This window comes from Paramacrobiotus metropolitanus, unplaced genomic scaffold (genome assembly GCF_019649055.1).
Source record: "Paramacrobiotus metropolitanus isolate TYO unplaced genomic scaffold, Prichtersi_v1.0 Parri_scaffold0000037, whole genome shotgun sequence".
NCBI lineage: Eukaryota > Metazoa > Tardigrada > Eutardigrada > Parachela > Macrobiotidae > Paramacrobiotus > Paramacrobiotus metropolitanus.
Genome location: NW_026570257.1, coordinates 82,867 through 362,134, shown reverse-complemented (window position 1 = coordinate 362,134; position 279,268 = coordinate 82,867). Strand labels below are relative to the sequence as shown.

Genomic DNA, 279,268 nt, shown 5'->3' with positions numbered 1-279,268 from the left:
CTCTTCCACAGCTGTCTTCGAATCTGGCATCTTCTTCAAGGACGATTGTTCCTCATGGCAATTCTGCCACGCCTGGACCAAGGACTCTTCATTCCAGATAGCAGCGTGCACTGGACTTTCGGCATCGCGCTGAGCACACACAAATCTCAGAAAACTTTCTTCGACTGCCACAAACATCCAATCGGAAATCTTTGTATTGATGAGAAAACGTGTGCCCAGGAAGCTTACTGTGGGCTTGTACAGAGCGGCAGCATGTTGGAAACAATTCTGTATGGCTTCCATATCCAGCTTTTCAATGGTGTGTGTGTCTTTAATTGGCACGATGCTTACAAAATAAGCGAGAAAAAGAATGAATTAGCTTTCGTGGCGAAAAATAGTTGTTGATCTAAAATATTTGAGAATCTGTCGCAAGCAAAGGCCGTTCAATCCATGCACTCATGCAGCACACAAGCATGGTACTCGTATTAACAGATCTGTGGCAGAAAATTTACAGACACTGAGACACCTATCTATATAGACAAAACCGGAGAAATTTGGCCAGCACATCCGCTTTCCGATTTTTGCCTGATCGGTCACAATATTGCACTCACAAATAGTGAGGTGAATCCGTGTCACAAGGTCATCATAATAATACTGGTTGCTACAGTAGTGCAACTAAAATGAAAAAGCGGACGCGCTGACTGGGCCCGAAAACCACCTTCCAGCAGCGAGCAACGTCGACATTAAACAACCGGATACTGTGCAGTGCGTTTAATAGAAGACAGGCAATTAAGGAGTTCACATGTTAGAATGTTAGACAGTCGATGACGCCTTACCTATATTATTTTAACCGGCAACGATACTCAGAATTCTTCAAAGGCTTTCAGCCGTAGCGCTCTACACAAATTTTGCCTTTCCAACTTTCTAATTGATTCTGTTGTCGTTACAAAACCCACCGGATGACCTGTACAACTCAATATGAGCGATAAAAAGATCAACCTACCCAGCGCGGAATGTAAGATCAGGTTTAATTATTTTTACCTGAAGACAGCTAGGTTTTGGTTTTTCAGTTCTAGCGAAGAAGGTTTTTTAATTCTAGCGAATTCCAGCGATTCTAGCATTTTGGTTTTTTATTTCTAGCGAAGAAGCGGAAACGTGCCTCGGCGGTCGCACCGGAAGCGCTTTCCAGTTTTGTGGATAAGGTGGCCGCTATGGAAAAGAATTTCGTTGAAATGTTGAAGAACTGCCAGAAGCAGATAATGGAACCCGGGGCGTCCCAGGGCGTCGAAATAATCTGTTGCTGCATGTACGCATTCCACAAGGATATCAACGATATAGTGGGCCTGAAAGTCAATGATTATGGAACCGGGAAGCTAGAGCGAGTGAAAGTGGTCACTACTGGAGAGGAAATTCTGCCAACCCCTGGTTGGATGAAAAGCGGTCTGGCTCTCAGGGTTTTCTGTAAGTTTTTAATTATTTAGAATGAATTGGTAATGCATCGCACTGACGGAAGCGAATCTCGTGAAATCTTTCATGGGATTTTTTTGCTGATGTAAACAACATTAAGCAAAGGAACTTCCTGCAGCACTAAGTAAAACAAAAACAAATTTTCTGCTCTCTGCCAGTCACACAGTATTACGTTGCCCGAAGGTAATTTTTTTCTTCTGTATTTTAAATTATTTTTATTTGCTATCTCTTTGATTGTTAGATGATTGTAGTTTGCCTCTGTGATTGTTGTTGTTGATTGCTAACTTCTGTGATTGATCCTTTGACAGAACACGTCGTAATACCGCATTCAGTGTAAAGGTTCACTAATTATACACTACGAAAACAAGACTAACCAGTTATGCACTACCGATAATGGGTTGGTTGTTTCTGCTGTTTCAGTTGAACGAAAGGTCGTCAGCAGTCAGAAGCATTCGTCGGGCGACAGTAACAAACACGGTTTCGAGGTTCCATGGCGCGCCAGTGTCCAGTTGGACAGTATCCCAACGGGCTGTACTTTGGTGTCCGTACAGTTAGGTTTTATGAATACCACTGGGAACGGCAGTCCCATTCTTAAGATACCGGCCGACCGTGCCAGCAATTTGTACAGCATCAACGACCACTTGATGAACATCAAGGGACAGACGTATTCCGAATGCAGCCGCGAATTAGAAATCTTCCGACAAGCGTATGGCTTTGTGACCCTGCGCGTACCTCTGCGCCTGTTGATACAACAGCAACTGAAACAGCTGCGGGGAGATCTGCCTAAGATCGCAGGTCTGGCTGTGGACTATTCTGGAGAAGACAATGTTATACTCGTCAACGATAACTGCACTATGAAAGTCGATCGGGAGATTTTGGTCAGTCTCTCGCCACGCACTAAGGAACTGTTCACCGCGAAGCCGCCGGGAAAAGTAGGTGTCTATGAGCTGGATATAAGTGAAGAAGCAATAGTGGCCTTTTTCGGCGCTGTAAAATTTCAGTACCTCCGATTCGATCCATACACGTGCGCTCCCATGCTTTTGCACGAACTTCTTATCCTGTCAACCGCCTGGGATGTAACAGCGGTGAAGGCGTTATTCCAGTTGGCGTTGCTGGAACGACTCTGCGTTCCAGGTTTTGATTTGCAGCAGGTGCCAATCGGGGAGGCGGTACAGTGTATCCGGCAGGACTACGATGCCAACGCGGAGCAGCCTGGTCGCCGTATGATTCTCCTTGGGTTTGCGCTTGTCCTGCGCGATATGATGGTGGCCGATCGGGTACCGCAATGGTTGCACTCGGTTCTGCAGAGTGATATTTATCACATTTGCCACTATTTTCGGCTGGGCGATGTTTTCCATTCACCGGCTTCTGGGGTGGCTATTGGTGGAACTAAAGGAGAATTTATCAACATAAATGTCGATGTGTTGGGCAAGTCACCTGCTAGATATCGGATAAAGGTGAGCCCGTCATGTACGATAGGAAGCATCAAAAGCACGGTTGAGAAGATGCACGGTGCTTCGATGGAGCAGCAGCGATTCTTGTTCAAGAGCAGACGTTTGGGGTCCACTGAGACGGTTTCGACATGCGGTATTCAAGATGGTGACCTCCTGGAGATTCACCAGGAAACTACTGTGAGCCGTTAGAAATTTAATATTAAATATGGCCAACGCGACATTCTTCATATGATCACGCTGATTTAGTGGTCAAAGCAATGTGTCTTTATATGCTTTTTAGGCTAGATTGTCAGCTTGCTCTAAATGTACTACTCGTACGTTGCCTTAAAAATTCTGTGCCAATGTGATGCTTTACCAATCTCTCAGGAACTATTTTCATTCACAATTTTTAAACGGCTCTGGTGATTATGAAAAACGATTTAGAGAAAATAATTCACACTGTACTGATGGCGGAGAACTAACATAATTATACTAACACATATAAGGATGTGCCGCTAAGCATTAGAGTAAAGTTTTAGTTTTTAATAACTGCATCATTTTTAAATAGCAAGTACATAGATGGAAATATTTAACTTGCGGTTTTCTAAATGTACATATCGTAAGCCCATAGAGCTACAGCAATAATTACAAAAAGCAACTAACTGCATATCAGGAAAGCTGTGAGCCACCATATTGCGGCACCACGCTGCAGCAACACTGTTTCCATGATTCGACCCTCTGTGGCTTCGATTGAGCTGGCGAAAGGGATACATCGCCATATGTAATCACGTTTTTATATGTTGAATAGCGTTTGATATGATCAACTAATAAAGGACAATGTTTAAATATGTTTAAATTTTAACTTTAATGTTTAAATTTTAACTTTAACGTAGTGTACCGGCGCTTGCAATCATTGTTATTTTGGCGGCTATTGACCAATAAATTACATAAAGGACAACGTAGTGATGAGGTTTTATAGCCTACACCGGTACCGTGACCTTCTAGTTTTTTTCTAAACGCGATCAAAGATACACAAGTGCACTGCTGTGATCAAAATCGCTTTGATAGCTTCTCTCAACTCCCATCTATCACTGAAAGTGAAATCCGTTTGGCCGCTCCCCGCTTGCCCGCGCGCGCATTGACAGCTGATAAGCATGGTACCTAAATACTACATAGTATTTACTTACAGCTTACTAAACAATGCTTCGCAGGAGCTCTTGAACGAAATTACCACATCTGAACAGAATTGTGAAACGCATCCGTTTGCGGATGTGTACTGAAGCGGACTTACAAGCACTGCCGATTGTGAGTTTACTGAATCCGCTTACTTCGTCAAAGCAAAATACTAACACTGCAGCACTGCTATGGCAGCCTGCCTGACAACTGTGAACGGGCCCTATCCTTCTTCCACCCGTCCGATATTATAGGTAGTGGCTGTGCAGTGCACTAACGATGATTACATGATCGTACTTGAAGACTCAAGTTATGTGACCTGCATACGGGTGGGCAATCCAAAGATCCGGCCGGTATTTCGATGTACTGTCGGTGGCAACAACATTCAGACTTTGCCCTCTACTTTTGTTTATGTCGCCCAATTTTCGCTGGTTCGAATTTTTTATTATTTAGGAACTACGGTAAAGTAATTTTGCTGTAGCATTGCATTGACTCGCCAGGGAAGCCCATGATCGAAGAAAGTTCAACATGAGCGATATAAAACCCAACCTGCTCAACTCGGAACGTAAGCTGCCTGCTTTCTTTTTGTTAATAAAATTTGGATTTATGTTTTATTAAACGAATGAAGGGTTAAACCATCTGTTTGTTTGACAGTAAATTAATACAAATAGATCTTGTGATTACAGGGATTCTAACATTCGATTTTGCACTTTAATAGAGCTACGTCCTTCAATAATGCATATTTGCTTATTTCCCAGCACGGAAGCGGAAACGCAGCCCGGTGGAGGGACCGGAGGCGCCCTCCTGTCCTGCGGATAAGATCGCCGCCATGGAAGAACAGTTCTTAGAAATGTTGAAGAACTGCCAGAAGCAGATGGCAGAACCCGGGATGACCCAGGGCGTAGAGATCAACTGCTGTTGCGTGTACACATTCCAGAAAGATATCAGCGATATAGAGAGCCAGAAAGTTAATGATTACGGAGCGGGAAAGCTGGAGCGCGTGAGAATTGTTACTACCGGAGAAGAAATTCTGCCAATCCCTATTTGGATGAAAAGCGGTCTGAGTCTTCGGGCTTTCTGTAAGTTATGCGTCAGTTGAAAAGGGATTCTCAATGTGTTATGGCATTTGCCGATTCTTTTAGAGCGTAGATTGTATATTATTAATTAACCGAGATACATGTGTAAATTTGTTTATCCGAATAATTACTGTTTTAATAATAAAAATAATTGATACCATAATTGATGTTATGTTGTTTTACGGTCTCCAAATGAGATTCTTTTTTGAACCTCACGTTTGATAAACGACAGAGTCCACTGCTCCTGCCCACACTATATTCTTTTATTCGGCTGTCGCCTGCCGAAGACGAAAAGTTTTTAATTTAGCACTTACTTACAAGGGGCATACCCGACCACCTGGCACTCGGATCAGTTCATGCTTAGTATCATTAGAATCCTCAGAAATTCTATGATTTTCTTTAAAAATTAACTTTTCCCCAAGGAAGAAAGGGGATTTTAGATATCCCAGAGAAGGCAACGCGGATACGATGGCTGACTTCGATCAGAACGTCAGCAGACGCTGTTCAGCCAGCAGTACGCCATACGGCGCCAGTACACGGATGCGTGCTTACGCAACCGGCTTTAGTCAAGAATTCAAAGCAGGGCAACCTCGATAGCTATCGCACCTTTTTACCCTATTGCGAGCACTAGCATCGACTGGCTGCATCGGAATCAGTGCAATATCGGACGCTGGCGCGCGCGATAGGTTAAGAAAGGTGAGATAGTTATCGAGAGAAACAATACAGAACTGAAAAATGCAACGAGACTACGTACAGGTACTGCACACAGACGCGTATAGCGTCTGCTGACGTTCTGATCGAAGTCAGCCATCGTATCCGCGTTGCCTTCTCTGGGATATCTGAAATCCCCTTTCTTCCTTGGGAAAAAGTTAATTTTTAAAGAAAATCATAGAATTTCTGAGGATTCTAATGATACTAAGCATGAACTGATCCGAGTGCCAGGTGGTCGGGTATGCCCCTTGTTAATTGGTTACGTTGTGATGTGAACGCTTAATTCTTTTCAGTTGAACCAAAGGTTGCCACTCGCCAAAAGCATTCTTCGGGCGATAGTACCAAACAAGGTTTCGAAGTTCCATGGCGAGCCAGTGTCCAGCTGGAGAGCATTCCATCCGGATGCACATTAATATCTGTACAATTAGCTTTCATTAATCCTGCCGGGAACGGCAGCCCCATCGTTACGATACTCACCAGCAGCGCCGGTAATCTGTACAGCGTCAATGACCAGCTGAAAAACATTAGAGGACAAACGTATTCCGAATGTTGCCGCGAATTAGGCATCTTCCGACAAGCCTATGTTTATGTGACCCTGTGTGTACCGCTGCGCCTGTTAATCCAACAACAAATGAAACAGTTGCGGGAAGGTCTGCTAACGAACACTTTAAACGAAGCTGTGGATTACTCTGGAGACGATAATGTTGCGCTGGTCAGCAAACACGGTACTATGGACGTCGATCGCGCCATTTTGGTTAGTCTTTCGACGCACACTAGTAAATTGTTTAGTCGCGATCCGCTGGGAAAAGTAGGCATGTATGAAGTAGATGTCAGTAAGGAAGCCATTGCAGCGTTGCTCGGCGCCGTGAAGTTGCAACATTCCCCTTGCGATCCCTACAAATGCACTCCCGTGTTTTTGCACGAACTTCTTATGCTGTCGACCGTGTGGGATGTTAGAGCGGTGAAAGCGTACTGCCAGCTGGCACTGCTGGAACGGCTCTGCGTTCCTGGCTTCGATTTGCAACAGGTGGATATTAGCGAGGCTGTATACCACATGAAACAAGACTACGACGCCAATACGGAGCAAGCGGGTCGTCGTATGGTCCTCCTTGGTTTCGCCTTTGTCCTGATGGATATGATGAAGCCAGGTGACGATCCATCATCGGCATACTTGACGTCGAGAAGTGCCATTTTTCGATTCTCCGAGGATTTTCGGTTGCTTGATATCTCGCATCCGCCATCATCCAGTTCCGTGCCGGTGTTAACCATCGATGGTGATAAGAGAAAATTCGTCACCGTGAACATAAGTGTGTTGGGTGGCACCGCGTACCCTATTCTAGTGGACGCCCGTTGTACAATTAGGAATATTAAGGCCACGATTGATAAACTCCATTGCTTTCCGATGGAACAGCAGCGAGTACTGTATAAGAGCAGATTCGTGACCCCTAACGAAACGGTTTTGGAATGCGGTATTGAAGATGGAGACCTTATTGAAATTTACACGTACGCGACGGGTTGTTAAAACACAAAATTATTGCTAACTGAACCGTTTTTAGAGGTTACTGAATCAAGAAGTGATTCGGCATGGTTTCCAATTACAGCTTTAGCCTATACCGTGGCGTGTATATGATGACTAACTCAGTCTAACTGCAACTTTTGCTTTATTATGATGTGACCTTTTGGATACCTTTTTAGACATGTGGTGTAAGATGTTAGATTAAATTTACATGGCACATCTGTCTAGCTGCAAAAGACAGTATAATTACTTCGATTATACTCTTGGCTGTTTGGTGGACAAAATTGTACAGTTAGCGCTTAGAGAAGATAAAATAGGTCTGGATTACAGTATTTCACCAAAATAGCGTTTCAGGATGACAATTTTACTATGTATTACTTCTGCTACATTATGTCGAGTAAACCCAAACCATGCATTACATTGATTTTAAAAGCATTGGCAATACTCTTTATTAGAGTAGTCCTTGCTGATGTAAACAAGAATCTTCTGTTGTACACCTTTTGACCGGCTTTATTAATACCTGAGAAAACTGTCAAATCAAGCAAATGTTTCGTTTCTATTAAGAAAAGAGGGGATGAGTTCGTTAAGCGATACCGTAAGGTTACTTCCGACCTGTTAATTGTTATGCGTTTAGTAATCAGTAAGCCGTTTTATCCGGTAGTCAGAGGCTTCGCAGTCTTTTGCTACAGCCGAAAAATCGGTCTAGCGCTTGCCCTTTATTCTCATAGTGCAAGATCAGTTTGCACTTGCGGTAGCAAATTTTATTTCAACGCTATAAAATGTTCAAAAACTCCATATGAATACGGTCGAACATACGTACATACGGTCGAACTACCAGCCCATGTACAAATGTGTCACTGCCTTGTATAGCGAGAGACATCACATACAATACCTATTACCTACTTTAGTTTTTAATTTAGTAATTCCGCCAGTTTTTATTAGGGAACAGCGACAAAGAGGGTTCAATATCTCAGGCAGAATTTCAAAAAAATAAAAAGCCGCAATGCTGATTTACATTAGCTTTCCAATCAGCTATTTTTCAAAATTTTGAAATTCAGGCGATGTTCAAAATGGAAACAATCGGATTAGAAGCTCGCTGTCAGCCGTAATGCAATCGTTCCAACAGGATTCAACAGACATTTTCCTCAAGGGCCAAAAAATGGTGCGCATATTCCCTCTTTGTCGCCTGGATGAGCAAAGCCGCATTTTTCGGCCTGCTGAGGCTTACATGGCTTACTTTTAGAGCATTTGGCGCCGATAGTGGCATCGCACTTTGGCGTGAAAGACTGCAAGAAAAAGTAAAAATAAATCTGCTCGTGAACTAATTGAAAGCAGCGTTGACCAACAGTACAGATTTCTGACTTGTCCAAAACTTTATTACTTAATAAACTTCAATAACTTAAATTTTACTGGTCAGATATGTACTCTGTGCATAATTACTCTAATTACTATGTGCAGAGTACTCTGTATGAATTACTATGTACTCTGTACATAACACGAGTAGTAATTCTCTGAAGATTTCAGTAGATGTTTGCATTTTATCAGTTCACAGGACTCACCAGAGCAAAGACTGCCAACAGAAAGAGCGTCCAAATCGAAAATAACTTCATCGTTTTTCGAAATTAGCTTCTGGTTTGTTAGATTGTGGAAGAAACTAAACGAAGAAGGCCACACTACGGGTCTAAAAGTGCTGAGTGTATATTTTTTGTTAACAGCTAAAGTAACAGTAAAGCGTGCTCTTAATAAACTTTGCAGCGAAAATAATATCATGAAGTGAACGTTGTTGATAAAGGCCGGAAATTTCCGTTCACTTCTTAGTGTTTTGTGCTAAGTGTACAATCATTCAACGAAACTCGCTGCAATAAGCCACCAGGCAAGTTGGAGATCTAAGCAACTACGAAATCTTGAGAAATAAGTGACTTCGATTCGAGCTAACGGCTCGCTCTGCCAGTAGCGTGCTTTCTTTGGAATAATATTTACGTCGTATATCTACCATCAGTAATAATAATAATACATTTCTTTATAGCTGTGCTCAAATAAAACTAAAAACAACATGCATTAAGGGTTGGTCAACAAAATGCTGTTATGCTCAATTTGTTAAATGCCGTACTTCTGAAATGCGTGAGAAAAAACGGTGAATTTAGCACAGAAGGCTTTTTGTTACTGGAAAGCAAGTGGAAACCTCACATTGCTATCGCACAGCAAAACAGTGTTTTACGGTAAAGGTTTTCTGGAGTCTCGAGTGACAAAATCATGAGTCTGCGATATGTTTTCAGGGCTAATTTTATACATTTTCTTACGGCTTTACTGGCACTGATGACCATTGGGTAACATTTCGCCGTGACAATGATATGTAGAGATATGTAGATTTGAGCACATTGACACAAAAGGTCGATTGGATAATGTATCATAATTATGCAACTGTACGTCTGTACATGCGATCATTTTACGAGATTTTTTATGCGAACAAATGTCCTGATGTCCGAATTTTGGAACCCATGTTCTTGGTTGCCAGAAAGTCATTACGTTGAAACTTCCGCAAAACGAAAATTTTCATGCCGGTACCACGTTGTGCCTGACATTAGACAGGCCAAACAGTAATTAACAAGGCGGGCATTCTTTGCCTTTTGCATTTTCCGCTTCTAACAAACTCTCGTAGTTTTCTTCTGGAACACTTGGCGCAAAAGGCGCGATGCATCCTGGCATGAAGGACTGCAGAATAAGTTTATTACTGAACGGACCGATCACCTTTAAATTTGATATTAGTTAGAATGCGCTTACTCCAAAATACTGATTATTTACCATGAAAATAAAGATTACACTAAGAGCGTATACAGTAATAAGTACAACACCTCGTTCTTGCCTCGTTCTGCTTATTCAGATAGCTGAATGTGGTAATGTATGGCTTACCATGGCGAATATTGCCCCGACCAGCAGCGTGTACAAGGATAGATACTTCATGTTTTGCCTTAAAAATTTCAATCCTGACCTGGAAAAGCGTGTTAAAAATTTATACGAACTACGTTACTGTAGAAAGGACTGTGTAAGATTTTTTATTGTTTTTTCGCGCTTAATGTACTCGTAGAAGCACGTAAACGTCGGCTTTATACTCGTACCAAGGAAAAAAACTCAGCATAACCAAAAGCCGGAATTTTCCGTTCGGAGCCTGCTATGCAATAGCAATACTTCTCTCGCAAAAAATATCGAAGGCACTTGATTATCGATCACTTCACGCAAATAAATATTGCCACAAAAAACGTGAAGATTAGAAATATTTAGTTCTACAGATAATGAGAACATCGGCAATAATCCGCAGGGTATTTTGTGATTTCCAGCTATTTTTACGTTTTTATGGCAGCACGTTAATCAACGTTGAAAACAAGGTGAACACACAGACAACTTAATGCTGTGTTGTTCGCCCAACCATTTTATACAAACATCAACTGTGCTGACTTGTAAGCAAATTGCGGTTACCATCCAGATTCTGACAGTCAAACAGACGGAATACGAACAAATAAGCATATTATGTTGCTAATAAAGCAAAATACCGAAAAATGCCTGCTAGGATCCCAGTGCGACATGACTTTCCTTTGTGCTTTATTTTTAACGTTTGTACCTGCGTGTATTAGATTTTGAAAACTCACCTTCGGCGTTACCGGCATTGGTGACCTTTATTATATGTGTAAGTGTATCTTTTAGCTGTCAAAGTAAATACCGTATCTTGAGGTTGAAATTTGAAGCAAAACATTACTTAATTCGATCGGGCAATTTTGGTGAGCGGCTATTTCGCTTGCAGTTTTGAAGGATGCTTCAGTTACTGAACATCTCTTTTTCGCTAAATAAATAAATAGTATAATCTATTATCGTTAAGTGAGGTAATTGCTGTAAGTAAATAAGGTGATTGCGGAGAAGGCAATTTCTGTAGTGAGAAAATCATCGCATGGTCGTTACAAAGTCGTAGTGATACTTCTAATTATTAGAAAAAACGGATTGTAAAATAAAATTGTATAACAAAATAGTAGCACGGTAGAACAAAAAATTCATGTAAATATTCCTGAATGCTCAGAACATTCTGCAAATACGTACGTCTTCTGACAGGCACAGAATGTACATTAGAGTACACAAAGATAAGATGCAAACGTAACATTATTAATTACAACTTCGCATTTGCTGCACCACATGTTTAGTTCCTCATCTATAACACATACAGGCTCCAGATAAGTCATCAACAGTACCAGCCGAAAACTAATTCCGATTCCGGTTCAGGCCGTTATTATTGCCCAAAAGTACATCAGGGACCTTTAAACGGCACGCATGTTCCTTGTTTGTCTCCTTCATGGGCGAAGCCACATATTTCCGCTGGCTTATCACATGACTTCCGTTTAGAGCATTTGGCGCCGATAGTGGCACTGCATTCTGGCATGAAAAACTGCAGGGAAATAAATAACTTCTTCCCAAATAGAAGTTATAGATCAGCTTGAAAGCGCACTAAAGTAAATTTGCCCATCCAAAAGATTTTTGACTTATTAAAGATTAAAAGAAACGCTTGTGACCATAGCTTATCGTGAATAGTTTTGTTGCAGTGTGTCTAGTTTAGTTGCAGTGTGTCCAGTCACAGCTCCCAGAATACGTTCGTTTCATCGACCAGTGCTACCGCGATCCCAGCAATCTAGTTTTCGGGGAGTGGGATATACTGTCCCAAGCAGGCGTGCAACAAGGTGACCCTTTAGGCCCGTTATTATTTTGCCTGCTCATATTATCACTAATACTGTCTTTAATATCACCGTTCAACGCCTGGTATTTGGATGATGGTGTGATAGGTGGCAGTCTAGCCGTTGTATTGAACGATGTCAATACAATCATTGCTGTTGCAAAAGATTACGGCCTGCAGTTGAATCTCGAAAAATGTGAATTTTTTGTTTTTGGGGGAACATTTAAAGAACGCGAAATCGTACGAGAGACATTTAGCAAGTGTCACCCCAAATTTTTGCAGCCTGACGAAAGTGAACTGTCACTGCTCGGTGCTCCTCTTTTGCAGGCTGGAATCCCGGACGCAATTCTTAAGAAGACACAGGACCTGGAGAGACTTTCCTCGAAGCTAAGTATATTGCCTGCACACCAGGCCTACTTCCTTCTGCGAACCTGCATTTGTGTTCCCAGGATGAATTATTTACTTCGAGCATGCCCAACTTGGCTATGCGGTGATGAGCTGGACAAGTTTGACAGCGTTGCCAGATTAGCCTTAGAGTCGGTAGCAAACGTTCAGATTGACGGTGTCACTTGGGCCCAAGCATCGCTCCCCGTTTCATGTGGTGGTTTGGGAATCAGACGTGTGGCAGAACTAGCAACTCCAGCCTATTTGGCTTCGGTTTATGCCACATCGTCTCTGGTTTCCGACATCACCTCTGGATCGGAGAGTCGTGACTTGGTGCACCAGTTGTGGCAATCAGCATCGGGTGCTGAGCTACCACCAGAAAATCTTCGGCGATTACAAAAAGTGTGGGACGCCGCTTTAGTGAAGAAAACTTGCGAAGTTATCATGAACACGTTTGCGAATGACATAACCCACCGTGCGCGTTTGCTTGCAGTTGCTCAACCGGAATCGGGGAAATGGCTGAACGCTCTACCTACGCCTTCGCTTGGAACATTGATGTCGGATGAGAGCTTCCGTGTAGCGGTCGGATTACGGATCGGTGCGCCCCTCTGCAGTCCTCATCTGTGCACTGACTGTCGCTTACCCGTGGACAAATATGGTCATCATGGACTGTCAGGTAAAAAGAGCGCAGGCCGTTTCATACGGCATTCGGCCTTGAATGAAGTGATCCGAAGAAGCTTAGTCACCGCCAATATACCGGCTGTACTTGAACCGCGAGGGACCAGTGACGTCGATGAACGGCGGCCGGATGGTGTATCACAGCTGCCTTGGAGAAACGGACGACGGCTTGCTTGGGATGTCACATGCGTGGACTCGTTTGCCTTATCTAATGTCATCAGTAGCAGTACCAAAGCCGGAGAAGCAGCAAGGAAAGCGGAAGAAGAAAAGCGCCGGAAGTACGACTACCTAGCCAATGAGTACGACTTTGAACCTTTAGCTTTTGAGACTTCCGGTGTCACCGGCCCAGCCTGTCTGAAGTTCTTACGCGAACTGGGGAGGCGGTTAAAGGATGCTAGTGGAGAAGCACGCTCTTACGAGTTTTTGCTACAGCGTCTTAGCATTGAAATACAGAGAGAAAATGCGCTGTCGATAACCTCGACTGTTCCACGTTCGGACGGTCTTAATGCTGTTTATTTTGTTTTGTAATGTTTTGGAATGTGATGTTTATACTTCTTCCTGCTAACTAAATCAATAAAAGAATGTAGCATAGTTTTGTTTTGCTACATATTAGTAATTATTACCATTGGTTACTGCCGTTGGTTATCGGTCTAATGCAAGACACACCAGAGTAAATACCGCCAGCAATAAAAATGTCCAAGTAGGTAGAAACTTCATTATTTTTCGGTATCGAAACCTGGGATTTCGAAATCGCGTTAAAAAGTGATTATTAATACGAACCAGCTTAAAAAAAACGAGATACGGTTAAAAATGGCTTTCTCGTCGCTTAAGCATCGAAAGCTAAGCTATAGCTTGAATTTAAATGGATCTGCTCGCAAAATTTTATGGCGTTTAGAACATTCAGAGAAATGCGGAACCGGCAAATGCCGGCAGTTTCCTTACTTTCCTTGTTACTCAATAAATAACCTTTTCCGAGAACTGTTGTACGCACTTGCCCACCGGGCATCGTAAGAAACAGGTTATACACAGCATACAGAAATATTTCGAAAACATGTAAGACGTCCCAAATTTAAGCCTTGGCAAAAGAAATGGCAAAAAGATTGGGCAGCTAACCATATTTTTTCATTTTAAAAAGCATAAACTGATAGAAGGTGGTTGCCGAAGCTTAGCGAAACATCTGGAAGACGTATTAAGGCTATGAGCAGAAATAACAACATAAGCGTAGCAGTGTTGGTTTTTTAATCCATTAGCGGCGCGACATGGCGGCCTGTAGTATCGCCTTGAATAGTATACCGCTTCCGGCCTACCTCCTGGACATGATCCAAGTAAAAGATAGCACCACGCGCTACAACTTGCGGAAGCCGGCCCGGATCGATGTTACGCGGGCAAAGAAAGTTATCGGAGGGTGGACTATGGAAATGCGGCTAAAGCGTCTTCTTGATAAAATTCTTGCTGTTAATCCTAAAATTCTCGAAGCAAGTTCTGTACCTTCTTTCAAATTTCTACTCAGATCTGTTAAAATCTCCTAAATGTTTTTGTTAGCAGAAAATTGTTTTTGTTCGACCAGACTTGAAGTCCCTTCGGGGTTGTCTGCTCTTGTGCCGTAATAATAATAATAATTATCGAATTTGTGGCCCTGGGGTGCAAATAGTTCGAATGCCATGGCGGAGGGGGGCTTATTTCGGGGAGGGGGCGCAATTTCGGGGGGTGGCATTATTTTTTAAACGGTATTTTTTACCGGTATTATTGGCGGTATATGCAACTGCACAACCTTGGGAGGAACATTTTGGAGTGTATACCTCCTTATACAGCTGTTTGCCAACGAATACCGCATTATATTGATGTCCGTTAACTGTTTCTCATTAAATTACAACAACTTTTGCGGCTAAATTTTGCGGTATACCTTATCATTTTGCGGCGCTTGACATTTATTAACGGCCCCCTGGGGCGTAATTTCGGGGGGTGGTCTTATTTTTCAAACAGGGTCGGGGAGGGGGGCTTATTACGGGGGGGGGCTCTTATTGCGGGGGGCCCAAATCCGATAATTACGGTAACTGCGATTCCGGCTGCATTCCAACCAAAAACCGGCGTCGTTAGTACATCTCTTGTTTGCTTCTTTGATTACGTGTATATGAGTAAATCTGTAGATTCTTGTTACTTTGGTAGCCTCTAGTTCGTTCGCTGCTCTCTGTGTCCGGGCCTCGTGAAGTCTGTGCATGCGGTATGACAGTCGTTCCTGATTCCGGCTCCTTCAATGAAAAATTAACATCACTATGAAATGAGGTTTCCTTCCACCGTCTTCTGACAAATCCCTTGAATCCTTTCGTAAAGCTTCATAAGGCTTGAAATGGAAAGAACTTAAATGGTTTAAAAGGTTCTTACATTTGTGAACTCTCGTGGCCATTATAATTATCTTCTGCTCTTTCATGTATGGGTTGTCTGATACCACAGCTCAAAATATTGCTTGCTTTCTGCCTTTTTTTCAAATTTTGTTTTCTTTAGAACCCTCTTCTTACTGCTTTCCTAACCGTTCACGCAGCGATTAATAACAAATAAACTGCAATGAAATAGCCAATAAGTACTATACTGTAGTAGCACGATGAAAGTAGCGTAATTTCTACGTTACCTGTACAGATATGTACCGCAGGTACATTCTTTTACGTGTTACCTTTTGTTAATGACTGCTTCACCGTGCTTTCTATGACTGCGTAATATTCAGCTGTTCACTGCTTAAAAAGCGCACCGCCTTGTCGCACGAACTGCCACGAAGACAATAAATTCCTTATTATTATGTGCATTATTTATAGCAAGCGTTGTGAATGCTCAGCAGTACTGTGCACCTTCGATCCTTCCTGCACGCTGTCCTATTAATGCACCTTCGATCCATTACTATGACCTATTGTTCAGATTATCTAGAAACCCATGATAAAACGCTCTCAGCGGTTGTTTTTTCAAACCGGTTTGCATTTAATTGCTGCTGTGCAACGTTGCAACCGGTGAGCAGTGCCGCTAACCGTATAAGAAATACAAGTCCTTCTATCAAATCAGAGCAACCGCATTGTCTAAAAAGAAAAGAAACCGCTGATGCATCACTTAAGGTATCTGTATTTTATTATTTTGTGGTGCTGACGAAGCACTGTACGACAAAAGATAACTACCGGTTTAAACTGTGCCATAATATCAGCGCACGGCAAGTTGGAATATTAAACAGCTCATAAAGAAAACCATCTGATGGTTTTTTTCTGCACTGTAGAATACACTACCTGTACTATAGAATACACGCTGACAAGTGAGTGAAATTTCACTATACTACTGAAGCACGATAAGTGATTCGAAAATTTAGACAGTAAAAACGGATTTCTCGATATTAACCTGCGTAATTATACGGATACGAATAATTTTAATTCTGTGCTTTCACCCGCTCTTTTATATAAATAAAACCACACTATGTTATCAGATTTTCGCAGCACTGTTCACAAACGATTCGATTTTTATCGCTGTCTGTGATCATGACGACTGATGGCAGTGATAATGCGAGTCTACCATTGCGCCTCGTTCGACTGTACAAACCACGAAGCATGCCCGTTAATGAAAATTTACTGCCAGTCGACCGGAGTTTACTCTAGTTGTGGAGTAATTGCATTGATACCCGGATTTATCTTTACAAAAATGTGCTCGAAAAGGCTTGCAGTGATAATAACCACCTCGATTGCAGCGGTGTTTATTTTGTTTATTTTACGGCGACGTATTAGCCATCATCTTCCTTCCACAGTTGCTATTTACGACGCCGGAAACCCGGTTCCGGATATCACCAACGATGTAGTTCTCCCTGAAAGCCAACATTTTTTACCTGTACATATCGTCCGTTTCTATAAGGTGACACCCACCAAAGACACCCACAGCTTCTGTTGGTTGGAATGTATCAGTATCCTATCGATTCTCATGTACATTCGTCCGTCGAAGATTTACATCCACACCAATCATCCGGATTTTTGGCCGTTTGAACGATGTCATATGATTACGGATTATTCGCTAATGCAGTTTGTGTACACGCGCCGGAGACATATTCTGGGCGCCGGTAAACACATCAAGGCGGTGGCGCATGAGGCGGATTTCGTCAAGTACAGTATCGCGTACAAGTATGGCGGGATCGTCACGGATATTGATGTCTTCTATTTGCCAAAAATTATCCGTAAGTTCAGCGTAACTTCCTTGAAATGAACGCAGTTCATCTTAATCTCTGAATATTCAAGAGAGCTTTCGTTATCGTCGATAAAAAATCGTTGGACGCATTTTCGAAAAAATATGCTTATTCAAAGTCTGTTACGTAAAAAAATTAATAAGCATTCGTTTTCCTGGAAATGCAATTTAAAACTGACACTTCAGAAGAAATTTTCAAGTTTTAATCTTTTAAGTAAGCTCTACAAAATATATCAAGCATTTCCTAAAACTTCTGATTTTCATTGCAGCGCTGCTACAGCAATGGAAAGATGGAAAGTACGAATGCCTGCTAACCGGTGACAACAGGCATACGCTGTTAAACAGCGGCTTCATCACTTGTCGCAAAGGCCATCCGTACATCCGAGACATTCTGACGGTATACCGCGATGATTTCCGGGAGGATCCGCCAAATGGATGGCTATACAATAGCGGCAACGTGCCTCTGGCAGTATACAGCAACAACCCGGAGTACCAGAAGAATTTCTTTGTGGAGCGTCACATGGGCAACCACAGCAGCGGTCACCTGGGATTCGTCCCGTACCGGGATGTCCCCGCATGGCATTCGTATTACTATAGCTGTGAGGATAATGCCACGAACACGCTGAGACTGGCGGTGAATTCATCGTTTTATGAGATGGTACATTATATTGCTGCGGAGGGAATGAAAATGTTTCCTTATACGACACCACCATCAACAAGAACAACAATAAGAAGCAATCGTTTGGCTACACAATCCACAAAGAAACAGTAAATGTTTTCCCGTAGGATGCAGTATTAGCCATTAGACAAGCGAAAAGTGAGGTTAATCACACCGTTTTAATTTACGGTCTTGTGACTGCTAACACATTTTTGTCAATGGGACCTGTTAACAAGATGACTTTGGTGTCTGTGACAATTAGCGCAGTATTTTGAAATAACAGTAAATAAATTCCTGATAGTAAACTAAAAAACTGAGTAATCTGTTAAGCAGTTAAACGGTTATTATACTTGCTAATAGTTGTCGCAATGCTACGGCCCATTTTGTATAGAAAACACCATCTTAAGGATTAGAACCAGCCCACAGGAAACTGATAAGATCGATTATAAATATCGCACTTATTAAAAAAAATATTGTCAGTAAATGACGAAAAAGACCGCAATCTTAATCCTGGCCAGAAAAAGTGGTCTATCCGGAAGTATAAACTAAAGGCATAATATTTTAATGTAGCCTAGTTCTACTGAGTTGCAATGACCTTAATCAGTTGCACAATATTAATCGGCGTATCTCTTTAATAATTCCACGACAAGATGCTGCAGCCAAGAAGGAAATGTTCGGATTCGGTCCACAGTCAGCTGCATTGCGTTGACAGGGTACCCATCCCCAAAAGGCAGCATTCCGCCACAACTGAAAACCGCAAATAATAAATATGTTTAAGCACCGAATGTACAGTCTTAAAGACTTAGTGGAGGCGCCACATGCCCCTTTTGGGACATCATCACCACCTCATCAACACCTTAAAAACTAAAACGTGTGAAAAGCCCTGTATATCTAATATTATTCGTTAATAAAATGAATTCGTTACCTGAACAAATACAGAGAAAGTGTGCCACCGACAGGATCTTTAGACTGCAGTTTGCGTGCAGCGGAGTCCTCCTCTGCGGCACTCAACGCCGCCGGAAAAAATCGGTTAAAATATTCAAACGATTGAACCAGAGCTTTCGGAAGCATATCAAACGAATGATTCACCAGAGTATCGGTGTGAATAAACGGCCATACGTTCCCGGTTTTCACGATGACATCCTTGTCAATCTGCGCACTGAACGTAACCGGTAGTTCCCGCTCCATCAACGGCCCAGCGTGGAAATGGCAAAACATCTTCACATTCTCCAGCTTCACTTTAGTAATACCACGCGGCATAATGCCGGACAGGATATCCAACGACAGCTGCAGATTCTGCAGCGTCAACACCAATTTGCCGATATCTCCGTTCTTTAACACCTGCGGCACGTAGTCCTTCAGGATTTCCCGGAGATGGTCACCGATCTGCGGAAGATCATAGTAGAAATTGTAGTAGAAGGCCATGAGCGACACATCCGCCGGGTCCTCTATCATTTCCGGTGCGGGTGGCAGGGATCCCAACGGCCAGCGAACGATGAGTTGGCGGGTTCGCCCGGTGATGAAGCGTGCCAGTAGGGATTTCCGTTGGCCGGAGAACTGGTCCGGCATTGATGGGAAACCCGGATAGAAGTGTCGGCGGAAGATTATGGTATCTGCGGATGGAGGTCGTGGGACGTACGCGGCCCATTTCTGTACGTCGATGATGACGGCCTTCTGCAGAGCGGCGCTGCGGCTTGCTCGCTGCCACTGTTTGCAGACGCTAAAAAAATATAAGTACGTAGCAGATTTATCCACTGCTTCAATAAAATTCATAGTGAAATAAAAAAATGACGCTCACACGTCTGTTTTACAAACTAGCAGAAAAACAGGCGAATGTTTATAATTCTTACAAGTATTCCCAGCACATCACAGAAGGTAGTCTTTAGTCTTTACCATTACCTCTGGGTACAGAATATAATCTGAATGCAATCCAACATTATTGAAGTCAAACACTCCCAATATTAAAAATAAAATCTAATAATTACTTATATGCCCTGTCGGCTTTGTGCACAACTTTTGGAAACAGTGGAAAGGCGGCAAGGCAAAGGAGCGGGCTGCCGCTATGCATTCAAAGCTTGCCGCTGTAGAGATGCCGAAGCGGTTCACTTCGCGTGCATAAAACACAACTGTAGGCTCTGTAGCCAAAATTTGACATGGTGCGCCATATCGCAGCGCTAAACAGGAAAGTGAGGAAACAGCACCGAACGCATCTACCGTAGACTTAATAATTTTTAAACTAGTCAAAAACGAGAAAATTTAAAGAAATGTGCACTGGAACCAGGAACCCGACAAACTGTACGATATATGCTAAAAACCGTTACTGGTCGCCGGTCGGTTATACTAACCCCACGTAATACGGAATGACCACCAAACGAGTCAATCAAGACCAGCACTTACATGGAACTGTTCGTAATGTCGATAATGTCCAAGAAGGAGAAGACATGTGATACCATCTCATCAGGAAGGTCCTGGAAGGAACGCGCCATTGCCTTCCGACCGCCAGCCACTGTCTCTGTTGACAGTGCTTCCATTGTTAAATATTAACTGCCTCCTTTTGGCAGTTCAAAACGATAATCTGAGCAGAATCAATATCCTTTAGTTCTTGTAAGAATTACGATAAGTCAGCAATCAGTAAATTACTACAAGAACAGGTTACAAAAGTCACGAAACTGCCAAAATGATAGCTAATCTGGAAATAAAATTAAGCCATCTGCCATCCCATAAGAAAAACTGTAAAATGATGCGGGCTCAAGTCGGAGCACGCAAAAGCGTACGCACGGAATGTTACGTACGGAGTGCTACGCAATTAGTACGCACTACGGACGTTCCATAATTTTCGTGAAGGCAGGCTACCGGAAGGCTTCAGCGTTGTCATAAATGTTATCCGAGTTATCCTATCTTGCTTTACACGCTTATTTGAACAAGGAGAAAGCTATAAATGTTTTTTATTTTCAGTTTCAACATTTCATGACGGGCTAATTTTTATAATATTTGGCTGGTTAGTTAAGTACTAATTTTGTTCAGTTCTTTTCAGCTTCCGGCTTGAAGCATCCAAGCCTGTTTGAAAAAAATGAAGCCAATTTATATGTTAAATTAGGACGAGTACTGCACATTAACAACTCGAATGATGTTTGCTGGGGGCAAGCAGCAAAACAGTAATGGTGTCATTGCGCTTACTGCAGCACTGTGTTCGTATGCGGCTGCAGTATGGCAGTTTGACCAAGCGATACCGACCTGCACACATGCACAGACAACAGGAAGTATGCAGCTTCTAATAACTGGTGCAACTACCATTGAAGAGAAAGGTGTGCTACCCGAAGTACGAGTAATAATAACACCGGCGCTGCCGGTTAATGCCAGTTAATACACTGACGGATGCATGGTAACTGGTAAGTAATAGCATCATGGTACGTAAACAATAGTAGAAGTCAGAATATTTGCCATAAATTTCGGTATTATACGTATGTACTGCTTGGGTTGATTGCTTATATTTTACAGATGCGTGACGCTCGTAACTGAGAGCACTTCTTTCGAAAATCTACACATAGCCACTACAATACAACCGGTAGTTGTATAGTAGAGCGCGTGATTTCTGAAACTGCTCGTTAGGAAAGACCATTTTCAGAGTTTTCGCTGTATCTCAACTAGTATGATAACCCTTTAAGTCCTTTTTGGCTTTGGCTTCATTAATAATAACGTTCTATATTTAACCCAGCTGGCACGGAATCATCGTGTGTATTCAATGCTTAAACAACCATGCAGGATATTCACCATCGCCTTGATTGCCCTGGTTGCGTTGTACTTCGCCGTTTTCTTGACTGCAGTCTCTGACACACAGTTTATAAAAACATCATTCATTACGCCATTCAGAGATAATCAAAAAGAACCTCCTAACATCTCCCAAACTGCTTCTCGGCATCCCCTACCAAATATTGTGCAAGATATCGTGAGTTATGGCGACGGAGACAGATTTCCGGTACACATAGTTCGGTTTTATAGGCATCCACCCAATAATTCGCACAGTTTCTGCTGGACAGAATGTGTTAGCGTCCTGTCTATTTTGCTTTATGTGCAACCAAGCAAAATTTACATCCACACAAATTACCCCGAATTCTGGCCATTCGATGCTTGTAATATGATCAACAACTATTCACTGGTTAACTTTATTTCCACTCCGCTGCGGTTAGTAATTAATGGGAGACGGATTGCAGAAATCCAACATGAAGCGGATACTGCAAAGCAAAGTATACCGTGGCTTATAAATACGGTGGATTGGTCACTGATACTGACGTATTTTACCTTCCAAAGATACAAAGTAAGCACCGCACCGAAATCCAGTGATTAGTAATAATAAATTACAAGATTACTTTCTCTATATAAGAAAAAACTGAAAGCCCGATAAATCGAAATTACGCTTGACAAAATTAACAAAGCGAAAACCGGGCTTTGTATTTTCTACAGCGTTGTTGAATGACTGGAAAACAGGCAAATGGGAGTGCCTGCTATCGCGCGAAGACCAGTGGATGAACAGCGGATTTATCGCTTGCCGGAAAGGTCATACTTTCATTCAGGAAATATTGGCTCGCTATTGGAATGATTATCGCGATGAGTGGCTATATAACAGCGGTAAAGTGCCGTACGAGATCTACAACACCAATTTCGATCGGTATCGTCTGGCACTTTACGTGGACGGACAAATGGCCACGCACAACAGATTCTACAGTGGATCCATTCGATACAGAGAAATTCCGGCATGGCACTCGTTCTACCATAGTTGTGAGGATAATGCAACCAATACCGTCCAGTTAGCCGTTAACTCGACGTTCTGGGAGATGCTGCATTTCGTCCTGAGAGAAGGAGAGAAAGCCTTCCAGACTTCCGGTTCTACATGATATGTACCATTGTCGACAGCATCGATGGCCAATTGTGATTAATTATACACATCACTTCAAGACTGGAAATTACTCAGTTTAAAAATGATAAAAAGAATAGAAGCCTGCTGAATTGCTACAGACAGTCCTTACGGGTTAGTAAACGAGATGCAAAACGTGGCTAACGTTAATGTGTCTCGTGAACATTGTACTCTAAAGCTGTGCGCGGTTTACGTCATAATCAGGTCTACAATCAATGTTGACCATATAATATGTTAATTCAAAACGAAGAACAGCGCTCACACTTTATTGATAGCGTGTATAAACCTCCCCGCATTTCAGAGCGACCTAATAAACGTCAAAGCCTGGTTATTGTTATCCTGGACACAGGGAAAGGTCATACAGTATATGTAGCAGTAATACGGGTACAACCAAACTTATTTTTTTCACGATCCAGCGGAGTGTTTAAAATTATAAAGCACTTGTAGTGATCACTGCCACACCCATGGCGGCCCAGAGTATCTAGACAAATCCTGCGTTGAGGTATCCGTTTCGTTTTTGAGGGCGGTGATGTTTCTTTTCTTCGGAATTGGAAGATTGCGCTTTCACCCAATATGAGTACTCTTCATAGGAACAACGTACTTCCGGTAATATTAACTGTTGATGTTGAGTTTAGCAAGCGGCAGAACTTGCTCGAGTTTGGAGGCACAGGTCATACGGCACACGCGCGCAGCCATGCAGCGAGGCGGGGATCCGTTCAATTGGATGAGCTATTAGACGATAGACAAAGCCAGGGAAATAAATGTCAAATAATTATAATATATGCACCCGCAATTTACGCTGTCCAAGGATAGGCATATGATAGACAGCGGGCTGTTGATAAACAGCTTTATTATTTTGGGAAAAGGTTGAACTTCTTCTTTAGAATAGCGCATGATTGTGGCTTTGACAAAACCAGACACAGAAGGTACTTCTCAGAAAAGGCTACCGTGCCGGTCCTTAATCAAGATACTATTCTCACATTTACAAACATTTATAATACCGAATGCAGTGCACCGTGCACGCACACATGCTTTGCAGCTGCTCAGCCTTGATATACTCGTACGGAATCAAGTGGCACAGCAGACTGATTTTCCGGGCCCACAAAAGTTACCGCCTTAGCGGTATAATTAGCAAACGAAACCTAATTGCTTTGAGAGTACTTAACCCAATTGCCGAGTTCTCTGTTATTATTTTATCACATTGATACGATAAGCGACATTGTGTTGAGCGCTTACATTGATGTTGCGTGCCCGTTACTGAGTGATACAAATTAAATGTGCTTAGTAAGCACCTACCCATTATAACTGTGTTCAGTGCAGTAATTTGCACTGTTGTTTGTGCAAGCAAGCAATAATTATGCTGAATTGAATTCTGCAAATGATCGATTTTCAAGAGAGTGGAAATATTTAAAAAGGCTTGACACTGCTGGCTACGGCAAAGGCAGTACATTAAGAGAAGTTTTCGTTGTGAAATGGAAACTCAAGAAGCAATTGTTAAGTTTGGGAGTACCTGTCAGTATAGATACAAAAATACTCATTGCATTGGGAATGGCACTTTCGGTAACGTATACAGTGCAATTGTTACAAATCGCGGAAATTATTTTGGAGCAAGCCAAGTGGCCGTAAAAGTGATTCAGCTGAACAAAGCAGAACACTGGGACAATGAAGAGCGGAACAGAGGAATGTACGATAGGCTAAAATTACTGTTGGATCTTAAAAACGAAAACCTGGTCGAATATTTTAAAGTTACCATTACCACGCCTCATACAGGAAGGTTTTTCTCCGTTGCAATCATGATGGAGCTTTGTTCTGGTGAGTGATGTAACTTCAATTAGATATGAGGATTTAGGAAAAAACAGCTGTTCTTCAGATGGAGATCTTGGAACTAGGATGAGAGAGATTGCACTAGCTCGGAACCGTCTTGAATATTCAACCGTAAAGCATTACGCAAGAGATATTGCTGGCGGACTGAGTTATCTGCATAAAAAGAATATTATACACGGAGATCTGAAACCGGGAAACGTCCTTATACGGACCCTACAAAGCGGCTGTGAACGACTGCTTCTTTGTGACATGGACGATTTTGTGAAAATGCAGGAGAGAAGTACATGTTCTCGAGATGTGACACATATTAGAGGCACATACCGGTATATGTCACCCGAGATGCTACGCACTTTTGTTACGCCGGAAGCGAAGAGTGTTAAAAAGAACCCCCCTGGAAGAAAAACTGACGTATGGAGTCTGGGATGTATAATGCTGAAATTGTTATATCACGTAACTGGCCGTCATCACGAATATCTGTTTAAAGGAATGAAAGTTGTTGAGGCGGATGACAAAATTCGTGACAGTCGTTATATGTCCCTGGTCATAGAGGGCTATGCTCCTCTTATTCCTGTTTTGACGGAATCAAACCTAGTGACCATATGCATTGAACGCTGCCTTCAAACTAACAGTGAACATAGGATTTCATGTGATCAAGCTCAAGCTCTCTTATCTCAGGTCGGAAATATCCAGGAGGTTTTATTCTGCTGCACCGAAAGCTTTCCAGCGTCAAAGCTAACCGTTTTAGCTTGTCGGCTACAAGTTATTACGCACAGTTGTTTGATCCTTCTGCTAATACAATACGCGAGTTCCCGGTGCCAACGAATTTGACTGAAAATCCGTTGCAAGCATTTATAGCTCTAAACAGGAGCGCTGTGCTATGCCAAACAAGACCTATACGTAGGTCAGAAATGTTGGCAAGACGCTGATTTGTACGAAACCGTTGTGTGGAATTTGGCTGATCAAACATGCCATCCCATTCCTCATTTTTCACCAGACACCAGTCTTGATTACGATTACGCCATTACAATTAACAACAAGATTTATTCCCCGGATTATTTTATTACAAATAACCGACTTGTCGATACCTTCCGCCGTCGTTGCTGTGGATAAACCGAAGAGGTAAGCGAGCGGCTTTTAATAAAATAACCAATTCGTCTTCGATTTCATTACAAACCTAAGGCAGATATTAAAACAGCCGTTGCTTTATTACCATAAGATAGAAATGCTTGCGCTTTTGCCTGGGACCAGCGCATATATATATGTGGTGGCCTCATGGAAAATTTTTCGCCTTCAGCTTTGATGGAAAGCTATGATTTCAAACTAGGGATATGGATATTTCAACCGTTAATAAGATATATTTATTTACATAACTCGTGTTACGAGTACCAAAGTACGAGTATTCTTTTATAATTTCCGAATTCCAATTTTCCCGCTTAAGTGCGAGTACAGCGCTGTAGGTCAGTACATATATTGTGATCATGAGAAAGTAGCAAGAGTGTATGTGAGCTGTGGTTATGTACATACTGTAAAATGCAAATAATGTAACGTGCTATGTTAACTCATAAACTTTCTATACAAATTAACAACCACCAAACGTATGTGTATTCTCAAACATGTAAGCTGCTTCGTTTTAAATCGAATCGAGTTGCGCCAGAGCAGGCTGGCAGCGGGTCTTTTACAGCGCAAGAGTGCCATAAACGATACCAGTACGTATAATTATAGTGTGTTTTGTGGAGTACGAGTAGTTGTTCTAGAAATTCTGTTGATAATCCATTATACATAACCCGATTATTAACTGTATACTGACAATATGCGTGGGCTAATGCCTGCTGGCACAGTTTCATTACAGAAAACGATAAGCGGCATTTTGCTGATAAAATTACTAGTATCAACATACGGATGCCGGCTGGTCTTTACAGTCTGCATGGATAGAGATTGTCAGGTTGCTTCCTTTACAGCAGCTTGCACTGCATTTAATGCAAAATGCAAGACAACATTGATTTACGATTCTGAAGTCATGATCGTTTATCAAAATAATATATGTAGCAAGTTTGCATTACTTTTTTTATAGGGTTTCGGTTGTCACTTCAGCTAATCATTTCACACCAGCACAATCTTTTGTTTTAAAATGGACCCTGAGGAAACAGTGGTGGAGCTTGGAAAAACATGTCGGTACAAAACTGCACATTGTATTGGAAGGGGCTCTTTTGGGAATGTCTACAACGCGACGGTTACCGACCGCGGGGATTACATCGGAGAAAACAAAGTGGCAGTTAAGATTATTCAGCTAGACAAGGAAGAACACTGGGACGATAAAGAAATGTATAACCGAATGCATGGCAGGCTGAAATCACTGCTGGATCTTGATACTGAACACTTGGTAGGATATTTCAAAATTAAAATTATCACGCCACATACAGGAAGGCTTTTTTCCGTCGAGCTCGTGATGGAGTTTTGTTCTGGTGAGTAACCTATTTATTGTGATATTCGGATAGGGGAAAGAAATGAGCAGATTCATTCTTAGGTGGAGATCTTGGAAACAGAATGAAAAAGTTGCACCAAGCTGGAAACTGTCTTGCTTATTCAGTAGTAAAACATTACGCAAAAGATATTGCTGACGGACTAAGCTATCTGCATAAAAAAGCTATTATTCATGGAGATCTGAAACCGGGAAACGTTCTTATACGGACCCTACAAGGTGGCGATGAAAGACTAGTTCTTTGTGACATGGATGATTTAGTGCAAATGCAGGACCGAAGTACGTGTTCTCGAGATCTCACCCATCTTCGAGGCACTATACGGTATATGGCGCCCGAGTTGCTGCATACTTTTGTTTCGTTGAACGCTAATGGTGCTAAACAGAACAGCCCTGGAAGAAAAACGGACATATGGAGCTTGGGATGTATTATACTGAAGTTGTCGTATTTCATAAGCAACCGTCACGACGAATGTTTATACAAAGGAACGACAATAATCGTGGCGGATGACAACGAAATGAATGATAATCGGTATATGACCCTGGTCGCCGAGGGATACGCCCCACTTATACCTGTTCTGACACACCCGATTCTGGCCACGTGCATTGAACGTTGTCTTCGAATAGAGAGTGAAGACAGAATTTCCGCAGATCAAGTGCAGGCTCTGCTGTCTAAAATTGAAAACTTGCATTATAAAGAAATTGTGCTGTTGCTGCATCAAAAAACTGTCGGCAGAAACGTTGGTTACTCTAATACTACGTCGTATGTTAATTATCACCACGCACAAACATTTGACCCTTCCACTAATACGATAAGAATATTTCCGCTTCCGGCAAAGTTCGTAGAAAATCAGCAGCAGCTCAAATTTACAGCTTTTAATAGTTCCGCTATGCTATGCCAGGCGGAACGTATCGGGCGAAGTGGCAATTTGCAAAACGCTAGATTCTTCGAAACAGTCGTATGGGATGTTGCCGAGCAGACGTATCATCCTGTTCCTCATTTTTTACCGGACAGAAGGATTAACCATGCCGTTACAGTGAACAACAAGATTTACTTTACGGACAAAAATGATCATCTGCTGCATATAGCCGACCTACTGACACCTTCTACCATTATCAGTGTGGATGTACCAAAGAAGTAAGTAAGCAAATGTTACTACTGCATTCGAGCGAACCGTTTGCCCGTTTTCGGGAAGGAAATGATTTAGATTTATTTAGATTCAGATTTAAATCTATGCCATTAATACAATTGCTGGGCGCAAATTGCTGGGCGCGCGGAATGCAGTGGTGTGCTCTGCCTGACGTATTTTTTTTGGCAGGATGGTGTTCATTATTTGTGTGTACAGTAGCCCCACAGGAAACAATAATAACACAGAATAATAATATTAATGCAATAATAATAATGCAATATTAATACATACAATAATACAACACAAATTACTCGTACCGCTATCATATCATGCTCGTGCGCAAAAGAGCGTCCGTTGTAGTAAAACCATATGAATAGTCTAAAATTTATCGTCATCGATTTTCATATTGCAGAATATTTCGGATTCTAAACGGTGTGCAGCTGGCTGATAAAATCATTTATATTGGCATGCCTAGTAACGGAACAGTTGTAAACGCGATGTTTGTGGAATGTTTTGATACTGTGACCGGTGAATGGAGTTCCCTTCCCGTTTTACCTGGATCTCGAGTTCAGTTCGCCATGCTTGCCTTTAATAACGATATTTACATTTTTGGCGGTTGTTCGCCTCAAGGATCCGTGAAAACATGTTGGCGCTTGAGAATGTCAACTGAAACTTGGGAAACAATGGGACCGCTTTTAGAAGACAGGAGAGATGCTTGCGCTTTTGCCTTGGATCAGCGTATATATGTATGTGGTGGGCTCGTCGAATTCAAAACCCACGGAGCCTCGCTTTCATCATTGATTGAAAGCTACGACTTTGTACTGGGAGAATGGTTCTTTCAACCGATAACTTTTCTAGACAACCGGTTTGAAGATGACGTCTCATTTTACCAAAGTACAAGCATTCTGTTACAACTCCCGATTTAAGTTACGTAATTTGCCAATACAGTGGTACAAAGCATAACGCTTTGTACCACTGTACTGGCAATACAGAGGGGAGCAGTGTCATTTGCCGTGTCGTACCGCAAACTTGTAAAAGCGGCAGTCGGAGAGATAAACAGCTTGGCGGACCTTACCGTAATTTGAAGTCAGGATTAGTCCCATTCTGTCTTGGGCTATTTACATACATAGCTGAAAAGCTTGCAGGCACAATTTTTGAAAACCAGATTAAAAAGGAGTTCTTTAAGTACAAGAAATATATATATCATCGGTTGGGTTGGTGTCGTTGGTCCACTAACGACTTGACTCCGGTAAGAACTGGCTTACTATTACTACTGTTATTTACCAGCAAGTGATTGCTGAAAAGCACCGGAAATTTCACTAAGACGATAATTTGAAGCATAGCATTGTATACTGCGGATTATAACAATCCTAAAATGTGCTTGTGGATTTGTTCAAGCATACTGCTCAAGTATATGTTCAAACTCACAAATACCTCGTACAACAGCACAGTAAAACACCCATAACGCCACAGAAGCATTTCGTTCAAAATCTGAATAAATTATAAAGCTAATCGTAATAAATTATTAAACTACCAATCGTAGAAATTAAAAAGGCAAATCGCAATCAACAAAATTGAATTTACGGAAGACAAAGGGCGTTATTAAAAGGCGATGTGGTTGTATTGATGTTATGTACTGAATGTAAACGTCTGGTGCATTCCTTTCTCACATGTTAAATCCGACATGTTCATAGCAAGTGCAAGCGGTAATATCGTAAAATATTCCTTCTTAGGACTATCAACAGCAAACTCATCGGTGGATCCATGGCTCCAAAAAATGGCTTCATGGGCATCTTTAAATTGGTTCTGAACTGCAGTCCCCATTTAGACGGTCTCCGGTGGCGGTGACCCGGTTTGTTCTTCAACTCGGGCAAGAAGCTTGTGGTTATTATTGATACAGATGAGATCGTTGCTGACGGAAACACTTCGCTGGATGGCAAACTCTTCCACGACCATACCGGCAATTAGCGCGAGAATCATTCCCAGCATGACCAGATGTCCGGTAAGATCGGTCTGGAACACGTGGTGGACTGAACCCCACATGCCAAGCGAAGCCACGAAGGGCTGGGCGCTAGACGCGACCGCGAAGAACCATACAATAACCATTAGCAGCAGGTACACGAAAGAGGTTCGGCACATGCAATCACTAATCTCCCGATCTTCTCCGAAGAATATTAGATTTCTGTTGCCGCCAAACACTCGCACACATGCCACCACCGAGCCGACCCCCCATAACAGCTGCATCCCGTACAATGGGATCGTAAAGAATACGAAGGCCAGCGTTTGCATCACCGGAAAAATGTGAGCAGAAAACAGAAGTCCTGAAAATAAATCATATCCAGGTGTACATAGGTCTAAACCTGGACACTTATTACAAATAGCAAGAATTTTTGTTACAATAACAATAAATCGGAAAGTTAACCTTTGGTATGATTTCTCAGCAAAATTCTCGGCTCCACCATGCGTATCAGGTCGAAACGTTTGCATCCTTGTTCGATGTTATGTGATACAAAAACTTCCCTTTATACCGTATGTTATTAGCTGCTGTCTGCTGATACTTTCTGAATTGTTGTGCCATTAAAGGAAGTACTATGCTTCTTAATTCGATATACTGTACAAGCCACTCAGTTGAAGCCAGGCTACAAATTAGGCACATAAATTTACAGCCCGGCTTGGACCACCTGGGATACAGGTGCAGAATAAATCGATATTGCTCACACCCATTGGTGCTATCGATCGCTTGGAGAAAAATCGATTGCGGTATTTAGTTGACTCATAGATGACATCATTACCAACGCAAGGGCGTGAAATAAAGCTACGTTATATTTTATGCAAGAGCCGCCATCATAGTCGTGCAGAACACGGAGCAGACACGAAGAGTAATACCATAAGCCGGCTTATGTGCAAACGCCAGTGGAAATTGGATTAGCGCCAACCGATTATTCCCATCATTGGCACTTGCCTACTCCATACAAGTTAAATAACTGTTCTACATAGCTTCGAAGTAAATTACAGCGGTATTGCTCAACATATAATTAATGGTTATGAGAAAGTTAAGCACACAATTTTACTGAGTATCTTCAAATTTAAGCAGAAATTCGGGGAAATAATGTTATAGCGTCAGCTGTTCAGAAATTAATTGTACGGTTTTAGTGCAGAGACGAGTTTGAAGAACTTACCGAAAATAAAACAACGGCAGCAGATTAGAACCCTTCTTACCGTAGAAAAAATTGTAGAGATTTGCGGTGAATCCCACAACTGCCAAAAGGACATGCACAATGCTAAGTGCCAGCAGACTGCCGGCATCTTCAGGAAAATTCCGTGGATTCTGCATCGTACGGTCAGTTTGGTAGTCAAAAATGTTGCTGTGTTTTAGAGTAGCAGCTCCTTCTGGCGATATCAAATAGTGATATTGTACCAGAAATCGAACAGGGTGCCCAGAACGTCCAGGGGAATATTTTACGTAGACTGCACATGAAGCGCGCCACTGTACGCTGTAAAACTATGGGCTTTTGATCGACAGCCTTTAACATTAATAGTAAGGCGGTACTTGGAAAACCAGATGCAGTGCAACGTATTGATCTTGCCGCTTAACGTATTTTGTTGTATCTGGAGCAATGGTATGTACAGTACGGCAAACCAATCTAGACGTTTTGTATAGCGCTTGTAAAACGTCTAGAGTTAGTCAGGTACTCGTAGTGCCGTCGTGGACACATCGGCAACTTCCTTAGCAGTTGCTCCATCGTAGCGCTATAAGTACTTGTACCTGTGTCAGATACAGTAAAAGTACGCCGACCTTCGCTCGTAACGGATCGTTTAGAAAGATCGCGAGCCTTTATATAAGGTTGTATAAGCATCAGCAGATGTACTGCAATTTAGCAACTAGCTACAGATTAGTGCTGGTGCAGAAATTGCCCGATCACTGTATGTTATCCGGAACGACTCTATGGACAACCATAAGTTTCGCATATACCACACTGACTGGAAAGTGATCGTGAAAGACTGCAGAAAATACAAATTAACACAAGAATCCTCTAAAGCCTCTCATAAGCAGAAGAATCGAGCATATGTAAAACAAGTGTCGTACATAATACGCAACGATGCGCAGCAGTAATAATAATTACAACGATGCTTTCTGTGCATCGTTGTATAGTATAGTGGTATTATACAGTACGAGTACTAAACGTCTGTGTAATGTTTGCCTATTTAACTGTATCCCGCTAGCTCCACGCATTTTCCATGCTTTGTTGCCAAAAGCAAGCTAAGTGTCAATAATTTACTGTTCTGCGGCTTTTAGCAGCCATTAGCTCGCAATGATGCCCATAACGATCTTGTTTCTTGTAATTTTTTACCTGTCTATGTCAGTCATTCAAAATGTTGTTGGATGGCAATGATTAAAAATAAACGGGTGTCCAGACACCTGGGAAACTTTTTAATAAGCTATTAGTCATCCAATTTAGAGCAGCAAGTGCGGTCACATATCCACCATCAAAACCAAAACAAAAAATAAACTAATTTACAGTAATACATATTAAACAGACAGATGCCTATGAAAATTAGTTTAATTCAGTTCCCTATTGGTTACCAATTCGCTAATTTACGGTAAAGTGCCACTGTCGGCTATAACAAAACACAAAACATCAACACAATGGTGGTCACTGTCGATGGGACCATAACTATCAAAAATATCATCCAAAACCCTGCAGATTCAATACTAGGCTCTTATCCGGCATATAAATAGAAATATAATGGATGGCTTTCATCAGGTACGAACATAGCCAGAGAGTGTACGGCCAACTTAGTTAACGAGGAAACATCCACAGTCTTCCAGTCAACATCATCCCACAATTTCACAGATCCGTCCACCTCAAATCCATTGTACCTTGGATCAAAACAGCAGGATAAATATTTAGTTTTTCTTATTTTATATTATTTAAATGCGGATCAACTGGAGAAAATTAGTTAAATCTTATTAATCCAGCTCATACATTTTATGGCTGCACCGCAATGCAGTATTAAATAAATTTAAAAAAAGCAATAATCGTTTTTTTACAGTGTAAATGCTACAGTACTAAGTTCTTCGCTCCTGCGCATGTATTGTAGCGTACAGGTTAAGCCAGTGTCGAATTGTAGCTCCCTGTCCCAGATCCACCGGCGTATCCACCCAGCGTTGATAGGTGCGTCGAACCTTTTTGTACTCCTCCTTACCGACCGCTGGGCAGTGCTCTTCCGCCGCCATTAGCAATCTCCGCAGCATTCCCCCTCTAGAATCCGTTGAATGGAAAACCAACCGAGGAATCACAATAGTAAGCTGCTTTTCTTCCGTGAGCATAAAGAACCTCCGTTTCTCCTGCTCGTGGAGTGTCCCTTTATGCAAAATCCAGATCATACCAGTAGAAATATCCTTTATGGTGTAACTCTTTAGTAACAGTTTATGACAAGTGATGATCAGTTCAGAGACATCCTGACACTTCCATTCTGTGGGGAGATCCAAAAAAGACTCGCGGCTGTTAACGCCGATTATTCCCATTGGACTGGTTCCGTTTTGTATGATAATCAGATCGAGGAACACCTTCTTGGCCCTCAGTAAATCTTTCAGCACCGATGCAAACACACCATTGGGTTGAGCTGCGGTAGCCTGTCTGATAGTCAGACTTTTGGTGTTCATTGTCACAGCGTCATTGATACACCAGGCCAGCTTGTACACAGCGTCGTGCTCCAAGGGTATAGGGCGTGCCGGTACTGCAGCGTCGGCATCGATGATAACATATCTGGAAGTCGGTGATCGGGGTTGCGACAAAAGGAAATTCCATTGCGTGCAAACCCTGTCATCAAAAAAAGACATGTAGTTGTGTCAACTTGTGTGAATATTAGACAATTTTTGCCATACTTCACATCATTAGGTGGACATAAGTTTGAAAAGTTAGTCAAAACATACTTTTTGCATTCGGTTAGGGTATGCACATCCAGTTCCAAAAGGATTCCGTTCAGGACGGGATAATCCAACTTCCAAATCCTCCCATCTACAAGCAGCAGCTTTTTTGTTAGTTCCCAATTAATATATATAACTCAGTGTATCATAATGAACGGACTTAAGAGACACAGAAATAAGAAACCCATCAGATAAAACGAATCTGTTTTATATACAGCACCGCAAACTCGAAAAGGCAATGGCTTTCTTTTGGCTTACCTGCACTGCATGATATCTCTTCAACAGCGTTTTCCAGATGTGGGACCTTCTCAACGAAAGACTGTCCGACACGGCATTTCTGCCAGGCCTGCATCAAACACTTCTGATTCCATATGGCGGCGTACGTTGGACGTTCGGCATCGCGTTGAGCACACACAATGTTTAGTGAACCATTTCCGACTGATAAGTACATCCGATCGGCGATGTTCTTGTTGACGAGAGGTTCGGGACCCAGAAATTGTGTACCGGGCTTGAAAAGAGCGGCAGCATGATAGAAACACTGTTGAAGGGCTTTCACATCCAGAGCCTTGATGGAATGCGGCTCCTTAACCGGTACGACAAACTTGCGATAATGCAGTCTGGTGACATTTTTGCTGAACAGCGGAGGTCCCCGAAAAGCCGCCCGGGCGGCTAGCTGCCATTTGTGGACGGCAACGTACTGCGGCGCCGTTTCACCATCCAGTTTGACGTAAAGCACTCCAGAGAAAAAAGAAGCCACAAGAAGTTGTGCCGGACGAAAGACATGCGGTCCGTTTACTTCATTCCGTAGCGCCACCTGCACGGCCACGCCAGCTTTCTTATCAATTTGGTCCTGGAGCCGGAGGGTCATAACATCCTTTTCCAGCAGCGGGTGGGCCCAGATGTGACGGGCATGAATCCAGGCAGCGCTGACCGTTGTTGAATCGAAGTCAATGAACATTTGGTCGCCAGTATCGGCAATGTCTTGGATATATCCCAGCCACCACACACCTGGACTACGCTGCACTAACACCGTGTTCCCATGATTCAGCTCACGCTCGGTCCGTTTGGGCTCACGAAATAGATACACAGGCATACTTGTGTTCTCCATAGATTAAAGGACCAACTAAAAACAGAAAACTTAGCGGGTGGGATAATGCACTGCTGTATACTTTCTGCAGAATGGTGGAGTAAGTTTTCACCTGATTACTGAGTGTAGAATATTAAAACTAAAATTATCGACTCAGATGGTTGAAAATCGGTTTAGATAAAACTGCTCTTGAGTCCCAATCTGCGAGGCTAGTACTCGTTCTGCCATGCTTATTTGCTCAGTATTGTTACTAGCGGATGTTCCACAGAAGTCCTTCAATATAAATACCGCAAATCAAGGACTGAATTGTGTCAATGCATCCTTGTTTGATTTATGCATCATCGGTCACAATAGAGCATTCGAAAACAGTTCGGACGTATCCGTGTTTACAAAGTCATCATGTAAAACTGATGCTGCAGTACAGTAAGCAGAGTGAAAGGACAGTGACTTGATCAACCAAAGCCAACTACAACAAAACCTTCTGCTATAGAGTATGGAGTAGTCTGTACTCTGTAGACTTCCGACAACAAGAGGTTGTCGTAACTCTAACCAAAAGCATTCAAGGAATATGTACAGAGTGAAAGTGTTGATCGGCATGATAAGTAACAACAACACGGATAATAGTTTTTGACCGAAATGGTTACGCGCATGAGTACTCTCGCTCGTAGACCGGGCCTGAGTTGATTGTTCACCGAATAATACTGCATAAGTCGAAAAATACCCGGCGAGTAGAAGAAAACACCCACCGGAAAGGCTAACTAACCGGTTCTGCAATCAACTTCCTTAATTATTAACAACAACCGTTTTAGTAATTAATCTCAAATCCTAAAATTTATTACTAAGTCTTGTTATGCCAAGGGGTGCAACTTTTCAGCAGTTAAGCCGGAAAACTTTAAAAAATATCAACCGAAGATGATCAGATTCCTTTAGCTAAACAAAAGAATTGAACACGTTTTCGAAAAAAATGCAACTTCACGTAAGCAAGGAGAAAATTTTCTTTATTGCGGATTCTTCAGCATACTGAAATCAAGCAGTACGAAAGCCAGCAAGCATAATTCTAATATACTTAATGGGTTAAAAGTCATCACGGTTGTCATCATGCGGTGCACTTTCTACTGGAGCTGGCATTCCCAGCTTTTTAACATACGTATATGCCATGCGTTTCGAATGCATCTTGATCATGAAGCTAAAGGGTAGCTCCAACAGGAAGAACGCCGCCAGTGTATACCAGTGAACCTTAAAGAAAAACGGCTTATTCTCCGTCATTGAAGCACTCAGAAGCGGCTCGAATCCCGCGACCTCAAATGATTGCGTAAGGTTGTACTTTTGGTCGCGCCATTGGTTGGCGGCGACGAATACATCGCGCTGCCGTGTAATTTCGGCTTGTGTCGCGCTGCCCGCGAGGACGAACTGCTTGTCGAACTTGATGCGCGTTTGCTTGAAGGCTTCAATGGCCTCCAGTTGCCCGGGACTGGAGACCTCTTCGCATTGTCCATACTCAAAGATTTTCGCTCCCGTCCACGTGGTCACTTTGACGGTGTAAGTCTGATGCCGGGTGCGTCGATGTCGGCCGGTGCCCGAGTGGATCGTTCGCGTACGCCGCTCTTTGTGGGAGCACTCCATCTGCCACGCGACTAAGGCGCGTGCTACAACAGCAAAATTTGGCTAATTTGGCTTTTATGCAAAATGAGCCGCTGCGAAAATCCCTGTCGAAGCATTCCGTAAAACACCACCTGTCTCCCACTACAAAGTTGCAGTTTCCCCACCATTCGTTTTCCTTAGGCGCGCTTTAATGATTATATTTTTTAGATGCTTGTAGATGCCGTTCGTGATTTTATGTATACTGCTTTTCGGAAAACACTGATTCACAAAATTTTTCACTTGAGCAAGACTATCGAATGACATAAACATAGACATCAATGTTGGTAAACGCTAATGTCTTGCCGAGGTCAGCAACAAAGGAATTTCGCGTCCTGGGAACGATATAATCGTGGTGTGGCGTTGCGAGCTCATGACCAGGTTGAGTTTATCACTGTAATCTGCTTCGCAACGGTCTAACCTACTTCGTATCTTCGTATACGATAAATCTACTGCAACAAGTAATAAAGCTACAGCCGAGCAATGCGTGCCTTGCCGGCCGATTTGACAGGGTTATCGTTCACTGAGGGTATTCAATCGGTAAATGTACCTGATCGGACGCCTTGCACATGTTGGTCAAGTTCCGCAACTGACACGACATTGCTGAGGAATTTTATATTGGAATTATAGCAGAATGTATCGATGAAATACCATAGATAGAACACTCCTAGCAGCACGCCCCCGGCCCAAAGCGGCAACGATTCATGTTTCAATGTGGTGCCCGCCAGAATAAGGAAGATGATCCCCATGATAATACCGCACAGTACGATCATGCGGCAGCAGTTCGCGAGGCTACAAAATTCGTCACAGGCCACCCCGGGATCTTCCCAGTCCCGTCCTTCTGGAGCAACAAACGCGGGCGGTCGACCTGGACCAAAGAGATCTTCGTATAGCGGCGGTAAGGGTAAATCCATCGGCGCTGCGGAATGTTCTTCCTCGACCGTGTCCAGCATAGCTGCCGTGTTTGTAGCATCGTTATACGAAGGCGGATCATCGCGATATTGTGTCTGCGCTATCTCCAATTGAACGTGGTTGCGGTCGTCGTTCAGACGACTATTCTGCTCGATATTCATCGAATCTGGAAACTGCGATTCGCTATGGTCGAAATGTTATAGTGCGCGTATGAATTGTGTGCAATTACTTACTTTGTTTTCCCGGCCTTAACAAAACTGCGTCGTTGGTAATAATTCTCTCGAGAACAGCGTTAATTAACAAATCAATGATAATTCAGATATAACAGGTTAGCAGTGTTGCTGTTGAGAACTTCGCAGTAAGATCAAATCGTGACATGGCCAATTCTGATGATTAGCGTTAATACCAGTTGGCAGTTGCGATTAAATTTTTTGTTGTGATTTGTACCCTCGGTACGCAGCAGATTCAATAGCGGAGAACGTGATTACTTATGCGTATACTGGTATACAGACATCAGTTGCTAAGTTAGAACATTCTGCTGCAACCGGGAAGCCGGCACGCTTTGGTTAGTGCACGTGAGAAAAACTCGTCCATGTGCTGTCGGCAGAACGATGGTCGGGCGTGTCTGTTTAGGCGCTAAGTACCAACTATCGCTTGCCCGCCCGTTTTTCTTAAATATAAGCACTTTGAGGTTTTAAGACACGGCGAGCTTGACCTTCAGGTTCTCACACCCCGAAACTGCGGTTCTAAGACGGCGACCCTGACCTTTAGGTCGCCGTGTGACCTTTAGTAACCTTTGTGACCTTTAGGTTCCGAGACCCCGAAACTGTGAGTTAAGACACGGCGACCCTGACCTTGGGTCGCCGTGTGACCTTTAGTGACCTTCTACAGACCTTTAAGTTCCCGACACCCCGAAACTGCGGTTCTAAGACACGTATGACCCTGACCTTTGGGTCGCCGAGTGACCTTAGTGACCTTTTAGGTTCTGACACCTTGAAACTGCGGTTCTAAGACACGGCGGTCCTGACCATTGGGTCGCTTGAGTGACCTTAGCGACTTTACAGTTCCTGAAACCACACAACCGCGATTCTACGGAGCTTAAATTTCTCAATCTTATGTGCTTACACAGCAAACTCTACCTCTTGATTTTTGGTGTGCACGTTAGTGTTGCAGTAGTCAGCATTATGCTCCAACTTTAAGCTACAATTTATTTGCCATGAGGGATATCACGTTACCTCAACAGATAACGTGAGCGTACAAAGCTGCAGTTATTGCATTTAATGCATTTATCCGTGTTTCACTGCTTCTTGCCTTAACTGGCTTAAGTTTGCGTTATTGTGACTGTTAGCTATAACAATGAAAGCAAAAATCGTAACTGCTTTACTTCGACTCACCCGAACTGCAAGAGGTTATCGCAAATGCAGCTGGCTGACGTTACTTTAATCGGTTGTAGTTAACACAGCGGTTCGTTGTAATGGGCCACCACTAATAAGTTTAGCCTTAACTAAGGTTACGGACTTGCGTTACAGGGACCTTTGTTGTTTGATAATAATGAATTTAATGCCTTCTGCAACGGTACAAAGTCGCCTCACGCACACAATAAGATAACACGCATATAACGGCAAAACTGGACAAAATCAAACTCAAAATTTGCGTACTTTAACGTAATAATTCGAAATTACCGTGGGAATAACCGCTATCGCACCGATCTGCAGTGCGGTAGATTGATTTTTGTTATTTTCGAGACTGGCTTTAGTTGCTGTAACGAGCGATGGTAACTGTTACGGGCTTCCTCAGCATAATGAACCGCGGTCTCAGTCACCGCTACCATGGAAGTCTAAGGTTACCGTAAGGGATTCGCACTAACGACACGCCTACCCACATATCGTTTCTGCCAAAATCTGCAGACTTATCCCATTAAAACTGCAGTTCCCGTACCAGATCACAGCTATAGTAGCAAATTACAGCACATTGAACCGATTGCTGCTGGGACATTATTCTTTAACGTTTCCGAATGCTTGCTAACGTAATGGGCTCAAGAAACCATAAAAGGATACGATACTGTTATGTAATGTTTTACCGCTGTGCTAAGCAAATTACCGTAAGCGTAACGTTTTCTCTCGTCAAAAATTTACGGTTACAATGACAGGTCATAGAACGCTTACGGAAAGCATATTTCTTGCGCAACATCCTGCTTTCACTGGTTGGTAGATAGCGTGTAGAGTACCTGATACCCTTCATTAAACTTATAACTGTAAAATAGATGGTTAAAACATTACAAGAAGAAAACCTTCCATATAAATACATTAATTATCGCATTTTTTGGCTCCCGGAAATAAGAGCCCCACTGCATCAAGCGCACCTCACCTAGCCTGTTTGAATAATAACACCTCCACTCGAAATTACGCCCTAGGGAGCCAGTTATAAATATAAAGCCTTGCAGGATGATAAGAATGCTGCAAATTGCCTCACAAAAGTTGTTGCAATTGTGAGCAAACAATGAACATTCTTTTGCAGATTTTCTACGTAACTAAATATATGCTGACAATATTGCAGGCACGATTAGGCGGTTGCATGTTCCGGCAACTATTATGTTCGCGTTTGCTAGAACAGAATGCGCAGTCTTATGAACTACGGTGTCTTTCCCAAAACATATCGTTCAAGAAACAATGACACCTTCCGAGATTGCGCCCTTCCCAAAATAAGCTCCCTGTGTCATAGCCTTAGGCTTATATGTACCCCAAGGCCGCAGATTCTCTAATTACAGTAAGAAATTTTATTGATACGTTTCGGTGGAATATTTTTTGCTCGAACGCAAACACAGTTTTCGCTACAACTTTAAGTTGCACGCTAGCGTTCTACATATCAAGTTTAAGCTTGATTTGAAGCAGACTTTATGTAGAGCCACTGTTCAGTGGTTTAAAAAATTAGTTAAATTATAAGCGGATTTTGTCTTACGCTCCCGTTTCGTGAGTGAGTTTGCTTTCTATCACAGCGGCAACAAACGAAGAAATAATTTGCGCAATTCAGTTGCCCGATGTTCAAATTTGCGTTATATTCTACTGCTTATGTAGTAATTAAATTCACTGTACTTTACATCAATTATTTGAAGTGAAATTGCACGTGTTTTAGAACTGAAATCGGTTAGGCCTTGTTGATTTGCATACCCACTTATCCCAGGAACTCTTTTCGATAAATATACCCCACTTAAACGAAAGCATCAGAAGGACAAGACAGATTCAGTCGACCAGTACAGAGTTTAAGTATGCATCTTTTCTTGATGGGTGTTACAGAACATATTCAAAATGATTAAATTTAATTTTAAAAAACTAAGAAAACAATTTAACAATAGACACGTTTAATTGCACTTTGCTCGCTTGCGTATCAAAGTTGCACACTTCGTTTGTGTTAATATTAGTAGAAAGTAAAAGTAAACTTTGTAATTTGTTTGTTGCGGAGGTTCAACTAGCTGCTAATTTTAGTTTAAAAATCAAATGACCTGTTTAATTTTGTCGTCCAATGTTTTCTTGAATGTCTGGCTTGGACGAAAAGGTTGTTTCGAAACGTTTCTTGCAAAGACTTGTTTTCATCGCTTTTGTTTATTCCACTGAATGTATACTACATACTTTATTGTATTCTGCTTACTTTATTTACTGCTTTACAACTTGATCACCTCTGGCTGCTATTGTACTAAAATTATGAAACAGATTTTTTGGTTTAGAGGGTAAACTGCACGAGTGATTCAAGGCAATCTTGACAGAATAAGCAACATGCCGGACGGATAATAGAAATGTGGAACGTTTTTATCTGTTGTTTGATAAACTGGGTGGATTTTGAAAAAAACAAGAACTTAAGATACCATTCTTCAGACCACAAATTGTAACTCAGCCATGTATATTAATTTGTCTCATGTTGCTGCTTTGGGGTGAGCAGTCGGTTAACTTGATGTAGGAGATTGTGTTCGCGACACCAACGATAGATGGTCCGGTGTACGACACGATCGAACGCCGCACCGTAATCATATCGCCGGTGATTGATTGTGTTCGCTCTCATCACAACCGACAAACGATAAACGCTATATGGTCGAGGGTTGCCTCCGAAATGAAACGTGAAATGTTTGTATCAGCCTTGGCGCTTCTGTTTGTGCGAAATTGGTTTTAGCTGCGAAGCCGATGAAAATTAAAATTATAAATTATTTTTTGACAACAAAGCTGCTAGATTTGAGCGCCAATGAGCGTTGTTATGAACATTTGAGTTAAAACAGGCGTCTACGGAGTTCGAGTAAAAAGTTCGCACTGAGCACTTCAACGACGCCGTAAGCTTTGCATGTTAAATTCAAATAGTTGCAAAACCGTTTGTTTTAGGACAAACTCTCCTCACTTGGTATGAAAACACTTACTCTGATTTACTTCGCTTGCTAATCAACAACCATTCGAACTTATTCTGATACCTCAAAAGTTTCGTGATTTGGTAACTGCAGCCGTTCTAATCGATGCATTCGCCACGAGAGCGGTTGCTATTTCTCAGAGCTGTAGGGTAAGCTTGACGATCTCTATGCTTTCTATCGTCAGTCGTATCGTCAGACGGTCCGATAAGGGTACGCCATGAAGACGTGCAAGAGCCTATCGTAAATCATACCATACATCGTAAGCGTTTTTGTGATTGCGAACACAATCTAATTGCTGAATTCTAACAAAGGTGTTTACCCAGTAAACGGAATAAATGGGATTGCGCACAAGTAAGTATATTTTGCAAAGGGCACAAGAAGAGCTTTACAAATGCTTTTGGGTCGACGCCTGAAAAACCTTCCTGATTCAATAGTTTTGTTGCAAGTGCAACTTTTGTGAGCTACATTTAAATTCATACCGGCCTTTTTTTCCTTTTCCGTCAATGTTACTTTGGGCTAAATGGTCAACTAATCAAGAGGAAGTGGCCGAAGAATTGCTATGATCACAAAGGTGACAGTAGCTTAGGTAGTGCCTAAGTTTTAAAAAACGGAGCGACAGTGGCCGAAGAGGGTGAAAGGGGTGACAATACCCGTTTCCAGCTTAACTGCTTACGCAGAAAGGCAAAATTTAAAGCTGAAAAAATATATAACTTAACGTATTAAAATGCCAAACACATACGATTGTAAGCGAATATGCAGCTTTGATATTGCAAGTTTCTACCTTTCTAACATGACGGAATATGTTGTACGGTAGCAGCAATGTGCGTACTTCTATAATATCTGTACTGAGGTGCTCGTACTTTACGGCTATATTAATTTGTACTTTCTGGCATTTTCTCTTTGCTCGAGGTAATACTTTGCTTTGCTAACCGGATGCGTTTCGCGCCTTTTTGCTAGCATCAGTTCGTTCTAATTCTGAGTATGGCAGTTTCGGAGTTTACTATTAAAATATATCTTCGGAATGCAATCGTATACTCGCTTCGCGTAGATCGTAGCGTATGCACATTATATTTAGTTATGCCACATTAAAATTATCAGCTCATTCTCTGTCGTTGAGTAAGATCGGTAGGGTTGATATTGCGTTATTATTTTATTTTTATTGCGTTTTATTATATTGCGTTATCGTATTCGTAACTCGTCTCTCGTCAAAATAAGACCTCTACTTTCTACATGAAAGCTTAACACCGCCGCCCGCTCGACCTAAGGGCGGTCACGACCTTCTATGCTAGTAAGTTTTAAAACCGGTTTGCAGTGTGCAGTTAAACAAATACAGTACTCTGTAGGAGTCCAACACCTATAATAAGTATCACTCGTAAGTACTAACTAAGTACTCAAAACAACACAAATTCATAAGAAAAACACTTCCTCAATGCTACTATTACAGTACAAGTACTCTGTACTTGTACTGTAATTTTGAGTCTCTTTTCTTTGCTGCAGTATTGTATCTGTATTACATGCATACGCATTACTGTTCTCGCCTCTTTTGTTAAATTCATGTCGTTACTCACCGACACACTCAAGTTTACCGTCAACAGTAATTGAAATATGGATAAAAATTAATAATATCGAAGTTGGCCCTAGAAAAGTTCATTTAACTCTTGTGTGCACCGGTTCCATGCAACACTGCCCGGAATGGCACGAATTGTAATCAGTGACAGTGTACAGAAAACGATTGCAAAAGCATTTTTATGGACTAAGAACCTTGGAGGATACAAAAAAGTATGTGAGCATGCTTCTCAACTTAACAGAAGTTGTGGATATTATTGTTTCTGACTGCTGGCGCAGAACAAACAGAACACCCGTGCATGGGGGATGGATTTTAATAAAAAAATCCCTGGTGGGCGACTCTGCCCACCGAAGCCAACATAACAACCCGCGTGAGAGCAAAAACAAACAACGCCTGCGCACACGCAGGTATGCCTTATACGCTGGGAAACAACAGACAGGAAGCCACGAGACAAAGCGAAGAACAAAAAACATCAGCTAAATCTACAATGCCTTCCCTCTGCTATCCGGGTCCCCTCCTGGGCGCCTGCTGCTCCCTGCTCCTCTGATGCAAAGAGTGGGCGGAAGGGGACATCATGTTGTTGCTGAAAATGTAACTGGACGTTGCCGCTTTTATGCGTTGCCACTGACCAGAGCAAGAAGTAGTGACCGTCCATGTTGGCCGATAATAATCTCCCGCAGAGAATCTTATTCATAAATGGTTATAAACCCTCTAACATTCTTAAGAAAATTAGTGTAAAAATATGGTTGGTAGATCCAATGAACAGCGATTTGCAGCAACGTTCAATATCAGTGAAAGACATTAAACTCTATTTTCCTACCATATTCCGAGCTTTTTTACGTACGCATAATCCATCCGCCGTGACTGCATCTTGATCATCAAACTAAACGGCAGTTCCAGCAACAGCAACACTGCCAGAACATACCAGTGACACTGTAAAAAGAACGGCTTCTCCTCGGTTGTCGAAGCCATCAGGGCCTTCTCAAACCCGGCAATCTCAAACGACTCGGTTAGGCTGTATTCTCGGTCCCGATAGCGGTTGGCGGCAACAAACTCATCCCGTTGCCCTTCAAAAGCCGCTCGTGTCGCGCTGTCGGTCATAACGAACTGCTTGGAGAACTTAATTCGTGTCTGCTTGAAAGCTTCGATATTATCCAGTTGTTGAGGACTGGAGACCTCTTCGCAAGAGGCATACTCGAAGGATTTATCTCCCCTCCAAGTGGTCACCTTCACAGTGTAGGTTTCCGTGCGGGTGTGGCGATTGCTTCCACTACCGGTGGTCACCGTGCGTGTGCGCGTCTCGTGGTGGTAGCATTCCATGTGCCATGCAATCTCCGCCTTTGCTACGACCACAAAAGTAATTGGAATCCAACCCATAGTCTAAGAACATGTTTAATCAAGGACACGTTCCATCGCAAACTGGTGAAGTTTTTAACGGCAAAACCGACGTTTACTCCGGTTACACAAGTAAACCGGTTTCTAACCTTCATTTAGAAAATCTTATTTGCGCTTACATGCGCACGCTTTACATGAATACAGGTTACTCAGTACAGAGTATCAGAAATCATATGAAGCAGAAGGGAATACTGTCCTAAATTCAGTAAATTTTAATTTTTCTGCGTCTCGATATTTTAAATATTTTAGTGTTTTAGCCCGGCTCGTGCCATTGAAAATTTGCTGCTTCAGCTTACTTAAATTTAATTGCTAGTTACAGAAAAAAATCGGTTACGGGCGATTTGATTAAATCGTACCTGATCGGACGCATTGCACATGTTGGTCAAGTTCCGCCAGCGACAAGACATTGCTGAGGAATTTCATATTGAATTATAGCAGCAAGTATCGATGAAATACCACAAATAGAACACTCCCAACAGCACGCCCCCGGCCCAAAGCGGCCACGTTTCATGGGTCAGCGTAGTGCCTGCCAGAACCAGGAAGACGATCCCCATGATAATACCGCACTGCACGACCATGCGGCAGCAGTTCATGGGGTTACAAAATTCCTCACAGGCCACTCTGGGATCTTCCCAGTCCCGTCCTTCAGGAGGGACAAACGCTGGCGGTTGCCCGGGCCCAAAAAGATCTTCATACAATGGCGGCAGAGGGAGATTAGCGGGTTCCTTGGAAAATTCTTCTCTATTCGCGTCAAGCAGCGGCATGTTGTGCGTGACCTCTTATACGAGGGCGGATCGTCGCGGTAAGCCTCCGTGGAGGTTTGCGGTATCTCCATATGCAGGTGGGGAATGTCATCGCCGGGATTGCCGAAGAACGAGTTAACAGCAATAGACGTTTCGGAGGGCGCGCTGGGATTTGGCATGAATACTGCCTGTTCGGAATGTGTATTGCGCTCAGATGGATTTGGTGCTTTTTATACCGTCGTTAATGCTTATGTGCAATTGTTTCTGCCAAAATGGCGAAGTCGTACTATAATTCTCAGGGAATCGGCGCTGACTAACACAGCGTATGGGGAGTACTGCCTAGCATTTCCACGAAGCGTTTACATGCACGAAAGGCTGGGAAGGGTTTGACGTTAAACAGAGTTATACTGACCCCTTTCTGGTATAAGAAAATGTTGTATAAAAATACGAAATGCAGAGATAAAAAGGCACTGAATTAAATGGTTGAAATAGCAAGCTCAGATAAAATGAGGGGATGAGAATATGCCGAGGTAATAACAAGAGTAAAGCAATAGCATTTCACCGGCATTTCACGGCTGGTATGTGTGCGCAGCAAACCTAAGAAACCAAGGAACTGGCTGCTGCGCGAGCGTACATGCAGTACGCGATGAGTCATAATAACAGACGGAAATATCGACCACTTTTGCTCCACTGAGTTGTTGTTATACAGCCGTCTCTTAACTTGCACATGCTAGCGGTCTGGCGTGACAGGAAGTACTCGTTCACATGCTGCGGGCAGGCAGTCTCGCCTGGTACTATGGCACGCCACGTTCGCTAATGTTGTGCTCGCATCAGTCGCATGCCAGTTGAACAGGCAGCCGGTAGCTTAAAATGTACGCTACAGAAATCCGTGTGTGATAATATAATGCAGGGGGTATGTAGCCACTTTTGCACCACCGCTGGCTCCTAGTACCAGCTTTTTATCACGTTTGACTTTTAACACCACGTACGGCAGTTTAAACGTGCAACGCGTTATTATGTTAACACTTAATAGTTTCAATTTCGTGTCTGGAATATTTGCCAATTAACAGCTATCAATTGGAATGATTTTGAAAATGTAGGAGGAGATTTTACTTACTCTTGTAAGCTGAAAAATACCTCTGAGGGTACTTGTAGTTTAAACGGGATATTTTCATCCATGCCGCTATCCGCACTGTCAGTTACATGCATGTAATTAGCCTATTTCAGAAGTACGCTACCATTTGACCCACGGGTGGATAGAGATTTTGGTTGTTTTTTCAGTGTTTAAAATTTTAACAGTAACGTAGTGTGCCTGCGCTTGCACTTGTTACTTTGACGGCTATTGCCTATTAAAATGAATTTCAGATTGCACGGTTTATGTCCCTTTCGGCTCCGGTTCCATGTGGAACCTTTGGTTCCAGGTTGTTTTACGTCCGTTCGCGACGTTAGCTGTAACCAAGCGTCGTGCGGTGACGCATAAAACTATCTGCCGTACGCGGATGCTTGCAACGGCTCAGACATCAGTGAATGGAGGTCAGCTTATGCTGCCCGTGGATCATTTTGAGCACTCAGACCGCCGACCGTTAGCAGGGTGGTCACGCCGTCGCGCGCACTCGACTCGATTAATTTTTTTTCGTTGCTGTACGTGACCAAAGTATAACCGCACAAAGATCTGAATCAGTTTTCATCCTGCTAACGTACTACTTATCTGACGCCGTGCGGTTCTATGTACGGAGCTTCTACCGTATGCAAGAAACAGGCTATTGACAATGCGGAAGCGGCAACGTGGCAGGACGGTCGCACCGGAAGCGCCATGTAGTATTGGGGGCCAAGTAGCCGCTATGTCAGGACAGTTCTTAAAAAGGATGAAAAATTTCAGATTATGGGACAGGAAATGCCTCAGGATGTCAAGATACTTCTTAACGATTATTCTGTCTGTATCGACGCGCCGTCTTCATGGCAAGCTTTTTAGCTTTTGCCAGCGCTTCGTGAAGCTATGTACGTTTTGAACCCATGACCATCCATTATGGTCACAACTCGACCATAACGGTTATCTGTCGTTACTATCCATTACTAGTGTTATTAGTAGTTCATTATGTTTATTATCCATTATAGTGACATCTCTCAGCTGTCGCCTGTGATTGGCTGTGAATACCTTGTACTGCGTACTGTACTACGCCAACCAAGAATTGCAATGCATTGCAGATTAAGTACTACGTATTCGGTATTTACAACAATGATAAAATTGTCACAATGATTTGACATGATTGACATGATTTTTGTATTAAGGGTCTATATAAAGAATACAGATGCAATTACGAGCATGTACAATTATGTACCCGTTTCCCTTTACCTGCCGCATTACTCCTTTGAGTAATGTTCGCGGTTGTTACCATACTGTAAAAGAGACACCGAAACTAACGGATTTCATCAACAATTAAACGCTGCAGCTATGCTTGCTACAGCAAGCTTTGATAAAGAGCTTAAGTCCAAAGTTCGCAAGTCAGTGTTCTTCCAAAAAGTTGCATTGCCACTGGATCCAAAGCCGGAATATCTGAGAACAAACAACCGCACTCAATTTATTCAGATATGCTGAGGAAAGCAAACAGTTTCTGAACAAAAGTGTACTCCTAAATGCGTAGCGAATTTTCAAAACAAAACTTACAATGCGAGACAACAACGGATGGCTTCCCAGTTTACAGGATAATCCAACGTCCGTATCCAATACTGATGAAGCGCTTGGACCTTCTGGAACAACTCTTGCGTAATCGGTGGACAGGAATCATTTGCCGCTTTTAAGAGTCGCTGAACCATCTGCTCGTTCGCCTCCCCAGTGCAGAAGGTCAAGCGCGGAATGGCCACCCTAAATTTCAGGTAGTGCGTTGCGACACCGGTGCTTCGCGCTGCAACGCGCGTGCACACGCTTTCTTGCGGCGGGATATAAACTCCCATAAAAATTTTGTCCATTTCAGCTGAAATGTCGTTGATGGTGTAGTTAGTGATAAGCAGCTGCTGGCAGACTGTGATCAGTTGACATAAATCGGTACATCTGGGACCTTGTTCGCTACACTCGTTGCCGATATCGCACCACTGGCTGGAGCTGGTGATGCCGTCTTCGGAGATGCCATTTTAACGTGAATAACAGACATTCGAATTTTCTTCAAGGTTATCAGTGCCACCAAAATCTTGGTTATTACCACGAAACTAGTGTCTGCGGTGAAATCGGTGAGGCAGAGAGTTTTGGTTTGTTCGGTCAATGCTTGATCAATACACCACGCAAATTTGTAGACCTTTGTGGGTCCTGGGAAAAGACGTGGCCCGGATATGGATTTGCAGCAGCTGATAACAATGTACTTTCTTGCCCCGGAGGCCGTCAGCAGGTGCCACCAAATGGCACGAACTCTGAAAATGCAAAATGCGGTGCCCTGTATGTAGATCGAACGTTTATTAAAATTTCATGATAAAACGTAATTTGCTAACCGGATTCGGGTAGCATTGACTTGGTTTCGTTCGGTCAAATTTTACTTTTTCTTGCTTTTTTTCAAGTATATAACACATTAATACCTGTGAGACGAGGCCTCACTAGCGTTCACGCCCGTGGCGCTAGGCGCTACGCCTTTGGATTACGGTCTGTGTTGTGTCTCGCTTCTGATTGGCTTACGCTTTATTAGTGGGCGCGGCATAGCACGTGCTGCACAGCGTTGCACGCTGTTGAATTGGCTCTACGTTTTACGATCGAGCTGCGCCGATCACTTGTTGATTTTCTGTTGCACAGACTTTCAATATTATTAAAAGTCAGCGATTTACGGTGCGACGTTTGTGTTTCCGCATAGCTCGCGATCCATATCGTATCGCTCGCTTCCACGGGATCTATTCCGTTTAGGTCTCCGTATCTGGATCACTGCTGGATCTAGCATTAGATGGTAGCAGAGCCGACAGCGGTTCTCTGATTTGATTTGGACCGAATTGATTTGAGTTGTGCCAGGCATATTTGGCCTGTTATTTGACGTGTTCACCGTGACCAGTAAGGCACAGGTCGATTCCACAGCAAAGCGCAACACCACAAGCGGTGCGAATTCCTCATCTGACGTGGATTACCAGCTTTGGTTTTCGGTACGGTATCTTCAGCGAAGAACCGTGCTGTTTCCTTAGCTGTGAAAGAGTACAAGAGTTCAGTCGTCAGCGTTCCTCGGTGTAGAGTCTTCAGCGAAGACCTACACTGGTGTCGCTGATACTCGGCAAGGATTCAGCGAATCCTAAGCCGTGGGGCACAAGAGCCGAAACGCCGAAAGGGGCGCACGGGAAAAGACAGATCAGACTCCACCAAACTGGTGTAGAGCGTAAAACTACTGTTGCTACGGCACAGCCGGCACAGTAGCCTACTGATAGCGCGAGGCACGCTACGGAACAGCGGCGACGCGGGAACGGAGTTGGAAGAAGAATCTGGATCATCTGGATCATCCTCCCCGCGGAACGGACGGACGTGGAACAGACGGACGGTTAACAGGTAGAAAACCGTTGTTAATTACGGGATTGGATAGTTGGTAAAATTGGCAATTTTTATTGGTCCGTACTGAGCTGAGCGTAGATGTAGGCGGAGTTTTGCACACGACGCGCATGTCTGGCCGTTGACCGTGACGTCAGGCAGATATAGATTTTAAGAGGAACGACGTAATTGGTCAGTTATCTGAGCTGTGATTGGTCGAAATTTGAACTGAATAACTTGAACTAGCTGACCAATCAGAACGACGTAAACAACCCGAATGGGGATTTTCCGTTGAACTTTAGCAGTAATGGGAAATTTGATCTGAGATGAGATAATTGAGATGAAAAGTGACCTTTAACTCGAAATTGAGCTGGAAAGTGACCTTTTGAGTTGAGTTGAGTCAGAAAGTGACCTTTGGGACCAGAAGTTGACCTTTACCAAAAAGTTTGGAATTGACCGGATTGACCTATTTAAGTGACCTTTATGATTCGAAATTGACAAACGGTGACCTTTACCGAAGTGAAATTGAACTGAATAGTAGTACAGCGATATCAGCAGCTGTAGGATTTCATTCGCTAACGTGTCCCAAACTGTAAAAGCTGTTTCGAAGTTTTGTCCGAAAGTGACCTTTTAGGGCAGAACTCTCGAACTTTTTTATCAAAAAGTGACCTTTAAACGGGACTTAGTCAAAATTTTTCAGTCGAAAAGTGACCTTTAATAAGGACTTAGAAAAATTTCGGAGGTACAGAGCGACCTTTAGGATTATTGAATAAACCATACAATAACGTGTGTGTGAGAACAATTGGCAGGAGCGTCCAAGTTATCCGATCAACATGGATAAAGACCAAGAGGAACCGACATCTAACAGCAGTCAGGGAAGCAAAAGCTCCCGAAGCTCACAGCAAGGTGCACCAAATCCGTACAAAAAAGATTTGTACCCGTACTCGCGTCCAGTTGGACACGAGCGGAACACTCGAGCGCCCAAGGCATTTGAGAAGAAGGATTCACGAGGCTCTGATAGTACTTATCAGAAGGCGCTCGAGGCGGTCGCCAATCAGGACAGCTCCAGTGACGACCAGAAACACACTCCCGCGCCTACAGCGGGAAGTGACCCGATGAACCAGACGAAGGTTACTGGGGAGGAGAAACCCACAGCAAGAGGAGCGGAACCAGTTGGAGCATCACAGTCGGATGCTACCACCAGTGGAATGAATGAGCAGGATAAAAATGTGAACCTGGCTCAAATGGAAATGGAAAAGACAAAGGTCACTGAAGAAGAACTCGTTGAACTGGGACTGGATGACCTTTCACTGATCGATAAAACCACAGGCGATGACCTTTGGGCAACTCCAATGGTCTCAGACGAATCAAACGAGTCCTATTTCACGGACGATGAAACGACTATGAATATGTCATTCCAATCCGCAATGAGACAAGCTGACCGCGCTGAAGGGATGACACTTTTTAAGGACATACCAGAGCATCTCATCGAACGGACACAAACGGGAAAGGTCATCAACGTACGACCGCCGTCACCGAATAGCCCCACGTCAACTGTGAAGAGGCGCGTGAAGGATCTGGAAGATGAACTCCATAATAAGGAGGACCAGACGGCGAGACGAAAACAGGAATATCAAGAGAGACTGACATCGCTCGAGACTCGGCTATTTGAGTTGGAACAACAACGGGGATACCTGTAGAGTACAGCAGAAGAATGGAAAGTGAAATATGAAAAGCAAGGGGAACTGGCCGAAGAGTATCTGAAAATGGTAGATGACAGAGAAATGGAAGGTCATCTTGCAGTCAGTGACCTTAACGAGAGCATGTCGGAAGAATCAGCGGAAAGGTCACGACACTTGGCAGAATTGAAGGACGAATGCGACTCACTGAAACTAAAGGTCACTGAAGCCGAAACGAAAAGAGATGAATACGCAACCAAACTCGCCGATGCTACTCAGCGGTTGTTGACAAACACTACTGAAGTCTTCAAGCTCAGGAATGACCTGAAGCTCCGTGACGAGAATATCGGGACCCTCCAGAAGGAGTCATACGATCACCAGAGAAGGGCTGATGAAGCCGCTAAGGTGGCAAAGGACTTGCGAGATCTTACAGCCACCGAAGGTGTACGGTTGAATAATGAAATAAGACAGGTGATGCAAGAGAACAAGGTGTTGAAGGAGGACAACAAAAAGGTCACCGATGAGATCAAAGAGTTGAAGGAAGCCGCCAAGACGATTGCAGAACAAGGCGCGAGGTGGGAACATGAGGCACACCTTTTGGATGAAAAGGTCACGGTGCTCGAACTGAAAGATAAAGAATGGCAACAGACGGTACATCAGAAAACACAGGAGATCATCAGACTCAACACGGAGCTGATCAATATGACCCAAACGGCAATGACGAGGGAAGATGAGGTCACCCGTACAAAAAACCAGCTGAAAGCGGCAGCTGAGGAATACACGACGTTGGAAAGGGATGTGACCCAGTTGGCGGAACACATTAAGAGGATGGAGAATGATACTGAAAAGGTCATCCAGGAGAAGACCTTCCAACTCCATCAGCACATGCTAAAGGTCAACGAGGAGAATCAGAATTTGAAAACGGAAAAAGAGGAATTCCAGTTGAAAGTCCGTCGCCTTGAAGATGAAAATAAGGCGCTCAACATGTCGAATAAACACAAAGATGAACAACTGCTGCAATATGGAGTCAGAACAGCAACAGTGGAGTCACCCCCGCCCAGTTACAGTAAGGCACATGAAACGGGCACGGGCAAAAGCTTCCACTTTGAGATGCCAAAACGAACTGGTACCGGTAAAGGAAGCGTAAAAGCGGAACGAGAAGGAGAAAAGGGCAAAGAAGACAAAGAGCCACCTTCGGAAAGTAACCCGCATATGAGTCGAGGTGACCCTTCACAATTTCCCTCGCACTTTGAAACAAACGTGTTCATGGATGAAGGGCGACGGGACAGACCCTCCAGCCGGCAGGAGCGTCCTAGGAAATCCCGTTATGGAAAGGCGAAACGAAATCAAAACAATGATGAAAGTAGCAAAGAGGAGGAGGACCAGAGAGCAGAAGATACAGCGGCGCAGTTGACAAAAGCGCTCAACTCGATGGCTCGAAAAAACACACTCGTGACCTTTGACGGCAGCCGCGACGCAGTGAATGGTTGGACACAACTGGTCAGAGATACCCAACGAACGTATCATCTCACCGACGACCAAATCCTAATCGAGATAGCCAGCGCAGTAAAAGGACCAGCGAAAACCTGGTTCGAAGGAGAGAGAGAGATCGCACTCCAGGAGGAAACAGAATACAAATTACGGAATGGATGGCCAAATTCAAAGATGAATATGGAGACCGTGATGAAGAAGTCCTCGGACTACGAGAAGCCATGGCAAGGAAATTCGACCTTGGAAAAGAATCGCTCGATCAGTTTTATCAGGCGATCATGAAATACAAGGCGAAGCGGATTATCACTGAAAAACAAGCAGTCGGTTTCCTAATCGAGGGATGCAGAGTGGACAGTGACCTTTATAAGGCACTGCGTACGCAACAATGCAGAACACCGACCGAAATCAAAGATTTTTTCCGACACTGGTCAGCTGGAGAAGAAAAATATAAAGCGCCAAAAGGTCAACGTAACCAAGATTACGTGACAATCCGTACCGGTCAAGTCGAAGATATGCCACAACAGAGAATGGCAGCGGTACCAGTTCAGCAGCCACCGGATTACCGCAGAGCAAACCTGGCTCAAGAAATAACCAAAGAGGTCACCCTTGCTGACGCAATGGTGGCAGCCATACAAGCGGCGGCGGTACAGGTGGCCGCTCAAGCGAGGCCAGTACCTCCAAATGCGGCTGCACCGGCACCACAGAATGTGGCCCCTATGAATGTCGGGTTACCACAACAAGGTGGGCGTAATGGAAATTTCGGTGGAAATGGATATGGAAATGGAAACTGGAATGGAGGCCAAGGAAACTTTCAGAATCAAGGTCAAGGTCAAGGCAACTTTCAGCCAAACAGAGGAAACCAGAACAATAGTCAGCAAAATCAAGGGTCACGAACCGAATTCAAGTTCCAGATGATTGACGGATGGGTGGCGAACAACGTTCAGATGTGCCAGTACTGTATGGACGGCAATCATCAGACACAGGGGTGCAAATTCGCTAACACATCACCAGAACAGAACCCGAATCTGTTTGCCTTCAACGAGTGGCAACGACTGCGCGGGCTTGGTGGTTGGCGTCTAGCGGTAAATAACGGATATGACCTCATCACCCAATGGTATCAGCACAAAGCAAACTTCCAAAACCAACAAGGGAATGGAAACGGGAACTATGGAAATGGAAATGGCGGTGGCCAGAACGGTGGCTACGGCCGTGGTGGCTTCGGCCGCGGCGGCTTCAGAGGAAGAAACAGAGGCTTCGGCCGCGGAAACTTCAGAGGAGGCCAGAACAATGGCGGCGGCCAAGGAAACTACCAACAGGGTGGTGGCCAGCAAAACGGAGGTGGCCCGGTGAACGAGCAAGCGCAAGGGAATGTGCAGGGCGCGCAACAAGGAGGGGCGCCGGTTCAGGGAAACGGGCAAGATCAGTAGGCACCGGTGAGCCTACTGATCGACCCGACCCTAAACCACCGGATAAAGGGAACGGAAAGGTCACCACTGCAGAATGGTACTGCAGTGAATGTGACCACTGCGACGGCTATATGGATGCCGTCAGCGAAAAAGCAAAGTGGACCGGCTATATGGATGCCGCAACCACAAGAAACGGCTAGATGGATGCCGCCACAGCAAAGAGAAACGGCTATATGGATGCCGTCATCGCAAAAAGGAAATGGAACGGTTATAGGGATACCGTTACAAAGTAAAAGGTCACCGCAGAATGGTACTGCGAGTGGAAACGCGCAACGGGACCAAAGGTCACCGCAGAATGGTACTGCGAGTGGAAATTGTCGTGACGGTAGCGCGACACTGCAAAAAGTGCAGCAAAACGAAAGGTCACCGTACTGCAGCGAAGAAGTGTTAGCGCAACGACGCGCACAACGGAACGCAAAGATTAAACAGGCGCTGCTGAATCAGAAGAAACCGCAGAACGATACTGCGCAAGAAGAAAACGAGCAGCATGCGAAATTCCGAAAATTTTTGGCAGAAAACGATAAGGCGAATGAGCCAAGTTGCGATTGTTACGGGGAGCCAAAGCCAAAGTTTTGGAATTGTTCAGAAGACGAAGAAGAGAAGCGAATAAGGCAAGAATGGATTAAGCAGAATATCACCGTTATTAGTAAAGATGAAAGGTCACCTTCTGTTGGAAAAGTCCAAGTTAAAGGTCAAGGAGCGAGTGCGAATGCGAAAGGTCACGGCGACAGCGTCGTGTTAAAAGGTCAAGAAACAGACTTGACACTGCGAACAGCGCAGCAAAAGAATGGCGAATTGGCACAACAGAACTCCGATGACTCACTTGTAGATGCAATAACGCTGCAACGGAAGGAAATCTGGCAAAAAGTGGCCTACAGACCGAATGGCAATCACGGGATGTGGATACCTGTGACACCGAAAGCAAAGCAGAAAGCAAGAATGTCACAAGAGGACTACTGGGACATGCAACAGTTGCGAACGCAATGTGAAAGAAAGCGACTGGAAGAGTTGGTTACCGGGAAACCAACCCAAGGGTCACCGAACCCAGTCCCAGCACTCAACGCAGAGGAATATAAGAAGACATGCGCTGACTGGAATTATTCACGTAATGCTCCGCCACAGGATAAACCGCCGAATTATGGAGAAAAAGTCCCCATACAAAAGCTGACAAACGGCGGATTTGTCATGAAGCGCAACGAAAGGTCACAGGACTTAGCGCAGAATGAACAAAAAGGATGGTCAAACGAGATGGCGCAGATGCAACAGAGTGGCGCAGTTGAAAGGTCACGGGACTTATCGGAGGCACTGCAAAAGGATGCCAATGACAAGTCACCAGCCCGAACAGACGGAATGTCTTCACAAATCGACCCGACGAAAACAAACAATGAAGTATCTGCAAAAGTGATGCAATGGATGACCGAAAAAGGATATGACATGGTTACATATGAAAGGTCACCAGAGGAGATGAGAGATGGCGAAGAAGACGAATTGAAGCGAGCTGACCAAATAACAAGTGAAGTCATTGAGAAGCTGAGAGATAAACGAAATGAAAACCGTAAAGAGGAATTGATCCATCAGACGATAAATGAAGTGACTAAAGGCCACATGGATAGCACAAAAGCAAATGAGCAAGTGCAGAATGTGGAAAAGGTCACCGATGGTAAAAAGGCTACAGAGAAGCGAACAAACAAAGAAAAGCCGCGAAAATATTACGATGTTCGGACTAACGTTCCACATCGGATTGATAAGCTGAGCGAGATACTGAAAGGTCATAGCACTCCAGCAAAAGGACAAGTGCTTTCCGATATGGACCCGGGACCAGTATCGCTTATCCCTGTGAAATGTAAGATTCACACCTTGAAGATTCAAAATGGAAAGTTACCGAAGAGAATTGAAGCATATACACACGAAGTGAAAGTGGGAGACATAAAGGTCAACGCAATGCTGGACACCGGCGCTGAGACGTCGCTGATCAGCAAACCGTTTTGTGAAAAGAATGGACTCCACATGCTCCCATTGCCACCAGACAGATTGGTGAAAATAAACGGAATTAGTGGAACGTCAGGATTCCTGGTGACGCACTACTGCGTAGCACCAGTGACCTTAAGAAAAAAGACTAGCGAACATTCGTTCTACGTCCGACCGAAGTGCGACGACGTACAGGTGTTATTGGGATTCGACTTCTTAGAGAGAAGAAGTTCGTACTGATGGATAACGAAGGGGAAGAAGAAAAAAGAAGATGACCCCAAACCAGTCGCCCAAGTTCAAGTCGGAAAGGTCACCGAACTTGTAAAACAGGAAAATGTTCAAACTGCTAATAAAACGCTAATCCCAGTACCAGAGGCACCGGGAAACGAAAAGAAAAAGATGACGCGAAAAGAATTGTCACCATTTGAGCAGTTGCAAACGATTCAGCAGGAGATCGAAAACACGTTAAACCGGACAATGCTGACACAAAAGGGAAGAGAAAAGGTCATCCCAGTACCAGAGGCACCGGGAATGACGAGAGTGCAGCAGAACGAGATTAGCCAACGGATAATCCCGGTACCAGAGGCACCGGAGAAGATTAGCGAAAGCGTAAATGTCAAAAAAGTCAACGAAAGGAAAAAGGAACCACTCGCGCCAGACACGGATGAGGCGATCATATTTCTCCCGGACGGGAGAAGTATGATCGCAGATGACTGTAAGCAAGGAGACACAGAAAAAGGTGTTGAAAAAGCTATCCCAGTACCAGAGGCACTGGAAATAAAGACGGCTAAAGTGGGGAAGGATAAAAAGAGTGAAAGGTTACGAGTTTTGAAGCGAATAACTGAAGAGGAACAGATGTTTACAAGTGAAATCCGCGACAGGGCACTCGAACAGTTGAAAGGTCACCGGAAAAACAAAGAACCAGAGGTCATCGTAATATCCTCTGAGGATAAAAGCGTGACTCCAATCGAATGTGAGGAAGATACCACAGTACACGAACAGCTTAAACCTCAAGCGAGTCAAAGGACATTAACTCCAGAAGAACGAGCCGGGAGTTGTCACCACGGTTACTTTGAGGATCCGTGCAGAGTGCAACCACAATGGGAATGCGCGGAATGTTGTGAAAATGCCTCCCAAGATGACCTTTCAGAATGGCCAAGATGTAATGCCGCATTAGCAGACCTTAAAGGTCATGCCCAAAAGGAAGTGAAAAGCATCATGCGGACAAACGAAATGTGGAAACCACACATCGAACGGTATCATTGGAATAGATATCGAACGTGGTTGTTATGCGTGGGAAGTTTTATAATCGGAAGAGGCAGATGGCTAAACCATTGGTTGCAACGTGTGGTGAAAGGAATCCAAGATCCTCTCGATCCGGTATCAACAGAAAGGAGATTTGAACGAGAGATAGAAGAGATGACCGAAGAAGGAGAAATGTGGGAAGAAGCGAGAGTTGACCTTTTCTGGGACTTCCGTGTGAACCACATGTATAAAGGCGAAGGGAGAACGATCATCTTCCCGGCAGGACTTGGTACACCTGTCTACGAATCACTTGAAGTGTACTACAACGCGTTAAAGAGGAAACGAAAAGCATTCGAGAAATACTGGAAGAAATTCGAGGAAGAAATCCCCAAATTTGACGTAAAAGAAATGCGAGAACTACAGGTAACCCGGAAAAGAAGGTTACCGGGATTAATGCAAAAGAAAAAGGTGACCTTTGCACCAGATCCAGATGGAGTGGACTACCCAGAACGAGGTGGTGATACGTGGTGCATGTATGAAACGATTCCGAATGATGAATGGGTCACCGAAGAACTGATGGCAAACTGCATTTTCGTTGGTCCTAAACGACCTAAAGGTTACGAAACAGTTCAACAGGATGAAGCCAATAAAGGGACTGTCAAAGAAGCAGAGAAAGAGGAACCAGTTCAAGAGATAGCCGAAGGACAATCGAATGAAACAGAAGAAAGTTCAAAGTCGGCTTTCGATATTGCGCAGATGTTAACGGACAGAGGTGAAATGTGGAAAAGGTTTAAAGAGGAAGTTGAAAGGATATCGAACGAACAACAAAACCCAGTAACTGAGGCAAAAAACGGGGAAAGGTCACTCGATAACGGTGAGGAATGTCCGCCGGTCGAGTTGACCGAAAAGCCATTAACGAGCCTTGAAGAAATAAATGAACTGGAAAAGTCAAAATCGGACGAAGAAAGGTCAAACTCCGATCAATCAGAAAGGTCACCAACGAGAATTCGGGTAGCAAGGAGTCACCCAAGAGTCGCCGCACGAAACGGACGAAAGGCAAAAGAAAGGGACAAACCTCTGCTCAAAAATTCGAAAGCGAAAAAACTTAGCGATTCGCGGGAAAACGAAAGTGACCTTTCATCAGAAGACGAAGGAGTTGATGAGCGCCCAATTGAAAAAGCTAACAAAGGTCAAGCTACTGTACAAGAATATGAGAGCAGTAACTCAGATTCAGAGTGGACGAGTTCAAGTGATAACTCAACAACTTCGGAAGATTCAGGTGTAAGTGACCTTTCGGAGCAAGAGGATTTAATGGACTTGGATGAGGATGACGAAGTGGATGAGGAAAAAGAAAAGGATATTAAAGTCAGAAGGTTGAAAGTGGAGAAAGCTAGAATGTCGAAAGATGTGATTAAAGTCTACAGTGACCAACGAATCAAGTTGAAACCGTCAAACTGCACACGTGTAAAGGTCAAGATGGGAAAATATGCACCGGCTCAAAACAAGTTGATGTTTACACCGGTCCCACAAGTGGAAACTGAGGTGCAACCGTTGGCAGGAGTGACGGACCACAGAGGAAAGTACTTCGAGATCGTTATTGCGAATCACAGTAGCAAATATCGGATCGTGAAGAAAAATCAGCTTCTCGGATACGTCGAACCGTACGAGCATATGGAAAATGTAAAGGTCAACGCCGGGACAGTAAAGAACGTACTCGAGGACCCGGAGGTGGACGACACAACGAAAGCTGAATTGAAAAAGATAATTGAAAACTTGAAATTGGGACCTGACCTTACCCAAGAGCAGATGAACGACGTGTATAACGCATTCTGGGAATTCTGGAAGGTCTTACCCACATCAAAGAAACCATATGGAGATGTCAAAGGGGTCACCCATGTAATCGATACGGGAGACGCGAAACCAGTCAAATGCAACCCGGCCAGAACGAGTTGGACAGGCCGTGAGTTTATAACGAAGCATATCGAAGAAATGTTAGCACAAGATGTAATTGAACCGTCAGATGCCGAATGGAGTTTCCCAGTCGTACTGGCAATAAAGAAAAATGGCGACGGAACAATGGGAACGCGATTTTGCGTCAATTACATCATGCTCAACAAGCGGACAAGAAAGAATAACTACCCGCTACCAAACCCAGATGAACTGCTTGACGCGTGTGCAGGCAACAAATATTACGGAAAAATGGATTTACAAAGTGGATTCTGGCAGATCCCAATGGATCCAGCGTCAATCAATAAGACGACCTTTGTTACGCAAGATGGAATGTACCGGTTTAAAAGGATGCCATTTGGCGTATGCAACGGACCAGCAACATTTCAATTGTGTATGGATAAAGTACTTTTGAAAGCGAAAAGAAAGGGTTGCGTTTTCGGGTACATCGATGACGTAATCTTCGCCGGAAAAACTTGGGAAATTTTCATGCAGAATTTGAGGAATGTCTTAATGAGTCTGGTTGAAGCGGGATTCACCATCAAACCAACTAAGTGTGAATTTGGGATGAGACAAATGGGATTCCTGGGTCACATACTCAGCGAAGATGGAATCAGAATGGACCCAGAAAAGGTCACCGCGGTCTCGGAATTCAAACGGCCTCAAACTGAAAGGCAATTAAGGTCATTCCTTGGATTGGCAAACTACTATCGCAAATTCATAATGGGATATGCCCAGAAGACGAGCCATTTGTATGAACTGTTGAGACAAGATAAACATGTCAAAAAAGACTGGACAGCAGTACATGAAGAAGAGTTCAACAGTCTAAAACAACTGTTATGTGAAGGTCCGGTATTGGCAAAGTTTGACCCTGCAAAACCGACCGTAATCGAATGCGACGCAAGTAAAGAAGGAATTGGAGCTGTGTTGTCACAAGATGGACATCCAATCGCGTATGCGAGTCGCGTCCTACATGGAGCGGAGAAGAATTACGGTGTAACAGAATGGGAATGTCTGGCAGTAGTGTTCGCTGTCAGGAAATTCAAGCCGTACATTGATTACGCAGAATTCACCGTAAGGACGGATCATCAGGCGCTTACTAACCTGCTAAGGTCAGAAACGAATAAAGTTGGAATGAACCCACGCTTAACAAGATGGGCAATGGCACTACAAGGCCACCAGTTTAAAATCGAATACAAACCGGGAAAATATTGTGACAACGCGGACGCGTTATCAAGAGCGCCAATTGAAGGCCCGACGTGTCAAGAAGAGGAATTTGATGAGATCCCAAATTTTGAAGATTATAAGAAGGAATTTGACACGAAGGAACCCGCAATTGAAATTGGACAGCTGTTCCTGCAGATGGTGGAACAAAGAGAAAAACGATTAAAGGTCACTTCAGCTACGGCGAATGAGTCGGCTGAAATAGAAGCTAATGTGAATCGTGTAAAAAGTTGGTTGCCCACCGTTAGTGACTTAAAGGTCACCGGACTTGAAATAGATGCCGAAGTCCAAAATGGAAAGGTCACTGGACTCGATGAAGCAGCGGAGAAGAGAGATGACCTTTGGGAAACGGACAAAGTTACACAGGCGTTGAACGAATGTCCCATTAAGTTGCTGAGATTCCCAAAACAGACGAGAAAGAGGTATAAGCCGTTACCACGCTGTAAGGTCATCAGAGATTGGAACGAACTCAGTACAGCAACAGTGCGCATCGTTAACCTGCAAGGTGACGAAGAAGAAGAAGATGACTCAATCTACAGCTGCGAAACAAACAATTGAAAGATCCCCATCTGGCAATGATTATAGACGAACTGGAACATTTACCAGATGCGGAAACAAGATCGAAATTCGAAGTACATTACCAATTGTGGAACGGCATATTGTACCGGGTAAAAGATAAGAATGGGAGATTTGAAAGGTCATATGTGGTACCGTTGTCAATGCGAAGAGCGATAATCCACGCATTGCACGACGAGAAAGCAGCAGGTCACTTGGGATTCGAAAAGACATTGTCAGCGATAAGACTCCGATACTACTGGGACAGGATGAGTACAGATGTGAAGAATTACATACTCGCCTGCCAAGGTTGCCAGTTCCGCAAGACACCAAGAAAATGCCCACCGGGAAAACTGCAAGAGATTAAAGTGGGACATCCGTTCTTTCGAGTGTACGCTGACTTGAAAGGACCTTTGTTACCGACCAAGAAACGTGGATATAAATACATAGCGGTGTTTATTGATCAACTGACGAAATATGTGATTGCGGTACCAATGAAGACGGCAACGGCCAAAGAATTCGCTAAAGTGTTCGTGAAGCACGTGATATTGGTACACGGAGCACCGCACATCCTACACACGGATCGGGGACGGCACTTTACGGCTGAAGTACTGACAAAGGTCACAAATGTGTTTAAGATTAAACACACATTTGGAACGGCGTATCATCCAGAAGGTCAAGGCCAAGTGGAGAGACAGATGCAGACGATTGCTGATGGTTTGGCGCAATACCTAAAAGCGGGAAATGAACGAAAGTTTAACAAGTATCTCCCATATGTTATTTCGGCGATGAACAGAGTCGTGCACGCCACAACGGGATATTCAGCATACTATATGCTACACGGCAGAGAAATGACAATGCCGGAAGATGTGGTTACAAAAACGAATATACCCGATGATTACGGAACTCCAGACGAATGGGTGGAGACCATGAAAAAGAACTTGACCTTTGCCGAAGAAGTGGCGAGATGTAACATCAAAGATGCATACGAGAAAAATGCGGAAATTTATAATAAGAAGAAATCGGAGCCGAATTTCAAAGTGGGCGATTTGGTACTTATACGACTTCCAAAAGATACAAAACAGGGGAAGAAAGAAAACCAGTCGGACTTCAAGTCGAAATACGATAAAGTGTGGAAAATTCTTAGCTTCCCGCGAACAAACGAAGCGGAGGTCATCGAACAGAATCCGAAGAAGGAAGCGGATCTAAAAGTGGTTTCGATTGATCGGTTAAAGCCGTGGCACCCACCATTACCCGAAGAGAAAGATTCGCAACGAATGTCGAACGAAAAAGAAATGGTAGAAACCGAGCATGCTTCAAAAAATTGTACCAATCAATTTTTCGAACCACCTCTGCTACCTGAAATGGAAAAGGAAGACAAACCTACAAAGGAAGGAGGAAGAAAGCGGAAAGAGGATAAGGATTTCGAAACAGCAGTCACAATCAAGTTGAACGCAGAGGCTGGTAATTTGGCAGAAAGGTCACTGGAAAAAGACAACGAACCGACCTCCAAAGTACCAGAGCGCACCTCCAAAAAGGACCTGCAACAATCCTTTTTCGAACCACGCACTGCTACCGAAGATAAGGATGACCTTTCGAAACAGCGTACGGACGCTGAGATATTAGAGCGTGACCCGAATTTTTTCGAACCACGCACTGGTACCGGTAATGAGGACGACCTCATAAAGCAGAGAAAAGAGGAGATAGAGACGGTCAAATCAAAAGCTGAACAATTGGGCCGCGATATAGCGAAAGCAATCAACGAGCGAAAGGTCAAGCAGAAGAAGAAGAAACCAACTCCTACGGAACTGCTAACCCAAAAAGGCGAACCTGAGGACGCAGCCGAGAAAGAACTCCTTGATCGGATAACTAAAGGACGCGAGAACAAATAACCACATAGACATAAATAAGGGGTCACACTAGATTAAAAATAGGAGTTGGGAAGGCAAAAAGAAAGGTCATCACTGTGCAAAAAGTTAACCTTTATTGTTTCATCTTTATAGAAGGTAAGCACAGTTGATGGAAAGACTGGAACGGCAAAACTCGGATAATTCTGATTCGGAAAGTATTGGAAACCCATTAAAAGCATCGACACCTATAAGAATGGAAGGTGAATACGGCTATGACACCTCATATGGTGAAGGATCGACGTCGTCAGCGGGAACGGCTCAGAACGAACCCGGAACAGTTCAAGGAGGTTACTATGGCGACCAAGGGTATTACGTGTATCACGATCCAGGACAGCAGATGAATTACCAGGACACGGTTAGCTGGGTGCACCACGGCTCACCTGCCGGAACCCAGTATTCGGGACAAGTAACGGGCACCCCTTATCAACCGTACCCGGGATCGTATACCCCACCGTCGGGACCCTCACAGATGATAATGGGACCGGCAAGAATGTTGATGCCGCCACCACAACAGACTACACCAAGCCGATTTACGGGACAGGGAGGATTCGGTGGAATGATGGTAACTCCAGCGCGATCATATAGGTCATCTCCGATATTACCGCCTTTTCCGGAGACGGGAGGCTTGTCATTGTCGGACATCGGAGCGCCTCGCATGAGAACACCGCAGCAACTTGGAGCGCAGCGCCCTCACCGTAATTCGCCACACAGAGGAGGAAGGCGACCGAGAGGCATTTTACCGTCACTGGGTCCCAACTTGGAGCAGACTGGACCAGATGGCTTACGGCTTACGCCCCCAGGCGAACCCTCATTACACGAATACGCACCGAAGCTCCCTTTGGACTTGAGGGACGATGACCCAAACCTGAATTTAATCGTGGATAAAAAGGAAAAACTGACGGAAACCGATTTAGAAGCCATTCGCGACTTCAATCGGAAATGCCGTGACCTTTACAGAATCCACATGCGAGTTGAAGACGAACACGCATGGTATGGAAAGTTAATCAGCTTGGAAGCTGTTATCAAACCATGCCACATTGCCATGAAAGATAAGACGAAGCAGGTCGAAGCAAAGCGTAAGGAATACGCAATCCAAGTTGCATCGATGTGGCAATATCACCCGACAATAAAAGGTAGAAGGTGGCCGGAGACTGTCGAAAAGATCCTTCGATATCTCAAGGTGTTCCCAGAAACAAGACAGACGCCGACTACCAGCGTCGCGGGACCATCCAAACCAATAGCTGAAAAGAACGCCCCGGTCGGCGAAATGACGGACGAGGATCTGTTGGCAACAAAGAGAAAGATTGATGCCGAATTAACTGAACGAGCAGAAAGGTCATGGGCCAGCTCGACCGCAGGATCAGTACGTGGACGTACTAGTTCGGTTACAGAACCATCTAGCGGAGCCACGAAGAGTGGAAAAAGAGCAAGGTCACCAACGATAAGCCCAAAAGAAACTGACAAGAAAGGGCAGCGAACGAAGAAGGCCACGTCAGGTAAAGCAACACCAGCTGAGCCGGCAAAGCCACAAGGCCCAGTCCCAGTGGGTAGAAAGAGTGTGCCACCCACACCAGCTGGAACAGAAGGTCAGATTCGATTCCCGAAGTGTAGAAGTTTCACTGCCAAATACACTGGGGAAGACCATAAAGAACGTAAGGTCACCGCACGAATAGTTGACAAGAAAACAAATAAAGAGATCGACTCGTATAATCCCCTCGCGGATAGGTCAGTTAAGGATGCCATTGGGGAAGAGTCAAAAACGGTAGTTAATGAGGCGCTACAGTTTATTCCCCCAGAAGAACGTCATAACCCAAGAGTTATCATTCAGATGATGAAGCACGTGGTATCTAAAGTTGCAACCGAAGAAGATGCATGGATCCGTATCAAAGTGGGCACAAATGATGACCATTTGGCATACACATACACAACGGACGGCAAATTGTTGACCAAAGAAAGAACCCGCTCAAAACCGACGGCGGATCCAGATCCGAAGAAACGATCGTCAGATGATTATGAGTCGGTCCTGAGATATACAGAGGCGACAAGCAGAAAGGTCACCCTCAGACTTTTCGCTAGTAATGGAGAAGCGGTGGAAACCATAACTGCAGTAATAGTCGACCCAATAACAGGAGACCCGATTCCATATGCTCCATGGGATGTATCAGAAGAGAGCGCCCGAAACGCGAATCAGGCAGCCATTGAGCAGTTATGGGATTTGATACCTGAAAGTGACCGAACAGATGCCGTGGTTCAAGCGAGCACACTGATTGGCATGATGCGGCATCGAGCGGAGATCGATGGAGCACATTTCCGACTCACAAGACGAATGGAAGACGGAACGTACAAAACGGTATTTTACGACGCTAAGAAGAACCCTTTATGGGAGGTCGCCTCACAGGGATCTCCGAAAGAGACAAGACACTTGGAAATTCATCCCCCGGCACAAGAAGGCGGAGCCGGAGAGACGGAAGAGGCGCAGGGCACGTCGGCAAATGTAACTGAAACAGGAGGGGCCAGACGCTCGCTACAAAGAGTACTCGAGATTGCCCAAGGAAGTCATGAGCACCTTCAGTGTGATGAACCAAACTGTGCCCATTGTAATCCACCTGGTGACGACGAACCAGAGTCGGAAGACGATAACCCACCTGAGGAAGAAGGCTCAGACGAAGAAACGACCGACAAGCATAAAAAGCCCTCAAAAGTGAAGCCCTCAAAAGTCAAACCGAGGAAAGCGCCCAGATTGGAAGAGGCCATGAACCGTGACAAGGTTAAGAAAGGCGATTTTCTCAAGAAACGACGGGAGGAAGAAGAGAAGAAGAAACGACAGGAGGAAGAAGATAAGAAGAAAAAGAGCGGTGATGAAAGCGATAGCACAAGCACCGGGAAGAAGAAAAGGGAAGGATCAAAGAAAAGAGACGAACCAGCGTCTCATGATGTTGAGATATTGGACGAGTCAGTTGGTGAAGTTGAAGAAAGGTCATCGACACCTACGAAGTCAAAGAAAGTTATCCAATCGGCTACAGCAGAGCCATCAAAACCCAAAGGAAAGGTCATAGCAGTGAAACAAGTTGTCCCCATCGTCATCTCTGCATCCACGCCAAAAGAGCGCAAGGACAAACAGATCCGCGAAAAAGCGAAACGGGAGACGTCGCGTGAATCGGAGGCATCGGAAGTGAGCCTTCCAAGCACTTCGACGGTCAGTGCAAGGTCACATGCGGATTCGAAAACGACACGATCAAGAACCACTGAACCAAGGAGCTTAGCGGAAGCACTGGATAAAAGGCAAAAAGCAAAGAGCGAACCCGTTAAGACAAAAGGAAAGGTCAAGACAGCCATAAAAGTCGACGCAATGGCAATGATCAATTACACTGAACCAGATGGAGAGAGTGAACTGGATTTCACCTCAGATGAAGAGTTCGATGGTTCAGACGACGACAATTTGACCACGGTCGATGAAATCATCAACGCGTATAACGGAGCCGAGAAGAATTTCACACGAATAAGAACAGCATCGGTGACAGCGAAATTTAAAGCGGGCCTGAAGACTTATCTGAAGAAACAGAGTCGCAGCTTCACTAAACGAAAGTTCGACGTTGTATTGGAATTCGCACGGAGTGCAGGGAAACTTATCCAAAAGCACCCAAACTTTTCGTATAAAGCCAAGCTGTTCAGACCTGCCAGTTCGGACAAAGCGCTGACTACTCCGAATGAAGCGGTCCCAATGCGAGTAGAAAGGGCAATCGCAGGAATGACAAGCCCGTTAGGATCAACAAGCCATCGGATTAGCCAATATATTAACGCAGTTTGGAATGATGGGAACGGGATGATAAAGGAGATCGACACGGCAACCGAGCGCGTACTGCCAAAGTTGATTAAACAGAATGTCCTTGCCACAACAAACGCAAATAAAGGACATCCAATCCGATACACGAGAGTTGGTTTGATACCACCGGAAAGACAAATCCACTGTCACATGTCTGACAGTCAGGATACGGAAAAGGTCATAGTCCCATCGAGCGGAGACCCGTCAACTCCGATATTGGATCAGATTGCACAGAAAACGGCCGAAGAAGATGCAGCGGCGAGGTTGAAATCACAAGCCCCGAAAGTGCCGAGGAAAAAAGGACCAATGGACTCGGAATCGGGAAGTGATGACGATACTACAATAACGGCTCCTTCTGGACCTGCGACAGAAAAAGATGAACAGTCGAAAGGTCAAAAGACATCTGGAACTACCGCAGAAGTTCAACCGAAAGGTCATGAGACTTCAGACAAACGGGAGAAAGAAAAGGTCATGCTCCCGATGGATAAGGCAGCGGCAGAAGCTGAAGCGGATTCGGCGCGACAGGTGTTTCACAAATCACTGTTCATACCATTAAAGGAGGTCTTTGAGAAGGAACGATCGAAGTCGGTTGGCGATCTAAAAGGTCAAGAGACTTTGCCGCAAGAGGAGAAGAAGACAGCCGAACCAAAATCAGCGGGGTCATCATCAGGATCATTGGCAAAGCTGAGGATCGATGAAACAGCGACAGCTGACCCAACGGATTCGACATCCTCCCAGAAAAGTAGCGATACACCAGTGAAGGAGGCTACAGATTACACGTTAGGGCCGGCATTGGACGTAAACAACCGTACATGGAAGGAAGTCCAAAATACGCTCCAGATGGTCAGAGAAGGCGAACTACTTGGCCCCGAACTGAAGAGACAAGTGGCTGAAAACTCGAAGGGGAGGTCGTCACTCAATATGACCGAAAGAGTTCTGAAACGAGCATACAAGGAAGGGAAATTAGGATGTAAATACAACAAGGACAACAAGGTCATTTATTACCTACCGAAACAGGGCCGAGAGCGTACTCCTAGACTTCCAATGGCATTAGAGGCATGGAAGATAGCCATCACAGACGTGGCTTTGGACGCCATCGGAGGTACCAACGGAGCGTCATGGGGTGACCTTTCAAATTTCATGGCCGTTCATTATGAATTGGGCGAATTGAACATCGAGAAAGATAAGGAATGGATCAAGAATGCGGTGGAAGCTTTGATTGCGGACGAAGCAGTTCACATCAACAGCGATGGCCGGATAGATTTTCCACCGTTACCACCACCAGAGAAAGAAGCAGAATGAATGTCGACAGTGTAATATGCAGCGAGTAATGAACCCTGCATATTACAGAAAAAGCATAAAATAGTTCAAAACGAAAGAGAAAAGTGTTAGGAAAGGTCACCTGAAAGCAGCAATAGGACTAATAGAAAAGGTCACAGTAGTCGGAGAGTGCTGATAACGTGAGAAAGGTCACCACGTTACAGTGATAGAAAGCCAGCAGGAGCTAGGAAAGTCTCAGCTCAGTAACGGAATAGGCGTAAAAATGATAGAAAGCCTTAACATGGATAGGAATGGAAAAGATTGACGTGGAAAAGGTTACTATGACGGATTGCTTTATAATTGCAGATTGAAGAAGAAAGATGGCACAAAAAGGTCAAGCCACTCCTAAACGTTCGGGAATGGCGGCAGACATCGATCAGTTTACGGGCTATAATCCAAAATGTCCGGACTGTTTACGGAACAACAAAAAGGTTGATAAGAAATTCCCTTGCTACACTTGTATTCACAAGCTGGAAGACCCACATGTCGTCACGCTTGTTGGGATCATGGAAGCCAAACGTGGGAACTTGGACGTTTTTCGAAATCTCATAAGCGCAAGAAATTACGGCAGCATCCCAGTAGAAGAGCGAATGCTATTTGAGGATCGTTATCGGGAAGCGATCCGAAACAACGAACCTGGTTGGGATGACACCTTGGAACCGTTGAAATGTCCACAAACAGACGCGTATCGAAAGAAGTTTGAAGAAGATCAAGAGAAGATGCGTGTTCAGCAAATGGAGGATGAAATCAGAGCGAAAATTAATGCGGAAAATAAAAGAGCAAGTGAACAGGCCGCACGGGAAGCATTGCCCAGTACGTCGGGTTTAGCTGCACCCACGGGCATGGCCAGCCTTAATGAAGACGAAATGCAACTTGTACGACAGTCGCTCATCATACAAATCGAAACGTTAACGAAAGATCCAGCTGCTATGTCAGACGAGTTATTCAAAATGCTGTTGCGGGAGAAGAAACGACTGCAAGACGGGTTCGCGCCGGCACCATACATAAAGAAGGAAGTCGAAAGACGTATGGATGACCTACGTAAATCTCGCCGAACCGAAAGCGATGTGCTGCAAGCACTCAGAAATTTTAAACGGGACGAAGGTTTCATTCGACCTCGATCGCCTCCGCATAGAGAAAGGTCACGCGGACATTCACGTGAACATGAACGGATTTCTGAAAGACGGAGCGAAAGGTCACGTGAACACTCTCGTGAAAGGACACGTGACTACCACAGTGAAAGGTCACGCGAACACTCTCGCGACCGAGATTACCGCGGCGGAAGAGGATGGGTGCGCCATGGAAATGAAGTAACAGAAACGAGTGTTCAGAGGAAAATCGACACGGCAAAGATCTTGGCAGCCACAAGAGGACGTGAAGAGAAACGGCGTGCGGAGACATTCCGTACAGAACCCGAGAAGCAAGGACATCAGGTGCCGATGGGAGTTGCATTCCGGAATCGCAATGTCAGAATGTCAACATCTGAAAGGTCATGGGACAAAAGACGCGAACAAACGCGGAATCGAACACCCGACCCACAGGATAAAAGATGGCAACAGAGAGCTGCATTTTATGCGACCTTTGACTCGGGCTCAAGTAAAAGGTCATCAAGCACCGAACGGGAAGATTCACCCCCAAAGTATCAGCGGGTGGAGTCAATGGTTCACGTCGTGGATCCAATTGTGAGCGTCGTACAAGAGGACGATGCGATGGAAGGAACCCGTTCGATTGTGGAAGCGTCTCAAGAAAACGTGACCCATCGACGAAACGTGATTTTGGATAGTGACCTTCAACCGGCTACACCGACGAGTAATGAAACGTCGCAGCCTGAGTCAGGAGAGCGACGTGGACTGGAAGGTCAAGGCGAACCGGATAATCGTCGCCAAGGTGATCAGCGATTAAACTCCAGATTTAATAACCGACAACCTGAAAGCATTGACATGGAATATAAGACGACTGATACTGATGAGCAAACGGTCGAAATTTGTCGATACTTTGGACTTGAATCGGACTCGGTCGAAGCCAACAAAATTGCCACAATTCTGAGACAGTTGAGCCAATTCTTACTTGACTCGGGCTACGCAAAAGAAATTAAAGAGGGAGTAGAAAAGGGAATTTTTCGTCGATTATTCATCCACCGCGATTCGGCACGGGACTGTTATCTCCCTATTAGACGGAATGGGTTACACAGTTTGGTCGATTTGAGCCTACTGGATGTGCCACTGGATACAACGGATCCAATTGGGATGACCCAATTTTATTATCGCGACTATCCGGAACGACAAGAATACGTGGCCCAGTTCGTTTTACGATATGTGAATCCAGCTTTCAAGTTGTTAGCTGCGAGAGCGTCGATCGGATTACAGGTAGATCCGAAGGACTATGCCGCAAAAAGGATGGGGCAAAAGGTCTTCGCTGCGAGATTGGCACATTACAAGACACAGAATCAATTGGTGTCTAACACTATGAAGGACGACATTCCACCGTTCTTCCGAGCTCATGTCGCTAAATTGGGACAACCGATGGAACACATCAGCATAGCGCATACGGCTCGCAAGGCGCTGAAGAAGTGTAAGACACGGATGGAAAAGGGCAACTTGATACAGCGCCATGCATCCCAAGTTGAAGAAAGGATTAATAAGATCAAAGATTCTCTGGGAAGCGACTACGTCGAACCGGTGGACGGAATCGAAACGTACATCGATGAATTCCTAGTGAAGAAAAGCGACCGACGTCCGGAACGCGCTCCCAACCAGATGGGACGACGCGGCATACGAAACCAACAGCTGCGGGATAATCTCGCCGACGTGCAGCGTCGATTGGCGGAAGACCCTGATAACCGAAGACTGCGACTTGAAGAAAATGACGCGCGTCATCGACTTGAGGCGGTCAAGCGGAGCCGTCAAGGAAAAGGTCGTGGCCAGCGAGAAGTTGACCCGTCAAAGGTCATGGAAGTTGACTCAACTGAACCAGTCGATCGAACATCTGACCGTAATCAACCCGAAAGTGCTAAGAAGCGCCCGCCAAGAGATGGTGAGGGCGATTCAAATGAAATGGAATAGTGCTGATCGTTAGGATCACACTATTGAAAGGACGTCTACGGCATTTTGTCGGTACGTCACAAAAATGAAAAACGGTGTTGTATAAAGGGCGTGACATTTGACATGTTAACATTAATTGTATTTGTGTATTTGTTGGTTGCAGCATTTATAGCACAGAATTGCCTAAAGAAATCATGTGGAATACTATTGGGGTTGAAATTGATTCGGTCTATAAAGCCGGCCCCAAGGGAGCAGTTACGGCAGTTAGCCGGCTCTCCTCCTTACGCGATTCAGTGTTATAAAGTGACAAGAGAAACTACGGTAATCAAGCCGGATCTCTTGAATACGAAACGGGGCCACAAGCGGCGAAAAAGAGAAAGACAACAGGTGGAATATTGATGAGGTTAACTTAATGCGGCAACCAGCCGGCCTCATTAGAGTTGTTACGGTAAACTCTGCCGGCACTCTTCTTAAGCGATTCAGTGTTAAAGGTGAAACGAGAAAAACTACGGTTATCGAGCCGGATTTCTCGTATTGACATGGGCCACAGGCGGCGAACAAGAGTAAAAGATTAAATGTGGAAATTTCATGGGGTAAACTTAATGCGGTAACTAGCCGGCCCCATCAGAGATGCTACGGTAAACTTGCCGGCACTCTGGCCGCTCGAGGCATACTGAAGTTGGATGTGCGACGGAAAGGTCAAACTGCAAGTTTTACCAGGGAGGCAAGCGAAGAAGTGCTTGAAAGCCGCAGAAAATTGGCTAAGTCCCTCCATGACCTTTAATGGAAGCTTTGACGAGTGGGATGACCTTTGGGATCATCAATTGCCCAACAGAGTCACCGTATCGGAATTCAAGTCGCATGACCTTTGGGACCATTAACCCAAAACGAGTCGCACATCTCAACGGATCATCTCAACAAAGGATGACCTTTACTAGGGAGGAAGCGAACTACGCTTGTCTACATGACGTCCCTCCATGACCTTTATGGATCTCATTTTGAAGTCGTACAATTGATACGCACCTTATTCCAAAGATTGAAGCAGTATTTCAAGTCGTACTTGATACGCACCAGATTCTCAAGCGGATTGTGATGAAAAGTCGCACTACGGATGCGCGGAATTGCTCAACAGAGCGGAATGGGCCAAAGTGCAGAAAACGGTGGACAGGACCTGTGACCTTTACGAGTCAGAAATGGAGGATCCTAGTCTACATTTTGATTAATACTTTTGTTGATCTTATAACTGTTGATCTGTTTTTATGATAGTATTTTTGTAATTGGATCTCTTTATTCATATCGTATTAAATGGAATTGTGCCTTATGGAATTGTTGTGATATGATAAATGGAATAAGAGAATTTGATGTTTTCGAGCACGCACAGACACCGGCGACCGTCTTTTCGTGGATTCGGGAGTATGTTGGGCCTCACAGGAGCTCGGCATCCCCCCAGAGGCATGTGAGACGAGGCCTCACTAGCGTTCACGCCAGTGGCGCTAGGCGCTACGCCTTTGGATTACGGTCTGTGTTGTGTCTCGCTTCTGATTGGCTTGCGCTTTATTAGTGGGCGCGGCATAGCACGTGCTGCACAGCGTTGCACGCTGTTGAATTGGCTCTACGTTTTACGATCGAGCTGCGCCGATCACTTGTTGATTTTCTGTTGCACAGACTTTCAATATTATTAAAAGTCAGCGATTTACGGTGCGACGTTTGTGTTTCCGCATAGCTCGCGATCCATATCGTATCGCTCGCTTCCACGGGATCTATTCCGTTTAGGTCTCCGTATCTGGATCACTGCTGGATCTAGCATTAGATACCTTTTTGCAATTGCTTGAGAATGCAGATCCAGAAGCAGAAGAATATCTGTCAGAATTGGATGCTTCAGATTATCAATCGTCGCGTCTGAAACCACCGCAACAGCCTTTAAGCTCTAGTTCAACGGGTTCATCGTCACTCACACTATGTATTTCGCGTACATATAGGCATACGCGAGTATGTATTACGTACTAGTGGTTTTACAACAAATATGCTGCATTGCAATACGACAACCGGAAGTGACAAACAATTTTTGATCCTGTAGCGGCTCTACCAAGTGGCACCACAGAGTTTGTGTGCGGAAAAGCAGCATCTGCAGCGTGTACACTGCTACCGCATGTCAACGCCTGGTGGACACGCTACCCCGTGAGCTGCTGAATTTATCTGTATGCAAATTTTGTGGTGCAACTTGGTCGAGCCGCTAAAGAACATGTAGCAGTTTTAAAACGCTTTAAATTAACTCTTTCAAAAACAGCAATATAAAGAGCGAAGGGCAAAGAAATAGCAATACCCATGACATATTCATTACCCATGTTAAGGATTTGCTTCTTATCAACGCTATCCGGTGCGCACGGGACAACATTCTCCAGCGGCAGACTTGAATGAATACGGCAACACTTTACAGTTTCCTCAAAAGCTTTCGTCAGGTCTTCCAGATTTCATTTTGCAGCATCCTCGGGATAGTCGCTGTCGATCTGTGAGCAAATGAAATTCAACGCCCGTTCGCCGATGCTCACATGGTACCGGAAGGCGACGTGCTCGTTGTATAGATACGAACGGTCGGGACCGCCGGTTACTGGTTTCTTTGCAGCCAGATCAATCATTCTATGCGCAAAATCCACGCCCATGATATTAAACATGCTGGGATCGGCTACTGGGACAATAAACTTCCGAAAATAAATTCCTCTTAGTTGATCAAACAGAGAGCGTCTAGGATGCGCTTTGTCGGCAATCTGCCCCATGTGAACTACTGTGTGGTGGCACGACACATCATCTTCCATGCTGACACAAAACATGCGCAGGCGAACAATGGGTACAACTAAACGGGCTGGACGAAATACATATGGCACGTGCTCGTTAGGACGCAGGGCCACTTGTATTGCGAACCCTCCCGTTTTCTGCATAAAACCATCGATGGATGCTGCCTGGTCGTAACTATCCAGATACGGGTGCGGATAAATCTGGCTGGAATGAATCCAACAAGCGGGAATCGCGGTGCAGTCAAAGTCGATGAGCATTTCTTCTCCGTTAATATCTTGAACATATCCCAACCACCACTCACCGTTATCGCGGTGGATCAACACAGTGTTCCCATGGTTTTGTGCCCCTGAACTACGATGTAACATACGAAACGGATACATTGCTAAACCAAATGATGATATTTACTAAAACTTTTAACTGTCGATTACCACAATATAATAATAAAGTTAAACTGCACTACGGAAGTTAAAAGGTATGGTCTTTCGGATTAAACTGAAACAGAGCAGAAAAGAACGCAACCGAAGGATTAAGCAGAACGCACCCGGCTTTATCCAGCTAGTTCCGAAAACGGCAACTGCACTAACTGAATGGCATAGAAAATTCAGTTTGCAAAATACGGTACTGCATTCAGTCCCAGTTATATTGCATACGCTACTTTAAACAGTTGGAATAACTTCTGCTGCTCACAAAGCAAGCGCCAGTTTTATGATTCAACCGGCTCAGGCAGAGCAATACGAACAAACACAAAGAGACTGCAAATTCTTAAGAGGTCAACAGCAAGTAGGGCTCCGATGTCCTAGCCACCAGGATGGTATTTATTGTGACCATCCAATCCCTTACTTGTTTTCCTGGCATCGCTTTTGAAACTGCTGCCTGTGGCAACCGCCTCGTATATAGTGTGTCACTGTACAGGTAATGCACTTATGGACGAATGTTCTTATGTATTGCTTTAATTGCAAGCAGCAACTTTCTGGAACTTTGCCTAAGAAACCGACGCCTGAGAAACCTAAGAAACGGTTGGCAACCAAAAAGGCGACCGCCACAGACTTAAGCAGCGCTGATAATTTTGCACAACCTTTCGTTGGCCTAAACTGATGAAATCTGTTGATATTTTACCAACAATGCTGAGTGACTTTAATTTTACTGAACGGATAACGAGCTGGAGTCTGCTGGACAGAGTGATATTTAAAAAACCGCATGATACACAGCAGTTTTTATATGGGAGAGCAGTGTAAGTTGCAAAAATCAAAAAGGTCACAGTAACTGCAGTCATTTACCCATCCCAAAACATTAGCTTTCATTAAGAAACAATATCATGGCTTAAAGATGCGCAACCGATTTCACCGAGTTACAAGTTTTTTTTTCTGAAGTTTTATTTCCGTAACGCGATAACAATATCAAGGTTCAGATTCACTTAAACATAACAGCATTTTCAACAGTACCAATAACAGAAGCGGCATTACCTCTTTGAACAGCTAAAGAAATGTTCTGCCTTAAAAACTCGTGGCTGCGCGTCTCGCCTGAGCGCAGACCAGTGTTAACACGTTCGCGTGAAGACCCACACAAAATCGAAAGGCAATCTCCTGCTTGTAATAAGTCAGGGCGCCGTTAATTAGGTTTGCTGCAGCACGATCAATAACACTGCACATCGCTCCCAGATCGTGGATAAAACCTTCAAAAATATACTGTAGTCTGTAGCGATGAAAAGTTACACAGCATTATTTACAAAACACAAGCGCGCAGTTTGTAAAATAATTGTGACAGAATAATAATTCTGGCATTACCGATGTGGAATATTGATTTCTCCGTTCCTCCGGCTGTTCGACGCCAAATCAAGTATACTAACGTGTTATTAATAACCAAAATCGCCGTGCTGCATTTAAGAAAGCAGTCTCTTGCAGTGTATATCTGTACCTGATAATACCAATGCTGTCATAAAAGGGGAAGCAATGAGTAAGTACGCTTTAGCTTCCTAATGGCAACCGTTGGTACTGCGGTCAATGGCAATTACGCAGTAGAATCATTGACTGAAACGATTTGCTTTTTGTGCTTTTGAACCTTTCTCAGAATGTGTGTAAACTGTGGCTGGAATCTCTACTTGTACACATAATACTGAGCAAATGCAAAAAAAACGCAGCAGACCGGCATACGGCAGACAGACAGGGTATGCTTTGAAACCGGTACAGTTCCTCCGAAAATTCTAGACCGAACACCAAAAACAAAATTAATACAGCAAAAGGATGATGTTTACAATATTGCAAGTCCAACATTCATAATGTCATGCAGTGCAAAAACAGTACAGTAATCATTAAAAGAAAAAAGTATTTCCTGTTAGAGACCTAAAACATCCATAGTGGCTAAAACATCCATAGCGTTAACAAGCATAATTTCCGTTATTTTGTTACTCTAATTTGAAAAGAAATCTATTTATCCGATGTTGCAGATTTACAGAACACCACATTGATGCTAGCAACAGCCAGCTTGCTTAGCGAACGTAAATCCAAATTGCGCAAATCCACATTTGTCCAATCAAGCGCGCTTCCGTCCGGCTTAAACCCACCATACCTGCATGCGCAGACAGCAGATTAAATACGAGCATTTTCGATGAAATCACTGCAGCGATACACCGCTACCATCTATGCGATAATTGTAAGTACAGATATTACTAAACATTATTTTATGACGTCATAAGCATGTGCGCGTTGTACTGGATTACAGTTTAAGACATCGACGAATTGTTTCCCATTCTTCCGGATAAGAGAACGTCTCCACCCAGCGGCGATATATGCTTTCGACATCCTCATACACCGCGTCCGGGATGGGAGGACAGCTGGCTTCGGCGGCTACCAGAAACCGTCTCACCATTTCCTTGTCGGTATCCGCTGAGTGGAGAATAAAGCGAGAAACCACAATTTGGAGGTCTCTGCGCTTAAGACGCTGGAGTTCCGAGATCGAAATACGAGGGCATGTCAGTAGCGCATTTAAATAATCCATGTACTTGTGTTGTTGCCGGCTGGTGGATGACGCTGCGGCAATGCAGCGCATATTACTTTGATTGTAGAACATCGATGTATTACTCTTACTTCTTCCTTGAAGTGCAGTAAAGTTTGGCACGGAACCAGCATTCTGCCATTTTAAATACATTTTGAAATTTAAAATTAAATTTAAAGATTTTAAAATAAATTTTAATAAGATAAATTTTAAAATTCTTTAAAGTCATTTTGAAATTTAAAAACATGATAAAACCTAGTTTCGTGTCAAAACAACCTTTTGGCTTACAGAAAGTGCAATTTCGTGTAAAATTTGAAAGAGGTGAGTTAAATACTGAGACTTTTGGTACACCGGAAAACGTTAAAACTTTTGGAATTTCGTTACCTCCTAACCCTGGAACCGGATATTGCGCGCACACAAACGGTTTTCCCATCAATGTATACAAATCATGTGCCTACAGAATGCAATAAAATGATGCAAAAAAGTGGTTTTCGTCCATGTGCCCGAATTTGCTGCTATACATCCAAGTCACTTCTTATCTGTGAGTTAATTTAAGGCTAAATCTGTCGCGGTACAAATACAAGCACCATGTATGGCCACAGGCCCACAGCGTCCAACTCCGCCCGGCTAACGGCAGCAAGTACAGGGAATTATTTCAGGTGCGCTACTGACATCCGCTCGTATACGTGTAAAGGGCCTCTCAGTCGCTGGGAGGTCATTAAATATGATAAATGTGTCCATCTCGCCCGAAATATTTTTGACAGTGTAACTGCTGACGACCAACTTCCGGCATACAGTGAGGAGTTCACTGAAGTAGCCGTCTAGGCGAGCAGGTGTGCGTTCGCGAACACCGGCTTGGTTTATGCGGTAACAGCTCTGAATGCCGTACATGGATGAAGCGCCCTTCAAGTGGATAAGGAGGACGTGCAGCTTTTTGGCAGTTATCAAGGCCTGCGTGATGCGAACTATGTGCTCGAATTCGACTTCCATGCGGATACCAACGAAACTGATGCTGACGGTGTCCGCGGTCAACGCTTGATCCAGGCACCATGCAAATAGGTAGGTTCTGTCGTAACCTGGTCTGCTATTCGGATAGCGAAACTGGACCCGATAGCTGCTGATGAGTACATGCTGACTGGCTGTTGGATTAATGAGTAGCAGATTCCATAAACCACAGACCCTGGAAAAACGAACCCAATGCTGTTTACTTGCTTTCCTACTAGGTTTGGTTGTAAATTGGCTACACCACCGCAAAACGTTGTTATCATATTCCCAATCTGCCGTCAAAAGCTTAAAAATTGTCAGCGCCCATCATTCACACATATTTTTAGTCCCAGTTAGTGTAAGCTTAAGTACGTACCTCTTGGCTATTGCTTGAGAATGCAGGTCTAGATGAAACAAAATCTCCTCCAGGTTAGATAGTGTCAAGCTGGGAATTTTTGAATCTAAAATCAAAAATCTGATGACCTGCTTGCTTTTTGTTCGTCCACATCAATAATTCCAGGGGCGTACGGAGACGTACAGGCTAATGCAGAATCGCTATCACATTATGTAACAACGCCTCCGTATACGTATAAATGGAAGAGGAGAATTACCGGTACTATCTTGCTTTAGTAATTCTTCGCATGTACCCATAGCATATTGAAGACAGAGTATATACCGTTATAATAGAACATAAAATATACATACAAAGTAAAATACCTTATAATTGATTCTTATTTATTTTTTATGTCACTATGTCAATAACGCTAGGCTGTGATTTCTGCAGAAACGTGTAAGTTATCAAAACAATTATCGCAAGTTTTTAAATTCGAGTGACTGCGTTGCGCCGTAGTTACCGGTACGTAATATATTCGCACTTGAATTCCATTCGGGCGCTGGTGATGTACATATGTATATCTTCGTGCTTAATTATTAATGTTCGTACTTTCACGTACCAGGAAGTGCTTCAAAGGGAGAATCCATTATGCAGCGCATAGGTGTCCACATTCGGTGGGTAGGGTGCTCAAGATATCTTTCCACGGCAAGATCCATGTCATCTTGACTCCAGTAGGTCGACTGGCGGTGATTGTCCCCAACCAACTGAGCGCAACCAGTGTTAAGTTGTTAACACGTTCGCGTGGAGACCCACACAAAACCGAAAGGCAATCTCCTGGTCATAGCAATAGGTCAGAACATCGTCCACTAGCTTAGCTGTAGCGCCGTCAATAACTTCACACATCGCTTGCAGATTGAGAACGTTCATGTGGCTGGCATCCTGTACTGGGATTGTGAATTTCTGATAATATATTCTGCCACTGGTTTGTTCGAACAGTGAAGGTTCATCGAACGTGGTGGCTGGGGCTATTTGCCATAAATGAGCAATCATGCGGTAAGAAGACCCAAGATGATCCACAACGATATAAAACATTCCCAGTTTAGTCGTTGGTGCAATGAGCCGGGCTGACCGAAAAATGTACGGTCCGTCGTCAATATTGCGCAGTGCTACTAATATTTCCAAGTCGCCATCTTCTGTAATTATTCTATCGACTTCATTCCTCTCGGATTCATCCAGATGAAGGTGCATCCAGAGATAACGTGAATTAATCCAGCAAGGGGGAACTGACCGGCAGTTGAAGTCAATAAACATTTGCTCTCCATCGATGTTCTGAACGTATCCCAGCCAGGGTTCGCCGTTTGGTCGACGAACGATCACTGTAGTGCCGTTATTGTGTCCCCAAGCGCTGCCTCTCGGTCTTCGAAAGGGATGCATGTCTAGTAATAATAACAAAAGTCTTGTAACCACGCTGTACGGTCGTACATGCATAATGCCGCGGTAAAGGAAGCCAGAAACATTACCGCATATAAAATTACAGCGATACCAGTGAATTATAGTGAACTTCACTGATACCAGCGGGATCGCGCGATATGTCTGTAAGACTATAAGTAACGCGTCCGTAGTCCACGATCCTTCACAACTTTCCTTGTTGCTTCAAAAACGACTCGCCGTTCACTCGTTGACTGTAGCTTTTAACATTTCACACACCATCAAAAAGCGAAATGGAAGACTGCTCATGAACCGCACGATTGCAAGGAAGCGGGGCGATTTCAAATAAAGGCTAAAGCAGAATCTGCTGCTTATTCTTTTTGCTTTGTGGTTTTGAAAACCTCCGGTTCACATAATCTGCACTTGCAAGGCAAGGATATGTGATGAGCATTACGAGTATATTACATACCAACGGATCAGCTAGTAAAGCAGTACAACGCCGCGTTTCGCAAAGGATCACGGATGTCAGTAATGACCGTCATTGGACTATTTTTGCAATACGAATGCTTTAGACTGTATTGATCTTGATCATTCTAGGGCAATGCAAAATAGGGCACTCTTCCAACAAGCTGAACAGATATTACCTGGTACAGCCAGTACGTGATCCATATACGCCTTTACAAAGTTTTATAAAGTATTAAACGCTGCATTTGTGAACAACTCAAGTAGGTATGAATACAATCTTCATAAATGCGGTTGCCACTATGCAAAGAACGGTTCCGTTATGACCAGCGCTTCTTCTACTTTAAGGCAGCCCATGTCAGGATAAAATCTGATAAAAAATCAATGGCCTATTACTTATTAGAGCCAACAAAAGATTTGCGGAAGTATTCGACAAAATCTCTTTTTTTTTCCGGTCGTCTTTTGTTTTACACACAAATGTCTGCACGCGGCTTTACGTTCTCTGGATGTATCCGATCTTGTTGGCGCGTAGCAGTGCCGAAGTTGTTCCATCTTCGTTGACCTTTGACACAGCGATGCTAAGCTGATCGCGCAACGGAGAGCCTGCGTAAAAATTTTCGTGTTGAGCAAAATCACGCATCCCGGCAAACAATGACGAAACAATTAAACGTGAATATTCTCGTACAGTACCTATTTGCACGGCCAAGGCATAGTACGATTGAGCCAGAGCTTCCCCATCAGCAAACTTGAGCTTCCCGGGATTGGCGTCAATATAGGGACGTAGCTGGACCTCGTTCCCAACCATGGCGACACCACCGGCCAGTACGCGGTTAACCCCGTCTTGGTAGCTAGTCAGCCATCCGTTGGTTGCCTGAATATTGGCCAAAATGGCCTGGACTTTCGGATCCGGAGAAGTCTATTTCCCCACAAAATGATATTCACCTCCATTTGACAACACCATAGGTACAGAGTACGTACTCCTATCTCCAAAAGCATTTGGATACTTTAATGGTGAACAATATCATAACAATGATAACATGACACTGATCGTGTACTTTAGTGGCGTATAGAGATTAACGAAAGACGCGGACCGTCTCAAAACATTTCCACACCCCAAGGGCGTATTTGACGCTCGAGGTAAGTTTTGCCCACTCAGTTATTTCTCAGGCACTTTAACCATACTGCGTGTGGGCTCAAATTCATAATGCGAACGGGACAAGAAATTGCTTGGAAGAACCGAAAGTGAAGGTTTCAGTGGATGTATACCAATCTGTACCGGTTAAATGTTATTGCGAGGAGGACAATTATCCGGCTGACCGGTATACTAGTGAGTTACAAATCTCTTTCACCACATTATAATCCTGACAGTACAATTTAGGGCATTCAGTGTTTTCCGCCGGTCTACCACGCCAGCAGATCAGCTGACCAAACCTTCGATGGAGTGTACCCGATGAATACTTTGGCCAGAGGATGAAACCGGTTTTTTCAGTCGTAAGCTCAAAAAACCGGCTATTCGGCCACAATTTCCCTTATGTTAAGTTCAACAAATTATGCCTTTAGTACCTGCAGGAACTCTTGGTCCGAGCCGTCTTTGAGGACGACATAATTGAGTCCAGTGGCACTCGTAGCGGAAGCGGGCAGCAGAATTCTCAAACCAACGGCTATATACGGCGTAGGAAACTCCACAACAGTCAACCGCTGGGGTGTGATAACCAGGTCAGCAGCTACTATATCGGCTTTCTGCAACCCCAGGAAAAAAACGTAAAGCAAATGCCAAATTATAGACTGCTGCTTTAAATCGGTTTGTCACAAACTGAGTACGCAAATTTTTGTTTGCAAATAGTAATAAACATCAGGCTAAGCAAAAATGCTATTCATTACTAATAAGGGCGAAAAAGCTGTCTACCGAACTTAACTTGTCTGCACATTGCTGTGGTTTATTGGATTACCTTGCTAGCCAGAGCGCCGATCAGGCCATTCCAGCTTCCATCTGCTTGTGGCATACCATAAACTCCATCCGCTTGCACTGCGAGATTGTACGTCAAACCGGCTTGAGCAGCCACCGCTTTAACGTAATCGGGAATGAATCCCACCCAGTTTCCACTGGCATCTTTCGATGAAAAGGGAGCATTATTCTGCAAATCGTACGTATTGTATTTCGAAGTCTTTGAAATGCGCGACGGTAACTTACGTCCAATATGAGCACCGTCAGCGGTGTGCTGCTGTAATACTGCTGGCTGTAAACCGATGCACTCAAAACGAAGCAATGTACGAAAATTTTTAATCCCCTCATCATGACAGAAAAAAAAGTTTAAAGAGTTTAAAGTAAAATAAAAACCAAACGTTAAAAACGAAGCAAACCCTCACTTAAGCACAGCTGCATGGAATGCTTACATCCGATCGCTAAGGTTTGATTTGTTTCGCAAATTATTTCGGTAAAAATGTACGCGATGGCTTCGACAACTGTTCGATAAAGTCGAGCAGTAGCGTGTGTTCTCAATAATTAACCATTCAAAAGATTTACTGCCACAGTAAAATTATTTTCTGTACTTTCACTTAGCACGTTCACCTAATTCTGCTTCGTCTTCTGATCATAAAAACTGTCAGTTCTACATTAAAAATGACAAACAGATTTATTAAGGAACCAAATCGTTGATCTTTATCTGTTACAATAGGCCTGACGTTGAACAGCTAAAGCGAGATTAACAACGGAAGACGTTCGGCATTCAGGTGTGGTTATATCTTTATGGATCGTAAATTTGTCATCGAACTAAATAACTCATCATAAATGTTCGCTTCATTGCCCATTATACTCAGTCTATATGACAGCACGGTTATGTTTCCGCTGTGTAGATGATACGTGGCGCACCTTAAACCGCTGTTCGACCTAATTAATTACTTCGATGTAGCGCACTGACCACAGCAGTAACAAACCGAGCGGCAAAGTGGTCATACACTTTTTCAACAGTTTTTTTCGATACCGTTTATCTCTTCTTGCTCGTTTTTCTTTTGCTTTTTCAGTCAGACTAAAATTATTTCAGTTTTTTAAGACTGCCAAAAGATGTTGTGGGTGTTCCTTTTAATTAATGTCTGGTTATGTAGCGGCGCATATGGCCAAGTTCGAGTTTACATGATCCATGTAAGGTCCATGCAGTAATACTTGCATTTAGTTGATTTGATAAAATGTGGTTATTTGGCAGCTTAACGGCTCGGCCGCTGCCGACAAAGTAACGGGATTTCTCAACGATTATGTCGCCGCGGTAATGGCGCAGGCCAATTTAACCTACACGGTCACACAACAACCCGACTCGCGTTACGGTGCGCTACAGGCGGATGGAACGTGGAATGGTCTTGTTGGAAGCCTAGTAAACAAGGTCAGTAACCACGTTACGATCTGCTCAATTACTTTTCGCGTTTTCCCTTTATATGGTTATGTGAACTTCTTATTGCAATGTGAGGAACGTATCGTTGAATTATACGGTTTCTTAGTCGGCCGATATCGTCGCAGCCGACTTGACTATCACATCCATCCGTGATACCGTCATCGATTTTACCGATCCATACACACCGGTCCATCTGCGCGTGGTCATCAACATAAACGCCTCGAGCGCTGATGGGTTGAAGTACCTGGTTACTAAAGACTCCTCCGATCAGATTTTCATACAAGTAAATATACACTTACGCAGCGCTCCGTTTTTCGATGGTGCAACTAGAATGAAAACCGTTGTCACTTGCAGTCATCCAAAGAGCCAAAAATCCAGGCAATCTGGGCCAACATCCAGGCCAATAACGGTTTTGTGGACAACTACCAGGTTGGTTTGGATAAAGTCCTATCGGGCGGGTACGCCCTGATTATGGAGAGCGTGGCGGGCGGTGCGTTCAACGCCGCCAATCCGGGTGTGGCAAAGATCACGGACGATGTTCTCTGGGAAACGTATTATGCCTTTGGTGTACAGCAAGGTCAGTTTAACCGCTAACGTTACGGAAGTAACGGATGGGCCGTTTGACAACGATTCATGCTACAGGTTCGCCGCTGCGGCTACAACTGTCCCGGGTCATTGAGAAACTGAATGCCATTGGGACGACTCAAACGCTGTTCGCTAAATGGGGACTTACTGATCGACTCTGAGCGATTACCATGTAGGAAGTAGGAACAGCAACTGAAAGCAGTAAAAGCGACTTTATGTCGATCACAATGTTGAAGAAACTGGCCTCCTGCGGCAGAAGTTTGCTTTTGTTAGTACACATAGTTGTCCAGTAATTGTTTACGTATGTGATTATTCGACACAGCAGCTGTGTTATAAATTATGCGCAGCAAGTACAGTACTCACAAGCGTTGCATCAGATAACAAGCGACAAATTAAAGTTGTACAAGGTTCTCACGTATAATATAAACCCCTGCTGCGCAGTACGAGGAGGGGGATATTCAGTAATACTCCTACCCCGCGTATTATGTTTATAAGCAAATTAAGTTATCCTGGCGTGTGAAGAGGTGGCGACACACAGTAAATCGTGGTTACACAGTAACTCAATTTTTTTTCAAAAGGTAATAGGTGGATACAATCAGCATCTCGTACAGATAGCGTTTCCCATTCGTTGTTAGTTGATGCTGGATAGGTAGTACTTATTTCTAGTGGGCGCTTATTTTACTGCTTTAATTGACCCGCCCTGGCTGGCTCAAAAACCGCGTGTTGGACGGAATTGTTTTTAATTACCATGATATCTTCCGGAAGATTCACTTCAGGAGTAGATTTACATTTTACAAAATTTACAAAACCTCTTAAGGTTTCAGGTGTACAATTAAACAACTATTGAATGTGCATCACCTTAATTAGCAGAAATTCCTAATTAAACAATATCAACCACAGTACAATAACAGCAAACGAAAAATGGGAAATATTCTAACTCTGTTTAAGGACTGTTATTAATTCCAGAAAAGACTGTTTATTAAATTATATTCGCCTCCAACAAGCATAATCATGACTTCGATGACAGAACTTATTCTACACCTATCAACATATTGTACTAAACTACAATTCGCTCAAGCCGAAGCAATAATTTTTAATGTAGTTTATATCGAAAGCGTTCGCTATATATTTGCATTGATATTAAACAACGTTATTTACACTCCTCTGCATCTCCCTGTCTGGTATGATGGTGTCAGCATTACCTTGTTCTTGTCATCTTTCCTGTTGTGTTTGAGTCTGCTGGCACTATTCAGCAGTACAGTATTGTATACTGTAGCAGCACAACTTCCATCGAAGTTTATTGATTTTCCAGTACTGTGCAATAACATCAACTAGCTCCGCTTTTGTAAAAGAGTAAACAATGGAATTCATCATTATAGGTTATTTTAAAATATATTTATAGGTGATTTTTATAGGTGATTTCAAAATACAGCGTATGTGCGTTATGAGCAAAATCGTACAAAAAACGCGGGGTAAAATATTACCGTCTACCGGCAGTGCGCTTAAAAGGCGTGTGCATTTAGAATGGCTTAACAATTGTGCATTCTTCTGCATGCAAAACCATTTCTACTTGCACACCGACTGTAGGATACCGATTTCCAGGATCTGTTGACACTTGACACACAAGCGACTTGTATTACATTTAAATACTTGTGGGAGTGCTTGATCACTCAAGGGATATGCACAGCAGGCGGTGTGAATTTTCGGTGCAACACTTGCAAATGTGAAAATACATTGCGTTTTACTGATCTCATTCGAACTGTGAATAGCAAAAAAAATTTGTAACGGAAAAACTGCGCTGCGCACTGTCACGCTTCATACCGATTTCTGGACTCAAACATTTCCGATTGCTCTAGCCTTTCGGTAATTTCGCCGATGAGCAGTCCTGCACCTTTTATCGCTATTTAACATGGAAACTTTCGTAGACGGTTTTCGTTTTGTTCCATCAAAAGAGGAGCCCCTTAATGACTTCGATGAAGAAACGCAGGAAGATAACAAGCCGGATCACGAGACAATTCTCCGTTCCAACGAACGAAAGACAGCGCTGTTCAAGCGTTTGGTGGGACACTTATGGATTCTCTTGCGAATGCTCGGCTTGATCAGTTGCGACTCCACCCACCATTCCCGTTGGAAAATTCACATTCTCATCCTGAATGTGGCATGGTTCGTAGTGATTGCTTTGCTGCTCAGCGTGGTACCGCTTATTCAAGTGAGCCCGCAATTTGAGATGTATCGACAGCAGCACAAATATCTTACAGCGTTTGCTCTCATCGGGAAAACTCTTTCGTTATTATACCTGTTTACTTCCGTGAATTTATCCCTGCACGAAATGCCTCGCTGTCTGGCGATGGCTTACAAGCGCTATTTGGAAAGCAAAATGTAAGTTTAACTGCAGAAAAAACTTTCATTAGGCACTGTTTCTATACTACTTTACGAAAAAATGACCCTTCGTTTTGAGTAGTTTTGGATGCAGTTCAAACGGCTTGGAACAAATCTTTTGTTCATTCGAAACCGGCATTTTTAGCTGGTGTATAAGGTGGACGCATCGTGTAACGCATAAACCGAAGGCACCACTATACGTGAGAAATCACCGTAGATGTCGGCTTTAGCCGTATACGCCACATACAGTGACTTCTCGTGTATATTCTCACCTTTGTTTACGGATCGCTTTGTATGTCTACTCCACAATAATGTACTGCATTGCAGTGTATTTTCAGATTTATCACTCTCGTTGTGACAAACGGCATTTTACTTACGTCTTCAGAAATCTTAAAAGCCGTAAACGATACTTTCGACGTTATCAAAGCACAAGTGTTAATGTATAAGTGTTAATGTTTAAGCACAAGTGTTTAATGATTCGCTGCCAACAGGCAAACACTTCCAGCTCGGAGGGTGAAACAAGAAGCGCAAAAGAAAATTGATTCCACGCTGCTTATAAGCATCGCCGCAGTGTGTGTCTTCATGGCTTACCAATACCACGTGATCACTGGCATGCTGTCAGTCCAAGGAATGCAGTTGTGCGCGGAAACGTTGTGCATCAGCGTTTCTCCATGCGTTAAAACCCTGTGTCATCTTTGAATGTACGCAGCCGTTATTGTGGATGTGCAGCTGTTAATCGCCCGTGGTGTGATCATTACATGGTGCACCCTGTCCAGCGTTACGCTTTTTAATTGGCGAATGAAATCCTGAGCCCCTGAGGGCAGTGCCCCTGGGGCACTGCTTCTGTATAACATACACCCCTCTGTAACATTCAGAAAGCCTGGAACGGAGGGTGTATGTTGTAGAGAAGTTTCACTGTAGTGTGCTGCTGTACATAAGCTTATGTACAGCAGCACACTATACCGCTAATGCTTTTACTCTGCAAAAGCCGGTATTATAAAGTCTTCTGTTTTTTTTTCTCGTTAAGCATTACAAACGTACAGTAATATGCAAAGAACTCCAAATAATTATGGTCCTTCATATGGTGCCGAAACGTATTTTCAGGTTTATTACTCTAATAATATTAGGTGGCTTTTTAACTGCGGCTTCAGAAATTCTAAAGGCCGTAAACGATAGTTACGGCAGTATTAAAGCATCCATTCTTAATGGTTCCCTTTCAACAGACAAACTGTTCCAACTCGGCATGTGAAACAAGAAGCACAAAAGAAAATTAATTCCACATTGCTCGTCAGCATCGTCGCCGTGTTCGTTTTTGTGGCTTATAAGTATCACAGGATTACTGGCATGCATTCTGTCCAAGGAATGCAGTTGTGCGCGGAAACCTTGTGCATCAGCGTTTCTCCATGCATGAAAACCTTCTATGATCTGGGAATGTACGCTGCCATTATTGCGGATGTGCAGCTGCTGATCGCCCGCGGTGTGATCATTACATGGTGTGTCATGTCCACCGTTACGCTGTATTATTGGCGAATGAAAATTATGCCAGATGGCGATCAAACTGCTAGTACTGAAGTCATCCGTACGTGGCAGTTACACTCGGAACAATATCTTCGGTACTTCGACGAAGCTCAAGAGGTTACCTTAGGTTGGACTGCTTCTGCCCCGGAGTTTTTCGGTGCTTTATTCGTTCGTGATTTCACTGGAACTGCATTATTACTAAGTGAAGTATTCCATCGCGGAGTCGATCAGCCGCAGTTAATGATTAACTTTCTGGCACTCGTGTCACAAGTGCTTATTGCAACGATTTCATTTGTCGCAATGGCTGCTGTCGACTCGGAGGTGAGCATTTAAGGCATGACCTTTTCGGCTTTTGGCAGACGACTTTAATTTAAAACGCTTCGTGGATGGCCATTTGGATTGATAAAAATCAATTTTTAACGACAAACGTCGATTTTAAACAATATGCCTGCAACCCTCAAAATTTGGGTAAATTGGCAAAGGGAATTGAGAAAATTGGAAGCGTGCTAAATATTGCTCATAACTAGTGTATTTATATAGCTTTTGGCTGCGCTAATGGCACTATGGTTCACTGTAAAGTGATCCACTGCACAATGTGGCCAATGACACAACATACGGATCGTTTGCCTGATATTTTAATTTCACTACAATTCACATTTGTAAGTGATTTCCAAACTCGGCTGAATATAGTGCGCTAAATTGTTTTAACCAAAGGCAATAGCAGACACGACAGCAGGCAGACGCTTTGCAGCCGCTTACGAATTACGTAAGTAAAATGTTGGGAACTGACCTTCTTCATACTTGTTTAGGGGAACCGTCTGCCGCACAAAATCGAGAAAGGTATGACTCGGATGATGGATTGGTCGGAATCGGAGGAAAATCTTATTCATAAAGACCTGCGATTCATGCGACTGTATCCTATGAGCATAAGAATAGACAACTGGACCTTGGACAATAAATTCCTTAAGATTGTACGTAATTACTGACGAGAGCGCATATCAACTGTTAAGAATTTCTCAAGACAAATGTGATTTTTAGACTCTTCTGGCTCTCTCGTGCGTATTTGCAGATATCCGATGACAGAGCTAAGAATGGATCGGCGAGCACAGGGTTTTGTGGTGTCCATCTTTTTATGCTGTTGGCCTATGTGCTTTGAAGTTTCGTCATTTGGAGTCGCAAAATAAATTAGCTGTTTTGCAAATAGCAAATTGGTTGTAGGTTGTGCTAACATACTACGTATTGTATAATTGTTTTTTTCTTACGCGCATACAGATAGTCGTCAATCTTTAGTATATCCGTCACCTGTGTTGTGCTTAATTAATCCTTACTTATAATTCGTTAGTAACATATCTGTTTGGCCCATTGGCCCGCATAATCTTATTCTAGCGGGTCGCTCGTCGCTCTTTTGAATTTAGTAAGATTTTACCAACCGCATGTATCAGTGAGGCAAAAAATAGAATAGATGGACGATAATATATGCGCCCAGTTTACTGGCAGTGAAAAGACTTGGGAACGTCTTCGAGATGCAATCTTGAGCTTATTGGCTAACTAATCGCTGCTGTTGTCTTGCTTTGCCTAAACTACTTTGTAGCCCGGATTCAATCTCTGATCAAACGGTCAAACGGTCCCGTGTCTTGTACTGCCCTAGCGGTATGCGCTCCGAACTTCTTTGCTGCTCGAGTCTTTACCATGTAAGCACGTCACAGCGGCATCAATGGGCAGCCATAATTTCTAAGTGAAAATAATTCTTTGAAATTAGTTACTGATTATAATAAGGCCGCTTTTAGTAGGAACCATGCCAGTCAACGAAGTGGTAATCACACCTTCCAAAGTTAGCAAGTCTAATTACTGTATGATGCATTGGTATTAAAGCATTACTACTTAGGTACATTTTCTGTCTGGTACGGTGGTACCACTACCAATACAGAGCTTTATGTCAACATTATCCTGCAAAAACGTGTTGTGGCTGCCATACCTACAATATATATACTTGTCAGTTGTCATCTTTCTGGCTGAGCCGACACTAATTAACGGGTCTGCCTGGCAGCGCAAATTTCGTTTTACTTGATAGATCATCCAACGCTCTAAAATGTCTCCGGAAGCTTTTCCCACGCCATGGCAGCTTTTGTAAGCCCCGCTTTAACAAAAAGAGCCGGTCTCCATTTCGCGCGCAGATAGATATTTTATCATCGCTTTAAAAAGTGCCCAAAATCATGAAAAACGGCCCGCCAATCGGGTACTGATAGCGAGCGCGAACGTTCGTATTATTAACAACTAAAAGAGCTCGAACATTTTAGCACTATGAGGGGAATGAGGGGAATTTAGCACTATGAGGGGAATATCGATTTGCAAGTACTGCTGGCGCAAGTGGCTTGCATTACAATTTACTACTTGATGAAAGACTCGAAGGATAGTAGCATTAGGCATATCTGTCGAAAGACTGTGCCGCATTGCAGAAGCGGAATTGCAGGGCGTTTCATTGATCCCATTCGGACAGGTTAATGTGAAAGCTAGACATCTTTTGCACTGAAGAACTGCGCTTCACATATTTTACGGTTTGCTCGATAATCCCGTTTTTTCAATAAATTTGAACTTTTCTGAGTTCCGCATACAAAGCGCTTAAGGGAAGTGGCCCGGTACATGGTGCCAAATTCGTGTACAAGCACGAAAACTTTCACTTTCAATGCATTCAGGTGTACCAAAAGTCTCATTATGGACTGATCTCCATCAAATTTTGCAGGTAAATGCGCAAGTCCATGAAGATCGTTTTTACACCGATCCAGACTGCCATGATTTTTTTCAAATTTTAAAATGAATTTTAAAATTTTTGAAATTCATTTTAAAATTTGAAAAACATGCGAGAACAGTGGATCGGTGTAAAAACGTTCTTCGTGGTTATGTGCATTTACGTGCGAAATTTGAGGAAGATCGGTCCATAACGAGACTTTTGGTACACCTGAATGCATTTAATCTTTTTGGAATTTTCTAACAGCCATAACTCCCGAACCGGACGTTGCGCGCACAAACGGTTTTCACGCCAGTGTATGCAAATCTTCTGGCTACATAATGTCATAAACCGAAAGAAAAATGTGTTTGGGAGTGCGCGAAAGTGAAAGTTTTCGTGCACGTACACGAATTTGGCACCATGTACCGGGCCACTTCCCTAAATCACTCTCTCCGTTATTTACCATAGAGGCTTCCGAGAACGGCTTTATTTTTATTCACCGGAAGAAAAGCCTCTAAAAGACGCACCATCTCCAGAAAAGCCGGAAGGAACTGTGCCGGACAGTAAGCAGTAATCGATAGCGAGCGCAAAAGGTCTTGTTGCTTGCATCTGCAAGAGCTTACACAGTTCGGCACTATCGCCCAAAAATATTTATGTTTGAAAAACTGGTAGGTGGATATCGTTTTCAAAGATCGGTTGACACAAATGACGCGCACTGCGTTTAAATTCTCGACTTCAATAACGACTCAGGGGACAGCAGCAGCGACTCAGGCTGTGTGAATTCTCTGTGCAGCACTTTAATTAATGGAAATGTGTTGCGTTTCACTGATCCCATTCGGGCTTTTACAAACGTTTTAATACAGAAAAATTGCGGTTCATATATTTTACGGTTTTCTGGACACTTCAACATTTCCTAACAGTTTGACCTTTCCATAATTCCGCCGCTAAAATTTCCTGCTAGTTTCATCGCGCTTCAACATGGAAGCTTCCGAAGACGGTTTTCTTTTGGTTGTACGAGAAGATGAGCCACTTAAAGATGTTCCGACTCAAAAAAAGCCTGAAGAAATCTTACCGGATCACGAGGCCATTCTTCGTTCCAACGAAAACAAGACAGCGCTGTTCAGGCGTTTGGTGGACCGCGTATGGATAGTTTTGTGTATGCTCGGTTTGATTGGTTTCCACGGTTCCGATAACTCCCTTTGGAAAACGTGTATTTTTGTCCTGAATGTGGCATGGTTCATAGTAATTTCTGGATTGCTAGCCGTTGTACCGTGGATGATTCAAGCCGACTCGCAATGGAAAATGTACAGAAAGCAGCACCAGTATTTTCAGGCAGTTGCTCTCACGTGGAGAACTATGGCGTTGATATTCCTGTTCTGGTGCGTCAGCTTCGATCTGCATGGAATGCCACGCCATCTGGAAACCGCTTACAAACGCTATTTGGAGATCAAGATGTCAGTCTTGAGTACAGAACCATGATGCATGTACTGTGTATTGCGCCTATGCACAATCATAATATATCTAGCAGCATACATTACGGCTGATGTAATATCACTTTGCAACACCCTGCTCCTACTACAGATAAACATTTTAGCGCATTCTGAATGATAATATAGGAATTGTATCTGCATTCCCTGGCACTATTGGCACTTCCGCTTTAATGAACTTGCCGGGTATAAAAAAATTTTAAATAAAAGACAACGTAACCATTGGCATTACTAGACTTATAATAACAGGCGGACTTTTAGTAAGTAAATGGTCATTAAATAATTTTATTTAGTGGTACAGCACTAATTATTAACTTCGAGCTCGTACTGATTGATCTCATGTCGTTAGGCATTCAACTGTATCTCCGAGCGCGAAACTGCGAAAGTGGGCGAAAATCTATCCCGTACTGGTCATCAGCATCGTTGCAGTGTGCTTTTTTGTGGCTCATAAGTACCACGTGACTGCTGGCATGCTATTTGTAGAAGAAACGCAGTTGTGCGCGGAAACTTACTGCACTAGCGTTTCTCCAGGCGTAAAAACGATGTACCACTTAAGAATGTATGCCACCATTATTGCGGATGCGGAGCTGCTGATCGTCCGCGGTATGATCGTTACGTGGTTTGTACTGACCAACGTGGCGCTGTATTACTGGCGGATGAAAATCCAGCCACATGCCGAAAAGGCTGACGGTGGGGAAATCGTCCGTGCATGGCAGATACACGGGAAAAGCTACCTTCGATACTACGACGAAGTTCAAAAGATTACCAAGAAATGGGGTTCCGACGCGAAGTTTTTCTTCTTCTTGCTCTTTCACGATTTCTCCGGAAATGCACTAGTGTTACGTGAACTATTTATGCGCGGATTTGATCAGCCATTGGTAAACATTTTGGAACTGGGGGCGCAAGTACTGATTTCGACGGCTTCCATTGTCGCAATACTTGGTGTCGACGCCGAGGTAAGGAATGTTACATTGCGGTAAGGTCTCTTTTCTAAGATTTACTCAACAAAAGTTCCTTTAGGGTCATCATCTGACACGCATTATCGACGACGAAATCTCTTCAATCAAAGACTTACCGGAGTCGGAGCAAAATGTTATACTGAAGCAAGTGCGGCACATGCGACGGTCACCTGTGGGCACAGGGACGGAAATGTGGACATTATTTACGTCATATCCCCTTCTCCAACTTGTATGAAATTATTTATACTTCTACAGAAAATTACGTAGGTTGTTTAGCGTTATTGAAGACAACCATGATTTTCAGGTTGTTCTGGCTTACATCTGCATGCTTGCGAATACCAGCTAGGAGAGTGTCGAAGGAATCATCACGGCAGAATTCTACGGAAAGCCTTTTTTCACCGTACACGGCCTGCGCAGAATTTGCTTATTGTGGAATATACCGACAGTTTTGTGTATTTCGAGTCGTGCATCGTTAAATTTGCACTAGTGCTTCATTATAGTTTATAGTATGCTTCTCGTGAGCGTTTTAGTTATCCATTCTTTTGTTACTCGCTACTCATGTTACTTATTTATCTTACCGACATCTTGAAAGTTTTTGAGAAACTTTTTATTTATGGCATTCGAAAGTCCCGTATCACAGACGCTAACATTTGCTTATCTAGAAACAGGAAATTAAAGTGATACACAGGATAAGGGTCCTTACAGCACTGCATACACGTGATACTGTATATTGTTTATTGGCCATTTGCAAAAGCACTTCAATGATTACATAATGTATCTGTAATCACTGAAGTGCTTTTGCAAATGGCAGCGAGGGATTGAAGGATCACCTTTACGTGTTGAATGAAGCACTCCTTTACTATGCGTTTAACGGTTATCGAGATCTCGGAAGTAAACCTTTGCCGCTTGAGGATGACGGGGCTTGTCGTCTACGCCGCGCAATGTCCGTACGGTGCACTGACGACGAAAGCCAACCGCAGGTCGCTTGGCAAATCAACACAAACCGCACCGGACACACCAAACGGAACGCAACCCCCAACCCGGAGCGGAAGAAAAAACGGATGAGGAAAATATTTTAATGTAGACCGGTTACTGCACAGACAACATCCGAATAAGCATTCTGGAAATATGAGAAACATCAGACTTAATATAGCGATGAACTGCATCACTCGACCAACGTCCGAGCATGCGGATTTGCTCTGCAGGAATTCCCGCAATGGCTGCTGTGGAGGCTGCACCAATTCTTATCCAGTGAGAAGAATACGCATGGCCAAGACTTGTTTCAATAATGAAGAAAGATACTGACGAGTTAGAAATGATCCATCAGGGAAAAGGAATTAAGGAGACGAAGGAGTATGAATACGATCTCGAAAAGAAAGATAAGTACCATAGTTAAGCACTGGGCAGGTTTTGCTGTGCAAGCTAGGAATGGGAACGGTGACAGGAGTCAGCTGAGAAGATTTAGAGATTTTTAAAATAAGCCGGATACAACGATTAGAAAAAACTATATCAGATCTTAAGAGAGTTGAACTGGAAACGGCTGCTTGCTTTGGTGCACAAAATTCGGAAACTCGAAGAAAGCCATAGAAAGAAAGACATAAGGCAGCGCGAAGCATAGCAATAGTGTGCGGAGGTACAGGCAAAGAAGAAATATCGCGCAATAAAAAAGTTAGCTTGTCCAGAGTAATTCCATCTCGTTTACGAATTGGATGCCCACGGATTCTCATTCACCCGGAAAACATGAACGCCAAAAACCGCTTGTCCGGAACGGGATCGCTATATCCGTTTAGTAAGTGCTGGGTCACTACTGCAGAAAGATAAACACGTATAGTTGCACATGAAAGACCTTTCTGATTTAAATATGCTAAAAATTCCGACTGACATGAGAATCCGAGGGCATCGCGCAATACTTGAAAACCAAACAAAAATTACTGAAGCAGCGTAATGCAACTCCGTAAGCTTGGCGGCTTGAAGGGGCTAAATGAGCGTGCAAGAGCGATGTAATAGTGCAATTAAACTGGGCATTATGCGGGTATCCTAAAACAAGAATAAATACAATTAGTGATAAACATAACGAATACTCAACCGAAATAATACTTTGAACGTGACCGTTTAGAATCGGCAAGACTGGGAAGAAAGGCAACAAATCGGGCGTGAAGGTGTTAGGTTCAGGAGACGCTGTCGGATATACGTTAAAAAACTTGACCATCTTGCGTCGAGATAAGGCATAGGCCGCTAAATTCTCGCAACTCAGAAGATAGTTTATTCGCAGATGAAAATTGTAGCGCGCTGCTTCGAAGTGAATTGCACGAATAAGGTGCATGACACCAGGATGCTTGCAAGAAAACTTTGTCTAAACCAGGGCTACTGCTTGGTTATCGGTGCAAAAAGGTCAGCCGTTTTCCATGCCAGTGTACTCCCCAAATAGAACACGCAAAAAAGATCGGTGCCATTTCGTACCAGGTTATATGCGGCTTTAAATGGAGTATACTGTCCGGCCAGGCGATATAGAACCACTGAGAGCGAAATATCCCACCACAACTAGAACCACATGCGTCGGTAAAAATTTTTATGGTAGCACAATCGGTCCATTCAGGTTCAAGAAACGATGCAGAGCCATTCCACTGAGGCAAAAACCGAATCCACCACTGGAGATCTGCATGAAATTCGCGGGTAAGAGTCGAATGTTGATGAAGTTCTTTAACTGATTGCGAAGTGTCTATCATCCGCCGTAAGAAAATCCTGCCGGCAGAAATACACTTTGTAGCAGAACTAGGTTTGCCGATTAAACTGAGAAGGTCTCGCTTGCAGCACGATTTCTTAGCGGAAAAAACTGTGAACTCATTCTGCAGCTCTTGCACTTTTAAATCTAGAATCGATACATTTGTGCTTCAAATCGATACAGATACCAAGAAAAGTTAATCGCGAAGATGGTCCCTCTGTCTTTTCTGGAGCTAATAGCACTCCAAGATCGTTACACAAAATTGTCATCAACTCCGTGGCGAGCCTGCACATCAGCGAATTGCAAGCGCCGGCAAAAAAGAAGTCGTCCATGTAATGCAGAACATCAGAGAATTTGCCGACATTAACAATAATCGAGTGTAAGAAGGAAGCCATTCGATCGAATATCGCCGGGGACGAACGACAAACAAAAGGAAGTACGACATCAAAGTAGTATTTTTCATCAAACGAGTATCCTAAAAGATGCCAGTCTTCGGGCCGGACGAGAATTAAACGAAAAGCGTGTTTAAGGTTGCCATTAAAAGCATTTTTGCCATTAAAGCGCCTTTCCCGAGACGAATAACAATCTTAATTGCGTCGTCTACAGAACAGAATTTCATAGAATACAATTTTCGACAAATGGAATCGTTAACGGAATCCCCAAATGGACATGAAAGATCCATAATTAACCGCGAACCACCGATTTTCTTAGGTCGTACACCAAGAGAGGAAACGACGAAATTAGGCAACGGAATGTAATCGAACGGTCCCAGTGTATGTCGAAGGCTGATCTTTCTTGCCAGGCACTTTCGTACAATCTCTGGACGACTTCGAGCTGTAAGAGCATTAGGAGTACGACGGTCATGTTGGGATCCGGTAAACCCGATGACGAAACCATACAATAAGCCTGCAACAAAGCTATTGACTGCTGCCCGAATTGGATACTCATGTAAATAACCCAGGAATTTGAAAGGTCGCAGCGGGATGAAGGGGTAAGTGCTACTGGTTCCAGAGCGAAATTCGCGGGTGCGACTTGTTTCGAAACATTGGTCACAAATGTGGATTCTGCAATGGGACAAGGGGATTGGCATTTTCCCGCGTTGTAGTCCCGGCATACAACAACGCGGGCCACGCGAAAGGGCTGTGTGGCACGAGACGTGGATGGTTGAGGTGAAACGCCTGTTACAGAGCAAAATGTTGCGTAATTGTTAGGGTCGCGGCAGAGGAAACATCCGTAAGGTGGCTTTGCAGATCGGTTGAAAGCGGGAGAATGATGTGATGGAACAACCACTGCATTCTGTTGAGGAAGTGCAGCAACCACGTACAAAGTAGGAATGGACCGCAAAACATCTGCCATAATAGATGAGTCTTCAGAAAACCACGCTGTTTCACTTACGTTGGGAAAGGTCAGCCGCTCTCGGAATCGCCGATCGTAATCTAACCAAATTAACAAAGGGCGTGTTAAGTCCTCGAATAATATCAATGTATATTATTCGAAGTCATCCAGTCATCCAGAGTCATCCAGTGATCCAAAAGTCATCCAGTCATCCATCCAGCCAGCCGTCAATGTTGCGCGAAATATACACAAGCGAAAACTCAATATAATACGATAATTTTCTCACAAGCCCTACGCCCTGCGCTATACTTCCAGCTTTTAACGAACTACATAATTCGTTGCGAAGGTCTACGTGAGCTCTGCGTTAACGACATTTAATACTTCCAGCATTAAATGAGCTTTCTAGGGAAATCGTCTGGTACGCAAGATCGATGGTGAGATAATTGTGGTGAACGGTTTAACGGAATCGGAGCAAAATGTCAAATTCAAGCAAGTGCAACGCATGCGACGGTCTCCGGTTGGCATAAATGTGGCATTTTGGATCGTAAACCATAACTTGCTCCAGACTGTGCGTAAACTTTTGCGCATAAGTACTAGTACGTTGTTTTTCTTAGCATTTTTTTATGGCAAACTTCGTTACAGGCTGTAATGGTTCTCGTGATCTTCACCGCAAATACTAATATTCACAGCATCAAATATTCAGAGCTACTGCGAGCACTGAGTGGATTAGAGCCAACTGGATCCTAAGGATGTCCATTTTTCTATCCCGCACTACGGCCTGCGGGAATCCGTGTCGTACTGAATAAATTAATGACCTTACTAACTTCAAATCGTATTACTTTTACATCATTTGTACTAATTTTGCGCTGATATTTTTTGCGGTCTTTTCATGCGTCTTATTGACAACTTATTAGCTTCTTAATACCACTAAACTTCATGAGAATTTACGATTAGTAACAATGTGCGTACAAAATTTGCGTATGTTGTAATATTGTTCACATTCTGTTAACCAGTGAATCAAAAACAACGCGTAAAACAGCACAGGACACAAGCAACCAGAATATAATTATACTGTACAAGATATCTGCTCTAGAGTAGGTAATATTATCTAATCAGTGATTAGATAATATTACCTACTCTAGAGCAGATATCCTGTACAGTATAATTATATTATATATATATAATTATATTCTATAATAAATGTTTTTAGCACTTTTGCAAAACTAATGGCAACCGTAGACCAGATGCGGCACTCTTTGTTACAAAAATATGAAAGTAATAAACGTCGAGCCACGGAATATGAGAGCAATAAATTTTGTCGCAGCGTAATAAACCTCAATAAATTTGTAGTATATGGCTGCATTTATGCATAACCTGTTTACCGTAAAGATCACATTTTAAACAAAATCATACGTTTGCTTCAGACTTGTAAAAGCAAAACTGCGACAAACGCACGGTATATCGAAACCAAAGGAAAACGTCATAATGAAGCAACTCAGGCAAGTGCTACACATGCGACGATTACTTGTGGGCATGAGGAAGGAGATCATTTGGATTCTATTAACCAGAGTAAACTACAATTTCCTCAAACTTCTGTGTATTAATACGAGAAAATACATATGCTGTTTTGCCTTTTTCAAAGGCAAGCTTAATATTTTGGCTATTCTGATTCTTGCCAAGGGTAAGCGCATACTTTGCGAACAGCTGCAGCGGGCTGAACTGCCATGTGCAGAGATTGCAGACTAAGTAACCAGGTACGGTACATGTTGACCAATGACAACTGACTGGCATACTCCTAGACAAACAGAACAAACCACCGCGTCCCGCCCGACTATCTCTAGGTGACTAGCTCCCGTAAGGTTGAGATTACTGGCATAATCTTTTCCATAGAGATAGAGCAAGCGGCAAGCGCGAAGTACGGAGCGTTTTGCTCTTTATTGGAATCCCCCGGCTTTTTCCCAATGTGTTGTTGAGCCCAGCATGCCATATCTTCTTTCGATACAAGTGCTGAGTTACAAATTACCACAGCCCAACTTGTAGATCGGGCCGTTTTTGAGTCGAGAAGTTCTTCTGGCTGATTATCATTGTGTAGGTAATTGTACTGTGATTTTGTGAGTGCCACTGCTACGCCAGCTTAAGCCATTTTTTAATATTAGACTTTCAGAGGACATGTATCATTTCCGACGACCGAGAAGCAGCTCTTGGGAACATAATAACGGCACTACGGTGATCGTTCGACGGCCCGGCGGTGAACCCTGGCTGGGATTCGTTCAGGATATTGATGGAGAGCACATGTTTATAGATTTTAATTGCCGTGCAGTTGCCGGTTGTTGGATTCATAAAGGTTTTCTCTGGGAACACCATCATCTGGATGAATGGAATAGTCGGAGTGCTGCCGATAGACACATCAGAAAACATGGCGCCTTGGAAATTCTAGCCGCGGTTCGCAATGGTGACAATGGGCCGTACATTTTTCGACCGGCTCGGCTTCTTGCACCAGCGACCGAATTGGGAGTATTTTATATCAGTGTGGATGATGGTGTAAAATCCTACTGCATGGCTGCTCATTTATGGCAAATTAACCCAACCACTGCATTTGATTATCCTTCGCTGTTCGAACAAGCCAGGGGGAGGATTTACTATCGGAAATTCATAGTCCCAGTTCACGATGCCAGCCACACTGCAGCTCTCGATCTAAAGGCGGTGTATTCGGTTATTGATGGTGCTGCAACTAAGATAGAGAAGGGCCTCCACTATATTGCTTACCACAGTTACAATCGCCTGATAGCTGGCCGCTTCTTTGTGAGCATCCGCGCGAATGTCTTCACGCTGGTCTGCGCTCAGTATGTTGGGGGAGAATACATCGACTCGGCCCACTGGAGCGAAGGCTGCCTGAAGCGTGCTTATAAGGAATCCTTGGCAAAGTGCTATGGATATCATCCTCAACGGATGTGGAAACCCCTCCTCTGCCTAAAAGACTCAACCCTCGAATTTAGCTTGCATACAGGTGCGATGTATGAATTAAAAATTCGATGAAATATCCATACAATGAGTAGTGACAAGTATACTTTATGCCTCAATGCGAAGTAAAAGAGTTTCTCTGGTTGAAATTAAGTTAACGACTTAGGGTAGAATAAAACTAAGTTGAACGCTATCCGAGATTACGGGCAGCAATAATTATTTACAGGTTATATGATGCCCGCATATACACGTACACTTCCAGTAAACGAACGCGCAGTTAATTATAGAAAGAAACAATATAGCAACTTGCTGAAAAAATAAGAGCGATTAGATCTATCAGGAATCAGGATTCAGTTGTCATCTTCTGATTGTAGATGCTCAACTGGCCGATATTACACTACCTATCATGGAAGATATCCTTCTTAATCTAGATTTGTATTCGCAAGCCAAAGTCAAAAGGTAGCAAACTGGATCCAATGCAGGCAGCCAGCATGAGTGAACAATAAATTTTTGCGGCGGTGGAGCAAACCAACAACATTTAGCAACAGACTGCACATTGCACAGCTTTAGTTTTCTTTTTTTTAGGGTTTGTGGATTATGGCATCTGCTGCTCAGAACATCAACGGCGAGCCAGCATTTAATCATCAGCAGCTACATCGCTCTGTCATGCCCTCCGTGGTACAGGCCAGGATACGATAAAGTCTATCTCTTTGCATGGTGCCTGGATCAAGCACTAACCGCGCGCACGGTCAGCATCAGTATCACCGACTACATTGACCAGTATAATACGCGGTTTGAGCACATACCTCGCATTATACCTCGCATTATACGGGCCGTAGTAGCCGCCAAAAAACTACACATGCGTCTTGTACACATTAAGAATGGAGTGTCTTAATACGGAATTGAGAGTTCCTTCTGCATAAACCAAGCCGGTAATCGAGAAGTGACACCTGTTCGTCTAAGCCGTGACCTGCGCGAACTTCTCGCTGTGTGCGGCCAGCTGGTAGCAAGCAATTACACCGTTTAGAGCATTTCCCACGAAATGGTTACCATCGTTGTGTTTCTGCACAACAGCTTTGACCACGAAAAAAGTCATTTCATCCGTGTATTCTCCGCACACCAGCGTAGGAAACACCGGCAACTGGGCATTGTGAGTGCTCGAGTGCTTTTGCGCGCAGCGGATACCAACGAAGAACTTGTGCGGCGGTTTTCGGTAGCGGTCGAAGCCAACTGCCCTTCCCTCCCGGAAGAAGTGTATAGGAGAGTCGAGAGAATACGTCGCCGCTGGATAGAGAAGCTCTCTTATCCGGACGAATGGAAACTAATTCGGCGATGTCTCCAGTTGTAAGACTTCACACACTAATAAGTTGCCTCACAAATAACCCTACCTGCGGCAGGCGTAACGATCACGGCGCGTGCGATAATTCGACGGAATAGTTTAGCTGTTTTTTTCGTATGCAGGTACAGTGGATTTAACGCGGATGGAAATGCAGTTGATTGGAGTGATGCCGATCTTCGCAGTGTAGATTTACGATCCTTAACCAAAGTGGCTGTTGCAAGCATGGACACTGTGTTCTTGAGATATGCAGAGTAGGCGGCATGGGCTTGTTTTAAAATAAATAACATTTGGAAATTATTGCAGACATCGAATGCCGACGATTCCGTCAGTTTCAATCTGATATTAATTTAATTTAACGATATCGGGCTCTCGCTATTGTTATACTGTACAATTATGAATTAGAATAATTAATTTATTTAGAGCCAGTTAGTTACATGGTCCTCTCAGACCATCCGTACGATCGACGAGGAAGCGATAATGTCTATCGTTTTGCATGGTGCTTGGATCATGCGTTAACCATGCACACCGTCAGCATCAGTTTCACCGATATCGTTCACACGAACACATAGCTCGTATCACCCAGGCATTTCTAAGTGCCAAAAAATTACACATGCGTCTTATACACATTATGGGTGGCGTAATTTCACACGGAATTGTGGGCTCATTTTGCGTAAACCAGGCCGGTAATCACGAACGGAAACCAGTTCTCTTAAGCCGTGACCTAGACGAGCTTATCCCCGTATGCCAGCAGCTACGCTTAGTGATCAGCAATTACAGTGTACACCGTTAAGGATATTTTCCTACGAGATGCGCTGGATCATTCACCATGTAGTTTATATCCTGGATAATCTCCCCATTCGTGAAAAACTGTTCACCCCTATATATCCCACAGACTGGTTTTTCGAATACCGGAAGCTGCGAATAGCAATTTCTCGTTTGATTTTCCGCTCAACGGATACCAATGCAGACCTGGTCAGGCGATTTTTGATGGCGGCCGAAGCCAGCTGCCCTTCCCTCCCGGAAGTGGTGTATGAAAGGGTCGAGAGAATTCGCCGCCGCTGGGTAGAGAAGCTCTCCTATCCGGAGGAATGGGAGGTGATTCGCCTATGTCTGGAACTGTAAGGCTTTAGGTTGTACAACTGCCAGTGCGCTAAGCAAAAATGAGCGATTAAGAAATTTTACGATTGAAATTTAGACGTGTTGCGTAAATGACTGAACATTAAAGTTTTTACTCACTACCATTGACTGGCTGAAACCACTTCCTAGAGAAATTTTTAAACAGCAGAGTATCGATTAAAAAATTTTCGATTAACAAAATTTGCAAGGTTCCTGAATCGGACCGATTTAGTAGACGACCAACTAAGTAATTTTTGCGAAAACACTTCTTCATGACTATCTTTAATCGCTCAAAACTGCTCAGTGCACTCCCGTGTATGTCATGTTATCTTCGTGTGTAGATACAATAGATTTAATGCGGATGGTGGTGTATTTCGCTGGAAGAGTATGGATCTGCGTACCGTGGATTTACGTTCGTTAAGCAAGCTGGCTATAGCCGGCATTAGTATAGCGTTCTTTAAATTTTTCGATTAGACGCATCCGCATATGCTTGTTTTAAATAGTATTTGAAATTATTCGAGGAAACGTTGCGAGTTTTGGGTACTGTGCCGACTCAGGGGGAAGGCAAGCATTCCTTAAATTCCTTAATTAGATCATACTGTTTGGGTGATGTTTGTGAACGATTGTTACTAATTTTTCAGACGGACTTATAGCAATTTGTTGCTTATAGCAATTTATGGTGGATAACATATTGAATTAGTGCGCTATGCACTTGTACAGTTCCATCTCATGCTAACTGCCAACTGGGATGAGTGGGATCAAATTTTTCATTCGAATGTTCCAGTACTTATTTTGCTGTGAGCGGTGTTCAGCTGTTTACTGAGTTAGTATGTACATTATAAAATCAGTAAAATAATACTCCCAAGTAAACAGTTAGCGAAGCATCGTGGAGCATGCAAACCTTCTCCAACAGGTGCTGCCGCGGGATCGTTACCAGAAACACCAGAATATGATCCCTCTGCAAACAAAGATCGCATTATTGATATGCAGACATATGGCAGTGCTCTTCAGCAAAGTGTAAATAACGGTTACTAAGAACCTGTCAATTGGATTATTGGCAAGAGACTGCTGACAAGCGGCTGCTTCCATAGCTATTCCTGTGGGAACGCAAGGAAAGGTGTACAGACAAGAGAACCCTTAGTATGACAAGCAAATGAATTCCTAAGCAGGGTGCGTAAACCGGTTCATTTTTCCAGGCCCGCGCAGAACATATGTTGCGGTGCAAGAATTGCAACAGTTGGCATTCTGTTATCCTCTCCGCCATTGCGCCATTCAGTCTCTGTTGGACTTAGCAGCCATCAGCCAGTGTTTTGTTTTTGTAAAAAAATTTTCCTCTGATATATAATTATATTCGCCATGGATGGGACTAGCGATTTAGTGCAGGTGTTGTTGGATGTTGAACCGGATAAAAAAGTGGCGGGTGAGCCGTTGCCAGTCCCAAAAACTCCGGACGAAGAAAAATTGGCGGAAAAAATACCGGAACGGGCGGTCATGCTGGAATCAAACGAACCGCACATCGCCACTTTCGATCGTTTCCTGAAATATACCTGGATTATCCTGCGGGTGTTCGGTTTGGTGCAGTGTTTCCCTATTCGCAACTCGGTCTGGAGAACGTGCTTACTCAGCATCAACGTGGCATGGTGTGCAGTAATTTCCGGCCTGTTGATAATTATTTCGCATATGGAAATGGTCCCACAGTTGGACTGGTGCAGCAAGAACCAGATGTACATGAAGAGAGCTGCAGTCTTGTGGAAAACTACATCGTCCATCATGTTGTTCATTTCCATTAGCGTCTTTCTGAAACGCATGCCGAAGCATTTTCGAAATGCTTACAAGCATTATTTGGAGAGCACAACGTGAGAGCTTTTTTGTAGCTAAGTGACTCATTTGTTTGTATAATTTCACATTGCATGTGGCATAACTGCTTTTTCATATGAAGCTTTCGAATTTCCCATACGGAAGCAACTGCAAAATCCCCTTCGCTATTCAAGCAACGGACATGGCTCGATTATGCAGTGATTATCAACATCATCGCCGCAGTTATCTTTGTTTTATCTAAATATCGCTTCTTGACACGTGTCGATATTTTGTCCGAACAAGGAACGCAGCTGTATGCGCAAACTGACTGGGATCCTGCCCCTAACCTTAAGCCATTTATGGCCGGCAGAAAGGTGAACTGACTGACGGCTGATGGTCAAGGAAGCTACCCGGCAGGAAAGTTAAGAAAGGTTGAAGGACATCATCATTCTTCCCGGGCTGAGATAGTTTTGATATGGTAACGGATCAGTGGGAGAGGTCAAATGCCCTGTGTAGCCCATTCGCGCAGGGTAACGGGTAATCGCGTAAGAACTATCAATAATAACAGCACCAAAAAATTATCGACATATAAAAAAGTAAGTTAGCGAAGATATTGAACGAAGCTAAACGGACACACTGACAAGTAAACCGATGACCTATTCCAGTATGGTTGTTATCGAATCGGAACGTTCACTTATTAACACTCCGTGAGGCATCGTTTTTTGTGCGAGCGCTTCTTACGCGCCTCGTCAATCTTACATGTTGACCTTTCCGAGTTATGTTTATTGTGGGCCGCTGCAAACTGCTTCCATCTTCTCGCCTAACGCTTACCCCTGCTGCCGGGCGGCTTCTTCGGCGATCAACCGTCAACCCACTTACCTTTCTGCCGGCGACAGATGCTGTACCGCCTCGGGATGTACGCCGGTATAATTGCGGATGTGCAGTTGCTCCTGGTCCGAGGTGTCGTGATAACGTGGTGTGTGCTGACGGTGGCTGCGCTGTACAACTGGCAGATGGTGATCCCACACACGACGGAGGGCTTGAAATCTGATGAGGAGCATGAGGAGACAGTGTCTGCATGGCACTTATATACTCTGTAAAAGAAAATTTTCCTGGCATCATGATGCGATATGGGACGTTGCCTGGGATTCCGGCCTTAACAACATGCTTTTCTATTTATTCTGCTATGATTATCTCGGTACTGCGGTCTCCCTTGGTGAACATATTTCCCGTGAATTTAGCCTGCCGCTTGCTGACCTTCTAGCGGTATTGGCTCAGCTCCTGATGGCAAGTAGCTTGGCATATCTGATTGCCACAGTCAGTGATGAGGTAAATCAATAATCCTTTATTTTCGGACGATAAACAAATATTTTGTGGTATAAGGCTAAGATTTCATTTTGAAAATCGGCTTTGTAGTTTGCATACAAATTTAAATTGTTTTGCCCATACAGGGGCCAGGAAAAGCGAACTTTAATTGTCTTTTAAATTGTTAGTACCTCACGTCATAATACGTCTGAGACGGAATCACACTATTGTCATTAGCTGTAAAAGCCTGGATTACGAAGCTAATGGAGTACCGTAATACTCGTATGTTTTAGTGGTATTGTAACGTAAATGTATTGATCGTTTGACATTTTTATCTGCCGACTGCCGAAGCACGATTATTACTAGCATCTACGTAGATCATATGCTTTCGCAGTTTCGTTGCCTGACAAGAAATATTTGTTGGTTTCTTTCAGGGGAATGATATGGCGCATTCTGTGGATCGATCGGTCTCCAGGGTGGGCGGTTCGCTTCCGAAAGAGGTGGAGAATGACTTGTACAAGAGTATTCGAAGCATTAGAAGTAGACCCGTGGGTCTGGCAGTGGGTCGGATGCCCATTAGCCGCGGAGTCGTTCAGATGGTACGCAGAATTTATGGGAACTATTCTTGCTCTCTAACAACGAAACGGAAGCATAACTGCTGTGCTTGCATTTTAGGCGGGCATTGTGATGGCGTTCATGGTCGGCAACGTTGTACTGCAAACAGCTACATTTCTCCCCATTCCGGCATAGCGAGCTAGTTTCACGTCCTCTACTCGTATCATTAACGTCATACTACAAAGTACATTTCTACTTTCCCGACCGTATCAATCCAAGTTCGATTTCTTAATGTAATTTTTGCCATTTCTACAGTACAATTTCGTGCAAAGTGCGTACCATGGCGGTTTATATTCGCGCTGTAGAGCTCCCACAGAATTTGCATGCCAGACTTCTCTTATAACTTATCGCGCCTCTCAATTCTGGCATTAGTAATTTATTAATTTAGCTAGAAACCTAACTCTACTCTGTACCGGAAGCTATATACTGCGTGTATCTACCATGAGATTGGCGCATTCGCTTCAGCGTGTTGTTAACCGACTGATGATGTAAATTCCGGTCAAACATGCATAAACATAATACAATCATTCATACAACCATTCATAAAAAAGTAGTGTGCAGAGAAAACCTCACCGGGATTGGTAGGAAGCACTATTAATCAGACTAAAAACAGCATCTAGAGGGTTGTGGCCGTGACCTTTACAAATCTCTACCGCTGCCGTCTTATCTTAAGCGAATGAAAGCACCCTTATTGCATGTCGCTTATTCCTGCCGCTTTTCGGTTAATGTCCGGATACAAGCGGGAACAGCTATCCGATAAAGAGAGTTCAAAGTCCATTTTGTACGCCCTTTAAGTGGCCCATTGGAGGCGATACGTAGTATGACCCAATAGAATTGTAATAAAATTGTTGAGAAAATGCTCACAAATAATAGAGCTTAAAAAATTGCGATAGTGTTTATTAATTAATCTAATACACGATCCAACTAAAATTCCTGTCACTAAAGTCGTTGACGGCAATGTTACTCGTTGGAAACTGTAAAAATTGGAAACCCCTCAGGCCGCAAAAAAACAATAAGGAACTGCAAAATCCTCTCAGACAGACAACTGCATGTGTTCAGTGGAATCTTGGACTGCAATGTGATTACCAGCGCTTCGTCTTTTGCCTTCCAGTATCCTGCGCACCACCTGTCGCTCTCAGAGCAAATAGAAATAACTAAAATAAGCATTCGGAAATCCCATCTCATGTTAATTGGGTCTAATTCTTCATTGAATGTTCCTACTGAGCGAAGTTCGCCAGCTCCCAGCTGTCTGGGGGCCTCCTAACGTGGAGAAGACGGCCGTTTCGTCGATGCAGTGGGTCATATTACAAAAGCTGTGCGAAAGTTAGAATTGTTTGAGCGCTGACACGTATTTCCAATCGATATAACGTTTTGCAGAAAAGAGTTCTTGCGATGTTCTTGCTTCATCTTGGAAACTGCTCCATTCTTACCTAATCAGTATATCTTGCATACGTCACCAGAAGGACACCTGTGAGCAGCCACATATCAGCTCAACATGTATCCGTTCCTAAAACCGAAGACCCGTGCTTAGGCGCATAATAACGGTAGTACAGTAATCGTTCAGCAGTCTAACGGCGAATCATGGCTGGGATACATGCAAGACATCGATGGAGACCACATGTTTATTGACTTTAATGCCACAGCATTTCCCGCTCGATGGATTCATGCCCGTTATCTGTGGGTACAATGGCATCTGGATGCAGTCTACTGTCGACGTACTGAGATCGGCGTACTGTCGACCACGAAATTCGAGAAAACGGCTCGCTGGCAGTTCTCATAGCAGTGCGCGAAACCGGCGATGGACCCTACATCTTTCGGTCGGCCCGTCTCGTTATACCAACGGCTAATTTACGCATGTTCTACGTCAGGGTAGGAGATGGTCCGGCATCCTACTGCATGGCAGCGCATTCATGGCAGTTTGCATCGACCGATGTTTTTGATAATTCTTCGCTTTTTGAGCATTATTGTGAAACAATGTATTATCGGAAATACACTGTGCCAATAAAGGACATCAGCCGCATCGAGGTTTTGGACCTGTATGCCGTGATGTGCGTGATCGATGTTGCTGCCATTAAACGAGTCGAAGACAGGGAGTGTGATTACAACTGCCAGATAGCATGGCGCCTTTTTGTCAGCGTCCAGAAGAATGCGCAAATGTTTGTTTGCGCTCAGTACAAAGGGAGCACATATAGTTCCTCAGCAGACTGGGATGAAGGCTGCCTGCTACGTGGTTTTGAAAAAACCTTGGAATGGTTCCACGATGACCGTAAAACACCGATGTGGAATGTAGGCTCGCTATAAAAGATATCCCTTGGGAACCAATCCTGGATATGGGTACGAATATGATAAATGGTTTAAAATTGTTTAAAACGAGTTTACAAAAAGCTCGGACAACGGTAAAAAACAGTCAATGCTTGCAGTAAATGCACAATTCACGAGTAGCACGAGGTGAAATGAACGGAAATTTACGACTTCTTGACATTTCGGCACCTATTTTACACTTTTAATATAGTTACTCTTTTCAGCATGCCGTTGTGGTTATGTCATTATGCCATTACGGTTAGGTCTCATTATATCGGATCCTGATATCTCGTTTGGTCCTGCGTTCAAGTGATACCAATGATGACATTGTGAGGCGCTTTCTGGAAACGGCGGAAGTCGATTGCCCTCCGATCCCTGATACAGTGTACGAAAAAGTCTTTGCTTGCTTACGGGCCTATCATTATCGCACCCAATAGGCAGCGCCTACTAGTAGGCGCTGAGGCTTGCCGGTTGTTGTATTCCAGCCCAATGAATTATCATTTTTCATTTCAACCTGTGACCTCGCTACCACTGCCGCCGGCGTTACCAAGCCTAATTAAGTGAAAGAAGTTAGCAAAAATCAGATTCTCTGCATGAGTAGATTGCTATTTTGTTATCACCCAATGCTGGGGAAGGGATTTACTTTCCGGCATGGAGACAGTATTGCCCAAACGCTGATACAGTATCTGACATAAGGGACCTTATTCCAGAACATTGCAATAGAAGTATGTATTTTAGAACCGGTGCATCTATTTCAGCCTCTATAAGACGAGACAGTATTGCAACAATATTCGGGTCCCGGGAACTGTCTTTTTATAAGGATACAACGACGGCAGAATCAATGAAAAATAAAAAAATCTTCCACTAGAGGAGCTGCTTGCAAGCAGTCTATAAAAGTTTGTTGGTACTTAATTGCAGTTGTAGTAATCAAATTCACGACTCAATCGGTCATGAAATTGCTGACTGAATAAGTATAAGTAGTTGAAGTCTAAGTACAGATAGTTGAATTACTAGCAGACTGTTTGGCCCAGTTCTGATTTTGGCAGAACAATAAAAACGTAATCTCAAAATCTCCTCAAACAGGGACAAATGTCTGCTCTCTCTCTTCTTGGGTGGCATTATCAGCGAATCAATTTTCCTTTCATCTGCCCTGTCATTGATTATCGCAGCACACAAGAAACAGCCCAAATCTTCGAACGACATGGATCTGACTTACGTAGCTATTTGTTGCATCAATGGGCGCTACATAGCATTTCATTTCGTCAGAGCAACTGTCAAATTATACGAGCTTTGGAAAAGTTGCTGACATACTATACAGTGGACAATAGTTATGCAGTGACCCGTGTTTCCAATCGAGTATATGATTACGCTCTGTAGTTGATCATTGCGTCGAGAATCTTTGCACACGAGAACACGTCCTGTAAATACATCCCTGCCGAACATGTACCCCTTCCAAAAGCCGAAAAGCCATGTCTGGGAACATAACAATGGCACTACAGTGATCGTTCAGCAGCCCAACGGCGAATCATGGCTGGGATACGTTCGAGACATCGATGTTGACCAAATGTTTGTTGACTTTAACGCAGCGGCATTTCCCGCTCGTTGGATTCATGCCCGTTATCTCTGGGAACACCTGAGTATAAACACATCTGAGAACCGGCATGAGCTCGACAAAATAATCAAAGATGAGGGGTCTCTGGAAGTTCAGGTGGCGGTGCGTAATGCCGACAATGGACCCTACATCTTTCGGCTGGCCCGTCTCGTTACACAAACGGCTGATTTCGGACTTTTTTATGCCAGTGTAGAGGATGGCCCATCGCCGTACTGCATGGTAGCGCATCCGTGGCAGATTGCACCGACCAACGCATTCGACTATCCTTCAATGTTCGAGGCAGCGCGCGGAATGATGTATTTTCGTAAGTATGTTATCCCAGTAAAGTGTGTTAGACGCATCGAGTTTTTGGACCTGGAGGCCGTGGACTGGGTTATTAATGTTGCTGCTGGTAAAATAGTGGGGGACAGATATTACGAATACAACAGCCATATAGCGTTACGGCTTTATGTATGCGTCCAGGCGGGAGCACTAGTATTCGTTTGCGGTCAGCGCGAGGGAGAGACATACCGTTGCTCGGCGGAGTGGGATGATGACAGCATGATACGTGGTTTCAAAAAAACTTTGAAAGTGTATCACGATGATAATGGAACACCACGGTCGAAGGCATGGGTCCGCCGGCTCGCTATAAAAGATACCCCCTACGAATCCATCCTTACTGTGGGTATGATGGATTGAATAAATGTGATTAAGCAGAATGCTTTATTTCGTTCATGCCATAATTAACCGACGCAGTTAAACAGCCTGCACTTAAAAAGTTTAAATGGCTAAAAAGGTAATTTCTGCAAGTACAAAGTTTTGAAACCAACCGTAAACTGTGGCTTTAGGGCGAGTATAGCAATCGCAAACTTCAGTACGTCCGCGATCATGCTCATGCATAGCAGAAGAATATGTGAAATTTACTGGATTTGGGATTTACTGGATGTGCAGTTTACTGGGCCCCTAACGGCGAGATACGAACTGCAAAACTAAACCCGTGCGTAAATAAATGCGAAGGGTTCATTTTGCATATTTGCATAAACTCGTGCATAAAGACCCGCCACATGTGGATTCTGCCTAAACGCTTCCCCGAATGGTTTGACCCGGACGGTTTGACTTAGGTAGCAAGTAAGTTTCCAAAGTTTTTGGCTTTGTGTCGAATGGGAATTTAGTGGCATTTACTAATCTAGGCCAAAAAACCCGGATAGAAACTTGCAAGCAAACGGGTTAAAATTTTTTGTTTATAGAAGAAAGGGCCGGAAACGGATTTTTCGATCGCTCAACCCAGTCGTTTATCATCGAAAGGGCAAACAAACTGAGTAAAACATTTAGGGTGGGCGTACAAAACAATGTTCAGGCTAAAACTTTTGTGTTTATTTAGGCACGAGTTTATGCATTTAAGCAAAATGAACCTTTCGCACTTATTTATGCACCGGTTTAGTAGTGCAGCTCGTACCGGGCCATGACCAAATGTCATTACTCTAGACGCGAAGATCAGTTATGTTGGCCATGTAATCCTGTTGGAGATTCTTCTCTTGCTTGACCTGCATTCTCAAGCCAAAGCCAAAAGGCAAGTGCCATACCTCACAATTCGGAAGCTAAGAAGCGCATGCGCTCTGCGCCGACATTCAAAGACGCCGTACGTTCAGAGAATAGTGAGATGTATCGGTATTTGCAGAGTCTGCGGCTTATGGTACCAGCTACTAAACGACTCCAGATCCAGCCGACACCTTATCATCAGCTGCTACATGGCTCTATCGTATCCCAGTTTGGACACGGGCCACGGGAGATATTATCAGTGTGCGTGGTGTTTGGACCGAGCGATAACCTCGCAGACGGCCAGTATCAGCTTCACGGATATCACCCGCTATTACACGAAATTCGACCACATTGCTTACATCACATCAGCACTGATGACCGTCAAGAAACTGCAAGTGCGCGTTATTCACGTCGTAGGGGGCTCATCTTACCGCGGAATGCACAGTGAACGCAACATGGATGGTCTTACCTGGACCCCTATTCGACTACAGAAGGACGTACGCAGACTTCTTGCTGTTTGTGGGCAACTGGTGCTGACTAACTACACTGTTGACGACATTTCCTCCAAGATGAACATAATAATAATTAATAACCTTCCCGATTGTGATAAGATATATGCCCGTATATGGGGAAGTGACGAATTCAAGCATCGCCAGACCTTGCGAATCGTGTTCCTCGCTTGGTTCTCCGCTCAACGGACACCGACGGAGACATGGTGAGAAGTTTGCTGGAAGCGGCGGAAACCAGCTGTCCTCCGATTCCGGATGCCATGTACGAGAGGGTGGAGAGCATCCGTCGACGTTGGATGGAGACTCTCGCGTATCCGGAGGAGTGGGACGCGGTTCGATTAAGTTTAGCGTTGTAATTTACATAAGATTTAACGATTACACTAACACATACCGTACCCTGTCGGTACGCACAGCAAACATGCAAGAATATCTACGGTATCTCCTCTACTGTACCGAGAGTCTGTGTAGTGTGTACCTTGCTTAGCGTTCAAAAATCAAAATTAACACGCTTTCTCCTTGTATAGGTACAGTGGATTTACAGTGGATGGAAGCACCATCAATTGGGCTGATGTTGACCTGCGCGGTCTGGATTTGCATTCGTTAAGCAAGCTAGCTGTGAACAGTATTGCTCTGGCTTTCTGGAATGAGGTCGAATGGCAACCTTAAAGTTCGCACTATGGTCATTTTCTGGTGGACGGCAATCGTTTTCTATCACAACTGTTTGTGTGTGCAGTAATATAAAAGTACTCTTTCACTAAATCTTTTGTCTAAATCGTTTCATTGCCTTACAACCGACAGGTCGTTATTGCAGCCAAGGAGAAGGCGGTGTTTTCTATAAGGATACGACCCAACAGAATCAAAAATAAAAATGTGAGGGTTTCACAGTCACTAGAACTGCTTGCGAACTACATCAGTATGCAGTTGCAGTTATATTGCTTGCCGGGAAAGTGCGGAAAAACTTTGCCGGGAAAGAATAAAATTGTTTATAATAGTGATTTTGTTGTTTTTATAATTCTTGATTGTGCAATATCAATCTGTAGTGAAGACTTCTGACTGTTATGTCGCGGTGAAAATGTCAGTAAAAATCACAGTACAGTTATACGAGTATTACGTAATCAAACCGGCAATACATAGAATAGTTTAAATACTGCAACACTGCGCTGAATTTACTAGCAGGTTGCTTGACCCAGTTCTGCTTCTGGCAGAACAATGAGAAATGAGGACTTAGACGAGGGACGTTTGTCCTCTGTCTAAATGGATTGCATTACCACAAAGATTTAATTGCCTGTACATCGTCCATCACTTTCTTTTTATATTCCTGTTACATAAAGCAGAAACAGGTCAGATCTCCGAACGATATCGTAAAAACACGTTAGGGCTTTGCTTTTGTGAAATGCTTTTCAAAACTGAGGGCGCCATACTGCATTCCGTTTCGGCTGTGAAAGCGAGTCAAATTTTATAAAAGCTGTGCAAAAAAAGTAGATAACGTATTGTAATGCAGTGACCTCTGTGTCCAATCGGAATTATCGGATAAATATGTAATTCCTTGATCTGCTCATCACTGCAAAAAGTAAGCTTTGCACACTAAGACGTCACCTGCAAATAGTAAGTACATCCCTGCCGGACATGTATCCCTTCCAAAGGCCGAAAAGCCATGTCTGGGAACATAACAATGGCACTACAGTGATTGTGCAGCAGCCCAACGGCGAATCATGGCTGGGATACGTGCGAGACATCAATGGAGACCAAATTTATGTTGACTTTAATGCCGATGCATTTCCCGCTCGTTGGATTCATGCCCGTTATCTCTGGAACCATTGGCGTATAGACACGTATGAGACCCGGAGTCGTGTCAACAAGGCCATCAAAGAAGATGGCGCTCTTGAGGTTCAGGTGGCGGTGCGTAGTGCCGACAATGGGCCCTACATCTTTCGGCCGGCCCGTCTCCTTACTCCAACCGCAGATTTCGGATTGTTTTATGCCAGCGTAGAGGATGGCCCATCTCCGTACTGCATGGTAGCGCATTTGTGGCAGATTGCGTCGACTACCGTATTTGACTGTCCTTCAATGCTGGAGCGAGCACTCGGAACAATATATTATCGGAAGTACACTGTGCCAGTAAAGAATATCAGCCGCATCGAGTTTGTGGAACTGGAGGCCGTGGACTGGGTCATTGATGGTGCTGCTGCTAAACGAGTGGGGGACGGTTATGCCGAATACAACCACCGGATAGCGTTACGGCTGTTTGTAAGCGTCCTGGCGGATGCCGTAGTTTTCGTATGCGGTCAGCGCAATGGAGAGACGTACCGTTGCTCGGCGGAGTGGGATGATGATAGTATGATAAATGGGTTCGAGAAAACCTTGAAAGTGTATTACGATGATAATGGAGCACTGCGAAGGAGGGCATGGACCCGCCTCCTCGCTATAAAAGATGTCCCTTATGAATCCATCCTTGATATGGGTACGATTGGATGGGCTGATTTGATTTTTAGCCTACATATACTAGTACAGCTTGAATCCATTTTTTTCGTGCCATATCTTGTTTAAAAACTCAGAAAAACACATTAGGAATAGAGTGGCAATGGTTTCGGGCTACAAGTAAAGTTTTGGAACAAACCAGAAAATCGAAAATTACGGCCATAATGCGAGTATTATGGCATACCAAGCGCTAACGTATTATCATTAATATAATATTTCTGTAGTACAAGTATACCAAACGCAAACTACGTTCGCACTCCCCACCAAGAAAATATGCAAATTATTGAATGATATTGACTGTTATTGTTGCAGATGCAAAGATCACATATGTTGGCCATAACATCCTCTTGGAGATCCTTCTCTTCCTTGATCTACATTCACAAGCCAAAGCCAAAAGGTATGTACCTCGAAATTCAAAAACTCGAAAAGGGCTTAAAGACAAAGGCGCCGTAAAACAGAACGTTAGAAGGGCTGTGAGATGCGAATCGTTTACAGGGTCTGCGGCTTATGGGGCCTGCTGCTAAATGACTCCAGAGCCAGCCAACATCTAATCATCAGTTGCTACATGGCTATATCATATCCGAGTTGGGAACCAGGTCACGGGAGAAATTACCAATGCGCATGGTGTCTGGACCGAGCGCTAACGGCGCAGACGGCCAGCATCAGTTTCACGGATATCACCCGCTGGTACACGAAATTCGAGCACATTGCTTACATCACGTCGGCACTGTTGACCGTCAAGAAACTGCAAGTGAGTATTATTCACGTCAAAGGAAGCTCATCTTATTATGGGATGGAAAGTAGAAGCAAAATGGGTGGTCTCCGATCCCCTGTTCGACTCCAGAAGGACATACGCAAACTTCTTGCTGTTTGTGGGCAACTGATGATGACCAACTATACCGTTGACGACATTGCCTGAGAGATGGTCACGATAATTCTTAATAATGATCTTCCCGAATGTGAAAAGATTTATACCTGTTTACGAGGACCCGGAGGACGTCTAGTATTCGAACCGTCAAAGCGTCCGAACTTACGAATCACGATTTCCCGCTTGGTTCTCCGCGCAACGGATACCAACGAAGACATGGTGAGGCGTTTACTGATAGCATCGGAAACCAGCTGTCCTGCGGTGCCGGATGCCGTCTATGAGAGGGTCCAGAGTATCCGTCGACGATGGATGGAGACGCTCACGTATCCGGAGGAATGGGAGGCGGTTCGACAAAGTTTAGCATTGTAATTCATATAGGATGTAACTATTACAATAAAAAAATACCGTACGCACAATAAACATCCACGAATATTTACGGTATCTACTGTACTGAGAGTCTGTAGGCCTTGCTAGAATTTAAAATTAACACGCTTTCTTCTTATGCAGGTACAGTGGATTTAAAGTGGACGGAAGTACCGTTAATTGGGCTGATGTTGACCTGCGCGGTGTGGATTTGCATTCGTTGAGCAAGCTCGCTGTTAACAGTATTGCGCTGGCTTTCTGGAATGAGGTTGAATGGCAATCTTAAGTTCGCACTGAGGTCATTTTCTTGAAGACGACAAGCGTTTTCTCTCGCAACAATTTGTGTGTGCAACAAAATTAACGTGCTCTTCCACCAAATGGTTTATCTTCCTTTTATTTCCTTACAACCGGTAAGCCGTTATCGCAGCCAGGGATACGGAGGAGAGTCTACTTTGAGAACTACAAGCAGTTGTTGCTTGCCGCACGGTATGTTATATGTAGCATCCATAATCGTAATTTATTATTTTATCGAGCAGTCGGGAAATACGTATAAAAGCAAAGCGACTCATGCGTGGGGGGTTAGGTTTATTCAATCAAAGCTAACAATATTGTAAATAAACCACAGGTAGAAGCTTCTACCATTTGGGCTGAGGCTCTGAGCAACATAAGCATAGCAAGCTAACAAAACACGGCCATCCGATCAGACGGGTTGAAAGGTCGTCTCAAAAATGCGTTTACTAAAACAGAAAACTACCACACAGAAAATTCTGAAATGGCTAGCAAATCCAGATCCCGTGGTCCACAATCATCCAAAGAAGGGACGGTGAATGAGAAATCCGTCCGACCTGATGTACATATAACAGGACATCAACCAGAACGCTTATCCCATGCCACGGATAATCTCTAAACTTAAACGCTGAACGAGGAATCAAATAGCGGCCCTCTCCGGTTCCTCATTCTTTAGTAAATTTTTGGTAGTCTCCTTTAAAAGGTTATGTCAGACCATTGTGTTGTTTTGTTAGAGCTATGTTCATTTGTTTTATTTGCACGGTTTCTGAATCGAGTTTGTCGATTATATAGATAACACAAGGCCATCCCACAGCAATTCTCGCTGTTTACACTAAACAAGATCTACCGTCAAGAGGTGACAGATCAATGAACAGTCGAATTCTGCTATGTGTTTTTGATAAAACAAATCTTAGTACAAAACCAGAAAAATTAAAGAAATCAAAAAACTTTAGGACAAATTGGACATCAGACAGTAAGATTCCGTTACGTTCCAAAAGCGAAACTGTATGAAACTAAAAGGTTTCTATTGCGAGTCATGCACATGATAATAATATTATAATCAAAAGTGCCGTTTACGACTGGCCAGGCGGAGCCTTCAAGATCGTTGGTGGTGCACTGGCTTCGTCATTGGCAACTTTGAACCATGGCGCTGTTGACACCAAGGGAATCGGCCTGGCGACGGTTGCGGTCTGCGAATAAAACATCCTTAACTACCACATCTACCCTAATAAAATGGTGGACAGCGGCGCAATCTAGAATTCCTGTCGTGCATGCTGCCACCCGGCGTTGCGGCTGAATGTATGCTGCTTAAATCAAGCAAGGAAAAAAAGCAGTACATATATCAGACGCAGTCCTAAAACTTGAGCAGAATAGCAGCAAAAGGCACATTGATTATTTAGACAAGCCGCTTCATCCTTGTTTTGGTTTCGGAAACTTACAATAAAGTATCCCGTGGCGTTCGGGTAGAAGGCGATGATCGATTCCCAGACAACGGTCTTGGTGGGATCCGGTTTGCTCCACACAAAGTTGGCCTTCAGCGTGGTGGCGTTGATCATGTTAAACAGGTGCTGGAACGTGTTGTTCGGAATGAACGGGACATCCTGGATACCTTGTACGCCCAAATCGAATACGGTGACCAGATTGTACGACGCGTTGGCTCGTCCTAAGGTTTGGGAGTATTGCCCGTTCGGGAGCTTTTTGTAGATCACACGCTCGCCTTGCTCAATCAGATCGTGAGGAAGTCCTACAGCGACGTTTTCAAATTACAAAAACTTTTTGATTTGAACATTTCAGACTATGCTCTTAAGTACAAGCGCAAAAGTGAGTCGCTGTTTGTTGCTGACAATTACCGAACTGGTCGTTGATCCCGAATACATCGGCAGCCTTGGAATACCACTGGTCATAAACGCCCAGAAATGGGTCCAGTGACCATTGCTGTGGTGATGGTGCGGAATAATAACTACTCTGAGCGATAACAGACGCCACCATGCACAGCACTGTAAAAAGAAATTATTCATTAAAAATGCATTTTTGCTATGTGTTAATTTCACCATTAGTACAATGTATTTTAAATTAAGCTGGAATACAAGCCGTTATCACAAATCGAGAACTTGGAAATATTTTAAAACTGAGGGCCTGAGACGTACCCAAAGTCACTGCGGACAGTGCTTTGAAAGAATGGTGCATCTTTGTGAAATGAATCGGTGGCGAGCTGTATATTGTCAATGCACTACAGTGCTTAACCTCACAACAGATTCATTCTTGAGGAATCTGGCTTTTATGGCATCTTATTCTTCTTCGACCGTTTTTGCTTATACAATAATGAATATTATGGCATAATAAACAGCGTTTGGTAATTGTTATGCGGTGAGGCTGTAACTGCAGTTTACGTTACCGAATGAACGAACGCAACATTAACTCACCGCAGACGAAACATTTACACAGTTACACAGCGAAAGAACAGCATTCTGTCTGTTCTCCGCAACGCGCCGGTAACCCAGATCATTAATCATGACTTTGCAGCGATATAAGCCGGTTATTTCTTGTGTTATATACCTTATGTTCTTATGCGGAAATGCTAACTAAGCAAAACAACATCATAAATCTGCAAATTTCCCGCGTCGCGTGCGTTGCACTTTAACTTGGAAAAGAAATTTCCCATTAGGCAACATTTGTCTGCCTGTTTCTGTGCATTTAAGCTTCGCAAGCCAAAAAATGATGAGCATTTGAAATTTGCGAAACAAGAAAGTTCACTTAAAGAAAAAAGATCAGGAGTTATTTCTAATATTGATGTCATACGAATAAGTACTCGTAACTGCATTATAAATTAACGAGTTATAAATAAATAAATTATAAAGTAACGAAATGAAATTGTTAGAAACATTGTTAAACGAAAAAAGCTTTGGTACTTCGGCATTTCTCAGCTCCTAAAACAGATAACTTCCACCATAATTATATATATCTTGAACAACGGATCACCCTCGTATTCAAAGTTCCCGTTAGTTTCAAATTTTCTGACAGTTCAAAAATCTCAAAATAACTGTTTTCCATAAATTAAATGTCTTACAAGTCCCAATCTTAAACCCGCGGTTAAACTCTCGCAGTTCCCATAACGTGCCATTCTGCAACTGGTTCAGATTTGCTTGCCGGTCTGCCCAAAGATTTTGTTTTCATTGTAGGATTAGTACTTGTGAATGGAAGCTTTAGGTTTAAAATCTGATTTGAACCGTGACTACGTAAAACAGTTAATTTTGGAATTTTTGATCTATCAGAAAATTTTATTACGTGGGTAATCCAGTGTTCAGGATGTACGAGTATAATAACGAAGAGCAAGATGTACGTGTACGAGTTCCGTTGTTAGGAAATGCCGCAATATCGATGCCGTTTCTGGCCCCCCTAGGGTGAAAACACACACCTGATCTCTGACTAGCAGATTTTGTATGTATCTTGGAATAACAAGTACGTAATAATAATAATTACCTATTCAAAGCTTAGTCTTTTCACGAACAGCAAGAGATGACCCACTTTCGCTGCTTGCAGACCGTGAGCAGATGTTCGATAAATGTAATACTAGTAATAGTGGGCCGCCGTCCGTTGGTGGCTGGCCGTGTTGCAGGAGCATGACTTCCGAGCTTGGTAGCTTGCTGTGCCCGTGATATGCAGGGTTGCAGTACCCTGTACTTCACTGAATTCCCTTAGCTTCGCGAAACAAGATTCACAATGCAAAAAATAGTCACCAAACTGTTTGTAACGCCCTGAAAGAGCCCTTCCAGGACTAAAACAAAGCAGCAAAGAGTTTTCGCTAAGCTTACTTTACATTAATAACTACTCGTATCATTGTCTCTTTTACTGTTCCCTGATACATATTAATTTTAATAGCGTGACAGCGTACCATCTGCTCGTCCATCTAACGGACGCAACCGACGAACTTCGTATCACATTTGTACATAATTGTGTATTTATTGGTCGCAAATCGGTACACTGTGCAATATCATCGTTATTCGCCCATTAACATGGATTGTATCGTATCGACTCCTTTTCGGAGCTTATTGCGTGCTAGCACAGAGCACGAACTTAATCACGGGAACACCGCACTGATTCAGCGAGAAAACGACGAATGGTGGCTGGGGTACATGCAGGATATTGAAGGTGACTACGTTTTCATTAATTTCAATTCCACAACGGTCGCCTCCGATTGGATTCATATGAAGCATGTCCGGTCACATCCGTTTGTGGATACACAACGAAATTTTATTGACAGCGAAATTGAAACAAAAGGATATTTTAAGGTGCATGTGGCGCTGCGAAGGGAGGACGATGGACCGTACAAATTCCAACCGGCCAAGCTGATTGTGCCTATTTTCACATATGCTACAGCCTTTGGCAGTACAAATGGTAAGCAATACTACTCCGTAATGCTTGGCACAACCAACTCTCACAGTTAGCTGTGCCAAGCATTACGGATTAGTGGTGCCTGTTTTCTTGTAAAAAAAAAACAGTAAACAACTCCAGAAATTCGTATAAATCCCTCGTAAACGGGCAGTATTTTGTTTCGCCTTCTTAAGCGCACCTCCTGCTATAGTTGCTAAAAACTCGCTTTCACCTTTCGTTTCTTTAACCTTGCTCATAAGTACCAATAATACAAATGATCGTCAATACTTAATAATCATTGGCGGAAGGTCGAGAGCCAGTTAGGTTCACCGTTATATAATACATGGTTCCGTGAGAGTTATTTGTACTAGGGAAACTGGTGTGCACTGGTGGACCGAAGCGAAAGTAGATATTAAAAATACAAATAGTCCCTGACTGATTCTTAGTTTTCTAAACGTTTTTGCTTTTAATGCGCACTGAAGAAAAATCAGCATTAAAAAAGTTCCTGCAGTTAGGTTAGATATACAAATTCCAATAAAAGTGCTACGAGTACATCTACGATTTTCTGGTTTTATGTATTTTTACTCTTATTTTATCACATTCAGAAGACCACAAAGCGTTGCATAGTTATCGCAGAGGTACAAATACACACTCACATACCGGTACAATAAGTACAAACCTTTTACTTATGGAAAACTTGTTTGTTTTGTGCTGCCAGTTTGAAATAAAAATAATTGTCATGATTATGAATCATCCGCAGTAGCATGGAAGTACTCCGAAGAAGTCGTTTGAACTTCGAGGCGTGCAATAACAATCATAAAAAAGTTTCAGCGATCGCGCAGACTGGAACTGAACGCTTTACCGGCTGATTTCTTCAAAAATAGCCTACATGTATTGTACATAATACTGGTCTGCATTTTAGTGTATTTCGTCGAACTGGACAGTGTGGCTGCAGATTCATCTACGCGCTTGGTGGCTCATTTGTGGCAGCTGGTAACCAGATCGGCTTTCGACGAACCATCCCTGTTCGCCAAACGGAATAGCGCAAATGGCTTGTATTATCGCAAGTACATCGTTCCACAGCATCCACACGAGGTTCAACAGAAGCAGAGTAAAGGGTGCCAGTACAATTTACGTGTGGATACCATAACAAGCTGTATCGAGCTAGCACGACAGAAAGCGTTGCGCATCGGATACCCTGCTCAAACACGGACAAAACACCGGTTTTTTGTTTGCGCTGACGCAGACCAGTTAAGATTTGTGTGCGGACAGTATGCAGCGGGCAGTCCGAATGACAGTATGATTTGGAGTGAAGAAAACTTAATCGAAGCGTGTCGGCAATACTTTGGCAACTTGAATCTATGGTTTACGAAAAACCCCTTCCTTGAAAAATCGGCTGTTGAAGAATTGGTTCATCATGAAGAAGGTAACGAAGCTACTACCTGATAGCAGCAATCTGATAAAAGCATTCCCAGAAATATGATTTGCCGCCATTTCTCTGTAGGTATAACAGTAGAATAATAGTATACTAATGAAAATTATGTTATTGGATATACAGTATATAAAATAATTACGTACTTCTGTTGTGTACGCACTCACACGTACCGGTGGGTGCGTACACAACAGAAGTACGTAGCGGTATAAAGACCAGCTCCTTAACGTCGGGAGATTTTTGCGATGATAATTTATACTTGCATGCGCCGTGCGGCAGGGCTAGCCATCAAGGAATAATTGCCACGCTAGTACCAGCTTCGTCATACGTACCACAAGTCACGAGCAACAACGTATGAATTTTTATTAATCTGTACTGTACATAACCCATTGACGCCTATCTTGCATACTAAAGTGACTGACTCCATTATACTTACACATAAGACCTCAAGTGTCAATATTTTTTTCCGTTTGCTGTTCGCCATCGAAGCAACGTGACCTCTATCCGAGCAAAAGATTCAGAAGTCCACAGTAACTCTTTGCTGGTCGTAGATGTCATGATTCATACCGTGGCACTTCCGATTCTGAGTGAGATCTTGTTAAGCGTGCACTTGCACGGACAAGCGATGCTCATGCGGTAAGTGCATAAAGTCATCATGCACATGATAAAGCCATAATTGCGGATGCGCATCCGGTAATGTCCTACTGAGTTAATGCTGTTAAATGTGTTTCGGATTTTGAAGGGTTTGCCCACTATGGCGAGATTTGTTGTCCCAAAAAGGAGCTCAAAACCGACATGTTGTTTTCGATTGCTGCACAATTGCCCTGGGAGGCACATACAAATTTGCATGGTGCATGGACCAAGTGGTAACGGCGCAAACTATCGCTATCACATTTATCAACATGACTCGATCATCGGGGTTTCCCGTGATAACCGCAGTCGCAGCAAAACTAATTAGTGTGAAAGCCATTCAGGTGCCATGCGTTCATGGCCACTGGGGAACACTAAGTGAAAAAGAGCGTTTCGTCGCCGATATACGATTGGACTTTGTGGTAATACCTTGTGGGCAGGAGAGGTACGAGTTCCGGCGACTCTCGCACCACGGTCAGGAGTGCGGAGTTATCTGGAGGTGAGCAGCAGTGCAGCACTGGTGACTACCACTGGAAATAACGGAATAAGAAAATTGATGTTGATGTTGCAGTGCACTCCGCAAAAACCCATCAAGCTAGAATATGTCAACAGAAGCTCAGTTTCCGAAGTCGACTTGTTCGCCTCAGTTTGCTGTAACATTCTTACGTTGTCGATAGCTTTTGCAATACTTACAGTATGTGCGATGTTTATTCAGCCTGTGGCGTTGTATAAATGAAATCACACTCGTTTCGTATTCATTTTTCCTTTTTTGTTAGTACTTCGTTTTCCTCTTAAACCTATTTTCAGCGTACATAATTACTCCGTACTGCCTGATGTGTTTGTGCACGTTTCCCGTACTGCGATATATGTAAATACCGTTCACTTTACATCAGTTCCTGTTTGACGATGACGACGCTCTTATCGGGCAACGTAACACACTGGAAATGAATGGCATGCATTGTCTCGCCCCATGCACAGTGACTGGTCTCTTCTTTGGCATAGAATTTGCACTGTAAACTGGTTATGAACACTGCCCCGTCATCCAGGCCGACGACGAACTTGAGTTGCTCCCGATGATGGCAGGATGTCACCGGGAAGCCTCTGGGTTCCCATACTCCACAGTAGGTGGCCAGGTTAGGGTCCACTTTGGTACCCAAGCGGCGGAAGTCGATCAGGTCATTATGGACGGACATAGTCCTGTCAAAATCAGCGGTGCATCGAAATGTGTGTCACGTACACATACTCAAAGGTCAGAACGATCGAAGTCGCTTAACTTCGACATAAAAGTAATTCAAAGCAATAATAATGATTGTTTGTAAACAAATGCGGCTTAAGTTAAAACAGATGTCTTGATGATTAACAAAATACTGCTAGCAATATTTATCTCAGCAATAATGCTTACGATTTGATAACCTCAAAACATCTCAAAAGCATAAGAAATTATTCATTCTGCGCGTAATTTCTATTTTTCTACAGTAAAAAAACTAAGTACTGTAGGTATGTACAATAAATAGTAATAAAAACGAATTCAACTAAGCAACAACATAACGAAGTAAAAAAATTTGTATTTCATGAAAGTGTTCAGGGCGGGCAAATTGCTTTGTACTCACACAATGCGAACTGCCGGTTCAAAGGTCAAGAAGACCTGATACGGTTCGTCGATCCCGAATTTGATTGTTTCCGGGAAGGAGAAACGAAGCCCATCTTCCTGCATGTAAAAGCCTTCTTAAAAACGAATTTGCAGCTAATATATCCATTTAGCAAATTATTGCAGATTGCCTTAAAAACTACCGGCTTCCCGTTGGACACCCGCGTAAAGGACAAACACAACCGGAAATGTTTTGACCCTTCGACACGTGATCCCGCTATCGTTGCCCGGCGATGGTCCATGATTTGTGCGATATTACTGTTACTGCTATGAAGAAATTACTGCCGTGTCGTATCACAACATTTGTAAATACTGTGGCAACGCGTGCGCGCCAACCATTATTGATTTCCGGTTAAAGCTACTTGAGTTTTCTTAACAGCAGATACATTGTCGCTGTCCGGTATGGATGAATGGCGGCAATCAGCTGCGCAATAACAGATGGTAAGTGCTCGCAATACGCACCGTTGTTTCGCTGTTGATTTAAGGGATTCACGCATTGTGCAACTTTTTGACAAAATCAGCATTACCGATCACTTTTTACCATGTGGCCGGCTACTGTAAAACAATCTACAGTAGACTGAGTCAGTGATAAAGAAAGCTAACGGAAATGTTAAACATTTTGAAAAGCCTTTGGATTTTTTTCACCGCTGTGACATGTATACGGTTACTGAACCAATGTCTGCAATTGTCGCGGTATTCTGAGAGTCATTAAGTAGCATTTTGTTGCACTAACTGTGTTCCTTGATTGCGTTGGTACCGGTTACACGACAACGCGACAAGACAACTTTATTCCTTTTGACATTTGACAGAGGATATCAATTCCGACAACTTTATTAGATATCCCCCACCATGCGCTGTGCCGCCCGTATAAATTAGGCAGAAACAATCAGAAAACTTTTTGCATAACAGGCATTGGTAATGTCAATAAAAATTGTATTAAAATAACAAGTTAAATACGCAGAACACGATGTAAAGATGTAAAAATAAAAAGATAAAAGAAGGTGAGTTTAGGGATTCGCCTGCATTTTATTTGTATTCGAATTGCTTTAGGCTTAAGGAACAGCAGGAACATTTCGCCGCTAAATATTTTGCGGCTATTTTTGAAGGTCTGTTTAAAAACAATTGCTTAAACAAGATAACAACGTTGACTGATGTGCGGCTAAGTGAGCACAGCAGCTCGGTTCCGTCGGTTGCAACTCGAAAAGGCTGAACACAACACTGAGTACTAAGCGGAATTATCGTAGTGTAGCGTCATGTGTACCCAAGTGGACGTTTGTGCAGACAACGCACTACTACGCTGTATATTTAAATGTAAGTTTAACAATGCCAACCAAATTGCTGTCTAAGAAAAGCATTTTTTCTTGTTTTGCTGGTTAGTTTCTTCAAAAATAACTGATTTTTTTATTGATAAATTCAAGAGGTTGTATTGTACGAGTTCAGGTACTAATACAGTAATTATTAACGAACTGGTAGTATACCTCGAAGTGTCTAATTTATACTTCATTAACTGAGCTCGCGTACAGATACGTGTTCAGCTCAGTGCTCACCACTTTCTGCAACCTTGCGCAAAATACGAGTAGTAATCAAATTACCTATCTGACGTATCGCACGCATACAAGTATATAATATAAGTTGACTAAAAACAGAACTTAAAATGGGGAAAAATTAATCAACGAAACGTTAACTGCAAAATATGTAATATAATATTTTATAAACTGTATTTTACGCTATGATCAGATATTACGCTGGTACTAAAGTACTTGTTGTCCTTCCGGAAGTTGACGACTCTGTTGTGCATAAATATGATATGTTATCATAAGTCGTAACCATAACTAACGAGCTCGAAAAAGGGTACGGTAATAGCATGAATACTGCATGTTTCACAGACCAGTTTTTGTTTTTTGTACGATTAATATAGATTTTACGTACAGTACTTAAATTACCATTAGGATTACATATTCATCTGATGGTGAGCTATAGAACCGTTTACTCCTGACTGTGATCAGTATAAAAATTCATTTCTGAATTCTATAACAAAAATGCAAACAATTAACTACTGATATACAGGTGCATGTTTGCAAATTGTACACAGGTGACAGGATGATGTTTATATGATACTCGTACATTACTTAACTGTCTGCATTGCCTTTCGAATGATTAAGTTATTGTCATATCACATAGCAAACAATACAAAATATTGATTTTGGGCAGCTTTTAACAATTTCTTAAGTACGCGTCTATAATACTATATAGTATTATTATTATATGGAACTGCGTATTCACATTATTACACTAATTACAGTGTAAGTACCTGCAATTAGGTACGTAGTATTCTGAGTGCTAACTGCTGCAGTACTTCTACTGTTTGTTGTTTATTTAGAATTATTCATTAAAATCCGCACAGAAAAATCTGCCAACAGAAGATTAAACTGGAAAGTATTGCGGCGCAGTCAAGTTATACAGCTGTCGCATACTAAGCGATCGGTATTTCCAAGCAAATAACACGAAAATTATTTTTACCAAAGCAAGCCCAGCGCAAGGATTAAATCACTTAAATTCTATAGATAATATATCGAATATTATAATTTAAAATTCTCACAGTTGCACGGAGAAACCAAACAGCCTGGCACCCACCCCGCACTCAGTTGGCGGCGGCCGCGCGCGGCGCCTCCCCGTCCTTCTTGTCCCGCTTCACCTTGTAGTCATTCAGCGCCGCCTTAATAGCGTCCTCCGCCAACATGGAGCAGTGCAGTTTGACCGGGGGCAGGCACAGCTCCTTGGCAATGTCCGTATTGCGCACCTTGGCCGCTTCATCCAGCGACTTCCCCTTGACCCACTCCGTGGCCAGGGAGCTGGAGGCGATGGCCGACGCACACCCGAACGTCTTGAATTTGGCGTCGATGATCTTCCCGTGCTCGTCCACCTTGATCTGCAGCTTCATCACGTCCCCGCAGGCGGGAGCACCGACCAGTCCCGTACCCACGTTGGCGTCGTCCTTGTTGAGGGAGCCGACGTTCTGCGGGGCTTCAAAGTGCTTTATGACGTTCTCGTGGTAGGCGGCGGTGAGAACGAGGGGGTCGGGGTGGCGGGGACGCAGGAGAGGGCTGCGGGCGACGAAACGCAGGCTGTTCTGGAAGAGCGACATCGTGGAGTATGACAGCGCGGGGAAAATTCCCGAGCGCACAGAAAACGACGATAATAAGCAACTCAGCTCACAAATGTGTAAGAACTGACAAGCAACAAGTTCTAGATATATCAGAAATTTATTTTGAAAATCTAAAAGTTAGTAAGTTAAATTGTGAAGTTTATTCTTTCGAAGGAATCGCAATAAAATGAAAAAGAAGATTATCAAACGCGTGATTTCGAAATTTTGGTTTCAGATCAACTGTGATGTTGATCAGCCTGCGCGATGGCTACGCAGCTGAGTGGCTCTGATGGACCGTTCAGCAGCCCATTAGGATTTATGGCAGGCCATTCGGTGCCGCAGCCAAACCAGCCCGTCATATGTTTGCATTTCGGCTGTCTGTCAGATGCGGATAAGGACATGCGACTGCACTGCCAATGCGTTGAGCGCGCTGGTGTTCGTTGCGACGTCGGCCAAGTGCAATGCGGGTGACGTCGACAAGGCATACTACCTCCGGATGTCGCAACACTGCAATAGCTTTACTGTGTTTTAATTTGCAGTCTCATAACTTATTTCTGATTTTTTAATCGAAAATAATTAGTTTTAATATCTTTGTCATTTGATCTAACAATAAGTCGATAATTCTAACTAGTGCCAAATTCAGTAAATTGCTAATGCTGTTCACTACGTACGTCAAAGTTTAATTTATAATTCACCGGCATATACCACGAAATTCCAGTTTACAATTTTAAAGAATAAGCTCTTATATCTATACGCTCGTATTTTGGCTGATAGTGCGTTTCAGTAATTTCGCGACGCCTTTGGATTTTTGTGGAATGTACCGGTGAATTATAAAACTGTGTGGCGAATTTTGTGGAATGCATCGGAAAATTACTTATAAAATTTTTAGTGAGGCACCCGCATAAAAATGCACCTTCTGACTTCCCATCTTTTAAAAAACTCCGTCAAAAAAATTTAAAAATTTCCGTTTTCTTGTATTCACTCGAGTGAAATTTTCGCTACGCCAAAGATTTTGCCGCAGTTTTTTTCATCATTTTTTTGCATTGAATTGTAGGTCAAAATTAAACACTTCGAAGTAGGCAGATGCCGGCTTCCAGAGTACTGTAACTAAAATGCTTTTTCACTTACAATAATAAAATCATACATTCTAACATTCTCCAGTAATATCAATAGTACCAAAAAATAATACTTCGTAAGTTACACGTACATACTTACCAGGAATATAATTTTTAAAGAAATGGGCCGCAACATCAGGCGGCTAAACGTATTAAGGTTATTTTTTATTTGCCAATTACCATTGATCAGGTGCTGGCCGAAAGCCGACTACTCTGTAGCACTCGTGCAAGTCTGTAGTTTGCATCTATAAAGTTATTTTATATAATTCCACATATTTTATATAATTACACATATAATACCAGATGTGGTATTACTATATCTGCGTAATATAACGCAAGTGAGATGAAAATTAATATTGCAACAGCAACACATTTAATTTTGAATAAAAAAGTTATAAATAGCCGCAGGATAAAATTATGATGCCGGTTAACCGTTAATAGGAGTCACAAGAACACAAGCACTATGCGCTAAATGATTATTTTCAAAAAAGTTATGAATCCTTTTGTGGTGCACAGTAATCAGCATTTGGAGACACCGTGGTGCACAATTATGCCGCACGACTAGGACTAAATATGAACTAATGACTCATTGCCGTCGTGTATTTTTTACTCGAGTGTTTTTAATGTTACGTTTTACTTTGGGCTGCCAGAAATAATAAATTCATGCCTGAAACGAACGGTCTGTTTGCAGTTCTCTCCAAATGTTTTGGTGTATATATGAGAAAAAGAAAGGTTATCGTAGCGCACAAGTGCTTATACTTATTTATCATTAATGTATAATCTGTAAGTGTTTAATTACAGTGCAATCAGCTCTAATACCTGTAAAATGCAATTTTTTTTAATTCTCAAAATCTGTAACATACGTAAACTGTAATTATATAACGAGAAATTCACTATTAACTTACTGCATCCGTGAGTATTTATTGTTAGAGCTCAGCATTATAACCTGGTTCATAAGCACTCTAAACAACAGCAAAAGCTTTATTTTTAAGATTTTACAAAATTTATGAATACAAAATCAAATCGACAAATTTTCAAAGTGAACTATTGAAATCAACAGCAGCGTAGAATTAAACTTTGATTTACAAGTGCATGGTGAACTGCATTAGCAATTTACTGAATTTAGCACTAGTTGGATTTATCGACTTATTGTTACCTCAAATGACAAAGATATTAAAAACTAATTATTTTCGATTAAAAAATCAGAAATAAGTTATGAGACTGCAAATTAAAACACAGTAAAGCTATTGCAGTGTTGCGACATCCGGAGGTAGTATGCCTTGTCGACGTCACCCGCATTGCACTTGGCCGACGTCGCAACGAACACCAGCGCGCTCAACGCATTGGCAGTGCAGTCGCATGTCCTTATCCGCATCTGTCTGTCTTTGCATTCTTGCAAACAAGTTTCCTCGTGATGTCGAAATATCGCTGCTAGCGATTTAAAATCCCCACGTCTTCACTTTTTACTCATCTTCGCTAGATTTATTTGCTCACCTGTACAGATGTCGGTAATCTTGAAGCGTTTTCCTCTGCACTCCGTAAGCACATTCCTGGCCCGACCGTCGATAGTGAAAACACGCGATCGGATCACCAACTTCAAACCAGGTACGTACAGCGAACCGTCCCCTTGCGCCGTAAATGGCTTCTTGACGTTTTAACCGTGTTTCCCCGCAGTGCGCTTCGTCCTCAACGTCCTCGACGACTACGCCAGCGTAATCAAGGACGCCGCCGAGGATTCCCGCGCCCGTCCATGGCGCTCCGTGGCCATTAGCCTCGGTTTATTGACGGCGTATCTGGCGTACCGTCGCAACCCGACCGAGCTGAGTTTCCGCGATCACTGGCTGGACGCCAACAACGATCTCATCCAAGTGCCGGTGCGCAGCCGTAATCCGGCCGCCGAGGAGTTTCTGGTGGAGGTGGGCCGGTTGCGCAATCAGGGACGGCTGGAGTATCAGAATTGGGGGCTGGCCGCGGTGGTGTTGCGGAGGGATTTCGATAAAGGCTGTGATTTGTACGAAGCACGGTGTAAGTACTTGAAGGTGCCGCTGGAGCGCTTGTGGGACACCGTGGTGGATGTGGGGGTGTGGGGAAGGTGGTGGAGGATGGAGCGCGCCATGAGGGATTATGATATCCATCCGGAGTGATTTTTGTGATTTACTGGGAATTTTTTGGAGATTTTTTATTTGGATTTTTTCGTGTGTTATTTAACGGTAAGTCATGAGTGTGAATCGTAGAGTGTACCATTTAGTTTGGAGATGGAATAAAATAATTTAAGGAGTTGTTCTGTTCTGCGTTTCGCGGTACCTAATCTGTTAGAAATTGTTCGTGCTTGATAGAACATGAGCGCTCTACAGATAATTAAAATTAAATAATATGACTTAAATTTAAATTACCTGTCTTTAAATTAAACAACATACCCGCCTGCATTTGTCTTCTTTTTTTTTGCAGTTTTTTTGTAGTTTTGTTTAAGAATGTAAATTTACGAAAATAACAATAAACTGAACCAAAAAAACAGTTTATGATTGGCACAACGGAAGCCGTAGAATTAGCGGGAATTTTTGTTACCAAGCAACCGAAACCTTGACATCTTATCGGCTTTCATCACACTTTCGTTCCTTCCTGGCAGTAGAACAGCTTTAAGTTTTATTAATAAAAAAATAATGAATTTCTTATTTTGTCATATTGCATCAGAACTGTGGAAAGAGTACAGTAAACACAGAAATAATATTTTGTAGTAATTTCATCCTGAATTTTTAATTCGTAACAATCTGCCGACAGCCTACAGGCAGAGTCCTAAAAATTTATCGGCTGCTCTGGTTTCTTTATCTTGCATTTTTATCTAATCGGAAGTAATCCAGTTTTAACTTGCGTTATGTCATCCACCAGTGTCTGCAAATTTTTGATTATTTCTGGTAGAATTTTCCGCCTCGTTGTGCGGTTCAATTTCCGGTGCCGAAATATTTGTCAGTTATGATTTATTTCGCACTAGACTTTTGATTAGTGGCACAGCTGCCGAATGTACTAATGATGAAACATGGCCAAGGATTGTAGAATTTTTTTGTGATTATTTTCTGTCGGATATTTCGTTACGTGGACGATTAATTAATCATTTGATGCTGGTATCCATAACTGCGGTAATTTTACACATTTTTAAAACACCCCATTTAATTTCGTTCGCTTTGCTAGTTTGCATTTTCGACAGTTGTTTTGCCGGGTTCCCGCTCTTTTTCAATGTCAAATTCTAAGATCCTTTTTGCATGTGATTTGTAAGTTCAGACTGGGATTAGATTAGTTTTACTTTCGTCTTGAAAGCTTAGATTTATCTTTAATCGTCGGTTTCAGTTTTAATCTTAAGAATCTTTAATCTTCGGTTTTCTGTAATCTTTTTTTATTAGTTTTATATTAGTCCTTAACCTTTATTTATATTAATCATTCATCTTTGCGCTGGTTTATTGATTCTGACTCAGGCCTGACAAGCGAATAAAAATGTGCAACTACACTCTGTTATAGACATTTGTGATTTGATTTAGTTTTAATTTCGTTTGCTTATCATTGAAGTTTGTGATCGAATCATTGGACTACTATATAACACTGTTTTTGATACTGTAAGGGTTCTTTAACGGTATTCATATGAAAATTGGTGGAAATTTGCAGGTAAATAAATCATGGATATCCGTCAGCGTGTACAAAAGTCCTCGCAATCTCCGTCCGCCCGTTCGCCTTTACAGCACTACTATCAGCCGGCACCCGACCGCAACCTGCCGCGCCTCGGTCTGCTCAGCTGGCTGACCATCTTCGCCTACATCGCCGTCGTACAGTTCACCTCCCGCCACATTGCCTCCCATCTGCCGGATCCCTGGCCCAGTTCGCAGCACGGCGACACCCGCGATCTGACCCGCTTCAGCGAGGACCGGGCGCTGCAGCATCTGATTGTCCTGACCAGTTTCCGGCCGCGCACCGTCGGCACGGACGGGAATGACCGCTTTGCCGCGCGGTATATCATTAAGGAAGCGGAAGCCATCAAGAAGAAGGCCTCGCCGGTGCACCGGGTGGAGATTGACCACCAGGTGGTTAGTGGATCCTTCCGGCTGGCATTTCTAGGTGGTAAGGGGGAGTATTTGATCGTAGCGGGGGGTGGTGGACTGTCCGTGCCTGTGTTCGTGTTTCCTATCGTGTCTCGCGTTGGTCTGGCTTTTCTGCTGCTTTTTGCCGCTTTCTAAATATTTTTATTTATTTGATGGTTTTTTTCTTATTGATAATTTTTATTTTCAGTTGGTCTGCGGTCTGTTTTTGGTTTGTTTTCTATTTTTTTTTGTTTATTTCTTCTTCACTTTTGATTATTCTTTTCTTTATTACTTAGTTTTCTTATTTCTTTCATTCCTGTTTGTGTATCTTTTGCGTAGTTTTTGTAGATTTCCACTTGATTTTCGTTTTATAAGTAAAAATAATTATGTAGTTTTTGTAGTTTCGTTATAGTTTTTGTTTGCTTTTAATTCTTATTGTTGAATGAATACATGTCATTCCGTTGTGTAATCATAAATAATTTTTTCTTGAACTGTTAGATCTATGTGTCGTTTTTGTTTTCTTAGAAAAGCGTCTTCTGTGTTTTTTTCCCACGTCAGTCCATTTTTTGAAAATTCCTTTTAAACTTAATAACAAAAAATATTAAATTTTTTTAATGCTATGCATTCAAAATTAATCCACATTCTAATTAAATTGCTTTATTTGTTGAAATACTATTTTTTTAATACTAAATAAAATACTACTGTATTCTAATTTTTATTATTTTATTTTTTATTTGTCTAATTGCGCGCGGACAGCAAACGCATGTTTCCTTGATCATGGTGTCTGATTGCGGTCGGTTTCATCCGGCAGGTTTCAACAACGCCTACCAAGACGTGCACAATGTGCTGGTGCGCATCGGCCCGGTGGACGCCGACTCGAATCGCACACTGCTGGTCAACTGCCATTTTGACGCGGCTATCGGCGTGGACGGGGCCAGTGACGATCTAGCGCAGTGTGTCAGTATGCTGGAAGTGCTGACGGTCCTTTCGCAGCGCGGCACTCTCCCGGCCAATCTGCTCTTCCTCTTTAACGGGGCCGAAGAGAGCATTCTACAGGTACAGTACGCTATTGAATTATTTTTGCTGGATTGATTTCGCACGGTCAGCTAGCCACGGCGCTGTCTAACTGATCTTGACTACGCGCGTTCCGTATTGGTTTTCTTGCATCACTAGCGGAGAAAAACGAATTCACCGTTTTCCATGAAAAAAATCACGGGTTTCTATGATTTTGTGATATGCTTGTGATACGCTAACGACCGGATGGTTTTGCTCTGGTGTGACTCAACGTAGTGCAGTGGCTTGCAATGTCGCTGGTTACATACAATCTACAGACACTATCTTCTGATCTGGATTCCTGCCGCGGTGTTGGGCGGCATTAAATGTGAAACTTTTATTACCATGCTAAAAATCATATTTCCCGATAATTTTTTGCTTTTCTTCAAAAACTTTTGATTTTTTTTGCGGTAAATCAACCCAGTTTATTTGGATGGAAAAAAGTCCGTTCTTCGCTGTTAAGAGTACGGTAGCATAAATTGTTTTTAATTGTATTTGAATAGTGAGAGCACTGTAGTTAACTTAATTTCTAACAGTGTAAAATTTAATGTCGAAAGTAAAATGCTTGATATCAGCCTTTTTTTATTGTATTGTTCAGGGCAGTCATGGCTTCGTAACGCAGCATCCCTGGGCGAAGGACATTACCGCCTTCATTAACCTGGAAGCGGCCGGCAGTGGAGGACGTGACGCCCTGTTTCAGACCGGTAACCGAATTGGTTACAAATTGCATTTTGAATCATTTAATTATTTCCCATCCGCGCAGGCTTATTGCTTCTTAACCGGCTTTTATCGAGTGAAGTTTCTCGTTTTAAATGTTCACTTTAAAACCGGTTGGAGCGTAGAGAAGGGGCTCAGAAATGCAAACGATGGCATGGAGTGGTTCAGGCGCGATTATAATAATACTTGTACTCATTGAGCGCTGTTTTTTTGTTTTGTAACAGAATTTTCCGTTATCGTCAGTTGATATTTTGTGGCGTTTTGCAAATAGTTTTCACTGTTATTACGTTCGGTTAAGTACAATAATTCTGGTTAATCTTTTGGCTTTGTGTCTTTGTCGTGCTCTTTTATACAGTATTTTTTTCTCCTGATTTGCTTGTTGTTAATTGATATCTATGACTTCCCTGAGCATATTTCTTTAAATTCTGTAAGATATCAAGATTGAACAACGTAAAGGAAAAAAAATTTAATAAATAAGAAACGTTTATTTTAAAATGTATGAGTGGGTATATTGAAATATCCTATTAAAAGATCACGGATTAATTTTTCTTAGGGCCTAAACATCCGTGGTTGGTGCGAGCCTACTCCCGTGTGCCGTACCCGTGCGGGAATTCCATGGGCGAGGAGATCTTCCAGAGCGGTGTGATTCCCAGCGACACCGACTTCCGCATCTTCCGCGACCATGGCCAGTTGCCGGGTACGGTCTCCGTTGCTTCTGGCGCATTTTTCAGGTTGCCGAAATGGAAGTTCACTAAGTGAATTAATTGGTGGTTAGGTGTGGATATTGCCTACGTTGAGAACGGTTACATTTACCACACGCATTACGACACTATTGACCAGATCACGCGCGGGACCCTGCAGCGGTCGGGAGAGAATCTGTTGGCGCTGATTTATGGCATTCTGACCTCACCAGAATTCTACGATCTGGGTAGGTTGAAGCACTGAAACCAATAGGCAAAGAGCGATTTTTTTTAATTTTTAAGAATGGAAATGATTTTTCAGTCGGGTGATATTATTGTTCAGTTTTTGCCAACATTAATCATTTGATGGGGGATTTCGCAGTGCGGCGGGTTTAGCGTTGGATTGTATCTGTATTTTATTTTCCTCAAGTTTGATGCAGTTAGTCACCCGAATTGCAGTTATTTACTGCAGGATTTGTAATTTATTTTTTGTGATATTTTAGTTGGTGTTTCCTGTTGCGAAATCGTATTATTCGTATTAATAATTTAATTGTAGCGAAATTGGTTTTTTAATTGCGTTTCAAATTGTTTAATTTTTTTATTCGCTTTTTTTGTAATTCGCACTGTAAATTTGTGTTCAACTGCTTTTATTTCATGATACTGATGAACTTCGTGATATTTTTGCAGAGAACTGCGTCACCTGCGCCAGTGATTCGGCGGTGTATTACGATTTCCTGGGCCTGACCTTCATCATGTACTCGTACTTCACCGGGCTGGTGGTCAACTACTTCTTCGCCGTCACCGCCAGCCTGGCCATCCTCCTGGAGCTGCAGCGGGAGATCCGCGACGCCCGCGCCCTCTTCCCCGACGTCCCGATCCTCAAGGGCGTGGTCTGTGGGGTGCTGGTGGTCCTGACCAGCTGGACGCTGCCCGTGGCGGTCAGTGGCGGTCTGGGCTACGCCGTCAGTCTGCTGGCGCCCATGAGCTGGTTCGCCCGACCTGTCCTCAGCGTGGCGCTGTACGCCGTCCCGGCGGTGGGCGTGGTGTTTGCGCTGCACACCGGACTGTTCGGTTATCGTGATATGGTGGGTGCGAATATTTTATTATGGCATTTATATAATTTATTACATTTTTGGTTAACTTATTCTTTTGATTTGTTTCTTTGAAAGTGAATGCGCTTTTTTTCTTTGTAATTTTTTTAATTTTTTACACAATTTCTGCATTACGACTCGAACACAGACTTAAGAGTTACGGCACAGTTGGTAGCAGATTAATAGAGAAACGTAGAGTGTGGCCAAGGGGATATTCTGATATGGGAACTGCTCATATTAATTTCGTTCGTTGAATTAAAAATTTTTCCAGTAATCAGCGATCGGGATTACCTTTTATTCTGTCACGTTATTTTCATTTGTTTTAATTTTTTTGTTATTAGCGTTTTATTATTTGTATTGCTATAACACGAGATTGATTTTACGTTTTGGGCTAACTTGTAAGATTTAGTACTGTATCGTTTTTGTCATTTGTGCTGCAAATGGCGTTGTTTTTGCTGTGAATTATTTAATGCTTAGCAGGCATAAAATAACACACCACGGCCCACGCCATGCGTTCTATTATTTTTTGATTAAGGAATGTAGTGTGGTGGCTAGCGAACCGACTTTCTATTGGTGTATTACTTTCGCGCGGTCCGGAATGAGAAGTGATACGAGTGATTTCTTTCTATGGTTGTGTCGTAGTCTTAACATTTTGGTGATCATTTGTTTTTCTGGTATTTCCTCGTTTTTTTTAATATTCTGTTTATCCAAAAAATTTTCCTTACAAATTAGAGTGTTAACGTGTATTTATTCTGTGTTTTTCTATCGGTCTTCTGTATTAGTGTTGTTCAGTAAATCTTTGTCTTTAATTTCTGTGAATTTTATTCGGTCTTGCTGTATTTTATTTAATCGATGTAATTTATTGATTCGTTTTCCCTTGGATTGTTATAATCTTTTGCTGCTGTGTGTAGGTGTCGATTCCGTTGGCGTTGAAAGAGAGTCTGGTGTATTATCTGACCGGGTTAGTGTGGATCGTCATCCTGGTGGGCATGACCGTCAAGGGCCTCACCTCCGCCTTTGTCCCGCTCTTCTTCGTGGCCGCGCCCATCCCGCTGCGCTTTATCTGGCTGCACATGCAGCCGACCGTCCGCAAAGGTGCGTTTAATTTAGCATTTATGTGGAAAGCTTTTGTTTGGTTGTGGACTTGTAGTGTGTTCTGTGTTGTTGGTTGAGTGACGTAGTGTAAGGTCTCGTCAGCGAGAAAAAATACGAGATGTTGAAGCTGAATGTGATCGTTTTGAAAAATGTAGTTTTACAGTTGTAATGGTGTCTGCCTTTAACTTTTTTGCCCTTAATATTTGTGGAAATGGAGATTGAATTTTCTAAGTCATTGTGATGGAATGCGTACTGTGTCCGTACTAAAACAGTAATTTGTAATTTTTTTTTATAAGAATTATAAGGAGATTTATCCCGTTGTTCGCAGCTTGATTTTGGCAGCAGAATTAAATTGCTTACGAAGCAAAAGTGCGTTCTCAGTGGTGATGTGAATTTTTTGTTGCAGATGTGGTTGCCTTCGTGATGGCGCATTTGATCTGCTTGGCACTGCCCACCGTCTTCGGCTTGTACGTGCTGACGTCGGCCATGGAGGTCTTCGTGCCCATCTTCGGCCGCACCGGCTCCGAGCTGAATCCCGACGTGGCGCTGGCCGTCCTGGTCGCCGGCATCACGGTGCTGGTCGGAGGCTACTATGTAAGAATAAATAATAATAATAAATTAGGATAATTTATGGTTATTCTTATATACAGTATAATTCGGTTTTCCCGGCCTAAAAAATTGCTAATATTTGGTTTCTGAACTGAGTGCACATTGTGAAAATCTTTCATTTTTTTAAGCTCGTTGGAAAGGAATTGTTATCTTTGTTGTTTACGTCCGTATCCTTCTTAATTTATGTATTAATTTATAAATTTTATGCTTGGCGTCTTTTTATTGTTATTATGTATTTTCTGAAAATTATCCTAGATATTTATTTATTATTATTTTGAAAGTAATTAAAATTTGAATATTAATTTTTTTGTCAAATTTGCTCAAATGCAGTTGAGTTCACACTTCTCAGTACGCTAATTCTGAACTATGCATTTGACAAATGCATGCACAAATGCCGTTTGTGCATGGGATGATGTAGTGTACTGGCATAAAGCCTTAGATTCATGGATCCAGTTGAGTGTACATGTTGAGAATCCAGTTGAGTGAATACTAGTGTAAACTGATAGCGATGTAAAATGTTACTATTTTTTCCGTTTTTTATTTCTTTGCGCGTTAGACCAGTATGTGTGAAGAATGTTGTAATGACTTCCGGTGCCAGAATCGCGGTTGTTGCTTGAAGCTGCCACCAAGTCGGTAATATGTTCTGTTTCCATCGTTTTGCAGAGTAGTCTGATTGAAGTGACGGAGAAGTGGGTGGCATGGCTCATTGTCAAATTCTCGGCGGTGCTGTTCGTGTCGACGGTGCTAGTCGTCGCGTTCTCCAGCGTGGGATTCCCTTACAGTTCTCCACCGGGTCCGCTCGTGCCCAAACGTTTGGCTATGCAGGTACAATGCTGAGAATAAAATTTTACATGGATAAATGATGTAAATTTTTTATTCTAATTTTTAATGATTTTAATTTTTGATCCATTGAAATAAATTTTTATTAATTTTGGATTTTAAATGATTTTTTTAATGATTTTTTAAAAACAATTTTCAGTATGAAAATGGGAAAATGCAGAGTGTGAACAGCGCGAGAAAAGTGTTCAGATTAATAATTACTCTGAAAATGCACTGGAAAAAATGCGATTTGTGAAACGGCCATGATTACCCATGAAAAAATTTCGGATACATTAAAAAGTTTTATAAAATGTGTTTCATTTTTATTCTATAATTACATAGGCCGTAGCTAATCATGACTGTCGGTATAAGAAATCGAATTGGATAATTCTGGTTTATTTTGCCGGTAGCATTTCCACCGCGAGACCTTTAACCGGAACGGAACGCTGACCAGCTCGGATAACGGCGTCTGGATCGTGCCGTTGGATTTTCAGGGTGTGTCACCCATCAATCTGGGCCAGGTGTTCGATACCACACCGGAGGAAGTGCAAAAGCGCACCGAACCGATGCGCCATGATCTGCTGTATTATGGACTGCCCTTTATTTATCCAATGATGGAACACTTAAAGTATGGCTTAAAGCAGAGACAGTTAGTTTTTTAAGGGCCACAGCGCGTGTGTTTTGTCGTATTTCTTCTTTTTGAGCGTTGGTAATATTTTTGGAAAAAATTGCAGTTAAATGATGGGAAACATTATAGACAGTCATTTACAGTTCTTGTAGCATTCGGTTATGATTATACAAAATTTTAATTACCAGTTATTAGTGTTTACTGTTTTTTGCGTATTTTTCGTAGAATTATGTTACTTATGTGTGAATTGATTTATTTTACTTCATTTATTTATTTGATGGTTTTTATTAGGCATCATCAAGTGGTGAAAGTGCCGGAAATGGCCAGTGTCCCGTATCAGCCGAACGTGAAGAAACTGGACGAACAGGTGCTCGATCATGAAGGAAATTGGCGGACGCACCGCATCACTCTCTCTGCACAGCGTAAGCTCGATGCGATAGCATAGAATATGATAAATTATTTCTTAATGGGATATATCTCTATATTTATTTTCTGTTTCAGCTTATATTTTTAGGTTTTATGGGGATTTTATTGGCATAGTTGAACTTTTTTCGAAATGTTGTTGCAATTATTTTGTGCACGTTTGGTTATAAAATTAATAAAGTTGTGGATTTGTAGTGGTTGATCACAGCAATGTGTACTTATCGCCGTTGTCGCACTGCTTCCTGTTGGCGTGGAATCTGACGGCGGATGTGCCGATGCAGGGACCGATCAGTCGCGATCAGCAGAGCTTCTTCGTCTTCCTGGTGGCCGGCTACAATCCCAAGAAGCCGGTGTATGAGAAGGTCTTCTGGCTGGATGTGCGGGTAGGATTGATAGACAAATAGCTCGTTAAATATACAAAATTAAATTAAAAGAAATATAGTATTTACAAGCACCGTATATATGTACAACAGATTAAATTGGAATTTTTACTTTCACAGATGGATTGAGTTAAGCGTTTAAGCGCCATGATTAACTGTGTATATCGGTAATCGGCTTGGTAATTTAAGGAAAAAATCGTTCCTTTTCTGTGCTTTTTAAAAACATCTTGAGTGTTTCAGAGCGGTACTGTGCAAACATAGCGATTAAGAGCGGTCGGAGCTAACACGAAAAAAAGAGCAAGAACTGAACGAAAATAAAAAAAACTGACGGAATAAAAATGAACATAATGAAAAAAATAAAATAAAGTAAAAAATACAGTTTAAAATCTGAAATGCACAAAAATAAACGAAAATAAAAAATAGAAAAACTGACAAGAATGGAAGCAGATTGAGGAAAACAAATATTATTATCCGTAATGGAGTCACGGAGTGTATTGCGCTTGATCATATTGTTTGCGGGTGCGTTAGTTGAATTCGTGCTCTTTGTAGTGCGGATCTGGATCCAGCCGGGCGTCCGCAGCTTCCGGGGTGGTGGAAGTGGGCGTGGTCAATCATTTTCTGACGGTCAGCAGTCCGCTGATGGACGATCTGTTAAAACGGATGCCGGCGTGGGTGTCCACCATCCACTGGATTAATTCCCTCCATTTGCATCTGTTCTAAACAAACGAGATGGATTTTTATTCTTTTATGACGAATTCAGCCGGTTAATCTTGCGGCCTGTGTCGCATTGACCAGTGATCCGGATTCATGACAGTTGTCCTTGCCGGCATTTTTGTTACCAGTGTGGCTCGCAGCCTTTCGACTGATTGTTTGTTGCAAATGTTTTTGTTGTTCTTTGAGTGGACTCATCGGGGAAAACTGGACACAGAAAAATTGATGTCACAAATTAAAGTTTTATGCATTCAGTGTGTCATGGTCGGTTGTAGTGTAATGGTTTACGGTCTGTCTTCTTCACAAGTGGCTTGGAATAGCGCTGAGAATCCAAAAAGTTACGAAATAGTTGTAATTAAATGGAAAAAAATGGTCAAATTTTTAAAATAAAACAAAATAACTGGTTCAATTTTTTGTCGGGTCAAAACCTTATAAAATACAAGTTTTTTCGCGCGAATCTGCAAGTTAAGTACTTTTGCTGCAAAAGTAACTTGAAATTTCGTTGGAAATCGCAAAGATATCGGTTTTCTTGCAGCGGAAAGTCGAAGAGCCAAAGCAGGCTTAAATATAGCATAATGTAGTCCAGAGAAAAATCGAGTTTCCCGAGAAACCACCGCATGTTTATCGTGGTCTGTATTGGCCCGTAGTATTGGCCCACGAGTGGCCCGTAACGTAGAGTATTGGCCCACAAGGCGGTTTTGTTGGTATCAGGGGATCTATGCGAGCCATTCGTCCAGCACTCGTCCGCGTATTTCGGACACTGTGCAGCCGGAGCACAGGTTTATGGGCACGGATGCGTTTTTTTTTGTAATTCTTGCGTGATTGTTACAAAACATTTCAAAAGGCGGCAGCAGTAGATATTTCAAGCTATTGCGCGAACCAACCCGGGCAGTTCTGTCATAGTCGTGTCCTGAAATACAATACGGTCATATAACTAAAGTGGCGGTGTATCTATATTCAGATGCAGTTTCTGTACTCGGTACATTTAGCGACAAGATAGAGAAAGATGATTTGTACTTTGCCTTTCACCTAGCTGAACGGAGATGATATTATGGATAGTTGTTATTGTTAACCGATACTTTTGTACTGCATTTTTCGCTACGTACTGATCAATAAAAATCAATTCTATATTCAGAAATATCGAAGCATACTAAGTCTTAATAATTGTAGGCCATTCTCAACGTATACACTATACAGCTAATAAAAGTTACTCGTATGAAAGATACTAAACAGATTGTTCCTACAACGAGTTTTTATCCAGATTTAATTACACCTTCGGAATATTGTATGAATTTTTGGTATTATTGGATTTGTTATTGCAGAATACTACGCAAATGTACTCGTAAAATAAGCATTACATCCGTGGAAACCAGCAGTCCATGTGAAGGTTATGACATACTTGGTAAAAAGATTTGGAGTGACCACCCGGCACTGCAAAATCAAGTTGGCAATAGGTCAACAATCGGAGGCTCCCCGCCACAGTGAAAGGACTCTGTAACACTTCAGAGCAGAAAAATCGGTAGAGTCCAAGTGGAGATCATTGGCGGAAACGAAAAGGGGCCGAAATCTGGCATTGATAATAACTAATAAGTATTCGTGTACAGTAATAACAGAGCTCTGTATTTTCAAAACTTACTGAAAATTATTAAACTGAAACTAAGTTATTTCAAACAATCTACGTTACTAAATCAGATACATTGATCAGTTCCTGGCATTGCGGCGCTAATTAAATTTGCGTTCATCAAGTTGACTTTGCTACATGTTAAACTGCGAATATCTGCGAAATTGTCGCTGGTATTGTGAAAAAAATCGTAGAGTAGTGAACTAAAATTCTGAGGTGCCAGGTCTTACTTACTAGCATACGTATGTCAGTGTCAACTCTAAAGATATTTTAATATTAAACTCTGAGAGCTTTTTTGCTTTTATACTGCAGATACTTTGCACGCTAATTAAGTGTGTAGTAGATCTTGTATTAAGTCTTCCGTTGAGAATAATGCTACCCTTTTTTAGGCTGTGGAATCAGCAGAAATACATGTCCCCAATAAAATTTTAAGCAAGCAAAAACACAAACCCATTCTAAAAAAATTTTGAACGTACTGGTTAGAGGATCAGTGGACTGATTACGGAATGGAAAGATTTACCACGGTGACTAACAATGGCCCCTAGATGCAAGTAATTTGGTTTCAACAGCTGAAGAAAGTATGTAATCATTAAGTGGCATCTTTTACTTTATTGGTAAACAATCCATCTTGAATGTAAATAAGTGTGAGTCAGTCTGCTGAGTTGTTTGCTCTACATTGACTGAACTGCTCGCTAGTAAGGCGTAGGGTAGCACATTTGAAATTTTTGCTCTTTGAGGATTTTGGTGCCTGACACTGCAGATTCTATCTTTTCACCCACAATACCGTGGTTAGAAATTAGAATGAAAGCTCTCCCGGTCATCTTCGCACTGATTTATCTCTGTTACGCCACTGCGATTCTGGCCGAGCAGCCGGAAGAACAGCGGCTTGGCCCACTGTTAACGGCAATTATCAATGCTTCGCGGAATGGAGAGGTCTACAAGCCGTCATCCCTTTGTCACGACAGTAGCGCTCCGCGTATGACGACTCAAGGTTACCCATCAAATTACCCGGCTGTATTCACCCCCAAGCCACAGGACCAACGTGCCAAATTCCGTGCCAAACAACGCAAGATGCTGCAAGAAATCGACAGCCTGCACAGTGTGGCCGAACAGCGGGCACTGGAAAGCCCGGAGTCAGTGGACGAGCCGGATATGGAAATGTCAGTGGAGTCGCAACAACCGATAGAACTGGAACGTGAAAAATTTGTACAACTGACAGCGGAACCAGTTATTCCACTGGGTGCGGACACAGAACCTCTTATGCAGGTGGGAGGGAGAGCACAGTCAGTCTCCGCGGTGGAAGGGCTGGAGCAAGCGGCAGGCTGACTCGAGCACGTTTTGCCGGCGCTGGTCTGTTTATGCAGATTGAAAAGGTGACGACTAATAAATTATCCGGTAGACCTTCTAAAGCGTCTCCGGAAACATCTTGATCGGTCTAGAAATGATTTGTTCTTGGCTTGATAATTACTCCTCCTCGCACACCGAAAAACGCAACATCAGAAATTAGTTTGGGAGTGTACTTTTAATTTTAATTAAATAACTGAGTAGTGCTAATTTTGTAGTCTCAGCTAATTATCCACCACCACCATAGCCATTCTGAACAATCGATGATTTTATTACAATCTACTCGTATGTTCTATTCCCGGTCACCGCTCAAGTTCTTACCGCATTTACATGTAGTTTTCCCATTAACCGCGGCTATGAAAGCAGTTGTTCTTCCCAATTGCGCCTTTGAATTTGTGGTTATTGCAACTTGCTTGCAATCAAATTTTAATCAGTTGCACACATGCTACAATATAAGAATAATCCGAGCGAAGGCAATACAAGCAATCGAACGCAAACAAATGCAATACAATGTGGTACAAAAAAAAGCCGATTCTACTGGCACTTTTTTTTATCTTACAGTAAACTTATATTATTAATAATATTATACATGACCAATTTTTTGGTAGCATAGCGAACGAAAACGTAGCGTGAAAGATGAATTTATTAAATCCCTTGTCTTCGCTGCATGGTTGATTATGCGGTGGTCGATGGCCAGTACTTTGAATCTGGTGTCCGGTACTTTGAATCTGGTGGTCGATGGTCAGTACTTTGAACTTCGTCTACGGTAATTTCGATAGGATTTTGCTGTTTTTCTTTAATATTATGTGCAGTTATTGCACACCGACAATATTGTATGTACATTAATGTGCTCAATGTACTCTTGACAGTTATAATAATATAGTAAAAATAACCATTTTCACAGTCAGTTCAACTTTTGGAAGTGACATTTTTTCTTGGTCATAACGAGCAATACTGAATCAAAAATTGTTCTTGATTACCGCTGGATTTTGGCCGATTTTGTCAATGTCATGACTGTATTTGTAATTTGTCGTTAGCACAGTCGCTTGTATCTTCCGATGTAGTGATGGCAGTTTGGGCAGAAGTGGTTAGCGTCTCTGCATTTGTTCCTACGATACAAGAACACCACTCATTTTCTAAAAAGTTTTCTCAGTAAAATATGTATTTCTTTTTGTTTTTTCTCATAATTCGTGCCATTGTTGCGATGCCTGAGGCAGCTAACAATTGTAAGTGACAAAGATTTTACGACGGATAGAAGTACTGTACATATAGAAATCCCCCGGCACGATCGCGCGCCCATTATGACGACTGATTATTCTTTACTCTTCTATTACAGGGACCCAAGTACAAAGTTGATAACCTAACGACAAGACTATCTAATCGACAGGTTTAGTAAGTAGTGTACCATGGTACCGTGCCTGCACCGTGCCATGCCATACCCAAAAATTTGATTATAAATGAATGCAAATACCGCCACGACTGCGAAAGCAGGAATATATTGATTATAATATTTGAACCGACGAAAGACATACTGTTCTGTTTGTACTTCCTAATTTTGTGTTAACCGTTACTCATTATTTACCCTAGTATTACTACGCACACTTACCATACAAGCGTACAACAGCATCCAATCAGTATCGCTAAAAAAATAAAAATATGCTTTGCATCAGGGGGTATTCGATAGTTATTAAATAGTCAGTTCCTGTACACATACCCCACAGAGAAGTCATAAGTCATAACGATGGACAATCGACATATACCTAATTGATGTTAAAACAATGAAGCTGGGAAAAATACAAGTACAAAGATGCAAAATAATTGCCTAGATTACCTGGTATGATATGCAAAGTGTGTAATACTTTGACGGGTGTCACCGTAAGCACCAATCGAAGGAGCGATTGCGTTGGCAAATACTTTTAGCTGATGGCAAATTCTCCGTCAGTGGGAGGAAAAAAGGAACGCGGGAAGTTTGTGTTTCAACGTACAGTGCTCGGATTTTTGTTAAAGTATATTGTACTGTACTGACTGCAAAATGTGCCGTAGATACCGTAAGCACGAAGCGATTCTGCAGGTGTACTGAAGTTAGTTACAATTATCGGAATTACAGCGCAATAGATACTGTGCTCCATATTCTATCGATGTTACGTCATATGAAATGCATGTTTTCCTGTAAAGATAGCAATGACCCATCTATTACCGGTAACAAGATAAAAGACTCGAGTACGTACTCGTACATAGACCGTTGCAGTTTGCTTTGCGTCGGCTAAAAAGCACTCAAAAGCACACCACCGCAATCGAGGCGTCCCCCATAACCAGATGAATCGGGAACTGTAATAAGAAGAAGTAACCAGCAAATTGCAATAAGAAGTAATTTAACGGTTTATGGTTGCTTTAATGTCAGTCTAACTGGGTATTATTATAACATTTTATTTTCACCGTATCTATACTATAAATAATAGATATATAACCAGGGTATATAGGGTTAAACCTGGTAGCGCAGAAGTCGGGAATCTGCTGTATAAAAATTCAGTAATTTTCGGCACGTTTCACTCAAAGGCATCAAGTTGTAATTAAGGGCCCAAACGTATGGCACGGCCTACAGCCTAAACCGCTTAAAATTATTTAAAACCGATTGCACATTCTCTGTCTAGTTTTTCTTGCTCTTCATGCTCGTTATCGATTTGATGAGAAATTATGATTTTTGCATAAGTCAAATTATGAATATGAGTCAGCCTTATATAAGCCGCAGCAGCAATCGGAGTGAGTGCGGTTGTAGGGCGCAGACAGACTGTTCCATGCGCGCGGCCTGCCTGGCCTCTATGTCTACATGCCCGATTCAAACCACATTTCTACTACTTTACTCGACTCGGATGTTTTTTTTGGAATTCCGATAAACAAACTTGCAGATTCAGAATCAGCGTAAAATTCTACGAAGGCTTTGTGTCTATTAAAAGTTTGTAGCTTTTATGGATCGTCCGCAAATCCTTGCCATACGATTACAACTTGATGGCCGTTTCGGCCATTGTTTTTCTTTTGTCTTTCGAGAAATGTTAACGAGGTGTGACGGCAAAAAAAGTACGCCAGTCGCGCTACCAGGTAACCCTATATACCTTGATATAACAATACAACGTCATTTTTGCGATTAAGCAGTATTCAGTCTTGGAAGACAGATTACTTTTTTGTTTTGACAGATTTCTTTAATTTCTGCCGTATTTTAGGGCTTGGCTTCGCGGGATGTGTAGAAATTTATTTTTCTGCAGTGAATCTACTTTTGAAAATCGTTTTCAAGCGTTTTGCTAACTTCTTCTAACTATAGAAGCGCAGATCTTGTGGACCGGTAAATATATGCCGTTGCGTTATCGATAACAAATACTGTACACACAAAACTGTATTCATTACAGTTATACTCGTACCGATGCAGGAAATGCAGCTGTTTGCCATCGATCGGTCATAAAACACACCTTTGATCCGTTTATTTCAAGCCTATATTTGTCCGATTACTACGGGGTGCCAATAACCTGCCACGAAATTGGTCAAAAATGAGTATTCTTACGGTACAAAACTGTACTGGTGTCATAAAGTTTTGAGCTCCTTGAAACAGGAAACTGCTGCTGATGGATACCTGCTGATGGATCCTGCTGCTAATGGCTTCGATTTTGCGTGACTTTAGCCAGCTTCTCATAAGTAATTTCTTTGTCGGCTTCCAAGCTGTTTATGACGGCTGCTGTTTATTGCGGTTGTAGTGGCGTTACACTCACGTGCCTGTCACGGGGCGTGGCCATTTGAATAGGTGCCCAGTGGTTGCAAAAGCTTCCTCCTAGACGTCTGAACGATCTCGGATATCCTGGACACGCTGGTACTTTGGTGTTTAATTTCTGTCTAGCTTTGATTTCCACTACGATGTTTCTGGAATTTTTCTCCTGACTTAATTCAATATCATCGGCTCATGTGGATGAGCTGTGTTTAAACTTTAGACCAATTAATGTGCACAGCAACTGCGTACATCGACTTGTTGTCTCGTTTGCTGATTACTGTATATTCCTTGTGTCGATTGAGTTTCATTAAAAAAGAATGTCCGGGGAGACTCGTATCGTAATTACGATACGAGGCTCCCCGGTCACCCAGGTTATAACCTAGGTGACCGGAGACATGCTCAAGTGGCCGCTGTCGGTCGTGACCGGGGTCAAAAGCTTTAACTGTAAACTATACAGATACAGCATAAACAAAAAGCACTGCATGATAAAAAAAGGGCAGTCACCGCCATTTTCACGCAAAAATTCGCTACAGGGTATTCGGTAATGTGCCGTGCAGGTTTCGAGACCGCGCACAAGGGTCATTCAGTTCCCTGCGAGCACGTATCCGCAGTCAGTACTATACTGGAATTTGTTGTCGATTCAGCAGTTCCATCCGCAAAGGCAGGCTGTTGGCATACGGAACAGTTCCGAGAAAACATCGTCAGCCATATTGTCAGGCAAGCTTCATGTCCATCTAAAGCAATTTCAGTTACTGTGCAGGGTCATCAGAAAACAGAGAAGTGTAAAGCTAATTTTGATTAACTTTGCGAACAATCACATGCCACAGTAACGGTAAATTAAATCTCCGTAAAATATATTTACGAAATTTTAGATACCTAAGCGGAAACTTCACAAGTTCCATTTTTACTTCTGAACAAGGAAGATAAGCCAGATAATTAATGCTCTTAACCTCCAAAAAATGTACAAAAACATGTAGTCTCGTTACCGTGCGCGCAGGATAAGACAATCTTAAGATCGCCCTCAATAAAAGTCTGTTGGCACGACGGGCAAACATCATCGGTAGGTTCGGTGACTTCGACGCGAGGAAGCTGTTCCATTTCTTCGACGCTAAGTGGTATATCGTTGACTGTCTGGCGTTCTCGTTCTTGGGCTTCCTGCTCTTGTACAAGGAACTTACATAATCCATACAGACGCCGGCGCGCCGCCATAACTTCCGCGGTCTCTTCACCGGTTAAATTCTGTGGTATCTGTACGTTCGAAAACAAGGCGCAGGTCATAGCGTAATATCGAGGTAGATGTTGCATCATTTACATTTTTGCAATCTCGCATAATATCTGTATATGCAGGCAGGTCTTTCAGCGGTGGCAGGCCACGCGTAAGAGTAAAATTCCTTTCGTGAAGATGGCTATGCATTGCAACCGTTTGGCGCGTACTACGACTGTTCTTCTGCTTACCGAAAAGGTTCTTGGTGAAAATCGTCGCGAACCAGCTCGTTGTTGTCGGCGCAGCCGTATCTTGTTACAGGCACAGAACAGCAAAGCGAAGACAAGACCAGCAGATAGGATCACCGCAAAATAAATTGTAAGTGAATTCGCCGTTTGTGACGTGTATCCTGGATTCGAGGTACTATATGCCGGTAGTGGTTCGATTGTCGGAGATTCGCGACCGTCATCCGACCACGCGTTATTCGGCCTGTAACAATACTGTTAGCACCAATGTTTCCGACACTCATTTGAAAAGGCGGAAGAAGCGCTGATGATCTACTGATATGCCGGGAAACGCGTACCGTGGAGTCAATACGTTGATGCCGTAGTAAGCGGATGTTGTTTGAGCCGTCTCCAGAAATATTAATTTCCGGTGCCGTCGAAAAAACTCGCTCCATTCAGCAGACAGGTAGCTATTTTTTTTCATGGTCGGTATATTGGTTTTTAATCTCGCTAAGTTAAAATGGAACCTGCAAAATACAACCAAAATGTCGCACACGGTACAACATCTCTTTATTTGCGTACCAGCACTTCAAAGCGTCCATAGAACAAGCTGGAGTAAGTTAAGTGACCACCGTTATGGTTTTTACAACGGAACAAAGATGAATAACGTGATTTTCTTAAACAATAAAAAGTTTATGTAAGTATTTGTTTATCAATGCAGAACACGAAAATCTACAGAGGCTTCCACAATTAATCACATCTTGCTGGGCAGTTAATCCGATCACACATACCCGGTCGCAAAATCCTGACCTTGATGTGCATAGTGTTTTAAAATCATTCCCTGCTCATACGTAACGAAATGCACGGGGATCGTTATAAGTTTTGCCATTTTATCTGACACCGGAATGGGGTACGGTCGGATGTCGGTAGACGTTGTTGGCTTTTCGGGGTCGGAAAGACTGACCGAAGGCCGCTGCCGCTTAACGGGCAATCTCGGATATACGATGGCTGCAACGTAATCAAATTCTTGTGCTTTCAAGACTTTGGCATAAAAAACGTCACTGTCTGATTTGTTCCCGCTGCTTGCACTTCCCAGAACTACAAAATTAAGAAGTGCAATGTAGCCAAAGGCCCAAAAGATAATTTTCGCGTTTGCAATGACCGCAAAAACCGAATAATTACCGTTACCCTTGCAGTGGACATGAAAATTGTGTGACATACGGTCCGCGACCGACAATTTAACAGCCAAGATCAAATGACCAATATTTGCCCCAGTTAACAGGAAACGCGCAATTGCGCATAGACTCATGAACTCGAACACTTGCGCCGTGCACGTTTCAGACCACCGATATCTCAAAAGGATGCCAAAAAATCGACAAGATTTTTGATACCAAACAAGTTATCTTTTATGACACATAAGAGAAAATCGAGTCATTTTTAATTTGTCGTAGACATAACATACAATTTCTGCGTGAAAACTCGAAGCCACCGTGGCTTCAAATCTCATGCTGTGTCTACGAGAAACTTAGGGCCTCGATTTTCCTCTTAGATCGATCTCATGAAGAACTACCTATCTGCTTGGTATTAAAATTCTTGCCATTTTTTCTCTCCTTCGTTTGCGATATCGGTGCTGGTTTTTGTTGGGAAATGTGCAAGGTGTACGTGTTAATACAAAGGCCAATGGACAGCCCGGAAGTGGCGGTTTGAGTACAGATAGGTGCCTGGTGGCGCACGTTTTGTGATTACATAATTGTAACACAATTTTGACGTCCACTGTGCTTCTATAATTTCGTGCGGGAATTTACGTCGTCACAAAATAATAGCAACTGTAACTGTGTAAGTACGGTAGAAGTACTGTTATAACCAGGCGATTTTGGGCCATTTGATTCACGACCAGAACGTCTTTATTTTTTCACCGTTTTTTACTGGTCCACAGTCGGAGTCATCCATCAACAATATCATTTTAGGGGATTTCCTCCATTTTTCCCCTGTAGGCGCTTTTGATAGATTGCAAGCATCGTCAAAAACACCTGTCTTCAAGTAAACCTATAGTACAACGATAGTTTAATTTAAAAACGTTTGCTGTATACGCAATACATAAAAAAATACGCACACAATATCAAATGTTACATACAAATATTCACAGAATATAAACAAAATTTACCGAGCGATCAACCGGAAATTTCGCTTCAGGAATGGCCGGATAATCATTCCATAAGGTACAGACTGGTTTTCCGAATGTTTTCCCGTAATCCTTCTTATAAACCCGAATGATACCGGTGCCGAGATTAAATACAAGGCTGAGATATAACAAAAATAATTCCACACTGTAACGACCGATTCCATTCCGAAATAAGAATGGGTACATGGTTGTCTCTAATATTATCTTCTATACAGAATCTGTATGGAATCTGTATAGAATTATATGTATCTGTATTACAGATACATATAAATTTATTAAGACATGTGGCCCGAACTGTACCCACTACGTAAGCGAAGTGCAATGTATACAGAACGCGTAATACTCACTGAGTATTACTCAGTATAAAAGATTTTTATTCAGGCAATAGCCAATTAAACGTAACAAAAAGCCTGCGCCGAAAGACACTAATTAAAAAGTTTGAATTTACACATTGAAAAAACAACCAAAGTCATTACTGTCACATCCAACTTTCGGTCGCGCGTTTAATGTACCCAAGACAGCAGCCGCATTTCCTTTAACAACAGCGAGACTAAAACGTTGTCTAAGGAAAGCCGTAGATCGAGATTCCCCGGTCACATCGCGAATCTTCCTCCCGACAAAACGTATCATCTCAGCAAATTCCGAACCAAAAGTTCCAAGGGTTTCGACTGCGAGGGTGTAGAACAGATACCCCATATCCTCCAAAAATCCGTACTTCCCGCGCTTAAAGTCTTCCGCCAGCCGTGCCACGTTACCTGACTTCTTTGAGCTGGCTTTTACGTGCGAGGTAGCCACGGTGTCCCAGCAGGTGGCGTCCCACACTACCGCCTTTCCGTCACGCACGGGTATCAGTGTCATGCCGTCCGGTCGCTTGTTATCCTTGTCTGACAATCCCGATGGCTCATTCTGACAGGGAAAGCCCGCCGTTTCCCAGCTGCGTTTAGCAATGTTGTTCAGTTCGAGATGCCGGGACCATCGTCCTTTGCTACTGGAACATGACAGCCCGTGGTGGCCGTTAGTTTCACGTGGCTAGCACAATTGACACAGTCGTGCTCTTCAACCACAGGAAGTCCGAACCGTAATGCGACGCCAATTCTTACTTCATCGTCACGCAAGAATGTATGGAGACTTGGTGCAGGGAGAGCGTTGAGCCATGCCCCGGAATCACGATTCAAGGCGGCTAGCAGTACTGCTTTGTCCGTTTCATTGGTAGCGGCTAAACGCAGTGATGACACCACGTAATCGATTGCCGGACGGTCCCATGCAGTCTGAAACTTTCTGGCGCCGTCAATCGGAGGCTCACTTCTTGTTAGCGTTACCCATTGCTGAACGACAGGTGCTAGGTGCGCTTCGTTCGTTGACGGGTAGATGGAGGAGACCAGGCTGACCACTGAATACGCCGATGCCAGGAAGGCAGGAAAACTAGCGATTTAGTAGCGCGAAGTCCTAATCCACCGTCTCTTACTGGAAGCGTCATCTGGCTCCATTGCATATCGTTCACCCGAATGTTCAAAATGGATGACAAACCAGTGCGTATACACTCATCCATTTTTTCCATTAACGGCATATGTTCATAACATCTCGCGGTGCGAAATCCATACAGCAGTTTTGGTATAAACAGGCAGTTTTTCAGTAGGTATAGGCTAAAGTGAGCTGGAATGTTTTTCAGTCGACGCAGGAAATGATCCAACTGTTCGGTTTTGTTGACCAGGAACACTTCGCATGCTGCTGAAGTTAAAGGCGCGCCCAGCAGCATCAAGTCTTCCTCCTTCGCGACTAGCATTCCAGGAAATACGTCCAGGACTTTCCGAATGGCGTGTAGACGATCCGCAGTGAAACTTCCTGTGCTGTAGATTTCGCATTTTCCTAGGTTAAGCTCTAAGCCCATCTTGAAGCCGCGAGCAATAATGGTGCGTATTGCCGCGATAACTTTATCCGCCTGTCCAGCCAGCGTGACATCATCCAGGAAACCCACCGCAATGTCACAGTCCAGGTTTTCAAACAGCGGCAATGTACCAAGTCCGTAACCTAGTGGCCCGTATGGATCTCCTTGCTGTACACCGGTCTCCGATGACAACTGAGACGAACCGCAGGACAAATGTGAAGGATAACGGTACGACTGCCAGATGTACCGATAGCAGGCAGGAAAGTTTGCGTGTACAGCAGTGAGTAGAGTATCCCGACGGAGTGTGTTAAAAGCATTGCGGAAGTCCAGCTTAACGACGATTCTGGCTTCCGTGTGTGTCGTTTCGATGTAGCTGCGGACAACATGCACAGCGGCTTCGGCTCCTCCACGTATTCCAAATCCGAGCTGGGACGGCCTGAACATCGCAGCTGCTTCTTCAGAACAGCGGTTGCTAATAACTTTCGAAAACAAACGTCGCAAAGTTTCTCCCACGGCGATCGGCCGTATCCCGCCGTCTTTTTTGAGGAGCGGGATTAGATTTGCGCCAAAAAAGTAGGGCCGCACATCTTCAGGCAGGTTCTTTCTAAACACCATGGTAGCCAGGTCGGTTAGGGCTAAGCACAGCTCGCTCTGTGTGTCATCTTTGCGTACGAGGAGGTCCTTCAAGTGCTGAGGACGTAGGCCAAACACACCTCCAGCGGAACCGGACGGGAAGCTGAAAACTGCGGCCATCAGCTCGGCTGGAGTGACTGCGGGCGGTGTTGTGCTGTCATCTGGGTCCGCAGGGAACTGGCAGTCATCAGGTGCTGGGGGATGTTTGTCGCGCAACGATTCAATAGTACGAGGGTTTATTTCCGCGAGTTTATCATCGCCTAGTAGAATCCTGATTGCCCCCTTCACGTTTCCATCCTGAAGCGTAGAAGCAATTTGAGCCCGTAATCTGTCAGGTGGCAGCTCATCGTGTCTGGGTTGGTCACGGCGAGGAACAGCGTGGCGCTTCGCTATTGACAGGTCTGCAAGGTTTTTCCGGATGTGAGCTGCGAGAGATTCCCTGCGCAAGCTTTTCGTCGGAGGGAGTGACAAGGCCGTGGGTGCGAAAAGCAGCAGGTCGATCCAGCTCTCCGATGAGTTAGTGCGGATGCATTTTCTGATGATTTCCGTCAACACCCTGGCACACTGCCGTCTTACAGCTTTCGGAACTCTTTTCGGGATGTGGAAACGATCACCCTCCACAAACAACTGCAGCGGGTGTTTGAGAGGTTGTCCTGGGGGTGGAGGTGGAAGCTGGGCAGAGGAGGAACCCGAGGCATGTTTGCGGGAACATGCCCGTGTGTGAGCAGCGAATCCAGCTCCCTGCGTGAAACACACTCGACAGTGCGGGCAAGGCTGATCGCGAACCATATTACACGTGCAACAGGAAAAAGACCCACCTAATGCGTCCGCGAGAGAGCAAGATGCCCAAGAAGATTAGGTTGCCGCGAGCAGCTCCCCGTTCCGTGGCACTTTCCCCTTCCGTGGTACGGTGCCAAGGTTAAATCTTCTGGAGCCACCCTTCCAGCCAAAGGATAACACCCCCAAGGCGCGCAGGGAAATTTAGCGCAAAATTCCACCCATCCAGGAATCAATCATCAGGACTTACTTAGGTGATCAGCCAAACATTGTCATCGATACACATCATCGATACATCGATCAATATTGCTTATGGGTGTAAACTGTTTCGGTTTCGAATTCATGTGGAATTGTTAAGCCAGTACCGTGTGCAACACTGTTAATCTAGTACGTTGGTGATCGCTTTGCTAAACCGCACAGCAAAAAGGATCGGGTTGCGAGAGGTTTCGAAGTGTGCAGTATGGAAACCGAACCTACTCAGTATTAAGTCAGTAATAAACTTCTACTGGGTATTACGCGTGATACCCAGAAATAAAAAATTGCCCATTAAAAGCGTCACAATCACAGTGAAGTAGACCCATCGGCAGTTTTTGGGCAGTTGCGACACGGCGCTCGCTCATTTAACCGATACTTAAGAAACGGATTATGTACAGTACTATACCAATTTCCGGTGCGCCTAATGCCGCAGCACGTACACCCTATTCAGATCTGTGATTGTTATAGCGACATATATCTGGTAGTCTCGTATCTGTGTAGTGTGTACACAATAAACATGGTTTATATACATCCGCTGTGGGGAAGTAGAAATTCAAGCGGCCAGGTAGTGTATCTGTAGAGAGACGGCTTTCTGGCTGTGAAGTAAATATTTTATACAGATTCTTCGCTTGCAGTTTCTCTAATGTACAGAAGAACGGCATCTGCAGACGCAGCGGCAGTGTAAACATTTGCCGTTGCGCCAGTGATAACGGAAGCACGAATACCGACAAACACGTGATTCACTGCTTTGGTCAAACACACACCTTTGGTCCTTTCCTTCCAAGTCCCTGTTATGGCCGACAACAAAATTATGCCACTGCAGTCTGTTGCACTGACTAAACGTTAATTATTACGGTGTAAAACGATAGCTAAAGATATGCTTAGAACTGAGTGAGGACTGCAACGGATGCTTCGGTTAATAAAATCTGTGATAACTTGACCATCTTTTCTTTCCATGACTGTATGCCGACAGCTTCTTAGCGGAAGTTAGCATTAGCAGTATGCAGCCGCTGCATGTTGTAGCCGCACTAACGTGCCTATGTCACGTGACGGCGGCGCAGTTTATACAGGAGCCCAAAACTCCGGAAGGCCGCATCCTTTTGGACGTCGTAACAATCACGGATATCCTAAATTCGCTGATTTATCACGATGATGTACCTGCGGAATCTCTCCAAAAGCCACAGCAGACACCAGTGACTGGCCAAAATCTGCCCGATCATCTAATGGAGGAACTTGGTGACTTCCAAGTAAATAATACTCACGAAACTCGCCTCAATCCCCGTTACTTTAGATATCGGCAGAAGACCGAGAACGACCCTGACCGCCAGAAGATCGTGAAGCACGAGCCAGATGATCCAACTTACTGGTTCCGGCAAAAAGTGCGTAAAGTCTTAGCAGAAAGGGAACAACTGCGAAACCAAGCCGCTTCGTTGGCGGCCAACTACCATCCACCGCTCGACACAGACTATGTCGATGAATCAGTGGACGCGCAAAAGACCAAACACCAGGATGTGGAAATTATACCAGCAGACAAACCTCGGCTCGCAGATCTAGTTCTCTTCAGTTTTGCAAAACCTAAACTTCCGAATTCTGTCGCTATTGCGCAAGAAGACGATATCGTTGCTTACCAGCCAAAAACTGAGGATGTGGACTTCCGGCCAAAAGCTCAGGATGTGGACTACCGGCCAAAAACCGAGGATGTGGAATACCAGCTAAAAACGCAGGATGTGGATAATTTAGTGCAGGCCCACTACCACCGACAAAATTTAGCTCCCGCTCAGAATGCGCTTCCGCGGTCCAGTGTGTGGCATTCTGCCCCAGCAATTCCGCAGGTTTTCACGGGGCCGAGGTATTCCCCGCCAGATCGCTCTGTACCATGTCCACTTCTTAGACCGTCTGGGCGGGGGAGTGTGCGTGGACGGAGCCGTGGTTAAACAGGACCCCATCAGATGTAAAGCCATGTATGTTGATTTTGTTCCTTCCATTCTAATTTATGCTAACTGTCTTATGGTCCGGAAGAAATCTTTCTATGCAACATATATTTTGACGATCGAAGAGATCTAGATTACATTCGGATCCGGCTTCCCGTTAATCTTTTTAGGAGCAAACCAAAAACAAAACTGACTGCTCACGTTATCGGATCCATCATTCAGCATGCCTGGAAACTCAGCTGAAATACTTTATCAGTTATTTTCCCCGTGTCTGTATTTTTTGTGATGATCCTAGGAGGTGCTCTTTTTCGTCTTAAATTAATTTTTATTTCTGAAAACGGTGGCAAAATGCAGTCTATAGGAGATTCTATAAGGGGGTGACATGAGTTGATGAAGTACGGTACAAGTATCATTTGTTTGATTAAAGATCATGCAGATGCCGCTTAAGTTCTTCGTAAAAGCTGCACCTTTGACCATCCAATATTAACATTAACCTGTGTGTTTCCTGTATAAACACAGTAACCATTTGTTCCGTTTGTTGTTAACACCAAGTTACCAACCCCCGTACCGATCGCAGAACTGTTATCGGTTGCAACTTGCAACAGAGGATCAGGCAACTGTACAATGCTAAGTCTTCATATCACAAACATACAGTAGTGCTGCTTGCTTGCTACTGCCCATATTAGTGATATTATCGTGATACAGCAACCGGGCATAGTTTTGCTTGAGCTTTACTTAAGTCTGTGGCAACAGACCAGCATTTGCCTAAAGCTGTGTTCAACCCAGCCCACACTGTTAAATACTAACGAAGACTGCAAACTAAAGCATCGATTTTCTTATTAAAAATGGAAGCAATTCCTATCGCATCCGAATTACATGGGAAAACCTGCCGATATGAAATTGCAGTGGGCGGACATATCGGGCAGGGTTCGTTTGGGCATGTTTACACGGCGACAATCACGGACTATGGAAACTACGTCGGTGCGCCGACTGTGGCTGTCAAGGTAGTTCATATCAAAAAGAATTTATTCAGGACTGCAATAACCAGGCAAAACCTACGCAGCCGCTATCGGACACTACTGAACATCCACCATGACCACATTGCCGCTTACCATCAGATTACCGTTGACTTCACAACAATTGGTCCAGACTATACGGTGCATCTGCTGATGGACTATTACACCAGTTAAGTGTACATTGCGCAATATTCATTCCCTTGAAAAATGCAAACAGCACTAGAATGACTTTTATTAGATTTTTTTGCAATTCTTAGCGAAGGTTATCGATTTGGTACTGGTAGTGCACATCAATGCGACCTTACTTAAAGCTGACACACAGTTTTCACACATAAACACAAAAGCGATATACAGTTTATACTCTGTACAAGATTCTTTTTTATGCATAATGTTTACCTTTGCACTAGGTGGAGACCTGGCTGGCCGTCTAACGATGTTCCAAAAACAGAACAAGCTGCGGCACAATACACCAAATACTGATGCGTCGTCGTGGATATGACTGGATGTGGAAACCGCCGCCAGATACATGCTGCAGATAGCGGAAGGACTAGGTTTTCTCCATCGAAAGAGCATCGTCCATGGAGACCTTAAGCCCGGAAATATATTTATCCGGATCGTGCAAAGCAACGATGTGGTTCGGGAAGTGCTGGTAATCGGTGATCTGGATGATTTTATTCAAATTCAGCACAGTATCAGTTGCACCAAAGACATCACGCTTACCCACACGCGAGGTACATTTCGATACATGTCGCCGGAAATGTGCGGGAAGTACTTGCGGGATCCCACAACCAAACTGGGAATGAAGACGGATATCTGGAGTTTCGGATGCATTATGCTGGAAATGGTTAACTGCATGATCGATCGGGATGAACTGTGGTTGCGAAACATCGATACTGGCGATAAAAAGAGGGGTGACGATGTAGACGCTGATAGTTTTATTCTGATGGTAGCGGCGGGTTATATCCCGCTAGTGCCAAAGCGCGCTCCCGCCGGCATTGCCGCGTCGATTCGCCGCTGCTTGCGTTACCAGAGCGACAAGCGAGCGGCTGCTGAGGAGCTTCTTCCACTGCTGCGCCATCCCCGTATTGCTCCTAAAGCGGAAGAACAGGTTGAATTCACTGAAACGAGTCGGGAATTTCGTGCACCTACAACAGGAAGGTGGCGGCTCCCGCTGTTATATACCGTGGGTTGTTTGGTTATGGTTTTGTTGGTAGTTTTGTGGGCGGTTTGGACCAGATAGGGTCGATGATGTGTGGAAGTCGTCAACATGCAATAAACCTGCTGTTCATTGGAGGTGGTAAAGTTTGATAATGTAGCCATGATGCCATTATACTCGCACGACACTTAAAGGAAGTGCCCCGGTAATTCGCCACAATTTGTATTATAGGTGTGCGTGTGTAGCCGGCAGGAAGGTTGACGGGTTGATGGTTGAGGCTCAATGAAGGTCATCAACCTTTCTCTAAAGGTCATCAACCTTTCTCATCAACCTTTTCTAAAGGTCATCAACCTTTCTCGTCAACCTTTTCTAAAGGTCATCAGCCTTTGTGATCAACCTTTTCTAAAGGTCATCCACCTTTCTGCAGAAGCTTTCACCTTTTTGCCGGTTATCCTAATAGCTGCCCAACATATTTATCTTTCTGCTCATTGTTTATCTGTCTAATCTCTCTTAGCATTAACTTTTTGTTTCTTGACATTTTTTTCTCGGCATCCATTGATTTAAAAACTGCATTCGGAAACATTACGGCCATATGAAATCACTTTGATCCCTATGATTATGCGCTCAGAGTAGCCGAAACCTTACTGCAGGGACTGTCCTTTGCTTAATGCTCGGTTACAATTACTGGAAAAATTACCCGAATTAGGTATTACACATAGGAGCACAACACTTCAAACTTAAGACGAAAGGCGCAGATGTCTTTCTTTGGTTGTCACGTTCGCGCCATTTGTGCACTTTATCTGTAACTATTTTCCGACCTTTATGCTTTAGGACAAGAACATTATGAACAGCACCGCGTTTTGCATTCAAATAGCGTCATTGCAACTCCTGGTTTTAGTGAGGGTTATGATGGTAGTCCACCTGTCTGTCGAAAGTCATAATCCCTTTTTTAAAGATCATTAACAACTCAGTATAATCATCAACCTTTCTCCAAAGGCCATCAACCTTTTCGCAAAGGTCATCAACCTATCCGTTAAGGTCGTCAACCTTTCTGTAAAGGTCATCAACCTTTTCGAAAAGGTCATCCACCTTTCTACCGGCGGTGTCCTTGATATTATTGTGCTCATTAATTAAAATTTTGAGTTAAGGATGAGGAGATTTCCAACCGATTAATCGTAAAATGACGCACATTGTGAAATTTTTACACCGCACACAGAAATCAACGAAAAAATGACAAGATCTTCTTCCATACCTAACTTTCTGCAGGACAGTTGGCGAGTCCTGTGACTACTTTTTGCGCATTACGTGTCAGTATTAGACCTACTTACGCAATCGAACACGTGGACTTAGTGCGATGAAAAATACAGTCACTAGGTTCCGTAAAATTAAGGCTTAAGAACACCGTGCCTTCAAAGCAGATCAGCGGATACAGCTAGTGGAAAGATGTTGACCTTTCGAGAAAGGTTGACGGAAAGGTTGATAACCTTTAGAGAAAGGTTGATGACCTTTGGAGAAAGGTTGATGACCTTTGGAGAAAGGTTGATGATCTTCAGAGAAAGGTTGATGACCTTTACAGAATGGTTGATGACTTTTATTAAACATCCGTAACCGGCAAGAAGAAGGGCTGTAGGACGGTGGAAGTACAATGAAATCGCATCCACCAATCTGCCGGAGCGCGTCCATCCTTCTGCCAAATCAGTGTCGGCTTTAATTATCCAACAATGCCGCCATTATGTGCATTCAGACCCCTTGTGAGATCAGACCATGCCGTCACTGCTCTGGCAGAAAGGCGGACGCAGATATGTCTTACTGTCTATCGCTCAATTTATACAGTTTATACGCCATCTTGGTCGTGCTTTCATATCCCAGTGAACTATATATTTCGTAAATTTAAATTGAAAGTTATCCATCGACAGGCGCGAGAAGCAAATTATTTACTAGAAGCAAATTAGTCAGTATAAAATGTACAGGTAGAGCGGTAGACATATCTTCGTCCACCTTTAAGCCGAGCAGTGGCGGCATGCATTGATCGCACAATGGGTCTAAATGCTCACAATGGCGTCCATGTTGGATCAGTTTAAAGCGACAATGATTTGGCAGAAAAGTGGACATGATTCTTCCTGGCTCCTGCAGGAAGGTGGATGCGATTTCATTCATCATCCACCATCCCTCTTACTTGCGTTTTGGCAGGTTCTTGGCTGGGCTTAGAGTTGTTGCTTTATTGCGTGCCCTGCCTGTGCTGTGCCGACTCAGCATGGAAATTTGCCGTATAGAAAGGTTGATGACCTTTCGAGAAAGGTTGACGGAAAGGTTGATGGAAAGGTTGATGACCTTCATTGAACATCAACCATCAACCCGTCAACCTTCCTGCCGGCTACATGCGTGCACTAGCACTTCTGTTTTCAGGGCCACCAAACACGTTTCTGTATTGCTATTTCAGGCTCTGCAGTCGGAAGATTTGTATACACTGGCGTAGAACCGTTGTGCGCGTCGGCGCGAAACACCCGGTTGTTAATTTATGGGTGCAACAAAATTCCAAAAAGTGTAAGCACAAGCAGGTGTAACAAAGTTACAAACGTCTCGATATGGACCGGTCTTCTTTTGCATACGAGCGCTCATAGCTATGGAGAGCGTTCTCACACTGAACAAGAGGTCCAACATTCCTTCGAAATTAAAAATTAATTTCTAGATTTTTCAAATTTATTTAGAAATTTGAAAAAGCTGCAGGAACTTCGGTGTTTGGGAGCTCGCAAATGCGAAAGTTCTCGTGCATGTACACGTATTACCATGATTCAAGTCACTTCGCTCAATGATCTCAAAGGCTACGAGACTACAGTAGTTGCTTATTGTGACTGGTGTTTAGTGCGGTTTACTTACGGGACGAAAGCGACAAGACATGGATGATTTATTCCCAATGAGTTCTTCTCCCTCACTCACTCGACAGTGATTCTAATACAGATTATGGAACATGAAAGAATATACCTCCACCGGTTTGGACCCTGTCACTTCGAGTACTGTGAAACTCTTAGTAAATCAGGTTACAAGTCCCTGTTGTTCTGTCGTATTCGAAAGTCTCTACTCTTGACGTATAAACTGGTCTTTAATGTTGTTCCTTATGGTGAAAAGTTTTTTACATTACGCGAAAACCATGGTACTGCTTTCGACTCTGTTGCAGGTAGAACGCGTCAGATGACCTCGCTGGACGATCATCCCTATGCAGTGGAACCCGTTGGAACGGTGTCTTCGGATGGACGACAACTCCTAAGCGAACGGAGTTTTGCCTTCCTCATGGCGAGTCTGTGGAACGAGATTCAGCTCCCGAAGGAATCATATTTAAACATTAGCCGCTTTGAATCCTCTCTCCTTGCTGTTAAATGGACTGACTTGAAATGGACAAAACGTTTCATTCATAAGGATCATTACTCTTTACTGTAAATATTTGTTTATTTTTGCGGTTTTCTTTGCGTAGAGCTTTCGCTACTGCGAAAGCTTTTTCTGTTATGAGTAGTCTACGACCTCGTGCAGGTTACACCTGATCGTCGCAGACATTAAGCCCATTAAACAAACAAACAAACAAACCATACATGCATTCATACAGAGCCAAATTGAAACAAATTGAAATTGAAACACCGGCAGCCAAATTGAAACAACTTTTCAAAATTTTTTTCGCAGTGTACTGCAAACATTTTTTTCTCAAACTTTTTTATCTGAATGCCCGAACAATCAGGTATGTCTTAAACGCCATTAAGCGAATCTGCTATGAATCTTTGATGAAGAAGAATTTCAAACGTAAGTCTGGCACTGCGGGAGCACCTTACCAGTCCGCAAAATCCGAAGCGCACTTTGTTCACAAAATAATTTTTAAAAATTCTCGTTCATTCCGGGATCGAATGAAAATAGGTTAAACGAATTCAGCATTCATTTCTGTGGGGGAATGTGCTTGTTGTTACCCGGATCTCACCCATCGGTGCATTTTGCTGGTCTTGTTAGCTTGGGCAGTGTCCAGTCCGAGGGGGACCTTCTCGTCTCGCTCTAAGCTGAACTCGAGAAATGTTTTCTGCGGACGGAAACTTTGAAATATGGTTTATGTGACACTCAGCTTTCATTTTCATCATGGAAGGGACAATTCGCATGGCAGCAGGTTCTGAAATTAAAATTTTCGCTGCGAACATGAACCCTGCACCTTTGTAAGCTTTTTTTAGCGTTTTTCAGTTTTGTTTTTCGGCATCTCAAATCAGGGGACAGGTTTTTTATATGGAGAACCACATTTTTTTCTGTTGCTATGGTTAAGAGTAATAATATGAAAACAACTATGATTAGAGAATTTCGTTCGTCTAGCCGAAATTGCCCATAGACTTTTTTTTCAACTGGTCAAGCCTAAAAATCGTTGACATTTTCTGGAACCTGATTATTCGAGCAATGGCAAATAACTTTTCCAGGAAATTAGCATCATTCAAGAGCAAATACATGGTAGGAAAAAATGGTGGTAAATATTGCCAAATAATTTCAAAAACAAAATTATTGAGAATTTTTGAATGAGCTGTTTCAATTTGGCTGCCGCACCCTCTGTAGGCTGTTTCCTTTATCCATCTCCGCTAACTTTCCATATACTACTAACAATTCCAGCGCATTTGTAAGAGTTATGTACTGCTGTTTTGTTCCATAATCGTATACTTTACTTATGCAAACCGACACGACGATGATTCATGGTCCATTTGACCTTGGCTACTCTAGAAAACATTTCAGACTAAGGAACATTTACAGCTGTCTGATGTTGCAGACTGCATTTTATGTAGAACGTCTGGATCGTGCAGCATTTCCATTACTTCCGCAGCTCTGGGTCTTTGTTCACTGGGGAAGGACAGACATCGGCAAATGCAATCAGCAAACGCAGCCGGCGTCTCTTTCGGCACAATGGGAACATAACCAGCGCAAACCAGTAGCGCGTAGCTATAGTCTTCCACATTGTCGCCTCGTTTTTTATCGGCTGATGATTTCACATTACGCAACCATAATTGGTCGATGCCTAGAATGCAGTTGACCATTTCTAGCATAATGCAGCCCAAACTCCAGATATCTACTTTGCGGCCCGGACTGACGGTAGGAGTTTGTGACATCTTCCAGTGCATTTCCGGTGACATGTAGCGTAAAGTGCCGCATGTGTGGGTCGTACTAACGTCTTTGGAGCATGTCGTGTTATTCTGCATCTGTATGAAATCGTCCAGATCACCGATTACCAGTTGTTCCTGAATTCCCGCTTCATCCCGCACAACCCGTATCAGTACATTGCCTGGCTTGAGATCCCCATGAATAATGCAGTTTCTATGGAGGCATTGCAGTCCTTCGGCTATTTGCTGTGCATAACAAACAGCTGTTCGCAGATCAAGGGTTATCCGCGCCGGCAGATTGCTGCGCGCATTTGTCCGCGTAGCTTTCACTTTCTGCAAACGCCCAGCCAGATCTCCGCCTAAAACCAAATTTCTTTGATAAGTGATCAGTTTTCGAAGGGATTTATTGTCAACCACGTTCGCTGTCAAGATGCGTGCTTACCGGAGCAGTTTTCCATCAGTAAATGTACAGTGAAACTAGTCGGTGATGTTGTCGAGTCGATGGTAATTTGATGATACACAACAAGGCAGTGGTGCTTAATTTCCAGTAGTCTTTGAAATCGTTTGCGCATTTTCTCCCGGGCAGATTCGTCAGATAGGACCTCCTCGTTCTTGAAGTGAACCACCTTGAGAGCGATGAAATCTGCATTCAGAGAATTCCCCGGTTCGATAAGTTTTGCTTTATAAATTTGGCCAAAGGCGCCCTTTGCGATCAGGTGAAGGCCTTCATAATTCCAGTTTTGTCCATACCTTTCACCTTGAATCGGTAGCAATTTCGTCATTTTTGTTGTGGATGGGCAACATGAGTAATGTACAATTCACTCCACTAAAAAAGTATGGCGATAACCAGATTATTAGAAATGTTGTTTAAGGACGTTACGCTACGTTGAAAGCTTTATTGTAATCTTCATTTCTCAAATCTAGCGCAGTTTTACACTGTTAGGCGAATATTAATAGACTTTTAAACAAGCACGGACTGCAGATTCGCGCGGCGTTGCATGGTTAACCGACTAACAGCGGCATGCATTTTAAACCTGTTCACAGGTTACACGTTTAATGTAAACACCTTTATCTGTGTGGATGCGCACTGTGTTGACAAAAGCATCAAATCGCCGGCCGTAAAATCAACACTGGCTTTGGAAGAATAAAAGGATGTTCTTAAGAAATTTTAGCTCCAAATGCTTATTCAGCGCTTAAAGGGAGGAGCTCCGAGGGAGTATCCGTTTTAATATTCATTGTGAGTTTCTTGTAACGCAATTAAGTACTCACGAATCTTCAAAGGCCAGCCAAAGCTCAAAGAACCTAGTGACTAACAATTCGATAATTAAATACGTTTATCACGTATTTGTAGTAACACGTGGCATGTTAATGAATAATAACGTTTTGATTTTTTTTGTGTTTTACGTTTTTGATGGATGATGGTGTGTTACGTGCAAAAATAATTTGATCCATTTCAAGCGTTTACCTGTAAGAGGAATTTTTAAGACGATTGGAAGTAAAAAAAAATTTCACTGAGTTGCCGTAAACTTTTATGGAAAATGACGGCTTAATTTATCGGCTGATTAATTTGCTCAGGTCATTAGTAGATCGTCGGTTCGGCACAGCTCAACAATTTCATTAGTAGATCGTCGGTTCGGCACAGCTCAACAATTATGATAGCGTTGCTCTAGAACGGTGTTTAACAATAAAATAAACCATCAGATACGAGTACTCGTACTCGCTGAATATCGTAGTGATGGTCTGATGGATAAATCGTTTGGAGATATTGTGTGATGATTGTCAAGACAGCGTAATTCAATTACGCGTAAAACCGAGTATAGGTTTTGTAATTGTGGTAATTACAAAATCTTTACTCAGTTTACTGTTGAGTAGCCAATCACATGGCCGTGGATATGAAAACAGATTTTCTTGACTTGATGGAGAGTTAGTGACAAAGTAATCGACAGCTGAGATAAGTGATGAGTCGTTCCGGCACTTTTGACAGGCTATTAACCTGTGCTGTTTGGGTAACAGTTTGTAAATGTCTAATTAACCGTAATTAACAGTATGCCATTACAGTATAAACAGCTGACGTGATTGATATTAACTGTCTTGAGTAGGCGAATAACCTGACGCTTGACTATCAGTGCAGCTCTAGCAAATACAGTAATTTGGTTAGCAATGTTTTGATATCGCGTAAATGAAAGGAGTAAGCGTCTCCGTGCTGACTCTAGCTACTGGATTTGTGCAGGAAAACAATTTAAGGAACGCTACAAAAAATCAGCCAGTTTGTTCACATTCTGGATTGCATAAACTGTGGCAAACACCATGCAAATCCAAATCGCTCTAAACGTTAACACTAGCAGCAGGGAACAATTTTTGAACTTAAAGCTCTGCGCCTACGATACGATACGAAACCATCCCTAATCATAAGTACAAAAAAATTACTGTTTTAAGGTCATCGAATTGTGCGGTGTTCCAGGGAGTAATGATAACAGCATGGTACTGGCTTGGCAGTGAACCGTCCAATGACTCATTTTTAAAAGCAAACATACAGTGTTTACAACACGTCTGACTGAATACGGATTTAGTGAACTTGGTTTGTTAGTTAATGCCGGAGGATACGGTTATAAAAAGAGAATATTTTTATTCCAAAGAAAGATGCGGCCCGTAAGTCTCGACTGTGCCGATGATTTGTGTGTGAAATCAGTTTAGTATAGAAAAATGATGACATTTGCGCCGTTAAAAGAAGAAATAATGATGATGTATTGTTGTAGCTATGATTGCATTAATACTGATTGCGTGGCATGCAGATTGTGACAGCCATTCTATGACTGTGTCTGTAAGTTGTCAATTCGGATAACTTACCTCGTTTAACTATTACAGTGGCGCTGGTTTAACCTAACACCCTCCATCGTTGCTTAAATTCGATGTTTGTTGTGACTTGTGACTGCGTGAGAACGGGCACAGTTTTCCGCACTGGAAATTGTGAGAAACATTAACATTTAAATTAACAGTTAAAAATCCAAAATCAAACCAGACGATGCTGACAATATCGAATAAACTACTCCGGCACCGGGTTATTGTGTCTTTTAGTTATTATAAGTGATTAATTTCAGGTACCGATGGTTAATAACCATCGGTGCCTTAATAGTGAATAATATCATACCGCATTCAAGAGGTTTCTGTAAATACTTTACAGTAGAAGTATAGTTCCGGCAGACAAACCCGAAGGCACTCACAAGGCTGGTCACGGCATGGACCATGCCGTGTACACTTTCTGTGCACGGTAGGCATACAAAAAACTGAAAAAAGCTTCTTGAGTACGGTATTATTGAATCCGGTTGGTTATACTCAACTGATTCGACGATATCCGACGATATACTCGTACTACTGTCCAAATGACTGTCATTGTATCAAAGTGACGGAAAATCTCAGAGTTTACTGTCGAACTGTCCGTAAGAACAGTTTTCCGACTTCCTGTTACAAAGAAATGCTTAATCATTATCAATTAAATAGTTCTCGTTGCCGGTCGGTATTGTTTATATGGCTCAGCTTTATTGTCACTCCCGTTTTTGGTACCCTTCGGTATTATGGATCATACCTTTCTTACGGATCTGTAAGTTGTCGGCATTCAGTCACGGTTTCCATAATTTCCCAATACAAATTAACCTTCTCCAGTTTCGCAGTGAATCTGCCAAACGATGCATATATGCACACGTGACACCCGTATTTGTATTTAATACTTCAAATTAAGAGTACAACTATAAAGCATATTGTATGTACTGACAAAAACTCATTTGGCTTTATCATTGAGCAGAGTGTATTGTACTGATAAGTATCACAAAAAATCCCTTTAGCCTTTCGAGACATGTTGACGCTGTGTTGTGCAACCAGCTGTTGAACTTGCCAGGGGGATACGATAATATCGACTTTTCATGCGCATCAAGGAAAAAGTGCTACAGGTAGGATCACTGATTTGTGAGAATCACTTTGTCATATAACTTGATATAAGCAATGTACGAGTATATGTTTAAAATTATCAGCGCCGTAATAACGAAAAACTCTTTGATAGATCGAAAGTGGCATGTGGAATGTCTTGATGGAGAAGCCATGATCGGTTTGCAGTAGGTTTAACCAAAACGAAGACTGCCCTAATTTTGTCAACATGCCGATAATACATGTAGTTTATAAACCGTATAAACCGTATGTGGCATGCGCAACAATTTGAACAATATTGTTTACAAAGTGTTTTTGTTTATGAGACTAACAATAATATTTTGTTACTTCTCAAGCAGACCGGTGTGTCGGTCGGTCTTTATTAGAAAGGTTTATGAAGGCTTTTGAAATGGGCTGGCTTATTTGCTGTCTTCAATACTGTACACAAATATCAAATAGAAAGCCTTTTAGTGCTGTACTTATGCTTTATACCATATTAATGTAACTTGGTACAATGTACTGCGCACAGTTATGTAGAAAGCGATCGGTTTCTTATTTTTATTTTCCAGAGATTGGTTCAATGACTTCCAGGTACGAGGGAATCCACTTCAAAATTCGTCTGTGCAGTGTTACATAATATAATGTTCCGAATCCATGCGCTTGTCATACATCTGACCAGTACTTGTCTACAGAAAATTGAATCCGTTTGGTGCAGATTTATTTTTCCATTCAAACCGCCCACAAACGGAATGTACCCTTATTATCCACAGTAAAACGCAATGCTGCTAGTTTGCCCGTGTTCTTAATTTTCTATATAACTCTTTTCTTAATTGTACTCTTTTTATGCAGGTGCTTCCCCCGAAACTACACGTCCCAATTTTTTTGCTTCGATCCTCAGCAGATTCAACGCACTGTGAATTCATTTATTACAGGCAAGGCACTTGGGCTGAGCATGGTAGCTGATTGTCTTACTTTTTTTAATGAAGTGCGCATTTTTTATTTGATCAACAACAAACGGTACATTTATTACACAGCCTATTTTTACAGTTTTACTTTTGGTGTTATGGTACTGCATCAGCTGCCAGGTTCTATTTTTTCAGGGCTCTGGGACGATGATTTCCAGTTTTTTGTGAGCCGAACGAGGCTGGATGATACTCAGCTGTATAAGTGCTGCCGAGTGCCACCGGGATATTATATTGACTACGTTAGCTGCTACTAGTACGTCATCAAAATTAATATAAATCATTATACATCAGCATTTGAAATTAGTTTTGTCGTTACTTCGGTAAACGTTAATCCTCGTAACAATAAACCCATGTCAGTGGGTATTGCTTTAGATGTTTTAAAGCAGTACAGTTTATATAGTCGTCGACTCGTTTATAACGCATTGCACATGCCTATTTGTAGTATGCCGACGCATGACCAGTACTGGGAATACTACGTAAGTATTAACGTAACGTATACGGTGGCCTGTGATCTTTTTTTCGGGATTAACCGTCTTCGCTTTTCAGGATTCTTTACAACATGCCATCGTTTATTGCGCCAGCGGCTATGTCATGACGGGAATATCGAAGAAGATCAATCCATTTGATGAAGAGGCACGTTTGACCTTTCTACGGTCACGGATTGTTGAGCGCACAGTCATCAAAATAATATAATCTGATAGCTTTATAATATGTACTTCGCTTTTTCTCATATTCCGGTCACTTTAACTATAGTTTCATATTCCGGTCACCAGGTAGCAAAATGTCCTAATGAATGAGTGTCCTTAGTTTTCATCAGTTGTGTTCTTTACAGTACCATATAGAATGGATTCAGTGCTGCCGCATTGGTTTTGGTGGAGCTGGTAAAATGCCTCCTCCAACACGTATTCAGCGCTCAGTAGACACGGAAGACGAAGACATCGACCTTCACCAGGACGCACTAGCTACGCTTCGACTTCCAAAGAACTATTCTGCATTTTTCAGGCAACCGACCAATAAACTTTTACCAGAATCGGACGAATATTTATTTGATGGTTTTAGCATATCACCACGTGTTATTTTGTAAAGTGTTAGCATTTCTGTTCGACAGGATTTTCCTACATATTGTTAATTCGGTAGCAAACTTTCAGTACACTTTACTCCGGAAAGTGTAAATTTGAAATGAACTAAGAGACCTGTTGTTTTTTTTATTTTTTTTAATATGAGGCAGAACCTAAGCATCAGCCGCAGTTCGTTCTGTGATGAGAGAGTGCATGAAAATGCTTCTTGTTTGCTTACAATTATGTAATTCGAACTTTGTCCTTAAATTGCTGAACCTTTGAACGCGACCACGGTTTCCGTATTTTGAAAGATTAGCCCCGGGTTATCCGAAACGGATTTTCGTGACGTTGAAATCTTGTTTCCCTGACCCATTTCTTCCCCTTTATACAATAAAGTTTATGCTTTGTAGCGCTGTTTGGACAATGCTTACGCAAGAAGCAAAAGAATAAGATAGAGCTTTAGAAAGTGACTTTAAATGCACTCCAGTTAACATGCATACATCGTACGTATGTACTGTACTCTGTACATGCATACTCTGTTAAATACCTAAGTATTGTACACCGTTAGATTGAATGGTAACAGTTATCAACTTGAATTTGTTTGTTTACAACAATTAAACTGCGCCGTGCTACGCGGTGCAAAATCATGATTACACATCGAGCGTCCAAAAGACGACATTTCCTAAACTGATCAGCCGGATAATCTGCTCACTTAAGCCTTAAGAGACGGGGCTAATGGAATGCTGCCATATTTTACTAATTGCAAACGGTTAATCACAGTGTCATCGATCCTGTTGGCAAAGCATTCCTGTACGCATGGGCACGCTCGTGCATGTTTGTAGACGTTCCGGCGGATAACAGCTTTGCGATGTAATTATTACTAGAAGTACCCTTGTGACATACGAATGGCATGCGTGGAACCACGCGTGAAAGGTTTTCCAGGCCTCTCATTTCTTTGAATAATGATTATCTTTTCACTCGGTACTATATAAAGCTGCGAGTTTGCCTGGCACTAGCTGCACTCAGATAAACTGTTACTTTCACTGGGACAAATAGTACGCTTTTATTCCCTTCTATTTTTGCCTGCGCGTATGTTGCCGAATTTTTGTACTCTTAGTTAAGCAGGATGATGAAGTTACCTTTCCTGCTCGCACTCATATATGTTTGCCATGTAGCTGCTGTACTGGGGCCACAGCCGGAACTTCGACAAGGTGACGTACCGGATATCGACAATCCTAATCCCGGCCTGGATGCTGTCGCTGCTGATGGCATACCGCCTGATGTGAGCACTCTCCGCCCCCTCCTAATCGATGGCTCTGTGCCCATTGGTCCCCATCCATCATTCGAGAATTCGAATGTGGGACAGCGGGACATTCCAAGCCCGCTGCAAGTGCTGCGAGAGAAAATGAAGGAAGCACTCGCTGCGCGTCAACGGGCGGCACGTCGCCGGCTGCAGGATGAGCATGCGGCATTCGATGCGAAGCCATTGTGGACTGCAAGCTTGCATGCTCATGAAATAAAACGGACCTGATCCGCTCGCAGCGAGCTGCGCGAAGCATATATGATAATGCTGTGCTTAAATAGAAGCAATTTTCAGTTGGTAAAAGTGCTTCCATGTTTATTAAAATACACTTGACTGTTAAAATTTTATGCTATGATAATAATCATTATGCTTGTGAGTTGAGAGCATTGTAGAAATACTGCTAAAAGTGCGGGAAAAATTCCGTAGGCTTATTTCTGAAAATAAGGCTACAACTATTACCTGGCATGCGGTGTAATAGGTAGGGATTAAACTATTGCACGTATTTGTATCGTTTCGCCAGACTAACGTATAATAATTATACAAAATGCACAAAGTACAAGTACGGCACGCATAATGCACGGTAATACTTGATCAAAGGCTCGTTCCTGCTTATTACGTGCGTTACGTAGTACTGCACCGGTTGCCTGCCATTATAACGGTTACAACCGTCTTTCCGTAATACGCCGATTTAAATTACGGTATATAGCAATGCGAAAAAAGTTGCAATCAGCATATGCTTAGCGCCGATTTTTACGAGAAAATTAATAAGCTTGCACGTGGGTGGCTGCACTGTGCATGTATTCCTGCAACAGAATATTTTAATTCCGGGAGGGACCTGATTAGTTGCATTTTATCTGTTTTTTTTGGCAGTGGTTAGCTTACTATCGCTGCTACAAGTACTATGCCTTTCTTACTGCTTGCTTATTATGACCAGTGTGGTTTACCGCTAAAATGTCTAATATCACATTGGGCTTTGCCGGGACTTTGGAGATGAGTGCACGAGTACATTCTGTACACATCTGTAGACTAATTTTATTAATCAAACTGCCGTTCGTTGGCTAATGACAATCAGCGAATTCAAGCGCACAATTTTGTATGCATTACTAGGGGAAAGGTCACATTCTATGACACCTCCTCCTGCGGGAAACTCACTCAACTAAACAATAACAAATGATAGCAGAAAAGAAAATAAGTAATTAATCGGACCGGCTTCCCGGTCACAATTAATTTTTATCGTAACCGGGAAAACTTCAATGCAAACTGAAAGAAAGCAAACTATGTATTATAACAACAACACCTTCCTAATTAATCTTTCTTTCATTCCACGCACTTCCTTTGCTGGTGGCTTTCGTTGTTACGTGGAGTCATACCACGGCCGGGAAAAAATATATTATTTGTGCGCGAATAATGCGGTTTTAAGCAAAAACTTCTTGCGTTTTATAAGAAACTGAAGTTTCTCTCCATTCACTCAAATGGTGGCTCTCTTCTTATGATCTCATTCACTTCTTTCCTCTTCTGTACTTTTTCGATTTGTTCCAAAGTTGCCGAGAGCAGTGCAAGGAGCTTTACGTGAAAGGCAGCCGTCATCGGAGAATGAGTAATACTTGCAGTCGCTATTGCAACCCGAGTATGCGTAATATTCAAGCTTTTTGAATGGACAGTTATCCTGCGAAATTGGATATACCTCGTATTATATTGACGCGATGGCTTCGATAACCAAAAACCTACGACAGTATCCTACTGAATGGTATCATTATGTACGCTTAAAATATTTTTATCGTTGGCATGCAGTGCCATGCACGCATCTGGCGATGTATGTAGTGCAATAAATCTGTTTACTTTGACACCTACGGGGTCCTCTGATTCCTTCCAAAATTTTCAATGCAGGCCAGTATTCAGTATTAGCGATACAGTTATAGTTTACGTGACGCACCGGTTCCTAGCCGAGCTTGCAGTATAGGTTAAGCCATGTCCGACGTTCGCAGATGTTCACTCTTGCAAATTTTATTGTACTGAAAAGAAAACTCGCTACTGTGAAGATCGAGCGCACTGAAATGGCGACAAATCTGATAAGTATGATATCGCTTGTGAATGTACGTAGTCATACTGAGTTCTTTGTGGAAGATATACTTGTCGTGCGTTTCTGTGCATATAAATAAATACTCTCGCACCGATTATTCTGCTTCTGATCAGTTAGGTGTTAACGAAGATTATAACTGTTGAGCATTGGTTTATTTCAAAAATGGAAGTAATTCCTATCGAGCCAGTATCATATGGAAAAACCTGTCGGTATCAAATTGCAGAGGGTGAACATATCGCTCAGGGTTCTTTCGGTTACGTTTACGCTGCGACAATTACCGAGTATGGAGACTATGTGGGTGCGCCGACTGTAACCGTTAAAGTGGCTCATCTCAAGAAGAATATATTTACGGCTGAACAGTCCAGGCAAAAACTGGTCCGTCGTTATGAGACATTAGTCAACATCCATCACGACCACATTGCCGCTTATCATCAGATTTCTATTGACCTCACCAAACCCGGTCCGGATTGTACGGTGCATCTGATGATGGACTATTACGCCAGTCAGGTCAACTTAAGTGTACATTTGTCATTGTGTATTACTCGCTATTATTACTAGAAAAATGCACGTTGGCGTGCCTTAGCAGACCGGAGCGAAGCGATTTCACAGCTTGGTCAAGAAGCTTTGTTGCATGGCCCGCCGACAAAAAATTCATTGAAATTTTGTAAATCATTCTCGGACAACATGTAGGAAAAACTGAAAACCAGACTAAACTTTTTGCCACCGTTCTTCTGTCATTTCTGTTCTTTCTTTCTTCTTTCAGTTTTAGTTTTCTCACTTTGTAGTTAAGCAAGCTTAGAGCAGTTGTTCCCAGAATTTGCCACATATCACCCGTCAACAAATACAAATTGATCATTTTAAGTTATTACCGTATGTCCAGTATCTTTTATGAGTATTTTCAGTTATTTCTGACACTAAACCGTGATTACAGCGAAATTAAAACTACGGCAAATTTGCTTAACCCGGCAATGCCCGAGGTATCAAGGAATTTTTGTCGAAGTTGAAATTCATACCAGAATAACAATAAATAACCCTGAACTATGTTTTTCCAAAATTTTTGCTGCAGTAGTTTAGAATTTGAAGGGTAGGTGGGTAGGTGGGTAGGTGGCACCGCTTGGGCATTAACGATATACAATACGGGCGGTGTGGGCAGTGGGCACGGTGGTTGCCGGTGCGACACCACACAAACCCCGTTGTACACAACATTGTGGCTACTTGATCTACTCGAATCAACCTGGCTGTGGTAGCTGCTTACACTTTATAATAGTTAGCTTGTGCAATTTAATTCATCATGAAAAGGTTCATGGTTGAATTTATACTCAAAAATGTTTGAATTCCGGTCAGTATGCAACAGGGTCATGGTGGGCTGCGCCAGTTTTCATGAGCATAACACTGATCATAGCCAGCCATATTTATTGTTGGCTGCTTCGATCCACAACGTCTCTATTGTTCTTTTTCCTATTGCAGTCGAAGAAAATATTGTGATATGATAAGAAAAATGTTTTATTAGCATTTATGCTATTATAAAAGCACTGAGATGTCCTTATTTGTTTGATATTTTGATCAGTTTGCTGACAGTGTTATGGTTTGGCTACTCTTAGTACGCAACGGCTGAATCATATGAAGTGTGCGGCTCTGGTTATTGTGCCTGTTCAGGCAGCATGTTACTGTCCTACGACAATGCCCAAGCGGTGGAATTTCCACCAGCTGTTTTTGAAAATTCACAGTTTTTTTACAGAAGAGCTGCAGACTTTTGTGGGATACTGAAATTGTGAGATACTCATATGAAGTTATCACCAATTTAATCCCAAATTTTACCATAACAGCCGATTTAGATACACTTCGTAGAACTTTGCGTTATTTTTTGAGTGTTTTCTGTTTTTCAGTGTTTTTTTCAGTGTAAATTCACAGTTTTTTCAAAAGAGCTGCAGACTTTGTGTAATACTGAAATTGTGAGATACTCATATGGAGTTATCACCAATTTAATCCCAAATTATTACCATAAGAGCCGATTTAGATACACTTCGTAGTACTTTTACGTTATTTTTCAGTGGGTTTTAAGCCATGTAGGTTTTTTAAGGTACTAAAATACAGTATGCAACTAAAATACACTATCTTTGCTCTATCTAATCTAACGCATATGTGACCCAGGCAATAACAATAGTCCTGGTGTTGTAAAACTGGCGAACTAGTACTGGTGGTTTTTCCACCTAGCAGACGTTGCCGGGTTGAAGCAGTTCAACCCAGGGTCCCTAAAGCACCTCCTCCCATTAAAAATTCGTTTTTTAGTTGTTGCCAGAGTTGAAGGTAATTAGTTTAGAAACCGTTTAGGTATCATAAGCCCGCTTCTCTAAATAAATGTTGTAACAAACAACGGAATTTTACGCAAACAATGGAGTGTCTATTTGCCAGTCGATTTTAACCAAGCTCTGGGTGACCTTTTTGAATTATTGCCGGCACTGTTAAAATTGGTGATCACCCCCAGTTGCTTCTTACAACTGCCTAAGCCAGGGTTGGCACGGGTCTTCATTATCTAAGCCAGGGTGCCCTTACTTGTCGAGCTTCTTCTATAAGTTAGGCACGTTTTATTCGAATGCGACATTGGGAAAGGTTGCTATTTGAAGTGCCCTGTGTTCTTCATTAGCGTTTTAAGCATACAGGAAACACCACGTTACCATCAACGGTGCTTCCCCAACAGACACAAGATAAGCAGTGCAAAACTGTTCTACAGTCTCATGGCGTTATCGGGCTAGTCCGCGGTAAAGTCATATTTGGGACTTTCGTAACGGACACAAGTTAAGCACTGCAAAAGTACTGTACAGAGCCGTGACGTCATCTGACTTATCCAGGATGACGTCATAGCTAGACTTCCGTAACGGACACAAGTGAGCACTGCAAAACTACTGTATAGAGCCGTGACGTCATCTGACTTATCCAGGATGACGTCATAGCTAGACTTCCGTAACGGACACAAGTGAAGCTAAGCACTGGAGCTGAATTAGGAAGACCTTCGCTTCGCTCCGGTCAAAAATAAGCGAAACATGTCACATACGTAACAGATAGCGCTTTAATACTATGTACCTCGTCTCAAAAATTATCTCATGGAATTAGTGTTGTTATGCATGCTGTACAAGCGCCTTTTCCTTGTCGCTTATTGCTTCCCTTTGCCTTTGCAACAGGTGGAGACTTGGCTGGCCTTTTAGCGGAGTTCCAAAAACATAATCAGCTGCGACGCAATCCACCACATGAACATTTTGACGCTTCTTCGTTAATGCAGTTAGACGTGGAAACAGCCGCGGCATGCATGTCACAGATCGCGAACGGACTGGGCTTTCTGCATCAAAACAACATCGTTCATGGCGACCTCAAGCCCGGAAACATATTTATCCGCCTCATACAGGGTAACGAGGCGGTTAGGGAAGTACTGGTAATCGGTGATCTGGATGATTTCATCCAAATCGAACATAGCAGCGCAGGCACCGCGCACCTGCACGGTAGCTTCCGTTACATGTCGCCGGAAATGTGCGGGAAGTACCTGCGAGATCCTCCCACGGAAGTGGGCATGAAGACGGATATCTGGAGTCTGGGATGTATTATGCTGGAAATGGTTAACTGCATGATGGAGGAACTGTGGATGTTTGATGTTGACAAAGGCAACAAGAAGAGGGGCGATAATGTCGATGCTGAAAGTTTCATCAGGCTGGTCGAGGCGGGGTTTGTTCTGCTGGAACCGAAGCACACTCCAGCCGGGATCGCCGAAGCCATTCGCCGTTGTCTGTGGTATGACAGCGAAACGAGGGCCACCGCTGAAGAACTACTTCCATTGTTGCGCTCCCCCCGATCTAAAGCGGTTAAATCGGAAGAGCGGAGACGCCGGAGAGGTCCGTGCTATCAAGTACTAGCAGCTGTGGCGGGCTTGGTAACTTTTATTGCAAGCTGTTACAAGCTTTGGAAGTATTTTAACGAATAGGGGCGATGATCTAGAAAACCCAAAACGATCCTTATGATTTTTATTTATGTTCATTTACTCTTTTGTTGAATTCGTTGAGCATAAGTCGGGAACTGCAACAACTGCGACCAACAGGAAGTTCATCGACAATTCTGCATCAAACATGCCGTGAAAATTCATCAAGATTTTTACCGGCCGGTGGTCGATTGCTCAAACAACGACGATATTATTTGTGGTCGTTTTTATGGTAATAAATAATGGCTGATAGCTGCAGCCGTCAATGGCTACTGTGGTTATAATTTAAACAGCCAGATTTTTGAGTGACTTGAAAAATGTTTAAAACGTCGTGTTAAGTAATACGGAAGTTTCAGTTTACAGTTTGGAAATGTCTTTTAAACAAGAGTACAGTATGTATTTGTACCGTAATCGCAAGTGAAGTACCAACATACAGTAGTTTGGTTATTGGTTCGTATATAGTGATTAGAATAATGCTCTTTTGTAAATGACCTCAGTTAGTGTTATCAACTCACTGGGACTGCAATCATTACATTGTAACAACGGCCATTCTGGCCATTTCCGTAACAAAATGGGCAAGAACCCACAATAAAAATCACAGTCGCTTGTATTTTCCAAGGTTGCTTTTGCAGATTGGGCAGTAGTGCGCAGCGTCTCTGCATGAGTTCCTACAAAAAACAGTACCAATTTATTCTGATAATGATAAAATAATTTCATCAGTAAAAATTTGGCAGTTAACTTTATTTCGTTAGCTCAGCAACTTATTTTCCAGTGTCCGAGCCCGGTCATTCAATTCATGTGGCAGGAATAATTTGTATAGAAAATTTTAATTAAATTTATGCAGTAATTTTATATACCATACGGCGGGCATTAAAGAAAGGTACTCCGGAGTACACCGATCTATTAATTTGTTCGTGCGTGCAGTACAAAGTGTATTGTACATTGTAACCTGCATCATTAAGTTATTTATAATACAGAACTCCGAGATTTTTTAAGCACCCTGTATACCTACCATACAGGCAGTACGCAGCATCCAAACATGCATACTGAAACGAAAATACGACTGGCATCATGTGTTGGCCGATTGTTTTGCAAAAAGCTATCAAGTACTACCTTAGTAGAAGTGAGAACATTCACGTATAAAACTAATGCGATTATAAAGTAACGTGTTACGTAAGTACAGCTTAACTAATCACCAGTGTGCACTATACACTCGATAATCCACATGAGGACGCCATCCTGATACTCCACCCAGGTCATGACGTTTTGTTCCTCTCTTCCTGGTTCGCTGCGTATGTAATTTTTGGATCGCCCCTTACTGTAGTCACTACTTTTCTTACTGCTTGCTTGCTAGTTCAGCAAAAGGTATATGGCACTATATGCACCGCTAAAATACCCAACAACACATTATTGTAGCTTTGTCGCGACGTTGGACGTGAACGTAAAACAATATTATTAATCAAGCTACAGGTCGCTGGTTAACGACAATCAGTGGTGAAACTATACACCTACCTTAGGATGTGCTACTGCGAAAACGTTCACATTCTCAGAGACTTCTCCCCACCGGGAAATCAGGAAAAATAAGCCAAGCAACAAAAAAACTTAATTACTCGGACCTTAATCACTGACGCTGCATTTGCCAAAAACTGTCCGAATTCCGAATACCAGCTATTCTAGACTTCCGCAGCATAACGTGACCCGCACTCTACACACGTTATCGTGCAACGTACTCGTACAATACGAGTTCACACTCATGCATTAATGTCTTCTGCTACAAAATAGCAACAGCAAGCATCAGATAGATAGCAAGAACCTTTCGGATCTTACTTTTCCACTCGGGACTATTGTTCTTGTTGGAAAACGCTGAAGAAAAAATGGAGCAACAAAATTCACGGCGGGGGATTCAGATGGCTACTGAGCGGTACGAGTATACGTACTCGTAGATTACAGAGCTCGGCCACCCTTCCCCTAATTCATTTTGTCTGAATAAATTAATGCAAAACACGGCTGCGCTGTAGCACTAAAAAGAAGTATTTTGACTTAGACAAAAGCGGGCAACTTGTGCTTCTGAAATTCAGATTACAGCGATTAAAATGCGAAAACACCCTGAGGATATATAGGCTATATCTTGTAGTAATCAATTGTCAATGTTGCGTATTTACTTCGCTACCACCAAGATTCCCACTTCTAGAATCGGCCAGGCCCTACACACATCATAATAACCAGAGCCGATACTAACAGAAACATCAGTATCGCTCCCATTATACGACCGGCTATGCGATGCCCGGAAGGCGTTCCCGCTAGCTCCGTAGCTTGCGCGATCTCTTCCTGGCCGTTGCGCAGCATCTGAACCACGTCTGCAGCGCTGATCCTAACCCTGCTGTCCTCACATAGACAGCGGCGAGCACACTCCGCCAATGGGGACGGTGCAGCAAAGGGTACTTCGGGCAGATAGCCTTTCGACATCAGGACTGCATAAGGGCGCTCATCAATATTATCACCCCGCTTCCGGTCAGGCGGATGGGCTTTATTGCACAACCATAAGTGATTCGTGCCCATAATGCAATTAATCATCTCCAGGATAATGCATCCCAGACTCCAGATATCGGTTTTCCGTCCCGTTTTATCGTTGAAAACTTCCGTGGCCGATCGGCGGTGCAGTTCGGGTGACATGCAACGGAGACTGCCCGGAGTGTGATGAGCACTAAAGTCGCCTGTTGAGGTGATGTTAGCCTTCATCTGGACAAAGTCATCCAGGTCGCCGATGACCAGTACTTCGCGGCTAGTAGTATTTTGTGCTACTGTCCGGATAAATATATTTCCAGGCTTCAGATCACCGTGAATAATGCCGATGGAATGCAGAAACGCTAGGCCTTCGCTAATCTGAAATACGTAGTCCGCCGCAGTTTTCAGGTCAAAGGGCATCGGTACCAGTCGGGTGCCGGTGTGCCACAGCTGATTTTCGTGGCGCAATGTTTGCAAGCGATGAGCCAAGTCGCCTTCTGAAATACAGTAAACGGGTTAGGTTTTACGAAATGAAAATATAAATACAGTTCGTTAAGCTAAAAGATCTAAAGCAACTCTTCGGAGTTTGGGTGTTTTTACTGAAGCGGAAGTAGTGGCTAACAAGTTTACCATGTTGTCACTGCATGGTCTAACCAGTTTTTGATGAACGTGGCATACTTCAGTACAGCTGCAGATTTGCTAAGGGCAGCTCAACTGCACTGCTGAGACTATTTATGCAGCTGTGTCCTAATCTAGCTTCCTTTCTGACTCTTTGGTATTTATGTATACGAAAATGATAAACCATCTACTTTAGTCTCTATTCTAGACTAAACGGATATGTGATCCGGTGTTATCTCAGTTCCGGTAATCTCTTCCTTCGCAGCATTGGTGACCAACGTACTGTACATATTTTCCAACTTACTCTGCTCAGAACTCACTTGCTCATATGTACTCGTGTTTATTTTGAGAGCAATTACCGTGCATTATGCGTACGGTATTTATTGACTACCTAATACCATTATTGTCCTCCCGATCGATCAAGAAATTTAAAGCGCTAATGAGGTGAACGTTTTTCAGTGAACAACGGAGCATACCCAAGTTTTGACTACGTTCAACAGAAACAGATCTGAAGAACCAGATCATGATTCAGAGTACCAAATTCATAGTCAAAGATAAATCATTCAAAATGCTCACCGCTATATAGAAATCCATGAGCAATTTCACGGTAAAGGTGTCGCCGAATGTTGTGAAATCGATAATAACCTGTTGATACGTGGCGATGTGCTCGTTGCTGATCTCCAGCAGCTTTTGAAATCGACTGCGCATTTTGTTTTTGGCCACTTCGTCCGCATAGGCGTCCCTTCTGGGGTAGATAACCTTGACGGCCAATACACCGTCCCCGACATAATTGCCGTAATCCGTGATAGTCGCTTTGCACACGGAGCCAAAGCCGCCCTGTCCGATACGCTGACGCGGATCATGCATATCGTACAGGTATCGACAGGTTTTTCCATAGATTTCTGGCTCGATTGCAATAGCGTCCATTTAGAAATCTCAAAAAGGCTATGGGAAGTAGACGTAAATTATCGCTTTAAATTTAACGTAGCAGGGTTGACCTGAAGAGGCTATAAAAGGCTTGTTACAAAGTTTGCGACTGCATAGTGCTAGCAAACTTTTTGCCAATAATTTATCTTCTTTTCATGATATTCCGTAGTGTATGAGCTTGTTATTCGCGGTAAGCCAGACTGGTGAACTGGTAAAGAAGTTTCAGTTTGCAAAAAACTGGTCAAAGTACAACTGATCATGAGGAATACACGGACTAGCCACAAACCGCCAGTAAGCATAGTTATCTAGAAATCGGCCAACATATTGCACGTACTGCTTGATGAATTCCATCGTCCTCCAACCGAAAATATACTAGTAATGGTGAACATTTGCGGCCGAATTCCGTTACATGCCGCTTTGTCATGAACGATAGCAACGTCCTTCATATGGTAATATTGTTTAATCACAAAATTTAATGTAAACTAACCACAGTGAACTGTAATTAATGTAATTAATTACATAATGTAATTTAATGTAATTTAACAAACAGTTAATGTAATTTAACCACAGTGAGCAAAACTCGTTATTTGTGAAAGTTTGTGAAAGCACCAGCCCTTAGCCAACCATGCATACTGGTTGTTTGTACTCGTACAAACATTTTTGATAACTTTTCTTCGGGTGCTACACTAGGTTCACTCTGAGCAAGCCCAAATACAGAATACAAATTAATAAGCCGAGCCTAAAGCGAATTATGACCATTATTCGTTGACGTACAAGTCTATTCACGAGATTGCTGACCTGATTCCCGGCAACGGGCATACCTACTGTGTGTCGTGTTGTTTCTGTGTTGTTGTTTTGGTTTAACTGCCTTGTAATTAAAGACAACCATTCTTCCACACGATACTAATAATAGTTATGGTTGTGGCAACAGTGCATGTCAAACTACATAATACATACGTGTTATGGTTCAAAATTGCCATAATATGGTTCAGTATCATATTATGATACTGTAATCACATTAATTACAAGGTAAGCCTCGCGCTCCGCGCTCGGCAAATGTGTATTGGAAAGGTTAGGCTTGAATTTATGGACTGTAACGAGATACGACAGTAGTGCTAACGACAGTAGTCGTGGTAGCGGACAGTGGTGGTAGCTCGGCCACTCACTCACCTACAGATTTTGCTCACAGGACAGTGGTGGTAGCTAATTCCCTCCCTCATCTAGAGATTTTGTTCATGAGTCGTGGTAGCTCGGTGACTCACTCACCTACAGATTTTGCTCACGGACAGTCACTCACTAATTATTATCCTATCGCAAAAATCAAATAGCGTACACTCGACGTACAGTACAAACTATATATATTAATGCATATTGTCCCAGATCCATGGCTAAAGTTGTCCTTACGTTAAATGTCATACTTAATTAAATTACAGAGTTCTTCGCAATGTTGTTGTCAGGCTTCTCGAGTACGTACTGTAAGCACTTAAGTAAAATAATACTTTGTCTGGAATCGTCCCGAAATCTCAGGAAGATAACTTAAGATAAAAATCTCACCCGTTTCCCACGGTCGTTGACATTCTAAGTATGTTAAATGTAAGGTGCCGTAAATTTTTTTGTCGCTCACTTCTTGCCATGGTCCTTACGAAATTTCTAGATGACCACGTATTCTATAATCTTATTAATCCATGGAGATTCAGGCTTTCCTATACTTAAAACGACCAAGAGAGTTTTCAAACCTGGCAGTTCTAGAGACAATTAAAATTCAGCGTAAATACATACCTATGGAAAATAAGACTCATTTCAAGACTATGCTGAACTTAAACCGACCACGCGTTGATTTTTCCATAATAACCCACGGAATTACGCCTTGCGACGGTAAGATTGTAAGAATGTATAGATATTTTACTTTTGCATGTACATCAATGTACTGGTGTATTTTACTGTAGTTTAAGATCTGCATGCACTTTTGCTGCATAAAGTGCTGCTTTACGCGGCTTTTTAGCCTGCATGAAGAATAAAAATAATTAGTGCATTACAATATTGTACGAGCACTGCTGAGAGTACAAGTACATGTACATGTACATGTGTTAGTACATGTGTATTGTATGTGCAAGTATGCAAAGTTGTTACAATACTGTACTCGTAGCTAGCGCACTCACCGTTGCGTGTTTAATGGTTGCTGCGTTCGGGAGAGTTTGACAGCATGATAGCTGCATGATAGCTGCCTGATTTGGGCTCAGTGATCAATTGCGCATCCATGTTGCCGGCAGTTAGTACGGTATAACCACATTTACGATCTGCAAGTTACGGTATGCTGCAGCAGCTGCCCACCACTGCTATATTGTACATAAAATTCCCAGTGAAACGTTACCCATTTCCAAACAGGGGAATTGTTCAACAATCCGCTACCGGAAAGCCGCCGAGGACCGTAATTTTATTCCGCACAATGTTATTGTATACGCGTGTATTGGGGATCAGGGATCAGTTGTATTGCAATTTCCTGAAATCGTGAGTGAACATTTCAGTTTTCCGCGTACTTTACCGTTAATATGTTCATAATTATATTATCAGCTGATGCCACCTTGTGTATGAGTCACTTGACAGCAGAACAGAAGATTATTTTGTGGAAACTTTACTAGCAGTACGAATAATCGCAATGCTTTATTAACAAATAGTCCGATATGTCAACCTTGACCAAATTACAGTACTTTAATAAAGGTGTTTTTGAATAAATCGCAGTTTCTGCGGCTTTTGTGATAATGCTTCCTGCAGCACTGACTCAATAGTCCGTATTCGTTCGTGATCGTCTCACTCTCACATAGTTTTCCATTTATCCGTTCAAATGGTTGCCATTACGTTTGAGCCGGAAGTCTACGGAAAGACTTGCCGATATCTGTACGATATCCATGATCCCGGCCAGCTGATCGGACAAGGGAGCTTTGGTTATGTATGCAAAGCGACCATCACGGATTACGGAAATTACACAGGAGACGGCGATGTGGCCGTCAAAGTTGTTCAACCTAGAAAGGACACTTACGCGGACGAATCGGCCAGGAACAGAATGCGCAGTCGATTTCAGCGACTTCTGGGGATTAGCCACGATCACATCACCGAGTACCACCAGTTTATGATCGATTTCACGACATCCGGCGACACTTTTTTCGTGTATGTGCTTATGGATTACTATAATAGTAAGTATTCTAAATGATAAGATGATCTGTAATATTTGGCCGTAGCTGTTTTACCGGAAATCATGGACTTGTCCTCCCAGAGTACATAAACCAGGACACTGAATGAACAACAATTACAGTAACTACTCTCCCAGTAAAATCACTTTTATGACAGCAAATTTACGCAGCCAAGATGCGTTTAAGGCAAGCCAGACCGACCGCAGCTAAAAGCATCATGATAGAATCTGATAGACTACTTCTGTTTTACCTTTTAAAATGCGAGTATTGTACATCGCAGGTTGACTAGAAAAGTATGGTGATAGTATAACAAAGTAACAACTGATGTGCAAGCGGCAAGGTCGTTTGTCGTTGGCTACGTTTCAGCATACTGGTGTGCAGCAAATCCTAATTTTGCTTACCATGTTTTAGAAGGAAACATGGCTCATCGCTTGCAGAGATTTTGCCACCAGAATCAAATGTGGAACACCGCCAACGGTACCCGACTGGTACAGATGCCCTTTGACCTGAAAACCGCTGTGGACTACATGTTTCAGATTTCCGAAGGTTTGGGGTTCCTGCATTCCAATGGCATTATTCACGGTAATCTAAATCCATGTAACATATTCGTCCGCACCATCGAAGATGATGCCAACAGCCACGAGGTACTTGTAATCGGTGGCCTTGAGGATTTTGTCCAGAAAAAGAACAACCTCATCGCTACAGCGGATCTTGATGCTAATTACCCTCAGGGCAGTTTCCGTTACATGTCACCAGAGATGCTCGGCTGCTCGACGGCAGGTATTTTCAACGCCAAAATCTGCAGAAAAACCGATATCTGGAGTCTGGGATGTATTATGCTGGACATGATCAACTGCGTCATGGGCACCGATCATGTATGGCTGTGCAACGGAGAGCTAGCGCACGATCGGAAGCGGGGAGATAATGTTGAGGAGCGCCACTATGCGGTCATGGTCGCGGCTGGTTATATGCCCGAAGTGCCCTTTGCGGCACCGTTTCCGTTGGGAGAATGTGCTCGCCGTTGTTTGTGTTACGACAGTAAGGCCAGGATCAGCGTTGTGGCTGTAATGGAAATGCTGCGCAAGAACACGGAAGTGAGACCGCAAACACTGGGCTTGACGACTCCGTCTCCTCCTTGTTCCTTGCGCCAAAAAGCCAAACGTGTAATAGCAATGGTATTACTTTTTCTAGTCGTTTGTGTGCTTATTCTCAAGTTCCTGTTCGGAACCGGCCGATCATCAGGACCTTGGTGATAGCGCGCATGCACGGGTGCAAGCGCCGGATTGACGGTGTTTACAGGAGACCGCTGCGCAGACGCTGGATTAATCTTAAAATTAACCTTCGAGTCTCTGCCGCTGTTGACGCTGGATTTCCTCCACTCGGAAACGTGAATTGAACCGCATCCGTCTGCGTAAAATATTTTGTTTTTCTTCCTTTCATTTAAGAATTGTTGTACCTAGTTTGTGTTCCTTAGCATAGTGTTGTCAGTGCATGAATAAGTATTTTGGTTTCTCATGTATGCGAGCGCTTGGAGTATGCATTATCACAACTAAAACCCCCTGTACTACTTTGTGTTTACTTAATTGACAACGCTAAGCAAATCCAAAATCCAAGTATACAGACAAATGAAACAGAAATAAAGAATACAAAGCCGTAATCAACATTCATCGTCTTATGCGCCGTTGTTAACGATCTCACATAAAATACTATTTTTAAAAAAAATCTGTAGTGCTAACAAAACGAAAGCAAATTAAAGCGAGAAGAAACCTGTACTTTACGCATAACAAAGCGCAGGCGTCAAGGTGTTCTTCAGCTTTTGAAGTATCCATCAAGGGCAACAAATGTTATACTGGTCAAAGTAGAAATATCCAGCTCTCGCAGGTCCATAGTATCCCAGCGTTGTGGATTATCATCCGGCAGAAGACTGTTGAATCTGCTCAGTTTAGAGAAAATAAGGCAAAATGAACAGCTAATAATTTGTAAATCATTTTACCGGGATAAAGTTTGTTGGTTCTAACAAAAGAAAAATCTTGCTAAGATGCAAATAAAATCCCTTTGAAATAAATAAAGCCGGGCACTACCGACTCGCTGCTACCAGTGAGACGACACTTACAGCCGTAAGAAAACACGAATACCGGTCCACTTAATGGGATACGTCAACGTCTGCACCCAACGTGAATGCATCGCCATGACCTTTTCAAGTGCGCGCGGGCTAACGGCCGGACAGTTGGCATCTGCTGCTGCCAAAAACATTCGACACTGCTCAGCGGCCGTCTCCGTGAAGCGAAAGCGCATCAGCGGAATAATGATATCACAACGGGCCGCCACAAGGCTTCGCATAAACTTTGTCTCCGACTTCGGCAAAGCTGATGCTGTATCGAGATATAAAATCTCCCACACACAGTTCCCATGATTGCTTCTCCCGCATGGTAGTCGATCAGCACCAGTTCCTCACAAACGGACTGCATCTCGGACAGCGATTCCCACTCCAAGATACCGCTGTCGCGATTACGGGAAATGCATAAGAAAGGCACTGGCGAACCATGGGAATCGTGGCCGTTCTTCACGATAATCAAAGGCAGACGGATATTTTTAGTGGCGAGCACGGATTTGGTTATGTGCATTCGTCCTTGGAGATCGGCGTCAGCATGACACTGGTTCTCGCCTTCCTTCAGCGCCAGCGTCTGTGTTAGTCCAGGAGCCAGGCTGTCCAGCAGGGTGACCAGTTTGTATGTGAGATATTCATTATATTTCCCGGACGAGTTGTCGTCTCGCGGCTGCCTATCGCAGTGCGCGCATAAATCGAAGAGGATGTTCCGGTTGGTCACGTATTTCCTGGAGATCATTCTCCATAGAACGCATACGCTGATTAATGGAAAATAAAATACCATCAAATTCGCTGTAGTGTATTAGTAGTATTCGGTGATTAGAACAATCAATGCAGAGCAGCCGATTAGAATGCGGGCGCAACCAAATTAGACAAACCTAAAAAGATGTGATTAATACGAAAAAGAGCCAACTGAAACGTACCGGCTAGCTTGCGCTTGGGAATCCACATCCAAGTAAAGCAGGATGCATGTTACGATCGGGTGTGGTAGCTCGTTGATGGACAAATCCTCAGCATCTGCAGAATATTTAGCTTAGCAAAACATTATATTCTTATATTTCTACAAGTGCGAAGTATTTTGTTTGAGTTCAACGTTACGGAGTTCAAGTTGCTATAAGGACGCATTCTAGATGTGAAGCAATATAATAGGATCAACACGTTTAGTTCGATATTTAACGAAGTAAACAATGTTGAGTAAGGAACTAAGTAACATCTAATGCAATCATAGAATCAAAACAGACTGATGCAGTGCAGCGATAGGAAATCATTACATCGTCAGCCACCTATAGCACTGAAACACTGACCATGCTGCAGCGCGCTCCACGGAGTCGTGTCCATGTTAACAGATTCTCCCCGTTGTTTCTCAATGAGATAGTTTTCACATGCTTTTTTCAAGGAATTTTCAGTCCAGAACATGTTGTGACCAGCTGCACTACCGTAGACTTCAGCACAAACGAAAGTGACCGTATCGAATCCCAGTCGCACAAACACCCGGCAACCCGCATCAAACGAATATTTCTTCGGGCGTAAACCACGCCACAGAAAATCGCTTCTCTCCATAAAAACCGTTCTTTCAAAGCGGCAATTCGTATTACACTCATCACAGCCGCGTTGCAGCGACAAGTCGCACGTATGGGCTAGGAACGACGGCAGGAAATCCACGTCCGACAACAAATGCGCTTCACGAAACCCGACGACATATTTCTTATACAGGTAACCGGTAGATCGCGCAAAGAAACTACCACCATCGTCAGACGGCGGTAGATTTTCGACGCAGTGCGCTGCCGGTACTATGTGCGTCGAGTTTTCGCCAGGATTTTGCTCGTCCACACTTACGAAGATAAAAAGGCCAATGGTCCGCTCATCGATAACAAAGCCCGGGCGGAAAACCATGGGTGCTCCTGGGGAATGCCTTAACGCCACCTGGATAGACTCGCCTTCATATGATGCCATTGAGGAGAGGAAGGGATGCGGCCAGAGATGTCTAGTGTGGATCCACTGGGCGTTGATTGTGCTGGCATCGAAGTCAATGAAGTAGTTATCGCCGTCAATGTCTTGTACGTATCCCAGCCACCATTGGCCGTTATCGCGCTGCACCAGTACTGTGTTCCCGTAATTGATTTCGCGTGCGCCTGTAAACAGCTTGCGATAGTACAACGATGTCATCGTGTCTTCTTGAAGTGATGGCAAAGGAAACCGGCTTATACGTTTAGTAGCTGAGGCAGACAACAAACAGTTTCTTTATAATAGGACACTAGATTTTAGAGCCTTTAAAGAAATTCATATTTAATAAAATTGACTTTACCGCCCAGTTAGCGCTTGCTACCGTACCTTCTTTGTTACCGGATGCGCAGTTTGTACTCGTATTAGGCTGTAACCATGGCATGCACATAACGCAAGTTGCAGAGAGGAGCTTAAGTTGGTCACTCCCATCGTTATTCAGCTTTGACCGGTTCGATCCTCTTCCGACTTCTAGTGTACAAACCAAGGCAACTGCGTCGACTTACTATAGCACATAGTTCTGTACGTCCTGTACGTATAGCGCTTAGTTCTGTGGCCATGCAGCACTTAATTATAATGCTTATAATTAATTGTAAGTACGATAGCTGCAGTGGAATATAAGCTGATGCAAAGGAAAGTTTACAGAAAATGTTGAAGTCATGGCAGAATCCAATGCTCCAGGGAAATAGTCTGAATGTTGCCTCCCCTAACAAATACTGTTCTCTTCAATAACCGGAAATGGGTCTAATCTCTGGTTTTAAAGATGCGTGGTTTCCAGCGGTTCCTCATTAGGGGTTCATTGTATAAATCAGGTCTCCGTTATCGGAATATGGCGCTGTTGTTCAGAATTTCACATACTGTAATTAATTACAGTATCTGAAATTCTGAATATTAAACAGCGCCATAACTTTCTGAGTTTTCTCTGCTCTACAACATTAGCTGTGCAAGTTGTGTTCAAGGAAATTTACCGTACTTCGCTGTTTTTGTTGTGATGCACCAAATCAATGTTACGGTTGCTTTCCTGGTAATACGCCTTGACCCTTATTAGTCATGGCCGGTGTGAAGGGAAAGTCGGATATTTTCCTGTACAAAACTTGCACAGCTAATGTTGTAGAGTAGAGAAAACTCAGAAACTTCTAACTTACATTTACAAACCCACGATTTCGTGGGTTCGGCCTTGTTTTCTGTCATTATTATTACAGTGATAGAGGGAGCTATGTATTGGAAATGCGAAATGTATTTCAAACTTAATCGGTAGGATGCGCTACGTTTTTGTTAACTTCCGGGGGAACAGTGTATTTTGTGAGCTTTCCAGTCCAAAACCGGTAAAAGGACGGCCCCTGCATCATACATGGCATTGCGGAAGGCCAGCAGCACTCTTCTTCTCTCACGATTTAAGAAAGCATTTGTACGAACGTATTTGTATAATTGTATTTGAAAAGTACTCGTGGTTATTCACTGATGACCTAGGTTCAATAACTCGTTTTCCACTCCACTCGTTTTTCTTTCAGTGCCGTTCTTTTGAAAACAACTGCAGGAAGCATTTATCCATTAGATGCTATTGCATAAACGCACAGTAGCTGGATGTTGCTAAGGGTTCGCTTTTGCTGAAGTTTGCAGTGTGACAAGCGCTGTATCAAAGGTCTCGCTGTAGCACCTAGTCAGTTTAAAGAAGGCTAGGCAGATAGCAGTATTCCGAATAATTATCAATAAATAGTAATTCTAGACTTTTTTAAAACGTTGAGATCTGACAATGTTGATGGCAATTACCTTCTGCAGATGCAAGGTCCAACTTGTTTAGCACTGATTCATTTGGTTATATTCTTATGCACTGGTGAGCTATCATCCGTGAAATTCGCAAGCAAATTGCGTTAAATGTTTATGACTCTTTTTAAGAACACAGCTTTTCCAGACCCATCTTTTTCATTTCACTGTGAATGCTAAGATTTATGGGAGTTTTTATTTATAAATTTATAAGAGCTTCGCAGTGCTATGACCTTTAACAGCCGTTGCAGGTGTTGGAGGCTTCAGTTGCTACAAGTGTCGTAGTGGTACGGCGTGCGACACGGTGACGAAGGACATGGAGACCGAGTGCGCTTCGACCCAGGGCGACGTGCATTCCTGCATCAAAGCCGATGTGGACGGCAAAGTGATCCGGGACTGCGGGATACCCAGCAGTCTGGCCCATGAGTGCCGACTAGAATCGGGCGTGAGGGTGTGCATGTGCACGTCCAATCTGTGCAACGGTGTGACTAGCTGGCGACGCTACAACTGGGCGCTCTTCGTCGCTCTGACCGTGGCGGGAATTTTGTTGTTTGTGACCAGCTTGCAAGTCGTTAAGTCACGATTCTGAGGGAAAATCTGTTTGACTTTATTCTTTTGAAAGACATAACATAATGGCATAATGAGACGATCACGGCAATGTCAAGACAACATCACTGTTTTTGATTTATTCCTACGGGCTGCAGTATCAAAAATGGTTCTGACAAATTTGACTATTGCTCAATGACCACTTGTATTGAGGAAGTAAACAGGAGGTACCCGAAAACGCAGACGACTGCGCGAACTAATTCGGGATTACCGAAGGCCACGTCCGAAGTAGGAAAGGCTGCGTAGGCGACGCCCTTTCTACCAGGGAGCCATGGTTGCCTTCAAAAAACGTTTTATAACATAGTAATCTATGGACCTGGCCCACCTTAACTTAGCCAATCCGTCTGGCTTCTACTAAACCGAAAACCGAACAACTATAGTCGCCCCAGGGAAAGAGTAAGTAGCACTAAAAATTCTGAATTATGCGAGTGGTCAACCGGTGAGCAAATCCATCCCATCACAAAATCTATCTTTATTTTAATAGCATGTAATCGAATCTTAGTTATTTGGTGATCCTCGAAGAAAATGCATCGAATTTCGGATAAACTTTAATGCCTTTGGCGTCAGGCCTACTGATCCGTCACTGGGTTGTCGCGTTTCGAATGGCAAATCACTCGTAGTTCACTTGAAGCCTATATCTTGCACATCCTCCAACTCGTCTTCCGATGCCGGCTCGGGTCGCTTATCTTCCTCGTACACGTGGGATTCGTGCCGCATCAGCGCTAACATGACTTCGTCATATTTCATAATCGCTTCCGGTTGGTCTTTGACATCTATCTCCGAGGTAGCCACCTCTCCGGCGAAGACGGTGCTCTCCGTCAGCCATACCGGACGTTCTTTGGCCTTCTGGCCCTTGCTCTCGGTCTCTCCGATCGTAACGGTGATATCCTGGGTAGGAACGTAATTGTACTCAGTGCTCTTGGTATCGTCGCTCCACGAGCCGGCCGCCCCGGGTTTGGCTGCAGCCTTGGCCGCACTGACCATCGACTGCGCCATGTCCGCTTGTAGTTCGGCAGGGGTGAGATTGAGGCTGTCGATTTCGTGTATGAGATCAAATAAGGCACTAGTGGACTCGTTGAAATGAGTCATCATCACAACTCGGGATTCTTGTGCGGGAACCATCTCTTCATCCACTTCTCCACCACAGAAAGTGCATTTGAAGCTCATTGAAAAGGGATCCAAAACCTGCAAATCAAAAATAACTCCCCATAAATTTTCAAAGGCGCTTACAGCACTATTTCAGACTTCAGAGGCAGACAAAATCTTACGACCTATTGGTATTATTTACTATTTATTAGTCTGTTTTAAAACTTACTATTAATACTAGTCTTATTTATTACTGTTTATTAGTTACTTATAAATATTTGCGTAAAGACCATCATAATGTACCGACCTGATGCAAATCCGAGAAAGTCTTCTCACAGTCTTTACATTTAAAGGATTCCCGGTTGGCTGTATTACGCTCTTGCGTCTCCACTTTCTTGCGGATCAGCTCCAGTTTGTACTTCACCATATTGAGCAAGGAAGGATAGTCGATGAAATAGTAAGTACAACGCAAACTCTTCCCGTCCTCGCCCGTTTCCACACCCATCTTCGTTTTAACAATCTGATCAGCCTTCAGAACAGCCAGCAACTGTCGTAACTGCTTCTTGTCCAGCTTGACTAGATCGGCTAAGATCGCACAGGACGTCTTCTTCAACCACCGACAGGCTGCAGAGAATATCCGCAATTACGCCGTGCTCTTGGCCGTAGAATCCGTGCACCACCATTCTGGCCAGCTGCTTCACCTGGTACGGAACTGTGGACGCAGAGCTTCCATATCGGTTGTTCTCTGCCATGTGGAATGTCAGTCATCAACAGGGTGCGAGAGCCAGCAACCTGAAATTGACACAGCAGGTTAACAGTTCAGGATGTGATGCCATCGGTGCTGGAAACACAATCCTAAATGTCTAAAGCGTAGAAGAAAAGCACTACACAGAAAATATAAGAAGCCAAACCAATCTTACTCCACCTAGAACATCGTTGTTACGGTCGCAGATGCATGCGACGGTCAGAAACTGACCGGAATGGCGGGAATGCGAAGTCTTCGCGACTTCGCACAGCCAGCGAGCACACCTTAATAGTTACTGCCAGAAACAAATCACAAATATTCCGAAAAATTTGCTAAATCAACCGATCACGATAAAATCATGCAGATTAGGTTCCTTTCACTTCGAACGTCACAAATTAAACTGGCATTAAATTAAAACAAGTACAATATTCCCGCATTCAGCAGTCCACAATAATAAACACTGGCGATCTCATGAATGTCATTTCGATGGTTGGCGATCAGCGATCTCATGAGTTTCAAGAACCGCAAAAAGAAATTTTAAAATACGAGTACGTTTGTATTTTTGCGACTGCGTCACTGCGGTTCAGAGTTCAGACACTGCTAGTGTAACGAAGTGCACCGACTAACTATTGTAGCGATAGTACTTATTTGTACGAACGGTAAGACCGCCCAGTTATGATGAATCATTCCATCGCGTTATGAATTTGTGTCTACTTCACCGGCTGGTTTCCCTTCTCATGAATTTCTAGAATAATTCTAGATATAGTAGTGAAGAGTGAACCTATTTGAATCATAGCAGTGAAGAATGAACCCTGAACAGGGTTCGGGCCGGTTTATTACAAAAGTATACTGCGGACAGTGCCTAACGACATTTTCAGTTCCGTTGATTTATTTACTGTGCCTTTACAGCAGTTATTCAAATAAACATGAACCAGGATTTTAAACATTTATATAGTAAGTATCAGTAATGTGTATAGATAGATCATCCACCACTTCGCTACATCAATATTAAACAGTAGATGCTAATAACAGACCACCATTGCAAGAGGCCGGCCGAAAGAGGGATGAATGCACACATGAAATTTCGATTACTTGTCAAGAACTAACGGCATTTTCTTCAGGCGGATCCTTCCTCGTTTTGAGGACACGGACGGGCTTTCTGGGCACGTTCTTTCCGGCAGTAAACGGCCGCGAGAATCACCAGTAGGGTAACGATGGCGACAGCAACGCCGACGGCTGCAAAACGCACCGCCATATTGTATCCTATGGTCCAGGCTTCATTAGAACTCAGCAACTACAAAACAGACCAAAGTGTACTGTGTCACGGTATCTCAGTGATACAGGACACTAAAATCAGTTAAGCCCGTTCGTTAATACATTTTGTAAATCTGGCACTAAACATTAAAGCGAAGACGGGCTGAAATAAAGCTGGGAATGAGCAGTCTACCACACATAACGAGCGAGCGAAGCGAGTGTAATTTCTTTCTTTACATTAATTGCATCCGCTGCATCGTCCATTCCAGTATCACCGCACGTGGCACTATCCTCACAAGATAAGCCATCCTGACTGGTGACCGTAACCATGAAAAACGCCAAATCTCTGGAGTCCATTAAACTGTAACAGCTGTAATTTCCGGAGTCCTTCACGGTAACCGCTGTTATCTTCAATACCAGTTCCGTTATCGACTCGACCAACCGGTAACGCAGATCACTATGGGTCCGTGTTGTTCCCACGGAAATCGGGAAAGTCCCGTTCTTAAACCAGATGAGCATACGCTTCTCCATATGATCGGGCACTTTACACACCAAACTCACATCCATCCCGTTCACAGCTGACATAACCGTTGGAAATACGGTTTCCGCGTGCGAATCCATTCCGAAACTGATCATTACGAAAAATAGCGACAGAAACCGAATTAACTGCATTTTTTTCCGTATATACAGTCCCTGATTTCTTTCACTCAAAAAGCATTGGATTAAAAATTAAAGCTGCTGCATTAATCGATAGACAGCACCGGGTAGTGTTGACGAGAAATCAAGGCACTTGACGCGATCCGTACGTGCTTTATCGCCGTTTACCCGTTCTCAATAACACACATCTTCACGTTCTTCAGTACCACGCTAATATCGTGTATAAATACGAAAAACACGACGTCTGCAGCGGCCCATAGACGCGGCCCATAGACGCGGCCCAAAAACAAAAACAACAAAAGATAAAACCTCTTCAAAATAAAACAGTGGACACAAAATCGCATCAACCACCGGAAAAGCGGATGAAAAAACATAACTAAAACCCCAAGACACATTCTTAAACAAAAAACAAGATAAAAACTCTCTGGATAGGACCAAACCAACAGCTACCACAATAAAACCCAAAAAATTCCGACCAAAATCCCTTTTCCATTTTTTATGTATTTTTTAATGAATTTCTCAGATTCGCTCCATGTTAGCCGTCACGGGAATCCCCTCGCCCGCCGTCTCCATCATACCGCCGCGCGCCGCCATTAGCGGACTGCCATGGAGGCCGCGGTCGGCCACGAAGAGACTGGGCAGGCGAGTGTTGATCATGCGGTAGCTGTCCAGCAGCGGCGCCGTCCCGTACCCCTGGGGCGGCAGGGTCAGGGTGGGAATGGTCGACAGGGAGTGCGCCGGGGCCAGGTTGAAGTGTTGCGGCGGCTCGCTGGGGGATGGCGCCGGCAGGACGTGGGATTCCGGCGGGGACAGGCCGGAGACGTAGCGGGTGGTGTTGCGGACGCTCTCCAGTTTAGCGACTGGAAAAATGTGTAATAAGTGCAACTGACAGCGACTGATATTAAAACCTGCGGACGGTATTTTAGACATCGCTACAGTGTCGCGGCAACATGCACGCCTAGTTTTTTGTCAACAGTTTTTTTATAAAAATATTTTATCGAGAAATTTATTTTCCGCGTGCAGTGCACAATTACAATACCACGATATCATGCCACCGATCGGCATACATTACCCATAACCGCCAACGCTACTGTGCCACACCACTACGATTTCAATCTATTATCCACGAATCAACCAAGTAAACCGCGCGTTAATTTGTTGGAAAATCACAGCGTAATACTGTATACTTCAGTATGTTATAGAAGTAATAAGTATAGATAGTCTGTAATAAGTAACCATAAGTAACCTTTAGTCTGTAATAAGTATAGATATAGGCAGTACATAACATTTTAATATCTAACATTTATATATTAGGCAATAGCCAGTTAGCCTATTTAAACCAATAAAAATGCACACGCGATACCTATTCACAACCTACAAACTGGGGACAGTGTATTAATTTAAAACGCATGTACAGATATAACCCAATTTATTAGGCGTAGAAAATCAGTCATCAGAGTTATCCGATAACAAAATAAAAATAAATAAAAATTACTTAATAACAATCAAATCAATCAAATTCAGTAGCAAGCATATTACCATTCAAACGTAACTTATTTTATTAAATTATGTACCTCTAACTCTGACACAAGCACTCAAGAAATGCAATTCCCGAAAATAACAAAAAAATTCATTATTCGACTTTCCTTTGCGTACTCGTATCTGTACCGTACTTTACGTTTTTGCTGACTCCCAATTTCAAAACCCACCAGAATGACGAATAGAAATTTGATACCAGCAATAATTTGGTTTTTTTATAAAAAAGTATGGCACCTAAATCACTGCTTACACTGTGCGTTCAAAATAAAACAAAAAAAAACAAAACCCTTTCCGAAAGAGCCATAAAACAAAAACGGAAAAAATCCAACAAAAACGTGATCGCCGTCACGGTGTCACCCCACCTATATTTAAAAACATCGACATAAGAATAATACGATTATGCGTATTGCGATACAAAACTTTTACATTTTAAGTTTCAACTTATTTAAATTTCGGGGGGATTTATCGCAGTATTAGTTCATTTAATTTATCTTTCTGTTAAGACTCATTAAGAGGCGACACAAGTACTCACTTTGCTTCTTCGTCCGCGTGATTTGCTGCGTCAACATATCCAGATCTTTCGTAGCCGAGGTGTTCTTCCTCCTCATGAGCTGGATGTAGTCGCAGGCTTTCTTCAGGATCTGCGCCCGTGATGCCTGCAAAACAGTAGCCCACGCGTCAGTCATCAAAACGCCAACGAACACCCGAAACACCGTCGACAACGCAGCACACACGAGGGACGCAGCAGGGCATGACGCACTTTATTAACCTTTTCCCCGGACAGATTCGGCACGGAATCCTTCAGCTGGCTGAACATATCCTTAATGTGATCGCGACGCTTCCGTTCCAGAGCATTGTGAACGGCGCGCTTCTCCGCCTAGAGACAAAACAACCAGATCAAACTTTTTTCAGCAAAGAGTAAAGACAATCGATGAAGACAAAAAACAACATGACGCATATGATGACATAATCCGTAAGAACGCTGCGTGGTTGAGCGGTCTGAACAGCGAAATGACCGCACCAGCGGTAAATAACAGCAACAGCTGGCACAAAGGCAGATCAGATTTTGAAGTTGAAGGCGTTCTTACGGATGTGCTTTTGACTGGAGAAGACGTCCCATTAACAGCTGCCATAACGAGATAAGGAATAACAAAAATGCTGGAGTATTTTCAGGGGAGCACGGGCAACAACGGTGGCAAGAGTTCCCGCGACCAACAAAGGATACGCTCATACGCACCTCAAAAATCAGGTTTAACTCGAAACTCTTGCAATATAAGTAATCGCAGACTGAGCTTTATGCACTAAACAGCGTAGTGAAGGGGCCCGATGCTCCGGTACTTCTCACCACTTCGTTTATCACCTCGCCTCGCTACGTGCAGTAGATGATGAAACGCGGATGCGCAGTGAAATATCAAAATTCAAATTATCAAATACAGAGACAATTTGAAACCACAACAATTTTTTCGGTTTCTCAGTTTTTTCCTCGATTGAATTTTTGCCAGACCATCCAGAAAAATTCCTTTATCCTGTTTTTAATCCTACGAATTTAACAGAGCCAATACTGATCGTGTAAAATGGCTGAATTGGGGCAGGATATTTTGGAAGCCGTCGCCAAGCACGAGCAGCCCGTGAGTTCGCTGCAGTTGGCGGAGAAATTGCATCAGGATCACCAGAAGATCATCGGCGCCATCAAGAGCCTCCAGGGCATCCCGGGCCTGATCGAGGCCGAACCGGAGTCGCGCACGCTGTGGGTGCTGACGCCCGAAGGCAAGGAGATCGCCACCAAGGGCAGTCATGAGTACCGTGTCCTGCAGATGGTTCCTGCCGAGGGGCAGAAACTCGATGAAATCAAGGTATGTATGTTCGTCTTGTAGCACTGATGTGGAGTGACGGCGTTCTGCGGGGATTCTGCTTAATTTTTATTGGGAGTTTTTTCGTACCCTTCGCAATGGTATTCGTTACTGTTTTAATTGTAAACAAACTGCGGCGATTCTGTAATTAATTTATTAATTTGACTGCATTTATTAATTTAATTTAGTAATTTAAAAGGCAATTTAATAACTTTTATTTTTTTTTATTAAAGGCACGGTAAAATGCAATTTCGTAATTTAATTGGCCTTTGAAAATCTACAGATGTTTTTGATTTCTCGAACATATTGAAAACATTTTTAACGAATATCATGTTTTATCCGTTTTCAACATAAGAACTTACTTTGCATAAATGCGCATTATTTCTGCGTTATTTTTTTACTTGGGATTTACTGCATCTTACAGTTAGTCATGGGATTTGCAGATCGACTTTTTTCGGTTTGGTCTATTTATGATCTTGGTGTTTTTTAATTGGTTTCCAGTTTATTAAAAGATTTGTCTCCATGTTTACGCGCTGATTTGGAGATTTGAAGAAAGTTAAATGGTTTTCATTGCAGTATTATTTTTATCTTCTGTTTCGTTTCGTGCATATACATTGTATGTCTGCGCATTGCCTGGTATTTTGCTGCAGTTAGACACATTATGTCGTTGGTCGTAGTGTAGTGACTTATTTTGATTATCAGTACAAACTTTTATCGGGATAAAATGTCTCCAATTTCACAAAATATAGTAACCGGCAACAATTTAAGATTCGTATTTTGTTGGAACGTGTTCCGAATTTTTTTTAAAAAGACCTTTATTTAACTGTCGCTTATTTTAGTTAACGTGAAGTTTTTATGAAAATACAATAATGGAATTTTGAAAATTCAGAATTTTGAAAAACGTTCTTGACAATTTTATTTTGTTCTTTAATTTAAATTTTGGTAGGGTAATATGACTGTATTATTAATGGCGGTTTTTAGGCAACCTCTTATTGAAATGCAGTGATTATGATTTGTCCTTGTGAACAATAAAATTAACATGCAATTTGGTTAGTGATAATTATATGAATTTCCGCAGAAATCATTCCAATACGGCCAAATTGGTGTCAACAAAGCGCTGGAGCAGCAGTGGATTGAGATCGACAAGAAAGCAACCGGCGGTCCGATAATTCGCGCCAAAAAGCCTGCCAGCGATATCAAAGATGAAGTGCGCGAGATCATCCAGAAACTGGAAGCCGGTGATTTCCTCGGTGTCCCCGATCCCGTCAAGGCCGATGTAAAGAAGCGGAAACTGGCCCAAGAACAGTAAATACAGTGTTCATGTTCTGGTGATTTATTGTGAATTTGTGGCGTTGCATTTTCTGCCGTTCGCAGGATTCTCAAGAGTTTATTGGTCTCCAAAGGACCGAATTTCGCCACGTCGATCAGCAAGGCGGAGACCGATTTAACTGTGGATATGCTGGCCAAGTAGGATATTAACATTAGAGAATTTTTTCTATAATTCTTGACGCAGTTTATTTCGTCATATTTTCTCTGCATTATTATTTCCCATGATAAAGAAATTTTTCCGTAATAAGAAGATTTAATTACATGCTGAAAAATATATTCCATAATGATTTTAAATATACTTATATTGATTATTGAGGTATTATAATTATTGTATAACCCGTCGCGGCGATTTAGCCCAATTAAAATACGTAAAAATACATACAAAAAAATACGTAAAAAACGTACAATACGTAAAAACGTAAAAATACGTAAAAACGTAAAAACACGTACGAAACGTAAACACGTAAAAATAATAAATAAACGTACGTTTTTTAATACGTAAAAATACGTACAATTAGCTATAAAAATCTGAACTTTGCTTGCGAGAACTTAGAATGTGCAGCCGGATGTTCCGTAGTTGGTGCGATACTGGGACTCTGGTGCCGTTGTTCTACAATAACTGACCGTAAATGATAGCCTTTGCAATAATAACCGGGTGTGTGCATATCAGGCTGGCAGTGTGTAGATATTTCAGACGAACATTATTTTTGGTATTGATATGAATTAAAGTACGGAGAAAATATTCCCAAAAATTATATGCGACAGAGGGATTCTGATTTTTTGTATTTACAGAAATGCCTGGAAGGAAAAGCGCTTTAAAGAGTACAATTTTGATGCGCTGGGCGTGCCGCCGTCGGCCGGCTATTTCCATCCATTACTCAAAGTCCGCACTGAGTTCCGACAGATTTTCTTGGAGATGGGGTATGTCGTAGAGCAGTGGCCTAACGAATGCTTATAAAACCCGGAATGATGCTCTTAAGTTTAACATAATACGTTTAACGTATATCGAATGCTGTAATAATTAAACATATGTTAAAAGTTTTTGTCCTCCTTTCGGCCTTTTCAGAATTTAATTATAAGCTGTACTCATATGACGAAACATCGTCGGGTTCACTGGGTTGCTGAAATTAAAAAACTTAATGAATAAAAATATTCGTTAAACAAAAATTTTTTCGGTTGTACAACGGTGCCAATTTTCTAGCTTCGAAGAAATGCCGACGAATAATTTTGTGGAGAACTCTTTCTGGAATTTCGATGCCCTTTTCGTGCCGCAGCAGCATCCGGCTCGCGATGTCCAGGATACCTTTTTTGTTTCAGGTACCAACTATTTTCTGTTTTTTTTTGTCTCTTGCTGGCGTTTCGCTATTATCACAAGCCGAGGCGGTTTTTTTTTAAATTTTTAATAACATTTCGCTAATGTCGCATTCTCCACGGCAAGTGAATAATTCCAGATTCGGTAGTTGTATTAAATAAAAATATTTCAAAAATGTTTTAAATTTCAAAAGGTTTCTTTGAACAATAATATTTGTAGCATACTTATACTGAATCAAAATAAACGTTCCTTACACTGTAATAAGCCTAGATATTTTCTTATTGATATTTTTGAGATTCAGCTCGTAGGCTGTATAATATGGAATACTAGTTGGCAATAGCAGCTGACGTAGAGTAATGGCTTAATACTGGAAACGTCAGATGTTATGCCATCCGGTATACTGTAACTTTCGTATTACAGCTAACGTGACGCGATTTGATGTTACTCACTTTTTGATTTTTATTCTGATGATTATGTGACTTTTTTTTAACGCCGGTATGCATATGATATCCGTGTCGAGTGCTCTCGTCGACGTGTTTAATCGGGTGAATTTTATCGTTTGCTACTGTACTGTTCCGTTGAATGAGCGGAAGAATAATTATTCTGCAGATCCCAAAGAAACCATCCGGCTGCCCAGTCAGCGCTACGTCGACCTGGTGAAGCAGGTGCACTCGCAGGGCGCCTTCAACTCAGCCGGTTACAACTACGAGTGGGATGACACGGAGACGAAGCGCAACATCCTCCGCACCCACACCACCGCCGTCAGCGCCCGCATGCTGCGCCGACTGGCCCTCAAGGTGCGCTAATTTAGGCTCTAACTTCCTCATCTTCTAGTTGGTTCCGTAATCGCATTAAAAATTATCGATTTTGAAAAGCGAGCTGTTTTTCGCAAGGCGCGCAGGATTTAAAATGAAAACAAATCAGTTTTCAAATAATAGTACATTCTTATGTTATTAGCTATTGTAAGGGTAGGACCCAGGAAGCATTTGTCTGACAAATTTCGACGTTTAAATGCGAACGGGAAAAAAATGGAAGACATAGTTGTTTATGGTTCAAATTTCATTTTTTTATTTAAATTGATTTTATTTGAATTTACCTCGGAAACGAGTTTGTGAATAGCAGTAGTAAGCCCGTTAATCGAAATTTTATGTATTTCTAACTGAGAAAAGTCGGGCGATGAGAAACAGTGCATTTTAGCGCATTAATTTTATGTTCTGAAAGTTTATGGCAAATAATTTGCTGTTGTTAGGGCTTCAAACCAGCAAAATACTTCAGCATCGACCGGGTCTTCCGCAACGAGAATCTGGACGCCACGCATCTGGCCGAGTTCCACCAGATCGAGGGCGTGGTGGCGGACTACGATCTGTCGTTGGGGCATTTGAAGGGCGTCCTCAGTGAATTCTTCAAGAAACTGGGCATCACCCAGCTGCGCTTCAAACCGGCATACAATCCCTACACGGAGCCCAGCATGGAAATCTTCAGCTACCATGCCGGTACGTTAAAAATGCTTGAATGTATTAACTGTTAGGAAATCTGGTTTAATTTATTAAAAAATTTATAATTTTTTTGAATGTCTTTCTTGGTGTGTCACTGAATAGTTGGCGTAGTGTTGAGGCTATAAATCTATTTCGGGTGGTATCTCTTTGGTGCAACCGATACATGATAGATAAATGCGACTTTCCTAAATTAATTTCCTAATGCAGATATTTCTTTAGAATTTTTTTTATTCGAATCATTGGATATCGATTTTTCATGCATCTGTAAGATACGTATGTTCCGCAGTTTTGCTTTCTCTGTAACTGATTGCATTCGTCCAGTGCAGTAGCGCTTGTTCGTGTTTGGGGCGAGTTTTCTTATGTGAAAATTTTGTATGCAGAAATTTTTTTTATGTCAGTATATGTTTTTTTGCACGGGCAGTTGAAAAAGTCCTAAAAGCAGAAAATACAAAATTGCAATCGCCAAAAACGCTGAAGAGTGTTCTGTAATAAAATGTGAATTTCAGTTTTACAAAGCAGCTCCTTTCTGTCGTGCGGGCTGTTTTTATCAGTGTCGACTGTAGAAAGATTTTCTTGTCGCTAAAGGTCAGTGTCTGTCATTGATTACCGTTTAATCAGGTGTGTGCGCGTGTTGTAGGCCTGGCGAAGTGGGTGGAGGTGGGCAACTCGGGTGTCTTCCGGCCGGAGATGCTGCTGCCGATGGGGCTGCCGGAGAATGTGTCGGTGATCGCCTGGGGACTGTCGCTGGAACGGCCCACCATGATCAAGTACGGCATCGACAACATCCGCGATCTGGTCGGCCATAAAGTCGACCTGCAGATGGTGCAGAGCAACCCCGTGTGCATCCTGGATGATCGCACCGAGAAGATGGAGGACAAGAAGAAATAATTGGGGCCGGTTAGATTTTTCGGGTTTTATTTGTTTTTTTATCGTCGGTCGGTTTTTTTACATGTTAGTTTCTGGGAGTTTGAAAAAAGTGACTAAAGGTTGTAGAACAAATTCAGTAAAGCGCACGTACGGTTACTAATTCCGCTCACGATAGTTTGTCGGTTTTTAAAAAAAGAAATTACTTCATTAACATTTCTGGGAATATTTTTCATTTTCAGTGTGACTACAGTACAAATAATTTGCGATAATTATTTGCGTCATCATTCGAAAATAAATTCTTGTTTGTTATTTTATTTATTTAATTTTGTCGGGCCGATATCGTCGGTTTTCCTGAAACAAATTTTTAGTGCTGTACGATTTTTGGAGTACGAATATATTTTTTTACTTTTTTCTCGTGATTAGTTGTATGATTATCATTAATTTGTGCAGTTATTCCGAAATTTAATTTTTGATTTTCCAATAATTTCGTTATATTATTCTGTTTGTTTTCGGCACTTCTGTTTGTTCCATATTTAGTTCGATCTGCATGCAATACAATAACCTCGAAAAATCCAGTCAAGCACTGACCCAAGAAATAACAAATCATTGTGCATATTACGTATATATAAGAGATGCATATCACGTAAACAATTACCGATAACTCTAAACAACGTTCCGCATCCGCTGCATTGAAGTCCTTCCGGGTTTCTGCCACCTGCGTCATCCGTGCCCGGGAATTTATTTTAAAATTCGAACAAAATCGGAAACGTTGTCGTTTAGAAATTTAAGTGATTGGCATTTCTTGGAAACTGGAGCTGGCCGAGTTTGCGAAGCGGCGCATTCCAGGTGAACTGGAGAACGGAAAATAAGATGCTACCGGGTAGCCCAGTCAGACTAATTAATACCCGCGAGCACGCCTATCGATTCCGCTTTGTGGCGGAATGCAGATGCATGAAACACCAGTACAGTGAACAAAACTGCATCTCTTGTGGCTCCTCATTAAGCGGATGCTTGTTCGGCGCCCCGGGCGAAATGCGAACGGTCTTCCCTAGCAAATCCCTTTAGTTCATCCCGAATTTAAAGGATGCATTTGCCAGTGTTTCCTTTTTATCCCAAACCTGTTCCCTTTTTTGGAAAAAAATGCTGCTGCGTGCTGTGACAATCTCGGTGGTCATCCCTACCAGTTCCCGTTAGTTGCTCCCGAATTTATAAGGCTCAGTTGCCAGCGTTTTCCTTTTCATCCCGGACCTGTTCCCTTTTTTTTAAACATGTGGTTGGGTGATGTGATTTTTTTATTGGGGATGGCAGTGGTCAGCGGACGGAATCTGACCGTGTGTTTCATCTGGGAGGATGACTCCTACTTCTCCACGCTGCAGCGCGCCTCCGCCGCCGTGCAGTTGGGGGTGCATAATGCCAACGCGTTTGTCCTACCCGAGGGCGTGCACATGGATGTGCTGTACCAGAGTACCGGGCCGTCCTGCGGCCACACCATGTACTCGGTGGTCAAGCAGATCTACCATCTCCTCAACACCGGCGCCACGTGCAGCGCCTTTGTCGGTCCCAGTAAGTGTAATAAATAGTGTGTGTATTATTATTAGTGTAAGTGTTTCAGTGGATTTTTTTACGCTGATTTTATTGTAGCGAACGATAATAATATTATGTAACTAACAGTTAGTTTAGCAGTATTATGACCTTGCGACGGGCGCTGGCTAGAGTAAGTGGCAAAGATGCAGGCTGTGTCCTTAACACTAAATATGAGCGATGTTCGTAGAATAGGGGCTTTGAGTGTACTCATTTCCTTCGAGTACACCTACAAATAATAGATCATTTATGCAGTGCTGCTATGCACGAGATATTTCCGTAATAACATGCTTTCATGTAAAAGTATTAGCAAAATTTTTTCAAAGCTTGTGCAAATGTCGTACGCATTGCTTTAATGGCGATGTTGAGTGTTAACATGGTTTCGCTTCTGGATTCCTAATTGTGTACACAATTTTTGAACGGTTATCGTAGAATTGTGGTTTAGCCACATCAAAGTCATAATGCCAGCCTGTATTCACGCACTTCTGCAGTTAAGAATATAACACCATTGTACGAATTTTCAAGAGAATTTGCTGTTTTGATCAAAATACTCCACGTAGAACGGAATAGAGATTGAAACTCGGCTGTACTGTCGTCACATGACTGATGATTATTGTGACAGTGACAGTTTTTTATCGATTGTTTGCTGCTTTTGTGCATATAATAATTTTCTGTTGAATTCTTTCAAATGCAACTGCATGGAAATGTCCCGTTTCGTTTAAATTTATCTGATTGTAAGTTGTACTAGTTGGGGTATCGTAGAACTATGGCTAGAAAAGGCGGCTTCACTTTTTTACATAAGGGAACTACCGAAATGCGAACAAGAACAAGAGTAGACAGCACTTCTCAAAAAGATCTTCGTAATATTTTTAAATGTGTTCGTAGACTGGAATTTTTTCGCCGCGTTGGGGCTTATGCTGTGTGCAATAAGGGAATACCGGAAATGATTAAATTTAAACGGTTTTGTTGTCCACAGTATTTTATCCCATTCTGCGATATGTGTAGGTTGCGCCTACACCGCCGCCGCCGTGTACGGATTTGCCTCCTCGTTGAACGTGCCCATTTTCGGCTCACCGGCGGCCGGTGTCTGGTCACTGCAGGTCGACTCGGATTTCTCCGATTATCCCCTGCTAATCCGACCGGCTTTCGGCTTCAGTGACCTTACTGATTTTCTTGTCTACTTTCTGGACCGCTTTGGTTACCGGCATCTTTCTGTCTTCCAGGTGAACCGACACCGGCAGTATTCAACCTGATGTTTTCCAAAATTATATTTTAGTAAATTATTTTAGATCCTTTAAATCTGCAGTAAATTTAAATTAATTTCAATGTTGAATTGAAATATTTTAATTAAAAAGATTATGTTGATGCACGTTTGATGGTAGTATCATTATGGCTGAATAAATAAACAAAAAACGTTCTACAATCATTGGCAGTTTTAAATCTTTATTTTTTAATAGAAGTTCATTATTTTAACTTTTTTTTCCACGCGATTTTTTTATTTTTGACTTTTTGTTATGTCATTTCGCCGGTGAATTGAAATACATGTTTTCGAATTTTTATCTAATTTCTCGGCCTTCTGAATCTCAGATCAGCGATAATATTATAATTCAGACAAGAGTCTCGTTATTTGCACAATCCAACAGTTCCATGGACTGGAATTGGATTATTTTCAAACCAATTAATGACAAAAATTATTTAAAACAGGATGACTCCTATTCCTTCTTCAGCGCCATGGTCAACCCCATCCTCTCCCTTTTACAAGCCCGCCGACCACTGTTCTTCTCCAACACCGTGGTGACGCACATCCGCAGTAAGAACATGACGGTGGAGAAGTACAAGCCGATGCTGCGCGCCGCTAATGAGCGCTCGCGGGGTACGCTCTGATTCTCTTTTAACCCAAAATTTCAAAATTTTGCTCGTCATGTTGTGCATCTTCTTTGTTGTTGTTGTTCAGTGTTTGTTCTGCTGGTCCATGCTCTGGGCATCCGCGACATCATGGTACGAGGTTGGATTTAATCAGCCGGGGATTTTCGTTAGTTCGGCGTATGGTTGATGGGGATTTTCTTGACCTTTTCCATACTTTTGTCTGTAGATTTCCGCCAGTCAACTAGGTTACACCAAGGGCTATCATGTATGTATGCTTTGTTGAACCGTACAGAGCTGTAGTCTTTGATTAGAATAGGGACTGTTTTGTTTGTGAAGGTGTTCCTGGCGGTGCAGTTGTACCATCTGGATTACTGGGGCATCATCACGCCCTTCAATCAGGATCGCAATGACCCGGTAATGATGTATGCGGCATTACAGTGTTGTAATTTATTATAGTTATTTCGGTTGGAGTATGTACGGAGTTTCTACCCGAACTGTATCTGTTTGTGTGTTGTTATGTAGGATTTATTGCTGCTTAGGAGATATACTCGCTAGTGTTCGGTGACTTCTACATATTCTGCAGCAACAGCTACATGAGAATGGGTGTAGTTGTTTGTAGTGTAGTGGCTCTAGCAGTGGTGGAGGTAAATGCACAGCAAACCCATAGATGCAGCTGCCTAACTCTCAGTTTTTATTGCTGTTTCAGTTAAAAATGGTTAATTTGGATTAAAAGTTTTGCTGTTTATACGATTTGTTAATGCGATTCATTTTAATTTGCGAATGTTTCTCGCGTTGTGTGGATTAAAAAAGTTTATCCTGTATTCGTTCTTTACGTACTCGGTAATGTACGTTTTACTCGATTATTCGTTTTACATATTCGGTAATGTTACGTTGTTATGTTATGTTCGGTTATGTTATGTTGTTTCGGTAATGTTATTGGTTGCATTAGTTCTTTTTATTCGATAGGTTGCTCTGCTGGCCTATCAGTGCTTACTGATCGTGGAGCTGCGCGAAGAAGTGGAAAGCCTGCATTACATGCAGAAATTCGAGCGGGAAGTCAAGGCACTGGCGCGCCGCACTTTCAACTACACTTTCGATGCGCTGGAACCGGTAATTACCTGTGCTCACTTCACGCTGATTGTTGTCTGTTTACAATGAGTCTTCTGAATTACATTATAATGTCAGAATGTTTACAAGTTCTTCTTGAAAAAAAATTTAAAAATGAGTAAGTAACCGCTGTTGTGGCAGTACATATTTTTCCAACGCCTTCATGCCGGTGGATAACGTACCAGTACGTAATATAAGTTGTAGAATAATGGCAGCAAATTGATGCATGCGAGTGCTTACTCTTATTTGCCATAACTTACGTGAATCTTATTTAGAAAGCGTATCGCTGAATTTGGTTCTATGGAATTATTTTTTATACGCAACAAAATCATCGTATGTTCTGGAACTGTAGAGCTGTAAAAAATGAATACACATTACTGAACTAAAAAACCAACAAATACATACGTGCCTACGGGATCCCATACAGATTCTGCAAATGCCACGGTTGGAAGGGTTTATTCTAATTTTATTAAAAGTAGGTTTGATAAATCGGACAGAGTAGTATTATCGACCAGTAATCGCGGTGATGTGCGTATGTAGGTGTACAAAGAAAATCCTCACGAATGAAATTGAATTTGGAAAACAATAAATTAGAAGAAATCTCAGCATCTCATCTTAAAATCAGTTTCTGTTTGATCCCGGAATGTCTGTAGCAGATCTGATGTCTTGTGGACAGCTCTCACTAAACTGCCATGTATGGGTTGTTAGATTGACCCGACGGTGTCGTCGCTGTACGAGTCCATCATGATGTACGCCAGTATCGTGGCCAATCTGTCGCGTTCAGGCGCCAACTACACCGACGGGATGCTCATCGCCGGCACCGTCCTCAACTCATCCTACGAAGTCTTCAAGGGCGCACGCATGTGGATCGGCGCCGATGGGGAACGCGACCGCAATATGAACATAAAACATTTCAATCCGCGCACCGGCGGGTTTGAGGTAAATGCCGGTATTTAAAGTTCTTTGTAAGAGTAAATCCAGTACTGCGATAAAAATAATTATTTAATTATGGTAAGGACTAAGGAGCGGGCATAATCGAATTTACCATAATAATAATGGTAAAAAAATTATTGGAGATAGATTTCTCGTATAAGTGTTTGATATCATTGATTTATCGTATCGACATCATGCGATTAACTAAGTCGAAAAATCAATAACAGATTATGACATGTTTATTAGAGATAGATATTCTCGTGTACTCATACTTTTTGAAAGAAAGACAGATTGTAGTGCGGTGGCTTTACGCTGCGAAGGAGTGGGGTAGCGAAAGATTTTGATCGAAATGGCTGTTACTATTATGACATAATTATAAGAACGTAAGATCGCTTTACTTTTTGTAAAAAGTATTTGATTTCTGTATGTAATTGCATGAAAGCCGTTTTACCGTCACTTTTAAGCAAATTTACTTTTTAAAAAATATATGCTGTATTTCGCAGTAGCCAGTTGATCCAGATCGCATAACTCTGCCTGCGCTGATGGAAACTAATTAAAATTATTCAAAACTGAAACAATTTACAGTTTTTCTACAGGCTGTATTGGTTTGTATTCCGTTACCCTAACGGACAGATCGTAGTGGGGTGGCTTTGCTAGGCGTCAAATGATAAGCGATGTCATGATCTTGACCAAGAATGCTGTTATATAGATGTATATAACATACAGTAGTTATAACTTGTACGAACACTTGGGAATCTGCACAGTTTTTTAATCGACCGTAATTTAATCGTCATTTTTAAGGAAATTTCAAAACTTTCTTAGCTAAGGCGTGAGTTTCTTGTAGGTTTTTCTGCAATATCTGCAGCATCAGCGCGGCAACGTGTCGAAATTCCAGTACGTACAGGACATTGCCTGGCCGAGTGACAACGGCAAACTGCCGCCCGATGAACCGCTGTGCGGTTTTCACGGGGATAAATGCCAGAGTACGCTGTCGCCCGGTGTCCTGTCGGCTGCTATCGTGGTGCCCTTTCTGACCGTCATCGCGATCGGGATCGGCGTTGCCATTGTCCTCATCAAATTAAGGTACTTACACCAATGAACAGCGTTGTAAATAAACTGAGCCCGGTATTTCGTCTGATTCCTTTGTAGAACAACATTACCTCAATAAATATTGTAGTGTAATGGACCAACCTGAGATAGAATGGAACGATGAAGCCATACATAGCTAACTGCCTTCAGCGGTGTCAGTTGCGTATATATAATTTTTGGCATTTTTATAACATTGCTTGACTGAAGGCATTTTTTGTCTTTGCCTTGACCATTCACTGGCATCAAAAATAAACAAGAGTTGGAATTTTTCCCTTTACCTGGCTGCACTCTTCCCACAGGCAGCTACGGGCCCAGTTCGATCCTTATTGGTGGCGCATCCCAGAGGACGAGATAACCGTGCACACAGGTGGCGCTGCTAGCTGCTCCTCGCGGATTGGCGAGCTGAAGGTGAACTGATTCACTGTTGGGTGTGGTGTGTCGTTGTAGCCGGGCTAGGAGTAGCGCGCTCCTCCACTACCCTTCCGTCCTTGCAGGCATCGTCCAACGGCGGCGTCAGTCTCAATAAGCGCACTCCCCAGTCCTCACCCTACGTCGCCAACCTCCTGACGGCCACCTACGACGGGGGTGTCCTGTCGCTGGTGGATGTGTCCGCCGCCATGAAGTACGCCAAACAGGAGCTGGTCGAGGAAGCCCACCTGGTAAGCCTCTGCCAAAGTAGGTATTCGGAGTCTTCATGGTGCGTACGCTTTTGTACTGCGAAGCTGTACGGCGAAGTATTCTAGCCGTAAGGCCTATGTATTTGATGTACGTATATAAATCGATCTTGTCTAGCGAATTTTTACTTATCATGCAGGACAGTGGACATAGACAAACTTCGAATTCCAAAAGATGCGTTTTTATGCACAGAGTTAAGACTACCAACATAGTGTACTTCAAAAACATTTCCACCTGCAAAGGTCATCTGCAGAGCTCAATAGGGCGTGTCCATGCTAGAATCAAACAAAATGAAATAAGTGCATATTACAGTGCACCTGTGCACGTGACTGTGGTCTGTGAGTAATGTAAAAGCAGTGATTATACGCTCTTTTTTCTTTCTGCTTTCTGTTATTACTTTGTAATATGCAATTAGTAATAATTCATAATTATAATAATTATCTCCCAAAAGAAAATTTGGAGCTTGCCAGTGTGTACTGGTTAGTCGCTCCGGTTTGTGTATTCAACCGAAGAAAGGTCACTCAGTGTTACTTTTAAGTTCCAAACTTCTACATCATTGTTTTTAGAATTTTGCTGGTTGGTGTGGTTGCTGGTTTTAGAATTTTGCTGCGTGAAATTTAATGAAATTTATTGATTCAGATCAAACCGCTGGATCACGGTAATCTGCAGCATTTTGTGGGTATCGTCATGCGCAACGACGGGATCTGTCATTACGTCGCCGGGGAAGTGTGCCGCAAGGGATCATTAACCGATGTGCTGGAGAACGAATTCGTTAAGCTGGACTGGTTCTTCAAGAATTCCCTCGTGCGCGACTTAATCAATGTACGTGGGTGGCATGTACACTTCCTCATTGTCAATGTACGCTAGGTGACATGTCTTATCGTAGCATGATGGCTTGCTGGCTGCGTTTCTTTCCGTGATCACAAGTAGCTAAAGATATGTTAACAAATACTGTCAGTGTCAGGCTGACACTGTCAGCTAATGTCAAATTCGATATTTTTAACCTGTCCGGGATTACTGTAAAAAAGCAGTCTTAGGATTTTCTGGCTTTTTAAAAGAAACATTTCTTCTGCAATTTTATGTCGAATAGTGGGAGATAACTGGCGGAAGCTGTCGTCGGCAATTACGATTCATTTCTGCTCCAGATGTTAACGGCACTGAAAGCGCCACATAATATAAAAAAGCTACGAGCGATGGATTCCGTTGACATTGCATTAAGAGAATTTTCATTAGCATGTGATGATCCCGGGTTAAATATAGCAAAAAGCGGGACGGTGCCGTTGCTCGTATTATGTACTTACCTACGTAAGTTGCTTTCTGAATCAGAGTTCTGGTGGTTAAGAGTGATATCGCAGAAATGTGGCTTAGTACCTGTTAGGGTTTGTTTTCTGTGCAGTATGTGTCCGGTAAAAAATTACAAGTGGTAAAACTTTCAAATGTGGTTTTCGTTTCTTTTCCAAAAAAAACAGCAGTGACTCGGAATTATTTTTAGCCAATGATTCCATCGGTTGCATGCAGAATACTGTTAGAATTTTGCGAATCAAAACCCTCAAAAAGACTGTTTTCAAAGGGCATGGCCTACCTTCATTCCACACCGGTGTCGTCGCATGGTTTCCTGTCTTCCTGCTCGTGCCTGATTGACGCCCGCTTCAGCCTGAAGATCTCCGAGTACGGTTTGACTTACTTCCGCGGCGCCAGCGACTACTCTCCGCCCCGTTTGGAACTAGCCAATAACCAGTCGTTGGGGAAGTACTTCTGGCGGGCGCCGGAATTCCTGCGCCATACGATGCCATTGCGAGGCAGCCAGGTAGTCGCAGCCGGTATCATGACAACTTAACGTTTGGAAAGGCTTTATGATGGTTTGCTTGCAGAAAGGCGACGTCTATAGCTTCGCCATTATCCTGCAGCAGATTATTCTGCGCAGTGGACCTTACAGGATGCCCGATGATAATTTGGAGCTGTCAGATGAAGAAATCCTGCACGAGGTGATTTTTTTGGCTGAAATACAGCCTTACGTTTATTTTCAAAATTCTTTCCTTAAAATGTTGGTTTTTCTTAAAATTTTGCCGAAACAAAAAATTTTTCTATTGACGCCAAAATTATTATTTTAAATTTTTAGAAATATTTTCTTTTTATAGATTTATAATTATTTTCTTGATTTTGCAATTTAGTCGGCATAACTGATAGCTGATAAACGGTAGAAAATTTCTGTTTTTTTTGCGCAACATTTCTGTCGATATTCTTTTGCAGTGATATGCTGCATTTTGCAGATCATCGCCAATAATATTCCCCCGGTGCGGCCGCGTGTGCCCCGCTCGGCCTGCTCGAACGAGCTGTACGAGTTAATGGAGCGCTGTTGGGATGAGGCGCCGCTGGCCCGGCCGACCTTCCAGAAAATGCGGGAGAAACTGCGCAAACTGGTGGGCAACATCGGCGACAACATCGTGGATGTGTTGCTGCAGCGGATGGAGCAGTACGCCACGGATCTCGAGCAGAAGGTGGCCGATCAGACGCAGCAGTTTCTCGACGAGAAGAACCGCTCCGAGGAATTGCTCAACCAACTGCTGCCTAAGTAATCACAACGACGGAGATAGAACCGAAATGAATCATTATCAACTTAAAAGTAGCCTCAGTGCTTCGATAAGTACATTTTAACCAAAATAATTTTCAAAATTCTAATGGTCAAACTGGCCTTGATTTCGTGCATTTAATAACTTCAGTCGCATTGACGAAATCCTACTCTTTAAATTCGCACCGTACACAGAGAGCCACTAGTCTACGATAGCCATATCGATATTGATGTAGTCTCCGGTTCAACTTTCAGATCGTACATTTGCACTCGTACGGTCGTACCGCACATTCTCCACGCGGAATAATTACTGATAACGTAAATCAAAGCAAGTAGCCAGAATCTAAGGACATAAGTACAGTACAGTAGAAAATTTGGTTAACTGAATATGCAATGGAGAAAAATGGGTTACAGGACTATCAGATCATAGCGAGTCTTACCATTAGTGACCCTAACAGAAGGGCGTAAGGACCCAGTTATTCAAATCAGTGGTGTTAGTATACAATTTACATCACCGATAAGTCGATAGCGCCTTTACGGACTAAACACGAAGACATAATAAAGCAAATAATGGTAGACCGTTAGTAATGTTTGCGGCTTAATAACGGTATACTATTATGAAACTGTTCTTTTTGAATTTTGAAAAAATTATTATTAGTGGCGTTAATTTTGCAATTTTCGGTATATTTATCGCATTTTTGATACGCTGATGTTGGTTACAGAGCCATTGCCAAGCAGTTGATGAAGGGTATCCATGCCGATCCGGAAGCGTTCGAATGCGTGACGATCTTTTTCAGCGATATTGTCGGCTTCACCACATTAGCGGCCAAGGGCACGCCCATGGATGTGGTCGTTCTGCTTAACGGATTGTACACATTCTTTGACAACATTATGGAGAAGTTTGACGTGTACAAAGTGGAAACCATCGGCGATGCGTATATGGTAACCCGTCACTAACGACATACTCTTACGTTTGAGCAACTTGCGCATAGCGAATTAAAAACGCGCAAACCTTTCAAGAACGCATTTATTTTAACTTTTTCTATTTAATTTTGATCATTCATGTTTTTGTAGTAAATTTTGTATAAAGATTTTCTCAGGCAATAACTAATATCGCTTGAAACTGAAAAACTAGAAGGCAGCGAAAGATTGTAATTAACCTTTTCGGAAATTTTGTCCAATATTTTTAACCAGAGACGGTGCCCTTGTTATACAGGTTTCCTCCGGACTGCCGGTAAGAAACGGTAACCGGCACGCCGTGGAGATCGCCGAGATGACGCTGGAGCTGGTGGGGAAGATTTCGCAGTTTGTCGTCCCGCATCGACCGGATGAGCGCATCGAAATCCGCGCCGGCATCAATTCCGGTAAACTGTGCACGATACTAGCGATATATCCAATAATACAACACATCACACTGAATTTGTTTCCCTAATTCCCTATAGGTCCCTGCGTTGCCGGGATTGTCGGGCTGAAAATGCCGCGATACTGCCTGTAAGTAGATGCGCCACTTGTGTCAAATGTTATGTCAAACAGTGCGTTCGTGCAGTGTACCATCGGAAGGTGCAGATGTAGTGTAGAGGCTTTTGGTTGTGTAGACTATCGGGAATTAAACGCCAATCTGAGAGGCATCTGAAGATGCGTATCCAGATATTTACGATCTTTTCCTAAAAGTTATATTTATTCGTTTATTTGTCTGCTAAATGTAAATACTTCTGTGCCACAAGTGGAACTATTCGGATATTTGATTCAATAAACGTGGCTATTAACATTTAAAATTTATTATTAATATCATGGCACAAATGCAGACAATCCCAAAGGGACTTCGAGTCTGGTCGAACAAAAACAAATTTGTGTTAATGTACACATTTTGGACAGATCACCAGATTTGCGTAGAAATTTAAAGACAAGTACGGAACTGGCATCAGAAATTTTGGAGTTAACAGCAAAACTTTTATCAAGAAATAACATTTTTGGCATTACCATTAGATGTTTGGTAAAAATTAAACAAGTGATTTCTGGGTCGCTTTTCGCTATACATTGGCACCGATATTGTACTCGTATCTCAATGCACAGAACAACAGAAGGCACAAAAAAGATGTCTTACGGTGATTCGTTCAGTGAGTGTTTAATGTGCATACTCGTAGTATAGTGGCGGCCATTTTCTGGTGACCGACTTAACTCGTAATCAAAATATGGTAGAAAACATCAGAATAAATTTGTTATAGTACACCATTTGTGCTGGATAATTTTTTTATATTTTTGCCGTCTAGATTTGGAGACACTGTCAACGTTGCCTCGCGCATGGAATCCACTGGTGAAGGTAGGTTTTTTTTTACTAATAAATGTTTTTTTGCCTTGCATTATATTTCAAATATTTTATTTGATTGTATAATTTTGGTTTGAAATATTTATTCGGCAACAGCCACCAACATAACAACAACGCTTCGCGGTCACTACTAAAAATGATTCGGTTTTACAGACTGAAAATTCACAGATTTCGGTTGCATTTTTACCGTTTTTAATTTTTATTCTCTGAATACTTTGGACATGAACTATCGATGCGATTAGAACAACATACCGGTAATAGAATACCGATGTTTCAGCTATGAAAATCCAAGTGACACAGGATACACGTGACCTTTTGGAAGGGATCGGCGGCTTCATCCTGGTGGAGCGCGGTCAAGTGGAAGTGAAGGTCAGCGTCTGGTGTGCACCGTGTTTTACTTTTATTTTGCAGCGTGTGCTGCATTAAGTCAAAATATTCCAAAATTAATTCAGTTTTTTGGGTTGCAGGGCAAAGGACTGATGACCACGCACTGGTTGCTGACAAGCAGTAGCCGGAAATCGCTGCATTAGTCACCTACAGTACTTAGTCGTGATAATGTATCTGCTTGTATGTTAAATACGTACAAGTTTCTCGCGTTGTATTGTTGGCATTGATGAATGAAGAAAACATTTGAACAAGTAACACTGAAGTGAATAAAATCATACGGTAGCAGATGAAAACGAACAACCAAAACTGTACCGGCTTAAAAACAGTGTAAAAACTAATCCTAGCAGTACGGTAACACCTACAATAATAGAAAACCAAGTTGACAACGACGTACTACAATAGTAAATTGACACATGCACTCGGTAGTTATTATTATTCTGAAAACTACTGGTATGACGAGTTACACAATGTTTACCACCATAGAGTTGCGAAGATTTCCAGGTGTCTGCTTTAGCGAAAGTCAGTTTCAGAAGACCTGCAACAGAAGAAATGCCGCACACAGATAAAGCTAATTGAAATTCTGCTGCTGTTACACTAAAGGTTGTTTTCATTTCGTAACAAGAAAATATGTTGCACTTAAGGCGAAAAATGATTCAAAAATCATGAATTACGGACGTATGGGAAAAAAGATTATTGAGCTGATAACGTGCAAGTTCCTGCTAATCTGGGGATGCGGTGTCTTTAATGTTTGCGATGCAGGTCAGGGAGGACTCGTAATTAAACCGTATCCGCCATACAACGATCGGTACAGTAAGTAATGATTTTGCCAATAAGGAATATATAAAGGTCATTGTCAGCCCAAACTTTTGTTTGTCAAACTTAGCTTTTCACAAAGTTTGCAGAGGCTTGTCACTAGAGTCAAAACTGTACTCAAGGGGTTAGCACTGGGGGGCGGGGGGAGTGCTAACCCCTTGAGTACAGTTTTGCTAGAGTGTTTTAGACGATGGATACAATTTTCTTCACGCGCTGAAGTGAGGACTGACAGTGAGACAAATTGTTTTGCTGCTGTCGCTGTTTCTGTACCGGCCTGGACTATGCTGAGTATGCGTTTTGTGCACCGGGATGAATTGCCGCTGATGTATGGTAACAATGGCCGTGTAAGTTATAACACAATAAGATCAAACTGGCAATAAATAGTAAACGATACAATTAATAAAAAAAGTGTACGTACACTGCAGTATTACTACTCTAGTAATAACGACAGAATAAGAATACAGCTGACTATATTTGCAGCAGTCATATAGCAAATTAGCAATATCACAAAGCAAAACTGATAATGTAAAACTGTTCGTAGTAAATAGCAAAAATAAACCATAATACATTGTATCACATTTGTATGTAATCAAAATTTCGACGGCACAACGCTCGGTTCTCACCCACTCGGAAAGTGCCACAGTTCTATGTTAACTGCTGCCGCAACGCTAATAACCGGTCGAAAGCTTTCGGTCATACATATAACAAGCTTTGTTACAAATTAATTTAAACGCAGATCATACTGTATATAAATTCCCTTCCTAGTATCGCAATAAATCGGCACATTTCCCGGTTTCAAGGCATCCGTGCGTGTACGAGAGCCCCAAGGAAGCGGCAGCATTCAGCGTTAATGCAATGAGCGCTTCCGAAAGGGACATGGGAAAGGTCACGGTCGCCAGATGCATCACAATCGGCTGTAACCGAAAATAATGAGGACATTAAATGTTTTAAAAAAGGCTTAAAAAATTGATTGAAAAGTCCTTTGCCGCGAATTGGATTAGAAAGTGGAAAATCCATCTTTTCAACAATACAAAAAGTATCGTTGAAAAACAATAAAAAACGAATACGAGCAAACGTTGATGTATTGTTAAACAAACACGAGAGTATAGATAAATAAAAATTACGCATTTGAAAATGAGCATACTTATAGTAAAAAATATATAAAAATAACAAAAATAAAAATTAATGAGAGGACCTAAAGTATTAATATTAATAAAACGTTAACTACACGTATGTCGGGACGGGTCACTACAAGACCTTGTTTTATCACAGCTTGGAGTGTACTAGGCATATATATTTCGGAACAGGCTTCCCAATAAATCGAGAAGGATCCCGGACTGATTGTATACGGCACTCGCAGTCTCCGTTGTATTTAAAATTTAGTACTCATTCTGCTGAAGCTGTGCGGCGAAGTTTTGCAAGAAATCCGTACCTACGTATATAAACCTGCTCTTTTTGATAGTTTTAACTTAATGGTTTATATACAGTAATTATGTAGATGCAGTATTTACCCCGAAAAAGTTAATATGTTGCTGTTAGTTATTAAAGCACGAATTTTTCCGTCGATTAATTTTCTTGTTATATTGCTGGTTGGTGAGTGGAGGGAACAAACTGGATGAAAATGTATCGAATACAGATCAAACCGCTGACTCAGGGTGGTGTGCAGCATTTTATGGGTATCGCCCTGCGCAACGACGGGATCTGTCACTACATTGCCGGTGAAGTACCCCACAAGGAATTTTTAACCGATGTGCTGGATAACGAGTTCGTGAAACGGAATTTGCTCTTTAAGAATTTCTTCGTGCGCGACTTAAACCAATGTACATATGTTGTACCGGGTTGTACCGACATGGCCTACCGAATTGTGGCATATCGTAGTACTGCGGCGTGTTGGTGGGTTTTCAACTTCGTATTGTGCATCTTACGTTGCGAAGTACTTGTACGTAATAGCAAGCTGAAATGCATTGCAGATTTGCAGTAATTGGAAAGTTAAAGAATATTTTGAAATTTTTTTTCTGTTCCAGATTATATATTGCAATTAGGATAAATCAAGCAATTACTGGATAAACAAGCAATTAACGTCCATAAACAATACTGCCGATTTCGATAACAGCGTGAATCAGATTGGCATTGCCCAACACCAAGTGCCCCCATCGCGGCGCCCGGATCAGCATCAAATCGGCACATTTTTCGGTCTCCAGAGAGCCGTGCGTGTGCGACAGCCCCGGCGAAGCGGCAGCATTCTACGTCGAAGCAATGAACACTTCCGGGACGGACATCTGAAAGGTCACGGCCGCCAGATGCATCACAATTGGCTGTATAACACAATAACTGTGCTTCAGCTGTGGAAAATTACTCGCGCACCCTCTGCCACGCCCTTCTGCGAAAGCCGGAAAAGGGTCTGTCGAATTTTTAAACCCAGGTAACTGTAAAGGAGAGCTGTGTGGCACCGTTGTTACTAATTACTACAAGCTAATTTCGCAATTTTTGATGGGATTCAACAAAGAGCAGCGCTTTTTCATCTTTTGATTAATTTTCTTTTAATTTTTTAAAATCGGTTGTCGATTGGTTGGGGTGGTAAAAGCCAAAAATTAATTTGCTTTTGACCAGTTTTACTTACTGTACCATATCGCACGACCAGACCGGTAAGTAGTCAAAAAAGCTGAATGAATCGCTAGCGTAGTATAGTGGCACAAAACGGGTAAACGATTGATTGTTGACAGCCAACTGATGTAGTAAAAGTAAAGCGCAAAGATAACAAAATTACACCGTACATTTTTTCGCATAATAAAAGAAACGGAATTTTGTAAAATTTTTACTGTGACTTTAGCAAGTTAAAAGGGCGAAGAGAAAACCAAATAATTTTGGTTGCAGTGACGGCCCGTTGCATCATTCACACTATACAGTATGCAGTTGACCGATTGCTTACTCACGAAAATATATCAGAAACAGTTCGACAGAATTACGTACAAATTATTCATCAAAATTGATTTAAATTATGGGTGCTGATCCAATACTTAATTGACCGTTAAAGCGCAACTTCGAGACCGCACTGGGGAAGATGTTTGTACAAAAATATAAAGGCCAACAACGATCTGCGTTACCTCGGTACCGCCCACATACGACAGCTCTTCCGCATGGAAATTCCCGTGAAAACCCAGAGAGCGAACTTTCTCCAGAATACGCCGGGTTTGTTCCACGTAGAAGACATTTTTCTCACAGAAAGTATCCACACTGTCAATGGACAGCTCGCCCTGGTGGACCATCCGTCGCAAGTTCGCAGTTCGGGAAGATCATGACTGGAATGTCCTCGGTGGCGGCATCTGACGTACTTTTTCTGAAAAATTGAAAATTCCAATCTAAACGATACGAAAATTTTAAATTAAAATATTCCTGTTTAAAATTAATTAAATTGTCATTTTTTAGTTGTAAATGTTCAGTTTCATGGATCGTTTTGTAAATTACGCGAAACGCACTTCGGGACAGCATGAGCGCCGCAGTTTGGATGGATCAAGATTTCCGCTTTGACGCACTAGGAATACGCGCAGCGCTTTGACTTCGTTGGCAAATCCAATCCGTAGCCACTCTTCACTTCCCCCTGCAAGCGCAAACTTTAGTACTTACACTTTAGTGTTTGCGACATCAAAATTTTGCACCGGATTGCCGTACAATTAACATCAGATTTCAGAGAAGCGCGAACAAAGAAAAAATCCAAAAGCCAGCTACAAAAATGTTTCAGTTCTTCCCAAGTGAAAAATGCTAAATAGTGTATTTTATAATTACATAATTTACATTATAATTTTCTTCTAAAAATTTTTTATTAAAATTTAGGGTCAGGTCTACGCGCGAGAGTACTCACGCGCGTAGCCATTTCGAAAATTTAAATGAGCTCGAGCCGTCATGGTTCCGGGTGCTCATATGGTCGAAGTACTTTGTAATATAAATTAATAAATAAACCATTAAATTTAGCATGCATACAAAGCCACTGCTTTAGCAGGTGACAATCGTAGAGAAAGGTCTAAATTGCTGGCACTAGTTGAATACGCTGTGCAATCCGTTCAACGTTCAGAGCAGTACGCAGTTTAGATGCGAATTAGAATGAACTTCTTCTAATTTCGAAAACTTTCTCAGGTCAGTTGTACCGACATGAGTCACATGACCTTCCGAATTGTGAAATCGTAGTACACTGGCTTGATAGCGGATTTCTGTCAGGGTGCGGTATCTGTAAAGGATCAATAAACAACAAAGTTAACGTTCTTTCTGAGGCATCTTTTTATCTTCCAGATTACTGCAGACAAACGGTCTAGAATTTATGACTTCTTTTTACGGAAAATTTAGCTCATCAGTAATTCTGTGCCGAATAATCGACAGCTGACTCACGCAAAGGTCATCCGCAGCCCGGAGCTATATTTTGCTCCAAATATCACTGCTGCCAAAAATGCGAAGAAATCATAAAGAAACTGTGACGTTCCGTTAAAATGTTGAGCGATTACGTAGTTTCGTAGAAATTGCCTTAAAACCGTCTTTATTAACATGTAATGTATTACGATTTAATTGAGCAAAAGCAGGGCGGTGATATTCCTCGCTAGTTGATTTCATCTTCCTATGGTTACCACGCTCATCGGAGAAATGTGGCTTCGTAGGTACGGTGTGAGGCTTCCAGTACAGTGTGCCCCAATAATTATAACCCTGTTCGGCATTGTGAATGATTTCCCAATTGGAGTATTTGTTTGGTTCGCTTTTTTTCGAAAAACTGGCAGTGACTTGGAATAATCTTTACTAATAATTCTTTAGTTAGAAGTTGAAAGGGAGCAGAGAGAACACAAAACATCATGGTCGCAGTGACGGCCCGTTGCACAACTTTGAGCAATGCAGTTGACCGATTAATTAATCACGAAAATACGTATGAAGAACAGATCGACAGAATTGTACAAATTATTACAAATTATTTACAAATTGTGTACAAATTATGTATCAAAACTGTTTTAAATTACAGTACAGATTGAATATTTCTTTGGTCGATATGCGCAACTTCGAGACCGCATTTGAGAAGATTTTTTAAAAAATTATAAGCGACCACCGATGATCTACGTTGCCTCGGTGCCGCCCAAATACGAGAACACCTCCGCATGGAAATTCCCGTGAAAAACCCAAGGAGCGCGCTTTCTCCAGTATCCGCCGGGTTTGTTACACAAAGAAAACATTTTTTCACAAAAATTATCCACATTGGCAATGGACAGCTCGCCCTGGTCGATCATCCGTCGCAACGCGGGCAGGTCAGGACATGTTCTCGGTGGCGTCATCCGGCGTACTTCCTCTGAAAAACTGGAAAATTCCAATTTCAACGTAATGAAAATTTTAAATAAAAAAATCCAAATCTTATTTCAAGAAATTTAATTTGTTCAGTTTGTTGATGTATAGCTTAATGAATCGCTTTGTAAATTACGGAACGCACCTCGGAACAGCAAGAGCGCCGCAGTATATGATGGATAAGGTCATGGAGATTTCCGCTTTGGCACGCTGCAATACGCGCAGCAGTTTGACTTCGTTGTCGAAATCCAGTCCGTAGGCGCTCTTTACTTCCGCCTGCAAGCGTTCACATTAATATATCGCCGCGCAAAATTTATTTATTCGTTGATTTGTTTTTCTCGATAAAACCTTTAGCGCGCTTACGCAGTTACACTATCAAAAACTGCACTGGCTAGCCGTACAACATTTAATCTCAGAATAGTGCGAACGAAGCAAAAAAACTACAAGTGAACTCCAGAAGTTTCTTCAGTTCTTCACATGTGAAAAACTATTTTGTAATTAAAATGCACAGTTTTCTTCTGCAGATTTATATAAAAATTCAAATGAGTATTGATGGTTACGTACGAGTGCGCATAATGGTAAAAGACATGCAGATTGTTAAAAAATCATCGAATTTGGCATGCACGGAGCCACTGAATAAACACGTAGCAATCGTAGAGTGAGGGCCAAACCAAATTATTCGCATAATGCGCTATGCAAACCGCTGTAGCTTGACGGTCAGAACAGTATGCAGTTTAGATGCCAATTAAGAATAAGTTTTTTTAAATGTTAAGGCATTTTTGAAAATCTGCGCATTAAAATATATTTTCGCGGTTGACCTAAAATTGTTTTTCACCATTTTCTTTATACGACAAAATCTAAGTAGCTATTTTCAACGAGATTACGATGCTTAAAAACTCGCGAGTAATTTCCCATTCTTTACACATTTTCAGCGTGAACGTGCAGAATGTTAAAAAAACGAAAAGCATCGGTTTGAACATACGTAGCTATCCCTCACCGTAGTGGTACCAGACTGTAGCATAAGCAGTAATCGCGTACACCTGTTCCTTGGTGGCCGCGTTGGTGTGGTTGGCGGTGAAATAAATTCCCCCGCCGGCTTTGTGAATGTCCAGGTACATTATGATGCCCCTGCAAGCTGAGCAGCAACGTTAAATGCAACGGAATCACAAAAAAGAATTCGCAGTGATACAGTAGTACTTGGCTGTTTACTGGTGTCTGGTAATCGTGATATTTTAATTTAGTAAATAAAGACTTTAATCTGGTATATTACTCAGTCAGCACATTGCTGATTTTGACTGCGAATTAAAGAAAAAGAGGCGGTACTATTCGGCAATCAGTTAACAATCAAACACCGCAACATGAAAATCTTTAATGGCAATCCGAAGCAATCGCGGTAAGGATAACGATTGTTATTTTGCTATGAACGAACAAAAAAGCGTAGTGGGTGGGCTTATACGAGTGCAACGTCAATAGTTACAGGACCCACAAAATATTTTACGCGACCAAGTCATCTCAAAACAATCACGCGAAAATTCCGGTTATTTTCCGATAGTTTTTTCGAATATTTTTGCATTAAAAAGTAAATAAAAACGGCCACAACTTTGCCGGTACACGTCGAAACAACGTGCCGGGTACTTTGCCCCGATCACCGAATCGTAATCCACATCGGCGATCAACCCATCACTAAAAGACAGTTTTTTTAACAGTTTAATTTTTATACTATTTTAATTCACCGCCAATGAATTTTTTCTGAATCGCGATTTTCTGTTTGATTTGCTGCATACAATAAAATTTTTTGCAAAACCGACAAACCAATAACTATAATTAAATCACTTCTGAACTAAATGACGTGGGGAGGAGGATGTACACCCGGATGCCACGATGATGTCCGCCTTTACCTGTAAATACAACCCGCCGTGTTATTATCTAGTTATCTCGCTACCTGTGATTGGCTGTACACTAAACTCCTGGCGATGTAAGCCTTGTACATACTACTGAAAGTCTATATAAGCTTGGGTGGTGGCTAATATCGGAAGCGGTCAGGAATTAGTCTTCTGATTTCTGGTATTCTTACTTTTCTGACTTTCATGTGTCGAGGATTACGATGTGCATTGGATTACAGGGCAGTATTTTCTAAAGGTTACCTAGAAGTTCGGGATTCTTGTCTAATCTTAGCTTTGGGTTACCGCAGCGCCGCAAAGACCTTCGCCTTTATCTAATCCGCGTAAGAACCGAGACCGGAAGTGAGAAGCAAATTCGTTCGAGTTTCGCAGGGCTTCTGATAGGGATTCCTGGTCCCTGTATTCATACGCATATTTCCATCGATCCTCCAAGTTGTTTTCGCCATACCAGTTTGAGAGAGAAGAGAGCTCATACCGCTAAGCGTGGCTGGGAACTGGGAAGTGGTCTGAAAAGGTTGTCCAACCCTTTTAGATACGACATAAAGAATAATCTGATACGAAAATTTTACACAAGTTCCTGGAAACCTCACGCGACAAGTTCCTTTTACTACGCAAGTTCCATTTACAATAGTTCATCAGATTGCGAAATGGGAAACATATTTAGCACATATGTCTGGCAGTAGCTTTTATACTGATGATTCAGTTTTCTTTATTAATATTTGTGCAAAATTCAGTTCTGAAACTACGACCGACCAAAAAAACTCTCCCACAGTAAAAATGGCTTCTGCCTCTAAATAATCCATTTAGTTTTTTGGTGAAAATTGTTCTTGACAGTTGTACCTGGATAACGTTATGCCAACGCCGTCCACAGTGTTATCCGCCAGCTGACGCTGCTGCAGCACCGCCACTTATTGCATCTCTGCGCCTCTGGGAAACCTCTTGCCGTTGGTGCAGATCTGCACCACCTGGCAGGCTGAGCGGATCCACAGCTTCATCTTCCCCTGAAGAGCATCCATCATACAGCAGAAATCCTGCGGAAAAATGTCGGATGTGCGGAATCAACCTCAGCGAGGAGGAAAAGCGCGAAAATTCACGGCAGTGATGGCGGACGCTATGGACTACACAGGAAAGGTCATAGGGTAAAAAGACCGAAGTGGAAAGAATTTCGATTTTAATCTCAGCATCAGACTTTTAACAATCAGAATTTTAACTAACAAAATCGTTTTTAATGTCGCATGGACCGCTTTATAGCATGCCAAATCTGTGGCAACTTTGGGAATTTGTTGTAACTAGCCCTCCTTTTGTCTGTTTTCGAAGCGTATGGCCTTATTAAAGAGCCTACTAAATTGCGCTTCTTAAGCGTTGATTTTAAAAAATCTCATTAACCCGCAGAATGGAACAAAACCTAATGTAATGGCAGTGTTCAGCATTAATAACATTCATAAACGGTATTGCTGCTGTTCTTGATGACAGCGCGAATCAGGCTGGAATTGCCCAGCTGATACACCAGATGCGTCCATCGCGGTGCCCGGATCAGCATTAAATCGGCATACTTCCCGGCCTCCAGGGATCGTGCGTGCGCGGCGGCTCCAACGAAGCGGCAGCATTCAGCTTCGCCGAAATGAGCACTTCCGGGAGGTACATTTGAAAGGTCACGGCCGCCGGATGTACAATATTCGGCTTTACTAGATCGAAAAATGAAGAGGATTCAAAACGTTTTAAGAAAGGTCTCCAAATTGACTGAAACTCCTTTGCCACGAACTGAAAAAAGGGGAAAACCGATCTTTTCAAGAATACAAAAGGTATCGTTAAAAAACAATAAACAAATACGAGCAAAATGAAAAATAAAACATTTACATGTGCAAACGGAGCATATAATAAAAAATACCTCAAAACAACAAAAAATAACAATGACCAGCTGACGTAAAGTAACGATAAACGTAATACTTCATGTATGTCGGGTTGGGTCACTATACAGTAGCTGTCGATTATTCGGCACAAATTACATATGAGCTATTACTTGTCACAAAGAACAAAAAGTTCTAGACAGTTTATTTGCAATAATCGGGAACCGAAAAAAATCTTTCAAAATGATCGTTAGGTTTGTAATTTATTGATGCTGTACATATATCTAATATGTTAAAACCTGCGGTAACAGGCAAACGTACTACGATATGCCACAATTCGGTAAGCCATGTCGGTACAACCCGGTAAAACGATGTACACTGATTAAGTCGCGCACGAAGGAATTTCTTAACGAACGAATCCAGTTTCACAAGCCCATTCTCCCGTATACTGCTCTACGATCCCTTGCGGTATACTTCACCGGCAATGTAGTAAATTATCCCGTCGTTTCACCGGACTATACCAACAAAATGCTGCAGATTGCCCTCATCAAGCGGCATTCGTTAAATTTTCATTCAATTTGTTCGTCCATTCACCAACCAGCAGGTTAACAAGAGAACTAATCGACGGAAAAATTCCTGCTTTACCGACCTACAGCAACGTACAAACCTTTTTCGGTTAAATACTGCATCTAAACGGCCAAGTTAAAACTCATTAAAAAGGCAGATTTACGGTATCTACATATTAACGTATTTATTAACGTATTTGTAAAACTTCTCCGCACAGATTCAGCAATACGAGCACTAAATCTTAAATAACACGAAGGCAGCTAATCGGCCGTAAACAATTAGTCCGGGATCCTTCACGGTTTAACTGGAAGCTTGTTCCGAAATTACAATTGGCGAAATGTACTGTAAGTACCGAAATATACCCCAAGCCTAGCCGGGAATGCACTAGATCACGAAAAGTGTCGTACGCAGTTACGGAGCTACATGTCGCAACAAATGTCAGCGATGCCGGAGACTCGTAATAATAAAGAAAACTGTGATGCTTCGTTAAAATGTCGAGCCATTACATACTTTCCTTTCGTTGATATTGCCTTAAACCCGTCTGTATTCGCTTGTAATGATTTACGAGTTATATTGGGACGGTGTCGTTCCTTGTATTCTGGTTGATTTTGTCTTCCGATGGTTGTTACGTAGATCGTAGAAATGTGGCTTAGTAAATGCGACGAACGACTCTCAGTACAGAACGTTATTACCGCGTACAAAATTGTTAAATATTTCACACGTCGAGTATTTGTATGGTTCGTTTTTTCCCCAAAAAATAATAGCAAGTGAATGGGAATTATTTTTAGTTAATAATTCCGTCGGTTGCATGCAGTCATTTTTAGAATTTTGCAAGCATGCATCCTCCGGAAATTTTCACAGCATGACTTTTGGGAAGGGATCGGCGGCTTCCTCCTGGTGGAGCGCGGTTAAGTGGAAGTTAACATCAGCGTTTTGTACGCCTTGCGTTTTACTTGCCGGACACATCGCAACATGTCGAACACTGCTGATACGTTGCTGAAGTGGGTAATATTGTTGGGTTGCAGGGTAAAGGACTGATTACCACGCACTGGTTGCTGATCTGCAGCTGCCGGAAATCGTCATCTGTACTCTAAGCATATCAAGTTTTCGAAATAGTTACTCTTCATTGCGTGTGCTAACAATTGCCGTTCTCTTCAAAAATATCTTTAATCATACGAATACAGACAGCAACATATTCAACTGGTCTGTGGTCACTGCTAATTCACTCGGCGTGCATCTTTGTGCAACCCTAAGGAAACCCAATGAAAGCTTCCGTATTTACGAGTACTTGCAGATAACTTATGTGCGAGGATAGGGTGCGTTTGCTGGCTCTACTCGGTATCTTGAAATGATTCCAATTTAAACGTTAAAAAAATAGGAAATGGCTATAGGCACCCCCTTTCACACCCACTTAGACTATAGGCACCCCTTTTCGAATATATATAAATATAACTAATTCCTGCACCCCGTCGCACACGAAAACAACACTTGAACCGAGCACGATAAAGTGGAACGAGGTGAAAGAACCGAAGAGAGGATGGGCAATCATGTATTAAACGAAATCCGTAAGAAAGATACCGGGGCACTTATTTGCATCGTAGTGTCCGACACCCTAAAAAGGTCACAAACATTAACATAATAAACCTCAGGACTGCAGGAGAATTTATCGAAGAAGATTTTCAAATCAGTCAAACCGGCACATTGTCGAATGGAGTGTCTGTACACATTTTTATATCAATGAGCTGGTCAAGTCAGATCGTCAAAAAAATCTTTGTAAACCGAAAAACCTGTTAGAAAATCTTTGTCAGGCTTCTGGGAAAAAACTGAAAACAGGATTCAGGTGCGGAAAAAAGGAGTCCGCGGAAAAAAGGAAAGCGAGATTTATGTAATAGAAAAGGGGTGCCGATAGTAAAACAGGGTGCAAAAGGGGGTGCCTATAGCAAACGAGGGTGAAAGGGTGCCTATAGTCTCACCCAAAAAAATAAAATCGCTACACTTGATGCCTTTATTTGCGTATATTGCCTATCGGTACCAATCACCAAATCAGTTTTGAGATTGTCAGCGAAGTGCTACCGATTCCTGTCTATCAGCCCAGATGCCACAGTACTACGTTTACTGCTGAAACACCAGTCAATTCGTTTCACAGGAATAATAAAACAAACGTCTGCTACATTTTCGTTCGAGGGAAACAGACTGCCGTTGCTATTTATCCTTTGTAAGTATTTTTGCGCGCCACTTCGTAAATTCGAATACTTCTAGTTGAATATAATCACTGATAAAAATGTGTGTTCCTCTTTCAGTCTTTCGTGTGTTTTCGAGTGTAAGGCCCATCGCTGTTTTCTCATTTTTTCTTAGGTCTTCTTTCACATTTTCTTAGGTTACACTCCAACCATGCGCATTACTGCGCATTTTTACGGCATTTACTATCCGATTTTGGATTTACTACACACTATCGAAAGGTCATGGGAAGCAACAGAAAGAGGATCAATATTTTGTTTATACATAGACTCACAGCTTAAAACTTCAATTACCTCATTCACTCAATTCGGTGGAATGTCGTAAATCATACAGGATAAAATGAGTAATTAACATCCGTGCACAATACTGCCATTTTTGATAACAGCGCGAATGAGACTGGCACTGCCCAATTGGTACACCAGATGCTCCCATCGCGGCGCCCGTATCAGCATTAAATCGGCGCATTTTCCTCTCTCCAGGGATCCGTGCGAGCGCGACAATCCCAGCGAGGCGGCAGCATTCAGCGTTGAAGCAATGAGCACTTCCGGGAGGGACATGTGAAAGGTCACGGCCGCCAAGTGCATCACAATCGGCTGTAAATCGAACAAGCATCAGGATAAATTTGTACAAAATGCTGCTAAAATTATGAAAATCCTCCGTCACAAACTGGATTAAAAAGGGAAAAATCCATATTTTCAAGATTACAAAATCGTAAAAACTGATAAATAAAAATTATTTAAAAAAGGAGCATAATATAAAAAATAACATAATATAAAATATAAAATAAGAGCATAATATAAAAAATAAAAACTGTGGAAAGAATAATATAATGTTGAAATATTGAGATAAATGTTGAAATTCAAAAATAAAGATACAAGGCTGTTTTGATAACTAAAAAAATGCGCAGTCTACTAAAGGCTTTCGCAAAAGTGTAAACCAAACAGTTGAGACTGGAATCCTCTAATCCGCGGTGAAACGAAACCTACCATGGATGTGCAGTAGGCGTTGGGATTGAAATCCGTCCCAAGGGCAACAGGGACGCCGGCGTCGATCATGGCGCGGACGGGCGGTGGAATCAATCGCATGAGGAAGGCGGTGGTGGGCAGCAGAACGGCCACGCAGTTGGCGTCGGCCATGCGTTGCATGGCGGTTTCACTAATGTGCTCCAGATGGGAAATGGCCCGCGCACCCACTGCCACGCCCATCTACGCAAATAAGGAAAACGTCAGTCGAATTATTAAGCCCCGCCGACCGTAAAGGAGGGCAGTGTGGCACCGTTGGTACTATTAATGAGTAATTAATTTTGTTTTTTTATGGAGTTTGACAAACAGCCTCACCTTCTAATTAATTTGTTTTCTTAAAACCGGTTTTTGGTTGGTTGTAATTGTAAAAGCTAGAAAATATTCTTGGTTTTGACCAGTACCGTATCGCACTATTAGGCCGGTATCAGTCAAAACAGTAGAACGTATCGCTAGCGTAGTACATTGGCACAAACCAGTTCTTGTCTGATTGACATATTGACAGCCAACAGATGCACGAATAGCACGTATAAAGCGCAAAAAAAATAAAATCATAGCGTATATTTTTTCACATAATACAGTAGAAGAAACGAAATTAAACTGAAAATTAAACGAAACTAAACTGTAAATTTTGTAAAACTTTTTATCGTGAGCTCATATATCTGAAAGGGCGCAAAGGAAAAATCAAATCAAATAAAAATAAATTAATAAATAAAACATAAATCATCAAATAAAAAATAGATCAATTACGAATAGTACAAATTATCTTGGTTGCAGTGACGGCCCGTTGCGCCAGTGACGCTATGCATTTGACTGATTAATTAATCACGAAAATATCAAAGTAATAACTTCGACACAAAATTACGAACAAATCATTATAAAAATTGTTTTAAGTTATAGTAGAAGTACAGAATGATTCGGCCGTTACACGCAACTTCGAGACCGCTTCTGAAGATTTTTGTACAAAAAGAAAACTGGCCAACGACGAGCTGCATTACCTCGGTGCCGCCCAAATACGACAGCTCTTCCGCATGAAAATTCCCGTGAAAATCCAGGGAGCGCGCCTTCTCCAAAATACGCCGGGTCTGTTCCACGGAGAAGACGTTTTTCTCACAGAAAATATCCACATTGTCAATGGACACCTCGCCCTGGTCGACCATCCGTCGCAACTCGGGCAGATCGTGATTTACAATGTCCTCGGTGGCGGCATCCGACGTACTTCCTCTACAAACATTCAAAATAATCCAATTTAAACGTAATAAGTAATTCAAATAATAAATTCCAGTTTAATTCATAAAATTTGAATTTTTCGGCTGTTAATGTTTAGCTCCATGGATTGCTTTGTAAATTACGGAACGCACTTTGGGACAGCATGAGCGCCACAGTATGTGATGGATAAGGTCATGGGGATTTCCGCTTTGACACGATGCAATACGCGCAGCAGTTTGACTTCGTTGGCGAAATCCAATCCGTAGCCACTCTTCACTTCCGTCTGCAAGCGTTCACATTATTTATTACATCGCCCCACAAAATTTATTTATTCGTTTATTTTATGTTTCTCTATAAAAACTTTACTTAAACAGTTACACCATCAAAAACTGCACCGGCTTCCCGTACAACATTTAAGCTAAGGATAGCGCGAACGAAGGACTAAAAGTCAACTCACAAGTTTTTCCAGTTCTTCACAGGTGAAAAATGTTAAATAAATTATTTTGAAATATATTCAGAATGTTCATCTGGAAAATCTTGTAATAATATTCAAATGGGTCTGCGCGGTTCCGGATGCGTATAAATGGTCGACGTCTTACAGATTAGAATACAGTAATAAAAAATTGCAGTTTACTTAGATTTACTGGGCAACGGCCACCCGAATAATAATAATTGCAAGCGCTGGCAGTTAAAATTTAAATTTAAATTGCGGATTACTGAATATCCACTGAATCTGGCATGCACGGTACCACTGCTTTAACAGGTGACAATCGTAGAGTAAGGGCTAAAGTGATGGGTAAAAAGGTACTTGCTGAATCCGCTTGGCAAACCATTCGATATAACAGTACGTAGTTTAGATGCGAAGCAAAATCAAAATTTTCTTTTTTAATTTGAGACATTTTTGAAAATCTGCGCCGCAAACTCTGTTTTGGGGGTTGGCACAAATTCTTTTTCAGCAATCGTTTTCACCGGTAAAACAAATCGCATATTCGCAATATGACAAAATAATTGTAATTATTGTGGTGTGGCAAATGGGATTATGCTGCAAAAAAAATCACGACTAATTTCTCGCCCTACAGACAACACATTTTCAGCGTGGAAATGCAAAAATTTAAAACGGAAAATGAGAAGCACCGGTTTGAAAATGATTATCACTCACCGAAGTGGTGCCAGTCTGCAGCATAAGCAGCAATCGCTCCTTTAAGGACGCGTACAGCTCCTCCTCGGTGGCCGCGTTGGTGTGGTCGACGGTGAAATAAATGCCTCCACCGGCTTTGTGAATGTCCATGTATGATGCTCCTGCAAGCTGTTAGGCAGCGTTGAACACCCCTCAATCACCAAAACGAATTCCCAAGGTTCGCAAATCGCAGTCACTGTATTCGGTTATTCACTGGTTATAATAATATTTAATAAATAGAGACTTTAATCTGTATATTTATCAGCAAGCCCGATAATAAAACTGTTTTCAGACGTTACTAAATCTGACTGCGAAATAAAAATAAGCGGCAGATAATTCCGGAACAAAATTACAAATCTTTATTTTTTTAATCTATAATTTTATCATATCAAAATTCACCTGAACATCATGATTGTTCATTTGTTGCGAGCGAAAGAATAAGCGTTGTAGTGGGATGGCTCTAAGCGGGCGAATAAGCCAAAAAGGCGTCAGAACTCAGAAGTATAAATAAAGCATTTTAAGTGATTAAGGCAAAATTACAAGTTATTTTCCGATACCTTTTCGAATACATTTTTTGCATTCAAAGTAAGTAATCGCAATAAAGGCCACAGCTTTGTTGGTATACGGTGAATAAAAAAGTAAATAGAGGAGGCAGTAATACAAACAATACTAACTTACGACTTACGCTCGTACTGGCAGAATAAAGCGTAAGCATAAACGGTAAAAAAACAAAACATATCGCAAATTTAAAAGTAATACGCCAGAAAAAGGAGAAATAATAATAAAATAATAATTCTTTTAGTGTATTTTATAGTGTACATATAAGAAAAGAGTTCATCGGTTGTACATCATTTTCCGAAAAAAAGGGAAAAAACAGTTTCACTAAAATACCAGGGAAAAGCATCCAATAAAAGACATGAAAAAAACGAATAAGAATTTTTTTTAAAATAAGGAACCCGATGTAGTGGCATGCACTGGCAAAGAAAAATTATTCTGTCGTGTTACCTTCATAGAAAACTCGTGGACGCGATCGCCGGCCCACACCGGATGCGTGTGCGCATCGATCAGTCCCGGCAGAATGCACTGTCCGCTGGCATCCACGATGCTGTCGAAACAACTCGGCGGGTAATTTGTTCCGATCACAGAATCGTAATCCACAGCGGCGATCAATCCATCACTACAAAAAAGTGTCTTTTTGCCCTAACCAAGCACCACAAGCCTAAAGAAAAGAGTATTTTTCTTGCAGATTAACTTTGTGTTATTTGAATTTAATTTTTTCCGAGTGATTTTTTATTGTATTACTGGCAAATATTACTGGCAAAGGTCTCCAAGTACTTCAGTTCGATTCAGCACGTCAAACTGTTCGAATACAGTACATATCGTTGTGGCGACCTCGGGGACCCGGGTTCGAGGTCTCCAAGTACTTCAGTTCGACTCAGCACGTCAAACTGTTCAAATATAGTACATATCGTTGTGGCGACCTCGGGGACCCAGTTCGAGGTCCCCGAGTACTTCAGTTCGACTCAGCACGTCAAACTGTACAAATACAGTACATATCGTTGTGGCGACCTCGGGGACCCAGTTCGAGGTCCCCGAGTACTTCAGTTCGACTCAGCACGTCAAACTGTACAAATACAGTACATATCGTTGTGGCGACCTCGGGGACCCAGTTCGAGGTCCCCGAGTACTTCAGTTCGACTCAGCATGTCAAACTCTATAGGAATCGCAATGAAAACCGGTGGCGACCCAAAGGTCACTCGGCGACCCAAAGGTCACTGTCACTTCCGTTACATCGAACCCTCAAAATGTCTTGAATTAGAAACGCGGGCTCGCTTCGCTCGCCCGCTTGATTACGCGTTTTCTCGGTAAACTGCAGTACAGTAGTGGTATAATTAGAAGGTACAGGTACTTCGTACGTTCTGCTGTAAATTACGTGCAAACTACGGTATTTGTTCTCCAACATTATCAGCTCCGTTTCAAACGTGCCCGTTATTTCTTTTTCCCCCGCAACTTGTGCTTTGTTGCATTATGCTCTGTTCGCCGCTTACGCCTTAAACTAGATTTATGCTTTAAACTTTATAGCAAAAAAGTGCCCGCTTTTCCCGCAACTTTAGCTGCAGTTTTATCTTGATTTCGGGTCACTATCGTTTCCGTATCCTATTTCGTAAATTAAGAAACCTAAATGAACTTCACACCACTCCTACTGATTTCGTAATTTGGCAGTGTCAGTTTTAACGTACTCTGTAAATATAAGAATATAGAAGTGCTTCGCAGGCTATAATAATTCTATGCATACCGTTGCTATTTTTCATGCATATCGTGTACCTAATACGCATAATGCTCCTCCTATTCATACTCCTAATCCTGAGTCAGAATTCATACTCCTATCGCCTCTCATAATTGTAATGCTTTGCTCCTATTGGTCATCATCCCTTTGTTCATAAGCACGATACTTTTCTTCATCTTAATAATCACAACTGCTACTGTGCCACGAATCATACCAGTGCGCTCCTGTGCCTAATAACTATTTGTAATACATGCATTATATTTTAATTTTTGAAATACCGTGTTTTGGTATTGACAGTAGAAGCCCGTGTAAACTCGACGGCATGCATGGTAACAAGCTTTTGAACTATACCGTACACACTTTTTCGTGTCTAGTCAGCATAGTATCATTGCATGCATCCTTTTTGCGCTATCTACAATAGTCTAAGTCTGTAACTGAACCAAGATTTTAGTGAATTTTTCATCCGACTCCTGAGACAATTCCTAAGTTTACAGAAGTCTAAACTACAACCGAAATTTTCTAAAAGTATTCCGAAGAATACCACAAAAATCAAATCAACTTGATCAGGAATTTTGAGTAGAAGTATAGCGGACGTGAGTCAAATTTTATGTGTCATATTTTTTACACAAGACAAACGATATTTATATACTGTAGAGCAGTTACTGAATAAATATGCAGCACGAGAAACTAACTATGAATGGCTTCCGGCCTTCTACAGAGTACATAACACATTTTTGTAGCGTTACCGCATAAACTCCGTCCAATCAGTCTGAACAAATTGTTTCTTTTGCCAATCAAATATTTCTTTTGATTCACTATCCTATCTATTACTTTCATACAACGCATGTTTTTGGTTTTTCGTTTCTCCCAGTACTTCTCGGAAACTTTTAATGGCAGTTATGAACCTAAATCTCTCTTACATATACGATACGAGTCCGACCATATTTAGATATAATGGTTTCGATCTTTTGAGCGGGATTTGAAATATTCGTTAAAGAATACAATTTTATTGAACCGAACAGTCTATCGTCAGTCGAATTTATTGGTAGTGGAATTCCACTTTATCAAATTTAAAGGCGAGCCAGCATAAGGAATTTATCGAATTTATAATACGTACTCTGCAAAAGTACAACAGTATGCAACAGTACTATAGCACAACAGTACAGTTATTTTTTACTAAAAAATAAAACAAAATTGTATGTACTATATTGTCTGTACTATACTGTATGCACTAAATTTATTTCTGCTCTTCGGTGCATTTACTAAACCCTTCTTACTTCTTTTCATGGCACTATTAATTTATTGTTTATGAACGGTTTTGTCCATTTTGACGAAATTAGGTTCATATGGCAAGCTAATTATACACGTAAAGAGATAATTTTAATATTTTATAGTTTATACTTCTGAATTAATGTTGTCCATGTACTTCAAACTTGCATCATACCTGATTTGCAATACTATCATTTCTTGTATAATATCCTCAAGTAAGTCAAGTTACTCACAGTAATCTATAAAAATGTTTTTCCATGCATTACTTATTCTTTAACCATTTTCTTTTCTTTCATTCATACTTGTAATCTCACTATCTCTACTCTACATTTATCGTAGGGTAGGTGTTGAGAACTTTGGATTTGTCGATTAGAACTATATGTTTATTAACAATAAAGAACATGAACATCTAATAATATGAACTTCGCACGTGTATACGCAATTCGCTATACTGATAAAGCCACAATATAATCCATAATTCACAATGGGTTTTCTTTTTCTCAATTTTCTGTCCCATGTTCAGAACTTTTGTTACAGTTACGTAATGAAGTATACCGATATACCTCCGCTGCCTTTTCCCACCACCGAACTATTTTTAACTTCCACACCATGCACCGACACCACCGGACAGCCATCCAATGCCTACGACGTGCCTCTCCATATCAGTTCTATTCAAGATACTTTCTCTATGCGATTTCTCCAAAACCGTTTAGAAACCACTAGGCTTCTCTGTCCGTTCATTTTCTGCAAATTGTTCAAGTTCTTTGCCAAAGTATATACGTACTGTTCATTCTATATATTATATATGTACTGTTCATTCGTGTGATGTTCTCCTCTAATCCCGCTATTGCATTTCGTTCTTGTTCGTCTCTCTTAATTGTTTGGGCCGCGGCTTCGCTTTTGGGGGTCTGGTCGCGGACGGTTGCACAAGCGGTAGACTGACCAGCTTGGCCCTTCAGTTGCCAAGTTCGGACATCGGTCTGCACTTTACCACCTCTGCTGAGCAACCCCATTTACGGCAAACTGTTCTGGTCTGAAGATCGCGAAACGTTATTTGAATTTAATTTTTTCCGAGTGATTTTTTATTGTATTACTGGCAAACAGCTGACAAATATAACAAATATAAAAACAACGGATATACAAATAACTCGCTCACGTAATCAGGGTATTTAATAAACTAAAACAAGACGGCATGGAATTTTTACATAAGTTTCCGGAAATCATATTATAACATTATAACCTTAACAAATTATTCGATATTGATTATAAAACTGCCATTAAAAATGCATGCGTTGCCATTATTAATTTGTCATTAAATAAAATGTCTTAAAAATTAACTGTCATGGTCATTAAAACTGTTATTAAAATTATTCCAGTTAATTTATTTAGATTTATTAAATTATTCGATAGATAATACTAAATACGTAAATGTACAAATATATGCACACTACGAAACATATATATGCGTAACACTTCGCATCTTGAGAAGATATCGTAGTGCACTGGCTGCAGCTCGCCTGCTCGAATCCGCTTAGCTACAAATTGAGAAACCGCAAACTCATACTCGTAGAAAATACGCTTAACTGCTGATACACCAACGCGTAGCTCATAAACGACAATTACATTTTTTTATTTACAGTAGAAGATTCAACCAATACAGACCAAACACATCTCGCAGAAATAATGGCCTCTGCCTCCTAATAACTCACTCTGCTTTTATTATTTTCTATTTTTAGTCGGCATTTTGCTGGAGAGTTTTACCTGGATACCGTAACGCCAACGCCGTCCGTGGTGCCATCGGCCAGCTGACGCTGCTGCAGCACCGCCACTTGTTGCATGTGGGTGCCTTTGAGAAACCTCTCGCCGTTGGTGCAGATCTGCACCACCTGGCAGGCTGAACGGATCCACAGCTTCATCTTCCCGTGAGGAGCCTCCATCATACAGCAGAAATCCTGCGGAAAAATGTCGGATGTGCGGAATCAATACAGAGAGGAGAATAGCACGAAATCCACGGCGATGCGTTCAAACTTCAAATACCCTAAAATCGACGTACATGCGCACGCGGTAAGCGATGATCACATCGCGATAAATCGGTTATCGCTTCCCGCAATCAAAACTTCACTTCTTCGGCCGTGAGCATCATCAGATAAGCAATTTTCAGATAAAGTATTCGGAGCAAAAAAGTGCATAGAACGTAATTCTTTTTGTCCAAAACCTGGAGCTTCTGTTTCAGTAAGTACTTAAATTCTGGGGCTCTTTTTGACTTCGAAACGACAACAAATGCACAGATGTTAAAAAGGCTTGGATTTCCAGCAGTTCCACTAATTCCACCAATTTGGAAGTGGAAGTGGCTGTCGATGTTTCCGGCTGTGCACTGTACTGTGTAGTAATGCCAACCGCCAAGGCCGCTGCGATTTGCGCAATGACTTGCAGTTCAAAAATCAGCACAAACCTCAAACAATATTTTAAAAGTAAAAATAATATGGTTACTGCATAATATTTTCAGATGAATCAGAGAAACACCGACGGTCAGTCTTTTAGAGCTTATATTTATCGAAAAAGGGAAAGCGTTTCGAATGGTGCCGCATGTTCACCACTCTGATTGGCGATTTCCATCAAATCAATGGAAAGATATAACTATTGCAACTGCCGCCAGTGACGTCGGCCAATGGTCAATTAGGAGGCGGGCTAGCTTAACAGCGTGTTTAAACAGGTCTTTACTGACATATCCGATCAATCGAGAATTCCATTGGTTGTTCCCATGGTCAGTTTGATTACCGTGGAATGAACGTCCCAACAGGTGGTCATTTGTGACCAACCAGTTCGTAATTCAATTAGCGCAGTATGTGTTTGTGCATATCGTTTGTGATTGCTCATTCGCATCACGACGGACGTCCTGACTCTGTTTCCGCTGCGCAGTTGGCTTCTGCATTTCGTCGCGTGTTTCTGCGATATGTTTGTTCATGGATTATAATAATTTTTGCCATCCAGGCAGAGTTGTATTAACTGTTTGGATAGCCTGAGCTTGACCTTGATTGCTGCCTACAATAATTTTATAACTTGACCACGTACTCCTGACCGGTCACTATTCGGCACCAGATCCTTTATTATTAATCAATTTTTTTCAAATGGATTTTTACAGAACTCAAACTGGTTTTGTTTTTATCTTGTGTTATATTTTGGAGTTTGCTGATTCGTTCTGGTAGGACACTGTAATTAGAAATTTTACCACGTATAAAGTACCCGGATAATTTTTTAAAGCATTAAATTCTTGATTTGTATATTATTATTTATGGTTACACCAAGCTGGACTTCATACCAAATTTCTCTGCAGTTTGACGTATTTTATTGTCCTAAAGGTTAAAAAAAAGTACTGGCGTAATTTGAACAATACATATAGTTTAATGTTACGATCGCTACGCAAAATAACTTTACTAACTTACAAATTTACCAGCAATAATTTTGCAAAAAAAAAGTGTGTCTCTTCTTTGAATACAAGACGGGAAAATTGCAGGTTTTTATCACATTTGCCGGTGGCTGGATTATCCACAACCGCCCACCGTTTATTAGCCTGCGAACACATTCCCGGCCTGTTAGCCAGCCAGCTACATCTGTGCGCCCAGCAACCGGAAATCATGTGGTCCATCGGCGAGGGTGTTCGGGCGGGTCTGGATGAGTGCCAGAATCAGTTCAAATCCCAACGCTGGAACTGCAGCACCATCCACATTGATAATCAAGCCGGCAAACACCAGCCGACCGGCACTTTGGACAAACTGACTTTGAAAGGTCAGTCTCCTCTGACTTACGATGATTTGTCATTTATCTTCGATAATCGCTGTACGGAATCTTATGAATTTTTCATCTCTGAATCTACCAATAAATCTTATCTAATCCAGTCTACCCTTACTTTTCATCTCTGAATCTACCAATAAATCATTGCAGTTCTGTGTAATATCCCTAAATCTCCGCTTACTTCTGTAACAAAGTTTTCAGTTTACTTTGAATCTATGGTCAGCCAAAACATTTTTTCTATTAGAAATGTTTGGATGGTTTCGTAGCACAGTGGCTTTATTGGACGAACACCAAAGTTCCTTTGATTAAGACACCGTTCATAAGGTAGCAAATTTTGCGACACTATTACAAGTATATATATATAAGTAGTAATTTTTAGTAATGTTCACTTTTTTATATTGCACGTTTCTGTTATTAAAATTATTTGGGTGATAGTTTTAATTCTTAATTTGTTATCTACGCTGTGATTTTACCGTATTTCATTGCTACAATTATCCGCTCACAAAATGGTTGGATTGATGTTTATTTTCAAGTTAAGCAATTAAGCAGTTTGGTCAACACTAATTGAAATAAATCTGTCTTATCGCCCAGATTCGCTATTCGATAACGACAAATTACTGTAAATCCCTGAACGCACCAGTGTACAGATAGCTAATGCAGCATTTTTGTCCGATTATCCCTGATATCGGCTGTGTGCCAGAGTGGTCGCATAAAAGAATTTACGATGTTTTGACGGTAATCTACTTCGTCATCCATCAACACTGGCCATTGTCCAGCGGGGATGTCAATGAAGTAACACGTACTTGACAGTCGCATGGATACCTGACTGCTTATGCAGTGTATATGGCATGTTATGGAGTAATTTATGATCATTGTAATTAGCTGCCGTTTTAACGAAGTGGCCTAATCATCGGTGTGTGTAGTAGAATATGAACTATGACCCACTGCAGCGTTACGTCGGTGTATGAGTAACAGCTACGAGACAGACGGGGAAGTTTTCTTAACGAGGAATGTCATTATCATTATGATTCATCTGGGTAATTAATATATTAACCATAAACTGAACAACATAACATAAACTAAACATAAACTGATGACATTTTTATGGCCATTACAGCTTTTATGTCCATATGAAATTGTAAAGTTTGTAAAATAATTTATTATTTTTTTTATTGAAATAACGGCTGTCTTAAGTATAATGCAGTATGCATATAAGATTATAAAATTAGCTTTTTATTAATAGAGCGGAGTAATAGTACACTTATTGTTAATTACTTACAGTATGTATTGTAACGCCTTACTGTCATCGTAAAAAATTATGAGTAATTTAGATGAATGTTGTAGTACAACGGCACAATTAAATTTCAGCGGAAAAACAAGGCAAATCCAAAGTCGGTTACATTTGATATAATAATGTATTGAAATTAATACTTTGCAAGTAAAGAATACGCTGATTTTTGTTTTAGCACTCGTTCGCCTTTTCAGCGTTAGATATTCGCAGTCGCTCTTGCATACAAAATATTCCTGCGCATAATATAGATATATACATATATATTCAACATAATTGAATGTGATGTTATATGTTACTTGTTATTCTTATTCAATGTGCAAATATGTCTGCCAATTTGTTCTTCGGATCTTTTCTGCGCATCTTTGCCGTTTTTTTGTGCTAGGTAGTTATTAATAAATGTACGGTTTTAGTGGGCACGCGCGAAGGCGCCTTCGTGCAGGCGATCACCTCGGCCGGCGTGGTCTTCGCCATCGGGCGGGCCTGCGCCTCCGGCGAACTGGGCAGCTGCTCCTGCGAAGCCGACAACCGCCTGCGGGCGCGGGACGCCGTGGACCGGGATTTCCAGTGGACCGGCTGTGAAGCGCACATGATCCGCTACGCCGTGCGGATGGCGCGCAAATTCGTCGATGCCGGGGAGCGCGGTGCCGGCAACGCCGCCGTCAAAGACGACCGCGCACCGGCTTTGATCAATCTGCACAATAACCGCGCCGGACGCAAGGTGACCTAATCCCCTGTCTCTTCAGAAAGCGGGCCAGACAAAGAGGCCCTGATGTAGCCGAATGCGTGTGGCTGATGTTGTGTACTGTGTGTATACAGGCGGTCCAGGGGAATTTAATTAAGGAATGTAAATGTCACGGTGTCAGTGGATCCTGCACGGTGAAGACGTGCTGGCGAGCTATTCCCGGATTTGGACAAGTCGGGCAGATTCTCCGCCGGAAGTACGACCATGCAAGAAAGGTCTGCTCAGTTATTAGCCATTTACAAATAAAAATATCAATAACTTCCTAATAGTATTTAAGATTTGAAAATACCCACAGATGCAAAGGCGTGATTATAATTTACCTATTTTAATTAATAATAATAGCAAAGTAATTCGTATAAGAACACAAATGCTAGAATTTGCAGACGTTCTTACGTTCTTACGTTGGCACTGGTGGGCGGGTAATTTCTTTGCATATACTGCGCGCATGTTCGACACAGTTATATCACTTTATGTGAAATTTTTTTTTGTTCAATATATACAACATAGATATGTTTGCTAATTTTTTTTTGCTTTTACGCTCATTTGCCATTATTTCGTGCTAACGGTAATCGTAATAATGAAATAAATACATTCTGTTAATAGAAATATGTAATAATTTTTGTGCTAATATGTGCTTATCAGGCAGTTTGTAAGTTTTTAGCATTTTTAATTTTCTGTGAAGCCATTATTAGCCATTTACAAATAGAAAGTTTCTGTCGTTTTTTTAATTTTTTGTCGTATTAGTATATGCCTCTTCTGCATGTGGAAGAGCACGTAATTTCCTAGATAAACTGCTTCAATTTAAACCTGTGCATGTATAGTGGTGTTAAACAATTTGCTGTGCGCCGTTAATTCATGTTTGTCGCATTAGTGTAGTATGGTGGCTAATCCAAATGTTCTTAACACACGCGTTATAAGCCTATGTTAAAGTCAAATTGCCTACTACAGTCGTTTTTTTTTGTTACATAACTATTACGTAATTGATTTTTACCGGTTTACCAATTACGCGTGAAAATCGATTGAGATATTTGTTAAATTTTAGGTAACTTTAAATGATACCGAAGAGAACTGGAAGACCATTTACTCCAACCCCTTGGATCGTCCGCTGAAGAAGACCGACTTGGTTTTTTATGAAAAATCCCCGGATTATTGTTCCACCAACCACTGGCAAGGTAAAACCCTGGTGAACTTTTATTTTATGGGCGATCTGGTAGAACTTAATATTCTTTCATGGGATATTGATTATAACTTTGTTTGTCGTTCGTCGAATGCAGGCTCCGTTGGCACTGGTGGGCGGGTGTGTAGCTTAAACAGTACCGCGCCGGACAGCTGCGAGATTATGTGCTGTGGACGCGGGTACGACCGGCGGACGATAACGCACATCAAGAAATGCCAGTGCAAATTTCAGTGGTGAGAATCCTTGTTAATTATAACAACAATATTTCCTATTAATGAAATCTGGAGTACTCAAAAAGTCAACATTCTGGACAATGACGGAAATCAGGAACGAAAACATTATTTACTGCTTCATCTGAGATAATTCATGTGAATAAAAATTACGAGTAGTTTTAAATATTAAACAAGAAATAATAACAATATTATTATTAACAATCAGTAAATAAATTTGAAATAATCAATATGTATGCATTCTATTACGTGTGATCAGTGATGTAAAATGCCGTTTTTTCTTTAAAAATTTTTTCAGCTTAGGTAAATTTATTTTCATTCTCTTACATTTGATTTTTTTTAATTAGCCGGAAAGCAACTTTTTCCGCACACATTCATTTTATCGCAAAACTTTTCAGCCGGCATTTTCGCTAATTTTTCTAGGTGCTGCGAAGTGAAATGCAGCCAGTGCGAGACGACCGTGGAAGAGTACATCTGCAAACCGGACAGTGTGGTGCGCAAACCGCTCATCTACGGACAAAACCACGAACGGGAACGCTCGCAGGCCAAACGCCGCTTCCGACATCATCATTCCAACACTACATTTCTCTCTGTTCAGAATACTACACATCACAGCTAATAACTTGATGCTTTTCTCAGACATGACCTTTATATATTGTTATACAATTTAAAAGTGTCGGACAAAATTCGAATAAAATTAGTTGTGATTGCGTGTGGCGTCGTGCATGGTCACATCCTCGTTCTCCTCGTACTCCATGTCCTCGGTGAGGTCACTGGAGGGAAAGTGGAAGTCCCCGCGTTTGGATGATCCCGAGGGAACGCCACCGGGTGGGGCGGCGGCGGGCTGTTTGACACAGTACTCGTGCACGGTGGTGGGTACACGGACGCCGTCTTTATCCGCCTCGGCTTTGGACGCTTCCACCTGCTCGCGGACGATGCGCTCGTACTCTTTGTCGCCTTGCTCCCGCCAGCGCCTATCACACAAACACTGAACACACTACACACACATACCTATACGCAAGATGATAAAGTACTTATTCTGCAACTGAAATACAAAGTGTATGTGCTACAAAGTATTATATAGTAAGAAAATAAAGTTTATATAAGATTGTTATAATTAATATCCAAAAACATGTTCTTCGTGTTATTCATATACTAAAGAATATTCCAGCGTTTCTTCTCCTAAGGAAACAATCAAGCGCAGGACAGCAATGATGTAACAATATAAAAGCGTTAGATCACACTTTAGCCCGAGAGATGTGTAGTGTATGGGCTGCTGACTCTCCCGGGCTGGAATTAGCCGAAAAACGCTAAGCAGCCATACTTGTATCTCGTATCTGTATAGTCGTATATCATCGTACTCGTTTGTGAATACTTTGGTCTTCGAATCACTTCTTTTTTCCCCAAACTCAGTAGAGCTCACTGCTTATATTTTTAGATTTTTTACCATAGCCATATACTTCCACAGACTATTATTAGCAAAAAAATTAATGAAGTTTTAGGTTAATGATAATTAAGAATGCTGATAAAGCTGAAACGCACATACTTATGACGCGGTAATTAAGGTCGCGTATACCAGTTGGTTCACTTGAACGTATTAAATCATATTAAGAGGCTAAATAAATGAAAGAAAACAAAAGAAAGTGCTTTACAATAAAAAATAAAAAAGCATTACAAAAAAATAAGAATGTGTCATAGTTTTAAAAAGTAGTGTTTAGATAAATTTTTCAGAAATTTTTATATGCATGAATAGTTTGCCCGATCTGTAATACGTGCCATTGTACTACAATATTTATCAGTATTATAAATAAGTTATTATACGGTACGTTCTTGAACCATTATTAGTGTACTTAACATCAGTGTTGCCTTGGACTGTTTTCTATGGCTGTTGCACAACGTATAGTATTTACGTATTTTGCCAAGCGTGCAAGTGCTGCGAAAAAAGCGATTACAAGAAGTGCAGTACAGACTTGAAAAAATTTCTTAATCCGAGTGAAAGACCAGGGTATCTGCAAAATCACCCAGCTAAAATTGCTGCTAAAATTAATTATTAGAATTTATTTCGTTATGTATACCGAATTGGCGAATGGTGAACACCGATACAACTTATCGTTAGAAATTATTTATCTGTAATGAAGTATGTACTGCTGATTAGCTGATCATTTACAGATATATTTACCGATACATGACCGAGGCGTCGACGTTGGCGGGGCTGTTGGTGTTGGGCTCGTTGAGAAGGGAGATGATGCTCATGATGACGGAATGGGCGTTCTGTGTGGGATTCCACCGTTCACAGGGCAGTTCACCGGAGCGGGTGTCGTTGGTGGCCGGATGCAGGATGCTGATGCACACGGTGCCGTTGTCGTACACATTCGGACTGCAACCAGTAATCCAAAGAAACCACCATGTTCCATGTTAATGCCGATTTATTACTGATGCCACAAAAATTATGACTTTGAAAACAAATTTTAATGTGATGCTTCGCTCGCCCCGCAGCAAACAGTCAGCGCGTAATTAATTTTGTTTGAAATTTTTCATAATGTTTTTTTAATTTTGCCACAAGCCAAAAGGTCATTAAAGTATAAAGCATTTCGAAAATAATAATGTAATAAATCTTTTCAACTAAGGTTGCGTATGTAAATTTAAGAGCATTTGCACATTCTGGAAATATTTTGGATCGTATTTATTAATTTGTATTATTGCATGTAGAATTGCATATTCTGTATTAAAATTTTACTGAATATATGTTTTGATTTGTTTTCATAGTCTTCGGTTGCTTTTGGAAAATTATTCAGATTTTTGACGGAAAAGGGAACTGAAGTAATTATAAATACGGCAAAAACTGCTCTGAAAATGATTGATTCTTGCAGAAAAAATGAAATTTCCACAAACTTACTGCCAGATTTTATTAACGAATCGCACGGAGGGCGGTGAGAAGGGATATTCCGGAGGGAATTTAATCACCGCCCGGAAATAGCCTCCTGCGTACACGGTTTCCGGGGGTCCAAAAATAGCTACATCCCATTCGAACAGATTGTCTTCTTTCAACAATTTCACCTGGAAGCCCTCGTTGGGCTCCTTTTGCAGCTGCTGAAATTCCTGCATCAACATACGGATGGCCGGGTTGTTGGCGGCGTGCTGGCGCGGTGGGCGGGATTTACTGCGGGAAGTGGCGGCCATTTTTTAAACCGTGGAATAATCAGAAATATGTCAACTTAGGAGATAACACGGGCGGCTGACGGATGTCGGCAAAACAGTACAGGGGCCGACATTCGTCATGGGGGAATTAGGGTAAGTAATACATCATGGTTGGGATAAAAAGATAAATTTATTATTACTGAATTTTTTCTATCCGATACAGAAGCAGTTAAGTATTAAGTCGTGTACTGATGTAGAAAAGTGGGGAAATTCCTATGCTGTTCTTCCAGTTTCCTGGGAGAAACTGTTCCTTTGACAACAATACTGCTTGCTAAATTGCGTAATGATATAGTCACGTACTACAATGCTTCGACGTACGTGACAGTGTTTAATGTACAACAGCAAATTAATATTAAGTATAATAATTATGGACGCACCTGTACGTCACTGTACTCTGTCAACAAAATTCTTCACTAATTCTTAACTAATTCTTCACAAAATTCTTCACCAATTCTAATTCTTCACTAAGTCTTCTACAATACTTACTAAATTACATGCTGTACTTAGTAAAATAAAATTAATTATCTCATATTTTGGAACTAATATGTGCTTACCTTAATTTTCATTCAAAACGTTTCACATATATAATTATCTCGTAAAGTAAATAGAGGACATACCAATCGATACAAGGAAAAGAAAAATGCGCATATTCAAGCAAACGTAAGGTGCAAGACAATTTGTGTGCCAATGCAGTATTCGCTCTCAAGGTTAACCGGCAGCTATATAGTTTCTAAGCAGTCTTTAGTGACCACTACCAAATTACTGAAAGGTCAACATGGCGCCGGCAGCTCTTAAGTTAGCGCAGAGCCATCATAGAACCACGGAGCTAAGGACATCGATGGCAATATGGACGTCGAGCCAGGCCATCCACCACCTGTTAGCGACGATGTACTGTAATATTACCCACACAACGACACCGTATTCCGATACCGGAATTTGAGCATCTGCCGGCTACTAGTAACAGCGCAGAGGACATCGACTCCCAAACCAGAAGGATGTCAGCACAAATGCCGGGAACCGCGTATGCGGGAATCTTTTGGGACATCGAGAACATCCCCATCCGCAAGGCCAGCGCGGTGGCAGACGCCCGTGATGCGGTACGTGGCCTGCAGAAACTGACGCACACCAACCACTTTCAGGATGAAAATCTCCAGACCGACAATGTCATCAAGACGTTTGTTATTGTGGCTCGTATGGCAAATGGTTTACGAGAAACAACACCACAGTTCTGCAAAGATCAGCTTGTTGCTAATGGGGTCAGTATGCAGTTTAAATACTAGTATTCTTCCATTCGATACTAAGACTAATAAGCCATTCAACCAGAATTTTAATGGCAAATTAAGGCCACAGGAAAAACTGGCTTTTCGATCTTTGCTTAGAAAACGGCTTATGCGCCGCATGCATAGCACGCCGGAGCCTCACACGCACCGTCTTTACTTGAACACCTGCATTTTGCTTCATATTGTTATAACTGTATACTATATATACAGTTAGGACACGTGTATTGTTTCATAAACCGTAGTATAGAATTATAGATTACCTGTGGGCACCGCGACATTTCGCCACGGAAAACTAACTGTATATATACAGTTAGAACAATATATATATATTTTGCGTTTTATAACGCAAAAAACACCAAAGGATATTGTAAAGAATGCGTACTGTACACTAACCCTGCACTTGAAGGAAATTTGTACGCTATGAGCGGCGCGGTGCCGTATAGCCGGATAAACGTTCAGCCGATTCACGTTCTAACATGCACTAGCTGCAAGCCGTGTATGTGAATGGTGAATGCGGTCGTACAAGTGCATGTGGCTGCACTGTACAAATTTCCTTCAAGTTCAGGGTTAGGACACAGTACTGTAAAAGAAAAACAAACCTTTTTTTTACAGGTACAGCTTATTGACCTCCCGCCGTCCAGCGCAAGAGATGTGTGTGATGATGAAATTGTTCGGCTGGTTCAAGCGCTCATGAACTCGATGCGAAAAGGCGAGAAGATCACAGTGTATTTAAGCACTGGCGACAGAGGGCTCATTGACAGGGTCAGCTCCTTCAACGCCGCGTTTGACCTTATCGTCATCGTTCGCCGTGCTCGGCAGCAGCTGCAGCAGATTACGGGATTCTGTCGCAATGTGCGACGCGAAAACGGAGGACGAGGCAGAAGATTAAATATCTACCTGTATGAAGAGGTCATTCGGGCTGGACAAGGAACGGACAGTGATTTCCCGGTAAACGATGTGGCGGTCTTTGCCAGGGAGGGAGTTCATGACCTGGACCCGTTCGCCGACTCGAGCACGCGACAGCGAAATTCTGTTAACCGTACTCAGCGAAGCGATGGAAACAACGAAGAATTAGACGAATCAGGACATTTCGATAGTTTGTTCCCACGGTAGACCGAACTGCAGTTGACGACGTTAACGCCTCAGAATGACTTTGCATTACAACCAGTCTACGGCAGCCAACGTCCACAGGGCGTGTATTGTTTCATAAACCATAGTATAGAATTATAGATTACCTGCGTACCTGGCACAGCAGTGTGACTGATTACTGTACTACTCTTCGATGTAAGTACTAAGACAGTGTGAAACGCATCTGTTTTTCCTGCTAATTCGATCGCCTGAAACTTGAAATACCTTCCTGTTGCAAATTAATAAACAAAACAGCTAGATCTTGAAAATTGAGAAAGTACATGGTATGAAAGTATTATTCGGTGTATTTATCTTATGCTGCACTCGCTTTCGAAACAGCATAATGCATACTTATACACACCCTACAATTATCAAGATTCAGATCTATATTGCCACGAATGGGATACACCAGAGCCGGTAAACCAGAAAAGACTGACCCAAACCAGTATTATATTCTGAAAGCCCGTAGTCGAAAACCCGGCCAGATAGTATTCGTTTCTTTTTAAACCTCTCCCGCTTCGAACGCCAAAGCGGAAGAGTTTTGACTACCTTCACCATATGCAACTAAATTATTATATAATAATAATTATCATCGTGGTCTTTTTAACCAGGCAATGTTGCCACGTAAACCAACTAAAATGTAGATAAAAAATGAAAGTCTGCTCTACTGATTAAATTATGTATCCAATGAATTTAATTACCAGACCATTATTACGGCAATAACAACTACGTATCTGTATGTAACGTTGTCATCAAGGACAATTTCTGCACGAGTGCCGGCCGAGCAGCTATCGCTACACTATCACTAGTCACGACCATGACTATCTGTTCAATCAGTGATCGAACTACCGCCACTGTTCGGTGCACACACGGTGACACACCTGTTAGTTCAGCGAGTGACCGCAATACCACTATAGTCTAGTTGACATAGCCCGCTAAGCCAGTAAGTGACCACTATAGTTCGGTAGGTGTGCGGGTGACCGAGCGGTCACTACTGTCCCGTGCAAAGAACTCGTGAAGCGAGCGATTAACTGAGCTGTCACTACTGTCCAGGGCACAGAGCTCGTTAGGTGAACGGGTGACCGAGCGGTCACTACTATCCAGTGTGCAAGCCCGTTAGGGAACGAGTAAACGAGCTGTCACTACCGTCCAGTGCACAAAGCCCATTACGGAACGAGTGAACGAGCTACCACTACTGTCCGGTGCAAAGGGCGGTTAACAAGACCCGGTTAACACGGTTAACAAGACCGAACCACGGTTAACAAGACCCTTTGGTGAACGAGCGACCGAACTACCACGTCAACGGATGTCCGGTTACCAGAGCCCGCTAGGTTAGGGAGTAACCGAATTGTCAGTGAGTGACTGAACTATGTCCAGTGCAAATGTTCTGGGAGTTTGTAGATTAGTGCGTGGAAGACAGGGGTAAGTTCGTTTCGCGGATTCAAAATAAATTATTCGTAGATCTAAAAACCAGAATGAATGTCTTCCAGACTCAAAAACGATAAACCGAATTTAATACCTAATTTGCGTTTTCCTGCTGTTTGGCGAAATAAGATTTTAAAAATAAACCTATGGAAATTATTGAAATAGACTGGCAGTGGACCAAAAGAAAAGCAGAGGCAAAGCAGAAGCTGCTTCTGAAGCTACCGGTACTGCCCAGAGCACAGAATCTGTCAACTGAACGAATGACCGAGCTGACACTACCGTCCAGTTCACAGAGCCCGTTAGGTGAGCGGGTGACCGAGCTGAGACTACTGTCCAGTTCCCAAAACCCGTTAGGTCAACTATCCCGATAGGTACTACCCAGTGCACAGAACCCGTTAGGTGAGAAGGTGACCGAGCTATCACTAGAGTCCAGTTCACAGAGCCCGTTAGGTCAACAAATGACCGAGCTACCGGAACTGTAACTGCGAAGTGACCGAGTTACCGAACTAGAGTAGTGATAGTGTCCAGTGCACTTGCACTATTTCAGATTTAGTACCTTATAGACAGTGAGATTTCGGGTTTCTTTTCGGGTAGAGGATATAACAAAAATTTTCTGTACAGCCAAAGGGAATGCTTCCGACCTGGAGAGAATCATGAAGTTATTCTTATATAAAATCCGAGCTTTTGCCCTATTGTGATGTACCTATCGATCATTTTTCGACGAAATGTAGATGTATACCAATAAATATTCATTCAAAATTGAATAAAGTGGCCCTGGTCCGTGGACCACAAGAAACGCGGAGGCGAAGCCGAGGCTGTTTCTTGTAATTATTATATTGGAACTATCTATTATAAATACTAAAATTTAGCTTTCACGCGAATTAAATACTGTATTATACTAGTACGATGTACTACAACGTGTGTACATGGATTTTTTAAGCACATTTCTAGCACCGCACTGCACGAGCGCACTACCAGGACACCTAGGTATGTATGTATCTAGAGAAAGAACCGGGCAAACGTAGCCATCGTAAAATGAGTACGTAATGCAATACTAGCGCCCAGGATACTAGAAATGACCAAAAAGTCAAATAAGACCGCAATCCGCAAGCAACTTCACTACTCGATGGTGGTACTCAACATCAACACCATACCTTTTTTCAACGAGCGCTTTGTTTTTGCTAAAAAACGATTTTGCTCTCCTCGGCGGTTTGCAGGTTTGGTCTAGCCGTTGCCTTTCAGTTTCTGTTCATAAAGCACTCTCTTTGGGTCCTCAAACTGACCTCAATTCAAAGCGCCCAAAGCCGTTTCTGCATTTCTGGCTGAATTAAATTGTTTTTTGCACTTCAGTGACTTGGTCCATCGGTGCTTCCGCTTCGGAAGCTGTTCATCGCGAGACCGCAATCGCAAATCCATTACGTTTTTGCTCAATAAATGCGCAAAAGAAAACTACACTGTAAACTTTAAAAAGATTGGCAAAACATACGCTGCACGATTGGGGAGAAAATTAAAATGACACACCGCCAACTTGGCGTGAACGGGGTGTACATACCGGGTGGCTGAACAAAATGGCCCTCTGTTTTACTGCGGTGCGCTGGGTCTGCACAGTGCTTGATTGAGATGATGTCAGTTTCATTCAAAAGAGCAATGCCGATAGCACGTAAAAGTTATGTCAAACCATTTTTGTAAACATATCTGGTTTTTTTTCTGAATTATTTTTCTAAAATGGGTAGACTTAAATGCTGTCCTGGAAACAGAAATTCAAAATTGCCAATTTTTAAATTAAAATTGTAGATATTCAACTAAGTGCATTACTGATAATCACGTTACTGTTCCGGAAAGAGGATCCGGTTTTTGGTTTTTTCGTTGTACAAAATAACGCCATTCTAGTGACCCTGTCTGGCCAGGGAGCGAACGATGTGACACGCCCCACATTTGATCCTCATGAAACCGGGTAGCAGGTCCTTTGTAAACAATTTTCAAACCATCGCTTCGAAAACAGTCCGGGTTCAAACCGCTGTTTCAAAGGGCAATCATTCACCTACAGTTGCCAGTAAACCGGCGTTTTTCAGTGCACCCTGTCACGAGCAAAAAAATTGTAACTAAAATACCTAAAAAACCAGGGTAATAAATCTGCGATTTTTTCGAAAAGTCAAAACGGTTCATTTAGTTCATTTAGTGCACGGTTCATCCAGCGCATGCACCATGCCAACAATGTTTTGCCTATTGAAAGAGGATGTCCGTCTCTAAATAAAACAATTTAAAAACTTAAAATATCACTCACGAAAAAAGAGTAGCACGAAATTTTTCACTTTGCGAGCTGGAACAAGAAAAATTTCTACGCGTTTTCAAATGGCGCTATTGCCAGCGAGGAACTTTCAATTTTTTTGAAAAACGTTTTGTTGCTTTTAGTAGCTCATAACGAGTCTAAACAGTTTATTGTACGGCAAATAGTTTGCGAGAGGCAAAGCGAACACGGAGAGGTCCATTTTGTTCGGCCACCCGGTATAACATAGGAAATGCAGTAAGATAGGAATGACCGTGCTCAGAGCATCAGCCCTAGCGATTGTTACGTGGCTTAATCAGGTAGCTTAGGGATGCGGAGGATAGTGACCTTTACTGCTTCTGTACAGGCTAGAGCGGCACAAGGAGATCGACTATCATAGCGGTCTTGTAATACGGTTAACATGCAACAACTCGAGTGCACATGCAATGCTGGAAAAGCTGGTTATTCCAAAAGAAGTTATCCCGTGGCTGGCGGGTGACGTACCCAATCTATTGACATGCTATGCGGAAGTCGCACCGCGACAACCGCACTAGATGACCAAACCTACGCAATCGGTAGAGTGGGAATATGCTCTGGACTCCGTAAGTGGTACTATTGCCTACTTCCGCTAGGTACGAGCGGATTGCTGTGCCTAACGAAAGTTACCGAAACCGAAACACTCAGGAACTTCCCAAATGTTTAATCACCAAACCGAACGAACAAGCAAACAGAACAGAACAGAACGAGATATGAACTTCCTTCTAACCTAGAGTCACACGACCTTTCAGCTAGAAACAAGCTCACAGATTTAGTTGAAGTTAGAAACTTCAGACTGATTAGTTAAACCAGAATCGTGGATGCAATTAGCGATCCAAATGCGTTAGATAAGAACAGCACGTCGTACGTAACGGAACAGACAACACGTACGTCATACCACGTACTTAATACGAGCAAACTACGCATAGCGCGTTACCCCCACTGCTACAGAATTAACGTCCGCGTTAATCAAAGCAAACAAACAAACAACAAAATCAAAGAAAACTCGAAATCCAGGAAAGTACCGTAATCCTGGGGGATCCGTTTCATCATTCGCGCGTGGACTCCGGGGTGTGACGGGGGTTCCAGTGGAGGTCCAAGTTGATGAAGTTGGTATTCCGTCCAAGTCCTCCAAAGTTCCTCGTTCCACCACGCGCGTCCAGTTTCATCGTCCATCCATCCAAACGTTTCGTATCCAGGTGAGGTTTTCATCTATCCTCTCCCTCCGAAGAGCTCGAGGATCCAGAATCGAACAGGCCAAGCACACCAGAAATGTCAACCATTCTGATAACACTGGCCGCAGCAAATCAAAAAACACAGATCAGAACGGATGGATACCGTTTATCCATCAGCATCTTCAGTGCACCAAAAAGTGGATACATAATTTCCACATTTCCACTAATAACTGCAATTACCCCCACTGCAAGTTTGCACTTGCAGTCAAACGATCAAACACGGTCAATCACAACCAGATCACAAGAACCGATACGATTGCATGGTTCTTCATAAAAATTAAACAAAACATAATCAGTATCATCCAAGAATTCCCGGATGATGGATTCAAATCTCAACTGGATTATAAACATCCAGTTATCAAAATCAAACGGTAATCGTAATTACTGCTCCAACTGCAGAATCAAAATGACTTTAAAATCATTTTTACAGAAATCAAACACTGCACCGCAGCACAGCGTTTCGAACACGTAACTACCACACCGGCGGCTACGGCACATAACACAGTACTCGATTAATGAGTACTTATGTTTCCCACACAACCAGTTTTTGTAACTTCCTGATATTTCAACAATCAGCATCCCCTTTTTGCTGATAAATCCTGCGGTTATGAGTAGAAGCAAGTTACACTGTCAGTACACCACTGGCAATAAAACAGAGGACTCACAACGTAGCAGTCAGAACTTCAGTCATAAGCAACACAATGCTCGCATTCCGTTTCCATCCTCCATAATTCAGCATTCATCCCAGGCCAGTAATAACTCCGTAAAACATACTTACGGACTGACCAGTAAACATGCAAATTACCAGCATGAAAACTTTCATGGCAGTTTCGTAACAAGTCCTGACGGCTAGCTTCCGGTACGACTACTCGGTGTCTACCGTACCTACCGCCCTTGCTACGGTACACAATTCCATGATAAACATGAAATCCTTTCACGATCTCTCTTTCATCCCGACTCATCTCTGCCTCAGGATTCTCGATCAGAAACTTCAAACGCTTTACATAAGCACTGCCACTTTGCTTCCGCCGCCAACCCACACGAGCTTGAGCCCCCACTGCAAAGCGAGTGCCCTGTCGGACGGCGTACCGAGCAGAACTGAACATGAGCGGCATCGCCCCCACTGCAAGTTTCCTTCCGTGCAGTAAACTCTTGTGCACGATTAAACTGCACAGTAAAAGAATTTACTTCCGGTTTGCGCATTAAAAACAATCCCAAACTATTACTTTCGGGATGCTTTCCCATCGACTTCTTCATCATGTAAGCTTTAGTCACCTGATCCGGTGGTTCAGCTGTCACGGGCTTACGAGGTTCCGTACTGGTGCATTTCTTTCCCACATGCGCACCATGGCATTTAAAACAAATCGGTTGTCCGTCTGGGAAATACCACTTCGCGTAATTAATGGTCACCTGCTTACCATTATCAACTGCACTTCCTTCGGACTTCTTCGCCTCATTACTAGCAGCCTTAACTGCACTGCTATCTGTCTCACTTGGCTTCCTGCCAACGAACTGTTTCGAATCAGAGTAACCAGAAATAGGGTTACTATTACGCAGTTTATACTGCAGCTTCAATTCTGACAAAAATTCTTCAACATCAGCAACTCTTTTCTCTTCTATATACTTGAACCAAAAGAAACGGTTCTTCTTCAATCCCTGCTTCAGATAATACACACGTTCACATTCGTTCAAATCTAACTTCTTGAACGACGTAGTGAACCAATCAACATACGAGTTCGGTGTATAGTCATTACTAAAATGACGATCAGCAATTTTATCACGAACGGCCATCAAATCCTTCTCATCTGAGAAATGTTCTCGGATCATCTTCTTCCATTCAGACCACTTCAGTTTCTTATTAGAATCGTACTTATCCAAGTACCAGGTAAGCGCCGTACCAGTAAGGCAGCGCGACAAGCACTTACTGATGACGTCACTGTCCGACCAACTGTTGTGGTTTTTACAGTTATCCACACTCTGGATAAACTGCTCAACCTTATTCGTATCTGTCTTCCCGTCAAATTTCTCAGGATACATCGTATCAGTCCTGAATGCGCCTTTCATTGCATCAGTAAACTTATCCATATCAAATGGTGCGGAAACAGTACTACCGCCCTTGGCTTCCTGTTCCTTTAAACGACGATCAAGTTCAGCAACCTTAGCTTCCATCTTGGCCAAAGCAATTGTGCTAACTTCTGAAATCGTTGGTGAGGGACTACGCGACTCACCCAAACATTCCTGCATATTGTGAGCACGCTCACGCATTTCCAGAAAATCTTCAAGCTTCTTGTGAGCCATCGCTAAGAAATCATCTCAGCTTCTGGAACAGCTATAAAACTGTTATGAACATACAGCTTTCGTACAGGTTCAGCCATATCCTGTGCTACTGCGCTGCGCCGATCAACTTCAACATGCGGAACAAAGATATCGTCATCTTTTACTGAATGGCGTCTATCAATCCGATCAACTTTCCACTTATCAACAGCAACATTAAATGCTGTTTGCTCAGCCAAAAAACTCGCATACTTTTTATTCAAGGCAGCTGTGCCTTGTTGAAAACTTTTTTGCGCCTGCTCCTTCTCTAACTGAAACTTTTGTCTTTCCAGTTGTAACTTTTCACTTTCTTTGTTTACGTGCTCGAACGCGTCCTGCATTAGCTTTGCGTCTCGAGCACGCATTATGCCAAGCAACTTCACCTGGTCAGCCAACTCATTACGACGATCAACCAAACCGTCGTATTTATCAACTAGATCATTATGCTTATCCACTAAACCATCATGCTGCAAAACCAGCGCATGATATCGCAACTTTTCCGCGTCCAGCTCTTTACGTAACTGTTCAACCACGGCAGCGGTTGATGACTCATCGCTTTCTTTCCCAACTTTCTGACTGTAGTGAACATCAGCGTCTTCAATACGCTGGTTCTCTACAGCAGCCAGTTCCATATCACTAACATCATCATCACGAGTAACAACAGCTGAATAATCTGTAACATTATTAATTTGCTCCAAAACCTTATTCATTTCTGTCAAGTCCAAGTGTTGAGTTACCGCGGTATCCTTCGCAGTACCACTCGAGTCACTGGCGGACAGTGCATTGCCCTCACTGAGTACAGCTTGCAGACTGCCGCTTTGCTGCATATCCGACCCTGGATGAACTTTGCTGCTACCTGCTGCAGACTGATCAGGCTTTTTGTTGGCAAGATACTGCATCCATTTTTCATGCAGTTCAGTGCCATACTGCTGATCGTAATCATGCAGGGTCAGATGGATCGTTCTACGGGCGGGAATCTTCCTTCCTGCCTGAATCCACTGATCATAACCTCCAGGTTTCTTACCACCATTAAGGTCATATTCTACCCATTCTTGACTTAATCCTCCAGTACGTGGGAGAACAATTTCCCACTTTTTGCAAAAATCACCAACTTTTTCGTCTTCGGGAAGAAACCACTGCACTGTAGGCGGGGATAAATAATCCGCCTTCTTTAACATGGCTTCAAACTCATCAACATTTATCATCCCTTTTCGACGGGACGGTTTACTTTTTCCCGTTGATGGCTCTTCCACACCATCCTCATGTCCGGCGGTTAATGCTGATGGTTCAGTCACTGTACCATCCATTGCACCTGCTTGACAAAACAACAGACAAATAATCCAGGTCACCGAACCCGGATGTAAGTCTGCTACACGAATAACAGGGCTTACGCCACCACTTCTCAGTACACACCGTACCAATTACCAGTACGAGTACAGTATACGGACTCCCGTCCAGCACCTGGCTCGCACTTAGGAACCGTGCCTCGCGCAACCCTCTAAGGTCACTGCGGTACACACTGCGGGCAAGCACCTGGTTCTCACTTAGGAACCTTGCCTCACGGGATTCTCTGAGAATCCACGTGGTCAACCAACACAACCACACAAAACGCCAAAAACCAATACCACTTACCAGACGATCCAGATTCCCAGGGGTTGTTAAAATCCGTTGGGCGCCATGACATGCTATGCGGAAGTCGCACCGCGACAACCGCACTAGATGACCAAACCTACTCAATCGGTAGAGTGGGAATATGCTCTGGACTCCGTAAGTGGTACCACTGCCTACTTCCGCTAGGTACGAGCGGATTGCTGTGCCTAACGAAAGTTACCGAAACCCAAACACTCAGGAACTTCCCAAATGTTTAATCACCAAACTGAACGAACGAACAAACAGAACAGAACAGAACGAGATATGAACTTCCTTCTAACCTAGAGTCACACGACCTTTCAGCTAGAAACAAGCTCACAGATTTAGTTGAAGTTAGAAACTTCAGACTGATTAGTTAAACCAGAATCGTGGATGCAATTAGCGATCCAAATGCGTTAGATAAGAACAGCACGTCGTACGTAACGGAACAGACAACACGTACGTCATACCACGTACGTAATACGAGCAAACTACGCATAGCGCGTTACTATTCCACAACTTCATCGCACAATCATCATGTATGTATTGCTAGTATGTGGATTCATAATGCGTACTGCACATGACCCACAAGAAACGCTTGCACTATGTACATACTGTACATGGCTGTGCTGTACATGGCTGTGGGAGGAGTTAATCGCGTGGTCGCGATGGGACAGCCTCCCAACTTCCTCTCTCTGACAACAGTTCACGGGATAATACGCATACATTCAGTTCATCCGCAAACCGCCATGCCTGAAATAATAATTATTACTTTATTTTAACAAGGCTAAGGCTATTTTGCCGCATTTTTTCCCAGTGCGGCAAAATAGTTAAAGGCTATTTTACCGCAAACACTGCGGCAAAATAGCCACTTCGTTTTAACAATGTCGTAGAGATGTACTATATCAATGTCTTCCTAATATTTTGGTCACTCCGCGTGTACGTTTTCATGTATAATTTGTGTTGCATTTTATTTGGATCTCCTTTGGATCAGAAAATTTAAACCATTTCGCGGAAAGATGGTAAAATAAGTTTGATTGGTAAAATTCAGCAAGTTTCGCATTTTTTCTCTCGATTTTTATCCCCGTTTTATCTGACAAATTTTAACCTTCCAGATGCAAGTAGCACAACCAGTACAAAGCCGATGCTATAAAGTACTAAACGATAAGAATTTTGGGAAACATAATCAACAACTATCAAGCGACCGCCGTCTTTGCCAATACCCTTTCGTCGTGACGACTGATTCAAAGACTTCCATTCCGCATTGACGATTCTGATTTTCTTATACAACATCGTAATGCTAGGAAAAGCCTCCAGCCTTGCCAGCAATTCGGATCGATACGGATCCGTGGAACTATCATCCATACTGGAGAACCACACTTTATCAAAGGTATTAAACACCCCACCTTTGATGCTGCCCATCTGGTTCTTGGGGAGATTCTCCACGTGCTCCTTCGAGCGGAACGCGTAGTGATTAATCCGCAACTCCTCCAGCGTGGGATTCATCCGCACTCCATCCGGGATCTTCTCGCACCAGTGCACCCCGGCCAACCCGCACTGGTGGGGCGCCAGATGGATTTCCCAATGGCGTGCTGACAGTCATCAGGTTTTTTGGTCGGTGCGCATGTCTGGTTGTAGCGCTTCTGATAATCGGCATCCAGACCGGGAAACGGACCCCGTCGACGATTCCGAGATGTCAGTAGCGCATCACCATTACGCAACACATTGGTTACCGTTATTTGGTCTGTGTACGGATCCAGCGATAAGCGTACAAGGTTTTCGTGCTGGACACCGTTCGATCCGAACCGAATGACTTTGGCGCTGATGTGTCTCGTGTCATTGGTAGTGGTGTTGCGGATAAAATCCGCAATGGTGTGGTACTTGCTGGAGAACGTGAATTCATCGACGTCCGTGACGAGCAACCACTCCGTGACACCGGTCAAGCGTGAGTTGCAGTGGTTCAACGCCTGCATCTGTCCTTGATCGTGGTCCCGGTACGAATGATCGTTCTGTTTATTCCGCTTCCTAAAGTTCTGCGGGATGATCTCCACGAGATCGGGATAACCCAGGGATTCGTACAAACGGGGAAGCAGATGGATATCGTCGGTGCTGGCGTCGTCGAAGAAGACAAAGTGCTCCACGCCCTGGATACGGTGGAACTCGATCCATTCCAGGATGACGTTCATTTCGTCCTTAATCATGGCGCACGCGGTGAGGAAGTATTTCGGCTGAATCAAGACATGAATTCATGTATTATCCATGGTTGTGTATGTAAATACGCAGATCGGTAAAATGTGGTTTGCGCTGTCGCCATATTATTACAAAGATCAAACGCTCCGTACTGCCTTCTGCAACGATAAAGTTGTTAAATAGTGTTATCGCAACCTGGAAAATTTAATCGTCTGCGGCTCTTCTGTAATGTCGTTAGCGCCATCAGAAGTTATATAACCGTACTGTAACTTCTATCGCAGTTTTCTCTTATCTTCATGTCCGAGTTTGCAGCCGGTTAGTCGGCAGGTTAACGTATGCCATTACAGCCGGATATTCTTGGGAGAGATTCCTACGTACACGTGTTCACATTTTGCAGATTAATTCGGATGAATCACCAGAGGTATATATAGTGTCATGACCACTACGTTTCGGGCATTTACTGTACGAGCTCGGTACCTAAGGTAAATTATCACGTCAATGTAGCAGATGTGTATTGGTACGTGCTTGATATTCATGCATCCAGTTTACCGGAAACACGTGTTTATCGCATTCCGATTATCGGCAGATACCGGCTGCAGTATTTAAATGATTATGATTATTTTACGCGCTCTAATGAGCGTATTATTTATGCGTTCTGATAAGTCTTTCTTCCATGATTGATATACTTTGGCGAATGGTTATTATCTGCTACATACGTACTGCTGCTTAAATATCTGCTGCTGCGTATCTTAAAAAGAAGGGCGGGTCTATAAGCACCCCTTTCATCCCCTCTACTGTAAGCATTTATTGTTTACTATAGGCACCCTCTTGTGCACCCTTTGGGAGCTTTGGGGAATACTGCGTTTTCCGGCATGTTCCCTTCCACAATTTCGCGCTGTCAAGCGCAACCATAGGCTCGCATTGATTTAAGCCGGGCAACTATCGCTACACAACCGGAAACTTAACTGACTTTCTGAAAATTCTCTAAGGTCTAAATACTCGTAATTCGACCTTTAAACATAACAACGGACTTGGGGGTTCTATAAGGGGGCTCCTATGACTTTCGCACGCGACAGGGTACAGGGAATATTTATTCGAAAAGCGGTGGCTATCTGTATAATCTAAGTGGGTGCGAAAGGGGGTGCTTATAGACAACGGGCGTACGTGAAAGGCCTAAAGGGGTGCCTCTAGCCATTTCCTAAAAAGCAATACGCACATATAAAAAAGAACTGCAACCTAATTTAGATAATTTAGTATATGAAAATTGTACCAGGGACATACGTGCCCCCATTTCCGCGCGTAAGGAAACTACAATCCGAGTAGTAACTAAAGAAGCGCATTGGCGAAAACTCGTATTGGCCCGAAAGGTCAATAGGGACCCTCTATCTGCTGCAGTCCGTTTCGTTTTTATTTTACTGAACGTTTTTATGGTTATGTCAGTACAGCGATTGCCGAATACAGACCCATTTTAAGTTTAACTTAAAGGCAGTTACTTACCAAGCACTTGCTTTCTGAATCCGAAATTACGCACTCGTGCCTGGTATGTACTAAGTATAATCAATCAAATAAGAAAATTCTGATTTAAGTATCTCAGATCTAATCTCAAAATGGCAAGTTAGTTTTGTCAGTGCACTAGTTAAGGACCTTTAATTATTTTCTGCCACTGGAAGGTTTTTGTGATAGTTTAGGGTATCGACCAGATGGAAGGGCAAATGATTGAACGGGTACAGTACCTGATTGCCAGGCCTTTATGTAGCAAATTTCAGTGTAATTATGTGTTTCAGTTTCAGTGTAATTCAGTGTATTTCAGTAGTTTCAGTGTTATTATTTCAGTTTCAGTGTATTTTCGCGCTGAATCGTGCGTACCAGCAAGTGTACAGACAATTCAAGAAAAGAATATTCCGCTGCAAAGCCGGGATGACATTTGTTTAGTACATTCACTCTACCGCAAGGAAGAAGTCTTTCGTTCCGGAAATGGACAGCTGTCACTTGTCAGTGCGTCAATCTGGGCAGATCAGCGTTTTTATCAGGTGTTGATGACACGGTTTGATTGTCATACGCAATGCCGACTGCCGAGCTTGCGGCAAACACCGTCTGCTGCTGTGTAAATAAATCTCCTTGGCTGAAAACGACGATTGAATATCAGACAGTATGGCGCTTGTAACTCTCATCTGCTATTCTTGGGCTAAACAATAACAACAGGTATCGTTGCTGTTAGTACCAATCATCACTATAATATGTATCAGAAGCGCTAGCTGTCATTCACGTCCACTAATTCACGCATGATAAAACTGCAATAATACGAGTTATTTGATAAACCAAGACAAAGATCTAACAACCTGCGACAGTAGGAAGGCCCCCGTATATTACGCATAACGCGCCAATAAGCTGAAAAAACGGTTGTTTTTCGAAATATAAAATTTTAGCCATTCTGTGTACGAGTATAATAAAATTCCGTGATTTTAGACACGCCGCACTCACGTACAACATACTTTGTAAGAGTATGACAGCTTCTTGTCATAAACTGTCTACCGGCGTTTGATTCTGTTATCCAAAAATTGCCCATACATTTTTTAGTGCTTTGTTAGTGGCACTTGACAAACCATTTATGATTTATCGTTTACTGCCTGAAAGTTACTAAAAGTGACATAAAACATGGAAATCGGGAAGAACGATTCGCATGTATACAACGAGGGACAGATTGCACAGACTAATTCGGCTTATCACATATTTTACTTTTGCTTAATGGGATTCTGCAGCGTGGGAAACGCACTGAATCTGACAATTTTGACTCGCACACGCTACAAACGGCAGACGTCCATGCGCTGTTACATGCTAGCCACTTCCGTATCCGATCTGATCGCTATGTAAATTCAAATTTACTTCGCATATAATTTCTGGCACTATGAAAGGGTGAACAATAACTGCATCTCATGTGATTAGGTGATTGCTGAGAATAGATATTTTATTAATTTTGGTTTTGCAGATGGTCTGGGTTCCCCGATAAGCTGCTTGGTAACTACATTATTTATTATGGATTTTTATCAGATGTGGGTAGAACTTCCGGAACCGGTCGGCATACTGCTATCGACATTTTCTGTTCCCTGATGCAAGGAATTCAGTTCACGTTTATGCGTCTGGCCGACTGGTACGCAATATAGTGACTTACATCGCCGTCAGCATGCGCTGCAACTAAGTATGAAAGGTCATGCGTGCTGGTGTTATCAAGATAAAAAAAGTCGAAATTGCGCTTTCCGTAGATCGTTCTTATAAAGTTCTAAGAACTTAAGCATATAAGAACTTAAAGTACAAGATCACGATAAAAACATACGATCGCCGGCTTCCGTCATGTCTGCACAGACACGGTATTCGCTAAGTGGTTACATTTTGCAAAGAAACGCAACAACGACCACCAGCCATTAATACTGAACTTTTTGCAGGATGTTGGTGGCGTTTACTTTTGAAAGGCTCTTCCTTCTAATTGATTCGTTCCGGTTTGGACTTCTCCAGCGTGCCTCAACGGCGCGACGTATTATTGTCATCTTGTTTATCTTCTCTGCATTAACTAGCCTGTTCTGCTTCGTGGAACCATGGTTCGTTAACTATGCGGACACGTTTCCCGAATGGATTCTCCGTTGGGAACGAGTGGAGTATGTGGCCGAAGTAAGTGTGCATTCTATCCATTACAAATAATGACGTATATACAGTAGCCACGTAAAAACAAAAACAGTGTCTTTTACCAGTACATGGTAGAAGTTGAGAAAGAAATGAATGCCTACGTGCTAAAAATTATTATTTAAATTTTAGATTGTCTTGGCTTTGCTAACATTCTTTCTGATTCTGATTCCAACCATCGGCGTCATCCTTTTTCTTATGCATTACCGGCAGTCCATGATCCGCGACATGCGTGCCCAGCAACGCATTACAAAAAGTTCCGTGCAGAATAAGAACACCGCCCCAAGAAAATGTCAATCTGGAAAAATCTGCGCCAGCAACTGGATCTTATTAGACAGTGCTGCATCATTCGTTGTCTCCCGGTTTCCCATTGTTATTTTCATGTGCATGAATTTAACCCGCCACACGGCCAGTGATACCGATAATTCGTCGTGGGCGGTGGCGCTGCCGTTAGTCTGGATGGTCATGTACACCGATTACGTTTTCACCTTTTTCGTCTACATGAACATGGATCAGCAGTTTCGCCAAGAGTTTTTCAGTTTGTTTATACAACCGCTGATAACGTGGTGGAATCGATACGCTCCTGCAGGGCGGAAGCTGTGGTTAATGAAAATGCCAAATTCCAACTCGTCGTCAGCAACGCTTTCCGGGGAAATGTTACCACCAACTGCCTCTTCATCTGTGTAACAGAACTCAGTATTTTCTGAGGGGGTGAGAAAAGAAATTACAGGAAAATGAGATACAGTAACGATTCGAAACGTGAAAATCATATGCGTGATACGGTGACACATATAGAAAGCGCAAAGTCCTTGATTGTTAAGCCTGAGATTAGTCAGATTACAGATGTTTTTGCTTGACCATGCGTTCGATTGCTTGCAAGTGCTTACGACTACAGTCTCCGCGCGAAGAATTCACTCTCAAATGACTCGTATGTTGCAGTAGATTTTTCATTTTGGGACACAGTCACACAAGGCGTGTTGCATTGCATCTGCATGTTGTGCAAATTTTTGGTGACCTTTATGTTCATTTTGCTTGGCTGCTCGCCTTGCTTTTGCACCATTTGATATGGATTATATTTATATATACAGTAGTTCTTTGAACTAACTGTATCGTTATAAGCGAAAAACAGCATATGTAGTTTCCAGATCGTTATTGTTGTCCATGTTGTATGGTAAACAGCGAACCAAACCATGGTCATCCGTACTTTTTTACCGAAGCCTCAACTGCAACCACCCACAATGCGAAATTTCACCCGTACTACCAGTTGTCTTTGCAACCAGACAAACGAAATCACAACAATTACACAAAATTCACAAAAAAAGTAGTGGAAATTATCCCGCAACCAGGTCGAGTCATCCAAATTTTGGCGAAAGGGCACTAGTAAATTTTGATTGACGCAAGGGAAAAATTTTTTTAAGATTCCGTTCTAATCACTCGGATTCCAAGAACCTTGATAAAACAAAAGTGTCGAACAGTTGACGCAGCACACAGCGCATGCATTCCTTCCACTCAGCTCGAGAACGAAAACGCAAGTTACGTTAAGGACTTGGTACACGGGGTCGCAACGGAGCTTTCACAGCATTTTCGGCAATACAGCAGTATGTATCAAAATGGTCGAACTTCTGAAAATCCACATCCTTCCGGTTATGCAGGTGCCGATGGGGGCACCGAAACTTCATAGTGGGCTTCATATGGTGAATCTGCAAATGATGACGACAAAAAAAGCATAATATGCTCCTGGAGGTATGGGGGTTCCAGACAGTTTCGATACCGAAACTGTATAGTGCGGAGGTCCCTGTACTCCACGTGGTTCACCAAACTTGATGATCTCCTTATAATCCAAGTCGCTTCGTTTACTGCTGGAGAATCCTTCAGGTTCCATAATTTTGATAAACACCCCATCACATTGCGCAGCGTGATCGGCCCACCAGTCGTCGAGAGAACTTGAGGAAGATTACGGGCGCTCCGGACATATCCGAAATGTGGTTCCGTGTGACGGCAAAGGCCATTACAGCGCCATATGTGCTGAAGATAATATTCCACTTCTTCGAGGTAAGAATGGTAGACTCCCATGTTTGCACCTATCTGCTTATTGATGCGAAGTAGGTGCTCGCAAAAATCCACTCCATGATCGTCCTCCTCAGGATCTTGGTAATCAGTCACGAAGTGAAAAGCATGGATCATCTCGTGCAGCAACGTCTCAACAAGGTCTTTTCGCGGACGGAACTTTAGCAATGGGTAACTAAGCGCAATGGAGTAATGTCCTGCCCGACGTCGGCGAGGGTAGCAAACGCCGGCTGCTCTGCAAAAACTCAAATTTAGAAGCACTACGCGGTGCTAATGTGGGGAAACGTTAAACGAATTCGAACCAAAAAAACAGTTGTCGATTTTAATGATAAATATTAAATGATGCAGCAGATTGACTATTCCTGGATAATTAATGGCTGAAAAAAACCAAAAAAACAGTTGTCGATTTTAATGATAAATATTAAATGATGCAGCAGATTGACATTGGATAATTAATGGCTGCTTAGAACGCTGCTAAGTAGACCGAGGCTAGAACTTACGCCATCAAACGATTAGACCACTTCACTCTCACATTTCCGAGAGTATTCCCAAAGTAGTCCCGATCAAACTGCCGGAACAAGTCTCGTATGTCTGGAGTTGGGTCAAGAATCTCCCACACCGGATCCACTGGCGACAATCGCGAACTATAATCAGCAACAGCAGGTCGCTCAGCAGCTCCAAGATTCTCGACGGTCGACGGACATGGTTCCACATGTAAAAACAATACTTCGGGCAGTCCTGATTTCCATCTTTCATTCTCTTGGCTTGGTAACGTATCCTGATCTGTGTCCTGCAAAAGAACAACAGGAAGCTAAAGTCCATTCTAAAAAGCATTGACTACCCTGGAATAAAGATGAAAGAAGTGGTCAATAACGAAGAAATTTTGAACAAAGTAAACTTACAAAGTCGAAGACGGAGACTAGCGGACTGGCAGCAGTTTCGTCGTAAGCTGGCAGATCTCTAAGCACGAATAAATACAGATCATTGTTACTCTGGGATCCGCCAACACTCGCTCACAGAAATTTCCGTTTTGCAGATTGGATCAAAATTGTTACAAGAGCGAGAATTTGGCAACATTAAATACAATAATACAAGCGTAAAGCTGGATCGCGCATACCCATACGTGTACGCCATGTTGTGGCTTTCCCACTGATTCGTCGTCTCCCTCCAAACTGACACGCAACAATCGGTAAACTGAAACTAAAGGAGGGAACGTTTGTTAGGCATCGAACTGGTGTGATCCTTACGATCTTCTGAGTTCTGAGTCGGCAGTCGCGTTGCTTGATAGAGCCGAGTAGCGGGAGTATTGTTGAATGGAACTCGCCCGAACTGCTTAGTCTCCGATCTGTACTCAGCTAGGTCCTGCTCCCTACTGGATAGATACAGTGATTGTCTCTTCAAGGTGGAAAAGTGTATGTAGGAAAATTGTAAAAAATCACACTTTTTGTGCTAAGCAATTCGGCTTGCGAAATTCCGAAGTAGGCATCCGTCCGTTGTCGCGACTGCGCACTTCCTTGTTCTGCTAATGCGGAGCACGTGCAATCTGGCTTTGCTCGCAAGACAGTAGAAAGCGCTCTTAAGAGCCGGGTACAGTACCTCACCTGCATCACTGGGCGGTCGAAATATCTTGTCAAAATCGGTAGTGGCAGGCGGCAGAAATTCTCTTAGATTTTCTCGTCGTTCAACGCTTTTCTGGTTTTTTTCCTTTTGTATCACTGTGTAACGAAACCTCCGCTAATAGCCATTACTGCAGCGGAGCTGTATGGGGATCGCTCTAGGAAAATCCTCTTGTGTTGCATTCCTTCATTGTTGGAAATAATATTGTACGCATTCTCTCTCGCGATCAAGGACTGCAGCGCAAAACGCTGGAAATCAGTTCCGCATGGGTGTGGTGCGCATTTTGCTACTGTTCTACGGGCTCGAAAACGACCCGCTCTCGCAGTTTTAATAACAAATTTAGAGGGTTGTTTTCCCGGAAGCAATATTGCCTTCGATGTAAAAATGCCGCATTTTTGCGCGAAATTATTCAGAAACTAAATCATTTGTGTTATTTTACGATGAATACTGAGCATAAACTTTATTAACTTCCTGCCACTTCAACCCATTGCGCACCTCGTTCCTGCCAGAAAAAATCTGGGGAATAAAATTGTTGTTGTTGTTGTCGATCACGCGCTAATCTGTACGTCGGTCATGCACAGACAAATTAAGGCGTGTCCGCCTAGAGTACGTACTGTAATACGAGTAATTTAACTTTAGCTATTTGGGGGCTACGGCAATACCACAGCCCAATAATACTATTACCTATGAGCCGTTATGCTCAACGAGCAGGCCGGCAATCTTGTGGAGCATGAAAGTGTCCCAATTTTGTAATAGCCGTTTGTGCATAAAGTATGTGTACAAGCAGTGCGTAACGCTCGGCTGCGCACTGCGTCCAGTCTAATAACGTGAAAAATTGGCTTTTTTGCTCCATTTTTCACATGATTACGTTATGACTTATGAACACAAATGGGTACAGTGCACACATTCAACTAATTCCATTGTTATTACCTACAATATACATACTACTTGTACACCAAGTCTCTACAACGTAGACTTGAAAAAAAAAGCGCTCCGTACTGGAGTGCTTATACGGGGCCCAGTAGCCAGTGGAGCACAATGATCGAGACAGTAATGGACTACAGTAATACGAGTTGGATCAAAAGCAGAGTTCGGCAGGGGGTTTGATGTGGTACGTTCGGTCGATTGTTCGTAGAAGTAGTTCCAAAAAAATCCCGTATCAAACAGTACCAGACTGCCATTTTATAGGCGAACAAAGCAATGAGTGTTTAAGTAAGACTAAATGAAATGGGATATGTTTTTTTATTTAAGATTACATTCACACACTTTACCGTACTCATACAACACTCGTACATCATTAGTCACATAGCACATCAAGCTATAATATACGTAGTACCATCATACTAACGCAGATTTACTACACAACACACGATTGATCTCATTCAGGTACAGAGGTGTTCAGCGTTCGGGGGTGTTCAAAGTAGGAGGTTCCACTGTAGTTACGGTGATTACTATGACGAGCCGTTCGTGCAAAAAGGTTTTATGTATGTTATGTTACTTATGTTATGCTTGTTATGATTGTCATGTTACTTGTGTTACGCTTGTTATGTATGTATGTTATCTTACTTACGTTGCGTTTGTTATGAATGTTACTGTACACATGATACTATTTTAGGTTTGATTTCGAATTATTTCTAATCATGACATAAAATAGTATCATGATTAGAAATAAATTCACTGAAGCAAGGTGCTAGTACAAGTTACAGATCACATTAAAATAGCAATTCTCGCGCAAAGTCGGCGAAGTCATTGGATAGTTTTGCCGCAAGAGCTGGTGATAGAAACTAAAAAAATTATTAGGTTAGGTTTAGGTTTTAGGTTTTAATTGCTTAATGTCTACAGATACAAGGAATCACTCCTTATCAGGATCTATAGACAGTTCAAACATCAAGAAAACATGTAACACCGTGATTAACTGTAAAAGCGATACATTAAGCTGAGAAAACATCGAAATTTGCGATTTTATTGACGCTAACTGTGTCTGTGCCTATGGATGCGAGACCGCAGGTTGATTTTGTGCAAAAAAGGAGATGGAAGACGATCGCACTGGTGTGCATTTGGCATGGTTATTGACTGTCAAATATAATGTAAAAATAAATCTTGGAGGCATTAAGCAAATATATAATTATAAAAATCAAAAACCATTTTGTATACTGTAGGTGTCAATTTCGTCATGTGAATATTGCAGTGTAGTGGCCATCGTCTCAAGCGCCAACAGCGCACTCAATTTGCATGAGCGATATCTTTGCGAGCTCATCATCCGGACCGACTTGTACATAGTACAGTTGCCACAGCGCGTGTTCCCATTACTTTCTCAATCGGGTATCATCAGTTTGTGAACATATTTTATGTACCACCAGTGCGCAGCGTCGGACAGCTGGCCACTGGCGGCAGAGCAGGCTGAGAGCACAGCTTCCTCCAAGCGTTCAAGCTTAAACCTTATAAGCCGTTCAGCCCAGCGCACAGTTTGTCCATATGTGCACAAACCGTTGTTGCAAAATCGATCCGGGGTATTTGGTTTGTTTTCATTAAGATTGGCGGCGCTCATCAGATCGAGCATGCAATGGCACACATTATGCGGAGCCGGACGGCTGTGTTATTTGGCTGTGGCAGTTTAACTAATCACAGTTACAGTTACCTATTACAGTAACTAATTACTGCAATAATGTACGTATGCAAACGTATAGGTGCAATTAAATTCACGTGCATTGCTGCAACCGTAACCGACAGCAGCAACTGCACAAGTACTGAAGCACCAGTGCGAGCCACATCTAACACAAAATTATACCGCAAAATGACTATAATACGCACTCATCGAAAAATCCTATTTACAGTACCGTTGTTACGTACAATACCTAACATCACACAGCACAGTGTCGATAATTATTTGCTGGTTTCGGCATTTATGTTACATAATTTTACAGTGGGCCGGGGCGAAGGCATTGCTCTGTTGTCGAGAAATCAATATTTCAGCTATCGCGTCGATGTTGCGCAATCAGTACTGTATGCATAAACTGGATGGAATCTTTTATTTGTGATGCTCTTTTATGGGAATGCTTTGGCACAACAATTAACATATACAGTGGACTTAAAAAACTGATAATAATCACAGCGACAGCGCCACGCATTCGGGTGGGTATGCGTTAACATTATCTTGAGTCCCAGAGTGCATGCATATTGCAAACCTATCGATGATAATGAGCAATTTTCTCAGTTAACCTGTATTTCTCTGATATTTGGGCCACACTATACAAGCACGGTCGCTGTCGAAACGCAAGTAGTGCATCTGTATATCTAAAGAGATCTAGATACTGCATATTTAGAGCGCCGGCATACCACCGAAATGCCTAAATCATTAATCTACTAGGATGTATTCTATATTCACGAGGAGAAAGTTATTACCGTACAGAAAACGCATTGAGGTGCTGTTTAATCTGATGGCACAAATTCAGTACTTCTAGAATTCTGGTTATCTGTAGTTTGTATTTGTTTCCTTTGGAAAACCATAATTGCTGATGATTTATCGTGAAGTATAGGTAAATTTTGAGAATCCTTAACGGTTACGATTTTGCAGTCGAAACCGCGTCCGTAGCTGATGACATTTTACTCGTATAGAGACAGTCGTCGCTAATCTTACGATTAGCTAGACTGTACAGATACATGGTAATCGTTTGCGGTCGTTGCAGCTTTGTTGTGACCAACTGACCAGCAGCTGACTGAAAAAATCAGTTTGCTATTATGCCAATAATGAACAAGCCAATAATTATCAAGAAATGGATAGACTTTGCATTGAAAAACCCGAGACACGAATCACACCACACCAAATGCCGACTCATAAACGCCCTCCAGTTAGCGTGTGAAAAAATGGATGATCAAATTACGTAAAAGTACTAGTAATTATCCACTCTTGTGTCTGCCAATTCATGCATGGCGAAACTAATAGATGCATGCACGCATTAGTATACAGTAACACTATTACTGAAACAGAGTAATGCCAGTAATAATAATTATTATTATTATTATTATGATTATTGTAGTCCGATTACGCTTAATGCGGCGGTCCATCGGTGGCTTCACAGTGACGGCTTGTTAGCGATGCAGCTCAAGTTGTATGTACAGCATGTCACTGGACTATCATTCGCTGTAATGGACTACTATTCGCTTTAATGTTTATAAAATTCGGAATACGTAAATTCCGAATTTAACGCCCTAGGCTTTCATTGTTTCGACAGCTCTGAGAGGGGCGTTTATTGTGAGGGAGGAAGGGGGCGGTCAACATTTCAAGTGAATATCGCGCTCATGGCATTCAGCAATAACAAGACAGATCATAAATAATTATAAACTACTAAAACCTCTGTCAAAACTGAAGATTTAGCGAATGTGCATGGGTGGAAGTCACCAAATATAGTAGGATGTACCCACTGTATAAGATTCCACGGCGTGCACGCACAAAGAGCACAACAGACTAATAAAGCGGATGCGCCGTATTTATTAATAAGAGTCACGGGCGCTAATTTCTGGGGAGCGTCTATTATTTCGCGATCTACGGGAGGGGGCGTTCAAAACCGCAGGGAGCGTTAATTTTGGAGGGTGGTGAGAGGGCTTCTAATTCTGATTTTAGAGTATCTACTCACTTTGCTGCCTTGTTCATTCGATACAAGCAGCCACGGCTGTTCGACCCATAAGCAAGGTGGAAGAGGGCACATCCTTAATCACTGTGCCGCAAGTGCGAGTATGGAAAATTGCAGGTTTTTTCAGTTCTTATAATTATTAATATTATTTGAAATAAATACTCTTTGTTTTTGCGCTTATTTTTCTTCATTAAATATAGTTTAACAAACGATAAAAATTAGAAAGCAGTTTGATGAAGTGTTGTTTGTGTTTAAGAAAGAATTCGATTAGCTGGCTTGTTGTATCGCACTGATCGCACTGAAGCAGCGTCATACAACAACCACACCGAACCACGCAAAGTTAAGCGAACATTACAGCGAATGATTGCGTTTGGATCCCCCTAATTTCGTCATCCCGGATTGCGCTCCACCCCAAATTGGATAGGGGCCAGTGTAGGGGAACATCGTTGCCGGCTGAAATTCAACAATTTGAAATGCATGCATTACACTGCCATATTTCTAACAGTTTTGCTTACTCGATTTCTGGATTACGGTCGATGTTGATTCCGTCAGTCTCTGGCAACGAAAGCCGGCGGCTGGAAGTCCAAAACATAATTAATTTTGTAATGCATGCAAAACATAATACTGTAATCAAACTGCTAGTGCACTTACTTTGTTAAATTATAATCGATCCGTACAGCCTCCAGTGTCGGTGACGAATGTCGGCGCCTGAATAAGAAAACAAGACTAGAAGATTGCCAAACTACAAGAATATAAGCATCCAAAAACTAGAATACTAGGACACAAGAATACGAAAAACTGAAAAAACATAAGAAAACATAAAGAACACTAGAAAACATGAAAAAGCATAGGAAAAACATTGAAGAAACAGGAGAAACATGAGAAAAATATAAGGAAACATGAGGAAGAATAAGGAAAATAAAGGAAATATAAGGAAACATAAGCAATCACACAAGAATATCAATATATCAGGATATAAAAATAAAAGACTATAAAAGTATAAACATATAAGAATAATATCGCCCATTGCATTTTATCGTACTTAAAATAGTTCCACTTACTTCGCTTCTTTTTGCATGTTTTACAGAATCCCTTGGAATCCGCTCTTTCCCCAACGTATTTTCCCAATTTGAACGAAAGTTTTCCAGTCGCAATGGTAGACCCAATGACAGTAAACGAAAGGGCTATTGCACCTTTATACAGGATCGATTCACTCTCTTGTTTGACCGTCATCTCCAGGCTGCTAATCTTGTCCTGGAGCTCTAGGATTTCGTTCATGACCTTATTCTCCGTAGAATTGGTTTTGGGGCCGTAAACTCCGACATCTTGCCAGATTACATCCTCGCTGGTGCCGCAATTAGGGGCAAAAACCACCAGAACAATAGCAAACAATTGCAACGTTTTCATCGTGCCGCAGATGTAAGGTTAGGTAAAGAAAGGTGGCCGAATAAAATAGAATTTAATGCCGAATAGTACTTCCTTTGGCAAGTTGCAATGATCCGCAAGAAAATGGAGACTGGTTATCTGTACTGGTCCTGCTCTACTGTATTTTATACTGATACCCACAATACATGCCATAGTCGCTGCCATTATTAAAAGGACTATGAAGTATAAGATGGCCGCAAGTGCTGTCAGATGGTCGCCATTTCTGGTTTACGTTTCATACTCGGAAACAAACACATAATCGCATGCTAAGTAAAACAGACTGCGGAACCAGCATAGTGTCCAGGAAATCAGTCCATCCAGGCATAAACTGTCAACATTTAGATATGTTTTTTATCAGCAGGAACGTTTTAAAGCAATTCTAATTCGTAACAAGAGCTAGATTTTAAGATAATCCAGTGAATGAAGAGTTTGCTTAAAGCATCGGTGAGGCAAATGGACAGTAAAAAAAATAAGGAGTCAGGGAAATGTCGTAGGAAATCAACTTGCCTTGCGTATTATGTACAGTGTGTATTGGATAATTGTGTACAGGCATACAATTATTGCATAATGTATGAGTAACACAGCGACACAATGAGCTTGTATGTACAGTAATTTAGATTTCAGCAGACAAAAGTAGCGTGGTAGTGTTAGTAAGTAGTAAGTAATTAGCGATACTTCATCTGTAATCGTATTGTACAATGGGAAGCCAGTAACAGTCGTTGTTATACAGGTTGTTACATAGATATCTACGCAATCGACAGTTACCAATTAAAAACCATATCCACTTATAGGAATTGTTTGCAAAAACAAGAACAGGACTAATTCCTAATTTCACCATTGAATTATTTTGAAGTCAAAAAAATGTTAGGATAATTTACTAGTGCTGCCAGCGGTTATCCGGGAAATGGGAGGCTTCCGTTGAACTGGACGGAAGTGGGGTGGACATACCACAATTGCTGGGTAGTGTCGGAGCGCGCCCAGCATTCCAACTGGCTGCCGGTGTGCTCTGGCCAGGGCACGTGCAGCGTCAGCGTCGAGGCGCAGTGCGGGCGGCCGTCAGTCCCGGTTATTTCGGAGGTGTTAGTGTGGATCATCAGCGTATGCCGGTGAGTGTCGATGCAGGACGTCTGCTGCAGGTAGTGACCGGCTGGCCAGGCCAAAAAAACGCCGTCATAGCGCCAGATAAAGTGCTGCAGCGGATCAGGACCACAAGGGAAATCCAGCTGGCAAGTTACCGAAAATGGCATGTACCGCGGCACAATGATACGCGGCATGCGCTGCGCGAACACCTCGTGGTATCTGGTTGTTGGCTTTGGAAACACCCAGTGTTCTCCCATCGGGCACCACGATTCCATCCCGTCTGACTGACAGCGTTGCAGGCATTCGAATTTGCCCCACGCCGCATAGGTGACATTGTGCAGGATAAGGGTGTTGCCGCCGGTGCGGCTGTACTGAAGGTCACCTCCGGTTTGTTGGGCGGTTAACAGGTGACCGTTGTGTTTCCACACGACATTATTTGGCTGCGTCATGCGGGCCGCACAAGCCAGACTGATCGACTCGTCCAGGCTAGGCCGTCGCACATGAACTTTAGGGTCGGGAAGGGGCCGAGAGAGCTCCGGCAGCCTAACTGGATTTTTCTTCGCTGAAGCATGCATCAGTACCGCATTCACAATCAGGCGCCAAGCTGCAGCCATAAGAGTCATAACATAAATTGCAATACATACATATTTTAATGCTAGAAATACATAACCAAAATAAACAATAATAATAAATAATTAAAGAAATAAATAAACAAAATAAAATCAATATAATCAAGTTTGCTAAATAATAAAAATCATTAATAAGCAATAAAGCAAAATGCAATTAGGTGTCTACATTACGTGGAAAAAACAATCATATTCTTTTGGCAAAAAAATATTCTTCTCAATCTCCGTTCTTAGTTTTTCGCAACGAGAATTTTTCTTCGAATAAGAGTATGTTTTACACCGCAAATCCGCAATTAAATTTTATTAGTGCGGCCATCGTGGTAACCGCATGAAATTGACCTTGTGCTAAATTACTTGTCAATGTCGTACTGCGATGTTCGCAAATTCTATGTAAAATTAAAATTATACACTTTCTAGCTGGTAATACTAGCAAAATCTTTCGGATAAATTGGCCTACCGGTATAGTTCCAGCATTCTTCGATCACGGCCCTCAGGTCGGACTTCACGCTGTTTATTGCTGCTTCCGTTCTGGTAAGTCTGCTCGCAGAGTTGGCTGCACATGCGTCAGAAAATTGCAGAATGCTGCTAGAAACCAGGAAAAACAACGTGAAACCCACTACCATGGATTTATTCATAATTCCTTCATAAGCGGGCACCCAAATATCCCGATGAAAAATATCATCAAATCAATTAGCTCCCACAATAAAAGGACGGGATGTGCCTGAAAGAAAACCCCTGCGTAGTACGTACTTTAAAAAACCCTTACGTAGTACGTAATTTTTTTTGCTTTTTTAATGGGCGATTAGCTTAGAAATTCCCGATAATTAATTCAGAAGAACTGTTAAATGGAAAACTTGTTGATAAGGAAACGCTGTAATGCTGACAGCCTGACAGGAATAATTTAACGCTGCAACGCTAACAATAAGAATAATTTTTATAAAATAGTACGTAGTGTAAGGGCAATACTAGTAAATGCAACTTCTGCGGGGGTACGTACATACGGTTAAATCAAGCGCGGTACATAAGCACCATGCCACGGTGGCGTTGCGGCAAAACATACGGTTAAATCAGGCGCATAAGCATCATGATTAGCCACAACGTAAACCTCCAGCCGGCTGACGGCAGCAAGTACAGGGAGTGCTGAGCCGAGCAACCATCCGCCCATTTTTATGATGCTCTGTTTGCAGTTGTCCGTTTTTCTGCCGATAAAGAGGCATTTGTAAGCAGAACGGGTTTGCGAAAAAAATTAACAAAAAACTGTAGTTTTTTAACAGTCATTATTAAATTTTGAGAATATAGTTACATGTAGCTAGCTTAGCAACTGATGTATAGTATATAATTATTACTACATTTTAGAAATATACAGTAGCTAGGCTATGCAACTAATGTATAGCATATAATACCAATACACATGCTAGTATTACGTATGGCGGTACAAATTTGTTATGAGTAATCTCAAAGATCCACAGGATGATAGTGTGAAGTGCAGGTTCGTGGAGTTGTTAGAATATTTCGTGGGATTATGTAGGTGTGTTATTATGGACCGATTCTTTCATGGTTTCATACATGAAGTTAAAGATTGTAATGGATCCAGACTTCTACGATTTTTTCGAATTTTAAAATGAATTTTAAAATTTTGAAATTCATTTTAAAATCTGAAAAAATCATGAAATTTGGATCCGTACCAAAACAATCTTCATGGTAATGCGCATTTATGTGCAAAATTTGATAGGATCGTCCATAATGAGACTTTGGTACACCTGAATGCATTTAAACTTTTGAATATTCTAACAGCCATAACTCCCGAACTGATGTTGCGCGCACAAACGGATTTCACGCCTATGTATAATTGTATACAAATCTTTGGCTACAAACTACCATAAAGCAATGCAAAAAAAGTGTTTGGGAGTGCGCGACAGCGAAAGTTTCCGTCGGTGTACACGAATTTGCGCTATGTACCGGGCCAAATCCCTTAATAAGCTATCAAAGGTCGCGAAAAAACGCACTGCGTTTAGTACGCACGTTGGATCGCAGTCCATAGTGCGTACTGCGTAGGTACAATACGCATTTAAGCACAGTATGTACTGCACTTATTATAACTCTAGAAGCGAATAAGTAATAATTATTTTATTATCATACGAGTACATACGTACTGGTATTTGCGCGCATTCACTGCATGCATATTATTTCAAATCGTTTCGATCGTTAGGAATTTGTACTAATTTTAGTAATATACGAGGGTGCTTAATCAAGTCATGTCGTATATTTTTTATTTATTCCTAGATTCATACAATTAATCCAACATTTTCAAAAAACTGTTCATACACTCTCTACACATAAATTGCATCTATGTCCCGATTGGAAATGTTGATGCAAAAAAGTTACAAAATTATTAAGTGATGGCATCATCAAAATTTTCTTCGAGTTAGTCTTTCGTTCGTTAATTAATTACCTTGCAGAAAATCGTTTAGATCTGGAAATTTTTTTAAACTGCGCAAGTCTAAGGTAATTATTAATTTTATTTACGGAAGTATCTATACATCGGGCTTATCAGCATAAATTTTTTAGTATTTAGAAGCAACGGTCTTGGTCCGTCGTTATGCCAAATTGCACCGGTAAATCGCCTTCCGTCCCCTTTTTTTTGAATTTTCTCAAAGAAAGTTTCCAAAATATTTGCAGATTATTATACATAGATTATAATAGTTTCACGGCATAAAAAATATTTTGTTACAAAATCGTTATTACGCTGTAAAGAAGCAAAAAACGTTCTATGGAGTGTTCCCTGATTCAAGGCTTTGCACAGCAGTATCAGAACCTTGTCCTCTTCTGCAGCTTCCATTATGCATCGCGGTATGAAAACCAGAATCTTTCGTGGTTGTAGATGTTATACCGATGGCTATTTTATAGTAACTTGGCTATTCTTTGAGGAGTTAAACTGAAGAAAGCGTACCACCATAAGTCAGCAAAACAGGTACCCGAAGGTACGCCACACTGCGGAAAATCAGGTAGATGAGTAGAAAGGATTTCGGAGTTGCCTCAATAATCTGTGCTTGATCAGCTGTCTACCTAATAAATTTAATCGGGGATGGCTTTTAACCAGACGCTTTACAATGGCGCTCAAGTTTTGGCTCCTCCAAAAGTAGACTGTTCCGACCACCTCCTGTTGTCCCACGTCAAATTTTCAGAACGGAGACGAGAAGCACTTTGCTTACGAGTTTATAAAGAACGACCCTCATCCATAAACACAAGCGGCGCGTCAAAAAGTCAATGGGTTGGGTCCCACTTCTATAGGAATTTTTTATGTAAAATAGTGCAAAACCCATGCTACGATAATGTGCGCCAGTTTTTAATTGGTAATTAAATTTTATGTGAGTTAGGGTTGCTCTGACTCATGCTGACTGCCACCGAGAGGGGGCATTGACTCGGCCATCAGCCTACTGATACAGTTATGAATGCCCTATTTTTTAAAAATGATTTCATATTTTTTATTTCATAACTTATATGCGAACGACATTACTTGATTAGGTACCCTCGTATATGTACTCTGTGTTTGCTTATTATAATAGGCAAACGGTAAATCTAATTATTTTCCGATACGTAGGTACATGTACGTATACTGCATGTAGCTGTTCGGAAATGAATCGCGGCGTTTAGGTACAGCAAAGAACAAAGCTCAGATCATAAGCAAATTCGAGAAATTTCCCCAAAAAAGTGTGGCAAACAAAACGGCGTGGTACAATTTATTATTGCGAATAATGCATTCATAATTATGACAATAAAACAACCAAATCATACAAATGTTACCGCTTCCGGTGTCCACTGTGGGCTCTGGAACCCCGGCAGCTGGGCGACTGGTACTCTCGTGATCGGCTGTGGCGGTGACCGTGGGTCAGCGAGAAGCCGGCC

The 279,268-nt window shown here is 42.5% G+C and overlaps 36 protein-coding genes across 43 annotated transcripts; 19 read left to right on the top strand and 17 right to left on the bottom strand.

Annotated features, from left to right (window-relative positions):
• Positions 1–16,353: 16,353 nt before the first annotated feature.
• On the top strand, positions 16,354–18,285 carry LOC129589824 (uncharacterized). Its single transcript, XM_055484705.1, has 2 exons — positions 16,354–17,320; positions 17,598–18,285. Exons 1-2 carry the CDS (start codon positions 16,648–16,650, stop codon positions 18,098–18,100), a joined length of 1,176 nt encoding a protein of 391 aa, XP_055340680.1. The 5' UTR covers positions 16,354–16,647; the 3' UTR covers positions 18,101–18,285.
• Positions 18,286–19,133: 848 nt separating this feature from the next.
• LOC129589748 (uncharacterized) lies at positions 19,134–20,676 on the bottom strand. The gene is made up of 3 exons (XM_055484598.1): positions 20,384–20,676; positions 19,237–19,706; positions 19,134–19,138 (listed from the first exon to the last, which is right to left on the bottom strand). The coding sequence occupies exons 1-3, from the start codon at positions 20,515–20,517 to the stop codon at positions 19,134–19,136; spliced, it is 609 nt and encodes a 202-aa protein (XP_055340573.1). The 5' UTR covers positions 20,518–20,676.
• Positions 20,677–21,554: 878 nt separating this feature from the next.
• LOC129589747 (uncharacterized) lies at positions 21,555–22,989 on the top strand. Its single transcript, XM_055484597.1, has 2 exons — positions 21,555–22,230; positions 22,448–22,989. The coding sequence occupies exons 1-2, from the start codon at positions 21,729–21,731 to the stop codon at positions 22,876–22,878; spliced, it is 933 nt and encodes a 310-aa protein (XP_055340572.1). The 5' UTR covers positions 21,555–21,728; the 3' UTR covers positions 22,879–22,989.
• A 1,390-nt stretch (positions 22,990–24,379) lies between these two features.
• LOC129589878 (serine/threonine-protein kinase ULK3-like) lies at positions 24,380–25,685 on the top strand. Its single transcript, XM_055484778.1, has 2 exons — positions 24,380–24,710; positions 24,769–25,685. Exons 1-2 carry the CDS (start codon positions 24,581–24,583, stop codon positions 25,548–25,550), a joined length of 912 nt encoding a protein of 303 aa, XP_055340753.1. The 5' UTR covers positions 24,380–24,580; the 3' UTR covers positions 25,551–25,685.
• A 1,038-nt stretch (positions 25,686–26,723) lies between these two features.
• Positions 26,724–30,847, top strand: LOC129589827 (uncharacterized). The gene is made up of 4 exons (XM_055484710.1): positions 26,724–27,184; positions 27,247–28,336; positions 28,741–29,074; positions 30,062–30,847. Exons 1-4 carry the CDS (start codon positions 26,851–26,853, stop codon positions 30,125–30,127), a joined length of 1,824 nt encoding a protein of 607 aa, XP_055340685.1. The 5' UTR covers positions 26,724–26,850; the 3' UTR covers positions 30,128–30,847.
• LOC129589828 (uncharacterized) lies at positions 29,804–31,746 on the bottom strand. Of its 2 annotated transcripts, none has more exons than XM_055484711.1 (2): positions 31,508–31,746; positions 29,804–30,649 (listed from the first exon to the last, which is right to left on the bottom strand). In XM_055484711.1, exons 1-2 carry the CDS (start codon positions 31,632–31,634, stop codon positions 30,153–30,155), a joined length of 624 nt encoding a protein of 207 aa, XP_055340686.1. In that variant the 5' UTR covers positions 31,635–31,746; the 3' UTR covers positions 29,804–30,152. The 2 variants fall into 2 exon arrangements, with proteins under 2 accessions (XP_055340686.1, XP_055340687.1); XM_055484712.1 differs by having other exon boundaries at positions 31,548–31,746.
• Positions 31,747–44,085: 12,339 nt separating this feature from the next.
• On the bottom strand, positions 44,086–46,435 carry LOC129589837 (transmembrane protein 151B-like). Of its 2 annotated transcripts, none has more exons than XM_055484723.1 (2): positions 45,603–46,435; positions 44,086–45,194 (listed from the first exon to the last, which is right to left on the bottom strand). In XM_055484723.1, exons 1-2 carry the CDS (start codon positions 45,667–45,669, stop codon positions 44,668–44,670), a joined length of 594 nt encoding a protein of 197 aa, XP_055340698.1. In that variant the 5' UTR covers positions 45,670–46,435; the 3' UTR covers positions 44,086–44,667. The 2 variants fall into 2 exon arrangements, with proteins under 2 accessions (XP_055340698.1, XP_055340699.1); XM_055484724.1 differs by having other exon boundaries at positions 44,086–45,189.
• A 5,806-nt stretch (positions 46,436–52,241) lies between these two features.
• Positions 52,242–73,832, top strand: LOC129589746 (uncharacterized). Its single transcript, XM_055484596.1, has 6 exons — positions 52,242–53,220; positions 64,054–64,056; positions 64,137–64,522; positions 66,359–69,110; positions 69,410–72,216; positions 72,308–73,832. The coding sequence occupies exons 1-4, from the start codon at positions 52,242–52,244 to the stop codon at positions 69,083–69,085; spliced, it is 4,095 nt and encodes a 1,364-aa protein (XP_055340571.1). The 3' UTR covers positions 69,086–69,110; positions 69,410–72,216; positions 72,308–73,832.
• A 7,492-nt stretch (positions 73,833–81,324) lies between these two features.
• On the bottom strand, positions 81,325–83,580 carry LOC129589881 (glutamate receptor ionotropic, NMDA 3A-like). Its single transcript, XM_055484782.1, has 5 exons — positions 83,328–83,580; positions 83,086–83,271; positions 82,700–82,876; positions 81,827–82,052; positions 81,325–81,739 (listed from the first exon to the last, which is right to left on the bottom strand). Exons 1-5 carry the CDS (start codon positions 83,430–83,432, stop codon positions 81,630–81,632), a joined length of 804 nt encoding a protein of 267 aa, XP_055340757.1. The 5' UTR covers positions 83,433–83,580; the 3' UTR covers positions 81,325–81,629.
• A 529-nt stretch (positions 83,581–84,109) lies between these two features.
• On the top strand, positions 84,110–85,486 carry LOC129589885 (glutamate receptor ionotropic, delta-1-like). Its single transcript, XM_055484785.1, has 5 exons — positions 84,110–84,275; positions 84,337–84,510; positions 84,626–84,802; positions 84,874–85,096; positions 85,162–85,486. The coding sequence occupies exons 1-5, from the start codon at positions 84,198–84,200 to the stop codon at positions 85,263–85,265; spliced, it is 756 nt and encodes a 251-aa protein (XP_055340760.1). The 5' UTR covers positions 84,110–84,197; the 3' UTR covers positions 85,266–85,486.
• Positions 85,487–104,961: 19,475 nt separating this feature from the next.
• Positions 104,962–107,823, top strand: LOC129589888 (uncharacterized). The gene is made up of 5 exons (XM_055484789.1): positions 104,962–105,501; positions 105,585–105,816; positions 106,339–106,771; positions 107,182–107,346; positions 107,423–107,823. The coding sequence occupies exons 1-3, from the start codon at positions 105,002–105,004 to the stop codon at positions 106,540–106,542; spliced, it is 936 nt and encodes a 311-aa protein (XP_055340764.1). The 5' UTR covers positions 104,962–105,001; the 3' UTR covers positions 106,543–106,771; positions 107,182–107,346; positions 107,423–107,823.
• A 10,356-nt stretch (positions 107,824–118,179) lies between these two features.
• LOC129589866 (uncharacterized) lies at positions 118,180–119,590 on the bottom strand. The gene is made up of 4 exons (XM_055484762.1): positions 119,447–119,590; positions 119,150–119,296; positions 118,739–119,043; positions 118,180–118,489 (listed from the first exon to the last, which is right to left on the bottom strand). The coding sequence occupies exons 1-4, from the start codon at positions 119,484–119,486 to the stop codon at positions 118,373–118,375; spliced, it is 609 nt and encodes a 202-aa protein (XP_055340737.1). The 5' UTR covers positions 119,487–119,590; the 3' UTR covers positions 118,180–118,372.
• Positions 119,591–121,432: 1,842 nt separating this feature from the next.
• LOC129589745 (uncharacterized) lies at positions 121,433–124,658 on the top strand. Its single transcript, XM_055484595.1, has 6 exons — positions 121,433–121,694; positions 122,593–122,781; positions 122,950–123,096; positions 123,654–123,738; positions 123,845–124,231; positions 124,304–124,658. The coding sequence occupies exons 1-6, from the start codon at positions 121,433–121,435 to the stop codon at positions 124,329–124,331; spliced, it is 1,098 nt and encodes a 365-aa protein (XP_055340570.1). The 3' UTR covers positions 124,332–124,658.
• On the bottom strand, positions 124,617–125,666 carry LOC129589744 (uncharacterized). Its single transcript, XM_055484594.1, has 3 exons — positions 125,524–125,666; positions 125,343–125,440; positions 124,617–124,929 (listed from the first exon to the last, which is right to left on the bottom strand). The coding sequence occupies exons 1-3, from the start codon at positions 125,620–125,622 to the stop codon at positions 124,617–124,619; spliced, it is 510 nt and encodes a 169-aa protein (XP_055340569.1). The 5' UTR covers positions 125,623–125,666.
• A 2,070-nt stretch (positions 125,667–127,736) lies between these two features.
• LOC129589801 (iron-sulfur cluster assembly scaffold protein IscU-like) lies at positions 127,737–128,771 on the bottom strand. Its single transcript, XM_055484677.1, has one exon. It carries the CDS (start codon positions 128,523–128,525, stop codon positions 128,022–128,024), a length of 504 nt encoding a protein of 167 aa, XP_055340652.1. The 5' UTR covers positions 128,526–128,771; the 3' UTR covers positions 127,737–128,021.
• Positions 128,772–131,142: 2,371 nt separating this feature from the next.
• LOC129589743 (mitochondrial import inner membrane translocase subunit Tim29-like) lies at positions 131,143–131,784 on the top strand. Its single transcript, XM_055484593.1, has 2 exons — positions 131,143–131,245; positions 131,315–131,784. Exons 1-2 carry the CDS (start codon positions 131,143–131,145, stop codon positions 131,782–131,784), a joined length of 573 nt encoding a protein of 190 aa, XP_055340568.1.
• LOC129589790 (endoplasmic reticulum metallopeptidase 1-like) lies at positions 131,718–142,164 on the top strand. 3 transcript variants are annotated; one of them, XM_055484657.1, is made up of 14 exons: positions 131,718–131,850; positions 133,295–133,741; positions 134,516–134,760; positions 135,356–135,461; positions 136,028–136,171; positions 136,250–136,402; positions 136,842–137,239; positions 138,157–138,340; positions 138,747–138,934; positions 139,613–139,774; positions 140,179–140,396; positions 140,688–140,818; positions 141,015–141,202; positions 141,749–142,164. In XM_055484657.1, the coding sequence occupies exons 2-14, from the start codon at positions 133,306–133,308 to the stop codon at positions 141,917–141,919; spliced, it is 2,724 nt and encodes a 907-aa protein (XP_055340632.1). In that variant the 5' UTR covers positions 131,718–131,850; positions 133,295–133,305; the 3' UTR covers positions 141,920–142,164. The 3 variants fall into 3 exon arrangements, with proteins under 3 accessions (XP_055340632.1, XP_055340630.1, XP_055340631.1); XM_055484655.1 differs by having other exon boundaries at positions 133,295–133,744; XM_055484656.1 differs by lacking the exon at positions 131,718–131,850 and adding an exon at positions 132,276–132,774 and having other exon boundaries at positions 133,295–133,744.
• A 3,135-nt stretch (positions 142,165–145,299) lies between these two features.
• On the bottom strand, positions 145,300–156,354 carry LOC129589812 (uncharacterized). Its single transcript, XM_055484692.1, has 14 exons — positions 156,196–156,354; positions 152,222–152,457; positions 151,974–152,103; positions 150,849–151,155; positions 150,417–150,584; positions 150,085–150,322; positions 149,616–149,877; positions 148,498–149,363; positions 148,289–148,393; positions 147,104–147,203; positions 146,707–147,042; positions 146,482–146,515; positions 145,856–145,984; positions 145,300–145,636 (listed from the first exon to the last, which is right to left on the bottom strand). Exons 2-8 carry the CDS (start codon positions 152,423–152,425, stop codon positions 149,209–149,211), a joined length of 1,464 nt encoding a protein of 487 aa, XP_055340667.1. The 5' UTR covers positions 152,426–152,457; positions 156,196–156,354; the 3' UTR covers positions 145,300–145,636; positions 145,856–145,984; positions 146,482–146,515; positions 146,707–147,042; positions 147,104–147,203; positions 148,289–148,393; positions 148,498–149,208.
• An 8,169-nt stretch (positions 156,355–164,523) lies between these two features.
• On the bottom strand, positions 164,524–165,993 carry LOC129589875 (mitogen-activated protein kinase kinase kinase 3-like). The gene is made up of 2 exons (XM_055484773.1): positions 165,443–165,993; positions 164,524–165,359 (listed from the first exon to the last, which is right to left on the bottom strand). Exons 1-2 carry the CDS (start codon positions 165,780–165,782, stop codon positions 164,635–164,637), a joined length of 1,065 nt encoding a protein of 354 aa, XP_055340748.1. The 5' UTR covers positions 165,783–165,993; the 3' UTR covers positions 164,524–164,634.
• A 2,339-nt stretch (positions 165,994–168,332) lies between these two features.
• On the top strand, positions 168,333–171,218 carry LOC129589808 (uncharacterized). Its single transcript, XM_055484688.1, has 10 exons — positions 168,333–168,598; positions 168,893–168,944; positions 169,055–169,106; positions 169,488–169,509; positions 169,611–169,687; positions 169,768–169,850; positions 170,019–170,136; positions 170,326–170,359; positions 170,430–170,516; positions 170,716–171,218. The coding sequence occupies exons 1-10, from the start codon at positions 168,473–168,475 to the stop codon at positions 170,965–170,967; spliced, it is 903 nt and encodes a 300-aa protein (XP_055340663.1). The 5' UTR covers positions 168,333–168,472; the 3' UTR covers positions 170,968–171,218.
• A 3,091-nt stretch (positions 171,219–174,309) lies between these two features.
• Positions 174,310–178,487, top strand: LOC129589877 (serine/threonine-protein kinase Nek2-like). The gene is made up of 2 exons (XM_055484777.1): positions 174,310–174,826; positions 177,504–178,487. Exons 1-2 carry the CDS (start codon positions 174,487–174,489, stop codon positions 178,292–178,294), a joined length of 1,131 nt encoding a protein of 376 aa, XP_055340752.1. The 5' UTR covers positions 174,310–174,486; the 3' UTR covers positions 178,295–178,487.
• A 1,649-nt stretch (positions 178,488–180,136) lies between these two features.
• LOC129589843 (uncharacterized) lies at positions 180,137–182,523 on the bottom strand. Its single transcript, XM_055484736.1, has 2 exons — positions 181,988–182,523; positions 180,137–181,290 (listed from the first exon to the last, which is right to left on the bottom strand). The coding sequence occupies exons 1-2, from the start codon at positions 182,336–182,338 to the stop codon at positions 181,198–181,200; spliced, it is 444 nt and encodes a 147-aa protein (XP_055340711.1). The 5' UTR covers positions 182,339–182,523; the 3' UTR covers positions 180,137–181,197.
• Positions 182,524–184,575: 2,052 nt separating this feature from the next.
• LOC129589804 (uncharacterized) lies at positions 184,576–187,174 on the top strand. The gene is made up of 3 exons (XM_055484682.1): positions 184,576–184,846; positions 185,161–185,529; positions 185,938–187,174. Exons 2-3 carry the CDS (start codon positions 185,181–185,183, stop codon positions 186,777–186,779), a joined length of 1,191 nt encoding a protein of 396 aa, XP_055340657.1. The 5' UTR covers positions 184,576–184,846; positions 185,161–185,180; the 3' UTR covers positions 186,780–187,174.
• Positions 187,175–191,286: 4,112 nt separating this feature from the next.
• On the top strand, positions 191,287–192,161 carry LOC129589852 (uncharacterized). 2 transcript variants are annotated; one of them, XM_055484746.1, is made up of 2 exons: positions 191,287–191,468; positions 191,641–192,161. In XM_055484746.1, exons 1-2 carry the CDS (start codon positions 191,414–191,416, stop codon positions 191,985–191,987), a joined length of 402 nt encoding a protein of 133 aa, XP_055340721.1. In that variant the 5' UTR covers positions 191,287–191,413; the 3' UTR covers positions 191,988–192,161. The 2 variants fall into 2 exon arrangements, with proteins under 2 accessions (XP_055340721.1, XP_055340722.1); XM_055484747.1 differs by having other exon boundaries at positions 191,650–192,158.
• On the bottom strand, positions 192,038–194,339 carry LOC129589850 (general transcription factor IIE subunit 1-like). Its single transcript, XM_055484745.1, is given in 4 exon segments — positions 192,038–193,189; positions 193,398–193,682; positions 193,684–193,882; positions 194,067–194,339. Coding segments are annotated over 3 exon segments (1,008 nt in total). The 5' UTR covers positions 193,843–193,882; positions 194,067–194,339; the 3' UTR covers positions 192,038–192,625.
• A 398-nt stretch (positions 194,340–194,737) lies between these two features.
• On the bottom strand, positions 194,738–195,787 carry LOC129589892 (uncharacterized). Its single transcript, XM_055484794.1, has 2 exons — positions 195,327–195,787; positions 194,738–195,129 (listed from the first exon to the last, which is right to left on the bottom strand). The coding sequence occupies exons 1-2, from the start codon at positions 195,759–195,761 to the stop codon at positions 194,953–194,955; spliced, it is 612 nt and encodes a 203-aa protein (XP_055340769.1). The 5' UTR covers positions 195,762–195,787; the 3' UTR covers positions 194,738–194,952.
• A 98-nt stretch (positions 195,788–195,885) lies between these two features.
• On the bottom strand, positions 195,886–198,566 carry LOC129589913 (protein max-like). 2 transcript variants are annotated; one of them, XM_055484842.1, is made up of 4 exons: positions 198,374–198,566; positions 198,046–198,162; positions 197,818–197,941; positions 195,886–196,606 (listed from the first exon to the last, which is right to left on the bottom strand). In XM_055484842.1, the coding sequence occupies exons 1-4, from the start codon at positions 198,416–198,418 to the stop codon at positions 196,266–196,268; spliced, it is 627 nt and encodes a 208-aa protein (XP_055340817.1). In that variant the 5' UTR covers positions 198,419–198,566; the 3' UTR covers positions 195,886–196,265. The 2 variants fall into 2 exon arrangements, with proteins under 2 accessions (XP_055340817.1, XP_055340818.1); XM_055484843.1 differs by having other exon boundaries at positions 198,055–198,162.
• A 134-nt stretch (positions 198,567–198,700) lies between these two features.
• On the top strand, positions 198,701–204,289 carry LOC129589912 (phenylalanine--tRNA ligase alpha subunit-like). Its single transcript, XM_055484841.1, has 8 exons — positions 198,701–199,138; positions 200,214–200,440; positions 200,510–200,602; positions 201,257–201,385; positions 201,666–201,781; positions 202,386–202,573; positions 203,026–203,269; positions 203,910–204,289. The coding sequence occupies exons 1-8, from the start codon at positions 198,860–198,862 to the stop codon at positions 204,158–204,160; spliced, it is 1,527 nt and encodes a 508-aa protein (XP_055340816.1). The 5' UTR covers positions 198,701–198,859; the 3' UTR covers positions 204,161–204,289.
• A 1,120-nt stretch (positions 204,290–205,409) lies between these two features.
• Positions 205,410–216,815, top strand: LOC129589742 (atrial natriuretic peptide receptor 1-like). Its single transcript, XM_055484591.1, has 21 exons — positions 205,410–205,702; positions 206,726–206,943; positions 207,425–207,593; positions 207,675–207,718; positions 207,813–207,851; positions 207,923–208,000; positions 208,553–208,696; positions 209,402–209,632; positions 210,471–210,709; positions 211,015–211,112; positions 211,163–211,374; positions 212,030–212,212; positions 212,961–213,197; positions 213,262–213,375; positions 213,661–213,962; positions 214,682–214,901; positions 215,176–215,323; positions 215,402–215,450; positions 216,230–216,279; positions 216,563–216,654; positions 216,753–216,815. The coding sequence occupies exons 1-21, from the start codon at positions 205,441–205,443 to the stop codon at positions 216,813–216,815; spliced, it is 3,192 nt and encodes a 1,063-aa protein (XP_055340566.1). The 5' UTR covers positions 205,410–205,440.
• Positions 216,816–229,485: 12,670 nt separating this feature from the next.
• Positions 229,486–238,560, bottom strand: LOC129589736 (probable imidazolonepropionase). Its single transcript, XM_055484586.1, has 7 exons — positions 238,071–238,560; positions 233,759–233,930; positions 232,736–232,882; positions 231,729–231,859; positions 231,366–231,591; positions 230,335–230,553; positions 229,486–229,941 (listed from the first exon to the last, which is right to left on the bottom strand). Exons 1-7 carry the CDS (start codon positions 238,247–238,249, stop codon positions 229,696–229,698), a joined length of 1,320 nt encoding a protein of 439 aa, XP_055340561.1. The 5' UTR covers positions 238,250–238,560; the 3' UTR covers positions 229,486–229,695.
• An 877-nt stretch (positions 238,561–239,437) lies between these two features.
• On the top strand, positions 239,438–244,160 carry LOC129589741 (protein Wnt-2-like). Its single transcript, XM_055484590.1, has 7 exons — positions 239,438–239,511; positions 239,824–240,095; positions 241,803–242,110; positions 242,209–242,349; positions 243,177–243,306; positions 243,409–243,544; positions 243,965–244,160. Exons 1-7 carry the CDS (start codon positions 239,438–239,440, stop codon positions 244,158–244,160), a joined length of 1,257 nt encoding a protein of 418 aa, XP_055340565.1.
• On the bottom strand, positions 243,854–246,955 carry LOC129589738 (ubiquitin-conjugating enzyme E2 R2-like). The gene is made up of 3 exons (XM_055484588.1): positions 246,438–246,955; positions 245,721–245,918; positions 243,854–244,515 (listed from the first exon to the last, which is right to left on the bottom strand). Exons 1-3 carry the CDS (start codon positions 246,719–246,721, stop codon positions 244,239–244,241), a joined length of 759 nt encoding a protein of 252 aa, XP_055340563.1. The 5' UTR covers positions 246,722–246,955; the 3' UTR covers positions 243,854–244,238.
• Positions 246,956–247,458: 503 nt separating this feature from the next.
• On the top strand, positions 247,459–249,396 carry LOC129589737 (uncharacterized). The gene is made up of 2 exons (XM_055484587.1): positions 247,459–247,995; positions 248,632–249,396. The coding sequence occupies exons 1-2, from the start codon at positions 247,735–247,737 to the stop codon at positions 249,130–249,132; spliced, it is 762 nt and encodes a 253-aa protein (XP_055340562.1). The 5' UTR covers positions 247,459–247,734; the 3' UTR covers positions 249,133–249,396.
• Positions 249,397–258,758: 9,362 nt separating this feature from the next.
• LOC129589856 (uncharacterized) lies at positions 258,759–260,282 on the bottom strand. Its single transcript, XM_055484751.1, has 2 exons — positions 259,458–260,282; positions 258,759–258,804 (listed from the first exon to the last, which is right to left on the bottom strand). The coding sequence occupies exon 1, from the start codon at positions 260,250–260,252 to the stop codon at positions 259,554–259,556; it is 699 nt and encodes a 232-aa protein (XP_055340726.1). The 5' UTR covers positions 260,253–260,282; the 3' UTR covers positions 258,759–258,804; positions 259,458–259,553.
• Positions 260,283–262,756: 2,474 nt separating this feature from the next.
• Positions 262,757–264,922, top strand: LOC129589890 (uncharacterized). 2 transcript variants are annotated; one of them, XM_055484791.1, is made up of 4 exons: positions 262,757–263,108; positions 263,228–263,389; positions 263,682–263,904; positions 264,049–264,922. In XM_055484791.1, exons 1-4 carry the CDS (start codon positions 262,897–262,899, stop codon positions 264,601–264,603), a joined length of 1,152 nt encoding a protein of 383 aa, XP_055340766.1. In that variant the 5' UTR covers positions 262,757–262,896; the 3' UTR covers positions 264,604–264,922. The 2 variants fall into 2 exon arrangements, with proteins under 2 accessions (XP_055340766.1, XP_055340767.1); XM_055484792.1 differs by having other exon boundaries at positions 262,757–263,154.
• A 9,361-nt stretch (positions 264,923–274,283) lies between these two features.
• Positions 274,284–276,190, bottom strand: LOC129589833 (uncharacterized). The gene is made up of 2 exons (XM_055484720.1): positions 275,820–276,190; positions 274,284–275,340 (listed from the first exon to the last, which is right to left on the bottom strand). Exons 1-2 carry the CDS (start codon positions 275,995–275,997, stop codon positions 274,550–274,552), a joined length of 969 nt encoding a protein of 322 aa, XP_055340695.1. The 5' UTR covers positions 275,998–276,190; the 3' UTR covers positions 274,284–274,549.
• Positions 276,191–279,268: the final 3,078 nt, after the last annotated feature.

Bases quoted from the DNA above. Each gene is read 5' to 3' on its own strand.
- LOC129589824 (XM_055484705.1), top strand. From the start codon at position 16,648: ATGGCAGTGATAATGCGAGTCTACCATTGCGCCTCGTTCGACTGTACA. The intron at 17,321-17,597 runs GTAAGTTCAGCG...TTTTCATTGCAG, and splicing joins CTATTTGCCAAAAATTATCC to CGCTGCTACAGCAATGGAAA.
- LOC129589748 (XM_055484598.1), bottom strand. From the start codon at position 20,517: ATGGAAGCACTGTCAACAGAGACAGTGGCTGGCGGTCGGAAGGCAATG. The intron at 19,707-20,383 runs GTAAGTGCTGGT...ATATTTTTTTAG, and splicing joins GACATTACGAACAGTTCCAT to CGTCTGCAAACAGTGGCAGC.
- LOC129589747 (XM_055484597.1), top strand. From the start codon at position 21,729: ATGCTTAAACAACCATGCAGGATATTCACCATCGCCTTGATTGCCCTG. The intron at 22,231-22,447 runs GTATACCGTGGC...TATTTTCTACAG, and splicing joins AGCGGATACTGCAAAGCAAA to CGTTGTTGAATGACTGGAAA.
- LOC129589878 (XM_055484778.1), top strand. From the start codon at position 24,581: ATGTACGATAGGCTAAAATTACTGTTGGATCTTAAAAACGAAAACCTG. The intron at 24,711-24,768 runs GTGAGTGATGTA...GCTGTTCTTCAG, and splicing joins CATGATGGAGCTTTGTTCTG to ATGGAGATCTTGGAACTAGG.
- LOC129589827 (XM_055484710.1), top strand. From the start codon at position 26,851: ATGGACCCTGAGGAAACAGTGGTGGAGCTTGGAAAAACATGTCGGTAC. The intron at 27,185-27,246 runs GTGAGTAACCTA...ATTCATTCTTAG, and splicing joins CGTGATGGAGTTTTGTTCTG to GTGGAGATCTTGGAAACAGA. The intron at 29,075-30,061 runs GTATGTGGTGGG...ATTCCTTCTTAG, and splicing joins CCTTGGATCAGCGTATATAT to GACTATCAACAGCAAACTCA.
- LOC129589828 (XM_055484711.1), bottom strand. From the start codon at position 31,634: ATGCCGGCAGTCTGCTGGCACTTAGCATTGTGCATGTCCTTTTGGCAG. The intron at 30,650-31,507 runs GTAAGTTCTTCA...ATTTATTTTCAG, and splicing joins CTGCCGTTGTTTTATTTTCG to GACTTCTGTTTTCTGCTCAC.
- LOC129589837 (XM_055484723.1), bottom strand. From the start codon at position 45,669: ATGAAATTCCTCAGCAATGTCTTGTCGCTGGCGGAACTTGACCAACAT. The intron at 45,195-45,602 runs GTACGATTTAAT...TTGTGGTCGTAG, and splicing joins TGTGCAATGCGTCCGATCAG to CAAAGGCGGAGATTGCATGG.
- LOC129589746 (XM_055484596.1), top strand. From the start codon at position 52,242: ATGGTAGATGACAGAGAAATGGAAGGTCATCTTGCAGTCAGTGACCTT. The intron at 64,523-66,358 runs GTAACTCCAGCG...GTCGCCTCACAG, and splicing joins GAGGATTCGGTGGAATGATG to GGATCTCCGAAAGAGACAAG.
- LOC129589881 (XM_055484782.1), bottom strand. From the start codon at position 83,432: ATGATGAGGGGATTAAAAATTTTCGTACATTGCTTCGTTTTGAGTGCA. The intron at 82,053-82,699 runs GTACTAAAGGCA...GTGGGGAAATAG, and splicing joins CGGACCAAGAGTTCCTGCAG to ACTTCTCCGGATCCGAAAGT. The intron at 81,740-81,826 runs GTACTGTACGAG...ATTTTTACGCAG, and splicing joins TGCCTTGGCCGTGCAAATAG to GCTCTCCGTTGCGCGATCAG.
- LOC129589885 (XM_055484785.1), top strand. From the start codon at position 84,198: ATGTTGTGGGTGTTCCTTTTAATTAATGTCTGGTTATGTAGCGGCGCA. The intron at 84,276-84,336 runs GTAAGGTCCATG...GTTATTTGGCAG, and splicing joins TTCGAGTTTACATGATCCAT to CTTAACGGCTCGGCCGCTGC. The intron at 84,803-84,873 runs GTAAATATACAC...TGTCACTTGCAG, and splicing joins CCGATCAGATTTTCATACAA to TCATCCAAAGAGCCAAAAAT.
- LOC129589888 (XM_055484789.1), top strand. From the start codon at position 105,002: ATGGATGGGACTAGCGATTTAGTGCAGGTGTTGTTGGATGTTGAACCG. The intron at 105,502-105,584 runs GTGAGAGCTTTT...TTTCATATGAAG, and splicing joins CATTATTTGGAGAGCACAAC to CTTTCGAATTTCCCATACGG. The intron at 105,817-106,338 runs GTGAACTGACTG...TGCCGGCGACAG, and splicing joins CATTTATGGCCGGCAGAAAG to ATGCTGTACCGCCTCGGGAT.
- LOC129589866 (XM_055484762.1), bottom strand. From the start codon at position 119,486: ATGCACCATTCTTTCAAAGCACTGTCCGCAGTGACTTTGG. The intron at 119,297-119,446 runs GTACGTCTCAGG...TTCTTTTTACAG, and splicing joins ACTGTCCGCAGTGACTTTGG to TGCTGTGCATGGTGGCGTCT. The intron at 118,490-118,738 runs GTAAGTTTCCGA...TTTTATTCGCAG, and splicing joins ACGCCACGGGATACTTTATT to ACCGCAACCGTCGCCAGGCC.
- LOC129589745 (XM_055484595.1), top strand. From the start codon at position 121,433: ATGCAGGATATTGAAGGTGACTACGTTTTCATTAATTTCAATTCCACA. The intron at 123,097-123,653 runs GTAACGAAGCTA...TGCTGGTCGTAG, and splicing joins ATTGGTTCATCATGAAGAAG to ATGTCATGATTCATACCGTG. The intron at 123,739-123,844 runs GTAAGTGCATAA...CGGATTTTGAAG, and splicing joins GGACAAGCGATGCTCATGCG to GGTTTGCCCACTATGGCGAG.
- LOC129589744 (XM_055484594.1), bottom strand. From the start codon at position 125,622: ATGGACCATCGCCGGGCAACGATAGCGGGATCACGTGTCGAAGGGTCA. The intron at 125,441-125,523 runs GTAGTTTTTAAG...TTTTACATGCAG, and splicing joins GGGTGTCCAACGGGAAGCCG to GAAGATGGGCTTCGTTTCTC. The intron at 124,930-125,342 runs GTGAGTACAAAG...TGATTTTGACAG, and splicing joins GAACCGGCAGTTCGCATTGT to GACTATGTCCGTCCATAATG.
- LOC129589801 (XM_055484677.1), bottom strand. From the start codon at position 128,525: ATGTCGCTCTTCCAGAACAGCCTGCGTTTCGTCGCCCGCAGCCCTCTC.
- LOC129589743 (XM_055484593.1), top strand. From the start codon at position 131,143: ATGTCGGTAATCTTGAAGCGTTTTCCTCTGCACTCCGTAAGCACATTC. The intron at 131,246-131,314 runs GTACGTACAGCG...GTTTCCCCGCAG, and splicing joins GATCACCAACTTCAAACCAG to TGCGCTTCGTCCTCAACGTC.
- LOC129589790 (XM_055484655.1), top strand. From the start codon at position 133,306: ATGGATATCCGTCAGCGTGTACAAAAGTCCTCGCAATCTCCGTCCGCC. The intron at 135,462-136,027 runs GTAACCGAATTG...AATTTTTCTTAG, and splicing joins TGACGCCCTGTTTCAGACCG to GGCCTAAACATCCGTGGTTG. The intron at 138,935-139,612 runs GTAAGAATAAAT...ATCGTTTTGCAG, and splicing joins TGCTGGTCGGAGGCTACTAT to AGTAGTCTGATTGAAGTGAC.
- LOC129589812 (XM_055484692.1), bottom strand. From the start codon at position 152,425: ATGTACCCATTCTTATTTCGGAATGGAATCGGTCGTTACAGTGTGGAA. The intron at 150,585-150,848 runs GTATGTGTGATC...TGTATTTTGCAG, and splicing joins GGTCAGGATTTTGCGACCGG to GTTCCATTTTAACTTAGCGA. The intron at 149,364-149,615 runs GTAACGAGACTA...AAATTGCTTTAG, and splicing joins TGTCTTATCCTGCGCGCACG to ATGGACATGAAGCTTGCCTG.
- LOC129589875 (XM_055484773.1), bottom strand. From the start codon at position 165,782: ATGACGAAATTGCTACCGATTCAAGGTGAAAGGTATGGACAAAACTGG. The intron at 165,360-165,442 runs GTAAGCACGCAT...ATTTGGTTTTAG, and splicing joins ACTGATGGAAAACTGCTCCG to GCGGAGATCTGGCTGGGCGT.
- LOC129589808 (XM_055484688.1), top strand. From the start codon at position 168,473: ATGCTTAATCATTATCAATTAAATAGTTCTCGTTGCCGGTCGGTATTG. The intron at 169,688-169,767 runs GTAAAACGCAAT...CTTTTTATGCAG, and splicing joins ATGTACCCTTATTATCCACA to GTGCTTCCCCCGAAACTACA. The intron at 170,137-170,325 runs GTACGTCATCAA...GCCTATTTGTAG, and splicing joins GACTACGTTAGCTGCTACTA to TATGCCGACGCATGACCAGT.
- LOC129589877 (XM_055484777.1), top strand. From the start codon at position 174,487: ATGGAAGTAATTCCTATCGAGCCAGTATCATATGGAAAAACCTGTCGG. The intron at 174,827-177,503 runs GTCAGGTCAACT...CCTTTGCAACAG, and splicing joins GATGATGGACTATTACGCCA to GTGGAGACTTGGCTGGCCTT.
- LOC129589843 (XM_055484736.1), bottom strand. From the start codon at position 182,338: ATGGACGCTATTGCAATCGAGCCAGAAATCTATGGAAAAACCTGTCGA. The intron at 181,291-181,987 runs GTGAGCATTTTG...ACTGTATTTCAG, and splicing joins TCATGGATTTCTATATAGCG to AAGGCGACTTGGCTCATCGC.
- LOC129589804 (XM_055484682.1), top strand. From the start codon at position 185,181: ATGGTTGCCATTACGTTTGAGCCGGAAGTCTACGGAAAGACTTGCCGA. The intron at 185,530-185,937 runs GTAAGTATTCTA...ACCATGTTTTAG, and splicing joins GCTTATGGATTACTATAATA to AAGGAAACATGGCTCATCGC.
- LOC129589852 (XM_055484746.1), top strand. From the start codon at position 191,414: ATGCAAGGTCCAACTTGTTTAGCACTGATTCATTTGGTTATATTCTTA. The intron at 191,469-191,640 runs GTGAGCTATCAT...GACCTTTAACAG, and splicing joins GGTTATATTCTTATGCACTG to CCGTTGCAGGTGTTGGAGGC.
- LOC129589892 (XM_055484794.1), bottom strand. From the start codon at position 195,761: ATGCAGTTAATTCGGTTTCTGTCGCTATTTTTCGTAATGATCAGTTTC. The intron at 195,130-195,326 runs GTAAAGAAAGAA...TCTGTTTTGTAG, and splicing joins ATGCAGCGGATGCAATTAAT to TTGCTGAGTTCTAATGAAGC.
- LOC129589913 (XM_055484842.1), bottom strand. From the start codon at position 198,418: ATGGCAGCTGTTAATGGGACGTCTTCTCCAGTCAAAAGCACATCC. The intron at 198,163-198,373 runs GTAAGAACGCCT...TTTTGTCTCTAG, and splicing joins CTCCAGTCAAAAGCACATCC to GCGGAGAAGCGCGCCGTTCA. The intron at 197,942-198,045 runs GTGCGTCATGCC...ACTGTTTTGCAG, and splicing joins CCGGGGAAAAGGTTAATAAA to GCATCACGGGCGCAGATCCT.
- LOC129589912 (XM_055484841.1), top strand. From the start codon at position 198,860: ATGGCTGAATTGGGGCAGGATATTTTGGAAGCCGTCGCCAAGCACGAG. The intron at 200,603-201,256 runs GTAGGATATTAA...TTGTATTTACAG, and splicing joins ACTGTGGATATGCTGGCCAA to AAATGCCTGGAAGGAAAAGC. The intron at 203,270-203,909 runs GTACGTTAAAAA...CGCGTGTTGTAG, and splicing joins AATCTTCAGCTACCATGCCG to GCCTGGCGAAGTGGGTGGAG.
- LOC129589742 (XM_055484591.1), top strand. From the start codon at position 205,441: ATGGCAGTGGTCAGCGGACGGAATCTGACCGTGTGTTTCATCTGGGAG. The intron at 207,719-207,812 runs GTACGAGGTTGG...TTTTGTCTGTAG, and splicing joins TGGGCATCCGCGACATCATG to ATTTCCGCCAGTCAACTAGG. The intron at 216,655-216,752 runs GTCAGCGTCTGG...TTTGGGTTGCAG, and splicing joins GCGGTCAAGTGGAAGTGAAG to GGCAAAGGACTGATGACCAC.
- LOC129589736 (XM_055484586.1), bottom strand. From the start codon at position 238,249: ATGATGGAGGCTCCTCACGGGAAGATGAAGCTGTGGATCCGTTCAGCC. The intron at 233,931-238,070 runs GTAAAACTCTCC...ACTTTTTTGTAG, and splicing joins GTTGGCGTTACGGTATCCAG to TGATGGATTGATCGCCGCTG. The intron at 230,554-231,365 runs GTAATGCAGCTC...TTATTTGCGTAG, and splicing joins CGTATTTGGGCGGCACCGAG to ATGGGCGTGGCAGTGGGTGC.
- LOC129589741 (XM_055484590.1), top strand. From the start codon at position 239,438: ATGGATTTTTACAGAACTCAAACTGGTTTTGTTTTTATCTTGTGTTAT. The intron at 239,512-239,823 runs GTAGGACACTGT...GGAAAATTGCAG, and splicing joins GAGTTTGCTGATTCGTTCTG to GTTTTTATCACATTTGCCGG. The intron at 243,545-243,964 runs GTGAGAATCCTT...TAATTTTTCTAG, and splicing joins TGCCAGTGCAAATTTCAGTG to GTGCTGCGAAGTGAAATGCA.
- LOC129589738 (XM_055484588.1), bottom strand. From the start codon at position 246,721: ATGGCCGCCACTTCCCGCAGTAAATCCCGCCCACCGCGCCAGCACGCC. The intron at 245,919-246,437 runs GTAAGTTTGTGG...TACTGGTTGCAG, and splicing joins TTCGTTAATAAAATCTGGCA to TCCGAATGTGTACGACAACG. The intron at 244,516-245,720 runs GTAAATATATCT...TTTGTGTGATAG, and splicing joins GACGCCTCGGTCATGTATCG to GCGCTGGCGGGAGCAAGGCG.
- LOC129589737 (XM_055484587.1), top strand. From the start codon at position 247,735: ATGTCAGCACAAATGCCGGGAACCGCGTATGCGGGAATCTTTTGGGAC. The intron at 247,996-248,631 runs GTCAGTATGCAG...TTTTTTTTACAG, and splicing joins ATCAGCTTGTTGCTAATGGG to GTACAGCTTATTGACCTCCC.
- LOC129589856 (XM_055484751.1), bottom strand. From the start codon at position 260,252: ATGATTAAGGACGAAATGAACGTCATCCTGGAATGGATCGAGTTCCAC.
- LOC129589890 (XM_055484791.1), top strand. From the start codon at position 262,897: ATGGAAATCGGGAAGAACGATTCGCATGTATACAACGAGGGACAGATT. The intron at 263,109-263,227 runs GTAAATTCAAAT...TTGGTTTTGCAG, and splicing joins GTATCCGATCTGATCGCTAT to ATGGTCTGGGTTCCCCGATA. The intron at 263,390-263,681 runs GTACGCAATATA...AACTTTTTGCAG, and splicing joins TTTATGCGTCTGGCCGACTG to GATGTTGGTGGCGTTTACTT.
- LOC129589833 (XM_055484720.1), bottom strand. From the start codon at position 275,997: ATGAATAAATCCATGGTAGTGGGTTTCACGTTGTTTTTCCTGGTTTCT. The intron at 275,341-275,819 runs GTAGGCCAATTT...TTATGGCTGCAG, and splicing joins AGAATGCTGGAACTATACCG to CTTGGCGCCTGATTGTGAAT.